This window comes from Loxodonta africana, chromosome 5 (assembly GCF_030014295.1).
Source record: "Loxodonta africana isolate mLoxAfr1 chromosome 5, mLoxAfr1.hap2, whole genome shotgun sequence".
Taxonomy (NCBI): Eukaryota; Metazoa; Chordata; class Mammalia; order Proboscidea; family Elephantidae; genus Loxodonta; species Loxodonta africana.
Genome location: NC_087346.1, coordinates 46,522,938 through 46,741,770, shown reverse-complemented (window position 1 = coordinate 46,741,770; position 218,833 = coordinate 46,522,938). Strand labels below are relative to the sequence as shown.

The window sequence follows — 218,833 nt, the reverse complement described above, 5'->3', positions numbered from 1 at the left end:
TCAGAGTTCTGTCCAATGAGTTCCAAGTGGGAGTCACTGGGGAGGGCTTCATTCCCAAGCATAAGGCAAAGCCTTCTGAGGATCGTATTTTTTTACTCTTTGCCCTCTAATACTCTTTCTCCTTCCTAGAATGGAGATACAATGCTTGAAGGTGCAGCAGCCATCTTTCAACCATGAGAATAAAGGCCCTATATTCAGGATAGTAGATAAATAAGATAGGAGGTTTTTTTTGACATCCTTGAATTGTTGCATCAGTCTTAGACTGCAATTACATTGAAGTAATTGCTTCAACCACTAGTAGTCAAGTGTTCTTTTACAAGTAATCAAACTTATTCCCCAAACAAGTGCAATGAGTATTATAATAGAGGTGCAAACTACAATCTTCGGTAGAACCAAAGAGAAATTTTAGGTTAGAAAAAGGAAAATCTAATTCAACACACATTTGACTGTCTAATATGTGCCCCACACTATGCTAGGCTCTAGAGACAAAACCCAAAAAACCCATTGCTGTTGAGTTGATTCCAACTCAGAGTGACCCTATAGGACAGAGAAGAACTGCCCCAGAGGATTCCAGAGACAAAGCTTAATAAGACAAAGTCCTTGTGTCAGGAATTATTTTCTCAGTTAGCAGCTGTGGCACTTAACCACTACGTCACCAGGGTTTCTACTGCACCACCAGGGCTCGTATTTTAAACCCAGCATAATGAAATTTGGTGTGAATCAAGCATTTAATCCACAGTGATTCAGTGCTAAAGGTAACATAGTTCTTGTTCAAAGCATCAGCTGATTAGCTAGTAATAAAGCTGTGCATTTTCCTATAAAGTGTTAGTCTTGATTCTAGTAATGAAAATTTGATTGTGATATGGTGACTCAGAATGTATAAAAATGTGTAGCAAATATAGTTTTAAGGATATAGTTTGCTCCTTTAGACACAGGTGGAGACAGTTAACCCCAGGAGTGAAGATAGAAATGAACCAACAGAAGGAAGTAACCTACTGAATAGCAGTGAAAAAAACCCACAAGAAACACCAACTGCATCAAATTGTTTGCAGAGACTGAGACAAGCATTTGCTTGCAGATTTGCCCATGTAATACATCGTTTGATGTTTTGACTGCTGCTTCCGTGGATGTTGATTGTGGATCCAAGCAAAATGAAATCCTTGACAACTTCAATCTTCTTTCCATTTATCATGATGTTGCTTATTGGTCCAGTTGTGAGGATTTTTGTTTTCTTTATGTTGAGGTGCAATCTATACTGAAGGTTCCGTGTAGTCTCTGATCTTCATCAGTAAGTGCTTCAAGTCCTCTTCATTTTCAGCAAGCAAGGTTGTGTCATCTGCTTATCGCAAGTTGTTAATGAGTCTTCCTCCAAGCCTGATGCCATGTTCTTTATATAGTCCATCTTGTTGGATTATTTGCTCAGCATACAGATTGAATAAGTATGGTGAAAGGATACAGCCCTGACTTTAAATTGCTCAGTATCCCCTTGTTCTATTGGAACCACCGCTTTTTTGTTCTATGTACAGGTTTTCTTTATGAACTATTCTGTGCCAATTGACACAGATGTCCCCTGAGTGTATGGTCCTTTGCCTTCAAGTCTAGGAACTTCACCCTGCAAGGTGCTTGGTTATAGCTAAGAAGTTGCCCTGACTATGGCTCTTGTGTGCTCTTTTGTCTATATTAATATGTAAGCAGCACCTACAGTTATACACATAGAAATATCTACGACCAAGCCTATATCTGCAGGTGTTTCCTATTACTGGGTTTTGAAAATACAATAATATGTCAAAGATATCAGAAAATAAGCAAAAATGACATTTGAGAAGCCATAAGAAATGTCACAAAATCTTTACTCACAGGCTCTTAAGGTCTCACTCTAAGCTCATTATCTGTCATTTTGAAAACAATTCTAATGACCTTGCTCATCTAGTTTCCAAACCCTCAGAAGATGAGATGCTATAAAGTAAAATGTAGGAAGACACCGCTATTATAGAGGCAAACTGGTAGCATCATGAGTGACACACCTAACAATGAAGGAGATGGAAAGTTAGCAATCTAAGTTCATAAAATAAGGGGATAATTATGTCTTCCACAGAAGATATTCATAGCTTTGGTCTGTCAAGTATCCTTCCCCCCTTCTTTCAGTAAACAGTACTCATTTTATTTTGTGGAATATACTCTTCCCTATTCCCCATTCATGTAGTTCAGGTGAGAATTTCATTCTCACTTCCTCATTACTATCATATATTTCTTTTTTAATGTTGCAGTTTTTATTTTTATTATTATTTATTTCTGTTGGTTGGCTGTTTCATCTCTCACTTTTCCCTCTTTCCTTTCCTTTCTCCCACCCACCTAGCCCAGTGCAGCATCCATGCCCCTTCTAGATAGGCCGAGCCACACCGGTTGGCTAGAAAGCCACCAGCACACAGCCTCGCTGGGACAGCCTCACCAACAGCTGTCAAATCCTACCACATCCCCATTTAATTTACTTTTTAAAAATTTTTTCCTTCACTGTTTTCTTTCAATTATTTTTTTTTGCTTTTGCTTCTCTCAATTCTTTTTTTTCTTTCACCCAGCCACTTAGCTCCATACATCAGATCCTCTCCTTTCCCTCCTGCCTATCTGCCCTGTGTGCTGAGCACTATGCCCCCAAGCAGCACCAACCCAGTCCCCCAGACCCTGCCCTGCACTGCCCCGTAGCCCTGCCGTGTCCGCTCCAGTTTATGCCACATACTACCCATCCCCACCCCTCCATCCCGCTGGACCCATCCTGCTGCACCATAGCTGATTGACTGCCCCTGCCCACCTGGACAAGGTGATCAGCAGTATCATGCCCTCTGGTGAGCAAGCAACAAAACACTCTCAGCCTACCTGTCCAGACATAACCAAATAAAACAAAAAAGCAACACAAAACAATCAAATCTATAATCCTTAAATGAAGAAAATGATTCTTGAATGTCCTGGAGACAGATAATATCAAAATATATTAAAAAAAAAAAAAACAGGAAAGGATAGCTTGAGAAAGGGAATAAAATAAAACACTAGATGGTCTTCTGGTAGAAAAAAAGGCACTGGAACTACCTGATCCGAAAACCTGATAGAGAATTTAAAACTCTAATATTCAGGGTTCTGCAACAGATGAAGGAAAATACAGACAAAAATAAAGAAAAAAACAGGGAAAACACACAAAGCAACAGAAGAATACAAGAAAATAATACAAAAACAAAATGTCAAAATAAATACACAATTAGAAATCATACAAAAACAGCAATTACAAAAGATAATAAGATTTCAGAAAGGAACAATGCAATAGAAGGTTTGGGGAGCAAATTTGAAACAGTGGAAGAGAGGACTGGCGAAATTGAAGACAAATCCTTGTATGCCACTTTGTTTGAGGCAAAATCAGAGAAAAGAATGAAGGAAAATGAAGAAACCCCAAGAACTGTGTGGGATACAATCAAAAGCAAAGATCTGCATGTGATTGGAGTTCTAGAACAGGAGGAGAAAACGGAAAACACAGAGAGGATCATGTAAGATTGGCTGATAAAAAACTTCCCTAATATCATCTTTTTTTTTTTAATTTTTTTTTTTTAATATCATCAGAGACTAAAAGCCAACCACCCAAGAAGCTCAGCAAAACCCACATATGGTAGACGGCAAAAGAGAATCACCAAAACATGTCATAATCACATTCCTTAACACCAAAGACAAAGAATCCTGAGAGCAGCTCGAGAAAGATGAAAAGTTACATGCATAGAGGAAACAATAAGACTAAGCTCTGATTACTTGGCAGAAACCATACAGACAAGAAGGCAATGGAATGACATATAAAAAATCCTGAAAGAAAACAACCTGCCAAACAAGAGTAATATATCCTGCAAAAACTCTCTCACAAATAAAAAAAAACCAGTGCCGTCGAGTCGATTCCGACTCATAGCGACCCTATAGGACAGAGTAGAACTGCCCCATAGAGTTTCCAAGGAGCACCTGGCAGATTTGAATTGCCGACCTTTTGGTTTGCAGCTGTAGCACTTAACCACTACGCCACCTCTCACAAATACGATGGCAAAATTAGTACATTTCCAGATAAACGGAAATTAAGAGAATATGTAAAAATCAAACCAAACTTATAAGAGTTATTAAAGGAAGTTCTTTGGAGAGAGACCCAACAACGTCAGACAATAACCTGATTCCAGGACATAAGACAGCATCAGCCAGATACCAACCTAGAAAATGAACTCTCAAGGATAAAACAAAACTAAAAAATTTACAACAGGGAACCAAAGAGGTCAATCTGTAAATGACAACAACATCAGAACAATAAAAGAGAGAATAAATGGTATAGGTATGGAACTTTCAAATGAAGAGGCAGTCAAGGCATTATCAAGTAATAAAAGCCTTGTTTAAAATTGTGAAGATAGTGGGAAATTTCAAGGTAACTACAAAGAAAGTTAACAAAACTACTCATTAAAATAAAGAAGAAAAACAAAGTCTCAGTAAACAAAAACAAAAGAAATGAAAAGAAAACCCACAAACAAAAGGAATTCAGCACACAAGTCTACGAGGAAAAAAGAAAATGTCAGCACCACAAGAAAAATAAACCACAAAACGACAGCAATAAACTCACACCTATCAATAATCACACACCCAACAGCCACAAAGTACACATTCTATTCCAACACACATGGAACATTCTCCAGAACAGACCACATCTTAAGCCACAAAGCAACCCTCAACAAAATCCAAAACACTGAGATATTATAAGGTATCTTCTCTAATCACACCACCACAGAAGTAGGAATTAGTAACAGGAAGAGCAAGGAAATAAAAAAATCAAATACATGGAAACTGAATAACACCTTGCTTAAAAACCACTAGGTAAAATAAGAAATCAAAGATGGAATAAAAAAACTCCTAAAATCAAATGAGAATGAAAACATATATCAAAGCTTTTGGGACACACAAAGGCAGTGCTAAGAGATCAACTTATAGTAATATATGCACAAGCCAAAAAGAAGAAAGAGACAAAATGAAAACATTAGCTATACAACTTCAACAAACAGAGAACAGCAAAACTGAACATCTGTCTGTAAAAAAAATGAAACAAGAGCCATACCTCACACCATACACAAAAACTAAATCAACATGAATCAAAGATCTAAATATAAAACCCAAAACTATACAGATTGTAGAAGAAAAAGTAGGGTCAACATTAGAGGCCCTAATACACAGCATAAACAGGATACGAATGATAACTAACAATACACGAACACCAGGAGATAATCTAATAACCAGGATCTTCTAAAAAATAAACACTTAGGCTCATCAACAGAGTTCACCAAAAGACTAAAAAGAGAACCTACAGACTGGGAAAAAAATTTTGGCTATGACAAATCTGACAAAGGTCTAATCTCTAAAATCTATAGGAAAATCTAACAGCTCTACAACAAAAAAACAAATAATCCAATTAAAAAATGGGGAAAGGATATGAACAGACACTTCACCAAAGAAGACATTCAGGCAGCTAACAGACCAGTGAGGAAATGCTTGTGATCACTAGCCATTAAATGCAAATCAAAACTATAATGAGATACCATCTAACCATGACAGTACTGGTATAAATCAAAAACAAAACAGAAAATAATAAATGTTGGAGACGCTTCAGGGAGCTTAGAATTTTTTTTTTTTTAATTGTGCTTTCGGTGAATGTTTACAGCTCAGGTTAATTTCTCAAACAAAAATTTATACACATATTGTTATGTGACATTAGTTGCAGTCCCTACAATGCGACTCCATACTCCCCATAGTCACCCTGGGCCCCTTTCTCATCCTGCCTCCGGGTATCTGGTTTTAGTTCTAGGTTAACAGAGAATCCAGGGGCCATAGCTTCAGGAGTTTCCCCAGTCTCAGTCAAACCATTAGGCCTGGTCTTTTTACATGAGTTTGAGTTATACATTGCACTTTTCTCCTGCTCAGGCCCAGACTCTCTGTTGTGTTTCCCATCGTGGCAGTCACTGATGGTAGCCAGGTGCCATCTAATTCTTCTGGTCTCAGGCTGATGGAGTCTCTGGTTTATGTCTCTCAGGCTAATACGTTCCTTGTGTCTTTGGTGTTCTTTGTTCTCCTTTGCTCCAAGTGGGCTGGGATCAATGTGTACATCTTAAATGGCCACTGGAAAGCTTTTAAGACCCCAGATGCCACTCACCAAAGTCGGATACAGAACATTTTCTTAAACTTCATTATGCCAATTGACTTAGAAGTCCCCTGAAACTGTGCTCTCAGGCCCCCGCCCCAGCTACTTTGTCCCTCAAAGTGTTTGGTTGTGTTCAGGAAACTTCTTAGCTTTTACTTTGATCCAGTTGTGCCAACTTCCCCTGTATTGTATGTTGTCTTACCCTTCACATAAAATGATTCTTGCCTAATATGTACTTAGTGAATTCCTATCTCCCTCCCTACCCACCCTCGTAGCCATCAAATAATGTTTTCTTCTGTGTTTAAACCTTTTCTTAAGTTCTTATAATAGTGGTCTCATACAGTATCTGTTCTTTTGTGACTGACTAATTTCACTCAGCATAATGCCTTCCAGATTCATCCATGTTGTGAGGTGTTTCATGTATTCATCATTGTTCTTTATCACTGCATAATATTCCATTGTGTGCATGTACTATAACTTGTTTATCCATTCATATATTGATGGGCACCTAGGTTGTTTCCATCTTTTTGCTACTGTGCTGCAATGAACATGGGTGTGCATATATCTAGTCATGTGATGGCTCTTATTTCTCTAGGATGTATTCCAAGGAATGGGATTGCTGGATCGTATGATATTTCTATTTGTAGCTTTTTAAGGAAGAACCAAATTCATTGAAACCATTTGGTCACGATGAATTATTTTTTTGACATGTTGTTGAATTCTATTGGCTAGAATTTTGTTGAGAGCTTTTGCATCTATGTTCATGAGGGATATTGGTCTGTAATTATTTTTGTGGTCTTTACCTGGTTTTAGTATAAGGATTATGCTGGCTTCAAAGAATGAGCTCGAGAGTGTCTCAGTATCTAGTGCTGCCATAACAGAAATACCACAAGGAGATGGCTTTAACAAAGTGAAATTTATTTTCTCACCATCTACTAGGTTACAAGTCCAAATTCAGGGTGTCAGCTTCCAAGGGAAGGCTTTCTCTCTCTGTTACCTCTAGAGGAAGTTCCTTGTCCTCAATCTTCCCCTGGCTGAGGAGCTTCTCAGGTGCAGGGACTCCATGTCCAAAGGACATGCTCTGCTTCTGGTGCTGCTTTCTTGGTGGTATGATGTCCCCAGCTCTCTGTTTGCTTTCCTTTCATCTCTTGAGAGATAAAAGGTGGTACAGGCCACACCCTACAAAAACTTCCTTTACCTTGGATCAGGGAGGTGACTTGAGTAAGGGTGGTGTTACAATCCCACCCTAATCCTCTTAACACAAAATTACAATCACAAAATGGAGGGCAATCACACAATACTGGGAATCATGGCCTAACCAGATTGACATATTTTTTGAGGGACACAATTCAATCCAAGACAAAGAGTATTCCATCCTGTTCTATGCTCTGAAATACCTTTAGTACTACTGATGTTAACTCTTTGAATGTTTGGTAGAATTCCCCAGTGAAGTCATCTAGGCCACGCCTTTTTTTGTTGGGAGTTTTTTGTTTGTTTGTTTGTTTTACTACCTTTTCAATCTCTTCTTTTGTTATAGGTGTATTTGGCTTTTCTGCTTTAGTTTGTGTTAGTGTAGCTAGATGGTATTTCTAGAAATTTGTTCATTTACTCCAGGTTTTCAAATTTGTTGGAGTATAATTTTTATAGAACTGTATTATGATCCTTTTAATTTCAGTTGGGTCTGTTGTGGTATCACCCATCTCATCTCTTATTTGGGTTATTTGCTTCAGCCCCATTTTTTTTTTTTTTTTTTTTTGGTAGTTTGGCCAATGGTTTATCAATGTTGATCTCTTCAAAGAACAAGCTTTTGGTCTTGTTGACTCTTTCAATTGTTCTTCTGTTTCATTTACTTCTGCTCTAATCCTTACTATTTCCTTTCTTCTGGTGCCCATGGGCCTCTTTTGCTGCTCTCTATTTGTTGGAGTTGTAGGGTTAATGTTTTGATTGTGGCCCTTTCTTCTTTTTGGATGTGTGCATTTATTGCTATAAATTGACCTCTGAGCACTGCTTTTGCTATGTCCCATGGGTTCTGGTAGGATGTGTTTTCATTTTCCTTTGATTCCGGGAATTTCTTTATTCTGTCCTTGATTTTTCTATAACTCAGGAGTTTTTGAGCAAAGTGTTGTTCAATTTCTACGTATTTGATTTTTTTCCCTCCTTTTTCAGTTATTGGTTTTTACATTTATGGCTTTATGGTCAGAAAAGATGCTTTGTAATATTTTGATGTTTTGGGTTCTGTTAAAGCTTGCTTTGTGGCCTAATACGTACTCTATTCTGGAGAATGTTCCGTGTGCTTTGGAAAAGAAAGTATACTTGGCTGCTGTTGGGTGGAATGTTCTGTATAAATCTACAAGAGCACGTTGGTTGATTGTGGCATTTAGATCTTCTGTGTCTTTACTGAGCTTCTTTCTGGATGTTCTGTCCTTCAGCAAAAGTGGTATATTAAAGTCTCCTACTATTATTGTGGAGCTATTTCTCTTTTCAATGCTGTTAGAGTTTGTTTTATGTATTTTGGAGCCCTGTCGTTGGGTGTGTAAATATTTATTATGGTTACGTCCTCCTGATGTACTGACCCTTTAATCATTATATAGTCTCCTTCCTTATCCTTTGTGGTAGATTTTGCTTTAAAGTCTATTTTGTCAGAGATTAATATTGACACCCTGCTCTTTTGTGATTGTTGTTTGCTTGATATATTTTTTTCCATCCTTTGAATTTTAGTTCATTTGTGTCTTTGAGTTTAAGGTGTGTCTCTTTCAGGGACCATATAGACGGATCTTGTTTTTTTATCCATTCTTCCACTCTCTGTCTCTTTAATGGTGCATTTAGTCCATTTATAATCAGCATCATTATTGATAGGTTGAGTTTAGTGCTGTCATTTGGATGTACTCTTTGTGTGTGTGTTGTTGACAGTTTCTTTGTTCCACTTAATTTTCTATGCTGAGTCATTTTTCTCTATGTATTTTCTTTTCTTTTTTTTTATTGTTGCTATTGTTTTTGCTGAGTCTTTATATTTTTCTTCCTCTTTATTTTGATGGGTAGATTTGTTAGTTTCCTTTGTGGTTACCTTAAAATTTGCCTCTACTTTTCTAAGTTTAAAACAATATTTTATGTCTTGATATTGCCTTAACTTCCACTCCATATGAAAGTTCTATGACTACACTATTTGGTACCTCTTTTCTGTTTTATTGCTGTCATCATTTACATATCAATGTCTCTGTTTCCCTATTTTCAGTGTTTTAGCTTGATTTATTTTTGTGACTTCCGTAATCTGGATCGATATCTGGTTGTTCTGTTCTGTGTTCTGGTCTTGGGCTGTTATCTGATATTGTTGGTTCTCTAGATGGGGGACTCCCTTTAATAATTCTTGGGATTTTGGGTTGGTTTGTACAAATTCCCTTAACTTCTCTTTATCTGGGAATGCCCTGATTTCACCATCATATTTGAGAGTCAGTTTTGCTGGATATATAATTCTTGGTGGGCAATTTTTTTCCTTCAAGGCTTTATATGTGTTATCCCATTGACTTCTTGCCTGTGTGGTTTTTGCTGAGTAGACAGAGCTTAGTCTTATTGACTCTCCTTTGCAGATGACTTTTTGTCTATCCCTAGCCGCTCTTAAAATTCTCTTTTTATCTTTGGTTTTGGAAAGTTTGATTATGTCTTGGTGACCTTCTTTTGGGATCTAGCCTGTGTGGGGTTCAATGAGCTTCTTGGATAGATATCTACTCATCTTTCACAATATCAGGGAAGTTTTCTCCAGCAAATCTTCAACAATTTCCTCTGCATTTTCTGTTATCGCCCCCTGTTCTGGTACTCCAATTGTGCACAGGTTTTTCCTCTTCATAGTGTCCCACATAATTCTTAGAGTTTCTTCATTTTTAAAAATTCTTCTATCTAGTTTTTCCTCAAATAAATTAGTGTCAACGGCTTTATCTTCAATCTCACTAATTCTGACTTCTATTGCCTCAATTCTGCTCCTGTGACCTTTTATGGAGTTGTCTAATTCTGAAATTATATTGTTAATCTTTGGATTGCTATTTGCTCTCTCCCTGTGGTTTCTAGCAGCCTGTTAAATTTGTCATTCTATTCTTGTATTGTTTTCCTGATTTCATCTATTGTTTTGTCTCTGTGTTCATTGGCTTGCAATGAGATTTGTCTGGTGTCCTTCTTGATCTCCTGAATAGCTCCGTATATCGATCTTTTGAATTCTGCCTCCAGTAATTCCAAGACCTTCTTTTGCTCCAGAAGGTTTCCTGGTCCTTTGTTTTGGTCACTTGCTGGAGTCATCTTGACCCACTTTATGTGATTTGACGTTGACTGTTTTCTCTGAGCTATGAATAAATTATATTTAATTATTGCATATTTGCTTACTGTGTCCTTACATTTTGTTGTTTTGTTTTGATATGCCCAAATAGGCTTGGCATAGGAGCTACTTTGGTTATTTGCATCTCTGAAGCTCTCACATCCCGTCACCAGGTGATCAAAGCTGCTACTAGGTGTGTGAACCCAGGGTTCTGTTCATTTCTCTTGTAGGGGTTCATCTCAGGTGTCCAGGTTGTCAGTCACTGAGTGTGTGGTGCAGACTCTCACCTACAGTCCTAGATGTGCAGAGTTATGTTGGGGTGATTGCAGCAGGCACAGGGACCTGGCTGCAATAGGGGGCTATGTGCTGAGCAAAGTAGGGGGCTGACGGTTGCCCAAGTGCATAGGTGGAAGGTGTGTTCCTAGCCTAGAGTGCGTAGGTGGGTGGGTTTTGTAGCTGGACTTTGGGTACCCAATGTTCTGGGCTGTAAGGACTGGAAGGCATCGCTTATTCTTGGACCCCTGTTCTGGGTGGGCCAGAGGAGTGGGTGGAGTCACTAGTCCTCCAGCTCCTGGTGTGGATGGGTGAGTACCCTGGTTAATGGGCAGGGCAGTGTCAAATGTGATGAATCTGCAACTCCCTGTTGGCTGCTCCAGCTGAAAACAGACTTCAGGTATATACACTGTCGTACTATGCTAATGAAGGCCTACACTGTTGAATCAGCCCACACAGGTCTAGACTGGGGTGATGGGTATTCAAAGTTCATGGACCCCTTATGCCAGTGCGTAGGCAAAGGGGCAGTGCTTGCCCTGAGTTCCTGGCTTAGGGGGCATGGTGATATTTTAAAATCATGAGACTCATTTGGGTGCCATTACTCCTGAGTACCTGGCTTAGGGGTGTTGGTGGTTTTTGTTTTTTCCCTAAAGCCACAAGACACGTTTGGGCATGACAGTTCCTATTTCTGGCTTAGGGGGCAAGGTAATTGTTGAATGCTGCGGGACTGGTATCTGAGCGGAGCGGGGAAGGGGATGGGTGAGAGGAAAGGGGCACTTCTCCACTAGGAAAGTCCTGGAGTAGAAAGGGGTCTTTGATCTCGCGCAGTAGGTTACATGCTTGCATTTAACTTTCACAGATCCAAAGCCACTTCCCCCTGGCTCCGACGGCTCCTGCAGACTCTTCCACCTGGTCTCTTCCAATGTGGTAAAACACATATCAAGTGCTACTCCTCACGTCAGCCAGCATGTGCCAGCTGATGCAGCCTGCAGGGTGCCGATTAGCTCAAGACTGGCACTCCTTCGCTGCTTCTGATCTGTTTCTCCCTCCCCCGGCTCTCAGTCCAACCTCTCAACTTTGTCTTTGACAATCAGGGCTTCGAGATTGTCATATACAATCCACTCACTTGGTTTTTTTGCTCTTTGTTGTAAGAGGCACCACACGAAACGTCTGACTGTTCCGCCATCTTGGCCCCACCTCTTGAGTCTAATCGAGCTTGGAACTCTTATACACTGCTGGTAGGAATGTAAAATGGTACACCTATTATGGAAAACAATATGGTGCTTCCTTAATAAACTAGAAATAGAAATATATGATCCAGCAACCCCACTTGTAGGAATATATCATAGAGAAACAAGAGGTGTTACGTGAACTGACATATGCACACCCATGTTCACAGCAGCATTATGTAGGATAGCAAAACAATGGAAAAAACTTAGGGGCCCATTACCAGAGGACTGGATAAACTGGTACATATACGCAATAGAATACCACACAAAAATAAGGAACAATGATGAATCTGCGAAAAACCTCAGAACATGGATGAATCTGGAGGGCATTATGCGGAATGAAAGAAGTCAATCACAAAAGGTTAAATACTGTATGAGATCAATATAAAAATTCATGAAAAGGTTTACACACAGAAAGAAACAACCTTTGATGGTTACTAGGGAGGGAAAGGGTTGGGAGACAAAAATACTACATAGACAATAGGTAAGTGGTAAGTTTGGTGAGGGGTACGACAGTACACAATACTGGGGAAGTCAACACAACTTGACAAAGTTAAGGTCATGGAAGCTTCATAGGCACATCCAAACTCCCTGAAGAACCAAATTACTGGGCAGCAGGCTGGGGACCATGATCTCAGGGAACAACTAGCTCAATTGGCATAACATACCTTATAAAGAAAATGTTCTACATCCCGCTTTGGTGAGTAGCGTATGGGCTTTTAAAAGCTTGTGAATGGTCACCTAAGATACTCCACTGGTCTCACCTCATCTGGAGAAAGGGAAAACGAAGAAAACAAAAGACACAAGGGAAAGGTTAGTCTAAAGAACTAATGGACCACAACTACCACAGCATCTACCAGACTGAATCCTGCACAACTAGATGTTGCCCAGCACTACCACCAACTGCTCTGACAAGGATCACAACAGAGAGTCCCAGACAGAGCTGGAGATGAATGTAGAATAAAATTCTCACTCACAAAAAAAGACCAGTCTTACTGGTATGATACAGACTAGATAAACCCTAGAAGTATGGCCCCTGGACACCCTTTTAACTCAGTACTGAAGTTACTCCTTGCATTCACACTTCAGCCAAAGATCAGACAGGGACATAAAACAAAACGAGACTAAATGGGCACACCAGCCCAGGGGCAAGGACGAGAAGGCAAGAAAGGGCAGGAAAGCTGTAATAGGGAACCCACGGTTGAGAAGGGGAGAGTGTTGACATGCCTCAAGGTTGACAACTAGTGTTACAAAACAATATGTGTATCAATTGTTTAATGAGAAACTAGTTTGCTCTGTATCATGGATTGAATTACATCCCTCCAAAATGTGAGTATTAACCTGATTAGGCCATGATTTCCAGTATTCTGTGGTTGTCCTACATTTGTGATTGTAATTTTATGTTAAAGATGATTAGGGTAGGATTGTAACTCCACCCTTACCCAGGTCACATCCCTGATGTAAAGGGGATTTTCCTGGGGTGTAGCCTGCACCACTTTTATCACTCAAGAGATAAAAAGAAAAGGGAATGAAGCAGAGACAGGGATCTCACACCACCAAGAAAGAAGCACCAGGAGCAGAGTGCGTCCTTTAGACCCAGGGTTCCTGCGCAGAGAAGCTCTTCCTATGGGGGAAGATTGATGAGAAAGATCTTCCTCCAGAGCTAACAGAGAGAGAAAGCCTTCCCCCTGGAGCTCATGCCCTGAATTTGGACTTCTAGCCTACGAGACTGTGAGAAATAAACTTCTCTTTGTTAAAGCCATCCACTTGTATTATTTGTTATAGCAGCACTAGATGACTAACACACTCTGTAAGCTTTCATCTGAAGTACAATAAAAAGAAAAAAGGGGGGAACAGAATGCAGAACAGAATTTCAAATTCTCATGGACTCTAGACTTTTGTCCACACATGGAGGGTGGATGAACCCCTGAAACTAATGCCCTGAAATAACCTTTAAACCTTAAACCAAAAATATGGCCTTAAGTCATCTTAAAACTGAACAATAGTTTAACTAGCAAAAAAAAAAAGTCTGCCTTGAGCATTATGCTCTTTTAAGAACTATCTATATGGAATCAAAATGACAACAGCAACTCAAAAGATTCGATAGGAACCTTAGGGGAAAGGGAGTTCATGTTAATGAGAGAAGCATAACTCAGAAAAGGACGGTGAGAAAGGTTGTACAACCCGAAGAATGTAATCAATGTCATTAATTTGTACATGTAGAAAATGTGAATTGGTATATCTTTTGCTGCATTATTTTCAACAACAACAACAAAACAAACTTTAGGAAAAAAAACTCAGTTGCATATAAATTATGAATGTTATTAGTTGCCATCCAACTGACTATGACCCCACCCACAACAGAATGATCAGACCATTGTGACCCACAGGTTTTCAAAAGTAGATTTTCAGGCCTTTCTTCCTATTCTGTCTTAGTCTGAAAGCTCTGTTGAAACCTCTTCATCATTACAGCAACATACAGGCCTCCTCTGACAGATGGGTGGTAGCTGAGCATGCAGTGCATTGGCTGGGAATCACACCCATGTCTCCCGCATGAAAGGCAACAATTCTGGACAGAACCTCTCCCTCGTTGCCATCGAGTTGATTCCGGCTCATAGCGACCCTATAGGATAGAGTAGAACTGGCCCATAGGGTTTCCAAGGAGCAGCTGGTGGATTCAAACTGCTAACCTTTGGTTATCAGCCTTAGCTCACAATAGCTCTTAACCATTGCACCACCAGGGGTCCACTGAACCACCACTGCCCCTCACACTATGAATAGGACTAATAAATAGCAGGCCAGGAACCAGATATTCAACAACGATACTTCTATGAAGATTTTAAGTGAAGAGATATTTCACATTATATTTGTAGAATAAGAGGCATCAGAGATAATCTAATCTCTGAGTGTCTCACTCAAATCCCATCAGGAGCCAGGCAGCTAATACAGATGTGTGAGTCTGTGGCAACTGGAGAGGGTATAGTCCTATCGAAGGCATCAAATAACCGCAGGATCCTGGATCTAATTTCATGGTTTCCCTGCCATGAGATGAAACTGAAGTTTAGAGATTAGGTTTAGGTGACTCTTAGGGGCTACATAGCAAGAATGGCAATCAAAGGCAATGCAGAAAACAGAAGTTATTCCAGGTATTTTAAGCAGAAAGGGATTTTATACAGGGAATTAAGTGTTTCCAAAACTGGTAGAAGTGTGGGGTCCAGGATGGGCCTACGGGAATAACTCCAAGAACACTAGTAACTGAACCACTAAGGAGTATATTATTATTGCCACAATTAAAGGCCACCACAGGGATAGAGTTCAAGAACAGCTATGACCCAGAGGAGCTGGGATCTGGAGGACACCTGGACAGTAAACACAGAATGTGTTCACCATCTCCCTTAACAGTCACACAGGTGGTGCTCCAATACTGTAATGCTGAGGCTGGCTGTCACCTCTGCTGTAAGGGCCTCCTAACAGCCACAATGCTGGAGACTGGACGCTGGCATCTCCTCCACCTTCCTTGCCTGCAGAAAACAGCCCAAAACAGCAAGAAAATGGCCTCTATCTCACCCCTGTCTTCAAATCTCAGGCAAGGCAGCTACTAGCCAAACCCTAATTTTGCATCCAGAACTCTAGCTGGAAAGGAGTCTGGGAAATGTTTTTCACTTTCCAGTTTCTGCTGTAGAAGAAGGGACAATAGAAGCAGGTGGGAACAAATATGAGTGCCCAACTTCCACATCCAGCCCTGCAATTAGGTATAGGCACCTGGACTTAAACCTAGGTCATCAACTCATTTCCACTTATTCTATAATGCCTTCTATAGAAGTTCAGGAATCCCTGGATGGTGCAAATGGTTAAGCTCTTGAGTATGTATGGGGTTGCCATGAGTCAAGGTCCGGTCAAGGCTGACTCTATGACAACTGGTTTGGTGGGTTTTTTTTTTTTTTTTCTGTAGAAGTCCTGGAAAGATGATAAAAATGTAGTCAACCAGCCTAAAATTTTGAAGACCTGAATATATGCTAGAAAACATTATGTGAATTATTCACTTTACATCATTAGTATAGCATGAATGACACAGTCCCTGATTACTTGTTTAGGTATATTCTGATGCACTGGATTTTGAGCTACTGAACGGTAGAAAGTGTATTTAATTCACGCTTGTATCTCTTGTTCTCACAGGTGCTTGGCAGAGAGAAGACAGATAGGTATTTGCTGAACTGAAATGTTTCATTCTTGACTTTCAGAGAACCAGTAAGCCAGAATGTCATGAAAGTACTTTGTAGCCACAATAACTGTCAGGTAGAGGCCTCATTATAGAGAAGGGGTGGGGAGAAGGGGGTGTTAGTCTTTCTTTGAGAATACAGGCTCACCTGGCTAAAGTTTCTGCCCTGCTGAAAGCTGGTGTTGTCGATTTCTTGATGAGGGCTAAAGGGTAGCTTCCTGCTATTAATTTTTTAGGGCAACAATTTACAGGACAGGTGAGGGTGAGATAAGAGTGAGCTAATCAAGCTGCTGCCAGGAAAGTAAAGAAGCTATGGCCTGAAACTACTCTTGGAGCAGGTGGTTATACTCTCCAGTCAGTAGGATCTGATGGGTTTTCACTTAGTGCACAAAAGCCACACTTCTGGCTGATTCGAAAACTAAAACAAAAACAAAGAAGAAAAGCCCACTGCCTAGCAATGCCAACAACAAACACACTGTAAGGCCAGAAGCCTAGGGAAGGGCATCTGTCCCCTGGCCCAAGTTCAGTGAGGCCCCAGACAAGGCTTAGAATGACATGCCCAGGTGCCAAAATTCAAAAGGCGCCTGTTTGTGGCGGCCAGATAAGAGGTGGGAAACCATTTCTGCAAACTTCTGGCTGCAAGCAACTTCATCCTGAAATTGAGAGTTGAGGTGGGGGTGGGTACGAGGCGCCATTTAGAGACTGTCCCTGGGCACTATTACGCTCTCTATGCCCCTGCTGAAAGCCACTGGGTGTAGGACCAGCAGGAGCCAGGCCCATTAGGTTCCCGCTGCAGCTACGGATTTTATTTAGCCTTATAGTTCTCCAATGGAGACTCACCTCACGTCCTCTGGCTTTTAAGACCCGACTCTGCCGACGGATTGCGAAATAGGCTAAAAGAGGTCTGCGGGGAAGGTCACTGAGCCTGGTCCAGCCACCACGCGCTGGGTTCCCGAGTGGGCGCGCTATCCCAGGCAGAGCAAGAGGCGGCGATTGTTGCAGATAACGGGGCCCGCCCGGGGCGCGGTGCCGGGCGTCGGCGGCCCCGCCTTCTCTGCACACCCGCGGCGAGCGTTGCTCCCAGCCTCCCGCCTTCCTCGGGGCAGTGGAGCCAGGCCCACCTGTCGTCCACCTCGCCGAATCCAACCACTGGACCCACTTCCCTGAATCTCGGAGCGGGCACCGTGCGGCGTTTCAGTTGTTCACTTTCGCTGGGTGGCTTCGCCGGCCCCTGGTGGCAGGAGGAGCGCGCTCCCGCCAGAAGCTCCCTGGAAAGGCCGCCCAGCGAGCGCGGGCCCAGACGCCAAGTTTGCCCTGTGATGAACGAACCCCGGGCAGGAAAGCGCAGCGCTGGCTCTGCAGTAGCCGGGGAATGTTGGCTGGGCAGTCAGTTGCTTAGCTTAAAAAAAAAACACCAAACCCAGAACTGTCGGTCGATTTCGACTCATAGCGACCGCTCTCTAAATCAACTTCCAGGAGCCCTGATGGCGCAGTAGTTAAGCGCTGGCTGCTAAGGAGCGGGGGGGCGGTTAGACCTGCCAGTAGCTCTGCGGGAGGAAAGACCTGTGGATCTGCTCCTGTAAAGAGTACAGCCACGGAAACACTATGGGGGCAGCTCTCCTCTATCACATGGGGTCACTATGAGTCTGAATCCACTCCAAGGCACCTAACAGCAACAAATCAACTTCTAAATCTTGTATTTTTTTTACTCTGTCTTTTATATTTGCCTTCTCTGGAGCAGTGGGAAAACAGGGTTCTTTCTTCAGGTGACCAGTTACTCTTCTTTAAAACAGTCCTTCTTGGTGTATTGTTTTTAATACGTCGATCAGAATTTTGTTTCTTTTTCATTCATGTCTCACTTTTATTTCTTTGTCTTCCTTTCCTCTGTATTTCACCCCCTTCAGCGTCTTTCTTGCCCGCGCGGGTGTGTGTGTGTGTGTGTGTGTGTGTGCGCGTGAGCCCGTGACCCTTCCGGGGCAATTTTTTATTTCACAAACATTTTCTTACCTGTCGTTCACGCCTTTAGGCAAGTGGTCATGTTTTATTTTAATCACGGATTTTCAGCTAAGAGGGAGTATCCTCAAGTAAATTTCTTCGTTAAGGAGAAATCACACGTTCCTCTCTCAGTTCCTCTCTTGTGCAGAAAAATGGATGAGCCTAGGATACCCTTCTCCACAGCATCTAAAAAATTATTTTCCTAAACAGAACTCTTCTTGTCCTAAAACTTGCAAAAATCGTTAGTGACATCCAGCTTCCTGTTACCACAGGAATGAAATAATGTTTTCTCTCATATGATCTTTGTACACAGATCACACAATTTGATCAACATGACTTTTGAGAAAATCGAAGTATTTTGGCTGAATGTTACTTTGTTTTCTAGTTTATCTGAGAGAACCATTTCTGAAAGAGCATATGTTAATGTTTAAACCATTTTGTAGAATTCATCTTGGGTTTGTTTAGAATTTGTTCTTTCCTCTACATATACGTGTATACCTGCTCACAACATACCGTACTTCATGATGTATTTATAAGCTTCAGATTCCATAAATTCACTTGGTAAAAAGTTACAATATTTTGATTATGATACATGAAAAGAAATTCGAGTCATGTAACCCAACTCCCTAATTTTACAAACCAGAAAACTAAAATCCAAGGTAAGTTGGATGACTCAGTCTATGTCACAAAGCAAGCCATCCGTGATCTTGCAGTGAAATAATGAGTTCAGAAACCCAAAGCAAGTCTTGAAATCAATAGACTCCTCTGGAATTCTAGTTACAATACCCTTTGCTGTAAATTTTAAATCACTATCAATTGCATAATATTCTTCTTCGTATCTAAAATTTCATTGTTTCTTTTTCCTTTTCAAATTTTTCTTTGCTAAAACTAATTAATGGGGCCCTGGTGGCACAGTAGTTAAGTGCTATGGCTGCTAACCAAAAGGTCAGCAGTTGAAATCCACCAGCCACTGTTGGCAAACCCTATGGTTGGCAACCAATGTCACAAAACAATATGTGTTTTAATTGTTTAATGAGAAACTAATTTGCTCTGTAAACCTTCATCTGAAGTACAATAAAAAAAAAAAAAACCCTTGTTCTAAACAGGATCATTTTTAAAAGTACAGGGGTTAGAATGTCAACACCTATTTTTGGGGGGAGGCATTCAATCCATAACAACCTGGAAGCAGCTGCTTTTCAGTTATGTGAGTCAATAATTTCCTTTTATTGATTAAGCTTGTTTGAGCTGTGTTTCTGTCACTTGCCATCAAATGAAATCTTACTATAACCCTTCACACCTGAATTGGACCACAAAGAGCCCCTGTATGATAACAGGTGTTTAAAAAGGTGATTCTGCATCTTCAAAAAAAAGAAAACAAAAAAATTACATGGGACTATTTTCTGTTTTAAGAGGCATTAAAATATATAGTACAATTTTCCTTGATATTCGATAAAATAGGTTTCAGTTATCCAGGAAATTCTGTTGTTGTTAGTTGCCGTCAAATCCAGAAAATTAAGTGAAATGCTTTGTTCTTCAATGATTCTGGTTAAATTAAATGCTACCGTCGTTAATTGGACTTATTTTTTCTTTGTGTTCATAGAAGTCTTTTAAAATTTAAACACTTTTACTAACTCTCTGGTCCCATAGAAGGTTCACGGGAGCAATTAAGAATCTATCTGAGATGTTGGGTGTCTGAGACAGAAAATTAAAGAGGGGGAAGTATAGGGAAACAAATGGTTTCCAAGTAACTAAGAATCACAGGTTAATGGAATGATAAAAGTTGGAAAAGTATAAATTATCTAGTCCAACCTCTTCAATAGTCAGGTGAGAAAATCGAAGCCTTCAGAAACTGTATAATTTTCTCAACTAACACAGCCAACATCCGCCATGCCTCATAGTAGAACTTTATAAAAATTGATGAAATGAGATAGCTCTTTAATCTACATCTTTGACTTTATGTGTAGTGTTTTTTCCATCCAATTCACTGCATTAGATTTTTACAGCACAGTGGTTAAGAATTTGGCAGCTAATCAAAAAGTGGGCAGTTTAAATCCACCAGCTGCTCCCTGGAAACGCTATGGGGCAGTTCTACTCTGTCCTATAGGGTCGCTATGAGTTGAAATCAACTCAATGGTAACAAGAGTTGTTTTGTTTTTTTTTTTTTTGGAACAATATTTTGTTTGAAATCCCATATCATATTTACCCATATTCAATTATAAGTTTTAAAACACATTCCGAAAGCAAATATAAATAGGTGACAACTTGCTACTTAGCATATGCCTTCAGACTCTAAAGATCAAGGAGCGTTTCTTTTTAAAAATCCAGTTAAAGTGAGATGCTTTGAGAGATTTTTCCATGTTGGAAAACTATACTGAGAACTATAAAGGCAAGGTAAGCTGTAGATAAACACTAAAAGTGCCTATACCAGAAGCAACAGATTTTTCTGCTCAATCAAGAAACTATTATTCAGACTGATAGAACAACCTGTTAATCATATTAGAAAAAAAATTTATCTTGCTTAAAATGACAAAATTTCATAAATTCAATAAATAACCTGAATTTAATCCCAGTCCCATGACTCAAATACAGATTTCAGTAAGAGATTCTTCTATTGGCAGTCTTCTATAAAGTGTAACAGCCAAGTGACATGGCTCTTAAGACCGCTGGGATTACCCACTTGCTTGTATGCGAGAAGGTCAAGTGCTTTTTAACAAAACATGTGAAAACGCCATCCTTGTTTCTTTCTCACGTGCTCAGTATTCAGAAATTCTTGCAGGACTTATCCACATACTTGTAAACTATCTCAGATTTAATTTGTGTGCTACTTTCCAGTACTAGGAGCTGTGGACTTGAAAGGGACAGTCTTTTAGTTTTTTGCCTAAACTTAAGAGAGAACTGCACTTAATAGATGAAGAATATGAGCAGTTCTGTGTAATTACACGTACAACCCAAAGCCAAACCAGTTGAGTTGATTCTGGCTTGGACCGCCAACCTTTTTGTTAGCAGCTGAGAGTGTTGTTTCATTACTCAGGGACTTGAATTATACATACACACATGTGTAAATATGCAAATAAATAGAAAACAACCACAAAAAAAACCTGTTAACAGTAGTTGCCTTTGGGCAAATGGAATTGGATTGCTTATACTTTCATTTTTCCTCTATTTCTGTATGGGTAGGATTTTTAGAATTAAAAAAAACTTCTTACGCAATTATAAATACATTTTTTAAAATCTATAGAGAAAATTATATAGCTCTCCTTGGTAACAGTATTTTTCATAGATAAAAGCTGATGATTTGATATAGATAACTCAGTCCCATCTACCTCAATTTAAGGTCATTTTTTATTTACGGTTTTCAAAGAATATGAGAACTGGCCAGAATATCCTACAGCATTAGTTTTCAAATAGTTTTAAGCCAAAAATCTTTCATCAAGTGAAAGCTTGTCCCGAAATCAAACAAACAAAACAGATATAGGTGGAGCCGTGGGGGCCTTGTCCACTCTCCTTGCTTCTCCGGGCAAGGCAAGTACACTTTGAAAACCACTTCTGTAAATATATTTTTATATTCAGAGCAGTATTTGTTAAATCAGACTTCTCTTTTCCAGATGATCTTACTCATCTAAATGCTTAAAAGTGCTTTTGGTAACATACCAGAGGAAGGAAAAGAACTATCAGTTTGCAAATGTTCACAGGCTCTTGGTCAACTAAAATATGCTTATTGCTGTGAACTAAATTACTGCTAAAGGATTATTACAAGGATAAGGACTGGTTATTATTGTTAAACTTTGTCTGTGATATGGACAGGCCAACATTAAATGTTCTTATGGAGAATTTACATGGATTGCTGGAGTACTCTATGTGCTGTACTCATGCATTTAAAAGAACACTACCGGGGGCGGGGCTAAGATGGCTGACTAGGTAGAAGCTACCTCAGATCCCTCTTGCAACAAAGACTCGGAAAAACAAGTGAATCGATCACATATATGACAATCTACGAACACTGACCATCAAACACAAATCTAAAGACTTGACCTGAGTGACAGAGACTGAGAATGAACAACCATGGGGAAGCAGCGACTGCCTTCAGAGCCTGCAGACAGGGTCCCAGTCAGAAAACCTTGGCTCCGGGCTTTGGACTGGGCGCAGGGGAGCTGAGCATGACATCCTGAGACAGCGCAAACATGGGTCGCAGCCCTACTCCCCAGAATTGACCTTGGGGGAAGCCCAGCCAGTGCACACAGGCAGCACAGCGACACAGCTGACAGGAGGAGAAGTCACCAGGAGGCAGTGACTGGTTTTGGAGCCGGGAGTGCGGCGTCCCAGCTAGGGAAGCTTGGCGTGGGGCTTTGGACTGGGAGCGGAGAAACTAACCGCAGCTTCTGAGACAGCACAAGCACGGGTCGCGGCCTGACCCTCGGGGGCAATCTCTACCCAGCCAGCGCACACAGTGGATGCGCCCCTTGGGAATCTCAGATAAAACAGTCATCCCAAGCAAGATAAGTAACTTTGGCTATATTCTGGGGTGCCACTCTCTCCTGTTTATCTGAACCCTCCCCTCCCCTTCCCAGGCGGCTTCATTAACACTGGAAATTCCTGAGCCAGACAGTGAGCTGCCCTGCGGTTTTTCTTTCTTTTCTTTTCGTCTTTTCCTAACCCATTCTCCTGGCCTGAGAGAAGCAGCTACAAAAAACCCAGGGACCAAAAATCCTTCCCTAATTGGACTAAAAACACAGAACCAGCTCCAGCCAAGCATATGTGATCCACAGTCTTGGGCTTTCATCCCTACAGGGAACAAGGTGGCTATTATAATGCAAAGGCATTTCTGATAGGGATCTGACTGCATTTGTTTTAGCAGATTACTGGAAAGACAAGTTTCCCAGGTCTGATATCTCTGCGTATTCAACAGAGCCCTCACTGACCCACAACAGGGAACTGAGGACCGAAGCTTCCCCCAGACCACCTAGCCTCTGGCCTTAGGAGTCTAAGGAGGGTGACACCTACCAATCTGTAGAGGAACTTGCACTGGGGGCCTAAGGTACAGCTGCAGAGTCCACCCACCAAAGGGCCTTAGGAATAGAGACACACCTACCTCACTGGCACTTGGGGGAAGCCTGTCAGCATCCTGCGCCGCCCTGGAGTGTGAAACCCTGCTGCTACTAGAATCTGGTGCACACAACTATCACCACTACTTCTCCAGGTGGATAGGTGACAGTCTGCACCACACACTTGGTGACACAAAATCAGATTCTACTTAAGAATAGTGAATGGACTCTTAGGCTTATATATCTGGTAACAGCCCAAACCAGCTGGTAATAGGACATAAGTGACTCAAGGGCTACAACAATCAAGACAGCGCAATCTAGTAGCCCATGTACGTATATTGAAAGAAAACAAAACAAGATAAGACTCAGTAAGCAAATATAGAATAAATCACTACAATATCTTAGAGATGGCTCGGAGACAGCAGTCGATATCAAACCACGTAAAGAAGCAGACCATGATTGCTTCTACAACTCCCCAAATTAAAGAATCAAAATCTTTCCCAAATGAAGATACAATCCTGGAATTGCCAGATACAGAATATAAAAACTAATTTACAGAATGCTTCAAGACATCAGGGATGACCTCAGAAATGAAATAAGGCAAGCTACAGAAAAAGCCAAGGAACACCCTGATAAAGCAGTTGAAGAACTCAAAAAGATTATTCAAGAACATAGTGGAAAAATTAATAAGTTGCAAGAATCCAAAGAGAGACAGCATTCAGAAATCCAAAAGATTAACAATAAAATTACAGAATTAGACAATGCAATAGCAAGTCAGCGGAGCAGACTCAAGCAGTTGGAATGCAGAGTGGGAAATCTGGAGGAACAGGGAATTGACACCAATATAGCTGAAAAAAAAATCAGATAAAAGAATTTAAAAAAATTAAGAAACCCTAAGAATCATGTGGGACTCTATCAAGAAGAATAACTTGCATGTGATTGGAGTCCCAGAACAGGGAGGGATATCAGAAAACACAGAGAGAATAGTTGAAGATCTGTTGGCAGAAAACTTCCCTGACATCATGAAAGACAAAAGGATATCTATCCAAGATGCTTATCAAACCCCATATAAGATTGATCCAAAAAGAAAATCACCAAGACATATTATCATCAAACTTGCCAAAACCAAAGATAAGGAGAAAATTTTAAAAGCAGCCAGGGATAAAAGAAAGGTCTCCTACAAAGGAGAATCAATAAGAATAAGTTCAGACTACTCAGCAGAAACCATGCAGTCAAGAAGGCAATGAGATGACATATATAGAGCACTGAAGGAGAAAAACTGCCAGCCAAGGATCATATATCCAGCAAAACTCTCTCTAAAATATGAAGGTGAAATTAAAACATTTACAGATAAATACAAGCTTACAGAATTTGCAGAAACCAAACCAAAGCTACAAGAGATACTAAAGGAAATTGTTTGGTCAGAAAACCAGTAATATCAGATACCAATACAACACAAGGTCACAGAACAGAACATCCTGATATCAACTTAAATAGGGAAATCACAAAAACAAATTAAGATTAACTTTAAAAAGAAAAAAAATGCTCAAACAGGAAATAAGTGAAGTCAATATGTAAAAGATCACAATAATCAAAAAGAGGGACTAAATACAGGTGGCATAGAACTGCCACATGGAGAGGGATACAAGGTGATACAGGACAATACAAGTTGGGTTTCTACTTAGAAAAATAGGGGTAGATATTAAGGTAACCACAAAGAGGTATAACGACTCCATAACTCAAAACAAAAACCAAGAAAAATGTAATGACTCAGCAAACATAAAGTCAACTACTATGAAAATGAGGAACACACAAGTTACAAAGAAAAACGTCTCAGCACAAAAAAGTAAGTGGAAAATGAAATTGTCAACAACACACATAAAAAGGCATTAAAATGACAGCACTAAACACATAAAAAAAACACATACTTATCTATAATTATGCTGAATGTAAATGGAGTAAACCCACCAATGAAGAGACAGAGAGTCTCAGACTGGATAAAGAAACATGATCCATCTATATGCTGCCTACAAGAGACACATCTTAGAGACACAAACTAAAACTCAAAGGATGGAAAAAAATATATCAAGCAAACAATAAGCAAAAAAGAGCAGGAGTAGCAATATTAATTTCTGACAAAATAGACTTTAAAGTTAAATCCACCACAAAGGATAAAGAAGGACACTATATAATGATTAAAGGGACAATTGACCAGGAAGATATAACCATATTAAATATTTATGCACCCAATGACAGGGCTGCAAGATACATAAAACAAATTTTAACAGAAGTGAAAAGTGAGATAGACACCTCCACAATTATAGTAGGAGACTTCAACACACCACTTTCGGAGAAGGGCAGGACTTCCAGTAAGAAGCTCAATAGAGACACGGAAGACCTAATTGCTGTAATCAACCAACTTGACCTCATTGACTTATACAGAACACTCCACCCAACAGCTGCAAAGTATACTTTTTTTTCTAGTGCACATGGAACATTCTCTAGAATAGACCACATATGAGGTCATAAAACAAACCTTTGCAGAATCCAAAACATCAAAATATTACAAAGCATCTTCTCAGACCATAAGGCCATAAAAGTGGAAATCAATAACAGAAAAATCAGGGAAAAGAGATCACATACTTGGAAACTGAACAATACCCTGCTCAAAAAAGACTGGGTTATAGAAGATATTGAGGAGGGAATAAAGAAATTCATAGAATGCAACGAGAATGAAAACACTTCCTATCAAAACCTCTGGGACACAGCAAAAGCAGTGCTCAGAGATCTATTTATATCGATAAATGCACACATACAAAAAGAAGAAAGAGCCAAAATCAGAGAACTGTCCCTACAATTTGAACAAATAGAAATCGAGCAACGAAAGAATCCATCAGGAACCAGAAGAAAATGAATAATAAAAATTAGAGCTGAACTAAATGAATTAGAGAACAGAAAAATCATTGAAAGGACTAACAAAGCCAAAAGCTGGTTCTTTGAAAAAATAAACAAAATTGATAAACCATTGGCCAGACTGACTAAAGAAATACAGGAAAGGAAACAAATACCCCGAATAAGAAACGAGATGGGCCATCTCACAACAGACCCAACTGAAATTAAAAGAATCATATTAGATTATTTCGAAAAATTGTACTCTAACAAATTTGCAAACCTAGAAGAAATGGATGAATTCCTAGAAAAACACTACCTACCTAAACTAACACAATCAGAAGTAGAACAACTAAATAGACCCATAACAAAAAAAGAGATTGAAACAGTAATCAAAAAACTCCCAACAAAAAAAAGCCCTGGCCCGGATGGCTATACTACAGAGTTCTACCAAACTTTCAGAGAAGAGTTAACACCACTACGACTAAAGGTATTTCAAAGCATAGAAAATGACAGAATACTACCTAACTCATTCTATGAAGCCACCATCTCCCTGATTCGAAAACCAGGTAAAGACACCACAAAAAAAGAAAATTACAGACCTATATCCCTCATGAACATAGATGCAAAAATCCTCAACAAAATTCTAGCCAATAGAATTCAACAACATATCAAAAAAATAACCCACCATGACCAAGTAGGATTTATACCAGGTATGCAAGGTTGGTTTAATATTAGAAAAACCCTTAAAGTAATCCACCATATAAATAAAACAGAAGACAAAAACCACATGATCTTATCAATTGATGAAGAAAAGGCATTTGACAAAGTCCAACACCCATTTATGATAAAAACTCTCACCAAAATAGCAATTGAAGAAAAATTCCTCAACATAATAAAGGGCATGTATACAAAGCCAACAGCCAACATCACTCTAAATGGAGAGAGCCTGAAAGCATTTCCCTTGAGAACGGGAACCAGACAAGGATGCCCTTTATCACCACTCTCATTCAACATTGTGCTAGAAGTCCTAGCCAGAGCAATTAGGCTAGAGAAAGAAATAAAGGGCATCCGGATTGGCAAGGAGGAAGTAAAATTATCTCTATTTGCAGATGACAGGATCTTATACACAGAAAACCCTGAGGAATCCTCCAGAAATCTATTGAAACTAATAGAAGAGTTTGACAGAGTCTCAGGTTATAAGATAAACACACAAAAATCACTTGGATTCCTCTACATCAACAAAAAGAACATCGAAGAGGAAATCACCAAATCAATACCATTTACAGTAGCCCCCAAGAAGATAAAATACTTAGGAATAGATCTTACCAAAGATGTAAAAGACCTATACAAAGAAAACTACAAAGTACTACTGCAAGAAACTAAAAAGGACCTACTTAAGTGGAAAAACATACCTTGCTCACGGATAGGAAGACTTAACATAGTAAAAATGTCTATTCTACCAAAAGCCATCTAATACATACAATGCACTTCCGATCCAAATTCCAATGACATTTTTTAATGTGATGGAGAAACAAATCACAAACTTCACATGGAAGGGAAAGAAGCCTCGGATAAGTAAAGCATTACTGAAAAAGAAGAAGAAAGTGGGAGGCCTCACTCTGCCTGATTTCAGAACCTATTATACAGCCACAGTAGTCAAAACAGCCTGGTACTGGTACAAAAACAGGCACATAGACCAATGGAACAGAATTGAGAACCCAGATATAAATCCATCCACATATGAGCAGCTGATATTTGACAAAGGCCCAGTGTCAGTTAATTGGGGAAAAAATGGTGCTGGCATAACTGGATATCCATTTGCAAAAACATGAAACAGGACCCATACCTCACACCATGCACAAAAACTAACTCCAAGTGGATCAAAGACCTAAACATAAAGACTAAAACGATAAAGATCATGGAAGAAAAAATAGAGACAATGTTAGAAGCCCTAATACAAGGCATAAATAGAATACAAAACATTACCAAAAATGATGAAGAGAAACCAGATAACTGGGAGCTCCTAAAAATCAAACACTTATGCTCATCTAAAGACTTCACCAAAAGAGTAATAAGACCACCTACAGATTGGGAAAGAATTTTCAGCTATGACATCTCCGACCAGGGCCTGATCTCTAAAATCTATATGATTCTCTTAAAACTCAACCACAAAAAGACAAACAACCCAATCAAGAAGTGGGCAAAGGATACGAACACGCACTTCACTAAAGAAGATATTCAGGCAGCCAACAGATACATGAGAAAATGCTCTCGATCGAAATGCAAATTAAAACCAGGATGAGATTCCATCTCACTCCAACAAGCCTGGCATTAACCCAAAAAACGCAAAATAATAAATGTTGGAGAGGCTGCGGAGAGACTGGAACTTTTATACACTGCTGGTGGGATTGTAAAATGGTACAACCACTTTGGAAATCTGTCTGGCGTTTTCTTAAAAAGTTAGAAATAGAACTACCATACAACCCAGAAATCCCACTCCTCGGAATATACCCTAGAGAAATAAGAGCCTTCACACGAACAGATATATGCACACCCATGTTTATTGCAGCTCTTTTTACAATAGCAAAATCTGGAAGCAACCAAGGTGTCCATCAACGGATGAATGGTTAAATAAGTTATGGTATATTCACACAATGGAATGCTACGCATCGATAAAGAACAGTGACGAACCTGTGAAACATTTCATAACGTGGAGGAACCTGGAAGGCATTATGCTGAGAGAAATTAGTCAGAGGCAAAAGGACAAATATTGTATAAGGCCACTATTATAAGATCTTGAGAAATAGTATAAACTGAGAAGAACACATACTTTTGTGGTTACGATGCTCAACTGGACTGGACCAAAAGCAAAGAAGTTTCCGGGATAAACTGAATGCTTCAAAGGTCAGTGGAGCAAGGGCGGGGGTTTGGGGACTATGGCTTAAGGGGACTTCTAAGTCAATTGGCAAAAGAATACTATCATGAAAACATTCTGCATCCCACTTTGAAAAGTGGCGTCTGGGGTCTTAAATGCTAACAAGCAGCCATCTAAGATGCATCAATTGGTTTCAACCCAGCTGGATCAAAGGAGAATGATGAACACCAAGGTCACACGATAACTAAGAGCCCAAGAGACAAAAAGGGCCACATGAACCAAAGACTTACATCATCCTGAGACCAGAAGAACTAGATGGTGCCCGGCCACAACTGATGAGTGCCCTGACAGGGAGCACAACAGAGAACCCCTGAGGGAGCAGGAGATCAGTGGGATGCAGACCCCAAATTCTCATAAAAAGACCATACTTAATGGTCTGACTGAGACTAGAGGAATCCCAGCAGTCATGGTCTCCAAACCTACTGTTGGCCCAGGACAGGAACCATTCCCGAAGACTACTCATCAGACATGGAAGGGACTTGACAATGGGTTGGAGAGAGATGCTGATGAAGAGTGAGCTACTTGTATCAGGTGGACACTTGAGACTGTGTTGGCATCTCCTGTCTGGGGGGGAGATAGGAGGATAGAGAGGGTTAGAAAGTGGCAAATTGCCGTGAAAGGAGAGACTGGAAGGGCTGACACATTAGGGGGAGAGTAAGTGGGAGTATGGAGTAAGGTGTATATAGGTTCATATGTGACAGACTGACTTGATTTGTAAACATTCACTTAAAGCTCAATAAAAATTATTGAAAAAAAAAAAAGAACACTACCATGAGCGTTCATGAACTATGCTATAATGTTTATCATAATAATAACCTCCTACTTTTGGGTTTGTTCATTCATGTGTTGAAAGTGTAGGCCTTCATTCTCATACTGCATTTCTATATAAAACATACAGAAACATTCCAGTTTTCAGGTCCCACTTATTAACTGTGATCTGATGCTCATTTCCCAAAAGGAGCCCTGCCCAGCAGTGAGGAATTTAGATCAGATTGCAACACAGGTTTTAACACTTTCCTTGACAATTACTAATGACTAAGAGCATTTCCCTAAATGAAAACTACCTACCTTACCTGAAAGTGTTAGGTGTACCAACCGCATGGGGCCGAGTTACCAAAGGAAAACAACTACTATTCTCTGTGGTTAATTGATATAGTGATTTCGTTGACATGACATAAAACACTCTAAAATGTGATATGAATAAAAGGAAATTACCCTTAGGTAAGAAGGAACCCAATACCTGCTTCTATCTTCTCTAATCTCTCTCCTCAACAAGCTCAAACCTATTTAATTGAAAGTTTACAATATTATTTCTAGACCTAGTAATATCAGAATCTCCAGAGACTGAACCCAGGAACTGAACCTAAACTTCCCCAAGTTTGGCCAAAAAAAATCCAAAAACCTGTTGCCGTCGAGTCGATTCCAACTTATAGCAACCCTATAGGACAGAGTAGAACTGCTCCAAAGAGTTTCCAAGGAGCTCCTGGTGGACTTGAACTGCCAAACCTTTGGTCAGCAGTTCGAATCCACCGGGCGCTCCTTGGAAATTCTATGCGGCAGTTCTACTATGTCCTATAGGGTCACTGAGTCAGAATCAACTCAGTGGGCTTGGGTTTTTTTTGTGTGTGTTGTTGGTTTAGGGATGAGCATGATTAATTTCTTGCCAACAGAATGGGACTGTAGACAGGGACTGTGTTTCTTAGAATTCTAGCACATGAAGTAAAAGTCAAGATTAGCAAAGAGAAAATGGTATTGCTGAGCTGTTGAACAAACCCGCGGCCATTCAGTTTATTCCAACTCATAGCAACCCAATAGAACAGAGCAGAACTGTCCCCCACAGGGTTTCCAACGGGTGGCTGGTGGGTTCAAACTGCTAACCTTGTGGTTAGCAGCCTTAACACTTAACAGTTGTGCCACCAGAGCTCCACAAATATCTCATTACTTGCAGGCAAAACATCCTGACCAATATGAGTTGAGATTTTGATACAGAGTCATCTCTGAGAAGCTCTGGTGAGGAGCAGTGACGAGGATCTATGGCTTACATGTGCCTCCCTAGCTTCTTTTCTTTCTTTTAAAATAATATTTTATTATGTTTAAGGTGAATGTTTACACAGCAAACTAGGGTCCCATTTGACAATTTCTATACAATTATTCAGTGATATTGGTTACATCTTCCACAATGTGTCGGCATTATCATTCATTCCATTCTGGTTGTACCATCTCCAGTGCTCTAGTTTCCCTGTGAATTCCAGAACAGTTAATTGTGCTCATGAGGAATCTTTACATAGATCAAGAGGCAGTTGTTTGGACAGAACAAGGGGATGCTGATTGGTTTAAAGTCAGGAAAGGTGTGCGTCAGGGTTGTATCCTTTCACTATACCTATTTAATCTCTATGCTGAACAAATAATCCGAGAAGCTGGACTATACGAAGAAGAACAGGGCATCTGGATTGGAGGAAGACTCATTAACAACCTGCGTTGTGCAGATGACACAACCTTGCTTGCTGAAAGTGAAGAGGACTTGAAGCACTTACTAATGAAGATCAAAGACCACAGCTTTCAGTATGGACTGCACCTCAACATAAAGAAAACAAAAGTCCTCACAGCTGGACCAATGAGTAACATCATGATCAACGGAGAAAAGATTGAGGTTGTCAAGGATTTCATTTTACTTGGATCCACAATCAACAGCCATGGAAGCAGCAGTCAAGAAATCAAAACATGCATTGCATTGGGTAAATCTGCTGCAAAGGACCTCTTCAAAGTGTTGAGGAGCAAAGACGTCACCCTGAAGACTAAGGTGTGCCTGACCCAAGCCATGGTATTTTCAATCGCATCATATGCATGTGAAAGTTGGACAATGAATAAGGAAGACTGAAGAAGAGTTCATGGCTTTGAATTGTGGTGTTGGCGAAGAATATTGAATATACCGTGGACTGCCAAAAGAACGAACAAGTCTGTCTTGGAAGAAGTGCGGCCAGAATGCTCCTTAGAGGCAAGCATGGTGAGACTGCGTCTTACATACTTTGGACTTGTTGTCCGGAGGGATCAGTCCCTGGAGAAGGACATCATGCTTGGCAGAGTACAGGGTCAGTGGAAAAGAGGAAGACCCTCAACGAGGTGGATTGACACAGTGGCTGCAACAGTGAGATCAAGCATAACAAAGATTGTGAGGATGGCGCAGGACTGGGCAGTGTTTTGTTCTGTTGTGCCTAGGGTCCCTGAGTCGGAACCAACTCGACGGCACCGAACAACAACAACAACATTAAATGTTATATTTTAAACAAATACAAAATGTTTTTGTTATACAAGACGCCTCCAACCAGCAATTATTTTCTACCCAGTCAACTTTTTCTCTGTTATCACTTTGGATATAATGGATTGTGAAAAGCAAAGAGGCAAAGCAGTTCAGGAAAAAAAAAAAAAATACGAAACTTGGAGTCAGAACACCGTGGTTAATAATTCCGCCACTAACTAGGTATGTGTCCTTGGTCAAAACCCTTAACCTCTCTGAGCCAGTTTCCACATCTGAAAAAAGGCAGTTACAAAAACTGAATAAGATAAAGAAGTGAGCATAGCACAAGATATAAAGGGCTATCCAAATGCTGTCTATTATTATTATTGTTATTAGAGTCAATACAAATCAGGTCTCCCTTTTACTGCTCATCCCAGCTCTGTAAGGCAACAGGATTCCCAAACTTCTTCCTTCACTTTCCTGTTACCACTTAAGACCTAGTCTTTTTTAAAATTTTTATTGTGCTTTAAGTTAAAGTTTACAAATTAAGTCAGACCGTCATACAAAAATTTATGAACACCTTGCTATATTCCCCTAATAAGACAGCACACTCATTCCCTCCACTCTCTCTTTTCGTGTCCATTTGGCCAGCTTGTGACCCCTACTACCCTCTCATCACCCCTTCAGACAGGAGATGCTAACACAGTTTCATATGTCTACTTGATCCAAGAAGTTCATTCTTCACCAGTATCATTGTCTATCCCACAGTCCAGTCCAATCCCTGTCTAAAGAGTTGGCTTTGGGTATGGTTCCTGTCTTAGGTTAACAGAAGATCTGGGGACCATGACTTCTGGGGTCATTATAGTCCCAGTCAGACCATTAAGTCTGGTCTTTTTATGAGGATTTGGGGTCTGCATCCCATTGCTCTCCTGCTCCCTCAGGGGGTCTTTGTCGTCTTCCCTATCAGGACAGTCATAGGTTGTAGCCAGGCACCATCTAGTTCTTTGGGTCTCAGGCTAATGTAGTCTCTGCTTTATGTGGCCCTTTCTGCCTCTTGGGCTCAGAATTACCTTGTGTCTTTGGTGTTCTTCATTTTCCTTTGGTCCAGGTGGGTTGAGACCAATTGATACATCTTAGACAGCCGCTTGCTAGCATTTAAGACCCCAGATGCCACTCTCCAAAGGGGGTTGCACAATGTTCTCTTAATAGATTTTATTATGCCAAATGACTTAAATGTCCCATGCAATCATGGTCCCCAAACCCCTGCCCCTACTATGCTGGCCTTCGAAGTGGTCAGTTTATTCCAGAAACTTCTTTGCTTTTGGTTTAATCCAGTTGTGGTAACCTCTCCTGTATTGTGTGTTGTCTATCCCTTCACCTCAAATAGTTCTTATGTACTATCTAATTAGAGAAAACCCCTCTCCCTTCCTCCCTCTTTTCATAACCATCAAAGAATATTCCCTTCTCTGTTTAAACTTTCTCAAGTTCTTATAATAGTGGTCTTATACTCGTTCTTTTGAAGCTGACTAATTTCACTCAACACAATGCCTTCCAGATTCCTCCATGTTATAGAATGTTTCACGGATTCATCATTGTTCTTTATCAATGGATAATATTCCATTGTGTGACTATAATATAATTCATTTATCCATTCATCCGCTGATGGGCACCTTGGTTGGTTCCATCTTTTTGCTATTGTAAACAGTGCTGCAGTGAACATGGGTGCGCATATATCTGTTCATGTAAATGCTCTTAATTCTCTAGGATATATTCCAAGGAGTGGGATTGCAGGATCGTATGGTAGTTCTATTTCTAGCTTTAGAATGAAGCTCCAAATCGATTTCCAAAGTGGTTGTACCATTTCACATTCCCGCCAGCAGTGTATAAGTGTTCCAGTCTCTCCACAATCTCTCCAGCATTTATTATTTTATGCTTTTTGATTAATGCCAGCCTTGTTGGAGTGAGATGGAATCTCATTGTAGTTTTGATTTGTATTTCTCTAATGGCTAGTGATCGTGAGCATTTCTTTGGACGTGTTGTCAGGAGGGATCGGCCCCTGGAGAAGGGCATCATGCCTGGCAGAGTACAGGGTCAGTGGAAAAGAGGAGGACCCTCAAAGAGGTGGTCTGTCACAGTGGCTGCAACAATGAGCTCAAGCATAACGACAATCATAAGGATGGCACGGGACCGGGCAGTGTTTTATTCTATTGTGCATAGGGCCGCTATGAATTGAAACTGACTCAACGGCACCTAACAACAACAACACTTCCCCTATCCACTTACCTTCTCATCTTTGCTTTAGAGTAACCTTTGACCACTTGGTTTCATATAGATTTTTTTTTTTTTTAAAGAGCTCATTATTCACAAGTGATATTCTTTATTTTATGAGCCAATCTGTTATTTAGCTAAAAGGTAACTTCAAGGGATAATTTCAGTTTAATATTTAAAGCATATCTTGGGGTGATAATCTTGGGGAGTCCTCTAGTATCAACCAGTCCAGTAAAGAACCAAACCAAATGTGATAACGTTGAGTTGATTCCAACTCATAGTGACCCTTTAGGACAGAGTAGAACTGTCCCATATGGTTTCCAAGAAGTGCCTGGTGGATTCGAACTGCCGAACTTTTGGTTAGCAGCCATAGCTCTTAACCACTACACTACCAGGGTTTCCAACCAGTCCAGTAGTCTGGGCTTTTTAAGAATTTGAGTTCTGTTTCACATTTGTCTCCCATTCTGTCAGGATCTATCTATTGTGGCTCTGATCACAACAGTTGGTAGTAGTAGCCAGGCAGCACCTAATCCTGGTCTCAGGGTAGATGAGGCCATGGTTCATGCACACAGTGAGTCCCGTAGACTACTTTCTTCTCTGAGTCTTGGGTTTCCTTCCTTCTCTTTTGTGCTGGATGAGTACAGACCAATAGTTATACCTTGGATGGCCATTCGCAAGCTACTCACCACTTTGGGATGTAGAACATAAAGTTTATGAACTGTATTATGCCAATTAACTGATTTGTCCTATGAGACTATGATCCTAAGCCTTTAAACTCAGAAAGCCAATCTTGTGAGGTGTTTAGTTATGTCTAAAAAGTATCCATAACTGTGTACTCTATGTGGTTTATTAGATATATAAATATACATGTATACACACACATACCTACCTGTGCATATGCCTATAGATACAACTATCTGTGCATACTTATGTACTCACATAATAACACCCTTGCATATACATGTCTATATACATATTTGTGTAACCACATACATATTGTTTGGTTGTTGTTGATGTTGCTGCAAGATTATATTTGTCATATCCTTTACCAAAAACGTCTTTTTCTATTGCGCACTTCTTACTAACATCATTTACCTTGGCCAAGCTGTGTGCACTTCACCCACAATCAACGCTGCTTTTCCCATCACCAAAAACAGCAATTGTCTGCTATCTTTAGAGTACTTCCCCTTCACCTCCCCACGCATCCCTGGTAACCACCAATGATCATTGGTCTCTGTATACGTGTCTATTCTTGTATTCTTATAAAAGTGCAATCACACAATACTTGTCATTTTGTGGTTGATGTATTTCACTCGGCATAACATCCTCCAGATTTATCCACATTACATTTTAAGGACTCATTATTCTTAATGGTTGCATAGTATTCCACTGTATGTATGTACCACATTTTATTTCTTTCATCCATTGTTAGGTACTGTATTGTTTCCTTTTTTTTTTTGCTGTAGTGAACACAGGTGTGTATATGTCTGCCCATGTCTCTTTTATTAGATCTCTAGGGTATATACCTAGAAGTGGGACTGCTGGATCATAATGTATATCTATTTCTAGCTGTTCGAAGAAGTGCCACACCAATTTCCATAGTGGTTGTGCCATTTTACAATCCCACCAGCAGTGGAGAAGGGCTCCAATCTCCCCATATCCTCACCAGTATTTGTTGTTTTCTATTTTGTTTTTCTTTTTTTAAATCACTGCCATTTTTGCAGGACTGAGATGGTATCTCACTGAAGTTTTGATTTGCGTCTCTCTAATGGCTAATGACTTCATGTGTTTGTTGGCTGCTTGAACACCCTCTTTGATGAAGTGTCTATTCATGTTCTTTGCTCTTTTTTGGTTAGATGGTTTGTATTTTTGTCGTTGAGTTGTCGAAGTTTTCTACGTATTTTGGAGATTAGACCCTTATCAAATATATTGTTTCTGGAGACTTTTTCTCAGTCTGTAGGCTGAGAAAGTGTTTTGATGAGCATAAGTATTTAATTTTTAGGAAGTGCTAGTAATCTGATTTGTCCTCTGTTGTTCAAGGATTTGTGGTTGTCTTTGATAATCTAATTTTTTTAAAAAGTTAGGCCCCATAGTTTTGTCCCTATGTTATCTTACAGGAACTTAATAGTTTTGGGTTTAACATTTAGGTCTTTGATCCATTTTGAGTTAGTTTTTGTGTACCTCCATAACTTCTTGACACAGTACAAAATCTTAACAGAGGATTAAAGGTCAGAACTCTGCCTGCGTACTGCTATTTCTCAAAAATGTCCAGGAAACAGCATTTTAGTAGCTAAAACTCAGTGCCAATTTTCTCACCACCATTCTTTTAGGCAACAGAGAAGATATAAATATTGTCTAAGACTATATATTGCCCTTCTCCATCCCTGAAATTTAACAATAATATTTTAACAATGAATTAAAAAAAAAAAAAAAAAAGTTGGGTTTATAAAGCATTTCATTGTTTTCTACATTTCTACTCATGCAACAAGCAAAACAACAAAACCACTGCCATTCCTACCTGGGTTTTCATTTTTGGCTTTGTCTACTATGTAAAATTCTTTCAGTCAAAATGTAGCTCAAATGTCCCCTTCTCAATTAGTATTCCTCAGCTGCATGTGGACTCTTTTCCTCTTTTATCTCTCTCAGGACTCAGGCATTCATTCATTCAACAACTACTTGCGAAGCACTTGCTATGCTCTAGCCCTTGTGTTAGGAATTTAGAAGGGAATCTAACATAGTTTCTGTCCTCAGAACTTGCAGTCTAATGGGGGAATGACAAATAATTCCTTAAGCAATCACGATAAACTGTACAAAGTGTTTCAATTTTGGGTGTGAGAGACAGCAATCCCATCCCTCCACAATCAGTGACATACAACAGGCGTTTAGTGGGTTTCTATGGGGTTCCAGGCATGAATAAGATGTAGTCCCTGTTCTTCAAGTGGGGACAGAGTCTGCTATCTGTTCTCCAAAAACTGTTTCTTCTGCTGCCTGGACACACAGATAGTCAACATTTTCAAGCCTCCTTTGTGGGTCAGTGGGGCATGTAACTGAGCTCTGGCCAATAAAATGTGCACATAAATAACGTAAGCTACTTCCAGTCCTGCTCCAAAAGAAACTCCCATGAAATGCTCCATATACCCTTTCTTTCCCTGTCCACTGCCTAGAAACTAAGTACTCCAGCATCCTAGGGGAATGGCAAAGCCATAATGTAAACCAAGTCTGGGTACTTGAATTGCTGACGGGACGACCACAAGCTGGACACCTGATTGGACTTTACATAAATGAGAAATAAGCTTCTACTGTGTTAACTTACTGAGATTTTCAGAATTCACCTGTTATAACAGCTGGTATTATCTTAAGGCAATTTAATTGTGATGTGATAAGTGTAGGAATAGACTTAAACATGTAGGAGGAAGTATTGCCCTGCCTGGGTGGGGTCAAACGATGTTTGAAACAAGCCTTGAAAGATGGCCTCGTTTTATGAAGAAACCAAATAAGACCACTCCAGACAAAGACACCCACTGCATGAGCAAAGTACAAGGTATGAAAAAGAAAAATGCATGTAAGGAATTCTATGTAGTTCTGTATTAACTAGAGCAAATGTGGAGCAGTTGGAGAAAAATGGAGATAAAAGCTACGAGTGTAAACCCTTACCCTGTTGCTTCCTAGCTGTGGCATCTTGGACAAGTTATGTAACTAGTCTAGACAAGCTTCCTCTTCTTTAAAATAGTGGTAATGCCTCTGTCACAAAGTATGTCATGGGGTCCCAACATAGTCCCTCCACTCCTTTACCTTCCTTTTATAAGATGTTCTTTGAGAAAGAAGCCATGCGTGTATTGCACTGAAGAACCCAGATCAGGGCACTGTAACAAGCTTTATAGTCCTTCTTGTAAAACACAGTGAAATAATAGATTTTTAAAAAGAAAAGCTTTTATTATGTTGACAAGATACACCTACTAACTTCATAAGGCTGTTAAAACTCTCTACAACTTACCATCCTAATTGTGCCTTCCTAAACATGTATGACATGTGACTACAAGACATTGAGAACAGCCCCTCCTTTCTTTATGGTCACATCCTTTATCTGTGTGTATTCACACAAGTGCATATACAGGAAGCTCCATTTTCCCACATACTATGCTCCCAGGCAGGCTTCCTGTGAAAAAGAAGACGTAAATATTTTCCGCCTCAGAGGGGAAGAAAAGCTATTCTATCATTGTGGTTCATGTACTAATCAAGAGTCAGTTGCAAAATCCCATTGATGAAGGAAGGGTAGGGTTGCACATCTGACTACTGTAATTGCTGTCAATAAGTTGTACACCTGTAAAAAGTTGAATTAGCAACAGTTGTATTATAGATGTATTTATAACAATGACAAAAAAATAAAAAGGAAGACAAAGTAAGTGCAGCTGCTGAAGCTGCTTATGTACAATCAAACACCTCACGGGATTTAGTTCCCTGGTTTGGAGGTTTAGGATCATGGTTTCATGGGGCATTCCAGTTAATTGGCCTAATAATGTGTTTAGTGCTTCTGTTCTACCTCCTAAACCCACTGCCGTTGAGTCGATTCCGACTCATAGCGACCGTATAGGACAGAGTAGAACTGCCCGATAGAGTTTCCAAGGAGCGCCTGACAGATTCAAACTGCTGATCTCTTGGTTAGCAGCCGTAGCACTTAACCACTATGCCACCAGGGTTTCCTTCTACCTCCTAGTTCACTGTATAGTGCCTGGGGTTTTAAAAGCTTGCAAGTGGCCACTCAAGGCACAACAATGGTCTCCATTCACTTGGAGCAACACAGGAAGAAGAACAGTCAGGAACAGGAGGAGAATATGGATTATACAGCTAATTGCCTCCATGAACAACTGCCTCTTTTGCTGTGAGACCAGAAGACCTAGATGGTGCCCGGCTACTACAGAAGTATCCTGATCAAAAGGGGGAAAATGCAGTGAGCTGCCATCTAACATACTCCACTGGTCCCGCTCCATCTGGAGAAAGGGAGAATGCAGAAAAGCAAAGACCCAAGGGAAAGATTAGTTCAAAGGACTAATAGACCACAGCCACCACAGCCTCCACCAGACTGAGTCCAGCACAATTACATGGTGCCTGGCTACCACCACCAAATGCTCTGACAGGGATCACAACAGAGGGTCCCAGACAAGAGCTGGAGAAAAACGTAGAACAAAATTCTAACTCACAAAAAAAAGGCCAGACCTACTAGTCTGACAGGGACTAGAGAATCCCCGATAGTATGGCCCATGGACACCTTATTAACTCAGTGTTCAAGTCACTTCTGAGGCTCACCCTTCAGCAAAAGATTAGACAGACCCACAAAACAAACTAAGTGGGCACACCAGCCTAGGGGCAAGGACGAGAAGGCAGGAAGGTACAGGAAAGCTGGTAATGTGGGATCCAAGGTTGAGAAGGAGAGAATGTTGACATGTCTTGGGACTGACAACCAGTGTCACAAAACAATATGCATATTAATTGTTTAATTTGCTCAGTAAACCTTCATCTAAAAAAGTACAATAAAAAAGAAAAAAGGGGGGGCATGCAGAATTTCAAATTCTCATGGACTGTAGACTCTCTAGACTTTCATCTACCTATAGAGGGTGTAGAACCCCTGAAATTATTGCCCTGAAATAAAAATCTTTAAACATTAAACCAAAAATATGGCCTTAAGTTATCTTAAAACCAAACAATAGTTTATGTTAACTAGTAAAAAAGGTCTGCCCTGAGCATTATGCTCTTTTAAGAACTATCTGTATGGGATCAAACTGACAATAGAAATTGAAAAGATTAGATAGGAACCTTAGTGGGCAGGGAGTTCATGTTAATGAGAGAAGCACAACTCAGAAAAGGAGGGTGAGAATGGTTGCACAACTCAAAGAATGTAATCCATGTCACTAATTTGTACACATAGGAACCGTGAACTGGTATATCTTCTGATGTGTGATTCTCAACCACAACAACCAAATTAAGTTTAGGAAAAAACAAAACAAAGTAAAAAAAGAAGAGTCTGTTGCACATGAACTATGAATATTTTTATTAGTTGCCATTTGACTCAAGTGGTTCGCCCACAACAGAACGATCAGACCATTGTGATCCACAGAGTTTTCAAAAGTAGATCGTCAGGCCTTTCTTCCTAGTCTTAATCTGAAAGCTCTGTTGAAACCTCTTCACCATTATAGCAACATACAGACCTCCTATGACAGATGGGTGGTAGCTGTGCATGCAGTGCATTGGCTGAGAATCGAACCCATGTCTCCCACGTGAAAGGCAACAGTTCTGTCACTGAACCCACCCCCCACTCCCCACTGTTGCCATCGAGTTAATTCCGACTCATAGCAACCCTATAGGACAGAGTAGAATTGCCCCATAGGGTTTCCAAGGAATGGATGGTAGATTCCAACTACAGACCTTTGTTAGAAGCTGTACCTTACCGTAGCTCTTAACCACTGTGCCACCAGGGCTCCACTGAACCTCCACTACCCCTCAAAGTAGGAATAAGAAAAACAAAACCAAACCCATTGCCTTTGAGCAGATTCCAACTCATAGCGACCCTACAGAACAGAGTAGAACCACCCTACAGGGTTTCCAAGGAGTGCCTGGTGGATTCGAACTGCCAACCTTTTGGTTAGCAGCCATAGCACTTAACCACTACACCACCAGGGTTTCCCAAACTAGGAATAGGACTAATAGTAGGCCAGGAACCAGGTGGTCAACAACTATATTTCTATTAATATTTTAAGTAAAGAAATGTTTCACATTATACTTGTAGGCTAAAAGGCATCTGAGAGAATCTAATCTGTAAGTGTCACACTCAAATGCGGTCAGCAGCCAGGCAGGTAATACAGATGTGTGAGTCTGTGGCAACTGGAGAGGGTAGAGCCCTGTCGGAGGCATCAAATGACCACAGGTTCCTGAATCTAATCTCACGGTTTCCTTGTCCTGAGATGAAACTTAAGTTTAGAAAAATTAGGTTTAGGTGACTTTACAGGCTACAGAGCAAGCATGTTAATCAAAGGCAATGCAGAATTCAGAAGCCAATCCAGGTATTTCAAGCAGAAAAGCATTTTATACAGGGAATTAAGTGTTTCCAAGACTGGTGAAAGAGCTAGAAGTGCAGAGCCAGGCTGGGCCTACAGGAATAACTCCCAGAACACTTGTAACCGAACCACAAAGGAGTGTACTATTATTGCCACAATTAAAGGCCACCACAGGGATACAGAGTTCAAGAACAGCTATGACCCAGAGGAGCTGGGATCTGGAAGACACCTGGGCAGTAAACACAGAATGTGTTCACCACCTCCCTTAACAGTCACACAGGTGGTGCCCCAACACTGTAATGCTGAGGCTGGCTGTCACCTCTGCTGTAAGGGCCTCCTAACAGCCACAATGCTGGAGACCGGATGTTGACCTTCTTTGCCTGCAGAAAACTGCCCAAAACAGCAAGAAGATGGCCTCCCTCTCACCCCTGTCTTCAAATCTCAGGCAAGGCAGCTACTAGCTAGACTCTAATTTTGCATCCAGAACTTTGGCTGGAACGGAGTCTGGGAAATGTTTGTTGCTTTCCAGTTTCTGCTGTAGAAGAAGCCACAATAGAAGCAGGTGGGAACAAATGTGAGCCCCAAACTTCCACATCCAGCACTACAACTTAGGTATAGGCCCCTGGACTTAGACCTAGGTCATCGACTCACTGCCACTCCCCATCACTCTAGCTCCTGGTCCTGGGTCAGCAGGGGCTCTTTGGGGAATCTGGGGATACGTGGGTTGATATGGGGGAGGGGCCGAGGGGCCAAGAACAGGATCTTCCTCTGATTGTGTAAGGACAGGGGGCCCCTGCTTTTCTTTAGGCTTTTGTCTTTCCCCTCTTGAACCATTACGTCACACTGTTTTTGTACACCCTTGTTACTAATCCAAAACACCTAGTGCCGTCGAGTCGATTCCAACTCATAGCGAATAGAGGGCTATAAAGGTCTGTACGTAGGGGATCTCATCCCACTTTTCTTCTCTTTGACAAAATAAATCTAGCTCTAAAATGGTGCTGTAAGCTATAGAACCCCTAACTGGCCATTCTCTAAATCAACTTCTAGGAGCCTTGGTGGCGCAATAGTTAAGCGCTGGCTGACTGCTAAGGACAAGTGGGCAGTTAGAACTGATGAGTAGCTCTGTGGGAGAAAAGACCTGTGGATCTGCGCCTGTAAAAAGTACAGCCAAAGTTACCTGATTAGGGTCCATGCCCTGGAGCAGTCCAGCCAATGAAACACACTCCAAGTTAGAAAGAGTGAGAAAGTTTATTAAGGAGATGATATATTTAATTAAAAAAAAAAAATTTATTTTTTTTTATATATCACCTGGGACCCGGAAGCAACACAGGCTGTCTCTATGGAGTCCCAAAGAGCAAATTTACGTTAGAGCTTATATAGAATCTTACAAGGGTTAGAAGTGTCTTTGCAGTCAGCAGATGGTGTGGCCGGAGGAGTTATTCATTACAAGATAGTGACAAAAGGCTCTTCATCAAGAGATACCTGCAGGACATCTCTTTATCAGGCTAAAGATATATATATCAGACGCCTGGGTTCTGATTTTCCTGTGGGGGGTGGGGTGGGGGGGTTGTAAGCCACAGAACAAAAGGAAGTTATTTGTATCAGATTAAAACAAAGAACAAAGTTATTAACATTAGGTGAAAACAAAGTCATCAACAAAGGTATGTGAAGGAGGAGGCAGGCAGAGGAAGGAGAAAAACTTAGGGGCTCATCATGGCTTTAGTTATGTCAAGCTCTCAGTTATCCGTTTTGAAAAAGGAGAAAACATGCTGAGGAGTATTGGGATCACACCAAGAAAACACTATGGGGCAGTTCTAAAAATCACATGCAGTCACTATAAATCCACTCCATGGCACCTAACAACAACAAAAAAACCAAACCAAACCCGTTTCCATGGAGTCGATTAGGACTCCGACCCTACAGGACAAATTAGAACCGCCCCATAGAGTTTCCGAGGAGCGCCTGGTGGATTTGAACTGCCGACCTTTAGGTTAGCAGCACTTAACCACTACACCACCAGGGTTTGCACAACAACAAAGCAACTTCTAAATCTTGAATTTTTTTTTTTACTCTAATATGTGTCTTCTCCAGGGAAGTGGGATTGTTTTTAACACTTCCATCAACAATTTGTTTCTTTTTAATTTTCATTGCTTTTTTTTTTTTTTTTCCTTTCCTTTCCTTTATATTTCACCCCCTCTGAAAACCGCAGTCAACACCCCTTCCCCCTTCTTTGTCTTGCTAACCGCAAGCAGAGGGGAGGGTGAGTTAAGAGTGAAATAGGCTGATGTCAGGTAAGTGAAGAAGCCGTGGCCTGAAACTGCGCTTGGAGCAGGTGGTTATATTCTCCAGTCAATAGGATCTGATGGGTGCAAACCTAGTGCGCAAAAGCCACACTTCTGGCTGATTGGAAAACTAAAAAAAAAAAAAGCAAGAAAAACCCACTCCCTAGCAATGCTAACAACAACAAACACAGGAAAGCCAGAAGCCTAGAGAGGGGAATATCAGAGGGGGGCACTTGCTCAAGGGGCGCCAGACAAGGTGCAGAATGACGTTTCCAGACGCCACAAATATGAAAAGCGCCTGACTGTGGCAGTCAGATAAGAGGGGGACCAGCGTTTCTGCTGACTCCTTGCTGCTATCAATGTCTATCCATCTTGAAATTGAGGGGTGAGGTGGGGTTGGGGACAAGGGTGCAATTTAGAGATTGCCCCTGGGCACTACTACTCTCTCTGTGCTCCTGCTGAAAGCCACTGGGTGTACAACCATTAGGAGCCAGGCCCACGAGGTTCCAGCTGTGGCTGAGGATTCTATTTTGCCTCATTGTTGTCCAGTGGCCACTCTCCCCTCACGGTCTCCGGCGTTGGAGACCCGACCCGACCGATGGATTTAGAAATAGGCTAAAAGAGGTCTGCGGAGAAGTTCACGGAGCTTGGGCCAGCCACCACGCGCTGGGTTCCCGAGTGGGCGCATTGTCCCAGGCAGAGCCGGAGACTGCGACTATTGCAGATAACGGGGCCCGGGGCGCGGTGCCGGGCGTCGGCGGCCCCGCCTTCTCTGCACACCTGCGGCGCATTGTCCCTCCCACCCCTCCGCCCCAGCGTCCGGCCTTTCCCGGGGCAGTAAAGCCAGGCCGACCACTCGTCTACCTCGCGGAACTCAACCACGGGGCCTACTTCCCGCATCTTGGAGCAGGCACCGCGCGGCGTTTCAGTTGTTCACTTTCGCTGGGTGGCTTGGCCGGCCCCTGGTGGCAGGAAGAGCGCGCTCCCGCCAGAAACTCCTGGAAAGACCGCCCAGCGAGCGCGGGCCCAGGCGCCAAGTTTGCCCTGTGATGAAGGAACCCTGGGCAGGAAAGCGCAGCGCCGGCTCTTCAGGAGCCCAGAAGTGTTGGCTGGGTAGCTCGTTACTTAGCTTACCAAAACCCGACTTAGCTTACCAAAACTCGCTGCGGTGGAGTCGATTCCGGCTCCTAGCCACCCTACAGGACAGAGTAGAACTGCCCCTCAGAGTTTGCAGGAAGTGCTTGGTGGATTTGAACTACGGACCTTTTGGTTAGCAGATATAGCTCTTAACCACTATACCACCAAGCGCAGTTTCAGGCCATGGCTTCTTACCTGTATTTTAGAAGCGAGGGGTCCCACTACACGCACATCCGACAGAAGATGATTTAATATCCAGACCCCCAAAATATGGACATAGGAGGGCTAAGGGCAGAAAGTTCCGGGTACCAAACCCAACCCCGACGCCATTGGAAACAAAAACCTCACCAGCCCCCTCAGTGAATAGGCGGCCTTCCGGTAGTACTAAATCCCACTGGCTCCTTGTATGCACAGACAATACACTTGCCACTTTGTTTTCCTTGCAATCAGTGTCCCTCTTATTTCAGTTGGCTTTTGTTTTTAATAAGACAGGACAAGAACCGGAGTGGCATTCGGTTACACCTCCAGCTGTGTGTGTGTGTGTGTGTGTGTACGTGTATGTGTTTGGGTGCGCAGGAGCAAGCAACCCCTTCAGGGTGATTTTTATTTCAGAAATAAACATTTCTTACCTGTTTTTCAGGCCATTAGGAAAGTGGTCATGTTTTATTTTAATCACCAATTTTCAGGTAAGAGGGACTATCCTCAAATAAATTTCTTCATTTAGGAGAAACCGCTCATTCCTCTCTGGAGAATGGATGAACTTAGGCTCTGTCCTACATACCCCCAGCAACTAAGAAATAATTATTTTCCTAACCAGAACTCTTCCTGTCCTAAAACTTTCAAAAATCCCTAGTGACATCCAGCTTCCTCTTACCACAGGGATGAAACATATGTTTTCTTTTCTTTCAGCCATATGATCTTCCTGGATAGATCACACAATTTAATCAATATGACTTTTGAGAAAATCGAATTATTTGGCTGAATGTTACTTTGTTTTATATTTTATCTGAGAGAACCATTTCTGAAAAAGCATTTGTTACTATTTGAATCCATTTTGCAGAATTTATCCTTGGTTTGTTTAGAATTTGTTCATTCCTCTACATACACATCTATATCTGCTCACAACATAAAGTACTTCGTGACGTATTTATAAGCTTCAGATTCCATAAATTCACTTGATAAGAAGTTATAGTATTTTGAGTATGACACACCAAAAGAAATTCAAGTCATTTAGCTCGATTCCTTAATTTTACAAAACTAAAATCCTACCCTCCTGAAAAAAGACTAGGTTATAGAAGACATTAAGGAGGGAATAAGGAAACTCATAGAATGCAACGAGAATGAAAATACTTCCTATCAAAACCTCTGGGACACAGCAAAAGCAGTGCTCAGAGGTCAATTTATATCGATAAATGCACACATACAAAAAGAAGAAAGAGCCAAAATCAGAGAACTGTCCCTACAACTTGAACAAATAGAAACTGAGCAACAAAAGAATCCATCAGGCACCAGAAGAAAACAAATACTAAAAATTAGAGCTGAGCTAAATGAATTAGAGAACAGAAAAACAATTGAAAGAATTAACAAAGGCAAAAGCTGGTTCTTTTGAAAAAAATAACAAAATTGATAAACCATTGGCCAGACTGACTAAAGAAATACAGGAAAGGAAACAAATAACCTGAATAAGAAATGAGAAGGGCGACATCACAACAGACCCAACTGAAATTAAAAGAATCATATCAGATTACTACGAAAAATGGTACTCTAACAAATTCGCAAACCTGGAAGAAATGGATGAATTCCTGGAAAAACACTACCTACCTAAACTAACACAATCAGAAGTAGAACAACTAAATAGACCCATAACAAAAAAAGAGATTGAAACGGTAATCAAAAAACTCCCAGCAAAAAAAAAGCCCTGGCCTGGATGGCTATACTGCAGAGTTCTACCAAACTTTCAGAGAAGAGTTAACACCACTATGACTAAAGGTATTTCAAAGCAAAGAAAATGATGGAATACTACCTAACTCATTCTATGAAGCCACCATCTCCCTGATACCAAAACCAGGTAAAGACATCACAAAAAAAGAAAATTACAGACCTATATCTCTCATGAACATAGATGCAAAAATCCTCAACAAAATTCTAGCCAATAGAATTCAACAACATATCAAAAAAATAATTCACCAAGACCAAGTGGGATTTATACTAGGTATGCAAGGCTGGTTTAATATTAGAAAACCCGTTAATGTAATCCACTATATAAATAAAACAAAAGACAAAAACCACATGATCTTATCAATTGATGCAGAAAAGGCATTTGACAAAGTCCAACACCCATTTATGATAAAAACTCTCAGCAAAATAGGAATTGAAGGAAAATTCCTCAACATAATAAAGGGCATCTATACAAAGCCAACAGCCAACATCACTCTAAATGGAGAGAGCCTGAAAGCATTTCCCTTGAAAACGGGAACCAGACAAGGATGTCCTTTATCACTGCTCTTATTCAACATTGTGCTAGAGGTCCTAGCCAGAGCAATTAGGCTAGACAAAGAAATAAAGGGCATCCAGATTGGCAAGGAGGAAGTAAAATTATCTCTATTTGCAGATGACATGATCTTATACACAGAAAACCCTAAGGAATCCTCCAGAAAACTACTGAAACTAATAGAAGAGTTTGGCAGAGTCTCAGGTTATAAGATAAACACACAAAAATCACTTGGATTCCTCTACATCAACAAAAAGAACATCGAAGAGGAAATAACCAAATCAATACCATTCACAGTAGCCTCCAAGAAGATAAAATACTTAGGAATAAATCTTACCAAGGGTGTAAAAGACCTATACAAAGAAAACTACAAAGCACTACTACAAGAAATTCAAAAAGACCTACTTAAGTGGAAAAACATACCTTGCTCATGGATAGGAAGACTTAACATAGTAAAAATGTCTATTCTACCAAAAGCTATCTATACATACAATGCACTTCCGATCCAAATTCCAATGTCATTTTTTAATGTGATAGAGAAACAAATCACCAACTTCATATGGAAGGGAAAGAAGCCTCGGATAAGCAAAGCATTACTGAAAAAGAAGAAGAAGGTGGGAGGCCTCACTCTACCTGATTTCAGAACCTATTATACAGCCACAGTAGTCAAACAGCCTGGTACTGGTACAAAAACAGGCACATAGACCAATGGAACAGAATTGAGAACCCAGATATAAATCCAACCACATATGAGCAGCTGATATTTGACAAAGGCCCAGTGTCAGTTAATTGGGGAAAAGATAGTCTTTTTAACAAATGGTGCTTCCATAACTGGATATCCATTTGCAAAAAAATGAAACAGGACCCATACCTCACACCATGCACAAAAACTAACTCCAGGTGGATCAAAGACCTAAACATAAAGACTAAAACGATAAAGATCATGGAAGAAAAAATAGGGACAACGTTAGGAGCCCTAATACAAGGCATAAATAGAATACAAAACATTACCAAAAATGACGAAGAGAAACCAGATAACTGGGAGCTCCTAAAAATCAAACACCTATGCTCATCTAAGGCCTTCACCAAAAGAGTAAAAAGACTACCTACAGACTGGGAAAGAATTTTCAGCTATGACATCTCCGACCAGCGCCTGATCTCTAAAATCTATATGATTCTCTTAAAACTCAACCACAAAAAGACAAACAACCCAATCAAGAAGTGGGCAAAGGATATGAACACGCAACGCACTTCACTAAAGAAGATATTCAGGCAGCTAACAGCTACATGAGAAAATGCTCTCGATCATAGCCATTAGAGAAATGCAAATTAAAACTACGATGAGATTCCATCTCACTCCAACAAGGCTGGCATTAATCCAAAAAACACAAAATAATAAATGTTGGAGAGGCTGCGGAGAGATTGGAACTCTTATACACTGCTGGTGGGAATGTAAAATGGTACAACCACTTTGGAAATCTATCTGGCGTTACCTTAAACAGTTAGAAATAGAACTACCATACAACCCAGAAATCCCACTCCTAGGAATATACCCTAGAGAAATAAGAACCTTCACACAAACAGATACATGCACACCCATGTTTATTGCAGCTCTGTTTACAATGGCAAAAAGCTGGAAGCAACCAAGGTGTCCATCAACGGATGAATGGGTAAATAAATTGTGGTATATTCACACAATGTAATACTACGCATTGATAAAGAAGAGTGACGAATCTGTGAAACATTTCATAACATGGAAGAACCTGGAAGGCATTATGCTGAGCGAAATGAGTCAGAGGCAAAAGGACAAATACTGTATAAGACCACTATTATAAGATCTTGAGAAATAGTATAAACTGAGAAGAACACATACTTTTGTGGTTACGAGGCGGGGAGGGAGGATGGGTGGGAGAGGGTGTTTTACTGATTAATTAGTAGATAAGAACTACTTTAGGTGAAGGGAAGGACAATACTCAATACATGGAAGGTCAGCTCAACTGGACTGGACCAAAAGCAAAGAAGTTTCCGGGATAAACTGAATGCTTCAAAGGTCAGCGGAGCAAGGGCAGGGGTTTGGGGACCATGGTTTAAGGGGACTTCTAAGTCAATTGGCAAAATAATTCTATTATGAAAACATTCTGCATCCCACTTTGAAATGTGGCATCTGGCATCTTAAATGCTAACAAGCGGCCATCTAAGATGCATCAATTGGTCTCAACCCACCTGGATCAAAGGAGAATGAAGAACACCAAGGTCACACGATAACTAAGAGCCCAAGAGACAGAAAGGGCCACATGAACCAGAGACCTACATCATCCTGAGACCAGAAGAACTAGTTGGTGCCCGGCCACAACCGATGACTGCCCTGACAGGGAGCACAACAGAGAACCCCTGAGGGAGCAGAAGATCAGTGGGATACAGACCCCAAATTCTCCTAAAAAGACCATATTTAATGGTGTGACTGAGGCTAGAGGAATCCCGGCGGTCGTGGTCCCCAAACCTTCTGTTGGCCCAGGACAGGAACCATCCCCGAAGACAACTCATCAGACATGAAAAGGACTGGACAGTGGGTAGGAGAGAGATGCTGATGAAGAGTGAGCTATTTATATCAGGTGGACACTTGAGACTGTGTTGGCATCTCCTGTCTGGAGAGGGGATGGGAGGATAGAGAGAGTTGGAAGCTGGCAAAATTGTCACGAAAGGAGAGACTGGAAGGGCTGACTCATTAGGGGGAGATCAAGTGGGAGTACGGAGTAAGGTGTATATAAACTTATATGTGACACTCTGAGTTGATTTGTAAATGTTCACTTGAAGCTCAATAAAAGTTAATAAAAAAAAAACTAAAATCCAAGAAAAGTTGGGTGACTCAGTTTACTTCATAAAGCAAGCCATCCATGATCTTGTAGTGGAATAGCAGCTTCAGAACTCCAAAGGAAATCCTATAATCAATGGATTCTGCTGGAATTCAAGTTAAAATATCCTTTGCTATGAATTTTAAATCACCATCAATTGCATAATATTCTTCATACCTAAAATTTCGTTGTTTCTTTTTCCATTTCAAAATTTAATTTGCTAGAACTAGTTAATGGGACTCTGGTGTCACAGTGGTTAAGTGCTACCTCTCTGCTAACCAAAAGGTCAGCAGGTCGAATCCACCAGCGGCTCCTTGGAAACCCTATGGGGCAGTTCTACTCTGTTCTATAGGGTCGCTATGAGTCAGAATTGACTCAATGGAAATGGGTTTGGGTTTTTGGTTTTTTAATACTAATTCATGTTCCAGAAGAAAAGGCTAAGAATAACTGTTCATTTACTGAGTATTTATATGTGCATCTTACTACTTGGTCTTTTGAGGTAGAAACAAATAAGCCAAAAACAAGCATAAAATATTAAAACTAAAAAAATTTTTTCCTAAGAATGTATTATAGAATGATCATCCGTGAATGTACTCAGACTTTTTCCCAAATCTTTTAATTGTATGATTCCAAGAATAAATTTCATGTGTTTCCTTCCTGTATATGATTTACTTACATTTATTTAAGTAGATATAGTTCCAAATTTCACATCCTCTTGTCTGTTTTCCTGGAATTTGGTAAAGAAAGCTGTATTTAATCTATAAAATATCTCTCAAACTGAGAATATTGCCAGTTAACTATGTTTTTTAAATCCATGTCAAATATCATCGACTATAAGGGTTGTTTCATTAGACGAAGAATATAGTACTTAATTATAAGTGATGACACCTATCATTAAGTATACTTGATGATTTCCTTTACATCATAGATCAACAATATATTTCTAAGTCTAAACTTCACTTGCTTTAAGTCAAACTCTACTTTTGGCATTCATTTATGATGGTATAATTTTTTAAATTAGGATCTACCTATGTACCTACTACAGAATTGTACAAAATATTTGAATATTGGAAAACAGAACTAAAACAGAAATCAATACCTTTGAAAAAGTCCTTTTCCTTTAAATTCACATTTTAATATTATATGCTTACAAGTTGAGATTTATTTTTGAAACTATTCTCTTCCAGTGAGTTCATATCTTTTATTTCATCTTCCTACAATGATTTCAGAAGCAATTAGATTAATATATTTAAAGAATCAGACTCTGTTGAAAAATGAAATCATTAAAAAGGGCTTTTTTTTCATTAATAGAAAAGAGATAACTGGTGAGCCTTCTTGGTATCCAGGCTCACTGTGGATAGGAAGGTCCTGCCTTCTTTCCCAGGAAGAAGATCCTGAAATCACAAGCCCCAGGCTCCATCAATGAAGACAGGATTACCTGTTAGGTAGGCTGACTGCAGTGATAAACACAATGAGAAGGAAACGTTAGATAGGTTTAACACAGGCTGTGTTTCTTACATGTTTCTATGACTGAGAGAGCTAAACAACTTACTCTCCCGTTAAGATGCAACATCACTTAACAAATAGAATCTAGGAAAATCTGAATTAAAGTCCTGGTGATTTAGAGCTGCTAAGTGTTCTTGTGATCTGGAGCTAGATGGCCTCTGGCTGAGGTCTCAGCACAAGTCACATTCTAAGCAGGATGTGTTTCACATTTGATCTCAGAATTAGAAAATTAAGAAGTGGTGATATATAGCTATTCTTAAAATCAGGATGAAGTGTAGGCTAAAATATCACATTTTCATTTTGAAACTCATAACTATTGAAAACTAGATGAGTTTTATTCCACTAGTAAATTTTGAACTTATGCCAGTCAAAGTGGTCATCTCAATAACTAAACAGAATTTAAAAAAGAAAAAAAAAAGGTATTTCTTTAGTTGATCAATGTGTGTGGAAATTCTAAGAGCTGAAGTGTACTAAATGTTTAAGTTTTACATGAGTAATAATAATTATAATCTATTAAGCTTTTTTTTTTTTTAATTAAGCTATGAAAAAATTTCCATATTAGTTCCAGGCATCCAAACTGTATAAACCTAAATGATTATAAAAAATAATTACTACTATTTTCCCATGGAACTGTTAATTTTCTAAAGAATTAAAAGAATTAGAACTGGAGTGATTTTTAAGTGGTAGAAGCTTAAAAATCTTCTAACTTAAATACAGGTAATAAAGACTCATATTTGTTCCCTTAGTTTTAAATTCACCTAAATGGGAGAGGCAGCAAAGAAAGACATTATAATGAGTTCAGAAATTTTTTTTTAAGTTCAATATATGAAAACTGTTCATATAAAGTAGAAAAACTAGGGGCTTATTAGTCACTTCACCAAAAATGTCCCCAACCCCTCTGTGTTCTTTTAAATGGCAAGCTCTCTGTGATATATATGGATTTGCCTCGACCCCTCTTAAAAGGCCAGTGACCTTTTGTTGCACATTTCAAGCTGAACATTTCCAAATACTTGGTAACCTAAGTTCTGGCTTAGCAAGGGTAATTCACCTTATCACAAGTAGCCCCAAATCAAATAAGCTCAAAGAAATAAAATAATAAAATAAAATAAAATAAAATAAAATTAAATTAAAATAAAATAAAAAAGATCAAATGAGCTTTTGTAAAGATACAGAGTCAGAGAAATCACAAAGGCCACCATGCTTGATAATTTGCCTAGCAATTTCCCCAACTATTAGCAATTGTTGTTAATGGTTCTGAGAAATGGTAACTGCTTTGCTACTAAAAGAATTTTCGTCCTTTTATTTGTCACATTCACCAACCACCTGGTACGCACCAAGTTACTGTACAGAGATGCTAACTGATCAGTAGCGTACCTCTTCACTCCCACCTACTCCCCTTTCTTCTCTCTTCTCATACATTATTGTTCACTGGTCATGTAGTATTTGGACGTAATATAAAACAAAGGAGAAGGTTCTCAAGCTCTACACCTTATAAATACAGTTCCTGCTTTCACAGCTGTGTGCTGTTTAAAAACATATAACGGCTGCAAAGAAAGAAACTGACTACTAAAGAGATGCAAAGTAGAAAGAGATAGAATTAAGAATTTCCATACATGATGACCAACAATAATAGACAAAAATGTAAGGGGGAGGGGGAGAGCTTGCACTCAGGAGGAGGAAGAGAGACAAGGGGTGGTGACAGTCCTCAATAAGATGGTACCTACGTAGTTAAATGTTAAGCCAAGGAAATGGTCCCTAATGGGGTCCCTAACCTGATAAGGTCCTAAGTTGGCAATTAAACATTAAGCCAAGGAAACAGTCTTTATAGGCATCTCTGACTTGGCTGTTAAACGTCAACAGGGAGAGATAAGAGACAAGAAGGGTATAAAACCCTAAGAAAACAACTATCGGGGCACTCAGATTCTTTCTTTACCTGAGTAGCTCGCTCGACGCTCCCTGGTCAAGTGTACTTTTGCTACTAACCCTCTGCTTGCTAATAAACCTCTGCTCACTAGGAACAATTTGTCTCAGTGTTTGAATTCTTTCCTAAACTGAAGACAAGAACCGAGGTTATTCTCTGGTAACAAAAAGAGCCAGTGGGATTCTCCTAAACTCACCAGTAAAACTGAAAACACCATGTGCCAATTCTGTGTCCCCTGAAGCTTTCCTAATTTTGGAGGTTCATTTGTTTGACTTCCTTCTAATTAGGATTTCCTTGGTTGTAATTTTTGAAAGTAATTATCTCTCGGAAAATTGAGCAAATTAATCCTTTTCATACTTCCATTTCACTTGCTGCAGGATTTAGTGACGTGTAATCTGAACGAAAGGGGCCCTGGTGATGCAAATGGTTAAGTGTTCAGCTGATAATCAAAAGGTTGGCAATTTTGAACCCACCCAGCGAAGTCACAGGAGAAAAGACCCAGCAATCTGCTTCCATAAAGATTACAGCCAAGAAAACCCCCTGGGGCAGTTCTACTCTGTCACATGTGGTTGCTACGAGTGGAAATTGACTCAACACCTAACAACAATAACAAATTTGAATGGGAAGAGTCAGTGGCTCAGATCAAAGTGGCCTTTCTTTGAGCAAATTAAATCAAATTTATCCCTAGCTTGTAAACACAGCATTTTAGCATAAATATACCACAAACTCTTTAAAGTGACATTGTTTTTAATGGGCAAATTGTGGCCAAATATGATTCAGGATAATGAACTCCCTGGGAAGAGCGCTGCTTACTTCATTAGATGCCAAATAAACACAGCTGGGCTACATCTTCCACAGTTGCAAATCTCCCTGTCTTCTGTCTCTTCAGGAAATCGCTCAGTGCCTATGACCAGAGACTGTGTCAGACATCAGTGATGTGAGCTGAAGTATGTGCTCAGCTACAACTCCTTCATGTTGTCAAAGGCAAGAGAAATCTACAGAGGTACCACTGGCTTGCTACCTCAATTAATCATGCATGATACACAAGAATATCATTAATTATGGGTCAACCAGGTTTATGGTGACTCTTTCACCCGTGCTACTCAAACAATTTGTGTTATACTGAAGCACACAGACACTGTGACAGAATAGAAAGTTGTTACTAAAGAAGGGTACATATTTTAACCAAAAGGTTTAAACACATTTAAAATAGCAGATATACCTCTTCAGGATTTGGTCTGGCTTGTATTCTGTCTTGTAGAGACGGGGTATCAACTGTTCCTAAATCACAGGGGGACATGCAGTATGGTTACTTACCTAAATTGAAAAAGAAATCGATAATTAAAAACTTGAAACTTCATTTCCATCTAATATATGACTTAGAATGATGATTTCACCTCTCCCTTCTCCATCCTTTATTTAATAGGCTTCTAACTTCTTTAAAAACATTTCTGTGATTTTTAAAAACACTAGCTGATTCTTTGCAACACTAGGCAGGGACTAGGGGTGAAATCACTCAGCATTCCCAGAGACAAGTATTCAAACCACATTATATTTATATAATGACTTATGGATATTCAGCACTTTTACATGTTTTATATCGTGTGATTCTCACAACATCCCTGTGATGTAGATACATCACACAAGCACTTTACCAGTACAAGGATCCAGATTGCCTCCATGATCTCAAAACCAGTCTTTGCTGTCAGATTCACTGTGGGGATCCTCAGGGACAGCTCCACATCTGTCACCCATGAACCTACTTGCTGTCGAGTCGATTGCAACTCATAGTGACCCTACAGGACAGAGTAGAACTGCCTCATAAGATTTCCAAGGAGAGGATGGTGGAGTCGAACTGCTGACCTTATATAGTTAAAAAAAAAAAAAAATTTAGCAGCCGTTATTTCCAACCAGAATGTTTAAAGTGCTGCCTGCTCATAGTAAAACGTGAGAGGAGAAAGAGAAACTAAAGAAAGGACTGCTAAACAAAAAGGAGCCAGAGTTTCCTAATTTTAAAGATTCCAAGGCTCTTCAGAGAAATGGCAAATGATGCTAAAATTAAGAAACAGTTTTTTAGTAAAGATCAAATCCAGGGCACTCTCAGGAAACCATCATCTAAAGGTGAAGCTGAGAGAAACCTTGGTTCTAGACAGGTGATACGTAATTTCTTTTCAGAAAGGAAGTTAAAAACTCTTCTTAGGTGCCCTGTATTCATTTTAGGTAGTTGTAACCAGGAAACACCCACAGTTAATTAAAAAAATGAGAAGTTATTCTGAAAAAAATAAGTTACTGAATGCTTTGGTTTGGGCACATCGGATATCCTTTCTACTAAGAGTAAGTTCTGCTCTTCTTTCCTTCATATCAGATCTTGGCACAATTTTTTAGAAAATCGCTAGAGTAAATATTTTTGGCTTTCCAGGCCATTCAATCTCTGTTGCAACTACTCAATTCTACTGTTGCAGCATAAAAACAGCTGTAGACAGTACATGAACAACGGGTGTGGAGGTGTTCCAAGAACATTTTATTTATAAAAATAGGCAGTAGGCCAGATCTGGACTGCTGCAGGCCATTGTTTGCTGACCCCTGCTTTATAGCATAAAGAAAGGCTAATGCCCTCTTCTTTATGGCAACGCTAGGTGATTTACATGACTGTAGTTTACCCCAGTGTTCTGGGAGGCTTCCCTTACTTTCTGACTCTCTTCCTGCTGTGCTGTGACACTGTCTACTCTCCATCTTTCCCCTGATGATCCCTGGTCTGCTTCTAAAACACCAAGCCCTGGAGAGAGTAGTCATAATTCTGAATTGCCCAGCTCACAGGGGTGCCATTTAAACCCTCTGCAGCTGTGGCTCATTCTCAATGATTTATGATCTCTTCCCGAGTTTAGAACTGGACTGTTACCTTAGTAAGGCCAGATTCTTTCTTTTGAACTCTTCAGGAAGACAGAATACAATACAACAGGTGCCAAGCAAGCTTATGTAGCTATCTTTCACAGTGGCGATTCGGGTGTTAGAAGGTTCACAGCCCTTCAACGCATAACTCACCTGAACACACACAGTTGCATCTGATACCCTGCTGGATGAGGTCTACAGCCAGGGACTTTGTGAGGCCAATCACAGCAGCCCTGAATGTGCTGTACACACATCTTTTCACAACTCCTGGGGGTGAGGACAAGGCTCAGCAATTGGAGGATAGAACAACAAGGTCTTTAGAAAGGGAACACAAGTTCAGTTTCTACAGGGGCCACTTTCATGTTTTCTCCGCCCATGTTTTAAGCGCCATTTTCTGAAAATGATATCAATATTGGCACAACTCAATTGAAACTCATGTGTTGATGTGCTTATTGTTGTTGTTAGGTGCTGTAGAGTCAATTTTCGACTCAGTGACCCATGTGACAGAGTAAAGCTGCCCCATAGGGTCTTCTTGGCTGTAATGTTTATGGGAGCAGACTGCCAGGGCTTTCTCCCACAGAGCCCCTGGGTATGTTCAAACTGCCAACCTTTGGGTTAGTAGCCCAACACTTAACTGTTGAAGTGCTGCCACTTATTTAAAGCAGTAGTCTTAGTTTTTCATCATTAGTTGGTATAAACCTTAGGCAGATTCCAAAACAAGGGTAAGCAAAAACAAAACAGCAAACGACCAAGGCTCTTGTTTTCATGCCTCTGATATGCACACTTAATGTGGGTATCCTTGTAAAGAGGAGGAATGTTATCTTGGGGGTAGCTATCTCATTGTAAACTAGGCACAGACCCATCTGTGCCCAACTATGACATTATCTCCATTTTGTATCGTCATCCTAGCCCTTCAGCTTGACTTCTCATTTAGGGCCCAGTTCAGTTGTCTTTGTGAAGCATTCCCCAGTGCAACAGGCAGGGTTACCTCCGTCGTATTTTTGACAGCATGTTATAAAAACTTCTGTTGTAACACTCTTGCACTGTGGAAAAAAAAGAAGATGCTTATTTATCTGTCCCCTTTTGGACTGCAAATTTTTTAGGGTGGCAAGGGCACATACTGGGTGCTCAATATATCTTTTTTGATTAATTAAATAGATAAATGCTTCCTTCTCCCAGTTCGATTTTCATTTCCATATCCATTATTGAATAGATGGCAAGTAAAAAAAAAAAAAACACAATTTTTAATTTAATTTTATGAATAATATACGTATATGAACAGTTCACATCTAAGGCAAAAGGTCTGATAACTAACAAACTTAACACACTTTTTTAAAAAGAAGCTTTGATATCACGTGTGGATTTTTTGATCTCTGCTATGTCATTTCCCAGAACCAATGGTGCATAAAGGCATTTTGAGTATCAGCATTATGTCCCACCAAGGAAGACAGACCCAAATTAATGCTGGAAGCCTTAGAGGACATATTGATACTGTTTCCAGATTTCTGAGCAAGCATCTGCCCAAACAAATAAATATTACAAAAGTTTCATTCTGTAGGTTAAAAAATTTGCTGTTGTTCTATGCTTTCAAGTTGATTTTGACTCATAATGATCCTATATGATGGAGTAGAACGGCCTTGTAGTGTTTTCTAGGCTGTAATCTGTATGAAGCACATTGCCAGGTCTTTCTTCTGTGGAGCCGCTGGGTGGGTTCAAACCACCAACCTTTTGGTTAGCAGCCAAGTGTATAACCATTGCAACACCAGGTCAATGGTGGCTAAATTTGAACTTGGGTTTTATCCTGAAGGCAATGCAGTGACATTGAAGGGTTTATAGTAGAAGAGTGGCATGTTTAGATTTGGGAACTATGAAGGTCACTCTGACTATGCTAAGAAGACCTGTCCTGATGTAGTGATTTAGAGAACGAGTTATAAAAGTATCAACCAGGCCAAAGACAGCAGAAATGTCTGTGTATAACAGAGGTGGAAATGGAGTTGAAGTAGATAGAGCAGGACTTGGTAAATGGTTACATGAGATGGAGGTATGCCTAACCCATCTAGACAGTGTCTCTAAGAACACCTCCTACAAAATTTCCATCATGAGGATGTGAACTTCTTAAAAGCAGGGTCTTTGGCTGTTTTATTCACTTTTGGATCACCAGCACCTAGACAGGGTATAAGGTATGAACGTTTGATGAATCAGAGTATCTGAGATTGTAGTTTAAAATGCAGATAGTGGGTTCTATCCCAGACGAATATATAATGAAAAAGCTACTAAGGCTCAATGTTTTTAAATGAGCTTTTACTTTATTAATTATAATGTCTGTATCTGCTTAGAAAATAATATATTTTATGCAAAGGCATCTGCACACACTAATTGTATAGAAGAGCAGAATCTAAAATAACCCTAAGGCACTGGGTTAGATAAACTAAAAGGATAACACCGAGGGGACTGAGGTGGCCAACCAAGTCAAGGAAGACAGCAGGGTAGAAAATAATACTTAATTGTGTTTTTGTACATACAGGCAGTTATGAACGAGATCCGTTCCTAGTCTATCTTTAAGTTGAATTTGTAGGTAAGTTGTAACAGGTACTTATGTTTCTTATCTAGCATCAGTTAGCCAGATGCTTGCCTTAGTATATATTTTACCTTTCTATGCATATAATGGCTGGGATGCATATAAAACACTTAACACTTCCAAACTGTACAGTGTTTTCATGAGTATCACAAAGTACTGCATTCGTTATTACAAACCACTGTAACATTTAACTCAAATTTTTAATGTAATAGGCTTTATGGCAGTTTGTTCTTAAGTATGAGTTGCCTGTGAGTCAGATGTTCATGAACCCGGGGACTGCTGATAATAAAGGCAAGCATAATGAAATAGAACAAGTTGGAAATGCTGTAAGAGGTCGACGCAAAATCTAAAGCCCACTAGAAGAGAAGATCCATTAGGGCAAGGACTTGAGATTGTCTTTTTTTTTTTTTTTTTTGCTATACGCCAGGGCTTAGAAGGGTCCCTCGCTCATAGAGGTGCTCATAAAATAGATGAGGAAAATATAATGGTGTTTAAAACTAAGCCGTAAAACTATGCTTTCTCATCCCATGTAACAAATGGCATAACACATTTTTAATACATACAGAATACATCAAAACCAATTCAATATCTAAAGATTGATCTTCGGTCTTCTAAAATGCAACAATTTCTCAGACAAGGCCTTAGAATATACTCACCTAGGAGATACTAGGGGTGCCTCTGAACACTTGGCCTCTCCATTCAACCCAGGCCCATCTGCTTATTCCAGAGCCTACAGTCCTTGCTTCCGTCCATGCTGCCTTTCCAACATCAGCTCAGTACCTGATGTCATGGCGCAGTGCTCTTACTGGCTCCCCACGCAAAATCCCGCTTTGGCGAGTATGGTGAGTGCTATATGAGATTGATCCCCCAGAAACTCAGGGCTTACCCCAACCCTAAGTGGGGTCTAGATAGAGCTATCTAGAGTCCCTCTAGGTGTATCCAGTTATTCCTACTTCAACCCAGCTTTTCTGTCCCCATTGACTTGGATCTCCAGTGACCCCATGCCTGGCCCTTATCTGGACTAACACTCTAGACTTGCTTATTTGTCCAACAAAGGTTTGCTGAGCACCTCTATGAGCGAGGGACCCTTCTAAGCCCTGGCGTATAGCAAAAAAAAAAAAAAAAAGACAATCTCAAGTCCTTGCCCTAATGGATCTTCTCTTCTAGTGGGCTTTAGATTTTGCGTCGACCTCTTACAGCATTTCCAACTTGTTCTATGCCTTTTGACTGGTCTTCCAGTCTTGGAATGGTTCTCCCTGTATCTATCCATAGACAAAAACTTACTACGAGTGTTCCTATGTTTGACCACCTGACCTTTCAGATCTGCCCAGATTCCAAATCCTGTCTTCCCTGGGAAAGTTCTAACCTGGCATATGTGCATCATGGTTAATGATTCAGAGGATCCTAGACAATCAGGGCTTAAAGGGGTTGTGTAATCTATCACCTTCATTTTTAGATGAAGAAACAGATACTAAGAGAACGTAAGTGGCATCTCCTAGGGCGCATGGCGAATTAGGGCCAGAGGCTGAGATCTGAAGTCTGGCTGGTCAAAGCCACGTCTAACAAGTGGCACTGACTGTGATTCCCCATACCAGCCATTAACAGCTCTTGGGATTTTTTACATATCAGTGTTACTGGCTCATATGGATTATTTTTCAGGTACTTTAAAATCATAGGTAAACTCACTAGTTTGTAAATTTGTGCTTGATATATACTTTTTCTTTCTTTCTTTATTGTGCTTTAGGTGAAAGTTTATAGCTCAATTTCTCATACAAAAATTTATACACATATTGTTGTGTGGCCCTAGCTGCAATCCCTATAATGTGACAGCACACTCCCACTTTCTACCCTGAGTTTCCCTTGTCCGTTCAACTAGCTCCTATCCCTTTTTGTCTTCTCATCCCACCTCCAGACAGGAGCTGCCCAGTTAGTCTCATGTATATATTTGAACTAAGAAGCATAGTCTTCAAGAGTATTTTTTTATGTTCTATAGTCCAGTCTAATTTCTGTCTGAAGAGTTGGCTTTGGGAATGGTTTTAGCTATGGGTTAACAGAGTCCAAGGACCATGTCTTAGGGGATTCCTCTAGTCTAAGTCAGACCTTTAAGTCTGGTCTTTTTACGCGAATTTGAGTTCTGTACCACACTTTTCTCCTGCTCCATCAAGGGCTCTCTGTTGTGTTCCCTATCAGGGTGGTCATTCGTGGTAGCCAAGCAGCTTCTAGCTCCTCTGGTCTCAGGCTGATGGTGTCTCTGGTTTATGTGGACCTTTTTGTCTCTTCATCTATTATTTTCCTTGTGCCTTTGGTGTTTTTCATTCTCCTTTCCTCCAGGTGGATTGAGACCAATTGATGCAACTTAGATGGCCACTCACCCAGACTCCAATCTCCAAAGTCAGATGCAGAACACTTTCTTAATAAACTTGTTATACCAATTTACCTAGATGTCCCCTGAAACCATGGTCTCCAAATCCCCGCCCCTGCTATTGTGTCCCTCATAGTGGTTGGTTGTGTTCAAGAAACTTCTTAGCTTTTGGTTTACTCCAGATGTGCTGACTTCCCCTGTATTATGTGTTGTCCTTCCTTTCACCTAAGATAATTCTTGTCTACTATCCAGCTAGTGAATTCCCCTCTCCCTCCCTCCCCTCCCTCCCTCCCCACCCTCGTAACCATCAAAGAGTGTTTTCTTCTGTGTTTAAACCTTTTCTTGAGTTCTTATAATAGTGGTTTCATACAATATTTGTCCTTTTGTAACTGATCAATTTCACTCAGCGTGGTGCCTTCCAGATTCATACATATTGTGAAATGTTTTGCGCATTCACCATTGTTCTTTATCATTGCATAGTATTCCATTGTGTGTATGCACCATAACTTCTTTATCCATTCATCCGTTGATGGGCACCTAGGTTGTTTCCATCTTTTTGCTATTGTAAACAGTGCTGCAGTAAACATGGGTGTGCATGTATCTATTCATATAAAAAAAGACAGCTATTATATCTCTAGGATATATTCCAAGGAGTGGGATTGTTGGATCATGTGGTACTTCTATTTCTACCATTTTAAAGAAATGCCAAATCGTTTTCCAAAGTGGTTGTACCATTTTACATTCCCGTCAGCAGGGTATAAGTGTCCGTGTCTCTCCAAGTGTCCGTGTCTCTCCACAACCTCTCCAACATTTATTATTTTGTGTTTTTTGATTAATGCTTGTTGGGGTGAGATGGTATGTCATTGTAGTTTTTATTTGCATGTCTCTATTGGCTAATGATTGTGAGCATTTCCTAATGTATCTGTTAGCCACCTGAATGTCTTCTTTGGTGAAATGCCTGTTCACATCCTTTGACCATTATTTAATTATTTATTTTATTGAACTTTAGATGAAGGTTTACAGAACTAGTTTCTCATCAAACAGTACACACATTGTTGTATGACATTAGTTAACAACCCCATGACATGGCAACACTCTCACTTCTCAACCCTGGGTTCCCCTCTATTACCAGCTTTCCTGTTCTCTCCTACTTTCCAGTCCCCGCCCCAGGGCTAGTGTGTCCCTTTAGTCTTGTTTTGTTCTGTGGGCCTGTTGAATCTTTGGCTGAAGGGTGAACCTCAGGAGTGATCTCATTACTGAGCTGAAAGTGTGTCTGGGGTTCATACTTTCAGGGTTTCTCCAGTCTCTGTAAGGCTAGCAAGTCTGGTCTTTCTTTTAGAGTTAGAATTTTGCTCTACATTTTTCTCCAGCTCTGTCCGGGGCCCTCTATTGTGATCCCTGTCAGAGCAGTCAGTGGTGGTAGCCGGGCACCATCTCTTTGTACTGGACTCAGTCTGGTGGAGGCTGTGGTAGATGTGCTCCATTAGTCCTTTGGACTAATCTTTCCCTTCTGTCTTTTGTTTCCTTCATTCTTCATTGCTTCCAAAGGGGTTAGACCAGTGGAGTGTCCCAGATGGCCACTCACAGGCTTTGCCCACTTTTTAATTAGGCTATTTTTCTTTTTGTTGTTGAGGTGTTGCAGTATCCCGTAAATTTTAGAAATTAGACCCTGATCAGTTATGTTGTAGCCAAAAATTTTTTCCCAGTCTGTAGGTTGTCTTTTTACTCTTTTGGTGAAGTCTTTTGATGAGCATAAGTATTTGATTTTTAGGAGCTCCCAGTTATCTAGTTTCTCTTCTAGTGTTTGTGCATTGTTATGTTTTGTATTCTGTTTATGCCATGTATTAGGGCTCCTAGCATTGTCCCTATTTTTTCTTCCATGATCTTTATCATTTTAGACTTTATATTTAGGTCCTTGATCCATTTTGAGTTAGTTTTTGTACATGGTGAGAGACATGGGTGTTTTTTCATTTTTTGCAGATGGATATCCAGTTATACCAGCACCATTTGTTAAAGAGACTGTCTTTTCTCCATTTAATGGACTTTGGGCCTTTGTCAAACATTGGCTGCTCATAGGTGGATGAATTTATGTCTGGATTCTCAATTCTGTTGCATTGGTTTATGTATCTGTTGTAGTACCAGTACCAGGCTGTTTTGGCTACCATGGTGGTATCATAGGTTCTAAAATCAGGTAGTCTGAGTCCTCCCACTTTGTTTTTCTTCTTCAGTAATGCTTTACTCATCTGGGGCCTCCACCTCGATAAAAAATGTCATTGGTATTCGGATCAGGATTAGACTACTTTGGGTAGAATTGACATTTTTACAGCATTGAGTCTTCCTATCCATGAGTATGGTATGTTTTGCTGCTATGTAGTTCTCTTTTGGTTTCTTGCAGTAGTGTCTTATAGTTTTCTTTGTATAGGTCTTTCATATCTCTGGTAAGGTTTATTCCTAAGTATTTTGTCTTCTTGGGGGCTATCGTAAATGGTATTGATTTAGTGATTTCCTTTTCAAAGTTTTCTTTGTTGGTGTAGAGAAATCCAACTGATTTTTGTACGTTTATCTTCTATCCTGACTCTTTGCTGAAATCCTCTATTAGTTCCGGTAGTTTTCTTGTGGAGTCTTTGGGATTTTTTTCTCTGTATAAGATCATATGATCTTTAAATGGGGATACTTTTACTTCTTCTCTTCCAGTCTGAATGCCCGTTATTTCTTTTTCTTGCCTTATTGCTCTGGCTAGGATGTCAGCACAATGTTGAATAGGAGTGGTGATAAAGATCATCCTTGCCTGGTTTCCCTTCTCAAGGGGAATGCTTTCAGACTCTCTCCATTTAGGATGATGTTGGTTGTTGGCTTTGTATAAATGCCCGTTATTATGCTGAGGAATTTCCTTTCTATTCCTATCTTGCTGAGAGTTTTTATCATGAATGGGTGTTGGATTTCGTCAAACACCTTTTCTGCATCAATTGATAAGATCATGTAGTTCTTGTCTTTTGTTTCATGTATGTGATGGATTACATTGATTGTTATTCTAATGTTGAATCATCCATGCATACCTTGTATGAATCCCACTAGGTCATGGTGAATTATTTTTTTGATATGTTGTTAAATTCTATTGGCTAGAATTTTGTTGAGGATTTTTGCGTCTAAGTTCATGAGGGATATTGGTCTGTAATTTTCTTTTTTATGTGTGTGCTGTCTTTACCTGCTTTTGGTTTCAGGGTTATGCTGGCTTCACAGGAAGAGTTTGGAAGTATTCCATCCTTTTCTGTGCTCTGAAACACCTTTAGTAGTACCAGTGTTAACTCTTCTCTTAAAGTTTGGTAGAATTCTCCACAGAAGCTGTCTGACCCAGGGCTTTTTATTGTCAGGAGTTTTTTTTAATTACCTCTTCAATCTCTTCTTTTGTTACAGGTTTATTTATTTTTTCTACCTTGGTTTGTGTTAGTTTAGTAGATAGTGTTTCCAGAAATTTGACCATTTTCTAGGTTTCCAAATTTGTGGGAGTATAATTTTTCATAGTATCTGTTATGATTCTTTTAATTTCAGTTGGGTCTGCTGTGATATTGCCCATCTCATTTCTTAAGCAGGTTATTTGCTTCCTCTCGAGTTTTTCTTTCATCAGTTTGGCCAGTGGTTTATCAATTTTGTTGATCTTTTCAAAGAACCAGCTTTTGGTCTTGTTAACTCTTTCAGTTGTTTTTCTGTTCTCTATTTCAACTAATTCTGATCTAATTTTTATTACTTCCTTTCTTCTGGTGCCCAAGAGTTTTTTTTTTTTTTTTTTTTGCTGCTCTCTTTCTATTTGTTTGAGTTGTGGGGTTAATGTTTTGATTTTGGCCCTTTCTTTTTTTTTGGATGTGTGCATTTACTGCCATAAATTGACCTCTAAGTACTGCTTTTGCTGTGTCCCAAAGGTTCTGGTAGGATGTGTTTTCATTCTCATTTGATTCTATGAATTACTTTATTCCGTCCTTAATTTCTTCTATAACCCAGTAGTTTTTGAGCAAGCTGTTGTTCAGTTTCCATGTATTTGAATTTTTCTCCTTGCTTTTTCAGTTATTGATTTTATGGCTTTATGGTCAGAAAAGATGCTTTGTAATATTTTGATGTTTTGAATTCTGTTAAAGCTTGCTTTGTGGCCTAATATATGGTCTATTCTGGAGAATGTTCCATGTGTGTTGGAAAAGAAGTATACTTGGCTGCTGTTGGGTGAAGTGTTTTGTATATGTCTATGAGATCAAGTAGGTTGATTGTGGCATTTAGATCTTCCGTGTCTTTGTTGAACTTCTTTCTGGATGTTCTGTCCTTCACGGAGAAGTGTCCTATTATTGTAGCTGTCTATTTCTCTTTTCAATGCCATTAGAGTTTGTTTTGTGTATTTTGGAGCCCTGTCATTGGGTGTGTAAATATTTATTATGATTATATTGTACTGACCCTTTAATCATTATATAGTGTCCTTCCTTATCCTTTGTGGTGGATTTTGCTTTAAAGTCTATTTTGTCAGGGATTAATATTGCCACTCCTGCCCTTTTGTGATTGTTATTTGCTTGATATATTTCTTTCCATCCTTTGAGTTTTAGTTTGTTTGTTTCTTTGAGCCTAAGGTGTATCTCTTGTAGGCAGCATGTAGATGGATTGTGTTTTTTTATTCCAGTCTGCCTGCCACTGTCTGTCTCTTTATTGGTGCATTTAGTCTATTTAGATTCAGCATAATTATTGATAGGTATGAGTTTAGTGCTGTTATTTTGATTTTTTTTTGTGTGTTGTTGACAGTTTCTTTGTTCCACTTAATTTTCTGTGCTGAGTTGTTTTTCTTTATTTTCTTTTCATTGTTATTGATTTTATTTGCTGAGTCTTTGTCCTCTTTTTTATTTTGATATGTAGGATTGTTTGTTTCCTTTGTGGTTACCTTAATATTTACCCCTATTTTTTAAGTTTAAAACAATCTTTTATTTCTTTATATTGCCTGGACTTCCTCTCCATATGAAAGATAACTACATTTTTTAGTCTCTCTTTTTTGTTTTAGTGTTGTCATTTTTTATATATTGACATCTCTGTTTCCCTATTTTCAGTGTTTTAGCTTTGATTTATTTTTGTGACTTCCCTATCTGGTTGCTCTACCCTGTGTTCTAGTCTTTGGTTGTTATCTGATGTTATTGATTTTCTAACCAGAGGACTCCCTTTAGCATTTCTTGTAATTTTGGTTTGGTTTTTATAAATTCCCTAAACTTCTGTTTATCTGGAAATGCCCTAGTTTCATCATCATATTTGAGAGACAGTTTTGCTGGATATATTTTCTTGGCTGGTAATTTTTTTCCTTCAAGGCTTTATATATGTCATCCCATTGCCTTCTTGCCTGCATGGTTTCTGCTGAGTAGTCAGAGCTTAGTCTTATTGACTCTTCTTTGTAGGTGACTTTTTGTTTTTCTCTAGCTGCTCTTAAAATTCTGTTCTTATCTTTGGTTTTGGCAGGTTTGATTATAATATGTCTTGGTGAATTTCTTTGTAGGATTTGATGAGCTTCTCGGGTAGATATCTTTGCATCTTTCACAATATCAGAGAAGTTTTCTGCCAACAAATCTTCAGCCATACTCTCCGTATTCTCTGTTATCCTCCCCCTGCCCTGTTCTGGTACTCCAGTCACTTCAGGGTTGTTCCTCTTGATAGAGTCCCACATAATTCTTAGGGTTTCTTTCTTTTTTAAAATTCTTTTATCTGATTTTTTCCTCAAAAAAATTGGTGTCAAGTGCTTTATCTTCAATCTCACTAATTCTGACTTCCATTGCCTCAATTCTTCTCCTATTACTTTCTATTAAGTTGTCTAATTCTCATATTTTACTGTTAATCTTTTGGATTTCTGTTTTCTGTCTCTCTATGGATTCTTGTAGCCTGTTAAATTTGTCATTATGCTCTTGTATAACCTTCTTAAGTCCCTCTATTGCTTTGTCTGTGTGTTCTTGGCTTGTTCTTCATTTTGCTTGATCCCCTTCCAGATCTCTTGAATAGCTCTATATATTGTTTTGAATTCTACCTCCATTAATTCCAATACCTTCTCTTCTTCTGGGAGGTTTCTTAGTTCTTTGTTTTGGTCGCTTGCTGAAGCCATCATGGTCTGCCTCTTTATGTGTATAGTCTCTAAGCCACCAATAAGTTATACTTATTTTATGTTTACTTACTGTGTCCTAGCTTCTTGTTTTGATATGTCCAAATAGGCTGGTCATGTGAGCTACTTTGATTACTGCTGTCTTTGGAGCTCTCACATCCCGTCACCAGGTAGTTTGAGCTGGTACTAGGTATGTGAGCCCAGGAGTCTGTTTACTTTTCTTATGTGGATTCAACTCATGTGTTTTTGGTCACCAAGTGTGTGGTGCAGGCTCTCACCTACAGTCCTAGGTGGGCAGGGCTACATAGGGGTGATTGGAACAGGCACAGGTATTTGGCTGCAAGAGGCGCTTATGTGTTTAGCAAGGTATGGGGCTGACGGCTGCCTGAGTGCCTGGGTGGAAGGTGTGTCCCTGTACCCTGGAGCATGTAAGAGGGTGAGTTTTGCAGCCAGACTTTGGGCACCCAATGCTGTTGGCTGTAAGGTCTGGCAGGCACCACTTATTCTAGGACCTCTGTCTTGGGTGGTTAGGTGGAGTGGGTGGAGCCACCAGTCCTCAGACCCCTGATATGGGTAGGTGAGGACCCTGCTTAATGGGTAGGGCAGTGTCAAATATCATGAATCTGCCACTCTCCCTTAGCTGTTGCAGTTGAAAGTAGGCTTCAGGTATGTACCCTGTTGTACTATGCCAAACCCACAGCTGTTGAGTCAATTCCAACTCATAGCCACCCTGTAGGACAGAGTAGAACTGTCCCATAGGGTTTCCGAGGCTGTAAATCTTTACAGAAGCAGACTGCCACATCTTTCCCCCACAAAGTGGCTAGTGGGTTTGAACTGCTGACCTTTTGGTTAGTAATTGAGTGCTTTAACCTCTGCACCAACAGGACTCCTTTTCCCTGAGCACCTAGTATAGTGATTTATACCAAAAGGTGTGTTATGTTTGTCTGTAAAATAAAATCAAAAGCATTGATGAGTTGTTGTGTGAAGACTGGAAAATTCAAAGGGTACAGTGGTAGAATCCTCACCTTCCATGGGGGAAACCCAGGTTCAATTCCTGGCCAGTGCACCTCATACATACCCACCACCTGTCTCTGTCAGTGGAGATTTGTGTGTTGCTATGATGCTGAAAAGATTTCAGCGGAGCTTCTTTTTTTTTTTTTTTTTCCCCAGAGTAAGACCAAGTAGGAAGAAAGGCCTGGCCATCTACTTATGAAAATCAGCCAATGTTATTTGGATCCCCTGGACTAACCCACTACCAATCATGGAGATGGCACAGGAATGGGCAGCATTTCACGCTGTTGTTCATCGCATTGCCATGAGTTGAGATCCAACTTGGAGACAGCTAACACAACAACAACAAAATCAACAGGCTCAGGCGTAATGCCCTTCTAGCATACACTGCCCTTCACCTTTCCAGTACCTCTGTGTCTCAGCTAAACACAGGAGCAAGAGGAGAATATTCAGGATAGACAGCAGCAATGGAGTACACTCATCTTGGTGTGTGCCTAGACACAGACATTCAAGAAAATGCTGAACTTCCAGGGTTCAAATCTTGGCTCTAACCACCAGCTAGTTATGTCACCTTGGAAGATACCAAACCTTACAGTTTCATACTCTGTAAAGTGAAGGGGATAAAACAGCATCAATCTTATAGAATTGCACCAGTCCATATGCCTGGAAGTATCCCTCCAGATACCTGAATGGTTAGTTCCCTTACTTCATTCAGATCTCTGTGAAAATCTCATGTTACCAGCAAGGCTCTCCTGAACCTCCCTGATATCCTAGCTTATTTTCCTTCATAGTACTCATAAGTACCCCACATATCACGTATTTGATTATTTATTATGCTGTCTTACCCCTCAATAACGTAATCTCCGTTATAGAAGGGACTGAGTTTACTTCACTGATGTCTTCTGTACCTAGAACAGACCCTGGCACGTAGAAAGCATTCCATAAATATTCTTCAAATGGATGAATGTTGTTGTTGTTGTATGTCATCAGTCGATTCTGACTCATAGCGAACCCAGAGGACAGGGTAGAGCTGCCTCATAGGGTTTTCTATGCTGTAATCTTTATGGGAGCAGGTTACCAGGTCTTTTCCTCCGTGGAGCAGCTACATGGATTCGAACTGCCAACCCTTCAGTTAGCAGGTGAGCAGTTAACTATAAATGAGTTAGTTTATGTAAAATGCCATGACATAAATGTTCAATCCATGTGAGTCAACATGTCAGCTATTACCTCTCTACAGCACATGTGGGGACCCTTTCTGGGTGCTCAGTATGGAGACCTAAGGGGGTGCTTCTCCTAGGGATGAAGGTCGTCTTACTTTGGGAAGGAATGCCTTGATCATTAGGTGCATGCTGTGGACATTAAGATTCATCGTGAAGTCCCAGTCTTTCTCCTCACAGTCCAGGATGGTTCCGTGATGGACAAAACCGGACGGGATTCAACAGTGAGAAAAAAAATGATCACTTAACAAATCTCTTTTACGCCTCCTTATCATTTTTACTGTCATTTAGTGACTTAGACAGGTGTTCCTTTCTCTTACCATGACTTAACAATTCAAGCATAGTACTACTTAGAATATTAGTTTGCATGTATCCCAACAACTTAAGCTTGAAAAATGTTGTTTGGAAACAACATCTTTCTTTTAAAAGAGCGAGGCAAGAAATTTGGGGCAACCAAATTCTATACCAAGGGCAGTAGAAACATCAACGCCACTGATAACAAATCAATGAGAACGGTGCACCTGCACCGTGTGACTCCCATTTCAAAAGCAGCAGTGCCCCCTGGTGGAACAGATTTGACATTCTCGGGGGAACTCAAAATAGTGAGGAAAACAAGTATCTCAACATCTCAGCGTAGCACAGTAATGCTGCTACTGTGTATATATTCATAGTTCTAACAGCTTGAGTGAACAAATCAGAACTGAACGAGACCCTTAAAATAAACTTCGCTGTTTTTCAGGTCACATTTCCTCAAGAAAAGTTTCTAAAGAGTTGAATCTTTATTGATGTACTGTAGACCAAAGTTGTATAATTAATGAAACACTATTTCCAGCAAGATTTTACAAAAAGCAAAGTACTCAGTTTAATGAAGTGCAGATGTCTCAATTTTTGGCACAGCAATGCTAGCAGGTTCCTTACCCCTCTCAAGTTCAGAGTTTTTTATTAGGGCAATAAATCCCAGCAAAAAAGTTTCCGTATTGCACCTTTATATACAGAACAAACGGAATGACTGAACTGTACGTGAAAGATTTGAGATGGAACCGGAGCAATTACAGGCAGACACAGGTCGAGGTCGACTGCTAGCGTTTACTGTTGCTGTCAGGTGTGACAGTAGTGACTAGCAGAATTGAGGCTTACAAATAACTAATTATATACATTCTCATGTGCTACTTTGCTTACGTAGTGTTACATCTCTACTGCTCCTCTGATAAAAATATCTAGAGCCTTCTGACACATTTTTGTGCTTCTTCCTAACCATGTTAAAGAAAGAAAAAAAAATCTCAGTCTATCCATATTTTATCATGTGTTACAATGTATGGAAATTAAAGCAATAATTTGTGATGATCTATTTTATAATCTTCTCATTCCTCATATGCAGAGTCCCTGGCTGGTGCAAACGGTTAACCCACTTGACTGCTAGCTAAAAGGTTGGTGGCTTGAGTCCACTCAAAGCCTAGGAAACCACATTGGGCGGTTCCACTCTGTCCTACAGGGTTTCTGTGAGTTGGAATTGGCTAGACAGCACACAACAACAACGGTCCAACAGCAAAAAGTCTGTTTGCAGTGACCACGTTACCTGCATTAAGAAGATCAAAAGCTTTGTATTACTACTAGCTGTGTTGAGTAGATATTTAGGCTCTAAACCTGTGCCAATTTCTATGGCCATCTTATATGCTGAATCTTATGTGTAATGAAGCTCTTCCCCAGTCATCTTTTGAGTGCCTTCCAACCTGGGGGGCTCATCTTCCAGCACTATGTCAGACAATGTTCCACTGCTATTCATAAGGTTTTCACTGGCTAATGCTTTTCAGAAGTAGACTGCCGGGTCCTTCTTCCTAGTCTGTCTTATTCTGGAAGCTCAGCTGAAACCTGTCCTCCGTGGGTGACCCTGCTGGTATCTGAATACCAGTGGCATAGCTTCCAGCATCACAGCAACATGCAAGCCCCCACAGTACGACAAACTGACAGACACGTGGGGGCACGACTCAAAATGCGAAGAAAAAGCTGCAAACATCCATTAATAATCGGAACCTGGAATGTACGAAGTATGAATCTAGGAAAATTGGAAATCACCAAAAATGAAATGGAATGCATAAACATTGATATCCTAGGCATAAGTGAACTGAAATGGACTGGTATTGGCCATTTTGAATTAGACAATCATATAGTCTACTATGCTGGGAATGACAACTTGAAGAGGAATCGTGTTGCATTCATCATCAAAAGGAACGTTTCAAGATCTATCCTGAAGTACGATGCTGTCAGTGATAGGATAATATCCATATGGCTACAAGGAAGACCAGTTAAGATAACTATTATTCAAATTAACGCACCAACCACTAGGGCCAAAGATGAAGAAATAGAAGATTTTTATCAGCTGCTGCAGTCTGAAATGGATCGAACATGCAATCAAGATGCATTGGTAATTACTGGTGATTGGAACGCGAAAGTTGGAAACAGAGGGGTCAGTAGTTGGAAAATATGGCCTTGGTGATAGAAACAATGCCAGAGATTGAATGATAGAATTTTGCAAGACCAACGACTTCTTCATTGCAAATACCTTCTTTCACCAACATAAACAGCGACTATATACATGGACCTCACCAGATGGAACACACAGAAATAAAATTGACTACATTTGTGGAAAGAGATGACAGAAAAGCTCAATATCATCAGTCAGAACGAGGCCAGGGGCCAACTGTGGAACAGACCATCAATAGCTCATATGCAAGTTCAAGCTGAAACTGAAGAAAATCAGAGCAAGTCCACGGGAGCCAAAATATGACCTTGAGTATATCCCACCTGAATTTAGAGACCATCTGAAGAATAGATTTGGTGCACTGAACACTAGTGACCAAAGACCAGACGAGTTGTGGAATGTCACCAAGGACATGATACATGAAGAAAGCAAGAGGTCATTGAAAAAGACAGGAAAGAAAGAAAAGACCAAGATGGATGTCAGAGGAGACTCTGAAACTTGCTCTTGAGCATCGAGCAGCTAAAGCAAAAGGAAGAATTGATGAAGTAAAAGAACTGAACAGAAGATTTCAAAGGGCCTCTGGAGAAGACAAAGTATTATAATGACATGTGCAAAGAGCTGGAGATGGAAAACCAAAAGGGAAGAACACACTCAGCCTTTCTCAAGCTGAAAGAACTGAAAAAAAATCAAGCCTCGAGTTGCAATAGTGAAGGATTCCATGGGGAAAATATTAAACAACGCAGGAAGCATCAAAAGAAGATGGAAGGAATACACAGAGTCATTATACCAAAAAGAATTAGTTGATGTCCAGCCATTTCAAGAAGTGGCATATGATCAGGAACCGATGGTACTGAAGGAAGAAGTCCAAGCTGCTCTGAAGGCATTGGCAAAAAATAAGGCTCCAGGAATTGATGGAATATCAATTGAGATGTTTAAACAAACAGATGCAGTGCTGGAGGTGCTCACTCATCTATGCCAAGAAATATGGAAGACAGCTTCCTGGCCAACTGACTGGAAGAGATCCATATTTATGCCTATTCTCAAGAAAGGTGATTCAACTGAATGCGGAAATTATAGAACAATATCATTAATATCACACACAAGCAAAACTTTGCTGAAGATCATTCAAAAATGGCTGTAGCAGTATATTGACAGGGAACTGCCAGAAATTCAGGCTGGTTTCAGAAGAGGACGTGGAACCACAGGTATCATTGCTGATGTCAGATGGATACTGGCTGAAAGCAGAGAATACCAGGATGTTTATCTATGTTTTATTGACAATGCAAACGCATTTGACTATGTGGATCATAACAAATTATGGATAACATCGCGAAGAATAGGAATTCCAGAACACTTAATTGTGCTCATGATGAACCTTTACGTAGATTAAGAGGCAGTTGTTCGGACAGAACAAGGGGATACTGATTGGTTTAAAGTCAGGAAAGGTGTGCGTCAGGGTTGTATTCTTTTACTATACCTATTTAATCTATCTGTATGCTGAGCAAATAATCCGAGAAGCTGGACTATATGAAGAAGAACAGGGCATCTGGATTGGAGGAAAGTCTATTAACAACCTGCGTTACACAGATGACACAATCTTGCTTCCTGAAAGTGAATAGAACTTGAAGCGCTTACTAATGAAGATCAAAGACCACAGCCTTCAGTAATGGATTGCACCTCAACATAAAGAAAACAAAACCTCACAACTGGACCAATGAGCAACATCATGATAAATGGAGAAAAGATTGAAGTTGTCAAGGATTTCATTTTACTTGGATCCACAATCAACAGCCATGGAAGCAGCAGTCAAGAAATCAAAAGATGCATTGCATTGGATAAATCTGCTGCAAAGGACCTCTTCAAAGTGTTGAAGAGCAAAGATGTCACCTTGAAGACTAAGGTGTGCCTGACCCAAGCCATGGTATTTTCAATTGCATCATATGCATGTGAAAGCTGGACAATGAATAAGGAAGACCGAAGAAGAGTTGACGCCTTTGAATTGTGGTGTTGGTGAAGAATATTGACTATATACCATGGGCTGCGAAAAGGACGAACAAATCTGTCTTAGAAGAAGTACGGCCAGAATGCTCCTTAGAGGCAAGGATGGCGAGACTGCGTCTTACATACTTTAGACATGTTGTCAGGAGGGATCAGTCCCTGGAGAAGGACATCATGCTTGGCAGAGTACAGTATCAGCGGAAAAGAGGAAGACCCTCAACGAGGTGGATTGACACAGTGGCTGCAACAATGAGCTCAAGCATAACAACGATTGTAAGGATGGCTCAGGACTGGGCAGTGTTTCGTTCTGCTGTGCATAGGGTCGCTATGATTTGGATCCAACCTGACGGTACCTAACAAAAACATGTGTAATGAAAATGCTATCAGGAATCTAGTCATATTTCTAAGCAATTTATTATGGTTCACAATGAATAACTTTCTCACAATCTCAAAATGCTTTTAATAAAAGTCATAAAAACTTTTTATAAAGAAGTGCAATTAAAACTTTATGAATTACCCAGCCACATAAGAGAACATCAAGTCTTTCAACTTCATTTGCAAACTCATCAATTTGTTTTTCCTTTGTGACATCAAGAACATGAGTTTGAATACCTGAAAAATAGAACAAAAGACATGATTTATCCAGACCCAGAATGTTCAGCGCTGAAGATTGTAGCTATTTTGAAGTGTGAAGATTGTAATATCTGTCTAGTTCATCTTCATAGGATCATTGACCACTACTAGGGTAGTGCATCCATCTCAGAGTCTCTGGGTGGTGCAAAAGTTTAAGTGCTCAGCTACTAAAAAGGCTGGAGCTTCGAGTCTACCCAGAGGCACCTAGAAGAAAGACCTGGGGATCTACTTCCTGTTGAAAACCCTATGGAGTGCAGTGCTACTCTGAAACACATGGGGTCACCATGAGTTGGAATTGGCTTGATGGTAACACTTTTTTTGTATTTTTGTTTTTTTAATGCCGCCATCTTAAGAATGGAAGTGAAAAGAACAAATATTTTAAAGGCTCCCCAACTTTACCTTCAGTACCTCTCTCTCTCCTTTTTCTTCTCTCTCTCTCCCCCTCTCTTCTGAAGAGAATAATCAGGGTCTTTTTGAGTAATGACTTTACAGTGAAGAAGGGATGATTAATATTATGTGTTTCTCCATAACCCAGCAGTAATAACTGAAAGTGGACCCCTTTTAGCCCGTTTTTCCTCCCAAGGTTGAGGCACAGGTACAGACATGCTGAATTATGTCTGCTTGAGGAGTGGCAGAGAGGTAAGGGCGTGAAAGGGTTGGGGGTGGGACAGGACAAGAGATTTCTTCTATCCGTGAGCTTTACCTTTATGCCATTTTCATTACTAGAAATTATTAGAAATGACTGTTGGCCAGGAGTATCTTCATTGTGGACTAAATTGCAAAGAGAAGAAATGAGGGGACCAGAAGAAGAGATGAAACACTTAAGGTGGACATGAGGGATCTGGCATAAGGTCTGAGAGATACACCCTGTATGAGTTACTAAAGAAAACCCAACATTCTGTAATGAAAGCAGCAATTGTTATTTTTATATTAAGAAATATATGGTTTATTTTATTTCCTCTTTGGATGTCAGAAAAAAGATTAATAAACAATGAAAGGGAAACAGCTTTACTTTAACTTGTTGGAATTGTAATTCAACAAGTCTAATTCAATGAATGAATTCAATGAACTGCTTTGCGTTTGATCACATAACCTATTTTGCTGGGCCAGCTCACTTTCACATGAATTCTCTGTTCTGATTTCTTTCCAGGAACTCTCATTGAAGCCCTTAGATGTTGGCATGTGCAGGGCTGAGTTGTAAGGGTGATGCGCGAGGGTTCTGTAAACAAGCAACTAAGGGTTGTTGCTTGAAGGGTTACTTAGGGTTTCATCCTTCTCCATTGTCAGTTTAAGACTTTCTACTATTTTCCTAAGGACAAGTTCCAGGTTGTTCACAGCCACAGAAAATCCATCCATAAGCCTTTGAAAGCCCTTCTGGACACTGCGCATTCTCTCACCTGTCAGATCCCATCCACTCATTTTTTTTTCATAGAGATTTAAAATTTTTTTTCTCTTTATGTGTAAGGCAAGGGGACCTGGTGGTGCAGTGGTTAAGCGTTTGGCTGCTAATCAAAAGGTTGGCAGTTTGAATCCAGCAGCAACTCATTAGAAACCATATGGGGCAGTTCTACTCTGTCCTATAGGGTCACTGTGAGTCAGAATCAACTCAATGGCAACGGCGTTGGGTTTTTTGGACATGTAAGGCAAGGACCCCTGGTGGTGCAGTGGTTAAGTGCTTGGCTTCTAACCAAAAGGTCAGCAGTTCAAACGTGCTAGCCACTCCTTGGGAGACAGATGTGGCAGTGTGCTTCCATAAAGATTACAGCCTTGGAAACCCTATGGGGCATTTTTCCTCTGTCCTATGTGGTAACTATGAGTCTGAATTGAGTTTGATTTTGGTTTATGTGCAAGCCATCACTCTTTCAGGGCTGACATTCTCATGGGTGGAATCCTTTATTAAGTCCTGTCGATTTATGTGACTGTCTTCTTGAATCCACCCCTTTTCTTTCATGTCTACTATCTTATTTCAAAAGTAGTCGCAGCAGTATCTTGACAGGGAACTTCCAGAAATTCAAGCAGAATTCAGCAGAGGATGTGGAACCAGAGATATCATTGCTGATATCAGATGGATCCTGGCTGAAAGCAGAGAATACCAGAAAGATGTTTACCTGTGTTTTATTGACTATGCAAAGGCATTCGGCTGTGTGGATCATTACAAATTACAGATAATGTTGTTAAGAATGGGAGTCCTGGAACACTTAACTGTGCTCATGAGGAACCTGTGCATAGATCAAGAGGCAGTTATTTGAACAGAACAAAGGGATTGTCACAGTCATCTAGTGCTGTTATAACAGAAATACCACAAGTGGATGGCTTTAACAAAGAGAAGTTTATTTTCTCACAGTAAAGTTGGCTAAAAGTTCAAATTCAGGGGACCAGCTCCAGGACAAGGCTTTCTCTCCCTGTTGGCCTTATCATCAATGTTCCCCCAGACTAGGAGCTTCTTTGTACAGGAACCGTGGGTCCAAAGGATGTGCTCTGCTCCTGGCACTGCTTTCTTGGTGGTATGAGGCCCTGTCTCTCTGCTTGCCTCTTTCTTTTATATTTCAAGTGATTGCCTCAAGACACAGTCCAATCTTTTTAGTTGACTCCTGCCTCACTATCATAACTGCTGCCCATCCTCCCTCATTAACATCACAGAGGCAGGACTTACAACATATAGGAAAATCACACAATACCTAGAATCATGGCGCAGCCCAACTGATACACACATATTTTGGAGGACATAATTCAATCCATGACAGGGATACTGTGTGGTTTAAAGTCAGGTAAGGTGTGCATCAGGGTTGCATCCTTTCACCATACCTGTTCGATCTGTATGCTGGGCAAATAATCCAAGAAGCGTCAGGTTTGGAGGAAGACTCATTAACAACTTGCAATGTGCAGATGATACAACATTGGTTTCTGAAAGTGAAGAGGACTTGAAGCACTTGCTGATGAAAACCAAACACCACAGCCTCCAGTATGGATTACACCTCAGTGTAAAGAAAACAAAACTCCTTAAACTGGACAAATAAGCAACATCATGATGAACAGAGAAAAGACTGAAGTTGTCAAGGATTTCATTTTACTTGAATCCACAATCAACACCCATGGAAGCAGCAGTCGAGAAATCAAAAGACCCATTGCACTGGGCAAATCTGCTGCAAGATACCTCACTAAAGTGTTAAAAAGCAAAGATGACACATTGAAGAATAAGGTGCACCTGACCCAAGCCATGGTGTTTTCAATTGCCTCAGGTGCATGTGAAAGCTGGATGATGAATAAGGAAGACCAAAGAATTGATACCTTTGATTTGTGGTGCTGGCGAAGAATAGTGAATATAGCATGGAGTGCCAAAAGAACGAACAAACCTGTCTTGGAAGAAGTACAACCAGAATGCTCCTTAAAAGCAATGATGGAGAGACTATGTCTCACATACTTTGGACATGTTGTCAGGAGGGATCAGTCCCTGGAGAAGAACATCATGCTTGGTAAAGTAGAGGGCCAGTGAAAAAGAGGATCTTCAGTGAGATGGGTTGACAGCAGCTGCAGCAATGGGCTCAAGCATAACAACGATTTTGAGTTTTGTTCTGTTGTATCAAAAGCATCCAGTGGCTATGAGGGAGAAAAGACTTGGAAATCTGCTTCCACAAAGATTACAGCCAAGAAAAACCCTATGAGACAGTTCTACTCTGTCACATGGGGTGGCTGTAAGTCGGAATTGATTCAATGACACACAACAACAATATCTCCTTGTAGGTGCCTTGCAGTTTATTTATTATGGTGCAGAGAAATCAAGGCAGAGAAATCAGTTTCTCAGGATCAAAGGTCATCAGTGATGTCACATACGAAACATGTGAGGCATTCATCCCTTCATCAGCCTGGGCTCAGAGGTAGTGACTTTTTTTGATAACTTGAAACAACAGCAGCACAAAGGCAACAGGAAAAGTAGAGGGGGATTAAATAACAGTGGAATCATTCCACATTATTCAATACCTCAAAAGGTAGTAAGCAAACAACAAAAGATACTGACCTACCAAGGTGGCCGCCCAGCTGATGCCCTGAGCCCTGAGCAACAGCTGTCAGGATGGCAAGTCAACTCATAATGCAGTGTGCTTTAATACAAAGGCACAACCATTTTTTTTTTAATTGTGGCAAAAATATATGCAACAAAACATATGCCAACTCAACAGTTTCTTCATGTACAATTCAGTGATATTGATTGTGTTCTTCAAGTTGTGCAACTATTCTTTGTTTCTTTTCCAAATCATTCCACCTAAAGGCATGTGCATTTAATGGCTGACACTAGTGCATTTTCCTGCATCGGCGTTAACATCTAGAAAGAACGGGTCAAGGTACTTCTTTTTTTTTTTTTTTTTATTGTACTTTAGATGAAGGTTTACAGAACAAACTAGGTTCTCATTAAACAGTTCACATATTGTTTTTTGACATTGGTTGTCAACCCCATGACATATCAACACTCTCCCATTCTCGACCTTGGATACCCTGTTACCAGTTTTCCTGTCCCCTCCTGCCTTCTAGTCCTTGCCACTGGGCTGGTGTGCCCCCTTGGTCTTGTTTTATGGGCCTAATACGTGGCTGAAGTGTGAACCTCAGGAGTGACTTCATCACTGAGCTAAAAGGCTGTCTAGGGGCCACACTCTCAGGGTTTCTCCAATTTCTGTCAGACCAGTAAGTCTGGTCTTTTTAAAATTCTCTGTGTGACTTAGAATTTTGTTTTACATTTTTCTCCAGCTCTGTCTGGGACCCTCTATAGTGATCTGTGTCAGAGCAGTTGGTCGTGATAGCCAGGCACCACCTAGCTGTGCTAGACTCAGTCTATGGAGGCTGTAGTACTTGTGATCCTTTAGTCATTTGGACTAATATTTCTCAAGCTGTTTCTTGATAAACTTCATGGCACCTTTATAAACAGTCCCACCATTTGAACTCTCCAAGAATGCTTCCTCTACATACCTATCTTTATATTTCAAAAACATTTAACACAGTCTGCTGAGATGATAACTGGTGACATGCAGACATTAGACTTTAACCCACCTTTCAGTCCCTTCAGTACCTAGTGACCACAGCCTCTGATGCTGAGGCTGCACAGGTGAAATCCTTTCCCTCTCTGCCACCACCACCCTCCTCCCTGCTGCCCCTGCACACATTGTTATTGTGTTTTTTGTGTCCTTAAAACTTGGGACTGCTTCTCTCTGTCTCTCCTGGAAGCTGTTGGTGAGGTTTGCACTATCAATATTGTGTGGTTGCCCTGTGCTTTTAAAAGATTTCAGGGCTGGCCTCAGAGAGGCATTGAACAAAATCGAATTATGCTTAGTGCCCCCATTTTATAGATGAGGAAACTGATCCTATATGTCAAAACTCATAGAATCAGTTAAGGACAGAGCTAGAAGGAAACAGCCCTCCTGACTCTTTTGTTATACGAACACTCCACCCCGTGATGCTGCTGACCCACTTTTAAAGTTAGGGCATGTAGTAATAACATTTCAATAGGTACAATCAGTAATGTTTAAAGGGAGTATTGAGAACTGTGACATGGGAAATTTAGTTATTTGGCTAATGCCTGCTTGGATTATAGATTGCAGGTAAGAGGAATGACTGGGTATTGAGTGAGCCCACTTAGAGTATGTGCACAAATAACCTATACAACCACTCCGCTCAACCACCTGCCTGATGAAGGACAGGATGCTAGCCTAGCCCAGAGGGCTCATATAACCTAGTTCTTTCTTTTTGATCTTATCTTCAGCAAAAGTTTTTTTGCTGTTACTTAACATACTCTTTCCTAACAAGGCTTCACACTTTGTTAAAGCTTTACATGCTTTATATGTTACTCCTATAAGCAATGAGCATTGAAGGGTTTATGGAGAGTGGCATGAACAGATTTGGGTTTTGGAAAGATCACTCTGGAGAAGAGCCCTGGGGAGGGAGGGACCAGTCAGGAGTAGCGAGCTCAGTAAGGAGTTTGTCGCAGGCGCTGGTGAGGGTTTACAGTGAAATAGTGGGATAGAGAGAAGGGGTGGATGAGAGGTTGTTAAAGAAATGAGAGACAGGGCGTGGACACCAGTGGGGCTAAGATCAAAGAGATTATATGGTTTGCCTAGTGTTTCACGCTATGAGATAGTAGATCTGAATTCAAACGTAGGCCTCCTGATTACAAGCCCAAGAGAAGACCATGTGCCCCCTGGCTTCTTCTCCTGGTGCTGGCATTCCCAGCAGGCCTCTCTAAATCACCACTGTGGCAGCCATGAGCCCTCGCCTCACAGACCTCCAACTACAGGAGGCCTAAGTGGCCAATGAGCTCAAACATAGCATTGACTCTGAGGATGGCACAGGACCAGGTAGTGTTTCGTTCTGTTATACACAGTGTCACTGTGAATTGGAACCTAACAACAACAATTGGCCAAGGGCTTAGCTTCCCGTGGGCTGTTACAGCCAGTGCCTGAGTGCTGCACGGATACTAAGGAGCCCCATTCCGGGGAGACAGGGCTCCTTTCTGGTGGCTGACCTCCTCTTGCTGAACCTTCCTTAGACTACACAGCGCCCTAGGACGCTTCCACCCAACCTGGCTTCCCTGTCTCCCTCCCTAGGGGTCAGACTTGCACCTTGACTTGTCAGCTCACCCAGCCTTCCCAGTTCCCTCATTTTCTCTCACAGACATTTCCCTTAACAAAACTATGCATATTTAATTCTGCCTTGGAGGACCAGGCTTAAACACCTACCTTATAAAAACTGGTTCCAAAGATCAGTTTACAACTCACTGATGGTCTAAGATTTTGTCTGCATTTGTTATGCAATGGAGAAGCCAGGCTTTTACAGTGCTGGCCTACTCTGATTTAATCAACTTTCACTGTCTTTTTATTACATGAATGATAAATTTTCACTCTAAACATGGAAAGGGCTAAGAGATATACACAATATATACTTTAGATAGTAAACCCCACTGCTGTGGAGTTGGTTCTGACTCATAGTGCCCCTATAGGACAAAGCAGAACTAGCCCCATAGGGTTTCCAAGGCTGTAATCTTTATGGGAGCAGACTGCTGCATCTTTCTCCCCAGAGCAGCTGATGGGCTGGAACTACCGACCTTTCCGTTAGCCCCGGAGCACGTTAACCACTGCACCATCAGGGCTCTGTCAGATAGTAAAACACTCTCAGAATCTTTACCCTTCACAGATCCTGGGCATGGTGTAATTTAAAAAGCTGTTCTTTAAAACACCATGCCCTTAGTGTCTTTTGGAGCAATGGCAGTGTGAAGACACATGGCCAAGCGATTTCCTAGGAAACCTCTGACATCCTGAGCAGCACTTACTGAACAGCTGCTGAAGCACAGAGCAGACAGCCTCTTAGCTCACTCTGAAAACCTCTCCCTGGCCGGCTGCCTTGTCTTTCTGTGATCAGAGTTTGGGGCCAAAGCCCTCATGTTACATAAAATGCTCTCTGAAACTTTTAGTTTCTTTAGGAAAATGAGTGCAAAATCCAATGTGAAAACTGCACATTTTGGCTTTCTTACTCTAAGTATTGTAATCAAAATGTTAACTTTTGATAAGCAGAGAGGCACAATCTGAGCACTATCAGGAAATCTAAATGTTTTCACCAGCCAAGAAGAACAATGTCCACTTAAAACACTAAAATCCTCTTTTCTTTGGCTACTGTGGAAAACTTTCAGACCAGCTTCAAACCAGGACTTCTAACTGGTTCATGAAGAGACACAGGAAGGGACTCGAAATTTTAAAATGTGGGTGAACCGGAATGCTAACCAGAACAGGGAAAATTACAGGTTGAAGCCCTGCTTCAAACTTGTTAAAAATCCACTTTTGTCCTAATCTAACTGCTCAGATCAATTCTGAAATAGGCAACGCGAAGAACAAAACAAAAAATCCCCAACCAATTCCATTGCCTTGATTCCAACTCACAGCAGAACTGCCCCATAGGGTTTCCAACCAGCAGCTGGTAGATTTGACCCGTCAACCTTTAGGTTAGCTCTCAACCACTGCGCAGGGCTCCTGAAGAACAAAGCCACATCTAAAAATTAAACCTTCTCTCTCCCCAGCTAAAAGTTTCATTTAAAAAGTATTAGACAATCTTACTTTAGAGCAGTGACTAGATGAAGTCCTGCAGGTTCCTGCAGGAGCAACAAACTTGAGACCTTTGTGCAGAAGGAAGTCAGGTGCTTAATAATGCATGCTGGGATTTGTAGTGCAAGTTCCTTCATACTTGCTAGTTCCCTTTCCTTCAGTTTTTTAAAAGGAGCCACATGACTCCTGTACTTTATGTGTGTGCGTGCTGCCATCCAGTGTAGTTCAGGTTGAACTACTAACTCTATAAGTGGAAGGTAAGATGTGGAACCAAACCAAGCCAGTTGTGGTGGAGTTGATTCCTACTCATGACGACTCTATCTGTGTCAGCGGAGAAATGTGCTCCATAGGGTTTTCAGTGGCTGATTTTTCAGAAGTAGATCACCATGCCGTTTTTCTGAGGTGCCTCTGGGTGGACTCAAACCTCTGCTGAGCACATTAACTGTTTGCACCACCAAAACCAAAGCTTGATGTGCTCAAGTTGATTCTGACTTATGCGACCCTATAGAACAGAGTAGAACTGCCCCACAGGGTTTCCAAGGAGTAGCTGGTGGATTTGAACTGCCAAAGTTTTGGTTAGCAGCTGAACTCTTAACCACTAGGCTCCATAATTTGTGCTTAGGCCCCAGGCCATATGCTGTTCTGGGGTTGCTGTTGTTGTGTGCCTTGGCTTCTGGCTCATAGCTACCCCATGTGACAAAGTAGAACTGCCCCACAGAGCCGTTTGAACACACTAGCAGCTCTGAAAGATAAAGATGTGGCAGTCTGTTTCTGTGACGATTACAGCCTCAGAAACCCTACGGGGCAGTTCTACCCTGTCCTATAGGGTCGCTAGGAGTCGATATCCACTGGGTGGCAGTGGGTTTGGTTTTCGGAATCTTTATGGAAGCAAATTACCAGGTCTTTCTCCTGTGGAGCCACTGGGTAGGTTCCAACCACCAACCTCAATGGCACTTAGCCATTGAGTCAGCAGGGCTCTGAGGTTAGTCAACTTTAAATGAGCCAGAAACTGCATGTGAAAGATAGGGCAACAAAATAGAAGGAACCCAAGACACTGAAGATTCTGAGTCTTCCTGGCCCTGGACATAGATTTTTTCTTTCTTTTTTCTGATGGGGTCACAATAGTTAGTCCTGGACAGAATGGGAGAAAAATACGGACAGATGTCAAATCCTTTTTATAATAATGGTCTCATACAGAATTTGCCCTTTCATGATTGACTTATTTCACTCAGCATAATGCCTTCCAGATTTATTCATGTTGTGAGATGTTTCGAAGATTCATTATTGTTCTTTATTGTTGCGTAGTATTCTTTTGTGTGCATACACCATAGTTTGTTTATCCATTCGTCTGTTGTTTCCATCTTTTTGCGATTATGAATAATGCCGCAATGAACATGGGTGTGCATATGTTTATTCCTGTGATGGCTCTTATTTCTCTAGGATATATCCCTAGGACTGGGTTTGCTGGATCATATGATGTTTCTATTTCTAGCTTTCTAAGGAGGCACCATATTGTTTTCCAAAATGGTTGTATCATCTTGCATTCCTACCAGCAGCGCATAAGAGTTCCAATCTCTCCACAACCTCTCCAATATATGTTTTCTTTTTTTTGTGACAGTAATGTCGGGGTGAGATGGTATCTCGTTGTAGTTTTGATTCGCATTTCTGTAATGGCTAGTGATTGTGAGTATACTCTCATGTGTCTGTTAGCCGCCTGAAAGTCTTCTTTGGTGAAGTGTCTGTTCATATCCTTTTCTCATTTTTTAAAGGAATTCTTTGTCAAAAAAAAAAAAATGTAGAGGTGTTGGATTTTCCTATAGATTATAGAGATTAGAACTTTGTCAGATCTGTTGTAGCCCAATTTTTTTTTCCTAGTTTATACGTTCTCTTTTTTCTTTTTTGGTGAAGTCTTTTGATGAGTATATGTGTTTAATTTTTAGAAGATCCCAGATATTTAGCTTACATTCTGGTATTTGTGTATTCTTAGTTACGGTTTGTAACCTGTTTATGCCATAAATTAGGGCCCCTAATGTTGACCCTGGTTTTTCTTCCATAACCTTTATAGTATTCGGTATTATACTTAAGCCATTGATTCATTTTGGATTAATTTGTATGGTGTGACATATGGGCCCTGTTTCATATTTTTACAGATGGACATCCAGTTTTGCCAGCACAATTTGTTAAAAAGACTGTCTTTTCCCCCATTCAATGGACTTTGGGCCTTTGTTGAAGATCAGGTGACTGTAGGTGGATGGATTTACATCTGGGTTCTTGATTCTGTTCCATTGGTCAATGTGTCTGTCCTTGTACTAGTACCAAGCTGTTTTGACAAACTTAGCTGTATAGTAGTTTCTGAGGTCAGGTCATGTCAGCCTTCCTTCTTTATTCTTTTTCTTCAATAGTGTTTTCCTTATCTGGAGCCTCTTTCCTCCACATATAAAGTTAATGATTAGTTTTTCCATCGTTTTAAAGAATGCTGTTGGTATTTGGATTGGGACTGCATTGTATTTGTAGATTGCTTTTTGAGAATTGACATTTTCACAATGTTGAGTCTACCTATCTGTGAGCATGATATGTAGGTCTCCTTTGGTTTCTTGCAGTAGTGTTTTGTAGTTTTCCTTGTATAGGTCTTTTACATCCCTGGTCAGATTTATTCCTAAATATTGCATTTTTTTAGGGGCTATTATAAATGATACTGTTTTCCTGCTTTCCTTTTTGTCATTCTCTTTATTGGTATATAGGAATCCAACTGATTTTTGTATGTTTATCTTGTATCCTGTTACTCTGCTGAATCTATTATTTCCGGTAGTTTTCTTATGGAGTCTTTTGGGTTCTCTATGTACAGTATCATATTGCCCACAAATAGAGATAATTTTACTTCTTCCTTACCAACTTGGATGCCCTTTATTTCCTTTTCTTGCCTCATTGCTCTAGCTAGGACTTCCAGCACAAAGTTAAATAGGAGTGTTAGATTTTTTTGAGTGAAGACAATTTGATTGTGTTTAAGGTACAAGTATTGTTGTTTCTTTGTCACACTCAGCCTTATCAAACCATAATACACATTTAGTGGCAGAATGTACATTCCTGACTACATTTAGGAGAGGGGTGGGGATGGGGGGATGTGGAGCTTGAACCAAAAGTGTGGAGGCTTGAAAGGGAAGAGTACCTTAGGTAACAGGTCAAGTCTGGCTGAAGAGAATGGAGATAAGATAAAAAAAAAAAAAAAAAAAAAGAACTAGAGTATATGAGCCCTTTAAGCTAGTTTAGCAACCTGTAGGCCATTAGATCAGTAATTGAGCAGAGTGATTGTGTAGGTTTTTTGTGCACGTACTCTAAGTGGGTTCACTCAACACCCGTTCAACTCTTCCCACCTGCCTTTTACTTCATAAAGTTTGGAAAGCAAAAACTCCCAAATTCCTAGCTTCCTTGGCTGCAAGGGGTGGCTGAGTAACACAGATCGGGGTGATGGAATGAATCTTGAGGAAGGCGTTCTTCTTGAGTAGAAAAACAAGGCTTCTCTAGAAGTCTTACGGCTTTTGCTCCTCCCCTTCTTTTTGCCTGGAATGCAGATTTGATGCTTGGTGACATAGCCACTTCGTAGCTTGATATGAGGCCAGAAAGCACACAGTATAGACAGAGCAGGGCAATATAAAGAACCTGGTTCCTTGCAGACAATCTTGAGGCACCAGCCCTGGACTAACTTCCCTGGAGTTATGTAAGAAAAAAATAAAGTCTTTTTTAAGACCACCATTTTTCAAGTTTCCTGTTACTTGAAGCTAAGCCAATTCCTAATAGTCACAGTGAACACAGTCAGAAAGACTCGGATGAATTCCAAATCTTTCTCTCAATAGCTAAGTGAATAAGTCATTTAACTCCTCAAACCTGGCTTTCGCATCTGTAAAATGAAGGTAACCTCAGCACCTACCTCAGGGGTGTTGTGAGGAGGAAAGATTCGACATGTGAAACCATCATATAATGTTTGACATGTATGCACTCAGTAAATGTTAGTGTTTATTACGGAAGTTGTCAGAGGAATGTACTAATACAGGATTAAAAACTTTTTTTTTTAACCTTAATCTTAGTTTCTGCACAAGTCCAAGTGAGGTTTTTGGTAAAATTGTGCCTTGTTGTCCCCTGCAGTTTAATGCTGGGTTTAATGATCTGTAAGGAGCCCTGGTGGCACAATGGTTAAAGCACTCAGCTGCTAACTGAAAGGTCGGCAGTTTGAACCCACCAGCTGCTCTGCAGCAGAAAGATGTGGCAGTCTGCTTCCATGAAGATTTATAGCCTTGGAAACTCTATGGGAGCAGTTCTGCTACAGGATGGCTATGAGTCAGAATCAGCTCAATGGCAGTCAGGGTTTGGTAATGATCTGTAATCTCATCCTTGCTTTAATAATAATGCCCTTCCTTTGAATTTTGAGGATTTCAGAATAGACTTTTTATGAATATAAGCATTCTCTAATCCTTTCTTCCTTAATGCAGCTTTCTTCAGCCTCCCATGCTGACTTCAACAATAATGCTCACTGGAAAACTGCCCAAGTCACATGGTATTGCAGATATTTGCTTGCCCATCTATAGAGGCACCAGATTAAATTCCTTACGCTAGGCATTTGTCATCCTTCCCTCTACAAGTTCCAAGAAGGCAGTGCCTTGTAGCATCTAGACCAGTGACCAGCATGCAGTAGATGCATATTAAATATTTGCTGAGTAGCAGGCTTGCAATAACATGTTTCCTGTGAGCTCATATCACATTTTGTCCTCTCTAGTTGGAGCCCCTGGTGGCGCAGTGGCTAAGAGCTTGACTGCTAACCAAAAGGTGGGGAGCTCTAATCCACCAGCCACTCCTTGAAAGCCCTATGGGGCAGTTCCACTCTGTCCTATAGGGTCACTGTGAGCCAGAATTGACTAGATGGCAATGGGTTTGGTTTAGCCCTGAATTTACTTTTTAAAAAATTTTATCTTCTTGTGTTTTAGGTGAAAGTTTACAGAGAAAATTAGTTTCTCATTCCTAATTGTATGCACAAATTGTTTTTTTACATTGGTTGCAATTTGCACAGTGTGTCAGCAGTCTCCTCCTCTGAATTTACTTTTAAGGTCTTTTAAGCATCAGCTGCCCACACTATTGCTTTTTAAAAACATGCTTGGTTTCCATTACTGGCTTTATCATTGTTCCTTCACAATCATTCATGATACTGAGGCTCAGTTCATGAGTTAAGCAACTTCTACTAGACTGGATACATAACAGCCAGTTACATTTTTAATAGCCTTAAAATAATTTTATCATTGAGGCGAATTTATCCAGTAATTTTGGGTTACTCTTTAATTCAGAAGAGGAGTAGATATTGTATCAGACCTGCAGCTGTAATAGTGTGATGCTTGGGCAAGGTTGGAAAGGAGAATTAAAACCAAGGGACAGGCCTCAGCCCTAGTGAATTCCTGTGCTAGCATGTTAGGCTAAGGGAAAACATCCAGTCCAGAGATTTGGAATGATGGGTACTATGCAACCCATAATCTCCTTTTTTGAATGACCCTTCTTACCAAAGAGCCAAGGATGCCTTGAAGTCACTTTAACTCTGTTCTATAACCTTATCCAACTTTCTGTTTTTTGTGGTGTTTCAGTTATATGATGCAAAAGTAAATAGGGATACTCTCACAAACCATACTTCTGAGTCATTTATGAGGTGACAAGAAAGTTTCTGACTCTCAGTCATAGATGTATTCAGTCTTAGAAGGCATTTGAAAAATGATTTTGGGATTCCATAAATCCCCACCTGCTAATGTTAAATTGGAAAACCTGGTGGCGTAGTGGTTAAGAGTTCAGCTGCTAACCAAAATGTTGACAGTTCGAATCCACCAGGTGCTCCTTAGAAACTCTATGGAGCAATTCTACTCTGTCCTGTAGGATTGCTATGAGTTGAAATTGACTCCACAACAATACGTTTGGTTTTGGTCTTAATGTTAAATAACTTTCCGTGTGTGATGGTTAACATTGTGTGTCAACTTGGTTAGACCATGATTCTCAGTGTTTTGGCAGTTGTATAATGTTGTGATCACTTCCCTGTTGAAATTTGATATGTGATCACCCCCATGATGGAATCTGCTGAGTGGTACTGGTGGTGGAACGTGTGGTGGCTTACCACCCCGTCAGCCTTCACCTCTCTGCCTTATGCCGCCCGCTTCTTTCCTGCTTTCCTAGCAAAAGTTCTTGGCTTGTTCTGGATCCAGCAGCTGTCTCTTGTCTGACCTCTTGTTTTTGGGACTTGAGCTAACAACTTACCTGTCCATCTTGGGATTCGTTGATCTTCATGGCCTGCAAGCAAGAATCTTGCTCCCTGACCTGCCTATCTTCGGTTCACCAGCCCTTGCAGCTACATGACTCAGAAGAAACCTTGAGATCTTGCCTGCTGACCTTGGGAATTCCTCGACTGTCACAGCCTGTGAGTGGGAGTCCTGCTTTCCGACTTGCTCATCTTGGGTTCACCAGCTTCTGTGGCTTCATGAATTGGGAAAGGCCTCTATCCTGAGCCAAGGACACTTGAGACGTTCCAACTCCACAATGGAGTGAGCTGTTTCCTTGATATAAATCTCTCTTTATATATTTATACACGTTACTGGTTTTGCTTCTCTAGTGAACCCAGTCTAATACACTCTGTATCTATGGAGACCTGAAAGGAGGCTAGTCCATTCTTGGTGCTCTTTGTATCTGGCCAGTAGGTTACTCTGCAATCTATTTTTAATAGGATGTGAGGTAGAATGGATCTCTTTTTTCACCTATATCCTCTGATATGAGGGAAGAAGGAAAGAGCCTCTATCCCCAACTTTTTTCTCTTGGCACCTAGTTCCATATTTCTTACTTTTACTGGATATACCTCCTGAATGCCCTACAAGTACCTCAAATTCAGCATGTTTAAAATGTAACATCACTATTAACCCACTTTTTTTTTTTTTTATTGTACTTCGGATGAAGGTTTACAGAACAAACTAACTTCTCATTAAATAGTGTACATACTGTTTTATGACATTGGTTAATAACTCCACGACATGTCAACACTCTTCCTTCTTGACCTTGGGTTCCCTGTTACCAGCATTCCTGTCCCCTCCTATGTTCTAGTCCTTGCCCATGGGCTGATATGCTCATTTAGACTCGTTTTGTTTTATGGCCCTGTCTAATCTTTGGCTGAAGGATGAACCTCAGGAATGACTTCATTACTGAACTAAAATGGTGTCCAGGGGCCATACTCTCTGTGTTTCTCCAGTCTCCGTTGGGCCAGTAAGTCTGGCCTTTTTTTTGTGAGTTAGAATTTTCTTCTACATTTTTCTCCAACTTTGTCTGAGACCCTCTATTGTGATCCCTGTCAGAGCAGTCAGTGGTGGTAGCCTGGCACCATCTAGTTGTACTGGACTCAGGCTGGTGGAGGCCATGGTAGTTGTAGTCCATTAATCCTTTGGACTGACCTTTTCCTTCCTTGTATCTTTAGTTTTCTTTATTCTCCCTTGCTCCCAAAGGGGTGACACCAGTGGAGTATCTTAGACGACTGCTCACAGGCTTTTAAGACCCCAGATGGTACTCACCAAAGTAGAATATAGAGCATTTTCTTTACAAACTATGTTATGTCAATTGAGCTATTTGTTCCCCGTGACCATGGTCCCCATAGCTCTCACCCCAGCAATTCAGTCCCTCAGGGAACTTGGATGTGTCTATGGAGCTTCCATGACCTTGTCTTGTACAAGTTGTGCTGGCTTCCCCAGTATTGTGTACTGTCTTACACTTCACCAAAGTTACCATTTATCTATTGCCTATTTAGTGTTTTTCCATCCCCACCCCTTTCCTCCCTCGTAACTATCGAAGATTGTTCTTTTTAGTGTGCAAACCTTTTCATGAATTTTTATAGTAGTGGTCTCATACAACATTTGTCCTTTTGTGATTGACTTATTTCATTCAGCATAATGCCCTCCAGATTCATCCATGTTGTGAGATGCTTCACAGATTCATCATTGCTCTTGATCATTGCATAGTACTCCATTGTACGTATGTACCATAGTTTGTTTATCCATTCATCTATTGATGGGCACCTAGGTTGTTTTTATCTTTTTGCTATTGTGAACAATGCTGCAGTGAACATGGGTGCGCATATGTCTATTCGTGTGATGACTCATTTCTCTAGGATATATTCCTAGGAGTAGGACTGCTGGATCATATATGGTATTTCTATTTCTAGCTTTCTAAGGAAGTGCCATATTATTTTCCAAATTGGTTGTATCATTTTGCATTCCCACCAGCAGTGCATAAGAGTTCCAATCTCCCCAAAGCCTGTCCAACATTTGTTATTTTCTGTTTTTTTGATTTGTGTCAGACTGAGATGGTATCTCATTGTTAACCCACCTTTTTCCATTGGTCCTTTTTTAGTTAATGGTAATGCCTATCACCCAGGTTTTCCAGGTAGATACCTGAGATTTATTTTCAACATCCTATCCTGCCCATCTTGATTGAGCTAACCAATACAATGAGTGTGACAGGCCTCAAGTCTTTCCTGGCTTCAAGGTGACAATAATCTGAATGCCCTAAGTCCATGGATTTCATGAATAAGTTCTGGATATTTGAGAGGCATAATCTGTGGAAGGACATCAGGGCCCAAGAGGCAGTTTATCTAGATAGGGAGATACCTGCTCCCTACTTCTTCAGTTTCCACCATTCCTCAATTTCTTATAATCTGTCTGCTTCCCTTACCGCACAACTAAAACTGTTCTCACAAAGGTCACCAGTGAGCTCTATTATCAGCAAACTGAAGAGAAATTCTCAGTCCATATTCTGACTGTCTGACGCATTTGCTACTCTTGACCACTTCATCTCTGACATACCTTCTCTCCTCCACCGACGAGTGACACCACTTTTGTTGGTATTCTCTTTGACCTTCCCAACCTCAAACCCATGTGGTGCCCCCTTTTCTGCTAATAACTCTTGAACATTTATTTTTTCCAGAGTTTTTTTCTTGTCCTAAGGCTTTATTCTTCTATTATGCTTTCTGGGTGACTCTACCACCTATATGCCGTTGGGAAACCCTGGTGGCAGAGTGGTTAAGTGCTACGGTTGCTAACCAAAAGGTTGGCAGTTCGAATCTACCAGGTGCTCCTTGGAAACCTTATGGGGCAGTTCTACTCTGTCCTATAGGGTCACTGTGAGTAAGAATTGACTCTACGACAATGGGTTTTGGTATATGCTGTTGGAGCCTGTGTGGCGAAAGTGGTCGAGAGCTTGGCTGCTAACCAAAAGCTGTTTGAATCAAACAGCTGCTCCTTGGAAACTGTATGTGGCAGTTTTACTCTGTCCTATAGAGTCGCTATGAGTTGGAATCAACTCAGTAGCAATTGGTTTGGTTTATATGTGGTTGAGTCCCAGGTCTTTCTCCTCCCAAACATCAGATTCACAATTAAATGCCTACTGGGCTTCTCTTCCTAGATATTCCATCATAGGTACTTCAACTTCAAAACATCTCAAATTAAACACCTGATTTCTCCTCTTGCCTCAGCCATTTTGCTTCTCTTTGTTTTTCCTGTATCTCAGTTAACGGCATCACTATACACAAACCTGGCTAAGTCCAAATCCTGGGACTCAACCTAAATTTTCTCCCTTACATCTACTACTAATCATGCAGACCTACCATTTTAGTTGCTAAATGTTTTGTCAATCCATTTCTTCCTCCCCATCCCTATGTCTTCCCTAACAAATAAATAAATAGCCCAAAGCAGTTGCTGTTGAGTCGATTTCGACTCATGGTGACCCCATGTGTGTCAGAGAAGAAGTGTGCTCCATAGGGTTTTCAAAGGCTGTGATCTTTGGGAAGTAGATCGCCAGGCCTTTCTTATGAGGTGCTTCAGGTTGGATTCAAACCGCCAATCTTGCAGTTCCTATCTGGACACTTAACTGTGTGCACCACCCATGGAATCGCACCTAGTAGTATGCTAAACCTGTTGCCATGAAGTTGATTCTGACTCATAACGACCCCATGTGTGTCACAGTAGAACTGCACTCCACAGGGTTTTCAAGGGTGGCAATCTTATGGAGTAGGTCACCAGGTCTTTCTTTTGCAGTGCAGTTGGATGGATTCAAACCACCAACTTTTGGTTAGTAGCTGAGTGCAAACCATCTGTGCCATGCAAGGATCTCTACTAGTACAAACCAAACCCGTTTCTGTCGAGTTGACTCTGACTCATAGTGACCCTATAGGACAGGGTAGAATTGTCCCACAGGGTTTCCAAGGGGCGGATGGTAGATTCAAACTGCTGACTTTTTGGTTAGCAGCTGAAGTCTTGACCGCTTTGCCACCAGGACTCCTCTAGCAGTACCGTCACCCATAATATCTCCTCTGGACCACTGCAACAGGCTCTTGTCTGTTCTTTCTGCCAACAGGTTGATGCTCCTCAAACTAATTTCTTCTTCATTCGTAGCAAAATACCTAAAATGGTAATTTGATCATGTTACTCCCACCACTCAAAACTGTTCAATGACTCCTCATCACCTACAAGTGAACCCCAAGCTTTAGGGTTTGGCTCTGGCTTCCACTACAGTCACATCTTGTGCAACTTTTTCTGGTATTTCATAGGACTATATTTCTATCACTGCACTTATGACCTGTCTGTATGTCTGCCTCACTGACTAGATTATGAGATATTTGAGATGTTATTTATATCTGTCTCCTGTGCACAGTGTCTAGGCCCACAGGCAGAGCTCAGGTTTTGATAAATGAACAGGTTCTAAGTGCACTGAAGATCTTGCACATGAACTCTATTATCCATAATTTGGTAGTAAGTACATTAATATCAAATATGCCAACTTCCAAAGCAGGACTTAAATACATTGAAATTTATGGAGATTTACAAGGATATTACTAAAAAAGGTGTTACCTTAAGTTTCTCCATGACTCTGTGGAATTCCGTGGAAAATCTTTAGTTTATAAAGAGAAGTTTTTGAATCTGTTTGGCTTGTGAATATGGAAGTGTGAGTTTTGCTTTTACTTTAATTCGAAGCTCTTTTTGAATTTCAATTTCCTTTTCCAAATCAAGAGACAATATATTCAAGTACTCAGAACAATTATCTATCTCTGAATATTTCCTCAGAAGCTCCTAAAGGAAATTAGAATTCACTTAACAATTCATTCCGCCAATTAACAATAAATGGTCTAGGTTGCAGAATTCTAACAAAACTTACCCTGTAACACTTAATGTAGAAGAAAAATAAATAAAGACTTTTGTGTTTAAAAAGCAAAAAAACAGAACTGCTATTGTTGATCTTGGATCATAGAAATAATACATAATATTTGTAGAAAAATTTAAGCATAAAATAAATATATCAGTGAAAAAGAGAAACCACCATTGATATTATTTTGATGCATTTTCTTTTCAGCCTTTTTGCTTAGGCATGCAGGCATATATACAAATATAATTGCAATTATACTATATATCATTTTAAACAGCTTTTAGAATTACAAGTTGGTGCTCATTACTTTTTATGATATTTTAAAGGTCTGTGAAATCCTATGTTTGAAATCAGTGGTTGCTAAATATTCTGTTACATGAATAAATAAAAACTTCTAATGATTTTCTAGACTTTTGATACATAAGTCTAAATTTTGCTACTAAAAATACTACTACAATGAGGACCTTTATTCACAAATCTTTGACTGCATTTCCAATAACTTTTTCGGGAAAGATTACTTAAAATGGATTTACTGGTCAAAAGATACGAATACTTTGAAAACCTTGATACTGATTAAAAATTTGCAGAAAAAGAGGACTAAATTATTCTCCCACAAGGAAGTATCCTGTCTGATCACGATCTTGTCAAAATGAAATATTTAAAAAACAAACAAACAGAAAAGCCAAACAACCCAAGAAGACCTGACTTTGGATGAATCATTAGTACCTCGCTGCTATTTTAATTTGTATCCTTCCATTATTTATCAGCACTTCACTAGCCCTTTTTCCAAACTCTCTACTCCAGTGCCTCCCTGGCATTACACTGCTCTCATTTAACTAGGACTTCTGAGGCTCCACCTTTACCAGCTCCAATTTCTTCAAAGGTTCATGTTCTCCAGGCCCTGTCCCAGGCCCAATGCTAGTCTTATTCTACACCCTTCCTGTGTGAATCCAGCTACTGTTAAACGTTCAATACTATCTTAGTTCTGTGCTGACAACTTCCAAATATACTACTCCCTTAGAAATTTATGAATAATTCTAGCACTATAGTTACTACATTGTTTTAGAAATGCTAGGTACTTTGTTTGTTTCTGCTGTTGAAATCTTGAGCAACATGAACTGTATCTTATTTATCTGCTTCCACAATGCTTAGCCCAGTGCCTGCTATTTAGGATGACCTCAATAAATGCTAGTTGGATGAATGAGATTTAAAAAAACAAAAGAACAGTAAGATACCATGTCACCCCTTCAAAAATGGCAATGATCAAAAAACCAGAAAACAACAAAGGCTGGAGAAGTCGTGGGGGGATTGGCACTTTTATACATTGCTGATGGGATTGTAGAATGGCACAAGCACTATGAAAAACAGCATGTTGCTTCCTCAAAAAACTAGAAATAGGCATACCTTAAGATCCAGTAATCTCACTTCTAGGTATATATCCTAGATATATAAGAGCAGTGACATGAATAGACATATGCACACCTATGTTCATGGCAGATTTATTCACAACAGCAAAGAGATGGAAACAACCTAAGTGCCCATCAATGGATGAGTGAATAAACAAATTATGGTATACAAATACAATGGAATACAATGCAACTGCAAAGAATAATGAGATATCAATGAAAGATCTTATACCATGGATGGATCTGGAAGATATTATACTGAGAGAAATCAGTCAATCACAAAAAAGACAAATATTGTATGGTCCCACTACTGTAAAAAATCAAGAATAGATATACACACAGAAAGCAAAGTTCTTTGATGGTTACCATGATTGGAAAGGAGAGGAAGGGTGAATCACTTTCTCAATAGTAAACACTTATTACTTTCAGTGATGGGAAAGGCAAGACTAAATATGGTGAGGTCAGCACAACTTGACCAAGATAATTACACTAAGCAGTACAGGAGAAAAAGGATCAATTTCGGTAAAGGCTATAACATAAATAATTTTGCAACAACAGTAAAAACAACCAAAAAAAAAAAATCAAAACAAAACAAAGAATAATTTATAATGGTTTGTATAGAGAATAGTGGTAATAAGGCCAAGATCAAGGACATGAGCCTCATTTAGACCAAATTTTGGTGCTCTGTTCCAAAGCGAGGCATAGCTCATACTTCCATCTGACAAGCAGCGGCACGCCTTTGCTCATATGGAATCTGGCGAAAGAGTACAACTACATCAGCAAAATCTCCCTAATGGAGAAAAAGAAGTCCTGGTGGCACAGTGATTAAGAATTTGACTGCTAACCAAGAGGTCGGTGGTCTGAACCCACCAGTGACTCCACAGGAGAAAGATGTGGCAATCTGCTTCCATAAAGGTGTAGCTCAAAGGACTAAAGGACCACATGAACCAGGGACTCGATCAGCCTGAGAGCAGAAGAACTAGATGGTGCTTGGCTAACACCAACAACCACTCTGACAGGGATCACAACAGAGTGGGAGAAGAATGCAGAACAGGATTCAAATTCATGAAAAGAGACCAGACTTAATGGTCTGACAGATACCAGAGGAACCCCCGAAACTATGGCCCCTGGAAACTCTGCTAACCCAAAATTGAAATGATTCCCGTAGCCAGCTTTTCAGACAAAGATTCGACAGCCCTATAAAACAAAAAATAACACACATGAGGAAAGACGTACTTCTTTGTTCAATCAACTATGTGAGATCAAATGGGCAATTCCTACCCAAAAGCAGGACAAGAAGGCAGGAAGGGATAGGAACTAGATGAATGGACACAGGGAACCTGGGGAGGAAAGGGGGAGCCTACTATCACATTGTAGGGATTGCAACAAATGTCACAAAACAATATGAGTATAAATTTTTTAATGAGAAATTAACTTGAGCTGTAAACTTTCACCTAAAGCACAATAAAAACAAAAGATTACAGCCTTGGAAACTCTATGGGGCAGTTCTACTCTGTCTTATAGGGTCATTATAGGGTCTTTCTGAGTCAGAGTCGACTTGATTGACTCGATGGCAACGGGTTTGGTTTCTGATAATATCTAAGGATCCTATTATCTGAATATATCAAAATAAATTGATGCTTTTTCGAAAAAAAGTGATGACATTGATTTCTATGTGTGGTTAAGAATTTACATTTTTTAATTTAAATGAACTTGTGAATACTCTAACCCCGGTGGAGTAGTAGTTAAGAGCTACAGCTGCTAACCAAAAGGCTGGCAGTTCAAATCTACCGGGTGCTCCTTGGAAACCATATGGGGCAGTCCTACTCTGTCCTATAGGGTCGCTATGAGTCAGAATCGACTCGATGGCAATGAGTTTGGTATCTGAGGACCTGAGGCAAAGCAATGAACTCCTTTAAGAAATATACTTGCCATGTAATTTTATGAAGGTACTAAACCACCAAATCTCACAATTAAATTCATATTATTACTATCAATAGGAGAAATTACACACACAAAAGAAGATTCATACTTTATATTAATAGACATTATCTGGCACTTGGAAATGTCACAGGAGTGTATTTTGACAGGCACCTTGATTTATCTTTGTAAAGCCTTAAGTCCCTGCCATTTTCATTTACCATTTATGTAAGTTTAGTAAGTGAGCTATAGAGTAGGCAGAATAATTAAGTATCCCTTTTCAGTCTACCTTCCAAAGGTAATTCACCAAAACTTTTCTAGAATTACAATATAACTAAATTGGAAACGAGGGAAAAATAATTTTACTGGGACTCAATTCATTTGAAAAATTATATAAATGAAAGTAAAGTGAAAAAAACATAGGTCAAACCTTCAGGAATTCAAAGTTCATTGCTTCCACTCATATTTATATGTCACATATCTAGATAGTTCATGGCTATACGTCAATCTTCCAGGCCTTTTAATGGTAGTTTGTCTAATTATGAGACTTTGGAGTGGGAAAAAAGAAATATTTGATTTTGGTCAATATCGACAGGCTTCCCTTAGTGTAGCAGCCCTGGTGGCACACTGGTTAAGGCACTCAGCTGCTAACTGAAAGGTTGGTGGTTCGAAACCACAAGAAGCTCCACAGAAGAAAGATGTGGCAGTCTGTTTCTGTAGATTTACAGCCTTGGAAGCGCTATGGGTTCACTATGAGTCAGAATGGACTGTACAGCAGTGGGTTTGGTCTGGTCCTCAAGGGTAAAACAAAATAAAAAAGCGTAGAGTAAACCTAGCAGTAGGGATCCCCAAATTTGCCTTATGGTCTCTGTGACGCGTATATGTTTGTGCGCATGCACACACAGATGTCAATGCTTTGCACGTACTGATAATATTTTATTTGAGTGCACTGAGAGAGACTATCACGTTGTCACAGGAAATCAAACAAAAAACTAGAGAGCATGGAGAGATGACGGAAAGGGGGAGGTAACATTTAATGTATAGGGAGATGGGCACCACAGCAGCTGATGCCTAAAAGTAGCTTTTCAAGATCAAAGTTCTTCAAACTTGATCATGATTACCTGTTGGAGCTCTAGTGTAGACATCTGGTCTGGAAAATTGGTCACTCTCCAAAATACCTAGGGTAATGACAAAAAGGTGAATTTTGATTAGGGTGAAGGGTCATACAGAGTAAAACCACATTATTTTTTAAAATTTTAGTATTTCAGAATTTATAAGTTAATGTAGACTAGGATAAAATCTTCAGAGATTAATAAATTTATTAGAATCAATGATGAATATTTTACATATTTAAAACAAGGGCTCTTCCAAAGAAATGTAGAAACAAATATTCTGAAAATAGAAAAAATTGTAATTCTAATTATGAACAATTACTATTTATTAAAACAAGACCAGAAAAAGATCTAATGTCTTCATGCATATATTTAGAACAATAAAAAGAAACCTTGGGTCTCCTCAAAATAAATACTACACATTTTAATTAATTTAGATTATCTATACCTGTGTTAATTTAAAATGTTGAGTTCTTCCTCTACATGGCAAGAAAAAATAAGCTACATTTCTTATGTCCTTTATTTCATTTTCTTGCCTTATTGCTCCAGCTAGGACTTCCAACACAATGTTAAATAGGAGTAGTGATAAAGGGCATCCTTGTCTTGTTCCTTTTTTCAAGGGGAATGTTTTCAGCCGCTCTCTGTTAAGAATGATGTTGGCCATTGGTTTTGAATAGATGCTCTTTATTATGTTCATAAATTTCCCTTCTATACCTATTTCATTGAGTGTTTTTATCAGGGATGGGTGTTGGGCTTTGTTGAATGCCTTTTCTGCTTTGAGATGGTCATGTGATTCTTTTCATTCCTTTTTATTTATGTGGTGGATTACTTTGATTGATTTTCTAATGTTGAACCATCCTTGGTTGTTGAATCCTACTTGGTTGTGGTATATTATTTTTTTGATATGATGTTGAATTCTATTGGCTAGAATTTTTGCATCTATATTCATGAGAGATATTGGTCTGTAATTTTCTTTTTTTTTTTTTGTGGTGTCTTTGCCTGATTTTGGTATCAGGGTTGTGCTGGCATCATAGAATGAATTTGCAAGTATCGCTTCCTTTCCTATGTTCTGAACTAGTTTGAGTACTACTGTTGTAAGCTCTTCTCTGAATGTTTGGTAGAATTCTCCAGTGAAGCCGTCTGGGCAAAGGGCATTTTCGTGTTGGGAGTTTTTTTTATTCCCTTTTCAATCTCTTTCTTGTTGTGGGTCTGTTCAGGTTTTCACCATCATTTTGTGTTTGGGTAGGTAGTGTGTTTCTAGAAAATTGTCCATTTCCTCCAGGTTTTCAAATTTGTTGGAGTGTAGTTTTTCATAATACTCTGCTATGATTCTTTTTATTTCAGTTGGCTCTATTGTAATGTCCTCCATTTCATTTCTTATTTGGGTTATTTGCATCCTCTCATTTTTTTTTTTTTTTTTGTTTGTTTGGTCAGCAGTTTGTTGATTTTGTTGATCCTTTTAAAGAATCAACTTTTGGTTTTGTTGATTCTTTCTACTGTTTTTCTATTCTCTATTTTCATTTATTTCTGCTGTGATCTTTATTATTTCCTTTCTTCTGGTGGCTGTGGGCTTCTTTTGCTATGCTCTATTTGTTTGAGCTGTGTAGCTAACATTTTGATTTTCTCCCTTTCTTCTTCTTTGATGTGTGCATCTATTGCTATAAATTGACCTCTGAGGACTGCCTTTGCTGTGTCCCAAAGGTTTCGGTATGATGTGCTTTCATTCTTGTTTGATTCTAGGAGTTTTTTTTATTCCATCTCTGATTTCTTCTATTACCCTATGGTTTTAAGTGGAGTGCTAATTCAGTTTCCATGTAATTGATTTTTTTTTTCCTTATTCTTCCTGTTGTTAATTTCTACTTTGATGGTGTTGTACAGAGAAGATACTTTGTATTCTCTCAATATTTTGGATTTTGTTGAGGGTTGCTCTGTGGCCTAAGATGTGGTCTATTCTGGAGAACATTCCATGTGTGTTGGAAAAGAATGTGTACTTTGCAGCTGTTGGGTGTGGTGTTCTATGTATGTCTACCAGGTCATATAGCTGATTGTGCTTTTTATCTCTTCTGTATCTTTGTGGAGTTTCTTTCTAGATGTTCTGTCCTGTACTGAGAGTGGCGTGTTGAAGTCTCCTACTATTATTGTGGAACTGTCAATTTCTCTTTTCCTTGTTGTTAGAGTTTGTTTTATGTATTTTGGAGCCCTGTCATTGGGTGTGTAGATGTTTATTATGGTTAAGTCTTCATGATAGGTTTTCCCTTTAATTGTTATATACTGCCCTTCTTTGTCTTTTACGGTGAATTTGGTTTTAAAGTCTATCTGAGATTAGTATTGCCCCTCCTCGCTTTTTTGGTAGTTATTTGCTTGATATATATTTTTCCATCCTTTGATTTTTAATGAATTTATGTCTTTGTTTCTAAGGTGTGTCTCTTGTAGACAGCTTATTGATGGATCCTGTTTTTTTTATCCATTCTGTCACTCTGCATCTCTTTATGGGTGCATTGAAGCCATTTGTATTCAGTATAATTATTGATAGGTGTGAGTTTATTGCTATTATTTTATAGTGCTTTTTTTGTGGTGTTAACATTTTTTTGTTTCTCTTACTCTCCTTTGCCGAGTTCCTTTTGTTTGCGGATTTCTTTTTCATTTCTTTTGGTTTTGAAGATTTTGTTTGTATTAAGACTTTATGTTTTTCTTCTTTAATAGGATTGTTAACTTTCTTTCTGGTTGCCTTGAAATTTACCCTTATCCTCCTAGGTTTGAACCAGTCTATTATTACTTCATGTCGTCTTGCCTTCCTCTCCATTAGGAAGTTCTATACCTACACCATTTATTCCCTCTTTCATTGTTCTGATGTTGTCATTTACAGGTTAACCCCTCTGGTTCCCTGTTGTAATTCTTTTGGTTTTTGGATAGTCCTTGAGAGTTCATTTCCTAGGTTGGTATCTGGCTGGTACAATCTCGCATCCTAGATTCTGGCTGTAGTCTGCTGTTGTTTGTTCTCAGACCGAAGACTCTCCTTAATAATTCTTGTAGGTTTGGCTTGGTTTTTTCATATTCTCTTAATTTCTGTTTATCTGGAAATGTCCTAATTTCACCATCATATTTGAACGAAAGTTCTCCAGGATATATTACTCTTGGTTGGCAATGCTTTTCTTTCAAGGTTTTATATATGTCTTCCCATTGCGTTCTTGCCTGCATGGTTTCTGCCAGATAATCAGAGCTTTATCTTATTGTTTCTCCTCTGTATGTGACTTTTTGTTTTTCTCGGGCTGCTCACAGGATTTTTTTTCTTTGTCTTTGGTTTTATCAACTGTGATTATGATATGCCTTGGTGTTTTTCTTTTGGGTTCTATCCTATATAGGGTTCATTGAGCTTCTTAGATGGTCAGCTTTTCATCATTCATGATATTAGGGAAATTTTCTGTCAGCAATTCTTCAACGATCCTCTCTGTGTATTCTGTTTTCTCGCCCTGTTCTGGAACTCTGATCACTTGCGATTTTTTCCTTTTGATTGTATCCCACATAATTCTTAGGGTTTCTTCATTTTTCTTGTTTTTCCGATTTTTTCTGAAACAGTTGTATCCAAGCATTTGTCTTCAATTTTGCTGATTCTGTCTTTCATCATTTCAAACCTGCTCCTCAGCCCTTCTATGACACTGTCCAATTCTGAAGTCTTGTTTTTTATCTTTTGGTTTTCTAATTTTTGTTTTTGTATGATTTCTAGATGTGAATTTATTTTGGCATTTTGTCCCTGTATTATTTTCCTGAATTATCCATTTTTTTGTCTGTATTTTCCACAAATTTGTCTGCCTTTTCCATAAATTTGTCTATTTTTTCCTGCTTTTTACTTCAACTCTTGGATAGCTCTGAATATTAGAGATTTGAAGTCCCTGTCAGGTAGTTCTAGTGCCTTTTCTTCTACTGGGAAGTCATCTGGTGTTTTATTTTGGAGGCCTACTGGAACCATCCTGTCCTGTTTTTTAAATATGTTTTGATACTGTGTGCTGTCTTAGGGACATTCAGTAGTTTTTTTTCATTTCTTGATTGGAGATTTGTTTGTTTCGTTCTGTTTTTTTGTTTTATTTGGTTATGTCTGAGCAGGCAGGTTGTGCTTTCTTCGTTGTTTGCTCATCTATAATCACTATACTTTTCACCTCCTTGGCCAATGGGTGGGGCCAATCACTCAGCTATGGTGCAGCAGGGCAGGCCCCAGCTGAGGGGAGGGGCTGAGATGGGTTGTTTGTGGCATGTACTAGAGCTGACAGGATGGGCCAGGAATCAGTACCAGGCAGTTTCTGGTAGGTTGTGCCTGTGCTGCTCAGAGGTGTGATTTTCAGTACACAGAGCAGATAGGCAGGAAAGAGAGGTGGTTGTGATGTGTGGAGCTAATATGGGTATCGGAAAGAGGAGAGAGAAACAGGAACCCAAAACAAGGAAACAAATAAAAAAAGAGTGCAAAGGGAACTTGCTGGTGGAGTGGAGAGGTGAGAAACTGAGAAATGGACAAAAGCAAAAAGGAAAAAAAAAAAGAAATAAATAATTAGATAAACATTTGGAAAAGAAAAAAAAAGGGAAAGGAAAGCCCCCAGGAGCCCCATCTGTGCGGCTGCAAACACTGGGAAAGTCTCCCAGGCTGCATAATATAGCCTCGCTAGAGGGGGTATAGATGTCACACAGTACTAGGTATTCAGCAGACAGGAAAAGAAAGTAAGTATAGACTGATGAGAACTGAGAAATGAAGAAAGACAGAAAGAAAAAAGAAAGAGGAAAAAAGAAAGAATGAAAAAAAAAAAAAAAGAAATGCTCCAGGGATCCCACCAGTGTGTTGTCCCAGGCCAGGGGAGTGGTTCCCCAGTCCAGTGGGGCTTCACAGCTTTTCAAGATGAAGCAAAGATGGCACACAGACCCAGGTGTTCGAGAGAAAGGAGGGGAAGTGGTGGGAGGCACAGAAGAAACCAAAAGAGACAGAAAGAAGCAACACTAGCTCTGACCAGCTGGCTGGTGAATCCAAGCGGCCCAGGGTGGAAGCGGTTGCCTCCTGGCCAAGAGACTGTGGCTGGTGGGAAGCAGATGAGGCCGAAGGGGGCGGGGAAGAAAAGTGGGGTTTAGGAAAGCATATACCGCTTGTTACCAAGTGCTCTGTCTCCTACTGGGAACTTCATGAAGCTGCTTTCCCATACTCTCTGTCCACCGATCAGCGATCAGCGTTGTGGATGGGGTGAATCCAAGTGGCACAGATGCTGCACTTCCTGGCCAGCTGAGCTATTGCAGCTAGCCAGGAACCTCAGAGGTAGAGCAGCAGGGAGAGGATGGGGTGTGGGAAAGCGTGTAACATTGGTTACTGGGTGCCCTGTATCCTGCTGGGAGCTCTATGAAGCTGCTTTCCTGTGCTCCCTGTCAGCCGATTTCTGACAGGAGTCCAAGATGGTGAACCCATGCTGCGTTAGCTGATCGGGAACCTCAGCACAGATCTCTCCTCCCTCTCTGTCCTCTATCAGTTTCTTATTCCACCCAGTGTTTGGCTGTGTTCTTTATGTCTTCATTTGTTGCTTTGGGTCCCAGGGATGACATTTGTCTCTGTTTAACCTAGTTTTTCGGGTCTTTGCTGTGGAGCGACGGTGTGATGCTTCAGTCTAGGGCACCATGTTGGCGGAAAGTCCAGAAACTAGGTATTTTTAAATGCCTATTTCCTTAGTATAACATTGAAATTTGAAATGTAGGTAAGTTAAACTTATGAATTTTATCTTTTTTTTTTTATAATAACATTTGGCAGGGGGATTAGGAGTCAATCTCTTAAAGAAAAACATCTCGACAACAAAAAACAACAGCTGTCTGCAATTGTTTAAAATAAATTTGATGTAAGCAAAAACTTACCTGTATAATTCAGAAGTAATTGTGGTAATCTTGTTGTCTAAGAGCTACAGTGACAGCATCCTGTTAGGGTCCTCTCCTTACATGTCTGTATAAAAAAATATATACATATATTTTTTAGTTGTATAGCTGGCATAATAGAAAGCATGAGGGCTTGAAATAAAAAATATAGTAGCTGTATGATCTTGGATAAACTACAATCTCTCTTCATCTTTTAATGAGAATAGTACTATCTAGTTTTCCTAGTTTGCACTGGCAGCTAGGGAAAACAGACTCATTTGAGAACATACAGCAAAGTATGAGTTTACTGGATAGGTTTATTGGATGTCATGTATACCAACAGAAATAGTATAGTCTGTTAGTGTACATGATAGACTTCACACTGGTTTATCTTCTATTCTTTCTGATCATATCTTTTTCTTTTAACATTTCGTGCTGTATTTATAAGCTTCCTGAGGTCCTTTTTGTAATGAGGCTGAGTATAAATACTACACACATACATATATACTATGTTAATAAAGGGATTAAATGAGCTGTTTCTACAACTTATAGCAAGAGCTATGGTATTCAATTGAGAATTTTTATTAGCATAAATATGTACTGTTATCCTCACTTTGCAAGCTTGGTCTTTAAAGTAGTAGAAAACTTTGATGGACTTACAGGTTCCACTTTCCACCTTGTTTTATTAGAATGTCTACTTGATCGTACATATTAATAATGCACACAGTGTGGTATTGTCTAAGCCCTCTGCTTTGAACTTGCTATATAATATTCAGTAAATCACTTGTCACTTCATCCCTCTGCTCCTCAATTCCAAATCTATAAACTGGGGTGGGGAGGGAGTATCCTAGGTGATCTAAGACCTTCATCAGTTTTAAATCTATGATTCTATTCTTTCATAGACCTAGTATGAAATGGTGAGAGGATACATACTGCTTTTTCACTTCTTATATAAATATCATGTGTGTGTATATGTATATCACTTAATATAAGCAACTTTTTGTCTTTCCCAGATGTGTGTTTACTTATGGTATTCTGGGTCTATCCTTTTGGAGCAATGTTGTGGAGTACTGACATCTACTGACTGTACCACAGATCATTTCACCAACATTTATGGCCAATTCTCAGTATTCTAAATGTGGATGATTCACTCTGTGGCTTAGCTAGTACTTTAAAATCACTCCTCACCTCTCCCCTTTATAGATTAAAGAAATACCAATTAAATTTTATAATAGCATTTACAATTGGATACATAATAAGGGAAATTTCCTCTTAAAAAAACCATCATGCACACAGAATTTCGCATAAACTAAAGGCAGTATCATGTTACAAAAGTCTGACATACAGACAACTCCTACTTGCCCTTTAATGTTATGTAAATTTGCCCTCACTTTGAAAAGACTGATCCAATCCCCGCCCCCCACAAAAAAAAAAAAACCAAACCTGTTGCCACAGAGTGGATTCTGACTCATGGCAACCCTGTAGTTGCAACACATTCTTCGTCACCAGCATCTTCACTTGCTGCATGTGCAGCTTTTAAATCACTGAAAAGACTATGAGCCTTTTCTTGCACTAAAGTAAGGCTAAATAAGAACCACATGCACCTCTTCCAACTTACCTACAAATTTGACTTAACACACAGGCGGGAACCAATCTTGTTTGTGAGCAGGGACTACCTGTATTGTAAGTGAGACAGTAATTTATTTCCTTCCACTGAGAATGAAATAACTGGGATGTAAACTCAGGTGTGTCTCAGTCTGTAGCGCATGTCCATAACCAGGATGCTCTATTACATCGTTAACACATAATAAACATTTAACACATATTTATTAAATTACTGCTGTTGCAGTTGAGTCTGTTCGGGTTCATGGAGACCCCATGTGTGCAGGGTAGAACTGCTCCATAGGTTTTTCAAGGCTGTGGCCTTTTGAAAGCAGATTGCCAGGCCTGTCTTCTGAGGGTAGGTTTGAACCAACACTGTTTTGGCTAGTATTGAGCACTTAACTGTTTGTACCGCCCAGGGACTCCTAAATTAATGTTAGGTAAAGCAAAAAAAAAAAAAAAAAAAAAAATTTTTTTTTTAAAGCAAAGCATATCCATCTATACCTGTGATTGTGAGTACATACGTAGTATCTTTGGAACTATTGCTGCTTTTTCAGACAGACAGAGAACTTGTTTTGAGGTTAGACTAGAGATCAAGTAAAAACGACTACAGTATATATTCTTCGGGACAAAGAAATTTGAGAGCTATATCCACAAAGAGAATACTATTTCTACAAAGCATTCAAATTCGATAAGATTTTTTTTAATGACAATGACTAGCTCGAATTATTATTTAACCAGGAGAACACAAGATGGGGCTAAACTACTGCAGTTTGAATTGACCTTGCTACTATTAAAATTCCTATACTATTTAGGATTTGCTCTCGTTAATCAGATATCACCCTGAATTTTTATTCTTTTCAGATGCCTAGATTTGTTTCCATAATAAAGTGGCAAGGTTTTCAGGGTTCAGAGCCTGTTTTGCATTCTTGTCTTTTCCTTAGCACCAAATACAATGTTTTTTTCCTCACTTATGGAATAAAGTTACAACTTACCCAGAATCCAAGGTTCTCCACAATATGACATCAAACTATCTTGTCAGCTTTCTTCCTAGTTCTTTCTCTTTACCCTATATTTCAGTCAAATTGAACAATTTTTTCCCATTCTTTTATTTCTTCTCTTTTATCTGCTTTATACACCTTCCCACTGCCCTTTTCTTAAGGGTTATCCAAGTAAAGCCTCCTGCAAGTTACACCACAAAACTGAATGTCATCTTTCCCTCTAGAATTCTCATAGCACTTTGCCACTTGGTTTAGTTTTCTTCTACCTCTCCAGTTGTTTTTTCTTGGTGTACTTTACAGACTTCTTGTCCTCTATCCACCCCTTAAATGTTGTAGTTTCTCAGGGTTCCGCCTTTGCCGTCTTCTCTTTTCACTCTATATGCATTTCTTAAGACATCTGTTCTACTCCTGGAGCATTTGTGACCAATATGCTGAGTCTGGCAAAGCAAAGCTCTCCTGAGATTCTAACTAGTATATTTAACTACTGATTGGATATCTCCACTTGATTGTCTCACAATATATTTAAGCCTAGAATATCCACAATTGAACTCAAGACCTTTCTCTGCAAACCTATCCTTCTTCAGAGAATTCCTTATCTCAGAGAATGAAGCCACCATATACCTAGTTGCTCGACTTTGAAATTGGGGTGTCATTCTTCCTCCTACTTCTTCTTCCTTGCCTGTGTCCAGTGAATTACTGAATCATGTTAATACAAGCTCCAAAATATTTTAAAATTCTGTCCACTTCTCTTCAGACAAAATACCACCACTCCAGTCTAGGTCATAAGAACTTTTTCCTAAATATTTTAATTGTTTTCTAACCCTTCTCCCCATTTCCAGCCTTGTTCCTCCCCAATGTTATTTCCACAATGCAGAGTTATCTTCTAAAATATATACTTGATTATGACAGTTTTCACAGGTTTTTCTGTATACGTATGTTCATGTGCCGACGAAGACCAACACTTATACATATTCTCTGGATCCCATCTCCTCTTGTTTTCTTAAAGGCTTCATTCCTAAAATACACATACTCTTTTCTTTTTGTGGTTAGGTCAATATCTTTATTAGAATATTTGGACGTGGCAGGGGATCACTTGGACAGAAAGTAAGAGGGCAGCATTTCTTCTTCTGTGTGAGAAGGTTGGTTTAGAAGACCTTTTTAGACCTTTCCAACGCTGATGCTCTCGAATTCTTTGCATCACAGTTTTCCTTGGTTTGGTGTTACAGTTTAGGTACTCTTTCACCACTCTACATAGCCACACCTGAGGCTTCGTTATTTTCAGTCTCCCCACCAGTTACAACTTCACCATTGGAAAGCTTTTCAAGGAAATACGTAGCACATTAGCATGCTCTCTCTTATACCATCTTTTTCTCTTTCTCTGCTAGATTGTTCCTATTAGCCTAAAAACATGCTTAAGTATCTCTATCTAAGAGCCCTACTTTGATGCCACATATTCTTCTAGATATTACCTCCATTTCTCAGCTCTCCTTTATAGTACAATATTTTGAGATGTCGATAGCGCTATGTCCATTTCTTCACCTCACATGTTCTTTTCAAGGTACTTCTCAAGTCACAAAAGTACTGTGTTGCCTAAATCCAATGGCCAGATTCCTTTTCTTTATTTTACTTAACCTCTTCAGAATGATTCAATACATTTGGCCATGCTTTGTTGTCTTTGCTTTTATGTCACTATGTACTTTTGGCTTTCTTCCTACTTCACTGTCTATTCCTTCCCCATCTCCTTTGCTTGCTTCTCTTCCTCTGCTTTACCTTTAAACATCGGAAGGCTCTCTATGAACACACTTTTCACAGGTAGTTTTTTCTGTATGCTAATGACTCTCAACTTTGTATCTCTGGTCCCCTTGCCCTCTGCAGAGAACTCAAAGACTCAGAACTTACCTTAGATTTTTTTAGAGCATACCAAAATTAACATAAGCAAAATCGAACACCCCTCCACTATCGCCACAATATGTTTCTGTCCTAGTCTTTCCCGTTTGATAAATGGAACAACCATCCATCTAAGCTCAAGACAAAAGTCTGTGAGTGAGGAGTGACTCCTTTTTCCTCATCCCTATAAGAGAAAATATTAAATTTATCAAAGATTTCATTTTACTTGGATCCACAATCAACATCCATGGAAGCAGCAGTCAAGAAATCAAACAACACATTGCATTGGGCAAATCTTCTGCAAAAGACCTCTTTAAGGTGTTTAAAGACGTCGCTTTGAGAACTATGGTGTACCTGGCCCAAGCCATAGTATTTTCAATCACCTCATACGCAATGAAAACCTGGACAGTAAATAAAGAAGATTGAAGAAGAACTGATGCCTTCAAAGTATGGTGTTGGCAAGGAATATTGAATACACCATTGACTGCCAGAATAACGAACACATCTGTCTTGGAAAAAGTACAACCAGAATGTTCCTTAGTAGGGAGGATGGCGAGACTTTTGTCTCATATACTTTGGGAAAGCTGTCAGGAGGGACCAGTGTCTGGAGAAGGATATCATGATTAGTAGAGGGTCAGTGAAAAAGAGGAAGACCCTTGACGTGATAGACTGACACAGTGGCTACAACAATGGGCTCAAACATAGCAACAGTTGTGAGCATGGCTCAGGACCGGGCAGTGTCTCATTGTATTGTACATAGGGTCACTCTGAGTTGGAACCAATTCAACATCACCTAACAACGACATATTCAAAACACTAACAATTCTGTAGGCTCTACCTTCAATATATATCTCACATCCACTCACTTTGCAACCACTCTAGCCCAAAGTATCATCATTGCTTTCTGGATTTCCACTAATGTTGCTCTGCAATCCTTACAAGCCATTTACAACAAAAGAGGCAGAACAAACCTTTTAACAATGTAATCAGATCATACCACTCATTTCCAAAAAACTCACTACTGCTTTCTCATCATGCTTTAAATAAATTCCAAGCTTATCATCATGGCCTATTCAAAACCCTACATGATTTGGCCCCAACATATCCCTTCATCTTGTACCACTCTCTATATTCCAGCTACTCTAGTCTTCGTGGTGTTGCTTGAAACAGCCAAATTCCCTCCTACTTTAAAAAAAAAAAAAAGTTTTTTTTTTTTTTTTTTAAGGCCTTTAAAATTGGAGTTCTCCTTTCCTACAATGCTGTGATCCCCAATATTCTCAGGGCTGGCTTCTTCATCGCTGAAGTCTCGGCACAAATGTCAACTCTTTAGAGTTCTTCTCTAAACAATCAACCTAAAGTAACTCCTTCCTAGTCTCTCACTTAACATTTTTTACTTCTTTGCTGCACTTAGCATTACCCAAAATTTCCTCATTCAGATATTGTTTGCTTGTTGGTTTTTTGTCTCCTCTCACTATAATTTAAGCTCTTTGAGAACAAGGATCTCATCTTTCTTACCACTGTTCTCATAATACCTAAAACAATGCATCTAAAAATATTGGATAAATGCCTGGCACTAAACAAGCCACTCATTCTCTTCATTTGATGCACATTTGTATGTTTACTACTGGTAGACATAGCTCTGCATCCAAGGAATACAAAGGTGAGTAAGCCAAATTTCCCTGAGAATCTCATCTATTCATCCCTTCAACAAATATTTCCTGAATATATATTATTACTATGTTGGGTTTTTACTATGTTCCAGGTACTGTTCGATCTCAGCATTTAGTTTCCTCGCCAGTAAAATGGGGTTTTGTTAACCAATGCTATGTCATAAACATAAAAAAATAGAAGTGTATAATTTAGCAAGATGAGGAAGAAAATGCATAAAAGGAGAAGTGCTATAAAGATGTTGCTTTATACAGGACCATCAATGCATCCACCTCTCTCCTTTTGTCAGGTAATGTGGAGGCGTTTATGATCAGCCAACTGACAAAACCAGCGTTATAAATTCTTGTGCTCACAAAAAGCAGTAAACATGAATGCCCTTTTCATAGGCACATAGCGACAAAACCTTTGGGAGATGAATTTTAATTTTCCACAGTTCTGTTACACAAATAACGATTCTATTTAACTCTATGGAATATAAAGAGGTGTGCGTTTTAGTTTCTCTCCGTGCCACCTGGGCCAATCGCCGCTCCATATGGACCCCTCTGATATTCCATAGACCCTAGAACTTCCACAGAGGGGTGACGTGAACCTGGTATGGGCCTGCAGAACTCTTATAAGGGCTCCTGAATAACGTGCCTGCCACGCTGCACATGTGCAACTACTATCCTTGATCTTTCAAAAGCACTGATTGTCCACACAGCCTGTCCACTGTGATAAGCCCACCGGAATAGGTGGGGAGGTAAGATGCGGGTGGAAGGGTTGGGGGTAACCTTCCCAGGCCCAGCAACCAATCCTGGAACACATCTCCATTCACAGGAGCAGGTGAAAGCTCATTTGTGGAGATCTGCCATTTGTACAATGTGCACTTAATAAAATTAATGTTGCAGTCAATCTTGCCTGACAGACCGCTTCTTTCTTACTGGTGAGTACCTGTAAAATGAGATACAGAAACAAGAGGAAAGGGGAGGATAAAAAAAGATGAAATAAGACAATGTAGTGAAGACACGGGTCAGGGAGAGCCAAGAAGAGGTCTGCGGCTGTTCCTCCAGAGCCTGGCAAAAGGGGCTGACGTTTACTTCCTTTTGCTGAAGCTCGAGGAAAGGTGTTCTGGGGACTACAGAAGGAAAATTACGATGGGACACAAGACACTTGTACCCAAAGTCTTGGAAAGAGTCAAGAGAAAGGGGCCATACCTACAATTTCTTTAGCATCCCTGTTGCCTCTGGAGCCTAGCAACTGCCACATAGGGTACGTGACGCTGGAGTGGGACATAGCCACGTGGACACGACATCCTAGGGAGTGTGGGGGAGACAGGAGCTGATGGCTGTGGAGCCGGAGCGGGGGCTGTGGTGGCAGCGTGTTAGCTTAATGTCACTGCCGCTGAGGCCCTCGGAAATGAGGGTCACTGGAACTCCCGCGGGCGGATGGGGTGTTTTCAATCTATTCAACCGTTTCTTTTACACGTCTCTCTGAATATTGAGTTGTCTGGATTGTAAAAGTCCGGGGACGCAGTTGATCCAAAAAGCAGCGCCAGAAGCTGCAGATGCCAGAAGTAACTTACCAAAGCCAGATGTTGTCTTCTCTTTAAACCCATTGCCGTGGACTCGATTCAGACTTTTACTGACCTTATGGGACAGACTAGAACTGCCCCATAATGTTTTCAAGGAGCGGTTGATGGATTCGAACTACCTATCTTTTGGTTAGCAGCCAAGCTTTATAACCACTTCCACCAAGGCTCCATCCCCTCTTTAGGAAACCCTGGTGGCGCAGTGGTTAAGTGCTGCGGCTGCTAACCAAAGGTCAGCAGTTCGCATTCCCCAGGCGCTCTTTGGAAACTCTATGGGGCAGCTTTACTCTGACTATAGGGTCGTGATAAATATTCCCGTTGCTGTTGAATGGATTCCAACATAAGGCGATCCCATGTGTGCACAGTAACTGCTTCTTAGGGTTTTCAAAACCTTTTAGATGCAGATCACCAGGTGTATCTTCCAGGTTCATGTAGGTTCGAATCATCTACCGGTTGGCTAGCAGTGAAATGTCTGGACTCATAGCGACCCTATGTTGTACGCCATCGAGTCGATTCAGACTCATTACCACCGTGTAAGGTCAAGGAAATGCTTTGTTTTCAAGATATGAAAGAGAAAAGCTGGTAGATCTCCAAGGATATTGGGAGGAAGGACAAATAGTAGAGGTGGAACCTAGGATCTCTGCAATGAATCTGAGGGCCTCCAGGGCACTGCTCTGTGGACTGCAGGAGAGTTAAGGGTTTAGAGTTTATCTAAAGGAGGTGGAGAGCATATCAACAATTAGAGACTTGGGATTGTCACCAGATCAGTGGACTCAGGCCAGATTTAATTTCAGGTAGTCAACTAAAAAATGTGATATTTAACTTACTACTAAAATGGCACGAAGCTATTCCCACCTGTTCCAGTTCTTGTTGTTGGCTGCTGGTGAGTCTATCTCAACTCATAGTGACCCCATTTGACAAAGTAGAACTGCCTCATGGGGTTTTCTATGCTGTATTTTTTTGGGAGCAGATCACCAGGTCTTTCTCCCATGGAGCTACTGGGTGGATTTGAACCACCAACCTTTCTGTTAGCAGCCCAGCATTTGACCATTGCACCACTACGGCTCTTTACCTATTAACAGAGAACTACATAAATGATTCATATAGAAATGTAAATTTCTATAAATAAATTTCATAGTTCATGTAAACACACCATGTTCTGAAACATTTAAAAAATGTTCATTTACTTAAAGATAATATAATAAAAAATTAACAAGAGTTTAAAAATATATTTAAAGAAACATTTGACACCTTTTCTTGTAAAAAATGTATAAATAAAATTTATACATTAAAAAATTTTAAAAATAAATTGATTATACTTGCAACAATGTCACAGAAAGTAAAAAACCTTTGAGGAACAAGGACAACCTTCCTCATGACAGCATTTTTTACTAAATTTGATGCTTTGCAAATAGATAAAAAATGTCTTCTACATAAATGATTTCATAGTACTGATAGCACTTAAATCAAAAATAGAAATTTGGCTAATGACCTGTTTGGCATGATTTAAGTGCCCGCTTTCTTTTCCAGTCTTAAAAAAGAAAAAAAAAAAAAATTTTTTTTTTTTTGTCTTACCTCTCACTAATTCTCGTTATCAACCTTAAGTGGCAATCATTTACTCTGGGCTTTAATGTTTCTGCACTTGACTGGTATTACGGCTGTCCACATAGTTGTTTCTGTCTTCACCTCACGCCCTAATATTACCCGTTAATCCTATTCACTCTTAAAGGCCCAATTCAAATACCACCTCCTGTAAGCAGGCTTCAACTTTTCCACTGTAAAGGACTATTTTAAATTGTTCATTTGTATTACAGCTATTTTAAAAAATTGATTACCAACTGATGGGGACCCCGTGTGTGTCAGAGTAGAACTGTGCTTCATACGGTTTTCAATGGTTGATTTTTTGCAAGTAGATTGCCAGGCTTTTCTTCTGAAGTGCCTCTGGGTGGACCTGAGGTGCTAACCTTTCAGTTAGCAGCTGAACTCTTAACCATTTGTACCACTCAGAGATTCATTACAGCTACTAATACACATTTTATTTTCCTGTAAAATTCTTGAAGGCAAGTACCATGTTGTTCATATTTGTATACCCCACAGAGTCAAACACAGTTTGTCTTCCACTGGAATTCAAGTTTCACTGAAAACAGAGCCCTTGACTATCTTGTTCATCATTGTATCCCCAGAACCTAGCACAATGCCTGACATATAGTTGAATTTTGAGTTAGTCATGTAAAATGTAAGCTCCGTGAAGGCAAGGATCTTTATTATTCATTGAAAAATTAATATTTGACTGTTACCACATGAATAAATGACTTTTTGAAGACTTAGCCTTCATTACATGCAACAGAATTCTTCAATCTATATATCTCCATAAAAGTCATACATAAAATTGTCTTTCACTCAATTAATTCTGTGGATGTGATATCTTCTAAAAATAAATACACCTTCCAAAGCTGCAAGAATAAAATTTAAAATAATCAAAATAAAATAGATGTTTACATTAAGACTATTTTCACAAAATGGTACAGCAGTTGTGGAAAACAGTGTGGCAGCTCCTCAAAAACCTAAAAATAGAACCACCATATGACCCAGGAATTCCAAAAAACTTGAAAGCGGAGACTCAAATAAAGCCTTGTACACCAGTGTTCACTGTAGCACTATTCACAGTAGCGAAAAGGTAGAAACAACCTAAATGCCTATTAACAGATGAATGGATAAAGAAAATATGGTATATACATACAATGAAATACTACTCAGTCAGTAGGAGAAATGACGTCTTGATACATGCTACCATGTGGATGGAGCTGGAAGACATTATTCTGAGTGAAATAAGTCAATTACAAAAGGAGAAATATTGTATGACCTCACTTATATAAAAAGACACGAAAATATAGAGAACAAAGTTTATTAGTGGTTACAAGGGGTAGGAGAGATGGGAAACGGGGAGAGGGTTAATGGTGAATGAAATATCACGTTGATTAAGGATAAGGTTGCACAGCTGATTACTGTAATTGCTGCAAATAAGTTTTATACCTATAAAAAGTTGAATTGGCAGAAGTTCTGTGACATATTTACAACGACAAAAAAAAAAAGTAGATGCTGAGGCTGTTTATGTACAACCAAAAACTCATGGAATTTGGTTTCTTGGTTTGGAGGTCTAGGGTCATGGTTTCACAGGACATCTTAGTTAATTGGCCTAATAACATGTTTCACGCTTCTGTTCTATCTGCTAGTTTACTGCATAGTGCCTGGGGTCTTAGAAGATTGCAAGCAGCCATACAAGGCACAGCAATAGCTCTCTATTTGCCTGGAACAACAGAAGAAGAAGGAGCATCAGGAATAGAAGGAGGATATGGAATGTGTTGGTAATTGCCTCAGTGAATAACTGCCTCCTTTGCCATGAGACCAGAAGAACTGAATGGTGTCCAGCTACCATTACTGAACATTTTAATCAAAGATTCTATAGAAGAACTCTGATTAAAAGAGGGAAAATGTAGAACTGAATATCAAATTCCCACGGACTCCAGACTTCCTAGAGCCATAAAGCTTGGATGAACCCCTGAAATTATTGCCCTGAGATAATCTTTAAACCTTAAACCAAAAATATCCCTGAAGACTTCTTAAAAACCAAAAATAGTTTAGCTTAACTAGTAAAAAATGCCTGCCTTGAGCATTACGGTCCTTTAAGGACTATCTATATGTGATCAAATTGACAAGAGCAAGTTGAAAGATTAGATAGGAACCTTAGGGGGCAGTGAATTTCTGTTAACGGGAGAGGAATAATTCAGAAAAAGGAGGGGTAAGAATGGCTGCACAACTCAAAGAATGTAATATCACTCAATGGTACATACAGAAATGGTTGAATTGGTTTATCTTTCACTGTGTATATTCTCAACAACAAAATAAATGAAATTGGAGAAAAGTACTTTCTGTTTTCTTCTTTGTACATTTCTGTGTTCTGAATTTTCTGCAATGAAAACGTATTACTTCCGTAATAAGAAAAAAAATCACTGCTATTTTTAAAGAATATAATGGATTAAAAAAAAAAAAAAAAAGCCTGTTGCTGTCAAGTCAATTCTGACTCATAGCAACCCTAAAGGACAGAGTAGAACTGCCCCACAGGGTTTCCAAGGGGTGCCCTGGTGGATTTGAACTGACATCATAAAAAGAAAACCTGTTTAGAAGAGGTGAATATTAAACTATTCAAACTTTTGAATAGAGGTGGAGGCCATGGTAGAAATGGAAGCCCAGTAGTCTAATAAAAGGAGAGAAGTGGACAAGCTTTATGCAAATAAGCTTGGTGAGATTAGAATAGTCATCATTCACTCATTTAATATCTACATCAAGATCTGAATGAATTTTGAATTCTAGGTTAAAGAGTTCAGATGTGATACAAATAAATACTTCAGGTAAACATTGACCATGATATAAGTTGTATATGAATATGATTTTTCCTACAACTAGGCAGGGGATGACCTGAAGTGGAGAGAAACTATGGGTGATACACAAATCTAGACAGGGCCTTTTGTATAAGAGGGATACGAATGTGACCTATGCAGATAAGACTTTCTTCTAATCTCTGCTGGCATGTCACAAGGTCTGAAATTCCTGCCATAGAAGTCACTTTCTTCAGAAGGCCCTTGTTAAGATGCAAGAATATATTACTAAGTGATGGTAACATCCAACACCTCTGGCTTCCAAATCTAATCCTTTGTTCCTCCTAGGAATGAGGATGCTTAACCAGAGAGGATACTTCTCAGTCTTCTCATAGCTAGGTGTGGCCATCACCAAGGGAATGTAAGAGGAGAGATTTGCCAACTTCTCCATCACTTCTTGAATTGTGCCCCTCCAAAATATGTGTCAACTTGGCTAGGCCATGATTCCCAGCATGTGTGATTTTCCACCATTTTGTCATCTGATGTGATTTTTCTATGTGCTGTAAATCTTACCTCTATGATATTAGTAAGGCGGGATTATCAACAGTTATGTTAATGAGGCAGGACTCATTCTTCAAGATTATGTTGTGTTTTAAGTCAATCTCTTTTGAGATATAAAAGAGAGAAGCAAGCAGGGAACCATGGGTCCTCCTACCACCAAGAAAGAACAGCCAGGAGCATGCTGAAAAGCACTGAGACCAGGCGAAGATTGATGAGAAGAAACTTCCTCCAGGCTCCAGAGAGACAGAAAGCCTTCCCCTGTAGCTGGCACCCTGAATTTGGACTTCTAGGCTACCAGGTGTGATAGAATAAATTTCTCAGTTGGGCCACTGGAACAGAGGACTCTGTCTAGCCAGTTAGGGAACAGGATAAAGTCTTTTAACATCTACCTGGGGGCAAGAGGAAAAACCAACGTAAATATTTATATACTTAAAAAATCTGGTAGGGACTAATCAGTTACAATAATTCTCAGAAAAGTAGTAAATGAAACAGAAATAGAGAAGAGGCAGAATAATAAGGAGAAAGTGGGTAGGAATTGATGAAGGACTGCATTATGGTGTTTTAAAAAAAAAAGAGGTGCAAAAACCAATTCAAAGCATGAGGGTCCAACTTACTGTGAATCATGAAACTGTGACAGTAACTGTAAGTCAGGGCAAGCTGTTGGCCAATAAGTGAACTCATTTTTCCTCGTGTTAATTTTAAATTATGGTAGCACAGTAAAGTAGATATGTCTCTATAAAAAATAAAGATACACGATGAAGGAGAATTTGAAAAAGAAAAAAAAAAGAACATAGAGAAATCAGGATTGGAGATGTAGAATGTTACCACCATCGTAAAGAAATAACCACACTTACGGTTCTACTAGATTTTAAGCTTAAACATTACATATTTCAACTTCCATCTTGATAAAGTAGCCTCTGGTAGCAGCTTTCTAATTACTATATTCAGCATTCTCTCTTTTCACCTCTATTAACTTATTCAGAAGTCTCTCCTTCAGCTTCTTCATCTTTATTTTGATGTTCATCTTTCTGGAGAAGCAGGCCCAGCAAACCAATAAGGAGACTTCCAATTGGGGCTGTAATGAGGATGGCCAAAAATGCCACTGTCAACACATCCATTCCATAGTCTTCTAGCTGTTGCTCTCCATGGGATCTTGCTGTGTCCAAAGCTACAGATTCTATTGCAGCCTATAAAAGTTTAAGGGTAAAGTAGGAAATACGGTACAGCAAACACATATAAAAAAGGTGAATTAATCATTAAAAAAAGCTTGTTTTTTTTTCAACTAAGACAGTTCTATTTAGCCTTCTTTCAAAGTGTACTGCAGTTAGTTTTGATTATCTGACACTGATGATTCATATGCACTTATATGCATAAGGCAGGATTACATAAATATCAGACAAATGAATTTCACAACACTAGGCAGATACAGACTCACAATATCAATTACAATATAACATTAAGTTCTGCATACTAAATTTCTCCTGAATAAAGATGACTGTTACTGATTACCTTATTCTTTTATCTTTAAAAATTTGGAATTGAGAAAAAATAAGAGGAAAGAATACAGTGATACTTCTTCTAAGATGGTGAAGTTTTAGATTTGGGCTAAAAATGTAAGAGTATGTATTGCTTTAGAGGCTAAACTGTTAAACATCATGAAACATGAAAGTGGGGGGTACCTTCAGGAACTTTTTCAAGTTAATCTTACTAGGTATTTGGTAACTCTTGCTTGTAGCAGCTTTTTTTTTTTTTTTTCCCAGTCTCATTTGTAACTAGATGTAACTATATATCTAAATTCTGGCCACTGAGAGGTGAGCAGAAATGATAAGTTCAAGTTGTAGATTGTGCCCTGAAAAGGAATGGACATGCATGTCCCTTATCTTTTCCCCCTTTCCACTGGATGGAAAATATTGAGAGTTGGAATTGTCACCTTAGACCCATGGATGGAAGGCACATGCTGAGGATGGCATTCACCCTGCCAGCTCTGAAATGTCTGTGCTGAACTACCAGCGAGAGAGAAATAAAAATCTCATTTAGTCCCTGTATTTGGGGGCTCTTTGTTATTGAAGCTTACCCTGTACCCTAACTAATTCAACATTTCATGGATTCTTGGCAAGAACTGTACACACTGCAAAATATATTTTCAGTTCTCTCTGTACCTGTAAGTGTATGTGTATGTTTTGGGATTTGTGTATTGGCTGGTGTTTTGGATTGAATTGTGTCCCCTAAAAATATGTGTTGTAAATTCTAACACCTAGAGTAGTTATAATCCCATTTGGGAATGGGTATTCTTTGTTATGTTAATGAGGCAATATTAGTGTAGAGTGTGTCTTAGTTCAATCTCTTTTGAGATATAAAAGAGCAGATGAAGTAAGCAAGCAAGTGCAGTTTGGGAAAGATAGATGTCACGCCACATGAGATGTCCAAGGAGCCAAAAAAGAGAAGTTAAAAAGTGACACAAGGAGGGGTAAGATGGCAGAATAGGTAGAAGCTACCTCGGATCCCTCTTGCAACAAAGACTCGGAAAAACAAGTGAATCGATCACATACATGACAATCTACGAACCCTGACTATCAAACACAGATCTAAAGAGTTGACCTGAGTGACAGAGACTCAGCCAGTACAAGCAGGCTGCACACTGACGTGGCTAACGAGAGAACGAGCAACCACGGAGAAGCAGTGACTGTTTTTGGAGCCTTGAGCCAGCGTCCCAGTCAGAAAACCTTAGCGCCGGGCTTTGGACTGGGTGCAAGGGAGGTGAGCACGGCATCCTGAGACGGCGCAAACACGGGATACAGCCCGAGCCCCCAAAAGTGACCTCAGGGGAAGCCCAGCCAGTGCACGCAGGCAGCGCAGCAGTGCGGCTGACAGGAGGAGAAGTCACCGGGAGGCAGCGACTGGTTTTGGAGCCTGGAGTGCAGCGTCCCAGCCGGGGAACCTTGGCGCTGGGCTTTGGACTGGGAGCAGAGGAACTGACCACGGCTTCTGAGACAGCACAAGCACAGGACATGGGCCTGACCCTCGGGGGCAATCTCGACCCAGGCAATGCACACAGACTACACACCCCTCAGATAAAACAGTCATCACCAAGCAAGATAAGTAACTTTGTCTATATTCCTGGGTGCTACTCTCTCCTATCTATCTCATCCATCCCCTCCCCTTCCCAGTCGGCTTCATTAACATTGGAATTTCCTGGGCCAGGGAGTGAAGTGCTCTGTGGTTTTTTTGTTTGTTTTTTTCCTAACCCATTCTCCTGGCCTGAGAGAAGAAGCTACAAAAAACTCAGGGACCAAAAATCCTTCCCTGACTTCCTGAAATTGGACTAAAAATACAAAACCAGCTCCAGCCAGGCATATGAGATCCATAGTCTTGGGTTTTCATCCCTACAGGGAACAAGGTGGCTATTATAATGCAAAGGCAATGCTGATAGTGATCTGACTGTAATTGTTTTCGCTGATTACTGGAAAGACAAGTTTCCCAGGTCTGATATCTCTACCTATTGCACAGAGCCCTCACTGACCCACAACAGGGAACTGAGGGCTGAAGCTCCAGCCAAACCACCTAGCCTCTTTCCATAGGGGTCTGAGGATAGTGATACCTACCAATCTGTAGAGGTACATGCATTGGGTGCCTAAGGTACAGGTGCAGAGCCCACCCGCCAAAGTGCTTTAGGAATAGAGACACACCTACCTCCCTGGCACTTGGGGGAAGCCTGTCACGATCCTGCCCCCCAAGAGTGTGGCCCCCTGCTGCTACTAGAATCTGATGTACACAACTATCACCACTACTCCTCTAACTGAATAGGTGACAGTCTACACCACACACTTGTTGACCCAAAATCAGATTCTACTCAAGAATACTGAATGGACTCTTAGGCTTATATATCTGGTAACAGCCCAAACCAGCTGGTAATAGGACATAAGTGATTCAAAGGCTACAACAATCAAGACAGCGCAATCTAGTAGCCCATCTACGTATATTGAAAGAAAACAAAACAAGATACGACTCAGTGAGCAAATATAAAATAAATCATTACAATATCTTATAGATGGCTCAGAGACAGCAGTCAATATCAAGCCACATAAAGAAGCAGACCATGATTGCTTCTACAACTCCCCAAATTAAAGAATCAAAATTTTTCCCAAATGAAGATACCATCCTGGAATTGCCAGATGCAGAATATAAAAAACTAATTTACAGAATGCTTCAAGACATCAGGGATGACCTCAGAAATGAAATAAGGCAATCTACAGAAAAAGCCAAGGAACACACTGATAAAGCAGTTGAAGAAATCAAAAAGATTATTCAAGAACATAGTGGAAAAATTAATAAGTTGCAAGAGTCCACAGAGAGACAGCATTCAGAAATCCAAAAGATTAACAATAAAATTACAGAATTAGACAACTCAATAGGAAGTCAGAGGAGCAGAATCGAGCAATTGGAATGCAGAGTGGGGGACCTGGAGGATAAGGGAATTGACACCAATACGGCTGAAAAAAATCAGGTAAAAGAACTAAAAAAATGAAGAAACCCTAAGAATCATGTGGGACTCTATCAAGAAGAATAACTTGCGTGTAATTGAAGTCCCAGAACAGGGAGGGATAACAGAAAATACAGAGAGAATAGTTGAAGATCTGTTGGCAGAAAACTTCCCTGACATCATGAAAGACAAAAGGATATCTATCCAAGATGCTTATCAAACCCCATTTAAGATTGATCCAAAAAGAAAATCACCAAGACATATTATCATCAAACTTGACAAAACCAAAGATAAAGAGAAAATTTTAAAAGTGGCCAGGGAGAAAAGAAAGGTCTCCTACAAAGGGGAATCAATAAGAATAAGTTCAGACCACTCAGCAGAAACCATGCAGTCAAGAAGGCAATGGGATGACATATATAGAGCACTGAAGGAGAAAAACTGCCAGCCAAGGATCATTTATCCAGCAAAACTCTCTCTCAAATATGAAGGTGAAAGTAAAACATTTACAGATAAACACAAGCTTAGAGAATTTTCAAAAACCAAACCAAAGCTACAAGAAATACTAAAGGAAATTGTTTGGTCAGAAAACCAATAATATGAGATACCAATATAACACAAGGTCACAGAACAGAACATCCTGATATCAACTCAAATATGGAAATCACAAAAACAAATTATGATAAATTTAAAAAGAAAAAAATGCTGAAAACAGGGAATTATTGAAGTCATTATGTAAAAGATCACATAATCAAAAAGAGGGACTAAATACAGGAGGCATAGAACTGCCATATGGAAAGGAAAACAAGGCGATATAGGACAATACAAGTTAGGTTTTTACTTAGAAAAATAGGGGTAAATACCAAGGTAACCACAAAGAGGTCTAACATTTCCATAACTCAAAATAAAAACCAAGAAAAACATAACGACTCAGTAAACATAAATTCAATTACTATGAAAATGAGGAACACACGAATTACAATGAAAAACATCTCAGCACAGAAAAGTAAGTGGAAAAATGAAATTGTCAACGACACACACAAAAAGGCATCAAAATGACAGCACTAAACACATACTTATCTATACACTGAATGTACATGGACTAAATGCACCAATAAAGAGATGAGAGTCTCAGGCCAGATAAAGAAACATGATCCATCTATATACTGCCTACAAGAGACACACCTTAGACTTAGAGACACAAACAAACTAAAACTCAAAGGATGGAAAAAATATATCAAGCAAACAATAAGCAAAAAAGAGCAGGAGTAGCAATATTAATTTCTGACAAAACAGACTTTAAAGTTAAATCCACCACAAAGGATAAAGAAGGACACTACATAATGATTAAAGGGACAATGGACCAGGAAGATATAACCAAATTAAATATTTATGCACCCAATGACAGGGCTGCAAGATACATAAAACAAACTTTAACAGAACTGAAAAGTGAGATAGACACCTCCACAATTATAGTAGGAGAGTTCAACACACGAATTTCGGAGAAGGATACGACTTCCACTAAGAAGCTCAATACAGACACGGAAGACCTAATTGCTACAATCAACCAACTTGACCTCATAGACTTATACAGAACACTCCACCCAACAGCTACAAAGTATACTTTTTTTTCTAGTGCACATGGAACATTCTCTAGAATAGATCACACGTTAGGTCATAAAACAAACCTTTGCAGAATCCAAAACATCGAAATATTACAAAGCATCTTCTCAGACCACAAGGCCATAAAAGTGGAAATCAATAACAGAAAAATCAGGGAAAAGAAATCAAATACTTGGAAACTGAACAATACCCTGCTAAAAAATACTGGGTTATAGAAGACATTAAGGAGGGAATAAAGAAATTCATAGAATGCAACGAGAATGAAAACACTTCCTATCAAAACCTCTGGGACACAGCAAAAGCAGTGCTCAGAGGTTAATTTATATTGATAAATGTACACATACAAAAAGAAGAAAGAGCCAAAACCAGAGAACTGTCCCTACAACTTGAACAAATAGAAAGTGAGCAACAAAAGAATCCATCAGGCACCAGAAGAAAACAAATAATAAAAATTAGAGCTGAACTAAATGAACTAGAGAACAGAAAAACAATTGAAAGAATTAACAAAGCCAAAAGCTGGTTCTTTGAAGAAATTAACAAAATTGATAAATCATTGACCAGACTGACTAAAGAAATACAGGAAAGGAAACAAATAACCCAAATAAGAAATGAGGTGGGCCATGTCACAACAGACCCAACTGAAATTAAAAGAATCATTTCAGATTATTACGAAAAATTGTACTCTAACAAATTTGCAAACCTAGAAGAAATGGATGAATTCCTAGAAAAACACTACCTACCTAAACTAACACAATCAGAAGTAGAACAACTAAATAGACCCATAACAAAAAAAAGAATGAAAAGATAATCAAAAAACTCCCAACAAAAAAAGGTCCTGGCCCGGACGGCTTCATTGCAGAGGTTCTACCAAACTTTCAGAGAAGAGTTAACACCACTATTACTAAGGGTATTTCAAAGCATAGAAAATGATGGAATACTACCTACCTCATTCTATGAAGCCACCTTATCCCTGATACCAAAACCAGGTAAAGACACCACAAAAAAATAAAATTACAGACCTATATCCCTCATGAACATAGACGCAAAAATCCTCAACAAAATTCTAGCCAATGGAATTCAACAACATATCAAAAAAATGATCCACCACGACCAAGTGAGATTTATACCAGGTATGCAAGGTTGGTTTAATATTAGAAAAACCATTAATGTAATCCAGCATATAAATAAAACAGAAGACAAAAACCACATGATCTTAACAATTGATGCAGAAAAGGCATATGACAAAGTCCAGCACCCATTCGTGATAAAAAGTCTCAGCAAAATAGGAACTGAAGGAAAATTCCTCAACATAATAAAGGGCATCTATACAAAGTCAACAGCCAACATCATTCTAAATGGAGAGAGCCTGAAAACACTTCCCTTGAGAACGGGAACCAGACAAGGATGCCCTTTATCACCGCTCTTATTCAACATGTGCTAGAGGTCCTAGCCAGAGCAATTAGGCTAGACAAAGAAATAAAGGGCATTCGGATTGGCAAGGAAGAAGTGAAATTATCTCCATTTGCAGATGACATGATCTTATACACATAAAACCCTAAGGAATCCTCCAGAAAACTACTGAAACTAATAGAAGAGTTTGGCAGAGTGTCAGGTTATAAGATAAACATATAAAAATCACTTGGATTCCTCTACATCAACAAAAAGATCATTAAAGAGGAAATCACCAAATCAATACCATTCACAGTAGCCCCCAAGAAAATAAAATACTTAGGAATAAATCTTACCAAAGATGTAAAAGACCTATACAAAGAAAACTACAAGGTACTAGTGCAAGAAACTAAAAGGGACCTACATAAGTGGAAAAAACATACCTTGCTCATGGATAGGAAGACTTAACATAGTAAAAATGTATATTCTACCAAAAGCCATCTAATACATACAATGCACTTCCGATCCAAATTCCAATGACATTTTTTAATGTGATGGAGAAACAAATCACCAACTTCATATGGAAGGGAAAGAAGCCTCAGATAAGTAAAAAAAAAAGCATTACTGAAAAAGAAGAAGAAAGTGGGAGGCCTTACTCTACCTGATTTCAGAACCTATTATACAGCCACAGTAGTCAAAACAGCCTGGTACTGGTACAAAAACAGGCACATAGACCAATGGAACAGAATTGAGATCCCAGATATAAATTCATCCACATATGAGCAGCTGATATTTAACAAAGGCCCAGTGTCAGTTAATTGGGGAAAAGATAGTCTTTTTAACAAATGGTGCTTGCCTAACTGGATATCCATTTGCAACAAAAATGAAACAGGACCCATACCTCACACCATGCACAAAAACTAATTCTAAGTGGATCAAAGACCTAAACATAAAGACTAAAACGATAAAGATCATGGAAGAAAAAATAGGGACAATGTTAGGAGCCCTAAAACAAGGCATAAACAGAATACGAAAGATTACTAAAAATGACGAAGAGAAACCAGATAACTGGGAGCTCCTAAAAATCAAACACCTATGCTCATCTAAAGACTTCATCAAAAGAGTAAAAAGACCACCTACAAATTGGGAAAAAATATTCAGCTATGACATCTCCAACCAGGGCCTGATCTCTAAAATCTATATGATTCTCTTAAAACTCAACCACAAAAAGACAAACAACCCAATCTAGAAGTGGGCAAAGGATATGAATACGCACTTCACTAAAGAAGATATTCAGGCAGCTAACAGATACCTGAGAAAATGCTCTCGATCATTACCCATTAAAGAAATGCAAATTAAAACTACGATGAGATTCCATCTCACTCCAACAAGGCTGGCATTAATTCAAAAAACACAAAATAATAAATGTTGGAGAGGCTGGGAGAGATTGGAACTCTTATACACTGCTGGTGGGAATGTAAAATGGTACAACCACTTTGGAAATCGATCTGGCGTTTTCTTAAACAGAAATAAAACTACCATACAACCCAGAAATCCCACCCCTCGGAATATATCCTAGAGAAATAAGAGCCTTTACATGAACAGATATATGCACACCCATGTTTACTGCAGCACTGTTTACAATAGCAAAAAAGCTGGAAGCTACCAAGGTGTCCATCAGCAGATGAATGGTTAAATAAATTATGGTATATTCGCACAATGGAATACTACGCATCGATGAAGAACAGTGACGAAGCTGTGAAACATTTCATAACATGGAGGAACCTGGAAGGCATTATGCTGAGTGAAATTAGTCAGATGCAAAAGGACAAATATTGTATAAGATCACTATTATAAGATCTTGAGAAATAGTATAAGCTGAGAAGAACACATTCTTTTGTGGTTATGAGAGGGGGAGGGAGGGAGGGTGGGAGAGGGTTATTTACTGATTAGTTAGTAGATAAGAACTACTTTAGGTGAAGGGAAGGACAATACTCAATACAGGGAAGGTCAGCTCAACTGGACTGGACCAAAAGCAAAGAAGTTTCAGGGATAAACTGAATGCTTCGAAGGTCAGTGGAGCAATGGCGGGGTTTGGGGACTATGGCTTAAAGAGACTTCTAAGTCAATTGGCAAAATAAATTCTATTATGAAAACATTCTGCATCCCACTTTGAAGTGCGGCATCTGGGGTCTTAAATGCTAACAAGTGGCCATCTAAGATGCATCAATTGATCTCAACCCACCTGGATCAAAGGAGAATGAAGAACACCAAGGTCACACGATAACTATGAGCCCAAGAGACAGAAAGGGCCACATGAACCAAAGACTTACATCATCCTGAGACCAGAAGAACTAGATGGTGCCCGGCCACAACCGATGACTGCCCTGACAGAGAACACAACAGAGAACCCCTGAGGGAGCAGGAGAACAGTGGGATGCGGACCCCAAATTCTCAAAAAAAGACCAGACTTAATGGTCTGCCTGAGACTAGAAGAATCCCGGCGGTCATGGTCCCCAAACCTTCTGTTGGCCGGGGACAGGAACCATTCTCGAAGACAACTCATCAGACATGGAAGGGACTGGACAATGGGTTGGAGAGAGATGCTGATGAAGAGTGAGCTACTTGTATCAGGTGGGCACTTGAGACTGTGTTGGCATCTCCTGTCTGGAGGGTAGATGGGAGGGTAGAGAGGGTTAAAAACTGGCAAAACGGTCACAAAAAGAGAGACTGGAAGGAGGAAGCGGGTTGACTCATTAGGGGGAGAGTAAATGGGAGTATGTAGTAAGGTGTCTATAAGCTTACATGTGACAGACTGACTTGATTTGTAAACTTTCACTTAAAGCACAATAAAAATTATTAAAAAAAAAAAAAGTGACACAAGGACATTCCTCAGAGCCAACAAAAAGAGAAGGCCTTCCTCTAGAGCCAGCACCCTGAATTCAGATTTCTGGCCTACCTAAACAGTGAGAAAACAAATTTCTGTTTTTTAAAGCCAACCACTTGTGATTTTTCTATTATAGTAGCACTAGGTAACTAAGACAGCTGGAGTGTTATGCAAAATATATTTCTTATAGCAGGCTACAGACAAAGTTTGAAAAACACTGATACAGAAAAAAAAGTCTTGTTTTTTGATCAGTGGCAAAAGGAGAAAAAAAAATTTCAGCACGGTACAGAACAAACATTACCCATTCCTGGATATTTTTCCATATTTTACAATTTGCCTTCATGGTAACAAAGTGCCATTTTTCAAATTTTAATATTTTATAGCAAATTGTTCATACCAAAGCTACTGGAATCATTGTATTGATATTTGTCTGCTAAAGTAACCAGAAGTCATATGAAAGCTAGAAACACTCTGAAGGAAAAACTATTCTCTTTATTGTACATTAATTTCACAGTGCTCCTAACTATTATGCAGTGGACATCTTTGGAAATCTGATAGAAAAAGGAGAAATTATTCTGGAATAATACCCATGCCCATAGCCACACAAAATCTGTTGTATAATTACTGAGCAAACACATTCTCCAAAACTAACAAGCATAAAAACCCCATTGCTGATGGGCCGATACCAACTTATAGCCACCCTATAGGACAGGGTAGAACTGCCCCACAGGGTTTCCAGGGAGTAGCTGGTGAATAAGAACTGCCGACATCTGGGTTAGCAAGCGAGCTCTTACCCACTGTGCAAATTACCAACCCACTGCTCTTGAGTCGATTCCGACTCATAGCGACCCTATAGGATAGAGTAGAACTGCCCCATAGAGTTTCCAGGGAGCGCCTGGCGGATCTGAACTGCTTACCTCTTGGTTAGCAGCCGTAGCACTAAACTACTAAGCCACCAGGATTTCCCTGCGCAAATTAAGAACAACTAATTTTTGATTCCATAAAAGTAGAAATCTGTATACTTAAATAACTGCTGAAAAATATGGGATGGAATAGATAAATCTTGTTTGGTACAATTAGTCTCAAAATACACGATATACTGCAAACAGGAATATATTACATTTGCCACAAATCAGTCTATTCAGTTTTAATTTAGTTAGCAATTATGGGTATTCTAACAAATGCATGATCAATAATTTCAAGCACCTATCTGTAAGTGGAAACCCTGGTGGCATAGTGGTTAAGAGCTACAGCTGCTAACCAAAAGGTTGGCAGTTGAATCCACCAAGCACTCCTTGGAAACTCTATGGGGCTGTTCTACCCTGTCCTATAGGGTCGCTAGGAGTCAGACTCAACGGTAGTGGGTTTGGTTTTTTTGGGGGGGTTCATCTGTAAGTGCTTTTGTAATCACTTGCTCATGAGAGTACACAAATGTCAAGTTGAACGAATGTAACATTTGGCAGGAGGTTAAACTCGTTTGAATAATTTAAAATCAACTAACAATCTAGAAAATGAATAAACCATTTTCTGAGTTGTTTTCAATAAATCTTCTTTTCTCCATTACATATAAAATCTAGCCAAGCATCCTTGATCATTAATTATATCGGCATTGAAGTATTTTCAACCACTAAGATAGGCCATGCTATTTCTATTTCACTCTCTTCTTGGGATATTAGAATGAAAAGGGGTGACAACTATCCCTCTGGGTTATTTAGGGAGCTGTGATTGGTAAAAATTCAAATCCTTCTTTCCTGCTACTACTGCTTTCTAGTAGTGCAGGGATTTATTAGATTTTTAGTTGTACCCTGGTGATCTAAAAAAAATTTAAATAACTCATCATATTTTAAGTAATCAATATACTACAGATAAAACATCTAAAGAGTAGATTAGTATAAACTATTTTCATAAATCAAACTTCAATCACTTATTTTCACCAAACTTGAATAAGCTCTTTCATTTAACATTTCAAGGTATTGTATAGAAATAGAAGTTAAAATGCTAATACATCCTATCCATTATTACCTGGACTGTGGCCTTAGGAAGCCATGCAAAAGAAATAAATATCTTTTCCTTCATGTTAAAACCAGTAAAACACACCATCAGAAACGTAGTCAAAATTCGTATCAATACTGCAAGGCCCAGGGTGGCAACACAAAGTCCTGTAAGAAAAACTCAATTTTTATAAATAATGAAACACTGCAGGAGAGACTACATTTCATGGTTACTGACTCAAAATACTACCAACAGAAATAATTAAAGAACATTAAAAAATTAAAAATATAAAAATGGTTAGGCATAATTTATCTAAAAATCAATATTAAGGACCAGTCAGATCACTTGCTTAAAATAAGATATTTTCCCTAGATTAAAATTAGAAATTAAACATATTTGAATTTCTACAAAAGAGATATGTTATATCTCTTATACTTTATAGCAAGAACTACACTTTCTTCCATGTGTTTATTTAACAAGAATTTATTAAGTGATAATTATGCATGACAGGCTTTGAACTGGTCACTGGGTACAAAAAGATGTATAATGTACAGACTCTGCCTTTATGAGCATCAAAGTCAGAGGAAGACAAAAATATAAACGATGAATTCACATACTATGTGGTAAGTGCAGTATAAATAAACCAATAAAAGGGTGCAGAAAAGGGAAAAATTAACACCTTCATCAATGAGGTTTAAAATTCTTTATACAGTAAAAGACCAGAGGTGATAGTCAAAATATTTATCAGCCAATCAGAATGGAGTTGGCTGTGCAATGACCAATGAGAATGGGCCTGGCAGTACACAACTGTTTCACCATATTGGTGTATCCTAACAGCATGTTAGCCCTGGATGACATACAGCTACTTAATTTAGTTGTTTAGAACACTTTATTGATAATTTCATCTTGATTTATAAAATAAGTGATTTGGCTAGGGCAGCTGTAGGCTCCTGGACCTGAGAAAGACACAGCTAATGTGACTACTGAGTAATAGGGTGGTTTTTTTTTTAAAGTAACATTCGTTGAGAATTTACTCTGTGTCAGTTACTGTGCTAAGCTTTAAACGCACAATTTTACTTAACCCACACAACCTGTGGTGTAGGTGCTACTGTTATTCTCATTTTATAGTCAGAAAACAAAAAAAAAACACCAAAGTTCAGAGAGGATAAATTACTTTTCCAAGTTCAGAGGGCTGGTAAAACTCCAGACAGACTTTGCTGGATGATCTGTTGTGATCTGCAATAGGGTTTCTTTATGGGAAGACTTTGTGGCTCTTTGTTGAAGTGTATTTCTTTCATGTTGGTAGGTATTCAAAAGTGTATGTTGCCTGAAGTACAAGATACAAAAGAGATGGCACCATTCCCAGAAGGGAACACTGAAGGAGGAGCAGGTTTGGGGACAGGATGATGAGTGAGTTTTAGATATATTGAGTTTAATTTAGAGATGAATATTTTGGAATTACATAGTTTATAATTAAAGCCACTGGAAGTCCTGAGAAGAGATACAGAGGGAGAATAGGAGGTGCTCTGGAAAGATCTTTAATGAAGAGCAATATCTAAACCATATATAGCGTTAAAAGAAAAAAACCCAAAAAAGGAGACTACAAAGGCCAGTGGGAAACATGAAGTTTCAGAATTCACATAAAAGTGTGTTTTAAAGAGGTCAATAACATCAAATGCTGCTGAGACGTCAAGTAAAATAAAGACTGGGAAGTATTCATTGAATTCAGCAATATAACCTTGGTGAGAGCAAGGTCGGCCATGTGGTGGGGCAGAAGCTGCATTGAAGTGTGCTGAAAAAGTGAATGAGAGTTGAAGTGGAAAAGTGGAATGTAGTTACCTCTTTTAAAAAGTATATACAAAGAAGAGAGAGGTAGTGTGGTAGTTGGGGGAAGGTGGTGAAATGAGGGAAGGATAAATTGGCAGACAGAAAACGGAAAAAGGATATATATTTGTTAAGAGAGAAATGATTAGAGACTGTTTAAATTCTGAAGAGGAAGAAACTAAGGGTATTTGAAGATGTATGAGCGAAAGTGAAGGACTCTTGTCTGAGATTCAGAAGGACGTGGCGGAGGATGGGGTCCCTAGCATGGATGGAAGAATATTGTGATAGGACTAAAGAATGTGATCATGAGTATATGTTCAAGTTAATATTCAAGTGTTTTGCTATGAATCAAGACAGTAGTAATATGATGACTTGTAATATATGGATGAATAAAGAAATGGATGGGTCAACAAACATTTCTATTCAATGGGCACATATTATAGAACTGACCAGTTGTTTTAAACTTCTGGCCCTTAGTCAGAACAAGTTTAGATGAAAAATAACATCATTGGAAGAAAAATTTTAAAGCCTGTAATATCTTGATAGTGGTCAGTAGCGTCATCTTTACAAGGAACAACAATATGAAAGGTGTGACATTCACTGCCTTGGATTTACCAGCATTCTTTTCTAACCAACTAGTCTAATAGGCTTAGATCATGACTATACCTGTAATAAACTTTTTATATAATTGTGATAATGGAAACCCCTGAACACATGCCTGCTAAAGAGATTTTAACTGAATGTAGAAAGAGAAGATTTTAGTTCAAAAGTGTACTTTGAAATTCTTACCAACAGTTTCTGGTCTGAGAGATGCAATAGATACCTCTGCTCCAAACAGTCCAAAAAGAAGGGGCTGAAACATGTCCCAGGCAACTGCAATTATTTTTTCAACTTCTGCCTAAAAGAAAAACAAATAACACACGCATATGCACACACACAATAAGTAACAAAGTTTTACCAATTGGAAATTTGAGTCAGTTTGACCTAAGGTAGGCTTTATTTTTATTTGCATTTTTTATAAATAGGAGGTTAGCTATATAATAGAACAAAAAAATTGCCTGAGACACTTCTTACACAGTTAAGATATTATATAATGTGATTTTGCATAGTAAGTGTGGGTTTGCAAATGAACGTTAATTATAAAGATTCTTATAATCTTAGGAAGACTACTTCTAAATATATTATCATCAGATCATTTACCATGTGAGCTTAAAAAATAATCAAACTGACCATGTGTTCATTTTTATTTTATTCAAAATTTTTATTTTGTACTAATCCTCTGAATTGTACAAGTAAGATGCCAGCTGTTATTCTGAAATCATAAAGAAACAGGAAGAACCCAGGTATGGGGGTCAGAAGGTCAGGTTCTAGTTCTGGGTCATCACTAAGTCCAGAACCCTAGACTTGCATGTGGTCACCATGGGACCACACTGCACACACCATGTCCTGAGACAGCTCCTCTACTACTGAGCGCCTCCAACTGTCCAGAAGCCATTACCTATACTGAGGTAAATCCTGCTCACAGAAAAAACACAGGACCATTGAGTTCCACCTAACAGTCCATCAGTTTGTGAATGCCACTATTATATTTACCATAAGACTCCTATTTCCTTACCATAAGACTCCTATTTCCTTGACTAAACACTGTAAATTTTTATTACGTTTAGTTGAGTAAGTTAGTAGATCTTTTACCATCCTTTGTGTAAGTCTCAGTTTGTCACTGTATCTAAATACCCAACTAACTTCCTATCTATCTAGCTATATCAATATGTAACACATTCATCAAAGTCAAGTATAACAGAGTAGCCAGTAGAAAGTCCCTTTTTGTCCCCCAGGCACTTAGACACCTCTCACCCCCACCCCACCAATAAGCAACTCTGGTTATTAGAAGATTTTTTGCACATAAAAGCATAACATATATTTGTTTGCTCACTTGTCTACAAAATAGTAGCATATATGTACAGTATTCACTGAGTTAATTTTTTAAAAAATCTCTAGTCTTTCCTTCTGGCTACTTAAAGGGCTTCCTCATTAATTTTTTTTTTTTTAATAATTTTTATTTTGCTTTAAGTGAAAGTTTACAAATCAAGTCAATCGCTCACACAAAAACCCATATACACCTTGCTACACACTCCCAATTACTCTCCCCCTAATGAGACAGACTGCTCTTTCCCTCCACTCTCTCTTTTCATGTCCATTTTACCAGCTTCTAACCCCCTGCACCCTCTCATCTTCCCTCCAGGCAGGAGATGCCAACATAGTCTCAAGTGTCCACCTGATCCAAGAAGCTCACTCCTCACCAGCATCCCTCTCCAACCCATTGTCCAGTCCAATCCATGTCTGAAGAGTTGGCTTCGGGAATGGTTCCTGTCCTGGGCCAACAGAAGGTCTGGGGGCCATGACCACCAGGGTCCTTCTAGTCTCAGTCAGATCATTAAGTCTGGTCTTATGAGAATTTGGGGTCTGCATCCCACTGCTCTCCTGCTCCCTCAGGGGTTCTCTGTTGTGTTCCCTGTCAGGGCAGTCATCAGTTGTAGCCAGGCACCATCTAGTTCTTCTGGTCTGAGGATGATGTAGTTGCTGGTTCATGTGGCCCTTTCTGTCTCTTGGGCTCGTAATCACCTTGTGTCCTTGGTGTTCTTCATTCTCCTTGGATCCAGGTGGGTTGAGACCAATTGATGCATCTTAGATGGCTGCTTGCTAGCGTTTAAGACCCCAGATGCCACTCTTCAAAGTCTTCGTTCATTTTTACAGTTCTGTCATATTCCAATTAGAGATTCAGCATTTAATTATTTATTAGAAACTCTCTAATGAGAGTTTTCAATTTTTGCTGGTACAAAAAATATTGCAACAAATACATCATTTTATATTCTATACGTGTGCAAATATATAAAAACAAAACCTGTTGCCGTCGAGTCGATTCCGGCTCATAGCGACCCTCTAGGACAGAGTAGAACTGCTCCATAGAGTTTCCAAGGAGCACCTGGTAGATTTGAACTGCTGACCGTTTGGTTAGCAGCTGTAGCTCTTAATCACTACTCCACCAGGGTTTCCAAATAGAACTGTGTCAGAAGTAGGATTTGAACCCACGGCTCCATCTGGAGACTGGAAACCCCGAGCGTGGGAAGCAGAAGCTTGAGTCTGGCGCCTTAGACCACTCGGCCATCCTGACACATGACTGCAAATATATTGATAGCATAAATCCTTAAAAGTAGACCTGTTGAGTCTAAGAGGACTATGCATTTGTCATTGTGACAGGCAGGGCCAAACTGCCTTCTATCAGCAGTGCACACGTGGGCTTCTTTTTCTTTCTTCTTTTTCATCTTACCAACATAGTATGTTATCACACTTGGAGAATTCTGCTAATCTGATAGGTGAAAGTATCTTTTTAAACGTGCCAGTCAAGTTTAATTCCTCTAACCCTTAGTTTCTTCATCTAAAACTTTTAGGGATTAGACTGATTGCTAAATTCTTTTCTTGCTTTAAAATTCCGTAATTCTATGAACAACTCAAGTCTCATTCCATATAATGAATTAATCTAACATCTGTATTTACCAAACACTTTTGTTTCTTGATTAAAAGAAATGCCAGTAGGATCAAATTAGAATAGTAAAGCATAGCAGGAAAAATCCAGTCAGGAAATTTGCTTTTGAAAAGACATGTAGAGCCACCCAGAACTGCTGAGACAACAGGAGATTTGCATTTTGAAGGAAGGACCTGCAGAAAAAAAAAATGACTCTTTTGCTTTTTGAATTTTTAGCAAGTGGTTTGCCTTTGGGTGCAGTGAGGCAGGAAAAGTCAGTGCCTATCAGAAGATCCCCTCCTAGGACTGGAAGTTAAAGGGAGCTGGCCTTGCTGTATTTTAACAGTGATTTCCTCTCTGGATTGTGGGATTGCATTGATTCCTTCCATGCAATCAGCTGGACTGCAGGCAATTTAGATAGACAAATGACCCTATGTTCTGGTTTACGTTTTCTATACAACCCACATTATACTTTTTCTGAAGAAAAATGTAATTGGAACTGATCAAAGTTTCCTTTTTCCTCCTTTTTCTTTCTGTGCCCATAGTCAATGGCCACTTGCTGGAGGCATGAGTTTCCCCTTTGATTTCACTGTTGCTAAAACTACTCTTTTATGGTCTATTCCAAATGTTATGGCTGTTTCTCATTGTTTATGTTTTTTATCCTATCACTGATGAATTTAGAGATTTTTGAATTTTTTTTTTAATTAAAATTGGTTACATTAGTCATGTTGTCTAGAGCCTTAATTTTAAATTGCAAAGTTTAGGATTATAATGCTTTTAAATACACTTAGTATTTATTACTCAAATAGATGTCAGAATATAAAAATGTGCCCTGTACAACAATGCTACAGTTGTATCATAAGCTAGTACAAGTTGTTTTGGGGTCAGATAAACCTGAGTTTAAATCCAAATGCTGCCACTTTCTAATTTTGTGACCTTGGACATGTTACTTAAGTCTCTCTGACTTATTAAAAAACAAAAATAAAAAAAAAAAAACAGTTGCCATGGGGTCACAGTGCAAATACAGTAGCATACCTTTGCTAAGTGAGAACTTTAATCTTTGTCTTGAGGCAAAGGAGTAGGTCAGGGTGCTTCTGAGAGCAGGATGCCTTAGTCAGCAGCCAAGGCTGGGATGGAAACAGACAGTGAATCCTCAGAGGATTCAAGGATGCAGCACATCCCTTGGTCTCGAGTTGAGACTAACAGAGGTAGGCTGTTAACCTTCCTTCAGCCCACAGATACGGTAAATTCATGTAAAAACAAATATTTTGAGAAATACAAATGTTATGAGAGATGAAGGATGAATATCCAATTTATACTGGTAGATTTAATTTTTCCTTTGCTTTTGTTAGATGTTAAGTCACTTGTCCTCCCCACCCCCCAGTCACTTGTAATCAGTAGAATTTATTAATACAAGTGCTACTTAAAAAGACAGAGGGGAGAGAGAGACATAAGCCTTACAGTTAAGCCTCCTGGCAAGGCAGGATGCTTAGGTGCTCATAATGCCTAGAGCAGGGTCAAAAGGGACTCTCCCCTCTCTCCTGAAGCCTACACTACCTAAGCCCACTTTCCTGTGGCCTCAGTACCCTCTCAACACCATGCTTCAGGCAGCCCCTCCTAATCCCTCCCTCTGAAATGAGACATTTCAACATCACACTTATTCTAATTTTGTAATCACACACTTATGTAGTGAAAGCCTTCTACCTGAATGCTATTTACACACAGTGAAATACTTTCCCCAATAGATCCCCACAGAGATTCATTTAATTGCATAGGGTTTTATACCTAACCTCAAGATGTATGACCTTCACATGTTCTTCCAAAAGCATTATCTTAAGCTTAATTATTTTGAACAGTTGTCTTCAAGTTTTATAAGATTATTCCAGAAACAGAAAGATTAGTCCAAAGGACTAATGGACCACAATTACCACAGCCTCCAGCAGACTGAGTCCAGCACAACTAGATGGTGCCTGGCTACAACCACCGACTGCTCTGACAGGGGTCACAATAAAGGGTCCTGGACAGAGCTGGAGAAAAATGTAGAACAAAGTTCTAACTCACAAAAAAAGATGAGACTTACTTACTGGCCTGACATAGACTGGAGAAACCCCAACAGTATGGCCCCTGGACACTCTTTTAGCTCAGTAATGAAGTCACTCCTGAGGTTTACCCTTTACCCAAAGACTAGACAGGCCCATAGAAAACAAAACAAGACTAAAGAGGCACACCAGCCTGGGGGGCAAGGACTAAAAGGCAGGAGGAGACAAGAAGCCTAGTTTTTGGAAACCCAAGTTTGAGAAGGGGAGGGTGTTGACATGTCATGGGGTTGGTAACCAATGTCACAAAACTTATGTGTACTAATTGTTTAATTAGAAGTTAGTTCGTTCTTTAAACCTTCATCTAAAGTGCAATTAAAAAAAAAACTGAAAAAAAGATTATTCTAAAATCACATTATCTGCACTTAATTTAAGTTACCCATTAAGTAGAATAATACATGATCCTGTCAAGGTCAAATGTATAAAAACATAACTGGCAAATAAAATAAGTGACAACCAGCTAATTTCCATAATAGAGATTAAGAAAATTAATAATCTTAATGATATTAAAAGTCAATAAGGAAACTCCAAACAACTCTTGAAAATGGGCAAAGGTTTTGAACAAACTGGCTGGTAACATGAAAAGATGATTAGCTTCATTCATAAAGAAATGCAAATCAAATTAATAATACACAGTTTTCACCTATCAGATCAGCAAAGATTTGAAGATAGAAAATACTCAGGAGATCCTCTCCTATACTATTGGTGGGAATGTAAATTAGCGCAGCCTTTTGAAAGGGTGGAAACCCTGGTGGCGTAGTGGTTAAGTGCTACGGCTGCTAACTAAATGGTCAGCAGTTCAAATCCGCCAGGTGCTCCTTGGAAACTCTATGGGGTAGTTCTACTCTGTCCTATAGGGTTACTATGAGTCAGAATCGACTCGATGGCACTGGGTTGGGTTTTTTTTTGTTGTTGTTTGAAAGGGAAAATTGATACCATCAAAATTTTAAATGTGTGGAGGTGGGGCCGAGATGGTGGAGTAGTCAAACGCTTCTGGTGGTCCCTCTTACAACAAAGACCTGTGAATCAATTATATATGACAATCTAGGAGCCCTGAACATCAAAGGCAAAGTTGAGGAATAGGTCTCAGCATCAGGGGGAGGGAGAGACAGTTCAGAAGCAGTGAGGAGTTGCTAGATCTGACCCAGCAGGAACCGGCACCCCACAGGTCGGATTCACTGGTGCAAACACAGCGAGGCAAACAGCAGTATTCAGTACATGTTTTCCACATCGGGAGAGACAAAGCACCCTCCAGAATCAGCAAAAAGCTGTGCTGTCAGCAAAAGATAAGTACTTGAGTCTAATCCACAGTGTGGACGAAAAAACACCCCTTTGGAAAAAACTCTCTCCCATTTAACTGAATCCTTCCCTATCTACACTGGGCCCCAAGCAGCATCAGAGATGGCTGCTTTCCCTGGGCTGGAAGCACGACCTGTAGTATGCCCTGAGCCATCCTCCCGGCCTTGAAGAAGGAAATAATTAACAAACAGGGGGAAAAATAATCTGCCAGTTCCTCTAAACTGGGAACTCAGGGCAGAAACAGCTTTTTATCTAGGCACAGGCATAAGCAGTCCATGGACTTTGAATGCCTTTCACCCCTGCATAGACCTGTGTGGGCCCGTTTCAACAGTATAGGCCCTCATTACTACAGTACAACAGGGTATATACCTGAAGTCTAACTTCAATTGTTTCAGCTATATGGTGGAGAGGCAGGTTCGTGACATTTGACACTGCTCTGCCTATTAAGCAGGTTCCTCACCTACCCACATTAGGGGCCTGGGGACTGGTGGCTTCACCCATGCCACCTAGTTACCCTCAACAGGGTTCCAAGGGTAAGCGGTGCCTCCCACTCCTTACAGTCAACAGCACTGGGTGCCTGTAGTCCAGCTGCAAAACCATCCACCTTAGGTGCCCTAGGGAACAGGGACATGCTTTCCTCACAGAACTCAGGGGTGGTTGTCAGTCCTCTGCCTTGCTCAGCGTCTGACCACCTACTACAGCCAGATACCTGTGCCTACACCAATCACACCTCTTGTCTAAGACTGTAGATGAGAGTCTGTACCACACACTTGGTGACCAACTACCTGAACACCTGAGCTGAATCCATAGAAGAAAAGGAAACGGACTCCTGGGCTCATATACCTAGTAACAGCTCTAGCCACCTGGTCAACAAGGCATTACAGATTCAAAGGAACCAAGAAACTAGCTCACTTGAGCAACCTATTTGGGTATATCAAAACAAAACAAAACAAAACAAGAAGCTAGGACACAGTAAGCAAATGTTGTTGTCGTTGTTAGGTGCTGTCAAGTCGGTTCTGACTCATAGCGGCCCTATGCACAACAGAATGAAACACTGCCCAGTCCTGAGCCATCCTCACAATCATTGTTATGCTTGAGCTCAAGCGAGCATAAGATAAATAAATACAATAACTTTTGGAAGGCTCAGAGACAGCAGTCAATATCAAATCACATAAGGAGGCAGAGCATGATGAATTCAGCAAGTTCCCAAAACAGAGTCAAGAAATCTTCTAGGTGAAGAGAACTTCCTGGGACTACCAGAGGCAGAATATAAAAGATCAATACACAGAATTCTTCAAAAGATCGGGAAGGAGATCAGGCAAAACGTAGAAGAAGCCAAGGAAAGCACAGACATGGCATTGGAGGAACTTAAGAAGAGTAGAGAAGAGCATACTGACAAATTTAATAGGCTACTAGAATCCACAGAGAGACAGCAACTAGAAATTCAGAAGATTAACAATAAAATTTCAGAATTAGACAACTGAATAGAAAGTCATAGTAGCAGAACTGAGGAAATGGAAGTCAAAATTACTGAGATTAGAAGACAAGGCACTTGACACCAACATATTAAAGAAAAAATCAGATAAAAGATTAAAAAAAAAAATGAAGAAACCCTAAGAATTATGTGGCACTCTATTAAGAGAAATAACCCACGAGTGATTGGAGTACCAGAACAGGGAGGAATAACAGAAAATACATAGAGAATTGTTGAAGATTTGTTGGCAGAAAACTTCCCTGATATCGTGAAAAATGAGAAGATATCGATCCAAGATACTCATCGAACCCCACACAGGGTAGATCTCAAAAGAAAGTCACCATAACTTATTCTAATCAAACTTCCCAAAACCAAAAATAAAGAGAGAATTTTAAGAGCAGCTAGGGATAAATGAAAAGACACTTACAAAGGAGAGTCAATAAGACTAGGCTTGGCCTACTTGGCAGAAACCATGCAGACAAGAAGGCAATGGGATGACATATATAAAGGCTTGAAGCAAAAAAACTGCCAGCCAAGAATTATATATCCAGCAAAACTGTCTCTCAAAAAATGAAGGCAAAATTAGGACATTTCCACATAAGCAGAAGCTTAGGAAATTTGCAAAAAGGAAACCAAAATTATAAGAAATACAAAAGGGAGTCCTTCAGTTAGAAAATCAATAACATCAGGTAACAACACAAGACTAGAATATAGGATAGAGCATGCAGGTATCAACCCAGATGTGGAAATCACAAAAACAAATCAAAGCTAAAACGCTCAAAACAGGGAAACAGAGACATCATTATGTAAAAGATGACATTAAATTAAAATGTGGATTAAAAAATGTAGTCACAGATCTTTCACACGAAGAGGAAATCAAGGCGATATACGTAGGTAAAAGTTTGGTTTAAACTTAGAAAAATAGAGGTAAATATTAAGGTAACCACAAAAGAAACATAAAAAAGAAAAGAAAATCATAAAGACTCAGCAAATACAAAAGCAGCAACAATGAAAAACAGGAAAAGAAAATAGATAAAGAAAAACTACTAAGCACAAAAAATTAAGTGGAAAGAAGAAACCATCAACAACATTAAAAAAACACATCAAAATGACAACACTAAACTCAAACCTATCAATAATTATGCTGAATGTAAATGGACTAAACACAAAAATAAAAAAAACAGAGAGTGGCAGAATGGATTAAAAAACATGATTCATCCCTATGCTTTCTACAAGGGATACACCTTAGACTTAAAGATGCAAACAAACTAAACTGAAAAGATAGAAAAAAAATATATCAAGCAAACAACAATTAAAAAAGAGAAGGAGTGGCAATATTCATTTCTGACAAAATAGGCTTTAAAGTAAAATCCAACAAAAAGGATAAGGAAAGACACTACATAATGATTAAAAGGTCAATATACTGGGAGGATATAACCATAATAAATATTTACACACCCAATGACAGGGCTCCAAGTGCATAAAACAAACTTTAACAGCACTGAAAAGAGAGAGAGCTCCACAATAATAGCAGGAGACGTCAACACACCACTTTCAGTGAAGGACAGAAAATCCAAAAAGCTCAATAAAGACATGGAAGATCTAAATGCCACAATTAACCAACTTGACCTCATAGACATATATAGAACACTCCACCCAACATCAGCCAAGTATACTTTCTTTTCCAGTGCACATGGAACATTCTCCAGAATAGATCACATATTAGGTCATAAAGCAAGCCTTAACAGAATCCAAAACATCAAAATATTACAAAGGATCTTTTCTGACCATAAAGCCATAAAAGGAAAAATCAACAACAGAAAAAGCAAGGAAAAAAAAAAAAAATCAAACACATGGAAACTGAAAAACACCTGGCTCAAAAACTACTGGGTTATAGAAAAACTTAAGGAAAGAAAAAAGAAACTCATAGAATCAAATGAGAATGAAAACACCACCTACCAGAGCCTTTGGGACACAGCAGAAGCAGTGCTCAGAGCTCAATTTAGAGCAATAAATGCACACATCCAAAAAAGAGAAAGGAGCAAAATCAAAGAATTATCCCTACAATGCAAACAAACAGAAAAAGCATAGCAAAAGAAGCCCTTGGGTATCAGAAGAAAGCAAATAATAAAAATTAGAGCAGAATTAAATGAAATAGAGAACAGAAAAACAATTGAAAGGGGTAACAAGAACAAAAGCTGGTTCTCTGAAAGGATCAACAAAATTGATAAATCATTGGCCAAACCGACAAAAGAAAATCTTGAGAGGAAGCAAATAACCTGAATAAGACATAAGATGGGCTATATCACAACAAACCAAACTGAAATTAAAAGAATCATAAGAGAATACCATGAGAAACTGTACTCTTACAAATTTGAAAACCTAGAGGAAATGGACAAATTTCTAGAAATACACTACCTACCTAAACTAGCACAGACATAGAACAACTAAATAAACATATAACAAAAGAGGAGATTGAAAAGGTAATTAAAAAACACTCAACAAATAAAAAAAAGCCCTGGCCCTGACGACTTCACTGGAGAATTCTACCAAACTTTCAGAGAAGAGGTAACACCACTACTACTAACGGTATTTCAGAGCATAGAAAAGGATGGAATACTCCTGAACTCATTCTATGAAGCCAGAATAATTTTTTTAGAATAACCCTAATACCAAAACCAGGTAAAGACACCACAAAAAAAGAAAATTACAGACCAATATTCCTCAGGAACTTAGATGCAAGAATCCTCAACAAAATTCTAGCCAACAGAATTCAATAACATATCAAAAAAAATAACTCATCATGACCAAGTGGGATTCACACCAGGTATGCAGGGATGGTTCAACATTAGAAAAACAATCAATGTAATCCATCATATAAGGAAAACAAAAGACAAAAACCACATATGTTATGCATTGATGCAGAAAAGGCATTTGACAAAGTCCAACATCCATTCATGATTAAAAAAACTCTCAGCAAAACAGGAATGGATGGGAAATTCCTCAATATTATGAAGGGCTTTTATACAAAGTCAACAGCCAACATCATCATAAATGGAGAGTCTGCAAGCATTCCCCTAGAGAATGGAAACCAGACCACGATGCCCTTTATCACCACTCTTATTCAACACTGAGCTGGAGGTCCTAGCCAGAGCAATTAGACTAGAAAAAGAAATAAAAGGCATCCAAATTTGTAAGGAAGAAGTAAAAGTATCTTTATTTGCAGATGATATGATCTTATACACAGGAAACCCTAAAGGATCCACAAAAAAACTACTGGAATTAATAGATGAGTTCAGAAAAGTATCATGATATAAGATAAATATACAAAAATCAGTAGGATTCCTCTACACCGAAAAAGAGAACGTCGACGAGGAAATCACCAAATCAATACCATTTACAGTAGCTCCCAAGAAGATAAAATACTTAGGAATAAATCTAACCAGAGATGTAAAAAGACCTATACAAAGAAAGCTACAAGACACTACTGCAAGAAACCAAAAGAGACGTACATAAGTGGAAAAACATACCTTGCTCATGGACAGGAAGACTCAACATTGTAAAAATGTCTATTCTACCCAAAGTGATCTAGAATAGATCACTAGATAGTGATCTATAATAGTGACATAGAATGCAATCCTGATCCAAATACCAATGACATTTTTTAATGAGATGGAGAAACAAATCACCAACTTTATACAGAAGGGAAAGAGGCCACAGACAAGTAAAGCATTACTGAAAAAGAAGAAGAAAGTGGGAGGCCTCACTCTACCTGATTGTAGAACCTATTATACTGCCACAGTAGTCAAAGCAGCCTGATACTGATACAACAGATGCATAGACAAATGGAAGAGAATTGAGAATCCAGACATAAATCCATTCACCTATGAGCAGCTGATATTTGACAAAGGCTCAAAGTCAGTTAAATAGGGAAAAGACAGTCTCTTTAACAAATGGTGCTGTCATAAATGGATATCCATCTTCAAAAAAATGAAAAAGACCCATACCACACACCATGTACAAAAACTAACTCAAAATCAAATACCTGAATATAAAATCAAAAATGATAAAGATCATGGAAGAAAAAATAGGGGCAATGCTAGGAGCCCTAGTACATGGCATAAACAGTATACAAAACATTACTAACAATGTACAAACACCAGAAGAGAAACTAGATAACAGAGAGCTCCTAAAAATCAAACACCTATGCTTATCCAAAGACTTCACCAAAAGAGTAAAAAGATTACCTACAGACTGGGAAAAAGTTTTTACCTATGACATTTCTGATCAGCGCCTGATTTCTAAAATCTACATGACACTGTAAAAACTCAACAACAAAAAGACAAATAACCCGATTAAAAAATGGGCAAAGGATATGAACAGGCACTTTACCAAAGAAGACATTCAGACTGCTAACAGATACATGAGGAAATGCTCATGATCATTAGCCATTAGAGAAATGCAAAACTACAACGAGATTCCATCTCACCTCAACAATGCTGGCATGAATCCAAATAACACAAAATAAGAAATGTTGGAGAGGTTGTAGAGAGACAGGAACACTTATACACTGCTGGTGGGAATGTAAAATGGTACAACCACTTTGGAAATCGATTTGGTGCTTCCTCAAAAAGCTAGACATAGAACTACCATACAATCCAGCAATCCCACTTCTTGGAATATATCTTACAGAAATAAGAGCTCTCACACAAACATATATATATGCACACCCATGTTCATTGTAGCACTGTTAACAATAGCAAAAAGATGGAAACAACCAAGGTGCTCATCAATGGATGAATGGATAAACAAATTATGGTATATTCACACAATGGAATACTACTTGATGATAAGGAGCAATGATGAATCCGTGAAATGTCTTATAAAATGGAGGAATCTGGAAGGCATTATGCTGAGTGAAATCAGTTGCAAAAGGACAAATATTGTATGAGACCACTATTATAAGAACTCAAGAAAAGGTTTAAACACAGAAGAAAACATTCTTTGATGGTTCCAAGGATGGGGAGGGGTAGATGGGTGTTCACTAATTAGATAGTAGACAAGAATTATTTTAGGTGAAGGGAAGGACAACACACAATACAGGGGAAGTCAGTATAACTGGACTAAACCAAAAGCTAAGAAGTTTCCTGAACACAACTAAACACTTCGAGGGACAGAGTAGCAAGGGTGGGGGTCTGGCAACCACAGTTTCAGGGGACACCTAGGTCAATTGGCATAACAAAGTATATTAAGAAAATGTTATTTATCCCACTTCGTGAGTGGCGTCTCTGGTCTTAAAACCTAGCAAGCTGCAATCTAAGATGCATTAATTGGTCTCAACCCACCTGGAACAAAAGAGAATGTAGAACACCAAAGACACAAGGAAAATATGAGCACAAGAGACAGAAAGGGCCACATAAACCAGAGACTCCATCAGCTTGAGACCGGAAGAACTAGATGGTGCCCAGCTACCACCAATGACTGCCCTGGCAGGGAACATAACAGAGAAACCCTGATGGAACAGTAGAATAATGAGATGCAGACCTCAAATTCTAGTAAAAAAGGCTAGACTTAATGGTCTGACTGAGACTGGAGGGACCCCAGAGGTCATGGCCCCCGGACTCTGTTAGCCCAGAACTAAAGCCATGCCCGGAGCCAACTCTTCAGACAAAGATTAGACTGGAGTATAAGACATAAAGGAAACCCTCGTGGCGCAGTGGTTAAGTGCTAAGGCTGCTAATCTAAAAGCCAGAAGTTCAATTCCACCAGGTGCTCTATGGGGCAGCTCTACTCTGTCCTACAGGGTTGCTGCAAGTTGGAATTGACTTGATGGCAACAGGTTTATAAGACATAAAATGATACTGGTGAGGAGAGTGCTTCTAAGCTCAAGGAGACACGAGACTATGTGGCCAGCTCCTGTCTAGAGGCGAGATGCGAAGGCAGAGGGGAACAGGAGCTGGTTCAGTGTTCACGGGAAATGCAGGGTGGAGAGAAGAAGCAACTAGTGTCACATAACAACATCTGTATAAGTTTTTGTATGAGAAACTGACTGGAATTGTAAACTTTCACTTAAAGCACAATTTTAAAAAAATTGAAAAAAAATTTGCGACTCGACGGCACTGGGTTTTTTTTTTTTTTGTATACTCTTTATAGAGTAATTCTGCTTCTAGAAATGTATCCTACAGATAAACTCAAAGATAAGCTATATTTTGTTAATTCTAAGATACACATTTTTTCACATTTTTAGCATTTCTGAAATTAGGATAGCATGTCATAGTTTAATTGGCCGCATATTTTTTTCCTTCTTGGTGACACATAAAATAACGGTGCTTCTTAGAAATGATAGTTAAAGTTTATAAATATGGTATACGAAAGGATATTTTATTGAGGCGTTTCATGTCTTAGCAGAAAACTAGAAACAAGCTAAGTGACTGCTAGGAGGAGGCTGGTTAAGTAATGAGTACCAAAAGGTCAGCGTCCACTAGCCGCTCCTCTAGAGAAAAGACCTAGGAATCTGCTCCCGTAGAGATTCAAACCAAAAACCAAAGCTGTTGCCGTGGAGTCCATTCCGACTCGTTACTAGTCTATAGGACAGAACAGGACTGCCCCACCGGGTTTCTAAGGCTGCAATCTTAACGGAAGCGGATTGCCAGGTCTTTCTCCTATGGAGTAGCTAGTGGTTTCAAAACACCAACCCTTCAGTTAGCAGCCTAGTGCCACCAGGGCAACTCTCCCTTAAAGATTACATCCTAGGAAACCTTATGGGGCACTTCTACTCTGTCATATAGGGTCCTATAGACTAGCTTTGAGTCGGAATGTGTGGAATGGCACACAACAACATAGCTATAAAAGGTAATACTCTGCGGCCATTACAAAAACATAAGGAAGGCATCATGAAAATTTGACCGTGATATAATTGATATAAAGATATCAAATTATAAATTGATTTGTAAGGGGAAAAAGGGGATATTCGTGTGCACACATTGTACATTTGTATAAGCATATAAGTGGCTGTTATGACAAAAAATGTTTTGATGTTATAAAAGCATCTGGAAAGAAAAAAAATTAATCTGATCAGAAGCTAGTTGTGAATACATCTTAAAATGAAATTCACCTTTTTGCTTGTCCATCCTGTGCCTGCAAGGAAGGTCATGATCAATGTCCACGGTAGTTCTCCTGACCCAGGGAAACCAAAGTACATGCTGCTTAAAACAGCGAGCATAGAGGTCCCCAACACAAGGAATCCTCTCTTCCACCTAAGATTGCTCTTTAGGAGAAAAAAAGTTAATTAGCAAAACTATTTCAAATAACCGATTTTTAATTATTGCTTTTTCTATAATATGAATTTATAGGAAAATAAAAATGCCTGCATCTGCTCACATAAATGCACAGCGTAACATTTACCTTCTCTTCCCTAACAAAGGCAGAGTGAGTGTATGCACAAATGTAGGTTCCTTTTCAGGAACACCAGTTATCTTCCTCATATTGCTATGATGTCAAACAGGTTTCAGTGTACCTTCTGGACAAGAAGGACTAGAAGGAAAGGCCTGGCGGCCTACTTCCAAAAATCAGCCTAGGAAAACCCGGACGGTGTTTTGTTCTGTTGTGCACAGGGTCACCATGAATTGGGGACAGACCTGACATCAGCTAACAGCAACAGTTGTTAATGCATAATTTCACAGAGTTGAATAGAATAGTGGAACAAAGTACACAGGCTTTGGATGCAGGCAGACCTGGGTTAAAATTCTAGCTCTTCTATGTTATTGGCTTGTATGTAGTAGCTGTGTTAGTTAACCCCTCCAAGCTTTGTTTCCTCATCCAAGAAACTGGTATAAAAACATTTACGTCTCAGGGATTTTGTGAAGGTTAAAGGTATCGTATTTTTACTGGGTTTTTTATCTGTGCTATCTTCAGGCTCTCTCTTTACTCTTCATTTTGGTGCTCCCTTGGTTTTTCTTTCTAAATCCTTGACTAGCAAGACGTTTTAGGAGGCTATAGATTGAGAGCAGCTTTTTCTTTTTACTTTCTCCCCTGTTCAGCCTTTTAAATATTTTGATCACTTTAAGATGCAGGTTTTTAAAAGTGCTTGATTGGATTTGGAGTCAAGCAGGCTCTGGAACTGGATGACTTGAGTTCAGTCCCAGCTCCACTGCTTTCTAGGTATGTGATCTTGTTCAAGTCATTTATCCTCTCAATTTCTTCATCAGTAAAATGGTCATATTCGTAGTAACCTCACTTGGGCTACACGGATTGCACCGGGTCAGCGCTGCCCAGATAGCTTTCAGTGATAATAGGAATATTCTGTACTGGCACTATCCCAAACAATGGTCGCTAGTCACTGAACATGCAACTAAGGAACTGATTTTTTTTTCTTTTTTGATTTTTAAAAATTTATTGGAAAAAGGTCTACAAGTATTTTTACGTTTGTATGTACACTTCATATTAAGGAAAAAATTAGAATAATTTAGAGTTTAGATAAAATATTCAACTGAATCAACATATTTTAGTTTCCTTAATGTTGAACAATTAGCTGATAAGATAGTTTGAACATGACTTTCAGGGTCCAATACTTTTGAGGTTACCTTAGTTTCTTTGTCTTCAACAAGAAAAGTCTTGATGATAGACCAATTAACAATTCTTGAATAATTAATCTAAATTGTGTGGTAATTCCTGGCATTAGAGAGACTTCTTAGAACTTGTGATGAGGAACTGAATTTTTAATTTCATTCATTTAAATAGCTATGTGTGGCTACAATGTTGGACATCGTAGCACTAGATGATGACTTTAGAGTACTTACCACAGCATTTTATACGCAGTAGGTGAAAGGCAAGCTATTATTTTTTATAATAAAAATATTAGAAATGTATTCTCTTTATTTTGTTGTATAATTAGAAAAACCTTATGTTTCTTTTGTACATTTATAGCATCTTCTGCAGACAATTTTAGAGTTTTTTCAAGAAACAGTATAATAAAAATTCAATCAACATACATTCTGACAAAAAAATGGAAATATTAATTTTCCTAATTAAAATTCTACTTTAATTTTTTACGAACTCCATTCAAAAAGCACTGAAATATGAAAATAACACCAATTCTTGTAGAAAGAAAAATTTCTACCCTAAGAGAGTGAGGAGGATACAAGGAAACAAAACCTTTGTGTCTCACTGAGAAAGCATTGTGTGCAGTGAAGAACTTTGATTTTCTTGGCAAGAAATACTGGACTACATTACAAGGAGATGTTAGAACCTATTTGATAGTATTAGAAACTAAGGTATTTTGATGCTAACAAAATGGACCAAAAGAAAAAAAAAAAAGCCTTTATAGATCTTGATTTAGTTGAGTACAACAAAAAAAACTTGCCTGTCTTATTTTTTTAATTGATAATATTTGTTATACTGTGAAATTTAAAGTGTATAGAATACAAGTTAGAGAAAAAATGTTCAGACTGCATTAAATATCTTGCACATTTAGTCCTCGTTATAAAGCTCATGGACGGCACTGACCCAGCAGTTAGCAGCTTTAAGCTGCCGAGCTGTTTTCTATACCACGTCCTTCACACTTGGCTTCCATAAGAGTGTTTCAGAGTGTTTTTAATGGCATTTTAGAGCGTGACTTTCCTACAGATTATTTCTATCACCTGGTCACTCCTTAGAATGTACTGAGTGAAAAATGCAAGAACACATCCAGTTGCCACACAGATTACCACCTCTGAGACTCCTCTGAGGACATTAAAAAATGTGAGGTCTGAAAAAGAAACGAAAAGACAAACTTCAGGCAGAATTCTTAATCCTTAAGTGCTCAAACTTTACTTCTACAATCACTGGAATAAAACAGCTAATTACATGTGAGGAAGCTTACAGACCCTCTATATCCTTAAATATATGTAACTTAAAATGTTGAGTAAAAAGAGCCTATCTTATAAGATTTGGCTTTCGGTTTTTTGTTATCTTATAAGAAAGGTATGCATATAATTGGAGGCAAATTATGAAACAGGCTAAGATATGATTTGTATAGTTTTTTATGCATTTACTTCAATAAAAGTTTAAAGGGCCTAAGAAAATGTGAAAGACAATTCGTAATGCAGAGCTAATTTGTTCCTTTGCATTATATGCATAGGCTAAATGATTTAGATAGTTTTTTTTTTTTTTTAGCTAAGCTTTCAAATTATCGTTTAAGAGCCTGATTTTTAATCATAAACATGCATTGATTTTAGTATCTCTGATATGTATAGACTGCAGTAACCTAAGAATATGGAAATAAAAATCAAAAACCTCTTCTTATTGTAATGAGTACAAGGGACTTATTCCTTCTCAAATGTTTACTCAAAAAGTCAATCTGAAAAGAAATGATTTTTGAGATTGCTCTTGGAAGAGTCTTTATCTTTTGATTCACCTCTTTGAAAGAGACAAGTAGAACTTATATTTTCCCCCCAGCATAACAGGATTTAGGAAACTGTAACAGAAAATCTTTTGTTAGAACATTGTGCAGAAAACTATATTAAAATCACTCAACACATAAAGCCCTCCTTCACTTGATGTCCTAAGGAAAAATGCACGCAGTAACTAGTTATTTCTTGTTATTGCAGCAACCGTCTCATTTATTTATTTATTTTTAAGACCACCTCTGTAGGATTTTTGTTTAGCTAGGACAATTGTCTGCCAGGTAATGGTGTAACTGTCAAAAGCATCTCTCTGTGATATTAGCACAACACTCAAGCTATGACAGTAAATAATTTACTGTAAGTGTGTAAAGAAAGTAGCTAATACGTTTCAGTGTCTGGTATATTAAAGTTGTTTTTTAAAAAAAGCCTTCTTGGGTCTCATCCCTGGAAATTTCAATAAGTCTGGCAGGCCCTGGGAGCCACAGTTTAAAGGGGCATCTAGGTCGTCCTGATCCAGAAGGTCTATGGGCCACACCGGGAGGGAGGGAGCGGGGTTGGAGTGGGATCCCATTAGAGTCAATCAGGAAGGTTCTTCAGACTATGCACACTTTCTCTTCCCACTTCCAGCCCCACACTCGCCACAACTCTGGATCATAAAAACCCCAGCCCTGACCCTCCCCACTGCCCTCCTTTCTCTCCTCCTCTTCCTCCCCTCCCCCTCCCCGCTGTGATTCTAATGCAAAAGTTATTGCCCTAAAGCAGTAGTTCCTAATCTTGACTGCACTGGTTTCTACTCTGTTTCTGACTGAACTGGCTTAAAGAAGTCCCTGGGTGGTGCAAACAGTTAACCCACTCAGCTGCTAACAGAAAGGCTGGAGGTTCAAGTACACCCAGAGGTGTCTCAGAAGAAAGGCCTGGTGATCTGCTTCTGAAAAATCAGCCACTGAAAACCCTATGGAGCACTAGGTTTTCTGCTCTGCGTGGGGTCGACATGAGTTGGAATCGACTCAACAGCAACTGGTTGGTTGGTTTAGGGTCATATATGGGTATTTTTTAAAACTCCCCAAGTAATTCTAATGTGAGAATGATTTTTTTTAAGGTGTGTACCAGGAAAGCAGTGAGAAAATAAGTTTGGAAAGGTACAGTAAAGTTAAAATAAGGACAAGAGTATACAACTGACCTACTAGGTAAAAGGGATCCTCACTGGTTCTTGAGGAGATAACAGGAGGTAACGCTATGAAAACAATGTTGTGAGAAGATTAACCTGCCAGTATACACAGCAGGCACCGTAAGGCAGGAATGGGCTGGAAGGCAGACCCTGGGGCAGTGTGAAGAGGTCATGCTCTGGTAACTGGAATAAATTATACATAATCATAAAATGGGATGATAACTACAGGGGTTAGAGAAACTGAGAATGCATGGCTTTCCAAGCAGGTATGTTCCCACATAATAATCGGAAGCTAAATTTAGGCTACAATTACCTTTTGTCAATAATACCCAGAACCCTACAAGGTTGAAAATCTTCTCTCTCAATCTTAGAAAATAAGATTAAGAAATGCCAAAGGATAATAAAAACCCCAGAATCAAACCCATTGCTGTTGAGTTGATTCCAACTTAACCCTGTAGGAGAGAGCAGAACTGCTTTGTAGGGTTTCCAAGGTTGTAATCTTTATGGAAGCAGGCTGTCACATCTTTCTCTTGTGGAGCAGCTAGTGGATTCGAACCCTCAACCTTTAGGTTAGCAGCAGAGCACTGAACCATTGTGCCACCAGTGCTCCTTAAAGGGTAATAAAACCAAAAAAAAAAAAAACCAAACCCATTGCCGTCGAGTCGATTCCGACTCATAGCAACCCTATAGGACAGAGTAGAACTGCCCCATAGAGTTTCCAAGGAGCTCCTGGTGGACTCGAACTGCCAACTTTTTGGTTAACAGCTGTAGCACTTAACCACTACGCCCCCAGGGTTTCCTAAAAGGTAATAAAGCTGTTAAATAATAATGTGTGGGAAAATGCCTTAAATTTCTCTTTTATTATTATATAAAAAAGATACGTCTTTATCAGACACTATTTCTTGTTTGCAAGGATCAACAAAACCCATTAAAACCATTGCTGTCACTACCCATGAAATGCTAAAGATGAGGGGACAGAAACTATCCCTCTTTTAAAGCATTCTGCTCCTTCTAAAACAGAATACTTCTAAAACTTGGACGGCTCTGACACTTGTGCTCATTGAAAAAAGCTACTCATCTTTCGTCTTGTCTCCAAGATCAAACTTTCCCAGATCCCTCCAAGCAGAAGCTGTTCTCCTCCTTCTTTAAACCTCACTACTTTGTACCCCCTTATTGCACTTCCTGCAGACTCTGGAACAGCCCATCTTCAGAGACAGGAAGGGAGTAAATGTACCTACTGGTCCTTCTGGGTACAGAACTCCTGGAGTTGTTTTCTCTACTTTTATTTTGCCGTAATCAATTATCAAGCAAATATGCCAGGCTTATAACATTTTAATCTATGTCTCTAGAGTGCAAGAGAACAGTATGTTGAGAACTGCCTAGTTTACCTGTGGAAAATGCCATGCCCAAGCACATGTTGAAGCCTGTGATGGCCAGAATGTCATCGAAGCTGCCGGCAGCCATGAGTAAGGTTGGGACACCGTTTTCAACACCATAGCCTCCTTCCTGCAAAAGGAGCATTGAAGGCACCACAACAGCTGGAGATACAGCACCTAAAACAAAACTAAGCAGGCAGCACTTTAAACATTTCTGATAGTATCTTCTTATCTTTTTTTTTTTTGAAATTATAATAACCTCTGCTCTTTTGGAGGCTAGACTTTGTAGATTTTATCTACAGTTTTTCAAATGGTAGAGAAGCACCAAACCAGAAACACACACACAAATCCCACAGAACACAGTCTTTCAAAGCACGACCATAGACAACCTGCCCTGAATACATAGGTTGCCTGAAAAGAAAGGAAAAAGAAAAAAAGATCTGTCCCTGGGTGGTGCAAATGGCTAACACACTTAGCTGCCAACTGAAAGTTGGCGGTTCAAGTCCACCCAGAGGTGCCTCAGAAAAAAGGCCTGGTGATTTACCTCTGAAAAATCAGAAACTGAAAACCCTGCGGAGCACAGTTCTACCCTGACACACACGGGGTTGGTCGCCATAAGTCAGAATTGGCTCGATGGCAGTTAGTAAACAGAAGACCTAATGAGGTTAAGCCCCAGAAATCTGCCTTTTTCTTAAACAAAGCATTCATGTTACCAGGTTTGAAAAACACTGCCACATATATTTTAGATTGGAAGCCAGTGACACTATCAGGACTTGGTATGTAATGTAAGAAAACAGATTAGGAGAAGAGGATTGAGATAACAGTGATAGTGGTGACAATAATGGCAGCAGCAGGAGTAACAGGAAGGAGGACTTTACATGCCAAACATTATTTTAAGCACTTTACATGCATTAACTAATTTAATTCTCGTAACAACCCTATGAGGTAGATTCAATCATAATCATTTTACAAACAAGAATTGAGGTGCAGAAAGGTTAAGTAATTTGCCAAAAGTCACCTGTTATAAAGTTGCAGAGCTAAAATCTGAACCCAGGCAGTATAGCTCCAGAGTCTGAACCATGACAAGTAAGAGCTTACTTTCTACCTACTTAACCAAAACTAGTTACTGTAGAGTTGACTCCAGCTCATGGTGACCTCATGCTTATCAGAGTAGAACTGCACCACACAGGGTTTTCAATGGCTGATTTTTTGGAAGTAGAGTGCCAGGCCTTTCTTTTGAGGTACCTCCGGGGGGGACTAAAGCCTCGAACCTTTCAGTTAGGAGTTAAGCTTAGCCATTTGCACCACCAGGGGACTCTTGCTACCCACTTGTTGTTACTAAATACAAGTACTTCTTTATTTATTTACTTCTCATGATTCTTAATCATGAAAAGTAAGGACTGACAATAGGGGGAAGAACACAGCAGAACCACCAAATCACAACAGTCTGGTGACGAGGAAGGAGGAAAACAGTCCTAGGCATTGATGACTGTTGATATGTTTATTATCCTTTCTACAGACTTGAGGTGAGATCCTGTATCTCTCTTACCAGCATGGAACTAAACCAAAAAACCAAACGCACTGCCATCGAGTTGATTCTGACTCATAGCGACCCTATAGGACAGAGTAGAACTGCCACATGTGGTGTCCAAGGAGCGGCTGGTGGATTTGAACTGTCAACATTTCGGTTAGCAGCCAAGCTCTTAACCACTGTGCCACTAGGGCTCTCTGTAGAGATTTACAACCTTGGAAACCCTGTGGGGTCACTATGAGTCAGAATTGACTCAATGGCAGTTGGTTTGGCATGGAACCAGGGGCAGGTAAAAGATCATTATTTCTCCAATAAGTTTAAATTACTATAATCACTGTAAAAGTTAGAGCCTATAGAAACATATACTATATTTCAAAGTTAGGATATTTAGATTATGCTGAAATGTCTATGTTGCGTTTTCTTAAGTAAATGTCCTTAAGTAAATGCTAACATGCATTCTCTTGTATGGAATCACAGAAAGGCCTAACTCTGTGTATGTTTTCACATGGACAAAGAAAAATCATTACCCCAGTATAAATCCCCATCGCCATGGTAAACCCATTAGGAAGTGGGTAAGAAGGGCAGAAGTGCCTGCCTCCACAAGACATGGACCCATGGATAGTCTCTTGCAAACACGCTTCAGCTTCTTCAGGGTCTGAAATATAAAAACAGACACACTAACCTAATTTTCTAAAGATATGCAGAGATGGACTTGAGGTATGAGATGACCTTAAACTTTTTGTTCAACATTTAGATCATGTATGGGTCAACATAAACCTTCCAGGTAATGAGTTTTATTTAGCAAACACTTCGGTATTCTAAGTGTTTCAGAGTTAATTTGTTTAGACCTCAAGGCCACACTGAGATAGGTAGCATTATTCTCCCCATTTTTCACACGTCCTCTTGTAAAAAGGCACAACTTAATTTGCTCAAGGTCATGAAACCGGTGAGTGGTAGAGCCACGTTTTGAGCTCAGGCAAGCAGTGGACAGAATCTGTGCTCATAATCCCCGCATTAGCTGACTTAACCCTCTCAGCACTAGCTTTATTTACCATTTGTGGCCCCAGAGTGAGGCTAGGGCGAATAGCCTCATTTGGTTCATGACATCCCCCAAGAACATTTATTCCTGCTTTCAAAACATAAATGGAAAACCAAACCATGAGTCTCATTTTATACACTAGAAAGTTTCCTGAGCCAGAATAGTTAGCCGTAAGCATGTACACAGGGCTTTACACACCAGAAATAAGATGTCTCCTCCCTCACTGACTGTAGTTTATACCTATGGCCTGTATCTCTGTCAGAGAAAAGGGGAGCCTTTATTCTTGGTGCTGCCCCCACTTTGCTTTCTCCAAGAAAGCACAGGAATATGTTCTGAGGTCTTGTGAAGCATAAAGTACTAGCTGTACAACAGTCCTGTATGAAATAAATGCTACTCCCTCCTTGAGATTGTCACGCAAAGAGTCCACATTCATTCTGTAAAGCTCAGTGATTATAAACACTTGCAATATTGGAGGAGTAAAATTCCTATTCAGTAATTAGAAATCCACCTCATACCTGTAAATCCACTTCAAGGCCGGCACGAACCAATATTATACACAGGGCTATGCTTCTCAAAGAGGAAGACCATTCGTGCTCAATCTGTACATTATCACTGATGACCGGGACATTCCTGATTAGAAACCCAGCAAGCAGCATACCTTGAACGGAGAAGTCAAACAGCTCTTGTTGTTAGTTTCCAAACACAGAAAATATTTCTCAGCACGTTAGATGTGCAAGAGACGACTGTATAATCCTAGGGACCACTTCCTTTATGCTTAGTCCTTGGATAACACTAAGATTTTAAGAAGTCTGAGTAATACAATAAATTACAGGGGCAAAGAAAAGATTCTGACAAGCAGATTAAAGAGACAGATTAGGATAGTTAATATTCCCCAAAAATACCTGAACCTAAAAAGTAAGAAACAGGATGCAGCATTTAGAAAGACTATGATCAAATTCCAAATATAAAATGTTTTATTACAGTGTCCAATTCAGTCATCCCTTCGGGTACAAACAGCAGTTTCTGAAATTATGTGCCATGTCAGGTTACCTAAAATATCAACAAATACTTACATGGTTAAATTTTTCCTTCAAATCAGATAATTTAAAAATGCCTAACCTACTTTGCTTCTAAGCAACAGCTTTGGTGAATTATGATGGGATGGGCACCGCTGCCCTTTCAAGTCAGCTGGTGACTCTTCTTTCATTCATCCATTCAACATTCACCAAATGCTTTCAGTATTTTAGACACTATGTCCGCTGGTCTTGTGGTTCCTGCTGATCGCACCAGTGCTGCCGTTTCTCTGCTTCTTGGCTCTGCTGTCCTTGTCACCACTTCTCTTGGTCTTCAGTGTTATTAACTAAATATTACAGCCCTTTCATTTGAGTCCAGGAGGTCCTCAGCACAGGGACCCTGGGTTCAAAGAACGTACACCTCTCCAGGCTCTTGTAGATCTAGAGGTCCCCAAAAAACCTCTGTGAGATTGATTGCTTATACAGGAAAAATCCTTGGCTTTCCTAGTGAGATGGTAAACTCACCAAGTCTATTGGGTGGACTGCAAGCCACTTAGGTGGATAGCACAGAAACCAATCCCTGCAAGCCACTTAGGCACACAGCAAACTGACCAATACCTTGCAAGCCACTTAGATGGATAACAAACAGATCAATCACATGGAAGATTGCAGCCTGACCAATCATTTTGGAAGTGTTGTAAACCGAAGGTCAGAAAGGCCACATGAAAGAAACCCATTGCACCACAGTTGACGCACCTAAGGAATTACTGAATGAAGATGTTAATCATCGAGGCTGATAATATAAAAGAAAAAGAGATGGCTATACATTATGTAGCCATGAATCACCTCTGAAGTAGTCTTGAAAAAAACAAAAGCAAAAAAAAAAATATATATATATATATATACACACACACACTTTAGGCTTTGTGGACCATACAAGAACAAACCTTCTGATCAAGCCTCTAGATCTCACAATGAATTGACGTAAAAGGGACTGAGGAACATGCTAAACATCACCATTGAGATACAATTGACTAAATTTAGACTCTGTGAAACATTACACTACAAAACCAGGTTTTTTCAACAATGATTTGCTTTAAAATAACTTGGGAGTAGCTGAAACAATTTCTGCCTACTTTAAAAAATTTCTGTAGTAGAAATTTTTTGAGAAAATGATACTCCTCTATCAGGGAAGGTGTTCAACCAAGGGAGAGGTCTCCATGGGCTGAGAGGAAAGAAGAGGATACCTGCCAATCAAAACTAGGCCATTGGCAAGGGTAAAGTGTCTCAGGGAAATTGTTTCACATTCATTTCAGAAACAAACAAATATCCTCTCATCACCCATCCCTGGAAATTATCTCAATTAACTCTGAAAAATATAGAACAGGCGGTCATCACATATATTCTGTGTCTTAATATGTCTTTTTTATGGATTCAGATAATGTTTTGGCTTTGGACAATGGTCCTAATATCTTTAAAAAAAGGTAAACTTTATCACAAGTGTAACAGTATAAAAACAGACATAAGATTAATCATGTATGTACTTTTCAGAGTATTTTCAGTTATCTTAGAGATTAAATGGGATCACTGCAAAGCTTTCTCTCTTTGCAATGTTGTATTTTGCTTACAATAATAGACTTGGATTGGTAAAGGGAAGGTGAGGAGTAAAGAACATTTTTATAGAGGCTAGAACATTGGTCTTCAGTTTCAGCTGTACGTTATAATATTAGTGTCATCTGGGGAGTTTAAAAAATTCTATTGCCCAGGCTGTATTCCATACTAATTAATCCAAGATCTCTGGGGGCATTTAAAAAAATTCCCCAGATGATTCCCATGTGCAGTCAGGCTTTAGAACTAATGATCCTTCTACTTAGAGCGTGGTCTTGGAGTTTATTAGAAATGCAGAATCTCAGGCCCCATCTCAGACCTGTTCAGTTAGAATCCGGATTTTAACACAATCCCAAGGTCATTCTTATGTACAATAAAGCTTGAGAAGCACTGATACAGATGCAGGGGTCAGCAAACGTTTACTGTATAGGGCCAGATAATATATATTTTAAGGCTTTGCGGGGCTTACAGTCTCTGTTACAAGTACAAAACTCTGTGTTACAGTGCAAAAGCAGCCACACATAACGTGTAAACAAATGAGCCTGATGTGTCCCAGTAAAACTTAACTGACAAAAAAAAAAAGGTGGCTTGTGAACCCCTAATCTATAGTACACAGGCATAATTGGGAATAACTCATTTTAATAATAATTCAATTAATAACATTGTTGCTGTTGTTGTGTACTGTCAAGTTGATTCAGACTCATAGTGAGCCTATAGGACAGAGTAGAGCTGCCCCATAGGGTTTCCTAGGCTGTAATCTTTATGGGAGAAGATCACCAGGTCTTTTCTTCTGTGGAGCTGCTGGTAGGTTCGCACCTCCCACCTTTCAGTTACCAGTCAAGCACTTAACCGTTGTGCCACCTAGGCTCCTTATTAACAACATTAGGGAACAAAAAGTAACCATGAGAAATGAAATAACTTCCGTTTACCTAAAGTTTAAAAACATATTGAGAAATAGTTTATATTAAGATGTAAATAATTCCACTCCTTTTTACTATATTTAGCTTCAACTTGTGACCACAAATTCAAAAACAAATAATTTTGGCCTAAGATAACAACTCTGATTTTCCTCACAATTATAAGCTAACAACAACAAAAATCCTTTTAGTTTGGGGAATGTGTAAAAAGCAAGTGATTTTTGAATAAAACTTAGTGATTAGTAAATCTGTTACAAATAAAAAATATCTTTTGTGGTAAGCTGAAAGTGGTAAATTAAAATTTTGCAACTAATGTAATTTTAAAAGGAAATATTAAAGGCATGATAGCTAATTTTAAGAGTAATTTGCATGTATGTCCTGGGTGGGCATTCTCCTGCCTCCAGAAGAACTTTTTTGTCTATTTTTTTAAGACCATATTGTATTTTAAATATATCCAGAGGTGTGCTATTAAACGCTTAACAATCGGCTCTCCAAAAATGTATGCACCTTTATATTTGTATATAAGTTTATTAGTGTGTATTATAAAATTTAATCATATAAATGATACACTGTGCAGCACACAATTTACAAATATACAAGACTCTTCACTGTAAACTCTATGTAGCCAATTGATTCTCACAGGTTGCTCTCATGGGTTTTTGTGGAGCTGTATTCATAACCAACTATGGTTGCAGTTCAACCGTGACTTGACAAAATCAGATTACAAATAATGCTTGATTACCATTTGGTTCAGCAAAGAAGTCACTCATCACTGATGAACAAGTGTAGCTTCACCATGAATGCTAGTTGGTATTTTTGGTTATGTGACTGAACAAGATGAAAACGAAACAAGATATACGTCAGAGCTTCACACATTTGTCAATGAAGTGAGTGACTTCTTTGCCAAACCAGAAATTGGTTTTTGAATTCTAGAAGAAAATATCCTCATTTTTTTTGTGTGATTCACAAGGCAAAGGCTACAGACATGATATACTTTTAAGTTTAATCTGAATTATTAACATTTTTTCCATAACATTTTAAATCTAGACGACTGATAAAACAATCAACAAAACAATATCTCAATCCCTGATTTGTGGCATTTTCTGACTCTGTGGTATAGATACTCCCAACGTGGCCGATTTTAAGCCACTAACACTACGTCACGGAATGTGGAGCCCGGAAGAGGCACAGCAGCACACCACCATAGAGTGTTTCTGCCATTAAGATACAATAGACACAGATAGTCTTAAGAGCACAGATAAACGGAAAATGTAGTAAAATCATTAGGAAGTTATGAATTTTGAGTATTTCCTGCTCTTTAATATAAATTATTTAATGTTATGTTTATATAATCTAGTATTTTATAATAGACATGTTTAACAACTGGCTCACAAAATTCCTCACAAAATTAAAAATTGGCTTCTGCGAGCTGGTACAAATTGGCTCTAGCACACCAAATACACTTTTATTTCCCCCAAATTTCCAAACTACTATTTAAAAAAAAATATGATTTACTCTGAAGAAAACAGGAGGTGATTAGCACTTACCAAGAAGAGGAGGCAATTTAGTAAACTCAATGAGCCTGAACAGTTTATCTCCAACGATGGCACAATAGTACAGGATCATGATTCCAAATAGGTTTCCTCCAGGGAGACTTTGACTGCTGGTAATTGACCCAACAACCATGGTAACTGAAATAAACCAGGAAAACTAGTTTCTGTCAATAAATTGTCATATGCAGCCTTGGATATTATTTAAAAATTGCTTTCTTAAAAAAATATTGAGTAGTAAGTAATGAACATATTAGTAGCTAAAGAAACTACCAATATTTAGAAAGCTGTACATTAAAACAGTCTTGTTTCTTTCAAGAAACAATTCTTTCAAGTCTCATGATATGGGTCTTACTATGTTGCATTTTATTCTTTTTTTTTCCTAAGTGAAAGTTTACAGAGCAAATTAGTTTCTCATTAAACAGTTAGTACACAAATTGTTTTGTGACACTGGTTGCCAAACCTGTGATATGTCAACACTCTTCCCTTCTCTACCCCAGATTCCCTGTTTCCATTTGTCCAGTTTTCCTGCCATTTCACCTTTGCTTTTATGCTGCTGTGCCCATTAGTCTCACATACATTATTGACTATAGTGCATTTTAATTTACTGCATTTACATGCTTGCTTTCAAGTCTTTGAATAACAGCTATATTTCCTGTTGTTCTCAACTATATATTTTGACTTTCTAATTAGACTATAAATTCTTTAAATGTACGAATTGGCTTCAATTTTTCTTTTTTTTTTTCTTCCAATGTTCACTTTAGTGCTCTTCAATCAAAATGGTCTTAATAATGCTTGTTCATTAACTCTAAGATTTAAACATAAGTTTATACTGTACATTTTAATAATATAAAAGATACATTGTTTATCATAAATTTTTATAATATAAAATATATATGGGGCAGCACATAATTCACAATAAACAATAACATCAAATATATAAAATAATAGAGGATTATGTTGTCAGGAAACAAAATTTATGAAAACATTTTTAATATTACAACAAAAATATTTAGGGCCAAGATGGCGGACTAGGTGGACGCTACCTCGGATCCCGCTTGCAACAAAGAATCGGAAAAACAAGTGAATTGATCACATACATAACAATCTACGAACTCTGAACAACAAACACAGATTTAGAGACGGAGAACGAACAAATACGGGGAGACAGCAACTGTTTTCAGAGCCAGGAGCCAGCGTACCAGTCAGGTGACCTTTGGAGCCCGATTTGGGGCAGAGCCCAGGGGGGCAGACGGCACTAGCCCCCGAACTCATCCCGGGACGGGGCCCAGACGGTTCGCGCGGACGGCGTGGTGGCGCAGCCGGTGGGAGAAGTCCCCGGGAGGCAGTGACTGGTCTTGGAGCGGGTAGAGCAGCGGCCCAGCCGGGGAGCCATCCCGCCGGGATTTTGGTGGGCGTGGGCAGGGCATGAGCGCGGAGAGCAGCCACAGCCCCCTGAATTGTCCCCGGGGGGGCCCAGCCGTTTGTGCAGGCGGCGCCCAGCCGGTTCGCGCGAGCGGCGCGGTGGCACAGCCGGTGGGAGAAGGCCCCAGAAGGCAGTGACTGATCTTGGAGCAGGGAGAGCAGCATCCCAGCCGGGGAGCCGTCCCGCCGGGATTTTGGCGGGCGGGGCGTGAGCAGGGGGTACAGCTCCACCCCCCTGAATTGACCCCTGGGCGTCCCAGCCTGTTGGCGCGGGCGGCGTGGCAGCGCAGCCGGTGGGAGAAGTTCCCGGGAGACAGTGGCTGGTCTTGGAGTGGGGAGAGCGGCGTCCCAGCTGGGACACGCAGTCGTGGCGCAGACGTGGGGAGCTGCTCTGCTCTCCTGAGCTGACCCCGGCGGGGGAGCCCACCCAGTTCGTGGGGGCAGCGCGTGATGCGGCTGGCAGGACGGGGAGTCCCCGGGAGGCAGCGACTGATTTTGGTGTTGGGAGTGCACTGTCCCAGTAGGGGAGCCTCAACTTTGGGGGTGGGGCTGACAGCGGAGGATCTGACCGTGACGCCAGCAGGCCAGACCCCCCGGGGGCAATCTCCACACAGCCAGTACATATAGGCGACGCGCCCCGCGGAAATCTCAGATATAATAGTCATTCCAAGTAAGACAAGCAACTCTGGCTATATTCTGAGGTGCTACTCTCCTAGCTCTCTGATCCCTCCCCCACCCTCCCCAGGCGGCTCCATTAACATCCTAATAGCCTGAGCCAGAGGGAGAACTCTGATAGGGATCTGACTGCATTTTTTTTTTTAGCGGATTTTCTTGAAAAACTAGTTTCCCAGTGATGGGTTGGAGACAGCAGTCTATATCAAACCACATAAAGAAGCAGACCATGACAGCTTCTCCAACCCCCCAAACAAAAGAATCAAAATCTTTCCCAAATGAAGATACAATCCTGGAATTATCAGATACAGAATATAAAAAACTAATTTACAGAATGCTTCAAGACATCACAAATGAAATAAGGCAAACTGCAGAAAAAGCCAAGGAACACACTGATAAAACTGTTGAAGAACTCAAAAAGATTATTCAAGAACATAGTGGAAAAATTAATAAGTTGCAAGAATCCATAGAGAGACAACATGTAGAAATCCAAAAGATTAACAATAAAATTACAGAATTAGACAATGCAATAGGAAGTCAAAGGAGCAGACTCGAGCAATTAGAATGCAGACTGGGACATCTGGAGGACCAGGGAATCAACATCAACATAGCTGAAAATAAATCAGATAAAAGAATTTAAAAAAATGAAGAAACCCTAAGAATCATGTGGGACTCTATCAAGAAGGATAACCTGCGAGTGATTGGAGTCCCAGAAGAGGGAGAGGAGACAGAAAACACAGAGAAAATAGTTGAAGAACTCCTGACACAAAACTTCCCTGACATCATGAAAGATGAAAGGATATCTATCCAAGATGCTCATCGAACCCCATTTAAGATGGATCCAAAAAGAAAAACACCAAGACATATTATCATCAAACTTGCCAAAACCAAAGATAAAGAGAAAATTTTAAAAGCAGCCAGGGAGAAAAGAAAGGTTTCCTTCAAGGGAGAATCAATAAGAATAAGTTCAGACTACTCAGCAGAAACCATGCAGGCAAGAAGGGAATGGGACGACATATGCAGAGCACTGAAGGAGAAAAACTGGCAGCCAAGGATCATATATCCAGCAAAACTCTCTCTGAAATATGAAGGCGAAATTAAGATATTTACAGATAAACACAAGTTTAGAGAATTTGCAAAAACCAAACCAAAGCTACAAGAAATGCTAAAGGAGATTGTTTGGTCAGATAACCAATAATATCAGGTACAAGCACAATACAAGGTCACAAAACAGAACGTCCTGACATCAATTCAAATAGGGAAAGCACAAAAACAAACAAATTAAGATTAATTCTAAAAAATAAATAAATAAATAAAATAATACACATAACAGGGAATCATGGAAGTCAATAGGTAAAAGATCACAATAATCAAAAAGAGGGACTAAATACAGGAGGCATTGAACTGCCAGATGGAGAGTGATAGAAGGCGATATAGAAAGATACAAGTTAGGTTTTTACTTAGAAAAATAGGGGTAAATAATAAGGTAACCACAAAAAGGAATATCAACTCCATAACTCAAGATAAAAGCCAAGAAAAACGTAACGACTCAACTAACATAAAGTCAAACATTATGAAAATGAGGATCTCACAATTTACTAAGAAAAACGCCTCAGCACAAAAAAGTATGTGGAAAAATGAAATGGCCAACAACACACATGAAAAGGCATTAAAATGACAGCACTAAAAACTTATTTATCTATAATTACGCTGAATGTAAATGGACTAAATGCACCAATAAAGAGACAGAGAGTCACGGACTGGATAAAGAAACACGATCCGTCTATATGCTGCCTACAAGAGACACCCCTTAGACTTAGAGACACAAACAAATTAAAACTCAAAGGATGGAAAAAAATATATCAAGCAAACAATAAGCAAAAAAGAAGAGTAGCAATAGTAATTTCTGACAAAATAGACTTTAGACTTAAATCCACCACAAAGGATAAAGAAGGACACTATATAATGATAAAAGGGACAACTGATCAGGAAGACATAACCATATTAAATATTTATGAACCCAATGACAGGGCTGCAAGATACATAAATCAAATTTTAACAGAATTGAAAAGTGAGAAAGACACCTCCACAATTATAGTAGGAGACTTCAACACACCACTTTCGGAGAAGGACAGGACATCCAGTAAGAAGCTCAATAGAGACACGGAAGGCCTACTTACAACAATCAACCAGCTTGACCTCATTGACTTATACAGAACTCTCCACCCAACTGCTGCAAAATATACTTTTTTTTCTAGTGCACATGGAACATTCTCTAGAATAGACCACATATTAGGTCATAAAACAAACCTTTGCAGAGTCCAAAACATCGAAATATTACAAAGCATCTTCTCAGACGACAAGGCAATGAAACTAGAAATCAATAACAGAAAAACTAGGGAAAAGAAATCAAATACTTGGAAACTGAACAATACCCTCCTGAAAAAAGACTGGGTTATAGAAGACATCAAGGAGGGAATAAGGAAATTCATAGAATGCAACGAGAATGAAAATACTTCCTATCAAAACCTCGGGGACACAGCAAAAGCAGTGCTCAAAGGCCAATTTATATTGATAAATGCACACATACAAAAAGAAGAAAGAGCCAAAATCAGAGAACTGTCCCGACAACTTGAACAAATAGAAAGTGAGCAACAAAAGAACCCATCAGGCACCAGAAGAAAACAAATAATAAAAATTAGAGCTGAACTAAATGAATTAGAGAACAGAAAAACAATTGAAAGAATTAACAAAGCCAAAAGCTGGTTCTTTGAAAAAATTAACAAAATTGATAAACCATTGGCTAGACTGACTAAAGAAAAACAGGAAAGGAAACAAATAACCCGAATAAGAAACGAGAAGGACCACATCACAACAGAGCCAAATGAAATTAAAAGAATCATTTCAGATTACTACGAAAAATTGTACTCTAACAAATTTGCAAACCTAGAAGAAATGGATGAATTCCTGGAAAAACACTACCTACCTAAACTAACACATTCAGAAGTAGAACAACTAAATAGACCCATAACAAAAAAAGAGATTGAAACGGTAATGAAAAAAACTCCCAACAAAAAAAAGCCCTGGCCCGGACGGCTTCACTGCAGAGTTCTACCAAACCTTCAGAGAAGACTTAACACCACTACTACTGGAGGTATTTCAAAGCATAGAAAAAGACAGAATACTACCCAACTCATTCTATGAAGCTACCATCACCCTGATACCAAAACCAGGTAAAGACACTGCAAAAAAAGAAAATTATAGACCTATATCCCTCATGAACATAGATGCAAAAATCCTCAACAAAATTCTAGCCAATAGAATCCAACAACACATCAAAAAAATAATTCACCCCGATCAAGTGGGATTTATACCAGGTATGCAAGGCTGGTTTAATATCAGAAAAACCATTAATGTAATCCATCACATAAATAAAACAAAAGATAAAAACCACATGATCCTATCAATTGATGCAGAAAAGGCATTTGACAAAGTTCAACACCCATTTATGATAAAAACTCTTACCAAAATAGGAATTGAAGGAAAATTCCTCAACGTAATAAAGGGCATCTATGCAAAGCCAACAGCCAATATCACTCTAAATGGAGAGAACCTGAAAGCATTTCCCTTGAGAACGGGAACCAGACAAGGATGCCCTTTATCACTGCTCTTATTCAACATCGTGCTTGAAGTCCTAGCCAGGGCAATTAGGCTAGACAGAGAAATAAAGGGTATCCAGATTGACAAGGAGGAAGTAAAGCTATCACTATTTGCAGATGACATGATCTTATACACGGAAAACCCTAAGGAATCCTCCAGAAAACTACTGAAACTAATAGAAGAGTTTGGCAGAGTCTCAGGTTATAAAATAAACATACAAAAATCACTTGGATTCCTCTACACTAACAAAAAGAACACTGAAGAGGAAATAACCAAATCAATACCATTCACAGTAACCCCCAAGAAGATAAAATACTTAGGAATAAATCTTACCAAGGATGTAAAAGACCTATACAAAGAAAACTACAAAGCTCTACTACAAGAAATTCAAAAGGACATACTTAAGTGGAAAAACATACCCTGCTCATGGATAGGAAGACTTAGCATAGTAAAAATGTCTATTCTATCAAAAGCCATCTATAGATATAACGCAGTTCCGATCCAAATTCCAATGTCATATTATAAGGAGATAGAGAAACAAATCACCAATTTCATATGGAGGGGAAAGAAGCCCCGGATAAGCAAAGCATTACTGAAAAAGAAGAAGAAAGTGGGAGGCCTCACTCTACCTGATTTTAGAACATACTATACAGCCACAGTAGTCAAAACAGCCTGGTACTGGTACAACAACAGGCACATAGAGCAATGGAACAGAATTGAGAATCCAGATATAAATCCATCCATGTATGAGCAGCTGATATTTGACAAAGGACCAGTGTCGGTTAATTGGGGAAAAGATAGTCTTTTTAACAAATGGTGCTGGCATAACTGGATATCCATTTGCAAAAAAATGAAACAGGACCCGTACCTCACACCATGCACAAAAACTAGCTCCAAGTGGATCAAAGACCTAAACATAAAGACTAAAACGATAAAGATCATGGAAGAAAAAATAGGGACAACCCTAGGAGCCCTAACACAGGGCATAAACAGAATACAAAACATTACCAGAAATGATGAAGAGAAACCCGATAACTGGGAGCTCCTAAAAATCAAACACCTATGCTCATCTAAAGACTTCACCAAAACAGTAAAAAGACCACCTACAGATTGGGAAAGAATTTTCAGCTATGACATCTCCGACCAGCGCCTGATCTCTAAAATCTACATGATTCTGTCAAAACTCAACCACAAAAAGACAAACAACCCAATCAAGAAGTGGGCAAAGGATATGAACACACATTTCACTAAAGAAGATATTCAGGCAGCCAACAGATACATGAGAAAATGCTCCCGATCATTAGCCATTAGAGAAATGCAAATTAAAACTACGATGAGATTCCATCTCACACCAACTAGGCTGGCATTAATCCAAAAAACATGAAATAATAAATGTTGGAGAGGCTGCGGAGAGATTTGAACTCTCATACACTGCTGCTGGGAATGTAAAATGGTACAACCACTTTGGAAATCTATCTGGCGTTATCTTAAACAGTTAGAAATAGAACTACCATACAACCCAGAAATCCCACTCCTCGGAATATACCCTAGAGATACAAGAGCCTTCACACAAACAGATATATGCACACCCATGTTTATTGCAGCTCTGTTTACAATAGCAAAAAGTTGGAAGCAACCAAGGTGTCCGTCAACGGATGAATGGGTAAATAAGTTGTGGTATATTCACACAATGGAATACTACGCATCGATAAAGAACAGTGACGAATCTCTGAAACATTTCATAACATGGAGGAATCTGGAAGGCATTATGCTGAGCGAAATGAGTCAGAGGCAAAAGGACAAATATTGTATAAGACCACTATTATAAGATCTTGAGAAATAGTAAAAACTGAGAAGAACACATACTTTTGTGGTTACGAAGGGGGGAGGGAGGGAGGGAGGGAGAGGGTTTTTTATTGATCAATCAGTAGATAAGAACTGCTTTGGGTGAAGGGAAAGACAACACTCAATACATGGAAGGTCAACCCAATTGGACTGGACTAAAAAGCAAAGAGGTTTCCGGGATAAAATGAATGCTTCAAAGGTCAGCGGAGCAGGGGCGGGGTTCTGGGGAACATGGTTTGAGGGGACTTCTAAGTCAATTGGCAAAATAATTCTATTATGAAAACATTCTGCATCCCACTTCGAAATGTGGCGTCTGGGGTCTTAAATGCTAACAAGCGGCCATCTAAGATGCATCAATTGGTCTCAACCCACCTGGAGCAAAGGAAAATGAAGAACACCAAGGTCACACGACAACTAAGAGCCCAAGAGACAGAAAGGGCTACATGAACCAAAGACCTACATCATGCTGAGACCAGAAGAACTAGTTGGTGCCCGGCCACAATCGATGACTGCCCTGTCAGGGAGCACAACAGAGAACTCCTGAGGGAGCAGGAGATCAGTGGGATGCAGACCCCAAATTCTCATAAAAAGACCATACTTAATGGTCTGACTGCGACTAGAGAAATCCCGGCGGCAATGCTCCCCAGACCTTCTTTTGGCACAGGACAGGAGCCATCCCCGAAGACAACTCATCAGACATGAAAGGGACTGGTCAGCGGAGGGGAGAGAAATGCTGATGAAGAGTGAGCTAATTAAATCAGGTGGACACTTGGGAGTGTGTGGGCAACTCTTGAGTGGAGAGGGCATGGGAAGATAGAGAGAGAAGGAAGCTGGCAAAATTGTCACGAAACGAGAGACTGAAAGGGCTGACTCAATAGGGGGAGAGCAAGTGGGAGAAGGGAGTAAGATGTATGTAAACTTACATGTGACAGACTGATTGTATTTGTAAATGTTCACTTGAAGCTTAATAAAAGTTAATTAAAAAAAAAAACCTTAGGAATCACACACAAAAAAATTATTTAAAAAATCAAAATTATAAAAAAAGTAGAAAGTAGAAGAAAAAAATCATAGCCCACATTCCAGAGGCAAAATGTTTATTCCTCTACTTTTACCTATAAATTAATTTTCCATAAATTACATATGTGTATACAAAAAAAAGTATATACATGCATACAAAAAAAAAAGTTGCTGTCAAGTTGATTGCAACTCATAGTTACTGTATCAAAAAAAAAAAAAAAAAAAAGAGCTACTCTATAGGACGGACTAAAACTGCCCCATAGGATTTCTAAGGCTGTAAATCTTTACAGAAGCAGACTGCACACCTATCTCCTGTGGAGCACCTGTTAGGTTCAAACCACTGACCTTCTGGTTAGAAGCTGAACAATTTAACCACTGTACCCTTTTACCACCAGGGCTCAAACAGATAATGGAGGATATCAAAGTACTATTTGTAATTCAGATTCCACTGGACATTTAACAGAGTGGTATAACTTCATTTATTTATTTGGCATCAACAAACAGAAATTTCACAGTTTAGGAGGCTACAAGTCGGAATTCAGGGCAGCAGCTCTAGGGGAAGGCTTTTTCTCTTTTTTGGTTCTAGAGGAAGGTTCTTGTTTCCTTTCAACATCTATGGGCCCACTGTTCCTTGGATATCAGCAAGTGTCGTAGCATCAACTTTTCCCTGGATCTAGAAGGTTCTAAGTGCAGTGATCCTGATTCCAAAGGAATGGCCTGCTCCTGGACCTTCTTTCCTCCCTACCACATATTTTGAATTATAACTTCAAAACATTCCAAGGAACACACCCGAACACACCTGTTGCCATTGAGTCAATTCTGACTCATAGCCACCCTAAAGGACAGAGTTGAACTGCCTGATATGGTTTCTAAGAAGTGCCTGGTGGATTCGAACTACTGAACTTTTGGTTAGCAGCCATAACTCTTAACCACTGCACCACCAAGTCTCCTTCCAACCAATAAAAAAAAAAAACCAATAGTACTGTCAAATTGTCCTCTCTAGACTCTGAAAGGATTTGCCTTGAGAATGGGAACCAGACAAGGATGCCCTTTATTACTACTCTTATTCAACATTGTGCTAGAGGCCCTAGGCAGAGCATTTAGGCTAGATAAAGAAATAAAGGGCATCCAAACTGGTAAGGGAGAAGTAAAAGTATCTCTATTTGCAGATGACTTGATCTTATACACAGAAAACCCTAAAGAATCCTCAAGAAAACTACTGAAGTTAATAGAAGAGTTCATTAGACTATCTGGATACAAGATAAACATACAAAAATCAGTTGGATTCCTGTACACCAACAAAGGGAACGTCGAAGAAGAAATCACCAAATCAATACCATTCACGATAGTCTCCAAGAAGATAAAGCATTTAGGGATAAATCTAACCAGAGATGTAAAAGACCTATACAAAGAAAACTACAAGATGCCACTGTAAGAAACCAAATGAGACCTACATAAGTGGAAAAACATACCTTGCTCACGATAGGAAGGCTCAACATAGTGAAAATGTCTATTCTACTCAAAGCAATCTACAGATACAATGCAATCCCAATTCAAATTCCAACGGCCAACTTCATATGGAAGGAGAAGAAGCCCTGAATAAGTGAAGCATTACTGAAAAAGAAGATCACAGTGGGAAGCCTCACTTTATCTGATTTTGGAACCTATTATACCACCATACTAGTCAAAACAGCCTGGTACCAGTACGGCAACAGATACATAGAGCAATAGGACAGAATTGAGAATCCAGACATAAATCCATCCACATATGGGCAGATGATATTTGACAGAGGCCCAAAGTCTGTTAAATGGGAAAAAGACCATCTCTTTAATAAATGGTGCTGGCATAACTGGATATCCATCTGTAAAAAAATGAAACAAGACCCATACCTCATACCATGCAGAAAAATGAACTGAAAATGGATCAAAGACCTAAAGGTAAAATCTAAAATGATAAAGATTATGGAAGAAAAAATAGGGCAAATGCTAGGAGCCCTAATACGTGGCATAAACAGTATACAAAACATTACTAACAACACGCAAACACCAGAAGAGAAACCAGGTAACTGGGTGCTCCTAAAGATCAAACACTTAGCTCATCCAAAGACTTTACCAAAAGAATAAAAAAACTACCTAGAGACTGGGAAGAAGTTTTTGGCTACAACAAATCCAATCAGTATCTGATCTCTAAAATCTACATGATACTGCAAAAACTCAACTGCAAAAGACAAATAACCTAATTAAAAAATAGGCAAATGATATGAGCAGACACTTCACCAAAGAAGACATTCAGGCAGCTAACATACATGAGGAAATGCTCACGATCATTAGCCATTAGAGAAATGCATATCAAAACTACTTTGAGATACCATCTCACCCCAACAAGCCTGGCATTAATCCAAAAAACACAAAATAATAAATGTTGTAGAGAGGCTAGAACACTTATACACTCCTGGTGGGAATGTAAAATGGTAAATCTGCTTTGGAAATTGATTTGGGGCTTCCCTTAAAAGCTAGAAATAGAACTAACATACGATCCAGCGATCCCACTCCTCAGACTATCCTAGAGAAATAAGAGCCCTCACACAGATATATACACACTCATGTTCACTGCAGCACCATTTATAATAGCAAAAAGATGGAAGCAACCAAGGAGCCTATCAACGGACAAATGGATAAATAAATTATGGTACAGTCACATAATGGAATACTACACAATGATTAAGAACAATGATGAATCCGTGAAACATCTCATAACATGGAGGAATCTGGAAGGCATAATGCTGAGTGAAATTAGTCAGTTGCAAGAGAACATATATTGTATGAGACCACTATTATAAGAACTCAAGAAGAAGTTTAAACACAGAAGAAAATGATTACGAGGTGAGGAGGGAGGGAGAGGGGTAGTCACTAATTAGATAGTAGACAAGAACTATTTTAGGTGGAGAGAAACACAACACACAATACAGAGGAGGTCAGCACATCTGGGCTAAACCAAGATCTAAGAAGTTTCCTGAATACAACCAAATGCTTTGAAGTCCAGTAGCAGGGGTGGGAGTTTGGGAACCATGGTTTCAGGGGACATTTAGGTCAATTGGCATAAAAAACTGTATTAAGAAAACGTTCTGCATCCCACTTTGGTGAGTGGCGTTTGCAGTCTTAAATGCTAGCAAGCAGCCACCTAAGATGCATCAATTGGTCTCAACCCACTTGGAGCAAAGGAGAATGAAGAACACCAAAGACATATGAAAAATATGAGCCCAAGAGACAGAAAGGGCCACATAAAACAGAGACTTCACCAGCTTGAGACCAGAAGAACTAGATGGTGCCAGGCTATCACTGATGACTGCCCTGACAGGGAACACAACAGAGAATTCTTGATGGAGCAGGAGAACAATGGGATGCAGACCTCAAATTATCGTAAAAGGACCAGGCTTAGTGGTTTGACTGAGACTAGAAAGACCCCAGAGGTCATGGTCCCCAGACCTTCCTTTAGCCCAAGACTGGAAACATTCCCAAAGCCAACTCTTCAAACAGGGACTGGACTGGACTATAAGACAGAAAATGATACTGGTGAGGAGCGAGCTTCTTGGCTCAAGTAGACACATGAGACTATGTAGGCAGCTCCTGCTTGGAGGTGAGATGAGAAGGTAGAGGGGGGACAGGAGCTGGTTGAATGGACAAAGGGAATATAGGGTAGAGAGGAGGAGTGTGCTGTCACATTAGGTTTCCATAGCAAGGCGTGTATAAGTTTCTGTATGAGAGACTGACCTGAATTGTAAACTTTCACTTAAAACACGATAAATAAAGATAAATAAATAGATTAATTGTCCTCTCTAATGACTCAAGTAGATGAAGCAGGAAGGCTCCAGGTAATTCTCCAATATGGGGAATGAGTCACCAAAGATAAAACTACAGCTTACATCATTTTCAGAGAAACCAGAGTCACTAGCTCTTCTCAGGTTCTTATTTCTAAAGCAAATTTTTTAAAAAGGGAAGACATAGATTGAGGAGCTACAATGTCTTAGACACTGTCCTAAGTGCTATGGTAGTCACTTGCCATAGCGACACTTTCTTTGATATATCAAGAAAGATAAACTTAAACAAAGTAACTAGAAAACCTGTAAGATAGACCTATAAGTTGACTCAGCCAACACCCACTGCAACATCTACAGAGAATGAAAAGCCAAATATTCCAATTCCTAAACACATTCGCAGCTAGAGGTGCCCATGTGTCATTGCTCTGTCCAAGGAGATACAAGTGGGAGTCACTGGGGAAGGCTTCATTCCCACACACAAGGCAAAGCTTTCTGAGGATCATACTTTTTTTACTGTTTGCCTTCTAACACTCTACTTTCTCCTTCCTAGAATGTAGACACATGCTTGGAGGCACGGCAACCATCTTCCAACCATGAGAACAAAGGCCCTAAACTAAGGGTAGTGGATAAATAAGACAGGAGGTTTCTTGACATCCTTGAGTTGCTGCATCAGCCTTGGACTGCAATTACTTTAAAGTAATTGCTTAAACCACTAGTAGTCAAGTTTTCTTTTACAAGTAACCAAATTTATTCCCAAAACAACAAGTGCAATGAATATTATAATAGGGGTGCAAACTACAATCTTTGGTAGAACCAAAGAGAAAATCAGAGAAAGAAAAATCTAATTCAACACACAATATTGTCTAATATTTGCCAGGCACTATGCTAGGCTCTGGAGACAAGGATTAATAAGACAGAATCCTTGTCTCAGGAGTTATTTTCTTGGTTTAACTAAGTGCTGAGATGCTTGCATTTAAAATTTCAAAGAAAATTATATCCTTTCTACCACCACCACCCTTTTGCTTTCCTATAAAACACAACGTGAACCAGAGTGACATTTCAAAAAAGCTTCGGTTTGACTATTACTTACATATATCATATATATGTATAGCTATAAAAAACCAAACCTGCTGCCATCAAGTTGATTCTGACTCATAGCGACCCTATAGGACAGAGCAGAACTGCCCCATAGGGTTTCCAAGGAGTGGCTGGTGGATTCAAACAGCCGACTGTTTAGCAGCCAACTACGTCATCAGGGCTCCATGTATAGCTATACACACATATATATCATATACATATACAGATACGATGTTGTTTTTCGGTGCTGTCAAGTTGGTTCTGGCTCACAGCAATCCCTATGTACAACAGAACAAAACACTACCTGGTCCTGCGCCATCCTCACATTCGTTGCTATGATTGAGCCCGTTGTTGCAGCCGCTGTGTCAATACATGTTATTAAAGGTCTCCCTCTTTTTCGCTGACCCTCTGCTTTACCAAGTGTGATGTCCCTCTCCAGGGACTGGTGCCTCTTGATAACACATCCAAAGCATGTGAGATGAAGTCTTGCCATCCTTGCTTCTAAGGAGCATTCTGGCTGTACTTCTTCCTAGACAGGTTTCATTCTTCTGGCAGTCCGTGGCATATTCAATATTCTTACCCTACACCATAATCTAAAGGTATCAATTTCTTTTTTTTTTTTTTTGGTCTTCCTTATTTACTGTTTAGCTTTTGTATGCATATGAGGTGACTGAAATATCATGGCTTGGGTCACTGGCACACCTTAGTCCTCAAAGTGAAGTCTTTGCTTTTCTACATCTTAAAGAGGTCTTTTGCAGCAGATTTGCCCACGTAATATGTTGTTTGATTTCTTGACTGCTGCTTCCGTGGGTGTTGATTGTGGATCAAGTAAAATGAAATCTTTGACAACTTCAGCCTTTTCTCTGTTTATCATGATGTTGCTTATTGGTCCAGTTGTAAGGATTTTTGTTTTCTTTATGTTGAGGTGCAATCTGTACTGAAGGTTGTATGTGGTCTTTGATCTTCATCAATAAGTGCTAAGTCCTCTTCAATTTCAGCAAGCAAGGTTGTGTCATCTGCTTATCACAGGTTGTTAATGAGTCTTCCTCCAAGCCTGATGCCTCTTTCTTCTTTATATAGTCCAGCTTTTTGGATTATTTGCTCAGCATACAGATTGAATAAGTATGGTGAAAGGATACAACCCCGATGCACACCTATCATAACTTTAAACCACTCAGTATCCCCTTCCTCTACGGCAAGGGCTGCTCTTGGTCTCTATACAGGCTCTCCATGAGCACAATTAAGTGTTCTGGAATTCTTTGCAGTGTTACCCATAATTTGTCATATATTATATATACAATGTATGATATATGTATATATCATATATGTGTATGTATTATATGGTATACGTATATAAGTGTATGTGTGTGTTTTCTTTTTATTTCAAAGATACGCCAAAGTTGAGACTCATGACGAGAGAAGCATTTTGGTTGTAAAACGTTGGGTTCAGAGAACGTTTGCCTTGAAGGTACTGAGGCATGAAAGCCAGTGGTGTGTGAGGGGAAACTTTGCTGGAGCATGTGGTAGAGGCTGAGAGTACTGGGAGATGAGGTTCAAGAGTCAGGTAGGCAGATATTATATCCCAAACGCGGCCCATGGCCTTCACCCTTTGAAGGGAGTGATCCCTAATATTATGGTAATTGATGAAGCCTACCTGTTCAGAAGTTGGACAAGCCTGAATCCGAAGTCCAGTTCCATCATATACCAAATTGCTTAGCCTCTGGGTAACTAATTCCTTATCTATGTAGAGACAAGAATAGTTCCAACTATGAACATAATAGTGTTGAACACCCATGTTCAACAGTGCTGGTTATTGTTAGTCACTCATATTCCTTCTCCCTGATTATCACTAATCTCTCAGAATCTTTTTGCTTTTCCTATTAAGCAGGGTAAAGTCTCCCCAATCTTGAAGAATTTACTACTTAATCCTATTGATTTTTTTTCATCACGCTTTTTACTTCTTTCTCTCAAGGCCAACTTCTTGATTAGGTGGATGTCATACTCACCACTTTCATTTCTTCACCTTTCTCCTTAGTAGAATTAATTGTAAACTCTCAGGCAGTGTCACCGAAATCACCTCCTTTATCCATTTTTCAAAATAAGCCATTCTGCCACTTATATAAAATGTTTTAAAACAATCGAGAAGTGTAATTGATTATTTTTAGTAGACAAACTATTGGCTAAAATGGAGCCTTTGAGAGCTTATTTTATTAATGTTATTCTGGTTCTTTTAACATAAACGATAAATCTTGACATTTTGCATGGTATATACTATCTGTGGGAATTTGCATAGTTTTGTATTTACCAAAAAAAATCCCTATTCTCCTCCTATCTCCATTATGGATGCCAAAGTATTTATTTTAGATCTGAGGTATTGCAGAAAGAAAAGGTAAAACAGAATACCAGATGCTAATATTTTAATAAGTCCATTGAGACAACTTACAATTGGCCAGCTTTGTTGGTTTATTCTTTGCTATGTTTCCATTTCCAAAAGAACATTTAAACCACCTGTCTCCACCTTGGAAACCCACTTAAATTTAGGGAAATCAAGAAAACTAGCTTTATTTAAACCAATCTCATGTTCATGGCATTTACAGTAGTTCATGTTGTTGTTAGGTGCCGTTGAGTCAGTTCAGACTCATAGCGACCCTGTGTACAACAGAACGAAACATTGCCTTGTCCTGCGCCATCCTTACAATCGTTGTTATGCTTGAGCTTATTATTGCAGCCACTGTGTCAATCCATCTCATTGAGGGTCTTCCTCTTTTCTGTCTACCCTGTACAGTTCATAGTCATTGGTTTTCTTTTTTAAATTTTTTATTGTGCATTTGGTGAAAGTTTACAGAACAAATTCATTCCCCATTCAAGGGTTTGTACATAAAGTATTCCATTTCATTCATTTCGTTCCCTATAATGTGTTGGCACTTTCCCCATTTCCTTCCTAGGTTCACCGATCTCTCTCGTCCTTATTGTCTACCCCTTCTTGCCTTCTCATTTTTGCTTTTGGGCAAATGTTGCCGTTTTGATCTCATATAATTGATTGTTCCGAGGAGCACACTCCTCTCAGGTGTTGTTATTTATTTTATGGGCCTGTCCACAGTTTGTCTAAAAGGTGGTCTCCAGGAATGGCTTCAGTTTCAGTTTAGAAGGGTATCTTAAAGCCATAGTCTTGGGGGTTCCTCCAGTCTCTGTCAGACCAGGAAGTGTGGTCTGTTTCGTGAATTTGGTTTTTTGTTCTACAATTTTTCTCCCACTCTGTCCACTCTGTTATGATCCCAGTCAAGAGTGGTTAGTAGTTGTAGCCAGGCACCATTTAGTTCTTCTTGTCTTGGCATCATGTAGGCTTATGTGGTCCATCAGTTCTTTGGGCTATTTGCTCCCTTGAGTCTTTGATTTTCTTCACTCTCCTTTGCTCTGAAGGGTAAAAGATCAATAACTGTATTTTAGATAGCCGCTTGCAAGCTTTTAAGACCCCAGATATTACTTACCAAAGTAGGATGCAGAACCTTGTTTTTATGAACTATGTTGTGCCAATTGACATAGATGTCCCCTGAGTCTATGGTCCTTAACCTTCAAGTCTAGTAACTTCATCCTGCGAGGTATTTGGTTATGTCTATGAAGTTGACCGGACTGTGACTATTGTGTACTCTATTGTCTATTTTAATACATAAGCAGCACGTACAGTTCTGTATGTAGAAATATCTATAGCCAAGCCTATATCTGCAGGTGGGTGTGTTTCCTAACATCGAGTCTTGAAATTACAATAGTATGTCAAAGAAATCAGAAAATGACCAAAAATGACATTTGAAGGGCCACAAGAAATGTCACAAAATCTTTACTCATAGGCTCTCAAGGCCTCACTCAAAGCTCATTATCTGTTATTTTGAACACAATTCTTTTTTTTTTTTTAATTGTAGTTTAGATGAAGGTTTACAAAACAAACTAGTTTCTCATTAAACAATTAGTACACATATTGTTTTACGACATTGGTTAACAACCCCATGACATATCAACACTCTCCCTTCTCAGCCTTGGGTTCCCTATTACCAGCTTTCCTGTTCTCTTGTGCCTTCTAGTCCTTGCCCCTCGGTTGGTATACCCCTTTAGTCTCGTTTTGGTTTTATGGGCCTGTCCAATCTTTGGCTGAAGGGCGAACCTCAGGAGTGGCTTCGTTACTGAGCTGAAAGGGTGTCCAGGGCCCATACTCTGGGGGTTTCTCCAGTCTCTGTCAGGGCAGTAAGTGTGGTCTTTCTTTCTGAATTAGAATTTTGTTCTACATTTTTCTCCAGCTCTGTCCAGGACCCTCTGTTGTGATCCCTGTCAGAGCAATTGGTGGTGATAGTCAGGCACCATCTGGTTGTGCTGGACTCAGTCTAGTGTAGATATGGTCTATTAGTCCTTTGGACTAATCTTTCCCTTGTATCTTTAGTTTTCTTCATTCTTCCTTGCTCCTGAAAGGGTGAGACCAGTGGAGTATCCTAGATGGCCACTCACATGCTTTTAAGGCTCCAGACACTACTCACCAAAGTAGAGTATAGAACATTTTCTTTATAAACTATGTTATGACAATTGAGTTAGACGTTCCTTGAGACCATGGTCCCCATAGCACTCAGTGTAGCAATTTGGTCCCTCAGGGAGTTTAGATGTATCTATGGAGCTTCCATGACCTTGCCTTGTACAAGTTGTTTTGGCTTTCCCTTCACCAAAGTTACCACTTATCTATTGTCTATTCGTGTTTTTCTATCCCCATCTCGCCCCTTGCTCATAACCATAAGACTGTTTCTTTTTGTGTGTAGATCTTTTCATGAGCTTATGAGCTTTTACAGTAGTGGTATCATACAATATTTGTCCTTTTGTGATTGGCTTATTTTACTCAGCTTAATGCCCTCCAGATTCATCTGTGTTATGAGATGCTTCACAGATTCATCGTTGTTCTTTATTGCTGAGTAATACTCCATTGTGTGTATGTACACAGTTTGTTTATCCATTCATCTGTTGATGGGCATCTAGGTTGTTTCCATCTTTTTGCTATTGTGAACAATGCTTCAATGAACATGGGTGTGCATGTCTATTCGTGTGATGACTCTTATTTCTCTTAAGATATATTCCTAGGAGTGGGGTTGCTGGATCATATGGTATTTCTATTTCTAGCTTTCTAAGGAAGTGCCATATCATTTTCCAGAATGGTTGTATCATTTTGCATCCCAGCCAGCAGTACATAAGAGTTCCCAAATTCCCACAGCCTCTCCAACATTTATTTCCTGTTTTTTTTTCTGATTCGTGCCAGTAATGCCAGGATGAGATGGTATCTCATTGTGGTTTTGATTTGCATTTCTCTAATGGCTAGTAATCTCAAGTGTTTCCTTATATGTCTGTTGGCCACTTGAATATCTTCTTTGGTGAAGTGTCTGTTCATTCCCTTTGTCCATTTTTCTATTGGATTATTTATCTTTTTGTTGTGGAGGTGTGGAACTTTCTTGTAGATTTTAGAGATTAGACCTACGTCTTATTTGCAATAGCCAAAATTTTTTTTCCCAGTCTGTAGATCCTCTTTTTACTCTTTTGGTGAAGTTTGTCGGTGAGCATAAGTGTTTAATTTTTAGAAGATCCCAGTTATCTAGCTTATCTTCTTGAGGTTGTATGTTGTTGGTTGTGGTTTGTAACCTGTCAATAGTGTTTATTTGGGCCTCTAGCATTGATCCTATTTTTTCTTCTATGAACTTCATAGTTTTTGGCTTTATATTTAGGTCTTTGATTCATTTTGAATTAGTTTTTGTATATGGTGTGAGGTATGGATCCTGTTTCATTTTTTTGCAGATGAACATCCAGTTTTGCCAGCACCATTTGTTAAAGAGATTGCCTTTTCCCCATATGATGGACTTTGGGACCTGTCAAAGATCAGATGACTATAGGAGGATGGATTTACATCTGGGTTCTTAATTCTGATTCATTGGTGAATGTATCTGTCATTGTACCAGTACCAGCCTGTTTTGACTACTGTAGCTGTATAGCATGTTCTGAGGTCAGGTAGTGGGAGTCCTTCTATTTTATTCTTTTTCTTCAATATTGCTTTACTTATCCCGGGCTTCTTCCCTTTCCATGTAAAGTTTATGATAAGTTTTTCCATCTCTTTGAAGAATGTTGTTGGTATTTGGATCAGGATTGCATTGTGTGTGTAAATTGCTTCATGTAGAATTATCATTTTCACAATGTTGAGTCTACCTATCGATCAGCATGATATGTTTTTCCGTTCATGTAGATTTCTTTTGGTTTCTTGCAGTAGTGTGTTGTAGTTTTGAAGACAATTCTAATGACCTTGCTCATCTAGTTTCCAAGCCCTCAGAAGATAAGGGTTGCTATAAATTAAAATGTAGGAAGACACTGCTAATACAGAGGCAAACTGGGAGCAGCATGAGTGACAGCTAACAATGAAGGAGATGGAAAGTTAGCAACCTGAGTTCATAAAATGAGGGGATAATCATGTCTTCCATAGAAGATATTCATAGCTTTGACCTGCCAAGCATCTTTCCCTCTTCTTTTGGTAAACAGTACACTCATTTTATTTTGTGGAATATACCCTTCCCTATTCCCCATCCATGTGTTCAGGTGAGAATGTCATTCTCTCCTTCCCATCACTAACTACCATATATTTCTTTTTTATTGTCGTAGTTATTAATATTATTATTTATTTATTCATTTTTGTTTGTTGGTTGGTTGGTTTCTTCCCTCTCTTTCCCCTTTTTCCTTTCCTTTCTCCCACTCGCCTAGCCCCATTCACTGTCTATGCCCCTTCTAGATAGGCTGAGCCACACTGCTTGGCTAGAGAGCCACTGGCACACAGCTTCACTGGGTCTGCCTTGCCACTACCTGCCAAATCCTACCATATCACCATTTTATTTACTTTTTTTCCACTGTTTTCTTTTTGTTTCTCTGTCTTCTTTCACCCAGCCACTTAGCTCCACATATTACATGCTCCCCTTTCTCTCCTGCCTATCAGTGCTGTGGGCTTAGTGCCATGCCCCCAACCAGTACTGCTGCAGTTCCCCAGATGCTGGCGTGCACTGCCCCCGGCCCTGCTCCATTGGGCCCAGTTCGTGTCACATACTACCCATCCCTCACTCTCCACCCCACTGGACCTGCCCTGTTGCACCACAGCTGAGTGATTGGCCCTGCCCACCTGGACAAGGTGGTGAGAAGTATTGTGCCTACAGGTAAGCAAGCAACAAAACACGCCCAGCCTGCCTGTCCAGACATAACCAAATAAAACAAAAAGCAGGATGAAACAATCAAATCTACAATCAATAAATGAAGAAAATAATTCATGACTGTCCTAGAGACAGCAGACAATATCAAAACATAAAAAAAAAAAAAAAACAAAAAACCAGGAAAGGATAGCTCGAGAAAGAGACTGAAATAAAACACCAGATGATCTTCTTGTAGAAAAAATGCACTGGAACTATCTGACAGGGAATTCAAAACTCTAATATTCAGGGTTCTCCAACAGATGAAGGAAAAATACAGACAAAAAAAGGAAAACAGACAAAATCACGTAAAACAGACAGAATCAGGGAAAACACAGACAAGCAATAGAAGAATTCAGGAAAATAAGACAGGAACAAAATGTCAAAATGAAATAAACAACTAGAAATCATACAAAAATAGCAATCCAAAAGAAAAACAAGATTTCAGAAGTGAACAATGCAATAGAAGGTTTTAGGAGCAAATTTGAAACAATGGAAGACAGGATCAGCAAAATTGAAGGCAAATCCTTGGATACTACATTGTTTGAGGAGAAATCAGAGAAAAGAATGAAGGAAAATGAAGAAGCCCCAAGAACTGCGTAGGATACTATCAAAAGGAAAGATTTGTGTGTGATCAGAGTTCCAGGCCGGGAGGAGAAAATGCAGAACACAGAAAGGATCATGGAAGATTGGCTAACAGAAAACTTTCCCAATATCATCAAAGATGAAAAGCCAACCATCCAAGAAGCTCCACAAAACCCATACAGGATAGACTGCAAAAGAGAATCACCAAGACATGTCCTAATCACACTCATTAAAACTAAAGACAGTGAAAGAACCTTGAGAGCAGCTAGAGAAAAATGAAAAGTCACGTGCATAGGGGAAACAATAAGTCTAAGCTCTGACTACTCAGCAGAAACCATACAGGAAAGAAGGCAATGGAATGACATATAAAATCCTGAAAGAAAACAACTGCCAACCAAGAATAATATATCCTGTAAAACTCTCTCTCATACATGATGGTGAAATTGAGATATTTCCAGATAAACAGAAATTAAGAGAATATGTAAAAAACAAACCAAACTTACAAAAATTATTAACGGGAGTCCTTTGGTTAGAAAACCAACAACATCAGACAATAACCTGAACCTAGGACATAAGACAGCATCAGCCGGGTACTAACCTAGATAATGAACTCTTAAGGATAAAACAAAACTAAAATATTTACAACAGGGAACCAGAGAGGTCAATCTGTAAATGTCAAAAATGTCAGAACAATAAGAGGGAATAAATGATATAGGTATAGAACTTTCCAATGAAGAGGAGGTCAAGGCAATATCAAGTAATAAAAGATTGGTTTAATCTTATGAAGACAGTGGTAAATTTCAAGGTGACCCCAAAGAAAGTTAACAAAATTACTCACTAAAATGAAGAAGAAAAATATAGAGTCTCAGTAAACAAAAACAAAAGAAATGAAAAGAAGATCCACAAACAAAAGGAATTCATCACACAAGACTAAGAGGAACAAAGAAAATGTCAGCACCACAAAAAAAAAAAAAAAACTACAAAGTGACAGCAATAAACTCACACCTATCGATAATCACATACCCAACAGCTGCAAAGTACACATTCTATTCCAAAGCACATGGAACGGTCTCCAGAATAGACCACATCTTAGGCCACAAAGCAACCCTCAACAAAATGCAAAACAGTGAGATAATACAAAGCATCTTCTCTGATCACAATGCCATAAAAGTAGAAATTAATAACAGGAAGAACAAGGAAAAAAAATCAAATACTTGGAAACTGAATAACATCTTGCTTAAAAACCACTGGTAATAGAAGAAATCAAAGATAGAATCAAAAAACTCCTAAAATCAAATGAGAATGAAACACATTATACCAAAACTTCTGGGATACAGCAAAGGCAGCGCTCAGAGATCAATTTATAGCAATATATGCACACACCAAAAAAGAAGGGACAAAATCAAAACATTAGCACAAAATCAAAACATTACATAACTTTAACAAGCAGAGAACAACAAAACTGAATGTCCATCTGCAAAAAAAAAAAGGAAACAGGACCCATACCTCACACTATACACAAAACTAACTCAACATGAATCAAAGACCTAAATATAAAACCAGAAACTATACGGATCATAGAAGAAAAAATAGGGTCTATGCTAGAGAGCCCTAATACACAGCATAAACAAGATAAAAACCATAACTAACAATACATAAACACTGGAAGATAAACTAGATAATTGGGATCTTCTAAAAATTAAACACTTAGGCTTATCCAGACTTCTCCAAAAGAGTAAAAACAGAACCTAGAGAATGGGAAAAATTTTTTGGCTATGACAAATGCAACAAATCTCTAATCTCTATAATCTATAAGAAAATTCAATACCACTACAACAAAAAGACAAATAATCCAACTAAAAAATGGGGAAAGGATATGAACAGACACTTCACCAAGGAAGACATTCAGGCAGCTAACAAACAATGAGGAAATGCTGGTGATCACTAGCCATTACAGAAATGCAAATCAAAATTATAATGAGACACCACGTAACTGTGACAGTACTGGCATGAACAACAACAACAAAAAACAGAAAATAACAAATGTTGGAGAAGCTACAGAGAGCTTGGAACTCTTTTTTTTTTAAGCCTTTTTTTTTTTTTTTTTTAATTGTGCTTTCAGTGAATGTTTACAGCTCAAGCTAATTTCTCATACAAAAACTTATACACATATTGTTGTGTTCCCTGTCAGGGCAGTCATTGATGGTAGCCAGGCACCATCTAGCTCTTCTGGTCTCAGGCTGATGGAGTCTCTGGTTTATGTGAACCTTTTGTCTCTCGGGCTAATATGTTCCTTGTGTCTTTGGTGTTCATTCTCCTTTGCTGCAAGTGGGTTGGGATCAGTTCATGCATCTGAGATGGCTGCATGCAAGGTTTTAAGATGCCAGATACCACTCACCAAAGTGGGATGCAGAATATTTTCTTAATAAACTTTATTATGCCAATTGACCTAGATGTCCCCTGAAACTGTGGTTGCCAGGCCCCAGCCCCAGCTACTCTGTCCCTCAAAGTGTTTGGTTGTGTTCAAGAAACTTCTTAGGTTTGCTTTGTTCCAGTTGTGCTGACTTCCCCTGTATTGTGGGTTGTCCTTCCCTTCACCTAAGATGATTTCCGTCCACTATCTAGTTAGTGAATTCCATCTCCCTCCCTCCCTACCCTCGTACCCAACAAAGAATGTTTTCTTTTATGTTTAAATCTTCCCTTGAGTTCTTATAATTGTGGTCTCATACAGTGTTTGTCCTTTTGCGACTCTCTCAGCATAATGCCTTCCAGAAACATTTTTGTGAGATGCTTCACGAATTCATCATTGTTCTTCCTCGTTGTACAGTTAGTATTCCATCATGGGCACCGAGGTCGTTTCCATCTTTTTGCTATTGTGAAGAGTGCTACAATGAACATGGATGTCCATGTATCTATTTGTGTGACGGCTCTTATTTTTCTAGGATATATTCCAAGGAGTGCGATTGCTGGATCGTATGGTACTTCTATTTCTAGCTTTTTAAGAAAGCATCAAACTGATTGAATCTCACTTGGTCATGACTAATTATTATTTTGATATGTTGTTGAATTCTATTGGCTAGAATTTTATTGAGGATTTTTGCATCTATGTTCATGAGGGATATTGGTCTATAATTTTCTTTTTTTTGTGATGTCTTTACTTGGCTTTGGTATCGGGATTATGCTGACTTCGAAGAATGAGTTCAAGAGTATTCCATCCTTTTCTGTACTCTGAAATACCTTTAGTAGTACTGATGTTAACTCTTCTCTGAATGTTTGGTAGAATTCTCCAGTGAAGCCATTCAGGCCAGGCCTTTTATTTGCTGAGAGTTTTTTTTTTTTAATTACCTCTTAAATCTCTTTTGTTACAGGTTTATTTAGTTTTTCAACCTCAGTCTGTGTTAGTTTACATAGACAATATTTTTAGAAATTTGTTCATTTCCTCTAGGTTTTTAAATTTGTTGGAGTACAATTTTTCATAGTATTGTATTATGATCCTTTTAATTTCAATCGGGCCTGTTGTGATATCGCCCATTTTATTTCTTATTTGGGTTATTTGCTTCCTGTCCTTTTTTTTTCAGTTTGGCCAGTGGTTTATTGATGTTGTTGATCTTTTCAAAGAACCAGCTTTTGGTCTTGTTGACTCTTTCAATTGTTTTTCTATTCTCTATTTCATTTATTTCCACTCTAATCTTTATTATTTCCTTTCTCCTGGTGCCCATGGGCTACTTTTGCTGCTCTCTTTCTATTTGTTGGAGTTGTAGGGTTAATATTTTGATTTTGGCCCTTCTTTATGGACATGCGCATTTATTGCTGTAAATTGACCTCTGAGCACTGCTTTTGCTGTGCTCAAAGGTTCTGGTAGAATGTTTTCATTCTTATTTGATTCTATGAATTTCTTTATTCCATCCTTGATTTCTTCTATAACTCAGAAGTTTTTGAGCAAGGTGTTGTTCAATTTCTATGTATTTGATCTTTTTTTCCCTTGCTTTTTCTGTTATTGATTTCTGCTTTTATGGCTTTATGGTCAGAAAAGCAGCTTTGTAATATTTTGATGTTTTGGATTCTGTTAAGGCTTGCTTTGTGGCATAATATGTGGTCTGTTCTTGAGAGTGTTACTTGTGCATTGGAAAAGAAAGCATACTTGACTACTGTTGGGTAGAGTGTTCTGTATATGTCTATGAGATCAAATTGATTGATTGTGGCATTTAGATCTTCTGTGTCTTTATTGAGCTTCTTTTTGGATATACTGTCCTTCACCCAAAGTGACATGCTTGAAGTCTCCTATTGTTGTGGAGCTGCGTATTTCTCTTTTCGACGCTGTTAGAGTTTGTTTTATGTATTTCGGAGCCCTATCAGTGGGTTTTTTTTATCAGTGGGTGAGTATATGTTTATTATGGTTATGTTCTCTTGGGGTATTGACCCTTTAATCATTATATAGTGCCCTTCCTTATCCTTTGTGGTAGATTCTACTTTAAAGTTGATTTTGTCAGACAGTGATATTGCCACTCCTCTTTTTTGATTGTTGTTTGCTTGATATATTTTTTCCATCCTTTTAGTTTTAGTGTTTGCGTCTCTTGTAAGCAGCATATCATGCATCGTGTTTTTTAATCCATTCTGCCACTCTCTGTCTCTACTGGTGCATTTAGTCCATTTACATTCTGTGTAACCGTTGAGAGGTAACAATTAACTGCTGTCATTTTGATGTGTGTGCGTGTGTGTATGTGTAGTTTTTACAGTTTCTTTCCTCCACTTAATTTTTGTGCTGAATCATTTCTCTTTATGTATTTTCTTTTCATCTTTTTCATCATTGTTGATTTTGTATTTGCCGAGTTTTTGTGTTTTTATTCTTTTTTATTTTGACGGGCAGATTTGTTAGTTTTCTTCGTGGATACCTTAAAACTTATCTCTATTTTTCTAAGTTTAAATCAATCTTTTATTTCTTGATATGAACTTAACTTCTGCTCCATATGAAAGTTCTATGACTACACTACTTAGTCCCTCTTTCTTGTTTTAATGTTGTCATCACTTAAGTTGATGTCTCTGTTTCCCTATTTTCAGTGTTTTAGCTTTGACTTATTTTTATGACTTCCCTGTCTGGGTTTGTCTTATTCTGGAAGCTCCGCTGAAACCTGTCCACTGTAGGTGTGACCTTGCTGGTATTTGAAATACCAGTGGCATAGCTTCCAGCATCATAACAACACACAAGCCACCACAGTATGACAAGCTGACAAATGGGTGGTAGACACCAACTCTAGGAGGTGCGTATTACAATTCTGATCCTCATTTTATATGTGAAAAAGCTGAGGCAGAGAGAGGTCATGTCACATTCTGAGCTAGCTAGCAAGTGGGAGAGCTGGGATCTCAGTGCAAATGTGGATACCTCAAGAGCCTGTGTTTAAAGAAGAGTATGTCTGGAATGCAGGAGATCCCTTACGGCATGTCTTAGTACTACCATGTCTGGTGATTAAAGTCAAGGAAAACTACAGCAACCGAATTCCAACATGACTACTAATGGCCTAGGCCCTTCAGGAATGAAGGTTTGGGTCACCCCACCAGGCAAAGAACCACAAACAAGCTGAGGTACTTGCTGAGGGCATGGTGGAAAACGGTAGTTCTAAATATCAGTTACAGCCACATGATCAGATGCAGAAAGGAGGATTTGTTATGAGTATTTCTGCTTTGTATGTGTGCATCAGATATTTTTGTTTTCTTCACTTATAAAATATAAAAAGTAAACAGGGCTAGTGTATTTTTTATTGTACGTGTGTTAGTTGTATCATGTTAGGCACAAATATGACTATAATTGTGTTTATTCAGAGATTATGTACGGTTTGGGGAGATGTGTACAGACGCCAAGTTGACAAGAGGTGGACTGTGATGGTTAAGATTGTGTGTCAACTTGGCTGGGCTATGATTCTCAGTGTTTTGGCAGTTGTATAATGTTGTGATCACTTCCCTGTTGAAGTCTGATATGTGATCACCCCCATGATGGAATGTGTTGAATGGTACTAGTGGGGCAGGGCTTGTGGTGGCTCACTGTCCCCTAAACCTTCATCTCTCTGCCTTCTGCTGCCTACTTCCTTTCTGCTCACCTTGCTAGGGTTGGTGGCTTGTTCTGGATCCAGCAGCTACCTCTTGCCTCACCTCTAGTTCTTAGGACTTGAGCTAGCAGCTTACCTGTCCATCTTGGGATTCGTCGATCTTCACAGCCTGCAAGCAAGAGTCCTACTCCCCCACCTGCTGATCTTGGGTTCACCAGCTCCTGCAGCTACGTGAATCAGGAGAAACCTTGTGGTCTTTCCTGTTGACCTTGTCATTCTTTGACCTTCACAGCCTGTGAGCAGGAGCCCTGCTCTCTGACCTACAGATCTTGGGTTCACCAGCTTCTGTGGCTCCATGAATTGAGAGAAGCCTCTATTCTGATCCATGGACTTGGGATATTTCAGCCTCTATGTGAGCTGTTTCCTTGATATAAATCTCTCTACATATTTATATGCCTCACTGGTTTTGCTTCTCTAGAAAACAGCCTATGACAGGGTTGATATCTGGTTGTTCTGTCCTGTGTTCTAGTCTTGGGTTGTTATGATATTGTTGGTTTTCTAGGCAGAGGACTCCCTTAAACATATCTTGTGATTTTCGTTTGGTTTTTACAAATGCCCTTAACTTCTGTTTATCTGGAAATGCCCTAATTTCACTATCATATTTGAGAGACAGTTTTGCTGGATATATAACTCTTGGATGGCAATTTTTTTCCTTCAAGGTTTTATATATGTCATCCCATTGCCTTCTTGTCTGCATGGTTTCTGCTGAGTAGTGAGAGCTTAGTCTTATGGACTCTCCTTTGTAGATGACTTTTTGTCTATCCCTAGGTGCTCTTAAAATTCTATCTTTACCTTTGGTTTTGGCAAGTTTGGTTATAATACATCTTTGTGACTTTCTTTTGGGATCTATCCTGTGTGGGGTTTGATGAGGTTCTTGGAAAGACATCTTCTTGTCTTTCACAATATCAGAGACGTTTTCTCTAGCAAATCTTCAACAATTCTCTCTGTATTTTCTGTTATCCCCCCGTTCTGGTACTCCAACCATGTGTAGGTTTTTCCTCTTCATAAAAAAAAAAAAAAAAAAAAACTTTTCTTCATAGTGCCCCACAAAATTCTTATTTAGAGTGTCTTCATTTTTTAAATTCTTCTATCTGATCTCTCCTCAAATAAGTTGGTGGCAAGGGCTTTATCTTCAGTCTTACTATTCTGACTTCCATTGCCTCAATTCTGCTCCTATGATCTTCTACTGAGTTGACCAACTCTAAAATTTTATTGTTAATCTACTGGATTTTTATTTGCTGTCTTCCTATGGTTTCTAGCAGCCTGTTAAATTTGTCATTCTGTTCTTGTATTTCTTTATTGATTTCCTCTATTGCTTTGTCTCTGTGTTCCGTGGCTTGCTCTGAGTATTGCCTGATGTCCTTCTTTAACTCTTTAAGAGCTCTGTATATTAATCTTTTGCATTCTACCTCTGGTAATTCCAATACCTTCTTTTCCTCCAGAAGGTTTCCGGTTCTTTGTTCTGGTCACTTGCTGGAGCCGTCTTGAGCTGCTTCTTTATATGATTTGATACTGACTGTTGTCTCCAAGCCATCAATAAATTATTATATTTATTTATTGTATATTTCCTTACTGTGTCCTAGCATTTTCTTTTGTTTTGATATGCCCAAACAAGTTTGGCATGTGAGGTACTTTGGTTATTAGTGTCTCTGCAGCTCTCACGTCCTGTCACCAGGAGGACAGAGCTGCTACTAGGTGTGTGCACCCAGGAGTCTGTTTACTTTTCTTGTGGGGATTCAGCTCAGGTGTTCAGGTTGTCAGTCACCGAGTGTGTGGTACAGACTCTCATCTACAGTCCTAGATGTGCTGGGTTACGTAGGGGTGATTGGAGCAGGCACAGGTACCTGGCTGCACTAGGGGCCTATGTGCTGAGCAAGGTAGGGGGCTGATGGCTGTCACTGAGTGCATAGTTAGAAGGTGTGTCCCCAGCCATAGAGCGTGTAGGTGGATGGGTTTTGCAGCCAGACTTTAGGTAGCCAATGCTGTGGGCTGGAAGGACTGGGAGGCATTACTTATTCTTAGATTCCTGTCATAAGTGGGTAGGAGGAGTGGGTGGAGCCACCAGTCCTCTGGCCCCTGATGTGGGTGGGTGAGGATGTTATTTAATGGGCAGAGCGGTGTCAAATGTCATGAATATGCAACTCCCTGTTGGTTTCTACAGTTGAAAATAGGCTTCAGATACATACCCTGTCACACTATGCTAATGAGGGGCTACACTGTCAAATCAGCCTACACAGGTCTAGACAGAGGTGATGAGTGTTCAAAGTTCACAGAACCCTTATGCCACTGCTTAGGCAAAGGGGCAGTGCCTGTCCAGAGTTCCTGGCTTAGGGGGCATGGTGATGTTTTAAAGCCACAAGATTAGTTTGGGTGTGGTTAGTCCTGAGTACCCAGCTTAGGAGAGTTGGCAGTTTTTCCCCCCTCCCCCCGTAAAGCCACAAGACTGGTTTGGGCATGACAGCTCCTATTTCTGGCTTGGGGGTGTAGCAATTGTTGAATACTGCTAGACTGGTATCTGAGCAGAGTGGGGAGGAGGATGGATAAGGGAAAGGGGTACTTCTCTGCTACGAAAGTCCTGGAGTGGGAAGGGTTCTTTTGATCTTCCTTGGTAGGTTACACACTTGCACTTAACTTTTACAGATCCAGCCCCACTTCCGCTGGCTCCAGGGGCTTGTGCAGACTGTGCCATCCAGTCTCTCCTGATGTGTTGAATGCATACCAAGTGCTACTCCTCACCTCAGCCTGCATGTGCCAGCATATCCAGCCCATGGGGTGCCAGCTAGTTCATGACTGGCACTTCTTCACTGCTTCTGAACTGTTTCTCCCTCCCCTGATTCTCGGTCCAACTTCTTAAATTTGACTTTGATGATCAGGGCTTCTAGATTGTCATATACAATCTATTCAGTTGTTATTTTGGGTCTTTGTTGTAAGAGGGGAAACCCTGGTGGCATAGTGGTTAAGAGCTACAGCTGCTAACCAAAAGATCAGTGGTTTGAATCCACCAGGCACTCCTTGGAAACTGTATGGGGCAGTTCTACTCTGTCCTGTAGGTTCGCTATGAGTCGGAATTGACTTGACGGCAACAGATTTGGTTTTCGGGTTTTGTTGTAAGAGGCACCACAGGAAACATCTGATTATTCTGCCATCTTGGCTCCACCTCTTGAGTCTAATCAAGCTTGGAATTCTTATACACTGCTGGTGGGAATATAAAACGGTACAACTATTATGGAAAACCATATGGCACTTCCTTAAAAAGCTAGAAATAGAAACGCCGTATGATCCAGCAATCCCACTCTTAGGAATATATCATAGAGAAACAGAAGCCATTATGTGAACCGGCATATGTACACCCATGTTCACAGCAGCATTATTCACAAAAGCAAAAAGATGGAAACAACTTAGGTGCCCATCAACAGACAAATGGATAAACAAATTGTGGTACATAGACACAATGGGATGCCATGCAAAAATAAAGAACACTGACGAATCTGCAAAAAATCTCATAACATGGATGAATCTGGTAGGCATTATGCTAAGTGAAATAAGTCAATCACAAAAGGACAAATACTGTATGATACCACTATTATAAAAACCCATGAAAAGGTTTACACACAGAAAGAAACAATCTTTGATGGTAACTAGGGAGGGAAAGAGTGGGCAGGGAAAAACACTAAATAGTAAGTGGTAAGTTTGGTGAAGGGTAAGAGAGCACATAATACTGGGGAAGTCAACACAACTCGACTAAGGCAAGGTCATGGAAGCTTCATAGACACATCCAAACTCCCTAAGTATGAAATTACGGGGCTGAAGGCTAGGGACTATGGTCTCGGGGAATATCTACCTCAACTGGCATAACACAGTTTATAAAGAAAATAGTCTACATCCCACTTCGGTGTGTAGCCTCTGGGGATTTAAAAGCTTGTTGATGGTCATCTAAGATACTCCACTGGTCTCACCCCATCTGGAGCAAGGGAAAATGAAGAAAACCAAAGACACAAGGGAAAGAATTAGTCCAAAGGACTAATGGGCCACTATTACCACAGCTCCCACCAGACTGAGTCCAGCACAACTACTTGGTGCCCAGCTACCACCACCAACTGCTCTGACAGGGATCACAATAGAGGGTCTTAGACAACAGAGGGCTGGAGAAAAATGTAAAACAAAATTCTCAATCACACACAAAAAATCAGAATTACTGGTCTGAGACAGACTAGAAAAACCCCGGAAGTATGGCTCACGGACACCCTTTTAACTCAGTACTGAAGTCACTCCTGAGGTTCACCCTTCAGTCAAAGATTAGACGGGCCCATAAAACAAAATCAGACTAAAGGCGCACACCAGCCCAGGAGCAAGGACGAGAAGGCAGGAGTAGACAGGAAAGCTGGTAACGGGGAACCCAAGGTTGAGGAAGGGAGAGTATTGACATGTCTTGGGGTTGGCAACCAGTGACAAAACAATATGTGCATTAATTGTTTAATGAGAAACTAATTTGCTCCATAAACTTTCAACTAAAATACAATAAAAAGAAAAAAAGGGGGGGAACACAGAACAGAATTTCAAGTTCTCATGGACTCTAGACTTTCTAGACTTTCATCCACCCATGGAAAAGAATCCCTGAAACTATTGCCTTGAAATAATCTTTAAACCTTAAACCAAAAATATGGCTTTAAGTCATCTTAAAACCGAACAATAGTTTATTTTAACTAGCAAAAAAGGTCTTCCTTGAACATTATGCTCTTTTAAGAACTATCTACATGGGATCAACCTGACAACAGCAACTCAAGAGATTAGATAGTAACCTTAGAGGGAAGGGAGTTAATGTTAATGAGAGAAGCACAATTCAGAAAAGGAGAGTGAAAATGGTTACATTACCCGAAGAATATAATCAATGTCACTAATTTGTACACATAGAAACTGTGAACTGGTATATCTTTTGCTGTGTTACTCTCAACAACAACAAAATTAAGTTTGCAGGAAAAAAAAAAACTAAAAAAAAGTCAGTTGCATATGAACTATGAATGTTATTAGTTGCCATCCAACTGACTGTGACCCCACCCACAACAGAATTATCAGAACATTGTGACCCACAGGTTTTCAAAAGTAGATTTTCAGGCCTTTCTTCCTAGTCTGTCTTAGTCTGAAAGCTCTCTTGAAACCTCTTCATCATTACAGTAACATACAGGCCTCCTCTGACAGACGGGTGGTAGCTGAGCATGCGGTGCATTGGCTGGGGATTGAACCCATGTCTCCCCCATGAAAGGCAACAATTCTGGACAGAACCACTCCCCCGTTGCCGTCGAGTTGATTCCGGCTCATAGCGACCCTATAGGATAGAGTAGAACTGGCCCATAGGGTTTCCTAGGAGCAGCTGGTGGATTCAAACTGCTAACCTTTGGTTATCAGCCTTAGCTCACAATAGCTCTTAACCACTGCACCACCAGGGGTCCACTGAACCACCACTGCCCCTCACACTATGAATAGGACTAATAAATAGCAGGCCAGGAACCAGATATTCAACAACGATACTTCTATGAAGATTTTAAGTGAAGAGATATTTCACATTATACTTGTAGAATAAGAGGCATCAGAGATAATCTAATCTCTGAGTGTCTCACTCAAAGGCCATTAGGAGCCAGGCAGGTAATATGGATGTGTGAGTCAGTAGCAAGTGGAGAGGGTATAACTCTATCGAAGGCATTAAATAACCACAGGCTTCTGAATCTCCTCTCACGGTGTCCTTGCCATGAGATGAAACTGAAGTTTAGAGAGATTAGGTTTAGGTGACCCTTAGAGGCTACATAGGACGCATGTGAATCAAAGTCAATGCAGAAACCAGAAGCCACTCCAGATATTTTAAGCAGAAAGCATTTTATACAGGGAATTAAGTGTTCCCACGACTGGTGAAAGAGTTAGAAGTGCAGGGTCCAGGCTGGGCCTACAGGAATAAATCCGAGAACACTTGTAACCGAACCACGAAGGAGTGTACTATTATTGCTACAATTACAGGCCATCACAAGGATACAGAGTTCAAGAACAGCTATGACCCAGAGGAGCTGGGATCTGGAAGACGCCTGGACAGCAAACACTGAATGTGTTCACCACCTTCCTTAACAGCCACACAGGTGGTGCTCCAATACTCAATGCTGAGGCTGGCTGTCACCACTGCTGTAAGGGCCTCCTAACAGCCACAATGCTGGAGACTGGATGCTGGCATCTCCTCCACCTTCCTTGCCTGCAGAAAACTGCCCAAAACAGCAAGAAGATGGCCTCTATCTCGCCCATCTTCAAAACCTCAGGCAAGGAAGCTACTAGCCAGACCCTAATTTTGCATCCAGAACTCTAGCTGGAAGGGAGTCTGGGAAATGTTTGTCACTTTCCAGTTTCTGTTCCCATAGTATAAGCAAGTGGGAACAAATGTTAGTGCCAAACTTCCACATCCAGCACAGCAACTTAGGTGTAGGCCCCTGGACTTAGACTCCGGTTGTCAACTCATTTCCACTTATTCTATTAATGCCTTCTATTTTTTTTTTTTTTATAGAAGTTCAGGAATCCCTGGATAGTGCAAATGGTTAAGCTCTTGAGTACTAATCATAAGGTTGACAGTTTGACTCCACCCAGAGATGCCACCAAAGAAAAGGCCTGGCAATCTGCTTCCTAAAGGTTGCAGCCATGAAAACCTTATGAAATAGTTCTACTCTGTACATACGGGGTTGCCAAGAATCAGTGTCAAGTCTATGGAAACCGGTTTGCTGGTTTCTTCTTTTTTTCCTTTCTTCACAGAACTCTTAGAAAGATAGTAAAAATGTAGTCAACGGAACCAAAATTCTGAAGACCTTAACATATGCTAGAAAACATATTATGTGAATTATTCACTTTACATCATTAGTATAGCATGAATCACACACATTACTTGTTTAAGTATATTCTGATGCATTGGGTTTTGAGCCACTGAACAATAGAAACTATTTAATTCATATTTGTATTACATGTCCTCTTAGGTGCTTGGTATGGAGAAGGCACACAGGTATTTGCTGAATCGAAATGTTTCATTCTTGACTTTCAGAGAACCAGAAAGCCGAAATGTCATGAAAGTACTGTGTAGCTGTAATACCTGTCAGGTGGAGGCCCCAGTATAGAGAAGAGGTTGGGAGAAGGGGGTGTTAGTCTTTCACTGAGAACACAGGCTCACCTGGCTAAGGTAGCTGACCTGCCAAAAGCTGGTGTTGTCGATTTCTTGATGAGGGCTAAAGGAAAGGGCAGCTTCCTGCTACTAATTTTTTAAGGCAACAAATCACAGGAAAGGCGAAGGTGAGATAAAAGTGAGCTAACAAGCTGCTGGCAGGTAAGTAAAGAAGCCATGGCCTGAAACTGTGCTTGGAGCAGGTGGTTGTATTCTCCAGTCAGTAGGATCTGATGGGTGTTCACCTAGTGCACAAAAGCCACACTGCTGGCTGATTCAGAAACTACAACAGAAACAAACAAAAACCCACTCCCTAGCAATGCCAAAAACAAACACACTGTAAGGCCAGAAGTCTAGCGAGGGACAGTTGCCCCCAGCGCAAGTTCAACATGGTGCTGAATGACGTTCCCAGGCGCCAAAATACAAAAGCTGCCTGTCTGTGGCAGCCAGATAAGAGGCGAAACGCGGTTCTGCTGACTCTTGGCTGGCGACTACTGAAGTCTATTCATCTTGAAATTGAGGGTTGAGATGGGGGTGGGGACAAGGCGCCATTTATTGCTCCTGGGAGCTGTTACCCTCGCTGTGCCCCTGCTGAAAGCCACTGGGTGTACGACCAGCAGGAGCCAGGCTCATTAGGTTCCCGCTGCAGCTACGGATTTTATTTAGCCTTATAGTTCTCGAATGGAAACTCACCTCACGTCCTCTGGCGTTGAAGACCCGACTCAGCTGATAGATTAAGAAATAGGCTAAAAGAGGTCTGCGGGGAAGCTCACGGAGCCTGGTCCAGCCGCCACGCGCTGGGTTCCCGACTGGGCGTATCGTCCCAGGCGACGCAGAAGGCTGCAATTCTTGAGATAACGGGGCCCCGGGCGCGGTGCCGGGCGTCGGCGGCCTCGCCTTCTCTGCACACCCGCGGCGAGCATTACCGCCTCCCCCAGCCGTGTCCCGCCTTCCCTGGGTCATTGGCGCCAGGCAGACCTCTCGTTCACCTCGCCGAACCCAGTCACTGGGCCCCCTTTCCAGGACCACCGAGCGGGCACAGTGCGGCGTTTCAGTTGTTCACTTTCGCTGGGTGGCTTTGCCGGCCCCTGGTGGCAGGAGGAGCGCGCTCCCGCCAGAAGCTCCCTGGAAAGGCCGCCCAGCGAGCGCGGGCCCAGGCGCCAAGTTTGCCCTGTGATGAAGGAACCCTGGGCAGGAAAGCGCAGCGCCGGCTCTTCAGGAGCCGGGGAATGTTGGCTGGGCAGCCAGTTGCTTACCGCTCTTTAAATCAACTTCTAGGAGCCCTGATGGCGCAGTAGTTAAGCGCTGGCTGCTAAGGAGTGGGGGCCGGTTAGACCTGCCAGTAGCTCTGCGGGAGAAAAGACCTGTGGATCTGCTCCTGTAAAAAGTACAGCCACGAAAACACTATGGGGCAGTTCTACTGTGTCACATGGGGTCACTATGAGTCTGAATCCACTCCATGGCACCCAGCAACAACAAATCAACTTCTAAATCTTGTATTTTTTTTTCTCTTTTATATGTATATTCTCCGGAGCAGTGGGGAAACAGGATTCTTTCTTCAGGTGACCAGTTAAAAGGCAAGATTAAAGACTTGTGAATTTCTTGCCCTTTTTATCCTTCTTTAACACGAATCCTTCTTGCTACATTGATTTTAACACTTCCAGCAGCAATTTGTTTCTTTTTCATTCATTCCTCATTTTCATTTCTTGGTCTTCCTTTCTTCTCTACATTTCATCGTCTTTCAGCTATGTGTGCATTCATGCGAAAATGCGCGCGCGCGTGTGTGCGCACCAGCGCGGGAGCACTTGACCCTTTCGGGGTGATTTTTATTTCAGAAATAAACATTTTCTTACTTGTTTTTCACGCCTTTAGGCAAGTGGTCATGTTTTATTTTAATCACCGATTTTCAGCTAAGAGTAAATATCTTCATTAAGTAGAAATCGCCCATTCCATGCTCAGTTCCTCTCTTGTGCAGAAGAATGGATGAGCCTAGGATACCCTTCTCCACGGCATCTAAGAAATTATTATTTTCCTAAACAGAACTCTTCCTGTCCTAAAACTTGCAAAAATCCCTAGTGACATCCAGCTTCCTCTTACCACAGGAATGAAATAATGTTTTCTCTCAGATGATCTTTGTACACAGATCACACAATTTGATCAACATGACTTTTGAGAAAAACGAATTTTTTGGCTCCAGTGTTAACTTTGTTTTATAGTTTATCTGAGAGAGCTATTTCTGAAAAAGCATGTGTTAATGTTTAAATCCATTTTGTAGAATTCATCTTGGGTTTGTTTAGAATCTGTTCTTACCTCTACATATATATCTATACCTGCTCACAACATACAGTACTTCATGACGTATTTATAAGCTTCAGATTCTATAAATTCACTTGATAAGAATTTATAGTATTTCGATTATGGTACACCAAAAGAAATCCAAGTCATTTAGCCCAACTCCCTAATTTTACAAACCAGAAAACTAAAATCCAAAGTAAGTTGGCTGACTCAGTCTACTTCACAAAGCAAGCCATCCGTGATCTGTAGTGGAGCAGCAGGTTCAGAACCCCAAAGCAAATCCTATAATCATGGACTTTTCCAGAATTCTAGTTAAAATATCCTTTGCTGTGAATTCTAAGACACCATCAACTGCATAATATTGTTCTCCATACCTGAAATTTCATTGTTTCTTTTTCCTTTTCAAAATTCTTTGCTAAAACTAATTAATGGGGGCCCTGGTGGCACCGTTGGTAAGAGCTACGGCTGCTAGCCAGAAGGTCAGCAGTTTGAATCCACCAGCTGCTCCTTGCAATCCCTATGGTTGGCAACCAATGTCACAAAACAATGTGTTTTAATTGTTTAATGAGAAACTAATTTGCTCCGTAAACCCTCATCTGATTAATGTACAATGTAAAAAAACAAAAACAAAAACCTAGTTCTAAACAGGATCATTTTTAAAAGTACAGGGTTTAGGGTTCCAGCACCTATTTCTGGGGGGAGATGTTCAATCCATAATAACCTGGAAGCAGCTACGTTTCAGTTACGTGAGTCAATAATTTCCTTTTATTGATTAAGCTGGTTTCAGTTGTGTTTCTGTCACTTGGCATCAAATGAATTCTTACTCCAACCCTTCACATCTGAATTGGACCTCAAGGATCCGCTGTATGATAACGGGTGTTTAAAAAGGTGATTCTACATCTTCATAAAATGGAAAAGAAAAAAATTACGTGGGAATATTTTGTTTTAAGAGGCATTAAAATATATAGTACAATTTTCTTTAATATTCAATAAAGTAAGTTTCAGTTATCCAGGAAATTTTGTTGTTGTTAGTTGCCATCAAATCCAGAAAATTAACTCGAGTGAAAAGTTTTGTTCTTCAACGATGCTGGTTAAATTAAATGCTACTATAATTAATGGGACTTAGTTATTTTTTCTTTGTGTTTATAGAAGACTTTTAAGATTTAAATACTTTCCCTAACTCTTTGGTCCCAGAGAAGGTTCAAGGGAGCAATTAAGAATCCATCTGAGATGCTGGGTGTCTGAGACAGAAAATTTAAAAGAGGGGAAGTATAGGGAAACAAATGGTTTCCAAGTAACTAAGAATCACACAGGTTAATGGGATGATAAAAGTTGGAAAAGTCTTTATAAATTATCTCGTCCGACCTCTTCAATGCTCAAATGAGAAAACTGAAGCCTACAGAAACTATAATTTTCTCAACTAACACAGCCAACATCAGCCATGCCTCATAGTAGAACTTTATAAAAATTGGTGAAATGAGATAGCTCTATGACTTCATGTGTAATGGTTTTTCCAACCAAATCACTACATTAGGTTTTTATGGCACAGTGGTTAAGAACTCGGCTGCTAATCAAAATGTGGGCAGTTCAAATCCACCAGCTACTCCTTGGAAACCCTAAGGGACAATTCTACTCTGTCCTATAGGGTCGCTATGAGTTGAAATCAACTCAATGGCAATGAGAGTTTTTTTTTTTTAAACAATATTTTCTTTGAAATTCCATACCTTATTTACCTATATTCAGTTATAAGTTTTAAAACACATTCCAAAAGCAAACGCAAATAGGTGACAACTTGCTATTTAGGTATGCCTTCAGAGACTAAAAATCAAGGAATGTTTCTTTCTTAAAAATCCAGTTAAAGTAAGATGGTTTGAGAGATTTTTGTGTGTTAAAAATCTATACTGAGAACTATAAAGGCAAGGTACGCTGTAGATAAACACTAAAAGTGCCTATATGCAGAATCAACAGATTTTTCTGCTTCTCAATCAAGAAACTGCATTATTCAGACTGATACAACAGCCTGTCAATCGCATAGAAAAAAAAAATTTATCCTGCTTAAAATGTCAAAATTTCATTAATTCAGTAAATAACCTGAATTTAATCCCAGTCCTATGACTCAAATACAGATTTCAATAGAAGAAGGAGTTTCAATTCTTCTATTGGCAGTCTTCTATAAAGCATAACACCCAAGGGACGTGGCTCTTATGACTGCTGTGATTGCCTACTTGCTTGTATGTGAGGTCAAACCCAGTGCCGTCGAGTCAATTCTGACTCATAGTGACCCTATAGGGTTTCCAAGTGAGGTCAAGTGCTTTTTTAAAAAACATGTCCAAAAGCCATTCTTGCTTGTCTCTCAGTATTCAGAAATTCTTATAGGATTTATCCACATACTTGTAAACTATCTCAGACTTAATTTGAGTGCCCAAGGACGTGGGAGAAAACAATGAGCCTTGGTCCCACGTCCCTGGGCAGCCATCATTCCCAGAGACTTCAGGCCCAGGCCCAGATGTTTTTCTTCTTGTTGCTAAGGCATTCCTCAGCCTTGGCCACCAGCCCAGTAACTCCACTCCTGGGCTTGTACCTTAGCCTGAGTCCATCCCAAATTCATCCCCAGCATGCTTCGGGGAAAAGCAAAACTGACTTTGTTCAGCGGGGATGTATATAGCTGAATAGCATTACCCCACAGCCGATAAATATTTATTGAATAAACTGAAAAAAAACCCAACAAAATTCTGTACTATCCCAGAATTCCTACCCTCAGTCTACAGCCATATTAAATACAGCAAATTTGAAAACATTTAAATAATTTGTATAATCTTTTAGGGTTTCTGATCATGAGATTTGATCTTTAGGGCTGGGCTGTCTCCAATACGGTAGCCACTAGCCACTCGTGGCTATTTAGCCCCTGAAATGTTGCCAGTCTCAGTTGAGATGCACTGTATGTGTAAAATATACATGGATTTCAAAGATTTGGTATGAAAAAAGAATGTAAAGTATTTCATTAATTATTTTTTATATTGATTACATGTTTTGATGATAATTTTTAGATGTGTTGGGTTAAGTAAGATACATTATTAGAATTAATTTCATCTGCTTCTTTTTAAATAAGTGGCTATTTAAGAAAACTTAAAATTACACGTGTGGTTTGCATCATGTTTTTATTGGACAGCACTGCCCTACAGGGGGAGGAGAGAAGACAGAAGTGAAAAGTTAACATCAAAAGTTAATGTACACCTTTCTTCTATCCTGTGACCAGAAGAACTAGATGGTGTCTGGTTATCACTACCAGCCCTTCTAATCAGGGCCACAATAGATGGACCCTGATAGAATGGAAGAAAAATGTGGAATAAAACCTTAAATTCTCAAAAAACAGACCTACTGGACTGGTTGAGATTGGAGGACTCCCAAAACTATTGCCTTGAGGTATACTTTAAACCTTGAATGGAAACTAACCCTTGAGGTAACCTTGTAGCCAAATAACAGGTTGGCTCAAAAAATAATGACTACCACCTGTAAGTAGTGTGTGCCTTTAAAAATTCACCTATATGAGACCAAATGGTCAACAATAACTTTATAAAATAAAGACAAGAATGTAAGGGGGCAGGGAGATTAGATTAATGGAAACAGAACAACCAGAATGAAATAATGAGAATGTTCAAGGCTTGTGAAGAATGGAACCAATGTCACCGAACAACTCATGAAGAACTGTTGAATGGGAACCTAAGCTGCTGTGCAAACCTTCACTAAAAACAAAATAAAATATTATTAAACAAAAAAAAGTTAAGGTAACAATTGTTGAATATTCACATACAACTTTGTGACTAAGTACTGAATCCCTCAACATGTAGGGTAAATAAAAACTTCAAGTATATGTTTATGATTTTAGTCTGTAGGTTCACAGAATATAGATTTGATATCAGAGAATCAGACCATAAAAAGAAGGCCAGTGGAGGCGAATGGCTAATGAATTTTCTCTCAACACGTGAGTACTATTTTATAACATCTTGCAGATTCTGAATCCCAAGTTCAAGCTGAATTGCTTACCTGGGTACTTTTCCAGTTCCTGAAGTTTGGACTCACTGATATCTGTGGCTATGACTTTGGCACCTTCTCTTGCAAAAGCCTGGAGGACACAACACACAAATAAATCCTTTGTGTACTTGGTTAAGCTGCTTCCCTTTTATCTTGTTTCCACTGTTGTTTTCCCTAGAAAATTGGTGGGATCTCACACTACCTAGTCTCACCCAACATCCCCATTGTTGTTATTTTTATTCACTTTTATCATTAATTAGAACAACATGACATACATTGTGCTTGCCACCTGACTTTGTATGTTTAAGTAACATCCAATAAGACAGGGCTTTTAAAACTAGGATTCTGTTATTAACACCTCTCAAAATACTACTGTGATTTGATAGCCTGTCTTCCATTTCTGAGAAGATGACTGAACTCTAAGTAATAAAAGAAAAATGGGTTATTTCATGGTTTTCCTCCCAAGAGTATTATAGTGCTTTCACGAATGTCAAACCACACTCTACCACTATACCGAAGGTGCTTAATTAGCTCAGGTATGCATTTGTGACTATAATGTGGGAGAAGATGATGTAAACTAGAATGCAATGGTAAACTTATAGTCTTAGAACTCTGCAGTCCTATATTTGAATGGACATAATTTCAGAATGCTATACATCCTTTTAAGGATCCTAGTGGTGCAATGGATAAGTGCATGGCTGGTAAATTGAAAAGGCTGGCGGTTCGAACCCACTCAGCAGCTATGAGGGAGAAAAGACTTGGCAATCTGCTTCCACAAAGATTACAGCTAAAAAAACCCTACGAGACAGTTCTGCTCTGTCACATGGGGTCACTAAGAGCCAGAATCGATTCGATGACACACAATATCTCCTTGTAGGCCCCTTGAGGTTGATTTATTATGGCACAGAGAAATCAGTTTCTCAGAATCAAAGGTCATCAGTGACGTCACGTACGAAACGTGAGGTATTCGTCTCTTCATCAGCCTGGGCTCAGAGGTAGTGACTTTTTTTTTTTGATAACTTATGACAACAGCAGCACAAAGTCAACAGAAAGAGTAGAGGGGGTTAAATAACAGTGGAATCATTACACATAATTCAATACCTCAAAAGGCAGTAAGCAAACAACAAGAGATACGAACTTACCAAGGCGGCTGCCCGGCTGATGCCCTCAGCAGCAGCTGTCAGGATGATGACCTTGCCGTCAAGTCGACCCATAATGCAACCTCTGCTTTAATCTAAAGGCACATGCATTAAAAAAAAAAAAAAAAAATTGTAGTGAAAATATATACAACAAAACATACACAAACTCAATTTCTACATGTACAATTCAGTGACATAGATTGGATTCTTCAAGTTGTGCAGCTATTCTTGCTATCTTTTTCCAAATCATTCCACCTAAAGGCACGTGCATTTAATGGCTGACACAAGCACACGTTCCTGCATGGCACTAACATCTAGAAAGAATGGTTCAGGGTTTTTTTTTTTTTTTTTTTAATTTTACTTTAGATGAAGGTTTACAGAACAAACTAGCTTCTAATTAAACAATTAGTACACACATTGTTTTATGACATTGGTTGCCAACTCTACGACATATCGACACTCTCCCCTTCTCAAACATGGATTCCCCATTACCACCTTTCCTGTCTCCTCCTGCATTCTCATCTTTGCCCCTGGGCTGGTGCGCCCCTTAAGTCTCGTTTTGTTTTATGGGCCTGTCCGATCTTTGGCTGAAGGGTGAACTTCAGGAGTGACTTCATTACTAAGCTAAAAAGGTGTCCAGGGGCCATACTCTCAGGGTGTCTCCAGTCTCTGTCAGGCCAGTAAGTCTAGTCTTTTTTTGTGAGTTAGAATTTTGTTCTACATTTGTCTCCAGCTCTGTCTGGGACTCTTTATTGTGATCTCTTTCAGAGCAGTTGGTGGTGGTAGCCGGGCACCATCTAGTTGTGCTAGACTCAGTCTGATGGAGGCTGTAGTACTTGTGACCCATGAGTTATTTGGACTAATCTTTCTCAAGGCGCTTCTTGACTAACTTCACTGCACCCTTGTACAAACAGTCCCACCATCCGAACTCTACAAGAATGGTACCTCTACATATCTCTATATTTCAAAAGCACTTAGCACAATCCACTGAGGAGATAACAGGCAACGGGCAGACATTGGACTTTAATCTACCTTTTGGTCCCTTCAGTACCTAGTGATCACAACCTCTGATACTGAGGCTGCAAGGGTGAAATCCTTTCCCACACTGCCACCACCACCCTTCTCCCCACCATCCCCACACACACTGTTACTGTGTCGTTTGTGTCCTTAAAACTTGGTACTGCTGGGGGGCGGAGCCAAGATGGCGGACTAGGCAGACGCTACCTCGGATCCCTCTTACAACAAAGACACGGAAAAACAAGTGAATCGATCACATACATAACAATCTACGAACCCTGAACAACAAACACAGATTTAGAGACAGAGAACAAACTAATACGGGGAAGCAGCAATTGTTTCCAGAGCCTGGAGCCAGCGTACCAGTCAGGTATGGCACAAGCACAGAGAGCTGCTCCACCCCCCGAACTAACCCCGGGAGGGAGACCAGCCGGTTCCGCGGGCAGTGTGGGACGCAGCCAGTAGGAGAAGTCCCCGGGAGGCAGTGACTGGTCTTGGAGCAGGAAGAGCAGCGTCCCACCCAGGGAACCATCTCGCCGGGATTTGGACTGGACACAGGTACGGCATAAACACGGAGAGCTGCTCAACCCCCCTGAACTAACCCCGGGAAGGGGCCCAGCCGGGTTGCGCAGGCGGCGTGGGACGCAGCCGATAGGAGAAGTCCCCGGGAGGCAGCGACTGGTATTGGAGCGGGGAGAACAGCGTCCCAGCCGGGACACTCGGTCACGGCACAAGCACGGGGAGCTGCTCCACCTATCTGAACTAACCCCGGGAGGGGGCCCACCTGGTTCGCGGAGGCAGCACGGCCACGCGGCTGGAGGGACGAGAAGTCCCCGGGAGGCAGCGACTGATTTTGGAGTCGAGAGTGCACCGTCCCAGTAGGGGAGCCTTGACGCTGGGCGTGGGGCTGGAAGCGGAGGATCTGACCATGACTCCAGCGGGTCAGACCCCCCGGGGGCAATCTCCACACAGCCAGCACACATAGGTGACGCGCCCGCGGGAATCTCAGATATAATAGTCATTCCAAGCAAGACAAGCAACTCTGGCTATATTCTGAGGTGCTACTCTCCTATCTCTCTGTTCCCTCCCCCACCCTCCCCAGGCGGCTTCATTAACATCTGGATAGCTTGAGCCAGAGGGAGAACTCTGATAGGGATCTGACTGCATTTTTTTTTAGCGGATTTTCTGGAAAAACTTGTTTCCCAGTGATGGCTCGGAGACAACAATCCATATCAAACCACTTAAAGAAGCAGACTGTGACAGCTTCTCCAACCCCCCAAACAAAAGAATCAAAATCTTTCCCAAATGAAGATATAATCTTGGAATTATCAGATACAGAATATAAAAAACTAATTTACAGAATGCTTAATGATATCACAAATGAAATTAGGATAACTGCAGAAAAAGCCAAGGAACACACTGATAAAACTGTTGAAGAACTCAAAATGATTATTCAAGAACATACTGGAAAAATTAATAAGTTGCAAGAATCCATAGAGAGGCAACATGTAGAAATCCAAAAGATTAACAATAAAATAACAGAATTAGACAAGGAGCAGACTCGAGCAATTAGAATGCAGACTGGGACATCTGGAGGACCAGGGAATCGACACCAACATAGCTGAAAAAAAATCAGATAAAAGAATTAAAAAAAAAAGAAGAAACCCTAAGAATTATGTGGGACTCTATCAAGAAGGATAACCTGCGGGTGACTGGAGTCCCAGAACAGGGAGGGGGGACAGAAAACACAGAGAAAATAGTTGAAGAACTCCTGACAGAAAACTTCCCTGACATCATGAAAGACGAAAGGATATCTATCCAAGATGCTCATCGAACCCCATTTAAGATTGACCCAAAAAGAAAAACACCAAGACATATTATCATCAAACTTGCCAAAACCAAAGATAAACAGAAAATTTTAAAAGCAGCCAGGGAGAAAAGAAAGGTTTCCTTCAAGGGAGAATCAATAAGAATATGTTCTGACTACTCAGCAGAAACCATGCAGGCAAGAAGGGAATGGGACGACATATACAGAACACTGAAGGAGAAAAACTGGCAGCCAAGGATCATATATCCAGCAAAACTCTCTCTGAAATATGAAGGCGAAATTAAGATATTTACAGACAAACACAAGTTTAGAGAATTTGCAAAAACCAAACCAAAGCTACAAGAAATACTAAAGGATATTGTTTGGTCAGAGAACCAATAATATCAGATATCAGCACAACACAAGGTCACAAAACAGATCGTCCTGATATCAACTCAAATAGGGAAATCACAAAAACAAACAAATTAAGATTAATTAAAAAAAAAAATACACATAACAGGGAATCATGGAAGTCAATAGGTAAAAGATCACAATAATCAAAAAGAGGGACTAAATACAGGAGGCATTGAACTGCCATATGGAGAGTGATACAAGGCGATATAGAACAATACAAGTTAGGTTTTTACTTAGAAAAATAGGGGTAAATAATAAGGTAACCACAAAAAGGTATAACAACTCTATAACTCAAGATAAAAACCAAGAAAAACGTAACGACTCAACTAACATAAGGTCAAGCACTATGAAAATGAGGATCTCACAATTTACTAAGAAAAACGCCTCAGCACAAAAAAGTATGTGGAAAAATGAAATTGTCAACAACACACATAAAAAGGCATCAAAATGACAACACTAAAAACTTATTTATCTATAATTACGCTGAATGTAAATGGACTAAATGCACCAATAAAGAGACAGAGAGTCACAGACTGGATAAAGAAACACAATCCATCTATATGCTGCCTACAAGAGACACACCTTAGACTTAGAGACACAAACAAACTAAAACTCAAAGGATGGAAAAAAGTATATCAAGCAAACAATAAGCAAAAAAGAAGAGGAGTAGCAATACTAATTTCTGACAAAACAGACTTTAGACTTCAAATGATGAAGAGAAACCAGATAACTGGGAGCTCCTAAAAATCAAACACCTATGCTCATCTAAAGACTTCACCAAAAGAGTAAAAAGACCACCTACAGACTGGGAAAGAATATTCAGCTATGACATCTCAGACCAGCGCCTGATCTCTAAAATCTACATGATTCTGTCAAAACTCAACCACAAAAAGACAAACAACCCAATCAAGAAGTGGGCAAAGGATATAAACACACATTTCACTAAGGAAGATATTCAGGCAGCCAACAGATACATGAGAAAATGCTCTCGATCATTAGCCATTAGAGAAATGCAAATTAAAACTACGATGAGATTCCATCTGACACCAACTAGACTGGCATTAATTCAAAAAACACAAAATAATAAATGTTGGAGAGGCTGCGGAGAGACTGGAACTCTCATACACTGCTGGTGGGATTGTAAAATGGTACAACCACTTTGGAAATCCATCTGGCGTTATCTTAAACAGTTAGAAATAGAACTACCATACAACCCAGAAATCCCACTCCTCGGAATATACCCTAAAAATACAAGACCCTTCACACAAACAGATATATGCACACCCATGTTTATTGCAGCTCTGTTTACAATAGCAAAAAGTTGGAAGCAACCAAGATGTCCATCAACGGACGAATGGGTAAATAAATTGTGGTATATTCACACAATGGAATACTACGCATCGATAAAGAACAGTGACGAATCTCTGAAACATTTCATAACATGGAGGAATCTGGAAGGCATAATGCTGAGTGAAATGAGTCAGTTGCAAAAGGACAAATATTGTATAAGACCACTATTATAAGATCTTGAGAAATAGAAAAAACGGAAAAGAACACATACTTTAGTGGTTACAAAGAGGGGAGGGAGGGAGGGAGGGAGGGAGAGGGCTTTTTATTGATCAATCTGTAGATGGGAACTGCTTTGGGTGAAGGGAAAGACAACACTCAAAACAAGGAAGGTCAGCCTAATTGGACAGGATTAAAAGTAAAGAGGTTTCCGAGATAAAATGAAAGCTTCAAAGGATAGCGAAGCAGGGGCTGGGGTCTGGGGAACTTGGTTTGAGAGGACTTCTAAATCAGTGGGCAAAACAATTCTATTATGAAAACACTCTGCATCCCACTTTGAATTGTGGCACCTGGGGTCCTAAATGCCAACAAGCAGCCATCTAAAATACATTAATTGGTCTCAACCCACCGGGAGCAAAGGCAAAGGAAGAACACCAAGGTCACACGACAACTAAGAACCCAAGAGACAGAAAGGGCCACTTGAACCAAAGACCTACAATATCCTGAGACCAGAAGAACTAGTTGGTGCCCGGCCACAATCGATGTCTGCCCTGTCAGGGAACACAACAGACAACTCCTGAGCGAGCAGGAGACCAATGGGATGCAGACCCCAAATTCTCATTAAAAGACCACACCTAATGGTATGATTGCGACTAGAGGAATCCCAGAGACAATGCTCCCCAGAACTTCTGATGGCACAGGACAGGAACCATCCCCGAAGACAAATCATCAGGCATGAAAAGGACTGGTCAGTGGGGGGGAGAGAGATACTGATGAAGAGTGAGCTAATTAAATCAGGTGGACACGGGAGAGTGTGTTGGCAACTCTTGACTGGAGGGGGGATGGGAAGATAGAGAGAGAGGGAAGAAGGTAAAATTGGCACGAAACGAGAGACTGTAAGGGCTGACTCAATAGGGGGAGAGCAAGTGGGAGAAGGGAGTAAGATGTATGTAAACCTACATGTGACAGACTGATTGGAATGGTAAATGTTCACTTGAAGCTTAATAAAAATTAAAAAAAAAAAAAATAGACTTTAGACTTAAATCCACCACAAAGGATAAAGAAGGACACTATATAATGATAAAAGGGACAATTGATCAGGAAGACATAACCATATTAAATATTTACGCACCCAATGACAGGGTTGCAAGATACATAAATCAAATTTTAACAGAATTGAAAAGCGAGATAGATACCTCCACAATTATAGTAGGAGACTTCAACACACCACTTTCGGAGAAGGACAGGACATCCAGTAAGAAGCTCAATAGAGACACGGAAGATCTAATTACAACAATCAACCAACTTGATCTCATTGACTTATACAGAACTCTCCACCCAACTGCTGCAAAATATACTTTTTTTTCTAGTGCACATGGAACATTCTCTAGAATAGACCACATATTAGGTCATAAAACAAACCTTTGCAGAGTCCAAAACATCGAAATATTACAAAGCATCTTCTCAGACCACAAGGCAATAAAACTAGAGATCAATAACAGAAAAACTAGGGAAAAGAAATCAAATACTTGGAAACTGAACAATACCCTCCTGAAAAAAGACTGGGTTATAGAAGACATCAAGGAGGGAATAAAGAAATTCATAGAAAGCCAACGAGAATGAAAATATTTCCTATCAAAACCTCGGGGACACAGCAAAAGCAGTGCTCAGAGGCCAATTTATATCAATAAATGCACACATATAAAAAGAAGAAAGAGCCAAAATCAGAGAACTGTCCCTACAACTTGAACAAATAGAAAGTGAGCAACAAAAGAATCCATCAGGCACCAGAAGAAAACAAATAATAAAAATTAGAGCTGAACTAAATGAATTAGAGAACAGAAAAACAATTGAAAGAATTAACAAAGCCAAAAGCTGGTTCTTTGAAAAAATTCACAAAATTGATAAACCATTGGCTAGACTGACTAAAGAAAAACAGGAAAGGAAACAAATAACCCAAATAAGAAATGAGAAGGACTACATCACAACAGAACCAAATGAAATTAAAAGAATCATTTCAGATTATTATGAAAAATTGTACTCTAACAAATTTGCAAACCTAGAAGAAATGGATGAATTCCTGGAAAAACACTACCTACCTAAACTAACACATTCAGAAGTAGAACAACTAAATAGACCCATAACAAAAAAAGAGATTGAAACGGTAATCAAAAAACTCCCAACAAAAAAAAGCCCTGGCCCGGACGGCTTCACTGCAGAGTTCTACCAAACCTTCAGAGAAGAGTTAACACCACTACTACTAAAGGTATTCCAAAGCATAGAAAATGACGGAATACTACCCAACTCATTCTATGAACCCACCATCTCCGTGATACCAAAACCAGGTAAAGACATTACAAAAAAAGAAAATTATAGACCTATATCTCTCATGAACATTGATGCAAAAATCCTCAACAAAATTCTAGCCAATAGAATCCAACAACACATCAAAATTCACCCTGATCAAGTGGGATTTATACCAGGTATGCAAGGCTGGTTTAATATCAGAAAAACCATTAATGTAATCCATCACATGAATAAAACAAAAGATAAAAGCCACATGATCTTATCAATTGATGCAGAAAAGGCATTTGACAAAGTCCAACACCCATTCATGATAAAAACTCTTACCAAAATAGGAATTGAAGGAAAATTCCTCAACATAATAAAGGGCATCTATGCAAAGCCAACAGCCAATATCACTCTAAATGGAGAGAACCTGAAAGCATTTCCCTTGAGAACGGGAACCAGACAAGGATGCCCTTTATCACCGCTCTTATTCAACATCGTGTTGGAAGTCTTAGCCAGGGCAATTAGGCTAGACAAAGAAATAAAAGGTATCCGGATTGGCAAGGAAGAAGTAAAGTTATCACTATTTGCAGATGACATGATTATATACACAGAAAACCCTAAGGAATCCTCCAGAAAACTACTGAAACTAATAGAAGAGTTTGGCAGAGTCTCAGGTTATAAAATAAACATACAAAAATCACTTGGATTCCTCTACATCAACAAAAAGAACACTGAAGAGGAAATAACCAAATCAATACCATTCACAGTAGCCCCCAAGAAGATAAGATACTTAGGAATAAATCTTACCAAGGTTGTAAAAGACCTATACAAAGAAAACTACAAAGCTCTACTACAAGAAATTCAAAAGGACATATTTAAGTGGAAAAACATACCTTGCTCATGGATAGGAAGACTTAACATAGTAAAAATGTCTATTCTACCAAAAGCCATCTATACATTTAACGCACTTCCGACCCAAATTCCAGTGTCATATTTTAAGGGGATAGAGAAACAAATCACCAATTTCATATGGAAGGGAAAGAAGCCCCGGATAAGCAAAGCACTACTGAAAAAGAAGAAGAAAGTGGGAGGCCTCACCTTACCTGACTTCAGAACCTATTATACAGCCACAGTAGTCAAAACAGCCTGGTACTGGTACAACAACAGACACATAGACCAATGGAACAGAATTGAGAACCCAGACATAGATCCATCCACGTATGAGCAGCTGATATTTGACAAAGGACCAGTGTCAATTAACTGGGGAAAAGATAGCCTTTTTAACAAATGGTGCTGGCATAACTGGATATCCCTTTGCAAAAAAATGAAACAGGACCCATACCTCACACCACGCACAAAAAGTAACTCCAAGTGGATCAAAGACCTAAACATAAAGACTAAAACGATAAAGATCATGGAAGAAAAAATTGGGACAACCCTAGGAGCCCTAATACAAGGTATAAACAGAATACAAAACATTACCAAAAATGATGAAGAGAAACCAGATAACTGGGAGCTCCTAAAAATCAAACACCTATGCTCATCTAAAGACTTCACCAAAAGAGTAAAAAGACCACCTACAGATTGGGAAAGAATTTTCAGCTATGACATCTCCGACCAGCGCCTGATCTCTAAAATCTATATGATTCTGTCAAAACTCAACCACAAAAAGACAAACAACCCAATCAAGAAGTGGGCAAAGGATATGAACACACATTTCACTAAAGAAGATATTCAGGCAGCCAACAGATACATGAGAAAATGCTCTCGATCATTAGCCATTAGAGAAATGCAAATTAAAACTACGATGAGATTCCATCTCACACCAGCAAGGCTGGCATTAATCCAAAAAAACACAAAATAATAAATGTTGGAGAGGCTGCGGAGAGATTGGAACTCTCATACACTGCTGGTGGGAATGTAAAATGGTACAACCACTTTGGAAATCTATCTGGCGTTATCTTAAACAGTTAGAAATAGAACTACCATACAACCCAGAAATCCCACTCCTAGGAATATACCCTAGAGATACAAGAGCCTTCATACAAACAGATACATGCACACCCATGTTTATTGCAGCTCTGTTTACAATAGCAAAAAGTTGGAAGCAACCAAGGTGTCCATCAACGGATGAATGGGTAAATAAATTGTGGTATATTCACACAATGGAATACTACGCATCGATAAAGAACAGTGATGAGTCTCTGAAACATTTCATAACATGGAGGAACCTGGAAGGCATTATGCTGAGCGAAATTACTCAGAGGCAAAAGGACAAATATTGTATAAGACCACTATTATAAGATCTTGAGAAATAGTAAACCTGAGAAGAACACATACTTTTGTGGTTACGAGGGGGGGAGGGAAGGAGGGTGGGAGAGGGTTTTTTATTGATTAATCAGTAGATAAGAACTGCTTTAGGTGAAGGGAAAGACAACACTCAATACATGGAAGGTCAGCTCAATTGGACTGGACCAAAAGCAAAGAAGTTTCCGGGATAAAATGAATGCTTCAAAGGTCAGCGGAGCAAGCGCGGGGGTCTGGGGAACATGGTTTGCCGGGACTTCTAAGTCAATTGGCAAAATAATTCTATTATGAAATCATTCTGCATCCCACTTTGAAATGTGGCGTCTGGGGTCTTAAATGCTAACAAGCGGCCATCTAAGATGCAGCAATTGGTCTCAACCCACCTGGAGCAAAGGAAAATGAAGAACACCAAGCTCACACGGCAACGAAGAACCCAAGAGACAGAAAGGGCCACATGAACCAGAGACCTACATCATCCTGAGACCAGAAGAACTAGTTGGTGCCCGGCCACAATCGATGACTGCCCTGACAGGGAGCACAGCAGAGGACCCCTGAGGCAGCAGGAGATCAGTGGGATGCAGACCCCAAATTCTCATAAAAAGACCAAACTTAATGGTCTGACTGAGACTGGAGGAATCCCGGCGGCCATGCTCCCCAGACCTTCAGTTGACACAGGACAGGAACCATCCCCGAAGACAACTCATCAGACATGAAAGGGACTGGTCAGCGGGTGGGAGAGGGACGCTGATGAAGAGTGAGCTAATTATATCAGGTGGACACTTGAGATTGTGTTGGCAACTCTTGTCTGGAGGGGGGATGGGAGGATAGAGAGAGAGGGAAGCTGGCAAAATTGTCAAGAAAGGAGAGACTGAAAGGGCTGACTCAAGAGGGGGAGAGCAAGTGGGAGTAGGGAGTGAGATGTATGTAAACTTATATGTGACAGACTGATTGGATTTGTAAACGTTCGCTTGAAGCTTAATAAAAGTTATTAAAAACAAAAACAAAAACAAAAAAACTTGGTACTGCTTCTGTCTCTCCTGGAAGCTTTTAGTGAGGTCTGCACTATCCATGCTGCATCGCTTTCCCTTGTGCTTTGAAAATATTTCAAGGCTGGCCTCAGAGAACCACTGAACAAAATCAAATCCTGTTCAATACCCCATTTTACAGAGGAGGAAACTGCTCTGATGAGTCAAAACTCATAAACCAATTAAGGGCAGAGCCAGAAGAAAACAGCCCTCCTGACTCTTTGGATATGTGAACACTCCACCCTACAAGGCTGGTAACCCTCTTTTAAAGTTAGGGCATACATTTCAACAGGTACAATCAGAAATGTTTAAATGGAGGACTGAGGAACTGTGACATGGGAAATTTAGTTATTTGGCCAATGCCTGCTTGGATTATAGATCACAGGTAGGAGGAATGACTGGTGATGAGGCCACAGGTGGTGATGGGTCAAATGATGATCAAATGAGGCTGTCTTCAAGGAACCAGTTTCCTTCTATTGCCCTGCTCTGCCCTTAATGTGTGCCCTCTGACCTTACACCAAGGCACAAAATGGCTGCTACATCTCCAGGCATCATATCTACATTCCAGGTAAAAGACGGGGAGAAGCAAACCTTTTCGGGAAGCCTTGGCTTTCTACTCAAGAAGGAAGCCCTCCTTAGAAATTCCAGCCTGAATTCCATTGGCCAGATCTGTGTTACTTGGCTACTCCTTGCAGCCAAAGAGGCTAGGAATTTTTTAGTTTTTGCCTTCCAGTTTTATGAAGGGAAAGGCAGGGGAGAGTGAGTTGGGTGGCGGTTGAGTGGACTCACTTAGAGTATGTTCACAAATAACCTACACAACCACTCTGCTCAATTACCTGCCTGATGAAGGACAGGTTCCTAGCCTAGCCTAGAGGGCTCATGTAATCTAGTTCTCTTTATCTTCAGCAATAGATTCTTTTTTTTTTTTTTTTTCGCTGTTACTTAACATGCTCTTTCCTATCAAGCCTTCACACTTTTGTTTAAGCTTTACATGCTAAGGGGCTATAGTTACTCCTATAAGCAATGGGCGTTGAAGGGTTTATGGAAGGAGAGTGACATGAACAGATATGGCTTTCAGAAAATCACTCTGGAGAACAGCCCTGGAGAGACCAGGCAGGAGTAGTGAGCTCAGTTAGGAGTTTGTTGCAGGCGCCGGTGAGGGTCTGCAGTGAAATAGTGGGATGGAGAGAAGGGGTGGATGAGAGGGTTGTTAAAGAGATGACAGACAGACAGGGCTTGGACACCAATGGGGCTAAGATCAAAGAGATTCTACGGTTTGCCTAGTGTTTCACAGCTATGAGACAGTAGATCTGAATTCAAACCTAGGCCTCCTGATTACATGTCCAAGAGAAGACCAGGTGCCTCCTGGATTCTTTTCCTGGTGCCGGCATTCCCAGCAGGCCTCTCTAAATCACCACTGTGGCAGCCATGAGCCCTCGCCTGATAGACCTCCAACTGTAGGAGGCCTAGTTGCCAATGGGCTCAAACATAGCGATGACTCTGAGGTTGGCACAGGACCAGGCAGTGTTTTGTTCTGTTGTACACAGGGTCACTATGAGTTGGAACCGACTTGATAGCACCTAAAAACAATTGGCTAAGGGCCCAGCTTCCCATGGGCTGTTCCAGCCAGTACCTGAGTGCTGCACGGATACTAAGGATCCCCATTCCTAGGAGACAGGGCTCCTTTCTGGTGGCTGACCTCCTCTTGCTGAACCTTCCTGAGACTACACAGCGCCCTAGGACGCTTCCACCCAACCTGGCTTCCCTGTCTCCCTCCCTAGGGGTCAGACTTGCACCTTGACTTGTCAGCTCACCCAGCCTTCCCAGTTCCCTCCTTTTCTCTCACAGACATTTCCCTTAAGAAAACTATGCATATTTAATTCTGCCTTGGAGGACCAGGCTTAAACACCTACCTTATAAAAACTGGTTCCAGAGATCAGTTTACCACTCACTGATGGTCTAAGATTTTGTCTGCATTTGTTACGCAATGGAGAAGCCGAGATTTTACAGTGCTGGCCTACTCTGATTGAATTAACTTTCACTGTTTTTTTATTACATGAATGATAAATTTTCACTCTAAACATGGAAAGGGCTAAGAGATATACACAATATATACTCTAGATAGCAAACCCCACTGCTGTGGAGTTGGTTCTGACTCACAGTGCCCCTATAGGACAGAGCAGAACTAGCCCCATAGGGTTTCCAAGGCTGTAATCTTTATGGGAGCAGACTGCTGTAGCTTTCTCCCCAGAGCAGCTGATGGGCTGGAACTACTGACCTTTCCATTAGCCCCTGAGCACGTTAACCACTGCACCACCAGGGCTCTGTCAGATAGTAAAACACTCTCAGAATCTTTACCCTTCACAGATCCTGGGCATGGTGTAATTTAAAAAGCTGTTCTTTAAAACACCATGCCCTTAGTGTCTTTTGGAGCAATGGCAGTGTGAAGACACATGGCCAAGTGATTTCCTAGGAAACCTCTGACATCCTGAGCAGCACTTACTGAACAGCTGCTGAAGCACAGAGCAGACAGCCTCTTAGCTCGCTCTGAAAACCTCTCCCTGAACGGCTGCCTTGTCTTTCTGTGATCAGAGTTTGGGGCCAAAGCCCACATGTTACATAAAAGGCCATCTCAAACGAAAAAGGATTTCTGTAGGAAAACGAGTGGAAAATCCAATGTGAAAACTGCACATTTTGGCTTTCTTACTCTGAATATTGTAATTGAAATGTTAACTTTTGATAAGCAGAGGCATAATCTGAGCACTATCAGGAAATCTAAATGTTTTCACCAGCCAAGAAGAAGAATGTCCACTTAAAACACTAAAATCCTCTTTTCTTTGGCTGCTTCGAAAAACTTGTAAACCAGCTTCAAGCCAGTGCTTCTAACCGGTTCAGCCCGGCTCAGTCATGGCCCATGAAGACACACAGGAAGGGTCTTGAATTTTTAAAATGTGGGTGAACCGGGATGCTAACCAGAATGGGAAAAATTACAGGTTGAAGCCCTGCTTCAAACTTGTTAAAAACCCACTTTGTCCCAATCTAACTGCTCAGATTAATTCTGAAATAGGCAACGTGAAGAACAAAACACAAATTTCCAACTAAGTCCGTTACCTTGATTCCAACTCACAGGGACCCTATAGGACAGAGTAGAACTTCCCCATTGGGTTTCCAACCAGCAGCTGGTAGATCTGAACTGCCAACCTTTAGATTAGCTCTCAACCACTGCGCAGAGCTCATGAAGAACAAAGCAAAATCTAAAAACTAAACCTTCTCTCTCCCCAGCTAGAAGTTTCATTTAAAAAATATCAGACAATCTTACTTTAGAGCAGTGATTCGACGACGTCCTGCAGATGCCTGCATGAGCAGCAAACTTGAGACCTTGGTGCAGAAGCAAGGCGGGAGCTTAATAAAGTGCGCCGGGATTTGTAGTTCAAGTTCTTTCATCCTCGATAGTTCGGTTTCCTTCAGTTTTTTAAAAAGGAGCCACACGATTCCTGTGCTTTATCCATGTACGTGCTGCCATCTACTGGAGCTCAGGGAGAACTGCTACCTCTAAGTAGTACGTAAGATGTGGAAACAAAACCAAACCAGTTGCGGTGGAGTCGATTCCCGCTCATGGCAACCCCACGTGTGTCAGAGTAGAACTGTGCTCTTTAGGATTTTCAGTGGCTGATTTTTCAGAAGTAGATCGCCAGGCCTTTCTTCTGAGGCACCTCTGGGTGGACTCAAATCTCTGCTGAGCACATTAACTGTTTGCAATACCAAAACCTGTTGCCCTCAAGTGGATTCCCACTCATAGCAACCCAATAGGACAGAGTAGGACTGCCTCATAGGGTTCCGAAGAGCGGCTTGTGGATTTGAACTGTCGACCTTTTGGTTAGCAGCCATAGGTCTTAACCACCAGAGTGTATAACTTGTCTGTGCCTACACACCAGGCCATATGCTGTTCCACGGTTGTTGTTGGGTGCCTGGGATTCCAGCACGTGGCTACTGCATGTGACAGAGTAGAACTGCCCCATAGGGCTGTTCAAACCCACCAGCAGCTCCGCAAGAGAAAGATGTAGCAGTCTGCTTCTGTAAAGATTACAGCCCTGGAAACCCTATGGGGCAGTTGTACCCTTTCCCGGAAACCCTATGGGGCGGTTGTACCCTGTCCCGGAAACCCTATGGGGCAGTTCTACCCTGTCCCAGAAACCCTATGGGGGCAGTTCTACCCTGCCCCGGAAACCCTATGGGGCAGTTCTACCCTGTCCTGGATACCCTATGGGGCAGTTCTACCCTGTCATATAGGATCCCTATGAGTTGGAATCCACTGGACGGCAGTGGGTTTGGTCTTTGGAACCTTTATGGAAGTAGATCACCAGGTCTTTGTCCTGTGGAGCCCCTGGATGGATTGCAATCATCAGCCTTTCGGTTAGTAGCCAGAACACTTGGCCATTGTGTCGGCTGGGCTCCGAGGATAGTTAAACGAGCCAGAAACTGCATGTGGAAAGGAATTGCCAAAGGAATCATGAAAATCTTGGTTTTTTGATGGCTGATCTAAGTCTTTGCCAATACCTCATCCAGTTCGCTATTTTCGTAACTCAGGTTTAGGCCTTGGCCCAGGTAGGTAAATACATTGATTACTTGGATAAAGATTTTAACTCATGTATAATATGCGGCCCCAAAGGGCAAATTTAAACAAGGAAGTACTTGAGCACTTTCCTCCTCTGAATTTACTTTTCAGGTCTTTTAAGCATCATCTGCCCATTCTACACTGTTGGTTTCCATCGCTGGCTTTATCAGTGTTCCTTCACAATCATTCATGATACTGAGACTCAGTTCACGAGTTAAGCAACTTTTCTAGACTGGATACCTAATAGCTGATTACATTTTTAATGGCCTTAAAGTAGTTTTATCATTCAGGTGAATTTATCCAGTAAATTTGGGTTACTCTTTAACTCAGAAGAGGAGCAGACATTGTATCAGATCTGTAGCTGTAATAATGTGATGCTTGGGCAAGGTTGGAAAGGAGAATCAAAACCAAGGAAGGCACAGGCCTTAGCCCTAGTGAATTCCCGTGATTGTATGTTAGGCTAAGGGAATACATCCAATCCAGAGATTTGGAATGATGGGTACTATACAACCCATAATCTCTTCCTTTGAATGATTCCTCTTTCCAAAGAGCCAAGGATGCCTTGAAATCACTTTAACTCTGTTCTATAACCTTATCCAACTTGCTGTTTTTTTTGTGGTATTTCATCATATAATGATGCGAAAGTAATATAGGGATACTCTCAAAAACCATACTTCTTAGTCTTTTATAGGGTCACAGATGCTCTGAGAATATGATAAAAGAAATTATGGACCCTAGTATTCTGAAAAAATAAATCCACACACAAAAGTTCACATAAACTGCCCTGACAGGGAGCACAATAGAGAACCCCTGAGGGAGCAGGAGATCAGTGGGATGCAGACCCCAAATTCTCATAAAAAGACCATACTTAATGGTCTGACTGAGACCAGAGGAATCTTGGCAGTCATGGTCCCCAAACCTTCTGTTGGCACAGGACAGAAACCATCCCCGAAGAGAACTCATCAGACATGAAAGGGACTGGACAGTGGGTAGGAGAGAGATGCTGATGATGAGTGAGCTATTTATATCAGGTGGACACTTGAGATTGTGTTGGCATCTCCTGTCTGGAGGGGGGATGGGAGGATAGAGAGGGTTGGAAGCTGGCAAAATTGTCACGAAAGGAGAGACTGGAAGGGCTGATTCATTAGGGGGAGAGCAAGTGGGAGAGCGGAGTAAGATGTATATAAACTTATATGTGACAGACTGACTTGATTTGTAAACGTTCACTTGAAGCTCAATAAAAGTTAATAAAAAAAAAAAA

The 218,833-nt window shown here is 39.8% G+C and overlaps 2 protein-coding genes and 1 non-coding gene across 3 annotated transcripts; all 3 read right to left on the bottom strand.

The window, feature by feature from the left end:
* Positions 1-54,301: 54,301 nt before the first annotated feature.
* On the bottom strand, positions 54,302-203,070 carry LOC104845941 (3-hydroxybutyrate dehydrogenase 2). Its single transcript, XM_023548542.2, has 8 exons — positions 202,593-203,070; positions 201,463-201,541; positions 74,982-75,071; positions 70,081-70,196; positions 58,162-58,225; positions 56,862-56,972; positions 55,042-55,100; positions 54,302-54,723 (listed from the first exon to the last, which is right to left on the bottom strand). Exons 1-8 carry the CDS (start codon positions 202,662-202,664, stop codon positions 54,637-54,639), a joined length of 678 nt encoding a protein of 225 aa, XP_023404310.2. The 5' UTR covers positions 202,665-203,070; the 3' UTR covers positions 54,302-54,636.
* On the bottom strand, positions 114,344-147,196 carry LOC100664177 (sodium/hydrogen exchanger 9B2-like). The gene is made up of 4 exons (XM_023548543.2): positions 147,033-147,196; positions 132,316-132,424; positions 129,733-129,869; positions 114,344-118,521 (listed from the first exon to the last, which is right to left on the bottom strand). The coding sequence occupies exons 1-4, from the start codon at positions 147,138-147,140 to the stop codon at positions 118,309-118,311; spliced, it is 567 nt and encodes a 188-aa protein (XP_023404311.2). The 5' UTR covers positions 147,141-147,196; the 3' UTR covers positions 114,344-118,308.
* Positions 134,592-134,698, bottom strand: TRNAL-CAA (transfer RNA leucine (anticodon CAA)). Its single transcript has 2 exons — positions 134,661-134,698; positions 134,592-134,630 (listed from the first exon to the last, which is right to left on the bottom strand). It is a non-coding gene; the product is annotated as a tRNA-Leu (tRNA).
* Positions 203,071-218,833: the final 15,763 nt, after the last annotated feature.

Bases quoted from the DNA above. Each gene is read 5' to 3' on its own strand.
- LOC100664177 (XM_023548543.2), bottom strand. From the start codon at position 147,140: ATGCTCGCTGTTTTAAGCAGCATGTACTTTGGTTTCCCTGGGTCAGGA. The intron at 132,425-147,032 runs GTGAATTTCATT...TTTTTCTTTTAG, and splicing joins CAGGATGGACAAGCAAAAAG to GCAGAAGTTGAAAAAATAAT. The intron at 118,522-129,732 runs GTAATAATGGAT...AAACTTTTATAG, and splicing joins TTCCTAAGGCCACAGTCCAG to GCTGCAATAGAATCTGTAGC.
- LOC104845941 (XM_023548542.2), bottom strand. From the start codon at position 202,664: ATGGGTCGACTTGACGGCAAGGTCATCATCCTGACAGCTGCTGCTGAG. The intron at 70,197-74,981 runs GCTGGGTAATTC...ACTGTTGAATCC, and splicing joins ACTTGATGTTCTCTTATGTG to CGTCCGGTTTTGTCCATCAC. The intron at 56,973-58,161 runs GTCTGTCTTCCT...CACCCCCAGGAG, and splicing joins GGCTTCCAGCATTAATTTGG to TTGTGAAAAGATGTGTGTAC.